Consider the following 202036-nt stretch of genomic DNA (forward strand, 5'->3'; position numbering starts at 1 on the left):
GATTGCAGTCCGCCCGGGTCCTGTGCACACATCGTCCAGCAGGTGGCAGTAGATTGCAGTCCGCCCGGGTCCTGTGCACACATCGTCCAGCAGGTGGCAGTAGACTGCAGTCCGCCCGGGTCCTGTGCGCACATCGTCCAGCAGGTGGCAGTAGATTGCAGTCCGCCCGGGTCCTGTGCACACATCGTCCAGCAGGTGGCAGCAGAGTGCAGTCCGCCGGGGTCCTGTGCACACATCGTCCAGCAGGTGGCAGTAGATTGCAGTCCGCCCGGGTCCTGTGCACACATCGTCCAGCAGGTGGCAGCAGAGTGCAGTCCGCCCGGGTCCTGTGCACACATCGTCCAGCAGGTGGCAGTAGATTGCAGTCCGCCCGGGTCCTGTGCACACATCGTCCAGCAGGTGGCAGCAGAGCGCAGTCCGCCCGGGTCCTGTGCACACATCGTCCAGCAGGTGGCAGTAGACTGCAGTCCGCCCGGGTCCTGTGCGCACATCGTCCAGCAGGTGGCAGTAGACTGCAGTCCGCCCGGGTCCTGTGCACACATCGTCCAGCAGGTGGCAGTAGATTGCAGTCCGCCCGGGTCCTGTGCACACATCGTCCAGCAGGTGGCAGTAGACTGCAGTCCGCCCGGGTCCTGTGCACACATCGTCCAGCAGGTGGCAGTAGATTGCAGTCCGCCCGGGTCCTGTGCACACATCGTCCAGCAGGTGGCAGTAGACTGCAGTCCGCCCGGGTCCTGGGTCCTGTGCGCACATCGTCCAGCAGGTGGCAGTAGATTTGCAGTCCGCCCGGGTCCTGTGCACACATCGTCCAGCAGGTGGCAGTAGACTGCAGTCCGCCCGGGTCCTGTGCGCACATCGTCCAGCAGGTGGCAGTAGATTGCAGTCCGCCCGGGTCCTGTGCACACATCGTCCAGCAGGTGGCAGCAGAGTGCAGTCCGCCCGGGTCCTGTGCACACATCGTCCAGCAGGTGGCAGTAGATTGCAGTCCGCCCGGGTCCTGTGCACACATCGTCCAGCAGGTGGCAGCAGAGTGCAGTCCGCCCGGGTCCTGTGCACACATCGTCCAGCAGGTGGCAGTAGACTGCAGTCCGCCCGGGTCCTGTGCGCACATCGTCCAGCAGGTGGCAGTAGACTGCAGTCCGCCCGGGTCCTGTGCGCACATCGTCCAGCAGGTGGCAGTAGATTGCAGTCCGCCCGGGTCCTGTGCACACATCGTCCAGCAGGTGGCAGTAGACTGCAGTCCGCCCGGGTCCTGTGCACACATCGTCCAGCAGGTGGCAGCAGAGCGCAGTCCGCCCGGGTCCTGTGCGCACATCGTCCAGCAGGTGGCAGTAGATTGCAGTCCGCCCGGGGTCTCCGCTCACTTGCTGCCTGTGCTCAGTGGTGACACACACGGATCTGCTCCTCTCCTCATCACCATCATCATGACCATCAATAACCTGCAGCACGGGAAGAACTACAAAGTCCAGATGTCATGTCTGACCAAGGTAAGCCCCAGCGGCTCGCTCCATATCACAGACATGTTTAACTCCTTGCATTCCAGCAGCGCAGATCTGACAGATGTGGAGGCAGCGATCCTGCTCCAGATGTCGCCCCCATATAGCGCCGTGTGGATGTAGCAGAGCTGAGCTCCGGGGCTGCACTGCTTGTATAATACTACTAATATTGCTCCAGTATTTCCTGCAGTCCTAAGTAAAACCACTGAAACGAAAATGATCAAGATAATTAAATCAGTAGATTACTTGCAGTCCCATGTAACTAAAACATCAATTGATACAGGTTTACTTGAAGTCCCATGTAAAGCCACCCATTTTATGCAATAGGTAAAGCAGTAGTCGTACTTGCAGCCCAGTGTAAACCCTGATATCTGTAGCGCTTTGGGCAGTCCTATGTAAGACTACAGGTAAAACTGCATAATAACTTGTTACAGTGGTTTTTTTTTAAGTGCTATGTAAAGCCGCAGATCAGACGCATGAGGTGAAGCCTGTGATCTAATAAAATCATTTGTATAGTTACCTGCAGTCCTATGTAAACCCAAACAATTTGTATTATAGCATACCCCATACCATTTACTTGCAGTCCCATGTAACGCCCCAAATCATACTTACAAGGTAAAACCAGGAGCTTCACTTGCAGTCTTATGTAATGCTTGAGATAGTGTAATGAGATGATCTTGAATGTTTCTTGCAGTCCTATGTAAAACCCTATATGATGCATTATAATGATGTCATACCGTAGGTTTACTTGCAGTCCTATGTAAAGCCGATGATCATACGCATGAGATAAAACCTGTGACAATGTGATAAAATAACCTAATCTGTAACATTACTTGCAGTCCTATGTAAAAGTACAGATATTGCATTATAATGTGGAACAAATTGTTTAATTGCAGTCCCATGTAAACTCACTGATGGTACATAGAAAATAAGGCAGTAGGTTTAATCTCAGCCCGATTTAAAGCTGCCGCTTTACCAGCAGTCCTATGTAAACCACAGATAATGCCTTAGAATGTAATACAGTTAATATATTTGCAGTCCTATGTAAGGCAATATATAATACACATAAGAAAAAGGCAGAATGTTTATTTGCAGTCATATTTGAAGCCTCAGATATCATAAATAATCTGGAGGAATTATTGCAGTCCCATGTAAAACACAGATTATATGTTATAACAGTGTACAGATATATATTTATCAAGCCAGATATATTATCATTTTTTAAGATAAATTGCAGTCCTATGTAAAAATGGAGATTCATGATATGATACTGTAGTAGGACTACATGCAGTCCTATGCAAATTTATCAGATAACACATTTTGAATAGAAGATTTGGGGGATTAACTGCAGTCCAGTGTAAAGCCGTGAGTCTTCATGATAATAAGTGCAGTCCCATGTAAATGCAGAGCCGACAAGGTGTGATGTGATAGTGTTAGCTCTGCTATATGGCCGTGTGTACCTCGCTCTCCCCGCAGGATGATGAGCGCTCAGCTGCAGCTACATCAGGACACCGAGCAAATTCCCAGATAAAGAGAGTTATATATAGACGACATGGAATCTGCTCTGCTGGAAGTAACGGAGCGAGGAGCGACCATCACCCCCATCATCACCACCACCGGCAATGTCACCACCGTCACCCCCATCATCACCACCAGCAATGTCACCACCGTCACCCCCATCATCACCACCAGCAATGTCACCCCCGTCACCCCCATCATCACACCAGCAATGTCACCACCATCACCCCCATCATCACCACCAGCAATGTCACCACCGTCACCCCCATCATCACCACCACCAGCAATGTCACCACCATCACCCCCATCATCACCACCACCAGCAATATCACCACCATCACCCCCATCATCACCACCACCAGCAATGTCACCATCACCCCCATCATCACCACCACCAGCAATGTCACCACCGTCACCCCCCCATCATCACCAGCAATGTCACCACCATCACCCCCATCATCACCACCACCAGCAATGTCACATCACCCCCATCATCACCACCACCAGCAATGTCACCGTCACCTAAATCATCACCACCACCAGCAATGACACTGTCACCCCCATCATCACCACCAGCAATGTCACCACCATCACCCCCATCATCACCACCAGCAATGTCACCACCGTCACCCCCATCATCACCACCAGCAATGTCACCACCATCACCCCCATCATCACCACCACCAGCAATGTCACCACCATCACCCCCATCAGCAATGTCACCACCGTCACCCCCATCACCACCAGCAATGTCACCACCATCACCCCCATCATCACCACCACCAGCAATGTCACCCTCCATAACCCCCATCATCACCACCACCGCAATGTCACCACCGTCACCCCCCATCATCACCACCAGCAATGTCACCACCATCACCCCCATCATCACCACCACCAGCAATGTCACCACCATCACCCCCATCTTCACCACCACCAGCAAAGTCACCACCATCACCCCCATCATCACCACCAGCAATGTCACCACCATCACCCCCATCATCACCACCGGCAATGTCACCACCGTCACCCCCATCATCACCACCACCAACAATGTCACCACCATCACCCCCATCATCACCACCACCAGCAATGTTACCACCGTCACCCCCATCATCACCACCAGCAATGTCACCACCATCACCCCCATCATCACCACCACCAGCAATGTCACCACCATCACCCCCATCATCACCACCACCAGCAATGTCACCCCCGTCACCCCCATCATCACCCCCATCATCACCACCAGCAATGTCACCACCATCACCCCCATCATCACCACCAGAAATGTCACCACCATCACCCCCATCATCACCACCACCAGCAATGTCACCACCATCACCCCCATCATCACCACCACCAGCAATGTCACCACCATCACCCCCATCATCACCACCACCAACAATGTCACCACCGTCACCCCCATCATCACCACCACCAGCAATGTCACCACCGTCACCCCCATCATCACCAGCAGCAATGTCACCACCATCACCCCCATCATCACCACCACCAGCAATGTCACCACCGTCACCCCCATCATCACCACCACCAGCAATGTCACCACCGTCACCCCCCATGATCACCACCAGCAATGTCACCTCCATCACCCCCATCATCACCACCAGCAATGTCACCCCGGTCACCCCCATCATCACCACCAGCAATGTCACCACCATCACCCCCATCATCACCACCAGCAATGTCACCACCATCACCCCCATCATCACCACCACCAGCAATGTCACCACCGTCACCCCCATCATCACCACCACCAGCAATGTCACCACCGTCACCCCCATCATCACCACCAGCAATGTCACCTCCATCACCCCCATCATCACCACCAGCAATGTCACCACCATCACCCCCATCATCACCACCACCAGCAATGTCACCTCCATCATCCCCCATCATCACCACCAGCAATGTCACCTCCATCATCCCCCATCATCACCACCAGCAATGTCACCACCATCACCCCCATCATCACCACCAGCAATGTCACCTCCATCATCCCCCATCATCACCACCAGCAATGTCACCTCCATCATCCCCCATCATCACCACCAGCAATGTCACCTCCATCACCCTTCAGTATTCGGTGACCGCCCGTCTCCTCCGTCCTCAGTATTCGGTGACCGCCCATCTCCTCCGTCCTCAGTATTCGGTGACCGCCCATCTCCTCCGTCCTCAGTATTCAGTTACCGCCCGTCTCCTCCGTCCTCAGTATTCGGTGACCGCCCATCTCCTCCATCCTCAGTATTCGGTGACCTCCCGTCTCCTCCATCCTCAGTATTCAGCGACCGCCCGTCTCCTCCATCCTCAGTATTCAGTGACCAACCGTCTTCTCCATCCTCAGTATTCGGCGACCGCCCGTCTCCTCCATCCTCAGTATTCGGTGACCTCCCGTCTCCTCCATCCTCAGTATTCAGTGACCTCCCGTCTCCCCCATCCTCAGTATTCAGTGACCTCCCGTCTCCTCCATCCTCAATATTCAGTGAACGCCCGTCTCCTCTATCCTCAGTATTCAGTGACCTCCCGTCTCCTCCATCCTCAATATTCAGTGACCTCCCGTCTCCTCCATCCTCAGTATTCAGTGACCGCCCGTCTCCTCTATCCTCAATATTCAGTGACCTCCCGTCTCCTCCATCCTCAGTATTCAGTGATCGCCCGTCTCCTCTACCCTCAGTATTCAGTGACCTCCCGTCTCCTCCATCCTCAGTATTCGGTGACCTCCCGTCTCCTCCATCCTCAGTATTCAGTGACCGCCCGTCTCCTCTATCCTCAATATTCAGTGACCTCCCGTCTCCTCCATCCTCAGTATTCAGTGACCTCCCGTCTCCTCCATCCTCAGTATTCAGTGACCTCCCGTCTCCTCCATCCTCAATATTCAGTGACCGCCCGTCTCCTCTATCCTCAGTATTCAGTGACCTCCCGTCTCCTCCATCCTCAATATTCAGTGACCTCCCGTCTCCTCCATCCTCAGTATTCAGTGACCGCCCGTCTCCTCTATCCTCAATATTCAGTGACCTCCCGTCTCCTCCATCCTCAGTATTCAGTGACCGCCCGTCTCCTCTATCCTCAATATTCAGTGACCTCCCGTCTCCTCTATCCTCAATATTCAGTGACCGCCCGTCTCTTCCATCCTCAGTATTCAGTGACCTCCCGTCCCCTCCATCCTCAGTGTTCAGTGACCTCCCGTCTCCTCCATCCTCAGTATTTAGTGACCGCCTGTCTCCTCCATCCTCAGTATTCAGTGACCTCCCGTCTCCTCTATCCTCAGTATTCGGTGACCTCCCGTCTCCTCCATCCTCAGTATTCAGTGACCGCCCGTCTCCTCCATCCTCAGTATTCGGTGACCGCCCGTCTCCTCCATCCTCAGTATTCAGTGACCGCCCGTCTCCTCCATCCTCAGTATTCAGTGACCGCCCGTCTCCTCCATCCTCAGTATTCAGTGACCGCCCGTCTCCTCCATCCTCAGTATTCAGTGACCGCCCGTCTCCTCCATCCTCAGTATTCAGTGACCACCCGTCTCCTCCATCCTCAATATTCAGTGACCTCCCGTCTCCTCCATCCTCAGTATTCAGACCCCGCACTCTTCAGACCCCACATCCTTCAGACCCCGCACTCTTCAGACCCCACACCCTTCAGACCCCGCATCCTTCAGACCCCGCACCCTTCAGACCCCGCATCCTTCAGACCCCGCATCCTTCAGACCTCGCATCCTTCAGACCCCGCATCCTTCAGACCACGCACTCTTCAGACCCCGCACCCTTCAGACCCCGCCCTCTTCAGACCCGCACCCTTTAGACCTCGCACCTTTCAAACCTCGCACCCTTTAGACCCCGCACCCTTAAGACCCCGCACCCTTCAGACCCCGCACCCTTCAGACCCCGCACCCTTCAGACCCCGCACCCTTCAGACCCCACATCCTTCAGACCCCGCACTCTTCAGACCCCACACCCTTCAGACCCCGCACTCTTCAGACGCCACACCCTTCAGACCCCGCACTCTCCAGACCCCGCATCCTTCAGACCCCGCACTCTTCAGACCCCGCACCCTTCAGACCCGCCCTCTTCAGACCCGCACCCTTTAGACCTCGCACCCTTTAGACCCCGCACCCTTCAGACCCCGCACCCTTCAGACCCCGCACCCTTCAGACCCCGCACCCTTCAGACCCTGCACCCTTCAGACCCTGCACCCTTCAGACCCTGCACCCTTCAGATCCCGCACCCTTCAGACCCCAAGCCCTTCAGACCCCGCACCCTTCAGACCCCGCACTCTTCAGACCCCGCACTCTTCAGACCCCGCACTCTTCAGACCCCGCACTCGTCAGACCCCGCACTCTTCAGACCCCTCACTCTTCAGACCCCGCACTCTTCAGACCCCGCACTCTTCAGACCCCGCACTCTTCAGACCCCGCACTCTTCAGACCCCGCACTCTTCAGACCCCGCACCCTTCAGACCCCGCACCCTTCAGACCCCGCACCCTTCAGACCCCGCACCCTTCAGACCCCGCACCCTTCAGACCCCGCACTCTTCAGACCCCGCACCCTTCAGACCCCGCACCCTTCAGACCCCGCATCCTTCAGACCCCACATCCTTCAGACCCCGCACTCTTCAGACCCCACACCCTTCAGACCCCGCACTCTTCAGACCCCACCCCCTTCAGACCCCGCGCTCTCCAGACCCCGCATCCTTCAGACCCCGCACTCTTCAGACCCCGCACCCTTCAGACCCGCCCTCTTCAGACCCGCACCCTTTAGACCTCGCACCCTTTAGACCCCGCACCCTTCAGACCCCGCACCCTTCAGACCCCGCACCCTTCAGACCCTGCACCCTTCAGACCCTGCACCCTTCAGACCCTGCACCCTTCAGACCCTGCACCCTTCAGATCCCGCACCCTTCAGACCCCAAGCCCTTCAGACCCCGCACCCTTCAGACCCCGCACTCTTCAGACCCCGCACTCTTCAGACCCCGCACTCTTCAGACCCCGCACTCGTCAGACCCCGCACTCTTCAGACCCCTCACTCTTCAGACCCCGCACTCTTCAGACCCCGCACTCTTCAGACCCCGCACTCTTCAGACCCCGCACCCTTCAGACCCCGCACCCTTCAGACCCCGCACCCTTCAGACCCCGCACCCTTCAGACCCCGCACCCTTCAGACCCCGCACTCTTCAGACCCCGCACCCTTCAGACCCCGCACTCTTCAGACCCCGCACCCTTCAGACCCCGCACCCTTCAGACCCCGCACTCTTCAGTTCCCGCACTCTTCAGTTCCCGCACTCTTCAGACCCCGCACCCTTCAGACCCCGCACCCTTCAGACCCCGCACTCCTCAGACCCCGCACTCTTCAGACCCCGCACTCTTCAGACCCCGCACTCTTCAGACCCCGCACTCGTCAGACCCCGCACTTTTCAGACCCCGCACTCTTCAGACCCCGCACTCTTCAGACCCCGCACTCTTCAGACCCCGCACTCTTCAGACCCCGCACTCTTCAGACTCCGCACCCTTCAGACTCCGCACCCTTCAGACCCCGCACTCTTCAGACCCCGCACTCTTCAGACCCCGCACCCTTCAGACTCCGCACCCTTCAGACCCCGCACTCTTCAGACCCCGCACTCTTCAGACCCCGCACTCTTCAGACCCCGCACTCTTCAGACCCCGCACTCTTCAGACCTTGCACACTTCACACCCCGGACACTTCAATCCTATCACTCCTATAAGAAAACGTGTGTGCTCCTCTGGGTGGCCAGACTTTGTGCTCTTCAGGAGTCTAGGAAAGTTGGGTGCCCGCAATGGGGGCCATGCGCAGATTTTCCCCTCCTCTGCTCAGTAGAGAGCGGCGCTGAGACTCCTCCATCTGTTCTCAGATCTGACTCCACTCAGCAAGAAAACCGACAAGACGCAAAGAATCTGGTAATCAGAGCGGAGGAGAGCGGCTGATTACACCCAAATATTCCCATTTACTTCATAATGATCCACACGACCGCCAGGTGCACAGGATGGCGACGTATCACACCCCAGAGGCTTAGATACACCAACCCAGCACACAGTATCCACATCATAGGCTTAGATACACGGTAATACAATTTCATCTCCTTTGATTTTCTTGAATTGCCCTCCTGTGCTAAGTGCAGAAATGACATTGTGCCGATATAACACGACCGGATGTGCTGACATTGAAGTGGCCACTTGGCTGAAATGCATTAGATGGATAAAAAATACCCAGAAATCCTCAGAGATAATCTCCCTGTAGATGAAATTCTGCTGCCAGAGACATCCCGAATCCGTAATTATACACATGTCACAGCGTAAACCCCCCATACTATTACATGTGACTGTGTACACCGCTATATACATTGTACAGAACTGCCACAGGGTATAGTTATATTACTGTGTATACAGGGCAATATTATACTGGTTATATTCTTGTACATAGGGGGCAGTATTATAGTAGTTATATTCTTGTACATAGGAGCAGTATTATAGCAGTTATATTCTTGTACATAGGGAGCAGTATTATAGTAGTTATATTCTTGTACATAGGGGCAGTATTATAGTAGATATATTCTTGTACATAGGAGCAGTATTATAGCAGTTATATTCTTGTACATAGGGGGCAGTGTTATCGTAGTTATATTCTTGTACATAGGGGCAGTGTTATAGTAGTAATATTCTTGTACATAGGGGCAGTATTATAGTAGTTATATTCTTGTACATAGAAGCAGTATTATAGTAGTTATATTCTTGTACATAGGAGCAGTATTATAGCAGTTATATTCTTGTACATAGGGGCAGTATTATAGTAGTTATATTCTTGTAAATAGGAGCAGTATTATAGTAGTTATATTCTTGTATATAGGGGGCAGTATTATAGTAGTTATATTCTTGTATATAGGAGCAGTATTATAGTAGCTATATTCTTGTACATAGGGTGCAGTATTATAGTAGCTATATTCTTGTACATAGGAGCAGTATTATGGTAGTTATATTCTTGTACATAGGAGAAGTATTATAGTAGTTATATTCTTGTACATAGGGGGCAGTATTATAGTAGTTATATTCTTGTACATAGGAGCAGTATTATAGTAGTTATATTCTTGTACATAGGGGGCAGTATTATAGTAGTTATATTCTTGTATATAGGGGGCAGTATTATAGTAGTTATATTCTTGTACATAGGGTGCAGTATTATAGTAGCTATATTCTTGTACATAGGAGCAGTATTATAGTAGTTATATTCTTGTACATAGGGGCAGTATTATAGTAGTTATATTCTTGTATATAGGAGCAGTATTATAGTAGTTATATTCTTGTAAATAGGGGGGCAGTATTATAGTAGTTATATTCTTGTACATAAGGGCAGTATTATAGTAATTATATTCTTGCACATAGGGGTAGTATTATAGTAGTTATATTCTTGTACATAGGGGCAGTATTATAGTAGTTATATTCTTGTACATAGGAGCAGTATTATAGTAGTTATATTCTTGTACATAGGAGCAGTATTATAGTAGTTATATTCTTGTACATAGGGGCAGTATTATAGTAGTTATATTCTTGTATATAGGAGCAGTATTATAGTAGTTATATTCTTGTACATAGGGGGCAGTATTATAGTAGTTATATTCTTGTATATAGGAGCAGTATTATAGTAGTTATATTCTTGTACATAGGGGGCAGTATTATAGTAGTTATATTCTTGTACATAGGGGACAGTATTATAGTAGTTATATTCTTGTATATAGGAGCAGTATTATAGTAGTTATATTCTTCTACATAGGGGCAGTATTATAGTAGTTATATTCTTCTACATAGGGGCAGTATTATAGTAGTTATATTCTTCTACATAGGGGCAGTATTATAGTAGTTATATTCTTGTACATAGGGGACAGTATTATAGTAGTTATATTCTTGTATATAGGAGCAGTATTATAGTAGTTATATTCTTGTAAATAGGGGGGCAGTATTATAGTAGTTATATTCTTGTACATAAGGGCAGTATTATAGTAATTATATTCTTGCACATAGGGGTAGTATTATAGTAGTTATATTCTTGTACATAGGGGCAGTATTATAGTAGTTATATTCTTGTACATAGGGGGCAGTATTATAGTAGTTATATTCTGATACATAGGGGAGCAGTATTATAGCAGTTATATTCTTGCACATAGGGGTAGTATTATAGTAGTTATATTCTTGTACATAGGGGCAGTATTATAGTAGTTATATTCTTGTACATAGGAGCAGTATTATAGTAGTTATATTCTTGTAAATAGGGGGGCAGTATTATAGTAGTTATAGTCTTGTACATAGGCGCAGTATTATAGTAGTTATATTCTTGTAAATAGGGGGGCAGTATTATAGTAGTTATAGTCTTGTACATAGGGGCAGTATTATAGTAGTTATATTCTTGTACATAGGAGCAGTATTATAGTAGTTATATTCTTGTACATAGGGGCAGTATTATAGTAGTTATATTCTTGTACATAGGAGCAGTATTATAGTAGTTATATTCTTGTACATAGAGGGCAGTATTATAGTAGTTATATTCTTGTACATAGAGGCAGTATTATAGTAGTTATATTCTTGTACATAGAGGCAGTATTATAGTAGTGATATTCTTGTACATAGAGGCAGTATTATAGTAGTTATATTCTTGTACATAGGGGGCAGTATTATAGTAGTTATAGTCTTGTACATAGGGGCAGTATTATAGTAGTTATATTCTTATACATAGGAGCAGTATTATAGCAGTTATATTCTTGTACATAGGGGACAGTATTATAGTAGTTATATTCTTGTACATAGGGGCAGTATTATAGTAGCTATATTCTTGTACATAGGAGCAGTATTATAATAGTTATATTCTTGTACATAGGGGCAGTATTATAGTAGTTATATTCTTGTACATAGAGGCAGTATTATAGTAGTTATATTCTTGTACATAGGGGGCAGTATTATAGTAGTTATATTCCTATACATAGGAGCAGTATTATAATAGTTATATTCTTGTACATAGGGGGCAGTATTATAGTAGTTATATTCTTGTACATAGAGGCAGTATTATAGTAGTTATATTCTTGTATATAGGATCAGTATTATAGTAGTTATATTCTTGTACATAGGGGCAGTATTATAGTAGTTATATTCCTGTACATAGGGGGCAGTATTATAGTAGTTATATTCTTGTACATAGGGGCAGTATTATAGTAGTTATATTCTTGTACATAGGGCAGTATTATAGTAGTTATATTCTTGTACATAGGGGGCAGTATTATAGTAGTTATATTCTTGTACATAGGGGGCAGTATTATAGTAGTGATATTCTTGTATATAGGGGGCAGTATTATAGTAGTTGTCTATTTTAACATTCTCTCCTTCAATTGTTGTATTGTTAGATGGAGCGCCTGATTGTGGCCATGCAAGACCCAGACGTTGGCATTAAGATGAGAAACCAGCGCTTGCTGATCACTGTCATCCCTCACGCTATGACCGGTAAGACCTGAGGTCATCATAATATAAAGGATTGTGTTCTGGGGTTTTCCATTGGTCGGGGCGTTATCTCCGCTCCGTCCGTCAGGTCGTTACTTTTATATAATTGCTTTGACTTTGACCCAGGATTTGAAATTTAAATTTTAAAGAACGGAATCTTCCAAAAAATAACCGTCTGTCGCTTTTTCGACCGTTCTGTTTGGGCTCCTATTATATAAAAATGTGTAATATTTTGTTTTTATATCCCTTGGCTATCTTCACCATGTAGTAATTGATTTCAATATTCATGAAATATTAAACAAATTTCAGTAATTTTGACTTCACATATCGGCTAAAAATTTTTGAAAAATTAAAGTGTTTTCCTTATTATCATAGACGGATATTACCAGATACTGCTCGGAAAAACAAGCACTTTTTCCATTTACTGTTTTTAAAAATTTGCATCTGTTTTTGAGATATTAATACTTTTCTTTACAGCTTGTTGCCTAGGAGACCGACCACCTCTGCTGTAGCAATGGTGGCCAAATATATGCAGTGCTTACAAGCTCTTTACTATTAGGCTTGTAATTACTTTTTTTAAGCTGGCCAAAACTTCTTTACCTCCTAATCCCAGCCAGCTTCAGTGCGGTGTTTACAAGCCAGGCGGCAGAGGTGGTCGGTTTCCTAGGGAACGAACGGTAAACAAAAGCAAAGTGTGAATATCTCAAGAACGGCTGCAAATTTTAACAAACAGTAAATTGCAAAATTGCTTGTTTTTACAGGCACTATCCAACAATACCCATATGTGAAGATGAGAAAACCCCCTCTAAATCAGCAATAATATCTTGAAAGTAATATTTTACATGGCAGAGGGTCTTTTCAACCCGTTATACAGTAGGACCGAAGTGCAACTAGTGCCCCTGTATAGGGAGATACCAACATTCCCAAATTTTTGGAAACAGTTCTGAAATTGTTAGCATCTAAAAAAGGGGGAGGGGTTGGTAAACTATTCGTACCGTAGCGCCGGCGTCCCTGGTGGGACGCCGACTTACTCACCGCCGCAGCCAGGTCCCGTACTACTCTGCTACCACGCAGTCTCCTGTGCCTTTAAGAGGAGTGCCGGCATGCACATGCACATACTAGGGGCACTCCCAGGAAAACTGTGCGGCATGTGCAGGACCCGGGAGGGAAGGAAGGCGCACATCTTAGGGGCACTTCCAGGAATCCTGTGTGGCATGTACAGGGCCCGGGAGGGAAGGAAGGCACACATCTTAGGGGCACTCCCGGGAACCCTGTGTGGCATGTACAGGGCCCGTGAGGGAAGAAATTTGCACATCTTAGGGGCACTCCCAGGAATCCTGTGTGGTATGTACAGGGCCCGGGAGGGAAGGAAGGCGCACATCTTAGGGGCACTCCTGGGAACCATGTGTGGCATGTACAGGACCCAGGAGGGAAGGAAGGCGAACATCTTAGGGGAACGCCCAGGAACCCTGTGTGGCATGTACAGGACCCAGGAGGGAAGGAAGGCGCACATCTTAGGGGAACTCCCGGGAACCCTGTGTGGCATGTACAGGACCCAGGAGGGAAAGGAAGGCGTACATCTTAGGGGCACTCCCAGGAACCCTGTGTGGCATGTACAGGCCCGGGAGGGAAGGAAGGCGCACATCTTAGGGGCACTCCCAGGAATCCTGTGTGGCATGTACAGGACTCAGGAGGGAAGGAAGGCGCACATCTTAGGGTAACGCTCGGGAACCCTGTGTGGCATGTACAGGACCCAGGAGGGAAGGAAGGCGCACATCTTAGGGGAACTCCCGGGAACCCTGTGTGGCATGTACAGGACCCAGGAGGGAAAGGAAGGCGTACATCTTAGGGGCACTCCCAGGAACCCTGTGTGGCATGTACAGGGCCCGGGAGGGAAGGAAGGCGCACATCTTAGGGGCACTCCCAGGAATCCTGTGTGACATGTACAGGGCCCGGGAGGGAAGGAAGGCACACATCTTAGGGGCACTCCCGGGAACCCTGTGTGGCATGTACAGGGCCTGGGAGGGAAGGAAGTCGCACATCTTAGGGGCACTCTCAGGAACCCTGTGTGGCATGTACAGGGCCCGGGAGGGAAGGAAGGCGCACATCTTAGGGGCACTCCCAGGAACCCTGTGTGGCATGTACAGGACCCGGGAGGGAAGGAAGGTTCACATCTTAGGGGCACTCACAGGAACCTTGTGTGGCATGTACATAGCCTGGGAGGGAAGGAAGGATATCCTGCTTTCTTCCCCTCCCGGGCCCTGTACATGCCGCACAGGGTTGCCGGGAGTGCACCTAAGATGCACGCTCGCACACCGGCCCTCCTCTTAAAGTAACAGCTCGCCATTTCCCGGAAATGCCTCTGACTGAGAGGCACTGTGTATTTAAGGCACCCTCCAATTAGGGGAGGTGCCTGCACAATGCCTGTAGTTAGTTAGTCAGTCTGCTACCTAGCTAGTTGTCAGATCCTTAGCTCCTTTCCTGTTAACCCTGTGTCCGTCTCCAGTACCTGCCTTCCGATACCTATCTATCATTGCCGTGCCCACCATTCCTGTCCGTACCCACATGTCCAGCCTCCCTCAGTCACCCCACCTGTACCCATCTATTCCTGTGTCTGGTCACTGCACTATGAGTGTTACCTGTTGTCCACCTCTTGGTGGTAGCTGGTTTAAGCCCCCCAATAAGGGGTAAGCCCAGGTCCCCCCTGTGGTCCAGTAGGTCCACTAATCCCACTCACAGCCATGAGCGTTACATAGACAACTGGGCGTTTCTATTCTGTTTGGAGGCGGGGCTTAAAAAAATCCATATTTTACAAACATTTCCATAGTTCCAGGCACCTCACAAGAATTTCGGATCTTATCAAGGGTTTGGGGAATAAAAAAGTGTAAAGAAAGAGCTATAAAATTTCGAAAGACGTTTTATTCCTCGCACTGCCAAGAAGCATTGTGCTTCTGGAGAACGTGCGGATCTAGGTTACGTCTTCTTCACACTTCCATGAAAAGAATCTTCCTTGAGAAATTCCATTTCTGGAAATATCTGCGCAGTGAATTCCTCTGGGCGCACATTTCAGAAACCGGCTAATTAGGTGAGAATATTTTTATGCTCCGATGGTTCGGAGTTTCTTAGTGATAAGTTCCTGAGAATTTCCTGCCGGGGTAAAAAAAAAAAAAAAAAAATCCATAAATATTACTGAAAGTAGATTTAATAAGCGGAGAAATGACGGGTGGGCACACGAAGGGTTAACCAGCCGCGATCACTGGACTTTCATTGTCGGGGGAAGCCTCAAAATTGGGATTCTGCAGATTTTTGGGAATGTTTACCCGTTTCATAATTGGTGCGAATTTTCCGCAGCGTTTCTGCACCAAAAATCTGCGTGTGTTTCAAGCGGATTTTGCTGCAGATTTCCGCTTCAAAAGGTGAACACCGCCATTACTTTTGTAAATTTTAAGAAACTGAATTTGTATTTTGACTCTTAAAATCCTAGGCGATGATTCTCCGCATGTAAAGCATTTTACAATTTCAGCAATTTTTTTTTTGTTTTTTTAGGGTGCGGAATCTGCTCTGAAATTGTCCATGGTGCATTTTTTAAAAATCCACATCAATTTCTGTTGTAGAAATGCACTTTTTTTGGATTAGATTTTATCCTTTAATTGTGAAGGGGACCCTTAAATCCTAAATTTGATGCTTATTTGAAGCAAATAAAATCCCACGAATAAGCGCAGAAAATGTGCGCAGATTCTAGAGGCAGAAACGGTGCAGATTTCAGTTTGGAAATTTGAGGGTAAAATCTGCTTTGTGTGAACTCAGCTTTAGTTTAGTACACAGAAATTTCAACCTTTGCAATGGAAGAAGTTATATTTGCCCCAAAAATTCAGCAAAATCTGCGTGGAAAATGTCTAATTTTTGCTGCAGAAAAATCAGTACCAAGTAGGTGATGTGTCAGCAACCGCCCTGCGGATAGGAGTCCTGGTGTATTGCTGCGTCCATCTCTCCTCCTCCTGCAGGGATGCGCTGGGACTCACCACTTCTTCCACGCTAGCCGGCGTTACTGCCCTCCTCCACATGGGCTTCTCCTCCTCTAGCCTCCCAGGGCCAGTGCGTGCCACACAGGGCCTCCGGTAATGTTCCTAGGGCGTGCATACATGCCGCTGCCTCCTAGGAAGTGACTCTCAGCCTTTCACTGAGACACTGGGTATTTAAGGCAAGCTCCCACTAGGGAAGGTGCCTGTTCAACACCACAGTTTAGTCACTTCAAGTCTGACTTGTCAGTTGTCAGGTCATCCTGCTTGTTTGTTCTGTCCCGTCTGGTCCCATCCTGCCCATACCTGGCTACCAGCTCGTCCTGCCTTTTGGCACCTGGTTCCAGTCGTGTAATGCCCGTGCCTGCCTACCAGCCCGTCCTGCCTGTTAGCACCTTGTTCCAGTCCAGTCCTTCCCGTACCTGGCTACCAGCCCATCCTGCCTGTTGACAACTGGTTCCTGTCCTCTCCTGCCTGTAGCTGTTGCCTGTCCATCCTGCCTTGTTGGTACTACTGATTGTTTCCATCCTGGCCATGCCCTCTGCCTTGCTATTTACTCTGTCTGTCCATCCTGACTTTCTGGTACTAGAGACTCTGCCTGTCCATCCTGACTTTCTGGTACTAGAGACTCTGTCTGTCCGTCCTGACCTGCTAGTACTAGAGACTCTGCCTGTCCGTCCTGACCTGCTGGTACTAGAGACTCTGTCTGTCCATCCTGACCTGCTGTTACTAGAGACTCTGCCTGTCCATCCTGACCTGCTGGTACTAGAGACTCTGCCTGTCCGTCCTGACCTGCTGGTACTAGAGACTCTGTCTGTCCATCCTGACCTGCTGTTACTAGAGACTCTGCCTGTCCATCCTGACCTGCTGTTACTAGAGACTCTGCCTGTCCATCCTGACTTTCTGGTACTAGAGACTCTGCCTGTCCGTCCTGACCTGCTGGTACCAGAGACTCTGTCTGTCCGTCCTGACCTCCTGGTACTAGAGACTCTGTCTGTCCATCCTGACCTGCTGGTACTAGAGACTCTGTCTGTCCATCCTGACCTGCTGGTACTAGAGACTCTGCCTGTCCATCCTGACCTGCTGGTACTAGAGACTCTGTCTGTCCCTCCTGACCTGCTGGTACTAGAGACTCTGCCTGTCCATCCTGACCTGCTGGTACTAGAGACTCTGTCTGTCCGTCCTGACCTGCTGGTACTATAGACTCTGCCTGTCCATCCTGACCTGCTGGTACTAGAGACTCTGTCTGTCCGTCCTGACCTGCTGGTACTAGAGACTCTGTCTGTCCATCCTGACCTGCTGGTACTATAGACTCTGTCTGTCCATCCTGACTTTCTGGTACTAGAGACTCTGTCTGTCCATCCTGACTTTCTGGTACTAGAGACTCTGTCTGTCCATCCTGACTTTCTGGTACTATAGACTCTGCCTGTCCATCCTGACTTTCTGGTACTAGAGACTCTGTCTGTCCATCCTGACCTGCTGGTACTATAGACTCTGCCTGTCCATCCTGACCTGCTGGTACTAGAGACTCTGTCTGTCCGTCCTGACCTGCTGGTACTAGAGACTCTGCCTGTCCATCCTGACCTGCTGGTACTAGAGACTCTGTCTGTCCGTCCTGACCTGCTGGTACTAGAGACTCTGTCTGTCCGTCCTGACCTGCTGGTACTAGAGACTCTGTCTGTCCATCCTGACCTGCTGGTACTAGAGACTCTGTCTGTCCGTCCTGACCTGCTGGTACTAGAGCCTCTGCCTGTCCATCCTGACCTTATGGTACTATAGACTCTGCCTGTCCATCCTGACCTGCTGGTACTAGAGACTCTGTCTGTCCGTCCTGACCTGCTGGTACTAGAGACTCTGCCTGTCCATCCTGACCTGCTGGTACTAGAGACTCTGTCTGTCCATCCTGACCTGCTGGTACTATAGACTTTGTCTGTCCGTCCTGACCTGCTGGTACTAGAGACTCTGTCTGTCCGTCCTGACCTGCTGGTACTAGAGACTCTGTCTGTCCGTCCTGACCTGCTGGTACTAGAGACTCTGTCTGTCCATCCTGACCTGCTGGTACTAGAGACTCTGTCTGTCCGTCCTGACCTGCTGGTACTATAGACTCTGCCTGTCCATCCTGACCTGCTGGTACTAGAGACTCTGTCTGTCCGTCTGATCTGCTGGTACCAGAGACTCTGCCTGTCCATCCTGACTTTCTGGTACTAGAGACTCTGCCTGTCCGTCCTGACCTGCTGGTACCAGAGACTCTGTCTGTCCGTCCTGACCTACTGGTACTAGAGACTCTGCCTGTCCATCCTGACCTTATGGTACTATAGACTCTGCCTGTCCATCTTGACCTGCTGGTACCAGAGACTCTGTCTGTCCGTCCTGACCTGCTGGTACTAGAGACTCTGCCTGTCCATCCTGACCTTATGGTACTAGAGACTCTGCCTGTCCGTCCTGACCTGCTGGTACTAGAGACTCTGTCTGTCCATCCTGACCTGCTGGTACTATAGACTCTGCCTGTCCATCCTGACCTGCTGGTACTAGAGACTCTGTCTGTCCATCCTGACTTTCTGGTACTAGAGACTCTGCCTGTCCATCCTGACTTTCTGGTACTAGAGACTCTGTCTGTCCATCCTGACCTGCTGATACTAGAGACTCTGCCTGTCCATCTGATCTGCTGGTACTAGAGACTCTGCCTGTCCATCCTGACTTTCTGGTACTAGAGACTCTGCCTGTCCGTCCTGACCTGCTGGTACCAGAGACTCTGTCTGTCCGTCCTGACCTGCTGGTACTAGAGACTCTGCCTGTCCATCCTGACCTTATGGTACTATAGACTCTGCCTGTCCATCTTGACCTGCTGGTACCAGAGACTCTGTCTGTCCGTCCTGACCTGCTGGTACTAGAGACTCTGCCTGTCCATCCTGACCTTATGGTACTAGAGACTCTGTCTGTCCGTCCTGACCTGCTGGTACTAGAGACTCTGTCTGTCCATCCTGACCTGCTGGTACTATAGACTCTGCCTGTCCATCCTGACCTGCTGGTACTAGAGACTCTGTCTGTCCATCCTGACTTTCTGGTACTAGAGACTCTGCCTGTCCATCCTGACTTTCTGGTACTAGAGACTCTGTCTGTCCATCCTGACCTGCTGATACTAGAGACTCTGCCTGTCCATCTGATCTGCTGGTACTAGAGACTCTGCCTGTCCATCCTGACTTTCTGGTACTAGAGACTCTGCCTGTCCATCCTGACTTTCTGGTACTAGAGACTCTGTCTGTCCGTCCTGACCTGCTGGTACTAGAGACTCTGCCTGTCCATCCTGACCTTATGGTACTATAGACTCTGCCTGTCCATCTTGACCTGCTGGTACCAGAGACTCTGTCTGTCCGTCCTGACCTGCTGGTACTAGAGACTCTACCTGTCTGTCCTGACCTGCTGGTACTAGAGACTCTGCCTGTCCATCCTGACCTTATGGTACTAGAGACTCTGCCTGTCCGTCCTGACCTGCTGGTACTAGAGACTCTGCCTGTCCATCTGATCTGCTGTCTGCCTTGAGACTCTGTCCTGTCTGCCCCTATGTCTGCCCCTGCCCTGGGGGTCAGCTGCACAGTCCCGGTCTTTTACCCCTTGTAAGGGTGGGCCCGGGGTCTCCCTTTGGTCCAGTAAGTCCACTTCCGCTCGCCGCAGAGCCATCCCCGGTGGCGAGTGTTACACCTGGCAAAGTGACGGATAACCCGTTTGCCGGTTTGGTTGTCACCCTCTATTCTTAGGTTCCATCCAATTTATTTTTCCCCCTTGAATTTTAAGACTTTTTTTTTGTATAAAGTGAACTTTTCCATCCGTAAGCAGAAAAGTTCCAGTATCCTTTGGTGGATTGTGATGTGAGCTGTGCCGCGGGGAGAGAGACCCGGTGTAACAAGCACAGATGTTGCGGTGACACACAGGATGGCGGTACCTTTGTTCCGAGTCTTACTTTCCAGGCTCTGAATTATTCACAATAGAGGTTCGGAGGTTGAGGAGACCGGAGAACATCAAAACCATCCACTCATCGTCTGCGGAGAGTCCCCGGCTTTCAGCTCCAGCAGAACTGAGATTCCCGAGCTCGTTAAATCTCTAAAGTAACAGAAGAAAAAAGTTTTGTGCAAAAAAGGTTCAGAAAAGTGGAAAGAGAGATTGGAACAGAACTTTATCCAATGTCCCTGACGTTGGGTCCGAGGACGACAACATTCATGAAGGATCCATCACTGACTCACGGAGAGCAATGCGAGCACACACTGTAAAGCTGGTCCTGTATTATACTCCAGAGCTGCACTCACTATTCTGCTGGTGCAGTCACTGTGTACATACATTACTGATCCTGCGTTACCTCCTGTATTATACTCCAGAGCTGCACTCACTATTCTGCTGGTGCAGTCACTGTGTACATACATTACATTACTGATCCTGAGTTACCTCCTGTATTATACTCCAGAGTAGCACTCACTATTCTGCTGGTGCAGTCTATGTGTACATACATTACATTACTGATCCTGAGTTACCTCCTGTATTATACTCCAGAGTAGCACTCACTATTCTGCTGGTGCAGTCACTGTGTACATACATTACATTACTGATCCTGAGTTACATCCTGTATTATCCTCCAGAGCTGCACTCACTATTCTGCTGGTGCAGTCACTGTGTACATACATTACATTACTGATCCTCAGTTACCCCCTGTATTATACTCCAGAGCTGCACTCACTATTCTGCTGGTGCAGTCACTGTGTACATACATTACTGATCCTGAGTTACATCCTGTATTATACTCCAGAGCTGCACGCACTATTCTGCTGGTGCAGTCACTGTGTACATACATTACATTACTGATCCTGAGTTACATCCTGTATTATACTCCGGAGCTGCACTCACTATTCTGCTGGTGTAGTCACTGTGTACATACATTACTGATCCTGAGTTACCTCCTGTATTATACTCCAGAGCTGCACTCACTATTCTGCTGGTGCAGTCACTGTGTACATACATTACTGATCCTGAGTTACCTCCTGTATTATACTCCAGAGCTGCACTCACTATTCTGCTGGTGCAATCACTTTGTACATACATTAGTGATCCTATGCTACATCCTATATTATACTCCAGAGCTGCACTCACTGTTCTGCTTGTTGCTACTACATTCCGTCATTTGACATAACAACTTCACTGCACTCCAAAAATGCAATTTCTTGCCCTAATTTAAAGTAGCATTTTTAGATCCAAACTTTCCCAATGATCATAAAACATATAACACATAAAAGCGGCATATTATTCCCCGGCTTATCATTTATTTACGTCCACAGTGAGGATGAAAGGAGAAGGAAGGAGGATGTGATCACTGGTCACAGGAGGTGAAGAATAAATTCAAGACGTCTTATCCTCTGCGGTGGAATCTTACATTTCTTATAATCACAGCTATTTCTAGAGGCCGGATGTAATTGGGGAACCCTAGAGCTGAACCTAAATTGGTACAATAGGAATCAGGCAGCAGAAAAGGATCCAAAAACCTAGGTGGCTCCAAGATCCATTAGAAGGCTTAAGCCATTGCCTACTGGACCGCCTTTAAGAAGTGCTATTCAAGTGGTATCCAAGATCAGAAGCCCCTCACATCCCTTTAAGATATTGTTTGCTGTCCAAAGATCAGAAAGCTCAGGTAACTCCCAAATCCTCCATGACTTTTTCAATGCACCCCATTATTTTATTTGCCTTGGCAGCAGCTGCCTGACGCTGGTTACTAAAGGGGAGTTTTGATGTCTATCCATTCACCCAAGTCTTTTCCAGAGACAAATTTACCCAGTGTTTTACCGTTTATTACATATTTATACATTTTATTTCCTCAGCCCAAGTACATGACTTTACATTTGCCTACATTAATCTTCAACTCCCATTTCTCAGCCCAAGAATCCAGCTTACAGAAATCCCTCTATAATATTAAATTATATTTTTATTTCCTTGCAGAGCTTACTATTATCTGCCAAAATTGATATTCTACTTTCTATAACTTCAACCAGATAATATATATATAATATATATATATTTTTTATTATTATTTTTTTTTTAAAGAAGAGGGTCTAATACCGACCCCTGCAATATACCATTGTTTACTGTGAACAAATCATCTATGTTCCATTAATACTACCATCTGCTTCCGATCGCTGGGCCAGTTGTTAATCCAATTAAACATATTTTTCTCTAGTCCCATCCCTCTCATTTTATGTTCCAACCTTTTATGTTGCACCATATGAAATGCCTTTGACACGTCCATACAAGGGTATGGGGGTATGCCTTCCGGGCTGGTAATTTGCCTAGTTTTATGTTTTTGAGGCAACACTGCTGTTACAGGTTTTAAAAGAAGAGGGTCCAATACCGACCCCTGCAATATACCATTGTTTACTGTGAACAAATCATCTATGCTCCATTAATACTACCATCTGTTTACGATCGCTGGGCCAGTTGTTAATCCAATTAGCCATATTTTTCTCTAGTCCCATCCCTCTCATTTTATGTTCCAACCTTTTATGTGGCCCCATATGAAATGCCTTTGACAAGTCCATACAGGGGTATGGGGGTATGCCATCCGGGCTGGTAATTTGCCTAGTTTTATGTTTTTGAGGCAACACCGCTGTTACGGGGTTTTTCTCCAATATCACACAATCACCAGGGGGAGAGAGGATTGAACAATCCAAAGAATATTTATTCCATGCAATCCAGAAGGTCCATCAAATAATCCACCACACAGAGGGTAAAGTAGTCCAGTAATGGGATAAATGTCACAGGGATGAGTCACAATCCTCCAGCAGTCCTTTTCCAGGGAAATCGGGGTTTCTCAACGGCTTTCTAGGGTGCTGCCTGTAGCTGCAGCTTCTCCCCCAGAGGATCAATCTTCCTACTTGTCTCTTGAAGTTCTCAGACAGACTGAATAATCCTCTAGGTAAGCAGAGAGTTTTGGTGGATCCCAGGCCCCCCAGACTTAGGGACAAAAGCCCGTCAGGGGGTCATTAACCTGCAAACAGGACAATATCTCTGGGTGCTGCCTGTAGCTGCAGCTTCTCCCCCAGAGGATCAATCTTCCCACTTGTCTCTTGAAGTTCTCAGACAGACTGAATAATCTCCCAGGTAAGCAGAGTTTCGGTGGATCCCAGGCCCCCCAGACTTAGGGACAAAAGCCCGGCAGGGGGTGATTAACCTGCAAACAGGACAATGTACACACAAGGAATACATAGAATGGACAGAGCACCATGCCTAAAATACGAACCTAAACAATATTATACACAACCACCATATTCCATGATCACAACCGCACTTCTCTTCTTCCTGGGTTAAACAGGTGAAATTTAAGCAAAATCTATGATTTGCTTAATCATATCATCTGTCATGGGGTTTTCCTGTGTAAATTCCGTAGAGAAGATGATGTTTAGTAAATTGTCCAATCATCTGATGTAATTGTTCCTTTAAGAGACCCCCAGTCTTGACCGTTCTGTTCTTTTTCTTCTACCCGTCCACGTGTCTTCAGTTACATTTTATATCTATATACAGTTATACTTTATGTTATACTCTAGATGATTGCAGCGTTTTGCCTTCCTCGTTACTGACTTGTTTCATTAAGATAATTAAACCCCTGAGTCTTGATTACACTTGAGGGATTTTTTTTTAAATTTCCTTCCCATCCTCTTGGGCACCTGCTCTTTTCTCAGAAGCTAAACCTGGCGGCTGCTAAAAATAAAACCATGGGGAATGCAGAAAACATATGTGGCACGTTTGTGTTTAGAATTGGGAGTAAAATTACATTGAACAGATTTCCAGCTTTGGTGATAATGGACCTCCAGAAAATGACAGTAATTGCAAATGAATATAGGATGGCGGAATAAGATGAAGCACCTGGTTCCAAAAAACTGGTTTAGTGCTAGGAAATAGAGAAAGTTTATTAACGAAGCACAGTCTGAACAGTTAATAGTAGGACACTACAAAGGTCAGTATTGGGCCCTCTTCTATTTAATATATTTGAAAATCATCTGGTTTGAGGGCATACACAATATAATTTTCACTGTAGTATAAGATATTAAACTCTGCTACATAATCTACACAAGGAGGATAATTTAATGGTGCAGAGCATTTTGGGGAAGCTGGAAGCCCAAGTCATTTTTTTAATTTTATATTTAAATTAAAAAAAATGTTGTAGGGCAGCCTCTATTTTTAATCACCTGATTCCCAAAAAATGGTTTAGTGCTAAGATATAGAAGGTTACTAATGAAGCACAATCTGAGCAGTTAACAGTGGGGTATAGCAGTGGTCGGTATTAGGCCATCTTCTATTTAATATATTTTTAAAATTATTTGGTTGACCGTATACACAATATAATTTCCACTTTTGGATAACATACTAAACTCTGCTAAGTAATCTATACATAGGAGGATAATTTAATGTTACTGAGCATTTTGTCGAAGCTGGAAGGCTAAGTCATTTTTTTATTTATTTATTTAAATAATTAAATTAAAAAAAATGTTGTGGAGGAGCCTATATTTTTGATCGCCTGATTCCCAAAAAATGGTTTAGTGCTAAGATATAGAGGAAGGTTATTAATTGAGAACAATCTAAGCAGTTAACAGTGGAGTACAACAGGGGTCAATATTGGGCCATCTTCTATTTAATATATTTTTAAAATCGTACGTTTGAGGGCATACACAAAACAACTCTGCTAAGTAATCTACACAGTGGAGGATAATTTAATGTTACGGAGCATTTTGGGGAAGCTGGAAGCCCAAGTAATTTTTTTTTATTTATTTAAATAATTAAATTTAATAAAATGTTGTGGAGGAGCCTCTATTTTTGATTGCCTGATTCCCAAAAAATTGTTTAGTGCTAAGACATAGAGGAAGGTAATTAATGAAGTACAATCTGAGCAGTTAACAGTGCGTTACAACAGGGGTCGGTATTGGGCCATCTCTATTCAATATATTTTTAAAATCGTCTGGTTGAGAGCATACACAAAATAGTTTCCCCTTTGGATAATATAATAAACTCTGCTAAGTAATCTACACAGGGGAGGGTAATTTAATGTTACAGAGTGTTTTGGGGAAGCTGGAAGCCCAAGTCATTTTTTTTAATTAGTTATTTAAATAATTAAATAAAAAAAAATGTTGTGAGGGAACCTCTATTTTTGATCACCTGATTCCCAAAAAATGGTTTAGTTATAAGATATAGAGGAAGGTTATTAATGGAGTACAATCTGAGCAGTTAACAGTAAGGTACAACAGGGGTCGGTATTGGGCCATCTTCTATTTAATATATGTTTGAAATCGTCTGGTTAAGGGCATACACAATATAATTTCCACTTTTGGATAAGATATTAAACTCTGCTAAGTAATCTATACATAGGAGGATAATTTAATGTTACGGAGCACTTTGGGGAAGCTGGAAGTCCAAGTCATTTATTTATTTAGTTAAATACGGTAATTAAAAAAAGTGTTCTGGAGGAGCCTCTATTTTTGATCGCCTGATTTCCAAAAAAATGGTTTAGTGCTAAGATATAGAGGAAGGTAATTAATGAAGTACAATCTGAGCAGTTAACAGTGCGTTACAACAGGGGTCGGTATTGGGCCATCTTCTATTTAATATATGTTTAAAATTGTCTGGTTAAGAGCATACACAATATAATTTCCACTTTTGGATAAGATATTAAAGTCTGCTAAGTAATCTACACAGAGCAGGGTAATTTATTGTTACAGAGTGTTTTGGGGAAGCTGGAAAGCCATGTGAAAATTATTCGAGTTCTCCATTGACTTGCATTAGATTCATTATTCGTGACCACTACTGAATAATCTGAACCTGAATATTTCACTATTCGCCCATCACTACATTATTTAATCCCTGATGGATCAAATATGCAAAAAGAAGATTGTCTGAAGTGAAGAGCCCCTTTAATTTACCAAGTTCTCTGCACAAAGCTTCAGGGTTCTTATGGGTTAAATAAGCCTTTGGAATAGTAAGATCTCTATGAAGGATGAGATCTCTCGAGGCTTCTCTCAAAATCTGCTATCCATCAATAGTAATAGATTGAGCAGCATTATCTGTGCACTTTTGTGCAGATAAAAGCCTCTTAACATTGTTATTGACCCTGTAGAATCTCTGGAGCCATCAGCAAAGACTGTACCACCCATTATATAGAGCGTCATAATGCAACGCAAAGACCCTACAGTATATAGTATGTAACCCATTGACCCGGTGCCGTGTTCACAGAACACAGACCGCGCTGTACAATATCAGATAACTCCACCAACATCTCCTGGATATTTTCTTGTCCACTTCATACAGATAATGAAAACTGTTCTCTGTTTGTTCCATCAGCTGATTGTGCAGAGGATCCAAGAACCGCCAGACTGTCTCAAGAGAACCACTGTCTTGGCGCCAGTTTATATAGTTATTGTATTACGAGGTGCCGAGTAACGGCTTGTATTGCACATTACTTATTGTTCTATATTTAAAAGGCAATTCAAGTTAAATGGTAAAGGGATAAAATGTACAAGAATGTAACTACTATAATACCGCCCCTATGTACAAGAATATAACTACTATAATACTGCCCCTATGAAGAAGAATATAACTACTATAATACTGCCCCTATGTACAAGAATATAACTACTATAATACTGCCCCTATGTACAAGAATATAACTGCTATAATACTGCCCCTATGTAGAAGAATATAACTACTATAATACTGCCCCTATGTAGAAGAATATAACTACTATAATACTGCCCCTATGTACAAGAATATAACTACTGTAATACCGCCCCTATGTACAAGAATCTAACTACTTTAATGCTGCTCCTATGTACAAGAATATAACTACTATAATACTGCCCCTATGTACAAGAATCTAACTACTATAATACTGCTCCTATGTACAAAAATATAACTACTATAAAACCGCCCCTATGTACAAGAATCTAACTACTATAATACTGCTCCTATGTACAAGAATATAACTACTATAATACCGCCCCTATGTACAAGAATCTAACTACTATAATACTGCTCCTATGTACAAGAATATAACTACTATAATACTGCCCCCTATGTACAAGAATATAACTGCTATAATACTGCCCCTATATAGAAGAATATAACTACTATAATACTGCCCCTATGTAGAAGAATATAACTACTATAATACTGCCCCTATGTAGAAGAATATAACTACTATAATACTGCCCCTATGTACAAGAATATAACTACTTTAATACTGCCCCTATGTAGAAGAATATAACTACTATAATACCGTCCTGTATGTACAAGAATCTAACTACTATAATACTGCTCCTATGTACAAGAATATAACTACTATAATACTGCTCCTATGTACAAGAATCTAACTACTATAATACTGCTCCTATGTACAAGAATATAACTACTATAATACTGCCCCTATGTACAAGAATATAACTACTATAATACTGCCCCTATGTACAAGAATATAACTACTATAATACTGCCCCTATGTACAAGAATATAACTACTATAATACTGCCCCTATGCACAAGAATATAACTACTATATTACTGCTCCCTATGTACAAGAATATAACTACTATAATACTGCTCCATATGTACAAGAATATAACTACTATAATACTGCCCCTATGTACAAGAATATAACTACTATAATACTGCCCCTATGTACAAGAATATAACTACTATAATACTTCTCCCCATGTACAAGAATATAACTACTATAATACTGCCTCTATGCACAAGAATATAACTACTATAATACTGCCCCTATGTACAAGAATATAACTACTATAATACTGCCCCTATGTACAAGAATATAACTACTATAATACTGCCCCTATGTACAAGAATATAACTACTATAATACTGCCCCTATGTACAAGAATCTAACTACTATAATACTGCTCCTATGTACAAGAATATAACTACTATAATACCGCCCCTATGTACAAGAATATAACTACTATAATACCGCTCCTATGTACAAGAATATAACTACTATAATACTGCCCCCTATGTACAAGAATATAACTGCTATAATACTGCCCCTATATAGAAGAATATAACTACTATAATACTGCCCCTATGTACAAGAATATAACTACTATAATACTGCCCCTATGTAGAAGAATATAACTACTATAATACTGCCCCTATGTAGAAGAATATAACTACTATAATACTGCCCCTATGTACAAGAATATAACTACTATAATACTGCCCCTATGTAGAAGAATATAACTACTATAATACCGTCCTGTATGTACAAGAATCTAACTACTATAATACTGCTCCTATGTACAAGAATATAACTACTATAATACTGCCCCTATGTACAAGAATATAACTACTATAATACTGCCCCTATGTACAAGAATATAACTACTATAATACTGCCCCTATGTACAAGAATATAACTACTATAATACTGCCCCTATGCACAAGAATATAACTACTATAATACTGCTCCCTATGTACAAGAATATAACTACTATAATACTGCTCCATATGTACAAGAATATAACTACTATAATACTGCCCCTATGTACAAGAATATAACTACTATAATACTGCCCCTATGTACAAGAATATAACTACTATAATACTGCCTCTATGCACAAGAATATAACTACTATAATACTGCCCCTATGTACAAGAATATAACTACTATAATACTGCTCCTATGTACAAGAATATAACTACTATAATACTGCCCATATGTACAAGAATCTAACTACTATAATACTGCTCCTATGTACAAGAATATAACTACTATAATACCGCCCCTATGTACAAGAATATAACTACTATAATACCGCTCCTATGTACAAGAATATAACTACTATAATACTGCCCCCTATGTACAAGAATATAACTGCTATAATACTGCCCCTATATAGAAGAATATAACTACTATAATACTGCCCTTATGTACAAGAATATAACTACTATAATACTGCCCCTATGTACAAGAATATAACTACTATAATACTGCCCCTATGTAGAAGAATATAACTACTATAATACTGCCCCTATGTACAAGAATATAACTACTATAATACTGCCCCTATGTAGAAGAATATAACTACTATAATACCGTCCTGTATGTACAAGAATCTAACTACTATAATACTGCTCCTATGTACAAGAATATAACTACTATAATACTGCCCCTATGTACAAGAATATAACTACTATAATACTGCCCCTATGTACAAGAATATAACTACTATAATACTGCCCCTATGTACAAGAATATAACTACTATAATACTGCCCCTATGCACAAGAATATAACTACTATAATACTGCTCCCTATGTACAAGAATATAACTACTATAATACTGCTCCATATGTACAAGAATATAACTACTATAATACTGCCCCTATGTACAAGAATATAACTACTATAATACTGCCCCTATGTACAAGAATATAACTACTATAATACTGCCTCTATGCACAAGAATATAACTACTATAATACTGCTCCCTATGTACAAGAATATAACTACTATAATACTGCTCCTATGTACATGACTATAACTACTATAATACTGCTCCTATGTACAAGAATATAACTACTATAATACTGCCCCTATGTACAAGAATATAACTACTATAATACTGCCCCTATGTACAAGAACATAACTACTATAATACTGCTCCCTATATACAAGACTATAACTACTATAATACTGCTCCTATGTACAAGAATATAACTATTATAATACTGCCCCCTATGTACAGGAATAAAACTACTATAATCTTGCCCCTATGTAAAAGACTATAACTACTATAATACTGCCCCCTATGTACAAGAACATTACTACAATACTGCTCCCTATGTACAAGACTATAACTACTATAATACTGCCCCCTATGTACAAGAATATAACTACTATAATACTGCCCCTATGTACAAGAATATAACTACTATAATACTGCCTCTATGTGCAAGAATATAGCTACTATAATACTGCTCCCTATATACAAGAATATAACTACTATAATACTGCCCCTATGTTCAAGAATATAACTACTATAATACTGCTCCTATGTACAAGAATATAACTACTATAATACTGCTCCTATGTACAAGAATATAACTACTATAATACTGCTCCCTATGTACAAGAATATAACTACTATAATACTGCTCCCTATGTACAAGAATATAACTACTATAATAGTGCCCCCTCTGTACAAGAATATAACTACTATAATACTGCCCCCCATTTACAAGAATATAACTACTGTACTACAATACTGCCCCTATGTATAAGAATATAACTACTATAATACTGCCCCCTATGTACAAGAATATAACTACTATAATACTGCCCCTATGTACAAGACTATAACTACTATAATACTGCCCCCTATGTACAAGAATATAACTACTATAATACTGCCCCTATGTACAAGAATATAACTACTATAATACTGCCTCTATGTGCAAGAATATAGCTACTATAATACTGCTTCCTATATACAAGAATATAACTACTATAATACTGCCCCTATGTTCAAGAATATAACTACTATAATACTGCTCCTATGTACAAGAATATAACTACTATAATACTGCTCCTATGTACAAGAATATAACTACTATAATACTGCTCCCTATGTACAAGAATATAACTACTATAATACTGCTCCCTATGTACAAGAATATAACTACTATAATAGTGCCCCCTATGTACAAGAATATAACTACTATAATACTGCCCCCCATTTACAAGAATATAACTACTGTACTACAATACTGCCCCTATGTATAAGAATATAACTACTATAATACTGCCCCCTATGTGCAAGAATATAACTACTATAATACTGCCCCTATGTACAAGAATATAACTACTATAATACTGCCCGCTATGTACAAGAATATAACTGCTATAATACTGCCCCTATGTACAAGAATATAACTACTATAATACTGCCCCTATGTACAAGAATATAACTACTATAATACTGCCCCCTATGTACAAGAATATAACTACTATAATACTGCCCCTATGTACAAGAATATAACTACTATAATACTGCTCCCTATGTACAAGAATATAACTACTATAATACTGCCCCTATGTACAAGAATATAACTACTATAATACTGCCCCTATGTATAAGAATATAACTACTATAATACTGCCCCTATGTACAAGAATATAACTACTGAACTACAATACTGCCCCTATGTATAAGAATATAACTACTATAATACTGCCCCCTATGTACAAGAATATAACTACTATAATACTGCCCCTATGTACAAGAATATAACTACTATAATACTGCCCGCTATGTACAAGAATATAACTGCTATAATACTGCCCCTATGTACAAGAATATAACTACTATAATACTGCCCCTATGTACAAGAATATAACTACTATAATACTGCCCCCTATGTACAAGAATATAACTACTATAATACTGCCCCTATGTACAAGAATATAACTACTATAATACTGCTCCCTATGTACAAGAATATAACTACTATAATACTGCCCCTATGTACAAGAATATAACTACTATAATACTGCCCCTATGTATAAGAATATAACTACTATAATACTGCCCCTATGTACAAGAATATAACTACTGAACTACAATACTGCCCCTATGTATAAGAATATAACTACTATAATACTGCCCCTATGTACAAGAATATGACTACTATAATACTGCTCCTATTTACAAGAATATAACTACTATAATACTGCTCCTATGTACAAGAATATAACTACTATAATACTGCCCCTATGTACAGGAATATAACTACTATAATACTGCTCCTATGTACAAGAATATAACTACTATAATACTGCTCCTATGTACAAGAATATAACTACTATAATACTGCTCCTATGTACAAGAATATAACTACTATAATACTGCCCCTATGTACAAGAATATAACTACTATAATACTGCTCCCTATGTACAAGAATATAACTACTATAATACTGCCCCTATGTACAAGAATATAACTACTATAATACTGCCCCCTATGTACAAGAATATAACTACTATAATACTGCCCCTATGTATAAGAATATAACTACTATAATACTGCCCCTATGTACAAGAATATAACTACTCAACTACAATACTGCCCCTATGTATCAGAATATAACTACTATAATACTGCCCCCTATGTACAAGAATATAACTACTATAATACTGCCCCTATGTATAAGAATATAACTACTATAATACTGCCCCTATGTACAAGAATATAACTACTGTACTACAATACTACCCCTATGTATAAGAATATAACTACTATAATACTGCCCCCTATGTACAAGAATATAACTACTATAATACTGCCCCTATGTACAAGAATATAACTACTATAATACTGCCCCCTATGTACAAGAATATAACTACTATAATACTGCTCCCTATGTACAAGAATATAACTACTATAATACTGCCCCCTATGTACAAGAATATAACTACTATAATACTGCCCCCTATGTACAAGAATTTAACTACTATAATACTGCCCCTATGTACAAGAATATAACTACTATAATACTGCCCCTATGTACAAGAATATAGCTACTATAATACTGCCCCCTATGTACAAGAATATAACTACTATAATACTGCCCCTATGTATAAGAATATAACTACTATAATACTGCCCCTATGTACAAGAATATAGCTACTATAATACTGCCCCCTATGTACAAGAATATAACTACTATAATACTGCCCCCTATGTACAAGAATATAACTACTATAATATTGCCCCTATGTACAAGAATATAACTACTATAATACTGCTCCTATGTACAAGAATATAACTACTGTACTACAATACTGCCCCTATGTATAAGAATATAACTACTATAATACTGCCCCCTATGTACAAGAATATAACTACTATAATATTGCCCCTATGTACAAGAATATAACTACTATAATACTGCCCCCTATGTACAAGAATATAACTACTATAATATTGCCCCTATGTACAAGAATATAACTACTATAATATTGCCCCTATGTACAAGAATATAACTACTATAATACTGCTCCTATGTACAAGAATATAACTACTGTACTACAATACTGCCCCTATGTATAAGAATATAACTACTATAATACTGCCCCCTATGTACAAGAATATAACTACTATAATATTGCCCCTATGTACAAGAATATAACTACTATAATACTGCCCCCTATGTACAAGAATATAACTACTATAATATTGCCCCTATGTACAAGAATATAACTACTATAATACTGCTCCTATGTACAAGAATATAACTACTATAATACTGCCCCTATGTATAAGAATATAACTACTATAATACTGCCCCCTATGTACAAGAATATAACTACTATAATATTGCCCCTATGTACAAGAATATAACTACTATAATACTGCCCCTATGTACAAGAATATAACTACTATAATACTGCCCCCTATGTACAAGAATATAACTACTATAATATTGCCCCTATGTACAAGAATATAACTACTATAATACTGCTCCCTATATACAAGAATATAACTACTATAATACTGCTCCTATATGCAAGAATATAACTACTATAATACTGCCCCTATGTACAAGAATATAACTACTATAATACTGCCCCTATGTACAAGAATATAACTACTATAATACTGCCCCTATGTACAAGAATGTAACTACTATAATACTGCCCCTATGTACAAGAATGTACGGTGACTACTTTTTGTGATTGTGTTTATGTATTTTCTTACGGGTTTTTCTCTTGTACCTTTTGGGTGGTTTTTATATACTATGGATCGGGTTATGTTCTAATGATTGAATCGGTTGATGTTTCTGGACACTGACTGCTTTGTGCTTCCTTCCAGGTAATGATGTGGTGGAGTGGCTCATACAGAAGTTGTCCATCAGTGATGAAGGTGAGTGATTGACCGTAATAGAACACGGCAGAACTGCTACCTCTAAAAACAAGTCTGTGCTGCATGGAAGGGTAGTCTGTTGTATAGCAGAAATAATTTCCTTTTGAACACTTACCTCCAGGTAGCCTCATGTGCTGATAGAGTAGTCAAAAGGGCTGGCTTGGTGTTAGACAGCAAGAGCTAAAACTGCACACACAATTCACTAGGGGGCGCTGCAAGAAGAGATTGCGGAAAACAGAGAACCTTAATGACTCCATATGGTCCCTGAGGATGGATCAGCCGTGTATCGTATCTCCTCGCGCCGTTATCATATTCAGTCCTTACTTCATTTTTACATAAAGCAAACATTCGTCAATGCCAAGGAGCCTTACATAACGTCTCATTAGCTAAGAGAATAGAGACTTTTCCTGAGCTGCTGCATCTCCCTCCCCTCCCCCCCTCCCGTCCCTTCCCCCCTTCCCCCTCTCCGTCAGTGTATTCAGGATGACTGTAATATCTTATCATCTGCCATTACCTATGGAGAACGTCTTACGAAGATTTGGGCATTGCTGCCAGTCTACTCTCGTCCATGGATTGTATCTCATTTAATTAGTTTTTACTGCCTAGACCAATGAATCGAGATGGAGGTTTTTTTTAGTATATTTTTAGGTTTGTCGGAACGCAATGAAATAAAATACCCTAGTGAGCTAGAAATAGAAGTAAAGAGGGCGTCCCATAGGCGGGAAAAAATATGAAGGCATCAATGCTGTTAAAATTTTTAAACATCAACAACAGACGAACAAATGCTCTTTCCTTTCTACTCTAATCTCAGGTACAGCCAGTTTATGAGCACTCACCTCCACTTTAAATAGTCACATGTCCCATCATCTGATGCTGGTTATAGAATTAATTTCTAAACTGACCACCGTGGAAGAAGAAAGGTTCCTTCACCTGATGCCGGTTATAGAATTCATTTCTGAACTGACCACTGTAGAGGGAGGAAGTTTTCTTCACCTAAAGCCGGTAATAGAATTTATTTCTGAACTGACCACTTGGAAGGGAGGAAGGTTCCTTCACCTGATGCCGGTTATAGAATTTATTTCTGAACTGACCACCGTGGAGGAAGAAAGGCTCCTTCATGTGATGCCAGTTATAGAATTCATTTCTAAACTGACCACTGTGGAGGACGGAAGGTTCCTTCACCTGATGCCAGTTATAGAATTAATTTCTGAACTGACCAGCGTGGAGGAAGAAAGGTTCCTTCACCTGATGACGGTTATAGAATTCATTTCTGAACTGACCACCATGGAGGAAGAAAGGTTCCTTCACCTGATGCCAGTTATAGAATTAATTTCTGAACTGACCACTGCGGAGGAAGGAAGGTTCCTTCACCTGATGCTGGTTATAGAATCCATTTCTGAACTGACCAGCGTGGAGGAAGGAAGGTTCCTTCACCTGATGCCGGTTATAGAATTAATTTCTGAACTGACCACCGTGGAGGAAGGAAGGTTCTTCACCTGATGCCAGTTATAGAATTCATTTCTGAACTGACCACTGTAGAGGAACAAAGTTTCCTTCACCTAAAGCCGGTTATAAAATTTATTTCTGAACTGACCACTGTAGAGGAAGAAAGGTTCCTTCACCTGATGCCGGTTATAGAATCCATTTCTGAACTGACCACCGTGGAGGTAAAAAGGCTCCTTCATGTGATGCCAGTTATAGAATTCATTTCTAAACTGACCACCGTGGAGGGAGGAAGGTTCCTTCACCTGATGCCGGTTATAGAATCCATTTCTGAACTGACCACCGTGGAGGAAAAAAGGCTCCTTCATGTGATGCCAGTTATAGAATTCATTTCTAAACTGACCACCGTGGAGGGAGGAAGGTTCCTTCACCTGATGCCGGTTATAGAATCCATTTCTTAACTGACCACCGTGGAGGAAAAAAGGCTCCTTCATGTGATGCCAGTTATAGAATTCATTTCTAAACTGACCACCGTGGAGGGAGGAAGGTTCCTTCACCTGATGCCGGTTATAGAATCCATTTCTGAACTGACCACCGTGGAGGAAAAAAGGCTCCTTCATGTGATGCCAGTTATAGAATTCATTTCTAAACTGACCACCGTGGAGGACGGAAGGTTCCTTCACCTGATACCAGTTACAGAATTCATTTCTGAACTTACCACCGTGGAGGAAGAAAGGTTCCTTCACCTGATGCCGGTTATAGAATTCATTTCTGAACTGACCACCGTGGAGGAAGGAAGGTGCCTTCACCTGATGCCAGTTATAGAATCCATTTCTGAACTGACCACCGTGGAGAGAGGAAGGTTCCTTCACCTGATGCCGGTTATAGAATTCATTTCTGAACTGACCACCATGAAGGAAAAAAGGTTCCTTCACTTGATGCCGGTTATAGAATTCATTTCTGAACTGACCACCATGGAGGAAGAAAGGTTCCTTCACCTGATGCCGGTTATAGAATTCATTTCTGAACTGCCCACCGTGGAGGAAGGAAAGTTCCTTCACCTGATGCTGGTTATAGAATCCATTTCTGAACTGACCACCGTGGAGGAAGGAAGGTTCCTTCACCTGATGCCGGTTATAGAATCCATTTCTGAACTGACTACCGTGGAGGAAAAAAGGCTCCTTCATGTGATGCCAGTTATAGAATTCATTTCTAAACTGACCATCGTGGAGGACGGAAGGTTCCTTTACCTGATGCCAGTTATAGAATCCATTTCTGAACTGACCACCGTGGAGGAAAGAAGGTTCCTTCACCTGATGCCGGTTATAGAATTAATTTCTGAACTGACCACCGTGGAGGAAGGAAGGTGCCTTCACCTGATGCTGGTTATAGAATCCATTTCTGAACTGACCACCATGGAGGGAGGGAGGTTCCTTCACCTGATCCTGGTTATAGAATTAATTTCTGGAGTGACCACTGTGGAGGAAGGAAGGTTCCTTCACCTGATGCCGGTTATAGAATCCATTTCTTAACTGACCACCGTGGAGGAAGGGAGTTTCTGGAAGCTGCTCGAGTCCTATCGTTTGTAGCCTGCAACTTTGGTCTTGGTGTATATCCTTTTGTCTATGTTCCCCTGTCTGTCTTAAAATGTGTGCCACACAACGTCTTTAAAAAGTAATAGTATGTAACCCAGATAGAAATTAGTCAAATCGATGGTCATAAAGTAGAGAATAAGTAATTTATGGTCCTAAAACAAGTCTGTGAAGCAAGGAAAGGCAGTCTACTGTAGAGCAGAGATCATTTAAAGTGACCCACCACCATGTTATTGAAAACTGTTTACAGATTTGTCATGTACTGTGTATCGCCGGTGTCCCTGCAGAGATGCCGACTTACTGCCCCGGCCGGGTTGCGTCCTCCCCCTCACTCCCCCGACCATCCACGTGTGCTGCTGTCTACTTTACCTCCCGGGCACTGTACATGCTGCACATATATCCCGGGAGTGCCCCTAAGGGGTGCATGCGCACACCGGCCCTCCTCTTAAAGGGCCGGTGCGCTATTTCCAGGAACTGACTCCCAGCGTATGGCTGAGAAGCACTGTGTATTTAAGGCACCCTCCCATTAGGGGAGGTGCCTGTGCAACGTTTTTAGTTAGTCAGTGTTCCAGTCTGCTACCTAGCTAGTTGTCAGGTCCTGTGTATGTCTTCTGTACCTGTCTATCCCTGTCGTGCCCACCATTCCTGTCTGTACCCACCTGCACAGCCGGCTTCAGTCACCCTGCCTGTTACCGTCTATTCCTGTATCCGTCACCTGTCCTTGGTGTCAGTTCCCACAGTCCCGGTCACTGGGAGTGGTACCTGGTGTCCACCTCGTGGTAGGCACGTAGTTAATCCCCTCCCACTAAAGAGTAAACCAGGGGTTCTCCTTGTGGTCCACTGGGTCCATTAATCCCGCGAGCATTACATACTCTCACCCTATCTGGCATCATCTCCGATAATACCGGCGTTCCGGTACTCCTTTATCCATGCCAGTTTCAGGGGAGGAGGCAGCAGGTGTCAGAAGGAGGACATCGGGCTTGGATGAGTATACATGACAAGTGTGTGGTCACTTATCAGTGCCAGGGTGGAGGGGTTGGTTTAAAGTCTGTCTGCTATACAGGATACTGCCTTCCTATGCTACACAGACTTGTTTATGCATTCATGTGTGTTCACACTGGTTAGGGAAGCACAATGGCAGCATCGCTGTGTGTCTCTAATAACGGGCACCCTGGTATAGACAGACCCTTCCGATCAATGTGCACCGGTGCTGAAATAATCATTTTTGGACTATGTGCAGAATAAATAGAGAGAATTCCCCAGGTCCAGAAATGACAGTCATAGTACTTACAGCGTTTCCACAATTCCCGCACCCCTGGGACCCCTCGCCCGCCCCATCTTCTTTTTTTTTTCTTTTCCTGGTCACAGTTTGTTTTTTTTCCACTTTATCTATTCCCTCTGGAAATTTCTTTCATCTTCGAACGCATAAAAAGGCAGAGAAATTAATTTGCAGAGATCTGTGTAATGTGATAGACTGCGGCTTTACATCCCGATCCTCGCGCTCCACGGTCCTCGGGGCCGGAAGCTGCAAAATTAGGAAAATTAGATAAATAAACAGAATATTGTCAATGTCGCAGTCCAATATATGGGATTTATGGGAAAAGTAATGCACATTTAGGTTAAAGTTTCCTCTGAGGACGGACGTTTTGGCAAAATCGCAAAATCAGATTGGGTATGATGCTAGACACTACAAGCAATATGAATAGAAGGGTAGTTAGACAGTGGTCAGGAAGAGGTCCGAGGTCAGAAGCCAGAAGGAAACGTATAAGGTTCAGGGAGCAGACAGAGACGTGGTCAGGAAGAGGTCTGAGGTCAGAAGCCGGAAGGTAACATATAAGGTTCAGGGTGTAGACAGAGACGTGGTCAGGAAGAGGTCCGAGGTCAGAAGCTGGGAGGTAACGTATAAAGTTCAGGGAGCAGACAGAGACGTGGTCAGGAAGAGGTCCAAGGTCAGAAGCCGGGAGGTAACATATAAGATTCAGGGAGCAGACAGAGATGTGGTCAGGAAGATGTCCGAGGTCAGAAGGTGGGAGGTAACGTATAAAGTTCAGGGAGCAGACAGAGACGTGGTCAGAAAGAGGTCCGAGGTCAGAAGTCGGGAAGTAACGTATAAGGTTCAGGGAGCAGACAGAGACGTGCTCAGGAAAAGGTCCAAGGTCAGAAGCTGGGAGTCTGGTCTGGGAGGAAAAAGAAGAGCAGAAAGGAAGTATGAAACTACAGGGGTAAACTGCACAACTGCTCCATGCAATAAGCACAACTTTCACCAATTAGGGCTCCTATGCTGTCCCTATTCTCCCTATTCTCCCCTCCACAGTACATGGACCGCCAGTCCCACAAGGGTGTAGTGGGCACCTTGAGGGTCACAAAAAGGAGGCAGATGACGGAATCAGAGATCATGCCCTCCTGTCCTCAGTGACTAAATTAGGCACCATAAGGGGGAATACGTTTGCCCCCCACTCTCCACATCTCATCTAAGGATTAAAATGTAGAATTTTATCATTTTTTTATACAGAAGCTTTTGGCAGGAGGATGAGGGTGCTTGTGATGGCGCAGGCTCGGGCCGAGCATCTGTCTCCGCGTTTTGTGTGTGGGAAAACAAAAAGCTTGGCATCAGCGAGCAGCGATACTAATGTCTGTTCCATTACAGATTAGGGAGTCTTGCATCATCGGGGGCTTTTTAATTATGCATGAAATGAGTGAGGACGAGATAGACGACGTTAATGTGCTGCAACAAAGACGGAGAATCGCTCACAGGATTTATCTGGATTTTTTTATGTTTTTTTTTTCTTTTAATTCTTAATTAATGATTTTTTTTTTTTTCATTTTTTTTTTTTTATTTTTAACTTATAATTATTTTTGTCTTTTGTCTCGGTTCTGAAATATTCTCCATAATAAACCATTACAGAATTATCAGAAGTGGGGGGGTTATTTAATCTGGCGGGGGTGGGGGAGGGGTCTGACCCAAATACTACAATCTGATAGGACATTTGGATTACGGCCTACAAGTTCAACCTGCCTGTATGAGGATTGAAAAACTCTCTTGTTCTCCTCATGTCAATGATTGAAAGGCTCCGTTTAGGGGCAAAAGTGCAAGGATTGGACTGCTGCCCCACGTCCCTGGAGCCTAAGGGGCTCCAAAGGACCCTTTGGCCCATAAGAGAAATTCAATAGTATTAAAGACCCGTGAAAGCTGGAGACCCTGTTGTAGATTTTGGATCGGGGTCCATGAGCTTCATGTTAAAGCACTGGGTAAAGGACTAATCGGTCCATGGGGGTAGGGGGTTAAGGTCCCATGTGTCTACTTGATGAGTCAGGCTGGATGGTGTCAGTGTTAGTGCACTCTTGGGTGTGCCGGACAATATATTGGCTCCTGGTTTCCACCACTTTTGTTAGGCACAGCTGGTAGATCAGCTACCAGCAGCAACTGTAGGTAGATGAGTAGCCAGGTTAGGTCTGTAAAGAAGGGACCAGTTGAGTAAAGTGTAACCCCTATGAGCCATAAGGTGAGCCATAGCATAGGAGCAAAAAAAAACAAACCCAAAAACCTCAGTTGTGAGCTTCAAAGACTCATAATGTCTTTCTAGCTCCTCGTGGGTGTGGCCTCATTTAATTAAATACACCCACTTCTAACTCCTCGTGGGTGTGGCCTGGTTCAGCCGCCAAGCGCTATGATTTCATTGAATACTCCCACATCTAGCTCCTCATGGGTGTGGCCTGGTTCAGCCACCAAGCTCTATGATTTCATTGAATACTCCCACATCTAGCTCCTCATGGGTGTGGCCTGGTTCAGCCCCCAAGCTCTATGATTTCATTGAATACTCCCACATCTAGCTCCTCATGGGTGTGGCCTGGTTCCACCTCCAATCTTTATCATTACATTGAATAACCCACTTCTAGCTTCTCATGGGAGTGGTCTGGTTATGGCTCAAATCTTATAAAATTGAACATGCCCCCTTTTGCCTCCTCGTGGGTGTGGCCGTGTTACTTTGAATACACCTAATTCTACCTCCCCATGGGTGTGGCCTCATTGCTTTGAATAAGCTCACTCTAGCTTTTCATAGGTGTGGCCTGATATTGCCTCTAATCTTTATCATTACATTGAATAAGCCCACTTCTACCTCCTCAAGGGTGTGGCCTCTTTATTTTGAATATGCCCACTTCTACCTCCTTAAGGGTGTGGCCTCTTTATATTGAATACGCCCACTTCTATCTCCTCATGGGTGTGGCCTCATTACTTTGAATACGCACATTTCTAGCTCATCATGGGTGTGGCCTCATTACTTTGAATACGCACATTTCTAGCTTCTCATGGGTGTGGCCTCATTACTTTGAATATGCACACTTCTAGCTCCTCATGGGTGTGGCCACATCCTGCCTCCAATCTTTATCATTACATTGAAAATGCCCCCTCGTGGGTGTGGGCCTGGTTATGCCTCCAATCTTTATCATTACATTGAATACGCCCACTTCTACTTAATTGTGGGTGTGGCCTTGTTACTTTGAATACACCCACTTCTACCTCCTTGTGGGGGTGGCCTCTTTACTTTGAATATACCCACTTCTACTTTCTCGTGGGTATGGCCTCCTTACTTTGAATACTCCCACTTCTAACCCTCGTGGGTGTTGCCTCATTACTTTGAATACGCCCACTTCTCGCTCCTCATGGGTGTGGCCTGATCCCGCCTCCAATCTTTATCATTACATTGCATCTGTACAAGCATGAGTTGTGCCTGAGCCCCTCTTTTTTCCCCTTCTTTTCTAAACTGTTACTCAAAAATTGTTGTTGTTTTTTTTAGAATCTCTACATCTTGGGAATTTGCTTGTCAAGTACGGTTATATTTATCCTCTGAAGGACCCCAGGAATCTTGTTCTCAGACCGGATGATTCCCCATACAGATTTCAGGTAAATTGTGTATTGGACAAGCCCCTAGTGGTTGAAGGACGGTACTACTCCTCACAATCTAGAGCACTTTCTACATGTAAGAAATGGTGGACGCATTGACTATCCTGCATGGTATACAAATTAAATTGTACAATGCTGCCACTAGTGGTCATAGTTGGTACTACAGGATAAATCTGTTTTTTTTTAATTGTGTAATTGAAGAGCTGTTTTTTTTAAGGATGTAATTAAGCAAGTCTGATTAAAACAGTAAATTAGACAATTGTTAAAAACACAATTAAAAGTAACCGGGAGCCATCGCTACATTGTGGATTCCTAATTAATAATTAATCAGCGTAGAACTGAGCGAGGAGCGGCCAGGTCTGATCTGTAAAGCTGCAGAGCCCCAACCACAATGCACAGCAGATAAAGAGTAATGGCCGACATTAGCGGGAGCGCTCGGGCCCATTCTTCATCCAGGATCGCGATCGATTATCCCTCCTGCTTTCATTTCCTGAGCGTCCTCCAATTCAAAGATCAACATGTTTGTACCTCAAGGCTTCTCTCATCAAATTTTCCCAGGAAGATTGAAAGATAATTGGAGTCTAATGCCCCGGAGTATTGTAAAGGCTGCAAATAGCTGGTATTAGAATAGACCGAGCGCGCAACGAATAATCCCAGCAGAGAAGGAAGGGCCAAATATAGACAGCGCCGAAACTTCACTGATTGTCTCACTGATTCCGGGCTCTGATTCACTGTATAGCAAGGATCCACCATGACACCCGCTGCCACAGGGTCATCCAGAGCTTCCAGGTTCCTTTACATAGGGGCAGTATTATAGTAGTTATATTCTTGTACATAGGGGCAGTATTATAGTAGTTATATTCTTGTACATAGGGGCAGTATTATAGTAGTTATATTCTTGTACATAGGGGGCAGTATTATAGTAGTTATATTCTTGTACATAGGGGGCAGTATTATAGTAGTTATATTCTTCTACATAGGGGCAGTATTATAGTAGTTATATTCTTGTACATAGGGGCAGTATTATAGTAGTTATATTCTTATACATAGGGGCAGTATTATAGTAGTTATATTCTTGTACATAGGGGGCAGTATTATAGTAGTTATATTCTTGTACATAGGGGGCAGTATTATAGTAGTTATATTCTTCTACATAGGGGCAGTATTATAGTAGTTATATTCTTGTACATAGGGGCAGTATTATAGTAGTTATATTCTTATACATAGGGGCAGTATTATAGTAGTTATATTCTTGTACATAGGGGCAGTATTATAGTAGTTATATTCTTGTTCATAGGGACAGTATTATAGTAGTTATATTCTTGTACATAGGGGCAGTATTATAGTAGTTATATTCTTGTACATAGGGGGCAGTATTATAGTAGTTATATTCTTGTACATAGGGGGCAGTATTATAGTAGTTATATTCTTGTACATAGGGGGCAGTATTATAGTAGTTATATTCTTGTACATAGGGGCAGTATTATAGTAGTTATATTCTTGTACATAGGGGCAGTATTATAGTAGTTATATTCTTGTACATAGGGGGCAGTATTATAGTAGTTATATTCTTGTACATAGGGGGCAGTATTATAGTAGTTATATTCTTGTACATAGGGGCAGTATTATAGTAGTTATATTCTTGTACATAGGGGGCAGTATTATAGTAGTTATATTCTTGTACATAGGGAGCAGTATTATAGTAGTTATATTCTTGTACATAGGGGCAGTATTATAGTAGTTATATTCTTGTACATAGGGGGCAGTATTATAGTAGTTATATTCTTGTACATAGGGGCAGTATTATAGTAGTTATATTCTTATACATAGGGGCAGTATTATAGTAGTTATATTCTTGTACATAGGGGCAGTATTATAGTAGTTATATTCTTGTACATAGGAGGCAGTATTATAGTAGATATATTCTTGTACATAGGGGGCAGTATTATAGTAGTTATATTCTTGTACATAGGAGGCAGTATTATAGTAGATATATTCTTGTACATAGGGGCAGTATTATAGTAGATATATTCTTGTACATAGGGGTAGTATTATAGTAGTTATATTCTTGTACATAGAGGGCAGTATTATAGTAGTTATATTCTTGTACATAGGGGCAGTATTATAGTAGTTATATTCCTGTACATAGGGGGCAGTATTATAGTAGTTATATTCTTGTACATAGGGGCAGTATTGTAGTAGTTATATTCTTGTACATAGGAGCAGTATTATAGCAGTTATATTCTTGTAAATAGGAGCAGTATTATAGTAGTTATATTCTTGTACATAGGGGCAGTATTATAGTAGTTATATTCTTGTACATAGGAGACAGTATTATAGTAGTTATATTCTTGTACATAGGAGGCAGTATTATAGTAGTTATATCCTTGTACATAGGGGGCAGTATTATAGTAGTTATATTCTTGTACATAGGGGCAGTATTATAGTAGTTATATTCTTGTGCATAGGGGGCAGTATTATAGTAGTTATATTCTTGTACATAGGGGCAGTATTATAGTAGTTATATTCTTGTATATAGGGGGCAGTATTATAGCAGTTATATTCCTGTACATAGGAGCAGTATTATAGTAGTTATATTCCTGTACATAGGGGCAGTATTATAGCAGTTATATTCCTGTACATAGGAGCAGTATTATAGTAGTTATATTCTTGTACATAGGGACAGTATTATAGTAGTTATATTCCTTACATGGGGCAGTATTATAGCAGTAATATTCCTATATACAGGGGGCAGTATTATTGTAGTTTCTGCACCAGTGATAATATGTCTATAATGAGTGGCGTTGCCCTTTTTATGTATTCGGTGTGGCAATCTTTGTGCCAGGAGACATTTATACAAATGAAGTTTCTTGAGCTGATTAATAAGAAGGACATTTCCTTCAGGGCACGCGCTGCTAAATTTGGAAAGAATAAGGAGATTATGTCAGTTACATTTTGGCGCTGTGAATATCTTGTGTTCCTTGTTAAGGCAATAGGATATTTATTGTGACAGGAGCGCTGCTCAACTTGGCAAGACGTGCTGCCATCCTGTGTTATTACCGCAATCTGTCTTGGAGACTGTAAAGCTTGTAGACATGAAGCTGCTTCTCTTCCGGCTCTTAGAAGACAATGAGAGGAGCGCGTCAGGAGGGAGATTGATTTAATTAGGTTATTGGATCGGCTCTGACGGCCTCCGCCACTCCAGCCGCCAACCTGTGCTGTGTACTGGTCGCAGGTGCAGGACCCCATAATTTCTCTATATCCCCACCATTATGTTCTTCCACCTGCATTCTCTTTAGGAGGCACCCTGTTGTTTCGGAAAATACAGGTGTCGCCCCTGAGTACATCAGGGTGCCACAGGGTACTGCATCCTTACCCAGGGTGTAGGGCCTACCCCCCATGGTCCCAGGTTCCTAAGAAACCGGTGTCACTAGCATCAGCACCACAAATCCCAATCAACACCTCACATCAGGACCTGTCAGACGCACCAGTGGGTTGGTCTGGCTGGAATAGGGCCACCCATCTAGGGGTCAGGCAGACTGGTGGGAGGGAAGTGAGTCAGTTAGTTCAGTTCAGTTGAGGAGAGGAGTTGAGTGAGAGCCCTCAAAGAGAGAGTGAGCTCCCAGGGAGCTAGACCGAGGTTGGGTCGTAGACGGTGGTCCGGGACCAGAGGAGTCGGGGACCGATGGCAGTGACAATGAAAAGGGTGCGACAGACATAGTCTAGGATGACTGTCGGCACCAGCAAGCCCAAAAGAAACTGACCGGTACTGAGCACGACGGGGTACAGGACCCTAGGTCAGGAGCCGATTCAACCTCCTGGCAATTAACCTACAGAGAAAGGAGAACTTCAGGGACCTTCCCACAGAGCTCAGAGATTGGGGGCATCAGCACAACGCAGGGGACAGGGTTTTCCAGCCAAAAGCAGCCCACTGAAGTCCCAAGTGCCAGCCCTCAAGAGCACAGCTACACTTCACATAGTGAGCGGGGCCCTAACAGCTTCAAGCCACAGACAGACACTAAAATTGTGCACGGAGGTGGGCTCCGGACTATCAAGTGATACCGGTGGGAGCGGACACCTGGACGGGCTCCCGGCAGTGACTGTGACACACAGAGGACTTGGTTTACTTGCAGTGTGTGTGTCTCCTTTATAATCCTCATCCAGCGCCATGACTACCAACAGTGAGTACCTCGCTCCCCCTGCACCCTGCGCTCCCAAAAAAACACCAACACCCCTGAGCCCGGGACCATCCCTACCTGTGGAGGGACTACCATCAGGCTGCTTCACTCCATCTGCCCCGGTACTCCTTACAGCAGCGGCGGTACTCCCATTACCACAACCCACAGGTGGCGTCACAAACTTATTCCCTGTAAATACCCCCCTTTTAAAGATCAAAGTGTCCACCAACCCGGGTCCGGGCCCCCTCAAGCCACCACGATCCCGGATCCGAGCAGCCCGACCAACACCGGGGCGGTACACACACGTATATTAGCAGCAATGAACAAACTTTGACCCTATCGATATTGAAGCATCTAATGAGAGTGTGCAGAAGTTATTGTGAAAGAAGAGTGGCGCAGGGACAGCTGTGACATCACCTATCGTAATTGGTGGATTCTGTGTTATCTACTGTATGTAGAGGTTTTATCATTCATTGTACAGGAGGAGGAGGAGGTGAGCTGTGACATCACCTATCATAAATGGTGGATGCTGTGTTATCTACTGTATATAAAGGTGTTATCAGTCATTGCAGAGGAGTAGGAGGAGGTGAACTGTGACATCACCTGTTGTGAAAGGTGGATCCTGTGTTATCAATCTATATATATAGTTGTTTTCAGTCATTATACAGGAGGAAGAGGTGAGCTGTGACATTACGTATTGCGAAAGGTGGATCCCATGTTATCTACTGTATATTGAGGTGTTATTTGTCTTTGTACAGGAGGGGGAGGAGGGGAGCTGTGACATCACCTATTGTGTATGGTGGATCCTATGTTATCAGCTGTATAGAGGTGTTAGGTATCAATGTAATCCTGCCTCTGCTGATAAGGAATCTGCTGGAAATTGTTCTTTTAAAGACAGGAAGTATGAGTCTAAAAACAGTGGTCAGTGTGGAAATTGTTAAAACATTTTGTTCTTCAGTATTGCAGATCACGCACCCAGTAACAGTACCCCAGTCAGAGAAAGGCATCATTATCATTGATGGCATCAGAGAGTGTCCCCCATCAGCAGTGCCACGGTCAGAGAGTGTCCCATTACTAGTGTCATCCCATAGAGTGCCCCCCATTAACAGTGCCACATTCAGAGAGCGCTCCCATTAGCAGTATCCTATCCAAAGAGTGCCTTCATTAACAGTGACATAGCCAAAAAGTGCCACTTATTAACACTACGTCAACCAGTGTCACTGCCAGTGAGATCCCCATTAACAGTGTCATTTCCAGAAAGTCCCAATTAACAATTATCTGTACCATGGACAGTTAACCCCTGAGAAATTGAACACAATTTTAAACCCTGAAGTTCAGCTTCTTTACGGTTCTGGCATTTCGGGTCGTGCGTGACCCCCGGGATGGGGTCGTCTCTCCTACTGTATCTGTCACTGATGTTTCACATTTATTCTTCTTTAGACCCCATATTTCTGGACCACCAATAAATGGCCCGCCACAGAGCTGGACTACGGTGAGTGTCTCACACTATCCTATCCAGAAGAGATGTTCTGCCTCTGCCCCTATGACAACTCTTCCTGCTTCTATTCTGTTATAAGGATGCAGGGTCTCATAAAAAAAAAACATTCAACTCTCTTATTTTCTTACTTTTTTATATGTTTCTATCAAATCGACTTTCATCAGTGACCAGCACTGAGGCCACTAGTCCCTCGTCCGGCGTATATGACACCGGTGCCTGGTGGTGTGGTCTGGTACATAGATGACGCCTGTGCCTAGTGGTCTGGTCAGGTTATGTAGATGACGCCTGTGCCTGGTGGTCTGGTCAGGTTATGTAGATGACGCCTGTGCCTGGGGTTGTGGTCAGGTCCATAGATGACATCTGTGCCTGGTGGTGTGGTCAGGTATGTAGATGATGCCTGTGCCTGGTGGTGTGGTCAGGTATGTAGATGATGCCTGTGCCTGGTGGTGTGGTCAGGTCAGGTCATAGATGACACCTGTGCCTGGTGGTGTGGTCAGGTACGTAAATGATGCTTGTGCCTTGTGGTGTGGTCAGGTACATAGATAACAGTTGTGCCTGGTGGTGTGGTCAGATAAGTAGATGACACCTGTGGCTGGTGGTGTGGTCAGGTATGTAAATGATGCTTGTGCCTTGTGGTGTGGTCAGGTACATAGATAACGGTTGTACCTGGTGGTGTGGTCAGATAAGTAGATGACACCTGTGGCTGGTGGTGTGGTCAGATACGTAGATGACGCTTGTGCCTGGTGGTGTGGTCAGGTACATAAATAACGCCTGTGCCTGGTGGTGTGGTCAGATACGTAGATGACACCTGAGGCTGGTGCTGTGGGCAGATACGTAGATGACACCTGTGCCTGGTGGTGCGGTCAGATTAGTAGATGACACTTGTGCCTGGTGGTGTAGTCAGGTATGTAGATGACACCTGTGCATGGTGGTATGGTCAGGTACGTAGATGACGCTTGTGCCTTGTGGTGTGGTCAGGTACATAGATAACGCCTGTGGCTGGTGGTGTGGTCAGGTACATAGATGACACTTGTGCCTGGTGGTGTGGTCAGATACGTAGATGACACCTGTGGCTGGTGGTGTGGTCAGATACGTAGATGACACCTGTGCCTGGTGGTGTGGTCAGGTATGTAAATGATGCTTGTGTCTTGTGGTGTGGTCAGGTACATAGATAACGGTTGTGCCTGGTGGTGTGGTCAGATAAGTAGATGACACCTGTGGCTGGTGGTGTGGTCAGATACGTAGATGACACCTGTGCCTGGTGGTGTGGTCAGGTTAGTAGATGACGCTTGTGCCTGGTGGTGTGGTCAGGTACATAAATAACGCCTGTGCCTGGTGGTGTGGTCAGATACGTAGATGACACCTGTGGCTGGTGCTGTGGGCAGATACGTAGATGACACCTGTGCCTGGTGGTGCGGTCAGATTAGTAGATGACACTTGTGCCTGGTGGTGTAGTCAGGTATGTAGATGACACCTGTGCCTGGTGGTATGGTCAGGTACGTAGATGACGCCTGTGCCTAGTGGTGAGGTCAGGTATGTAGATGACGCTTGTGCCTTGTGGTGTGGTCAGGTACATAGATAACGCCTGTGGCTGGTGGTGTGGTCAGGTACATAGATGACACTTGTGCCTGGTGGTGTGGTCGGATACGTAGATGACACCTGTGGCTGGTGGTGTGGTCAGATACGTAGATCACACCTGTGGCTGGTGGTGTGGTCAGATACGTAGATGACACTTGTGCCTGGTGGTGCGGTCAGGTTAGTAGATGACACTTGGTGGTGTGGTCAGGTACGTAGATGATTCTTGTGCCTGGTGGTGTGGTCAGGTACATAGATGATGCCTGTGCCTGGTGGTATGGTCAGGTAAGTAGATGACGCCTGTGTCTGGGGGTGTGATCAGGTACATAGATGATGCCTGTGCCTGGTGGTGTGGTCAGGTATCATGCAAGGTGTCTAGCATGTAGATCACACTGAGATAAATGGTTTTGAATGGTCTGACATGACACTCAGGTGCATCTCACCTCCCCTAAACGTGCCAGGAATTGTGTGGCTTTCATCATCTGGATCCCAAGGGCATTGTTCATAATGAAGCGGTCATCATTTTGGGATGTGGCTAAAGGACATTCACTTCTCTGCCTTTTCTGTGACTCTTCCAGTCTCTCTGTGTCTCTGTACAATCTGCTGGTGACACTCTATGACATTCTAAGCTCAGTGGCCTCTTCTGTCTTAGATCCTCCTGGTGTTCACCTCGCAATGGAGCGGTACTGCTGATCAATTGTTAGGGGTCATCTTGGTCTCACATCGTCAGAATGTGAACAGCCTGATGAGGAGGGCGGTTTAATACCATTCTTACTGAACCCCGAAATTTATTGGGCGATTCATGGATCAAACACCTGTTGTGAATTTTTCTATTAAGCTCGTTTTTAGAGAACAAGTTGTGCAAAAAGTCCTGAAACATTGAACAGTTGGACGTGTGGATCCAAAAGGTTAGAGAAGGTCACATTAAGGTAGATCATTTTAGGACCATCCTGATATTTCACCTGAAATACAAATATCCCAAACGTTTTGTGAGTAGTATACATTTTTTTATGAGGACCACCTGGAGATTAAGGGGCGAAAAAGGAATTTATGTTACACATTTAGATGAGGGCATTTATGAAAGATGCTATAGTCTGCCCAATTGCATTCATTATATAAACCATTAGACCATTTTACTGTAAGGTACAAGGAACTAATAGTAGGGAGTGTCAGCATTTGCTCCTCGTGGGCGGGGCAATATTTCCTCGCACTGTGCTTATTGGTTCACATTCTATAAGGTGCCATTATTCAATAGTCTCTAATCTCTGTCATTGTGAAACTACAAGTCCCAGCAGAACATTAACTTCAAATATCCATACCTTCCAAATGACATCAAAAGGAAGTGGCTAATGCAAATATGAAAACTTAATTTAATTTTTCTAGGACGCTTGTGGGAGTATTTCTGGGAGGATTGCAAACTTAACAATGGAAATAATTATATTGTGATTGATGCAGGTGAAGTTTATACTTGTTTTTATTTTCAGCCATTTATCTTGCAAAGAAAAATATCAGGAAACAAGGAGATCTGGTGGAGTACGAAAAGGTCAGCCACGAACATTGCAATCTCCCTTATTTTGGAATTTTATCGGAAAACTGGATGACAGTCAACATCACCAGGGTCGTCATAAGGAGATAAGGAGAACAAAGCTAGTACTGGAGTATAGGGCCCACCATTACAAAATAGGGGGCACAATTTCAGACTGCAGTTTATTTGGGAGTTCTGATTTTCTCCACTGCTGGTATATATTATATATGCAGTTTAATTGCTGATATATAGTTATATATGCAGTTTAATTGCTGATATATAGTTATATATGCAGTGTGTTCACTGCTGGTATATAGTTACATACCGTATACAGTTTAATCTCTGGTATATACAGTATATATGCAGTGTGTCCACTGCTGGTATATTATTATTATTATTATTTATTATTATAACGCCATTTATTCCATGGCGCTTTACAAGTGAAAGAGGGTATACGTACAACAATCATTAACAGTACAAGACAGACTGGTATAGGAGGAGAGAGGACCCTGCCCGCGAGGGCTCACAGTCTACAGGTATATAGTTATATATGCAGTTTAAGTGCTGATATATAGTTATATATGTAGTGTGTTCAATGCTGGTATGTATTATATATGCAGTTTAATCGCTGGTATATACAGTATATATGCAGTGTGTCCTCTGCTGGTATATATTATATATGCAGTTTAATCACTGGTATATACAGTATATATGCAGTGTGCCCACTGCTGGTTTAGGCTATGTGCGCATGCTGCGTTTTTTTGACGCTGCGTTTTTGTGCGTTTTTGGCCGCTAAAAATGCACAAAAACGCACTTGCGTCGAAAAAACGCATAAAAAACGCATGCGTTTTTACCGCGATTTGGTGCGTTTTTGGCTGCGTTTTGCTGCGTTTTTTATCTCTGCGTTTTGCTGCGTTTTTCCAATGCATTGCATGGGCGGAAAACACAGAAAAACGCAGGAAAGAATTGACTTGTCCATTTTTTTTTTCAAGCTCAAAAACGCAGCTTAAAAAAACAGTTGTGTGTGGACAGCAAAAATGAAAACTCATAGACTTTGCTGGGGAAGCAAAGTCATGCAGTTTTGAGGCCAAAAACGCACCCGAAAAACGCGCAAAAACGCCGCGAAAAACGCACTGTGCGCACATAGCCATATAGTTATATATGCAGTTTTAGGCTAGGTTCGCACACTGCGTCTTTTTGACGCTGCGTTTTTGTGCGTTTTTGGCCGCTAAAAACACACAAAAACGCACCTGCGTCAAAAAACGCATCAAAAAACGCATGCGTTTTTGCCGCGATTTGGTGCGTTTTTGGCTGCGTTTTGCTGCGTTTTTGATCTCTGCGTTTTGCTGCCTTTTTCAAATGCATTGCATGGGCGGAAAACGCAGAAAAACGCAGGAAAGAACTGACATGTCCATTTTTTTTTTTAACTCAAAAACGCAGGTAAAAAAACAGATGTGTGCGGACAGCAAAAATGAAAACTCATAGACTTTGCTGGGGAAGCAAAGTCCTGCAGTTTTAAGGCCAAAAACACACCCGGAAAACGCGCAAAAACGTTGCGAAAAACGCACTGTGCGCACATAGTCTAAGTGCTGATATATAGTTATATATACAGTGTGTTCACTGCTGGTATATATTATATATGCAGTTTAATCGCTGTTATTTACAGTATACAGTATATGAAGTGTACCCACTGCTGGTACTGTATATAGTTATATATGCAGTTTAATCGCTGGTATATACAGTATATATGCAGTGTGTCCACTGCTGGTATATAGTTATATACCGTATACAGTTTAATCGCTGGTATATACAGTATATATGCAGTGTGGCCACTGCTGGTATATAGTTATATATGCAGTTTAATTGCTGATATATAGTTATACTGTATATGCAGTGTGTTCACTGCTGGTATATATTATATATGCAGTTTAATCGCTGTTATTTACAGTATACAGTATATGAAGTGTGTCCACTGCTGGTATATAGTTATATATGCAGTTTAATCGCTGTTATTTACAGTATTTATGAAGTGTGTCCACTGCTGGTATATAGTTATTTATGCAGTTTAATTGCTGGTATATACAGTATATATGCAGTGAGTTCACTGCTGGTATATAGTTATATATGCAGTTTAATCGCTGTTATTTACAGTATTTATGAAGTGTGTCCACTGCTGGTATATAGTTATTTATGCAGTTTAATCGCTGGTATATACAGTATATATGCAGTGAGTTCACTGGTGGTACATAGTTATATATGCAGTTTAATTGCTGATATATACTTATATATGCAGTGTGTTCACTGCTTGTGTATAGTTATATACAGTCTAATCACTGCTGATATATATTTATTCTTACAGCCCATAGTGATGTTCAATTTATGCTATTAAAATGCAATTTTATATATTTTTTTACTGACAGTGGTAGATTTGATTGTCTGGGGCCCAGGGACACCAGCCCTGGCCTCAATTATAGCTCTGACCAGGGTTGTCACTGAGTGAAATATCCACTTTATAGAGCAATAGCGGAGAGAAGACAAATTTGCTGGTAGAGAGCTCTATTTTTTTTTAAATATTTGTTTTGTGCCAGACCTGCCTGGGTTTTGTCTGGTATTGCAGTGTGGCATAATATGAGTGAATGGACAGGTGTGACTCTGTTTTTGAAGGAAAGCAGCTATGTTTTTCTCATACTAGAATACCCCTTTAAAAGGGTTATTATGTCTTCAGATGACCTGTACTGACGTGCATTTTAATAAATACTTGTGTTTCTTGTTGCATTTTCTTTTCTAACTTTGTGTTGTTCGTTCTTCTGTTATTCCTCCTGGAAATGTTTGATTTTAAATGGACAATTCCACTTGACAATAGGCTTTGTCCTCATCCCATGACAATATTAGCATTGTTTGGAGCATGTCGAACTATATTGAGCCGCCTTCATTGGCATGTGGAATGGGTAACACTCAGATGTCATTATATTTATAAACTAGCTGTAGTACCCGGCATTGCCCGGGATAGAAACTGTCTCTCTGTCTCTCTCCCAGTCTCTGTCTGTCTCCCTCTCTCTCTGTGTCTGTCTGTCAATCTCTGTGTCTGTCGCTATCTCTCTGTCTGTCTCTTTCCCTGTCTGTCTCTTTTTCTCTTTCCCTATCTGTCTCTCTATCTCTTTCCCTGTCTGTCTCTAGATCTCTTTCCTTGTCTGTCTCTTTCTGTCTGTCTCTTTCCTTGTCTGTCTCTTTGTCTGTGTCTATTTGTGTCTGTCTGTCTCTTTGTCTGTCTCTTTGTCTCTGTCTGTCTCTGTCTGTCTGTATCTTTCCCTGGCTGTCTGTCTCTTTCCCTGTCTGTCTCTTTCCTTGTCTGTCTCTTACCCTTTCTGTCTCTATCCCTGTCTGTCTCTATCCCTGTCTGTCTCTATCCCTGTCTGTGTCTGTCTGTCTCTTTGCCTGTCTCTGTGTCTGTCTCTGTGTCTGTCTCTGTCTGTCTGTATCTTTCCCTGACTGCATTGTGACATGCCAACAATCTTCTGGCTGCATTGTGGCTCCCAGCTCCATTGACTTTAATGTAAGCAGGTTTTTTGGCAAATAACTGTAAAGTGCAGGGTTAAATTTTCCTCTCAAAACATAGTCTATGACGTTCCCTGAGTCACATAGGATGTCTGTGCATGCGACGGTGCGGATTCCTTTAGCGGACACACGCACACACACACACATATACATACATATATACGTACACACGCACACACATATACATACATATTTACGTACACACACACACACACACACACTCAGCTTTATATAATGGATTTCCAGGAGGAACAACAGAGGGATGCTATAATGCGTATTTCTGAGAAAAAATTCTTCAGAATAGACATGGCGTGGTGATTTGTGGATACGACATAACATGTCTGTTGTGATATATGGATAAATATGTAAGTCATTTATTTTTTTTCCTGGGGGGGGATGTCACAGGATAGCTACAATCAGCTGCACAAGCGAATTAATCACACGTGGGACTTCGTGGTCATGCAAGCAAGGGAACAGATCAGGTGCGTAGACGCAGCAGCCCATTTAGGTTAGCGCTACATCACCTCCTAAAAAATGGCACAAATCCCTGATAAGCTTCGCCCCATCATCATGAGCCATGCGCCTTTCCTATATCGATCCTCTAATCTCTGATGTTCTAAAATCGTCCATGGAGCGGCCACGCTTCGGGACACGTGTGTGTGGGGTTTTTTTAAAAGCGCATTTTAAACCCGCCATAAATAAGTAACGTGTTTATGCAGTATACTTAATACAGACGGCACAGACATGAAATATTCATGCAAATCCATCATGAAATATTCAGGATCATGTGGAATATTTGTATGGATTGTTCCGGAAGCACGCAGCTGCACATAGTGCACCGTTATTACAACCGGACATGTTATATCGGGTTTTAGAAGACGTAGCACTCTGATATGTTATCTGCCCCAAACAATCTGCTTAATGGATCCTCAGGCAAATCTTTATCTACAGTTAGGTCCAGAAATATTTGGACAGTGACACAAGTTTTGTTATTTTAGCTGTTTACAAAAACATGTTCAGAAATACAATTCTATATATAATATGGGCTGAAAGTGCACACTCCCAGCTGCAATATGAGAGTTTTCACATCCAAATCGGAGAAAGGGTTTAGGAATCATAGCTCTGTAATGCATAGCCTCCTCTTTTTCAAGGGACCAAAAGTAATTGGACAAGGGACTCCAAGGGCTGCAATTAACTCTGTAGGCGTCTCCCTCGTTAACCTGTAATCAATGAAGTAGTTAAAAGGTCTGGGGTTGATTACAGGTGTGTGGTTTTGCATTTGGAAGCTGTTGCTGTGACCAGACAACATGCGGTCTAAGGAACTCTCAATTGAGGTGAAGCAGAACATCCTGAGGCTGAAAAAAAGAAAAAATCCATCAGAGAGATAGCAGACATGCTTGGAGTAGCAAAATCAACAGTCGGGTACATTCTGAGAAAAAAGGAATTGACTGGTGAGCTTGGGAACTGAAAAAGGCCTGGGCGTCCACGGATGACAACAGTGGTGGATGATCGCCGCATACTTTCTTTGGTGAAGAAGAACCCGTTCACAACATCAACTGAAGTCCAGAACACTCTCAGTGAAGTAGGTGTATCTGTCTCTAAGTCAACAGTAAAGAGAAGACTCCATGAAAGTAAATACAAAGGGTTCACATCTAGATGCAAACCATTCATCAATTCCAAAAATAGACAGGCCAGAGTTACATTTGCTGAAAAACACCTCATGAAGCCAGCTCAGTTCTGGAAAAGTATTCTATGGACAGATGAGACAAAGATCAACCTGTACCAGAATGATGGGAAGAAAAAAGTGTAGAGAAGAAAGGGAACGGCACATGATCCAAGGCACACCACATCCTCTGTAAAACATGGTGGAGGCAACGTGATGGCATGGGCATGCATGGCTTTCAATGGCACTGGGTCACTTGTGTTTATTGATGACATAACAGCAGACAAGAGTAGCCGGATGAATTCTGAAGTGTACCGGGATATACTTTCAGCCCAGATTCAGCCAAATGCCGCAAAGTTGATCGGACGGCGCTTCATAGTACAGATGGACAATGACCCCAAGCATACAGCCAAAGCTACCCAGGAGTTCATGAGTGCAAAAAAGTGGAACATTCTGCAATGGCCAAGTCAATCACCAGATCTTAACCCAATTGAGCATGCATTTCACTTGCTCAAATCCAGACTTAAGACGGAAAGACCCACAAACAAGCAAGACCTGAAGGCTGCGGCTGTAAAGGCCTGGCAAAGCATTAAGAAGGAGGAAACCCAGCGTTTGGTGATGTCCATGGGTTCCAGACTTAAGGCAGTGATTGCCTCCAAAGGATTCGAAACAAAATATTGAAAATAAAAATATTTTGTTTGGGTTTGGTTTATTTGTCCAATTACTTTTGACCTCCTAAAATGTGGAGTGTTTGTAAAGAAATGTGACAATTCCTACAATTTCTATCAGATATTTTTGTTCAAACCTTCAAATTAAACGTTACAATCTGCACTTGAATTCTGTTGTAGAGGTTTCATTTCACATCCAATGTGGTGGCATGCAGAGCCCAACTCGCCAAAATTGTGTCACTGTCCAAAGATTTCTGGACCTAACTGTAAGTATTTCGGGCTATGCGCTGATTGGAGATATCCTAGTGTTCCCTCCCTATGAAGCATTGCTGACAAATCAGTGGTGGCCATCTTGAAAATCAGTTTTGTTTGTCCCTATGACAACTCTTCCTGTCTCCTAATCCATGTCACTATATCACAGGGCTAATTAGATATTCTGTTCAAATCTTTTCACAGGGATGTGACTATAATAGAGCCCAGAAACCTTGAGAGGCCCCAAAAGTCCCTTTGGCTTATATTAGAAGACAATTCTATTAAAGACCATGCTGAATATTTTGCATTGGGGCCCACGAGCTTTATGTTACACAGGTGTCCCTTTTTCTTTACGGCCTACATTGCCCAAGAAGCCTCATTTTAGCACAACTGGACTTGTTGCCTATAGCAACCAATGAGTGCACAGCTTTTATGTCTAAAACTGCATTGGAAAGATGAAAGATGTGCTCTGATTGGTTGATATGGGCAACATTATGAGGGTTAAGCTACACAATAAACATATCTCCTAATCCATGTCAATTTATCACAGGGCTAAATAGAAACAGTGTTCAAATCATTTGTTAACTACAGTTAGGCCCAGAAACCTTGAGAGTCCCAAAAAGTCCCTGTGGCTCATATGAGAAGACAATGCTATTAAAGACTATGCTTAATATTTTACATTGGGGCCCACGAGCTTTATGTTAACGCCATAAAACAAAATGGGTGTCCCGTTTTCCTGTAAGGCCTACATGGCCCAAGAAGCCTAATTTGAGCAAAACTTGCACTTGTTGCCTATAGCAACCAATCAGAGCACAGCTTTCATGTCTAAAACTGCTCTGGCAAAATGAAAGATGTGCTCTGATTGGTTAATATGGGCAACAGTATTAGGCTAAGTGAGCTACATGCTAAACATTTCTAATAAGGCGACATGTAAACTCATTTTTGTGCCTCTTCCCCAATACTAAAATGTTATATTATAAAGCTGTATAATTTCTCATATTATATTTATATTATATTTGTGTATTTCTCTATAACCTTTATTACATAGGGCGGCCAAACAGCGCCGTAAGGGGGACCGGATTGTGATTGAGTGTCAGGAGCAGGCATATTGGCTCATTAGCAAACCCTCAGTAAGTTCATTATCATAAATACAGGATAATTGCAAGCACTGATTATTATTAATTATTATTACATGTTTTCAAAGACAGTATAAATAAAGTTAATTGAAGATATCATATAAACGGTCTTTGTCGACTGTAGCGACCAATCACAGTCCAACTTTCATCTTTCCAAGAGCAGAAAATGAAATGAAAGCTGGGCGCTGATTGGTTGCTGTGGCAAAATAGCAAAAAAAAAAGTCTGCAATTGTTTTCTTATTTTATTTCTTTATTTCCAGAGTTTATTGTAACATAAAAATGACCTGCCAGTATGATTCTCCAGGTCGGTACGGTTACATAGCTACCAAACACGGATAATTTTTGGTTTTTTTAAGCGGTGATAAAAATTAAAAAAAAAAAAATAAATTATATATATATATATATATATATATATATATATATAAAATCTTGTTTGTTTTCTGACTGTCCGAAAACCGTGATGTTTTCAATTTTTTGGATATGGAGCTTTGTGAGGGTTTGTTTTTTGCGCCCCGAACTGATGTTTTGATTGATATTATTTTGGGGTATATACAATGTTTTCATCACCTGTTATTACATTTTTTATTGTTATTGCGGTGGCAAAAAACTGCAATTCTAGCATTTTGATTTTTTTTCATTACGCTGTTTATCGATCGGATTAATTTGATAGATTGGATTTATACGAACGCAGTGATACCAAATATGCATGTTTTTTTATTATTTCTTAATTTTTAATATAGCAAAGGGGGAGTGATTTGAACTTTTTTTTGGTATTTTTTTAAAATATTTTTTTTTTAAATTAGTACTGTATTTAATAGTTCTTTTAGGAGTCTTGAACCCACAATAGTCTGATCACTTTTTCTATATACAGCAATACCACAGCATTGCTGTATATAGAAGAAATCACAGTTTCCTATGAACGCCGGCCATGGTACCTGGTATTAATAAGCCAACATCTGCAGGGAAAGATGCGGGCTCAGCGTGTGAGCCCGCATCAAAGGCAGGGACTCGACCTATGACGCACATGGTTGCACCAATGAGGGCTCAGGAGAGCGCACCCTCTTGCTGGAGCGTGTTAACAGCCGTGAGCGGAGCGCCGCTCCACCTGCGGCTGTTAGAGGCAGATGGAGGCTGAATAAATCAGCTGACATCTGCAGGGAAGATGCAGGCTCAGCATGTGAGCCCACATCAAAGGCAGGGACTTGATCCATGAGGCACATGGTCACGCTGATGAGGGCTCAGAAGAGCACACCCCTTTGCTGGCACGCGTTAACAGCCATGAGCGGAGCGCCGCTCCACCCACGACTGTTACAGGCAGATGATGGCTGTATAAGTCAGCCAACATCTGCAGGGAAAGATGCGGGCTCAGCGTGTGAGCCCGCATCAAAGGCAGGGACTCGACCTATGAGGCACATGGTTGCGTCAATGAGGGCTCAGGAGAGCGCACCCTCTTGCTGGAGCGCGTTAACAGCCGTGAACGGAGCGCCGCTCCACCTGCGGCTGTTAGAGGCAGATAGAGGTTGAATAAATCAGCTGACATCTGCAGGGAAGATGCAGGCTCAGCATGTGAGCCCACATCAAAGGCAGTGACTCGATCCATGAGGCACATGGTCGCACCGATGAGGGCTCAGAAGAGCGCACCTTTCTGCTAGTATGTTAACAGTCGTGAGCGGAGTGCCGCTCCACCTGCAGCTGTTAGAGGCAGATGATGGCTGTATAAATCAGCCAACATCTGCAGGAGAGATGCAGGCTCAGCATGTGAGCCCACATCAAAGGCAGGGACACAGCCCATGTTCTACATAGCACATCGTCGTTAAGAAGTACACAGCAGAATACCTTGAATAAAGTCAGGACTCAGAAAACGCCATTATTTCAGATTAGTGGGCGTCCATGCTGGTCCCCTTATAGGTGACCCAGAGTAGTCACCTACTGACTGCGGTGGCAGTTGCTAGGCAACAGTCCAAACTTATTCCGATGTTACCAGTAATAGGATCCATATTTTTCATAGAATCATTATTTAATGTCTTTCCGCAGAGCATAGAACCACGTGGTACTTTCTAGTTCGGGTACAAGGCGGCAGGGTGTGAGTCATTGCCCACATCTGTCCCACTCCGGAGGCTCCCACGCTTGTCTTTCATCGCAAGGTCTGATCTTTCAGGCCGCATATTTCTATGTCTGATCTGGGGGGGAAGACACAGGGGGTCTCGTAAAATCAGTGGCAGCGCTTTCATGTCGCCTTCAGACGACTTTGATATCCTCCATTTCTCATCTTTGACAGTTGTATGTGATAAAGCGCGAGGTTTGTGTGAGCGGTGTATAATTAGATGTGTATAATTTTGCATCCGCCACGTTAGAACATGCCGCTACACTAAATATAGCCTCGTTCCTTGGCACGCGTTCAAACATAAAATTAATGTAAGCCATCGGCTCCTCACAACAGGAACAATTAGAAGATATCAGGGGCGCCAAGCGACCTGAGCTTCAGAGGCACCATGATGTAGAGCAATAACTGATAACAAAATATTAAGGACTCTCCTTAATCTCCACCCCTTTATAGAGGGCTCCTCCTCTTTATTGAGGCTCCTCCCCATTGAATGATAACTATTCTGTCCACTTTGAAATTGTACTGACTTGTCCATGAGCTTGTCCTTATATAAAGAAGTCAACTTGATCAAAAAGAGCTGCAGTGCAAAGCATGGAGGACAGAAATAAACTTTTTTTGTCTGAAGTACATGGCAGGTTTCCATATAATTATAAGTATTGAACACATCACCCATATATTTCTAAAAGTGCTATTGACATTAAATTCTCACCAGATGTTGGTAACCACCTATCCAATCCACACAGGGAAACAAATCAAACCTTTGATGACCATAACTTAAATTATGTGTAATAATGAGAAAAGACACAAGGGAAAAGTATTGAACACATAATGAAAGAAAGGTGAAAAAAGCCATGGAAAGTCCTGGCACCAGCTGAAATTTATCAGTAATTAAAAAGCAATCCTGCCACTTAGTAAAAAATATCAGCTGGTTCAACTGGTGGTCTATAGAAAGGTATCCCATTACCAAGAATGCCACACAAGAAACATCTTGTGATGGGTAAAACCAGTGAGCTGTCTCAAGACAACTTATTGTTGTAAAACATGCTGATGATACTGGTTACGGAAGTATTTCTAAACTACAGAAGGTTCAAATGATTAGTATTGGGACCATAATCCAGAAGTGGAAAGAACATAATTTCGCCATAAACTGGCCACAACCAGGTGCTCCTTACAAGATTTTCTACAGAGGAGTGAAAATAATTATCAGAAGAGTTTTCCAAGAGCCAAGAACCACCTGAGGAGAACTACAGAAAGACCTGGAATCACCACGTACAATTGTTTCAAAGAAAACAATAAGTAATGTAGTCACCTTCCATGGCCTGTATGCACGCTCCTGTATGCACGCTCCTGTATGCACGCTCCTGTATGCACGCTCCTGTATGCACGCTCACCACTCAAGACTCCATTGCTGATCAAAATACAGGTTCAAGATCTTTTAAAGTTTTCTCAACATTTAGAGAAGCCTGTGATATATTGGGAAAATATAGTCTAGTCAGAGGAGACCAAAATGTAACTCTTTGGAGGCCATAATACACACCATGTTTGGAGGCCAAAAGGCAAATCACCTCAAAAACACCAACAATAGTGAAGTGTGGAGGTGGGAACATCATGGTGTGGGGCTCGCTTTCAGCAGATGGTACTAACAAATATATGATTGAAGGAAGACTTAATGTCAGACATTCCTGATAAAAATGTGCTGCCATCTACCAGGATGATGAAGATGAAATGAAGATGGACATTTCAGCAACGCAATGATCCCAAACACCGCCAAGGAGAGAGAAAATAAATCTGCAAGAATGGCCGAGCCGATCACCGGGGCTGAATCCAATAGGAAATATATGGAAGGAACTAAAGCTCAGAGATCACAGAAGGAGCCGGGACCTGCAGGATGTGAGGAGTGTGTGGAAGAGTGGGCCAAACTCCACCTGAGCAATGCAGGCGACTAGTGTCTCCATACAGCTTCATCAGCAGCAAAGGGTTTTGTATGAAGTATTAAATACTGTAAGCGTGTTCAATACTTTTTCCCTGTGTCATTTCTCATTAATGTATGGGCATTTATGCTTTGGTTTCTTTGCTTTGGTTCCCATAGATGTTTCTGCTCTGTGTGTTTCAGCCGGGATGTATGAATGTAATGGAACGTGGGCCAGAAAGAGGAAACTGCTACACGGGGAGAATGGCACTGGTGAGTTCATTTATTTTAGTTGTTTTGACGACTTTTGACTTTTTTTGTGGCACCTTCTAAATATCAGAACAAATAACGAGAGACGTGAATCCGCCAGCGCAAAACAGCAGCTGTGATTTTTGTTATTGGTGGCTACCAAGGATGGCCGCCATAACAGTGCCCGGTGTATTCTAGCCCTGCGCACTCCCTTCTACTGCCTATTTTTTGCCTATAATACTATTTTTTTTGTTTCTTTAGGGAAGGAATGCTGATTATTACAAAAGGGAGGTAAGTAATAAATACTGTGGCCATGGGGTATTGGATTGAGCCCAGCCTAAGGGAGGACATGCTGAAGAGGTTACGATTTGCTTAGTATGTGGCCATATTATATAAGCACTGATTGGTGGCTAATATTTGAGCACTGTATGGTGCTACTATTTCAACACTGTGGTGGAATTATTTGAACATTGTATGACAGTATTCTTTAAGCAGTATACAGCAGTATTATTTTAGCACTGTATGGCAGTGTTATTTGAGCACTGTATGGCAGTATTATTTAAGCAGTATACAGCAGTATTATTTGAGCACTGTATGTAAGTGTTATTTGAGCACTGTATGGCAGTATTATTTAAGCAGTATACAGCAGTATTATTTGAGCACTGTATGGCAGTATTTAAGCAGTATACAGCAGTATTATTTTAGCACTGTATGTCAGTGTTATTTGAGCACTGTATGGCAGTATTGTTTAAGCAGTATACAGCAGTATTATTTGAGCACTGTATGGCAGTATTTAAGCAGTACATAGCAGTATTATTTTAGCACTGTATGGTAGTGTTATTTTAGCACTGTATGGCAGTATTATTTAAGCACTATACAGCAGTATTATTTGAGCACTGTATGGCAGTATTATTTAAGCAGTATACAGCAGTATTGTTTGAGCACTGTATGGCAGTATTTAAGAAGTATATAGCAGTATTATTTGAGCACTGTATTGGAGTATTATTAGAGCACTGTATAGTAGTATTATTTAAGCAGTATATGGCAGTATTATTTAAGCACTGTATGGCAGTATTTAAGCAGTACATAGCAGTATTATTTGAGCACTGTATTGGAGTATTATTAGAGCACTGTATGGCAGTACTATTTAAACAGTATACAGCAGTAGTATTTGAGCACATATGGCGGTATTATTGAAGCAGTATACAGCAGCATTATTCAAACACTGTATGACAGTATTATTTAAGCAGTACACAGCAGAATTATTTGAGCACTATATGAAAGTAGTATTTAAGCAGTATACAGCAGTATTATTTGAGCATTGTATGACAATATTATTTGAGCTCTATATGGCTTTATGATTTAAGCACTGAAAGATTATATGATTTAAGCACTGTATAGTGGTACTGTAGTATTATTTGAGCACTGTATGTTAGTATTATATGAGCTTTGTGTGGCTGTGTGATTTGAGCAGTGTATGGCGGTATGATGTTAGCAATGTAAGTTGGTATGATTAAGGCACAGCATGGTGGTGTTATTTGAGCACTACATTGGGATATTAGTTAAGCACTGTTTGGCGATATAATGTAAGCAATGTAAGATGATATTATTTCAGCAATGTATGGTGGTATTGTTTTAGTATTACATGGCGGTATTTATTTGAGCACTATATGGAGGTATATTTTAAGCACCTTATGGTGGTATAATTTTAGCACCGTACGGCAGTTTTATTTGAGCTCTGTATGGTATTATTATATTAGCACTGTTTGTTTGTATGATTTCAGTACTGTAAGATGTTATTGCTTGGCATCGGCTCCTTACGGTATTACATGATTACATTTTTTGGAGGCGGTATTGTATTTTGGCAACTGAGATGTAACTTGAACTCCTGGCCGCCAATTAAGAATATATAACATTATTTTTTTGATTCGCTGCCAGATGGAGTACCTCAAAAAAGCCATGGCACGGACGAGAGTGAAATCATCCATCTGTCTGGAGGGGTGAGTTACATAAGACAAATCATGAAGTGGCCACCATGAAGGTGGTTCATAGTTTCTTCCATTTACTACCCCTTTTGATAACACTTCTTGGCCTAAATGGGTCCCCACCAATGATGTACATCACTCTATGAAGCTTGGGGGATCCCTCAGGCACTTGGGTCCTTGTGCGATTACCAACTTTGCTCAGCCTATTGCCCATCTGTACTACACGGGAAGGTATGCCACCTTCAGATCGGGGCTTCTTGTGGTGCCAGTAGATAAGAGATGCCAGCAGTGGGGTCCTCCTTGTGTCGAGTAGCGATGAAGGAACACTTAACACCTTCCAATGGGAAAAGGGATTTGGCCAAGCTGAGGTGGGTTCTTCTTTCCTTGGGTCTTCTTTGCATGGAGTCTATGAAGTTGAACATGTTTCTTCTTGGGTTCTTCAGCCTCAATGCTGGGAGCAGGACCTTCAGAGTAAAGAAACCATACTTGGAGTCTATGAAGTTGAACATATTCCTCCTAGGGATCTTTAGCCTCAATGCTTGGCGCAGGACCTTCAGAGCAAAGACACCATACTTGGAGTCTATGAAGTTGCACATGTTCCTCCTTGGGTTCTTCAGCTTTAATGCTTGGAGCAGGAGCTTCAGAGCAAAGACACCAAACTTGGAGTCTATGAAGTTGAACATGTTCCTTCTTGCGTTTTTCAGCCTCAATGCTTGGAGCAGAACCTTCAGAGCAAAGAAACCATACTTGTCCCTTAGCCCATTGCACCTTCTCTGGGAGGGACCCGTGGGAGCCTTTCTCAGCCACTTACACACAAAACATTAAGCTCCAATCTGAGCTCAGGAAGTTCTCACCCATATGGGACATCTCGACAGTCAAGGCCGATGTGAATTGTTGACAACCCCAAGGACGCCTCAAACACTTGAGGATATATATAATTTGTTAGAGGAATGTAGATCTACAGCAGCGTCTGCACTTTGTAACTTTCTACTCCTTTCCTTTCCCATCTCTCTCGTAGGTTTCTTAAGTTCAGCGAGCAATATCTCCCGCATGATCCCATTATGTCTGGCTGCCTGCCCAGTAACCCATGGATCACGGACGATGTCATGTACTGGACCATGAACGCTCCCATGTGCGTAAAACTCAGGAATGAAACATCCAGCCCTGTAGAAAAACATTCCCAAATGTGAAGTCGGGGGGCGCCAAAACGTTTGCATTACACTATATATAGTTTTCTATTTTACAATATCCTCCCCAGGGTCCCAATGCCGTCTAAACTGCGGGTGGAACGGTGGACTTTTAATTTTATGGAGGTCTTGAATGACCAGAGGGGTCGGAAGGAGTTTTTGCAATTTTTGGAGAAGGAGTTTAGTGGTGAGTATCAGTCTCGGAATTTTCTTGGTCGTCCTGTTTAAGTGGAGATTTCAAAATGTAGCTTTTTTATCTTTGCAGCTGAAAATCTGTGTTTTTGGGAGGCATGTGAAGAGCTACGATACGGGGAGCAGTCTAAAGTGGCCTCTACGGTGCAGTCTGTCTATGAGTAAGTTTTCCTGATGACTTCAGTCAGCTAAAAGGGTTAAAAATGTTCTTGGCTGCCCCAGATATGGAAAAAGTGTATAATTCCATGGACAGTTCTTCTTTGAATCCATTATTAAAAGATGAAATAACTTGGATCTTGGGACGTTGCCCGTATACCAGGTTATATTACGAGTGGATTATTACACGCTCATCAAAACATAGTCCAGGAAAGTTAAACGCGTCTTCCTTTAGAGGAAAGAAACCCAATAATCTTTGTAGTCCAAATCGGTGTAGGCCGACCCATCTGTGGTTAGCGAAGGTCCATGTTAGTCCATTCTATGTAAGATTTGGTTCACTGGATCACTCTTGGAGATCCAGTCTGGGGTTGGGGATAAATTCATGAATGGGGAAGTGGCTGTGACAAAATTTGAGTGGGTCTCGGATGGGGCACTTCAGTAGGAGAGCTCCTAGGAGTCAGGTATATGAAAAAACCCACCAAATACAGAACTGAGACTTCTTCAAGGTATATGAAAAAAAAACACCAAATACAGAACTGAGACTTCTTCAGTCTTAGGAAAGATTTGATTTGAAGCATGCCCCTTACCCCTTATGATCTTTAGTGGTGGGGTTAACTACTGTATGTGTAGGGGCACGCATATGAGTTTTTGGTGGACCTAATTGTATACTTCCCAAGAAACAGGTTCAGGAGGAAATTCACCAATTCCAGAATTGTGATTTCTTGGGTTTTGGTAAAGACTTGATTTGAAGCATACACCTTACCTCTTCCAACCACTAGTGGTGGAGTTGACTTTACTCTTCGTTGGTCACCCTAGAGGCATGTTGATGGGTTTTTGGTGGACCCAATAATATAATTCCCAAGACACAGGTTTAGGAGGAAATCAATCAATTCCAGAATTGTTATTTCTTGGGTCTTGGGAAAGACTTAATTGGAGGCATGCCCCTTACCTCTTCCAACCCCAAATAGTTAGTCTGCCTAGGGGCATGCATATGGGTTTTTGGTGGACTCAATAGTGTAATTCCCAAGACACAGGTTTAGTAGGATACCCAGCAATTCCAGAAGTTATCCTTGGGTCTTGGGAAGGACTTGATTTGAGGCATGCCCCTTACCACTTCTAAATCCTAGTGGTGAAGTTTACTTTGCCCTTGGTTGGTCTCCAAGTCAAAGGCATGCTTATGGGTTTTTAGTGGGTCTAATAGTATAATTCTCAAGACACAGGTTTAAAAGGATAGCCACCAATTTCAGAATTGTGAATGTGATTCCTTGGGTCTTGGGAAAGGCTTTATTGGCTGTATGCCCCTTACCTCTTCCAACCCCTAGTGATGGGGTTGACTAGCTTTGGTTGGTCTGCCGAGAGGCATGAATATGTTTTTTTTGTAGACTCAATAGTATTATTCCCACAAGTTTAGGAGGAAATCCACCAATTCCAGAATGTTAATTCCTTGGGTCTTGGGAAAGACTTGATTTGAGGCATGCACCTTACCTCTTCCAACCCTAAGTGGTAAGGATGACACTTGGTTGGTCTACATAGAGGCATGCATATAAGTTTTTCATGGACCCAATAGTTTAATTCTCAAGACACAGGTTTAGTAGGATACCCGCCAATTCTAGAATTGTGATTTATTGGGTCTTGGGAAAGACTTGAATTGGGGCATGTCCCTTACCGCTTCCAACCCCTAGTGGTGGGGTGACGTTACCCATGGTTGGTCTGCCTAAGACGTTGATAGCAATGTGTATATATGGATAAGTCATCAGTATATGTGATAACCCTTAAGCACCACCTGGGCAGGTAACAATTTTGGCTTTTTGGGCCGTACAGTAGGAAGTTTTTGAATGGCGCCTTTTTTGTTTTTAGGCATTTTTTGGCCCCTGGAGCAACTCGCTGGGTAAACATTGACAGCAAGACAATGGAGAAGACATTAGAAGGTATAAAGAATCCTCATCGTTATGTGTTAGATGATGCCCAAATGCATATCTACATGTTGATGAAAAAGGTGGGTTTACCAAAAAACGTCTAGTGCTAGTGTTGCCTTATACAGAGGTGGGATTTTCTGCATCTACCCAGTGGTGCCCCCTACAGGAGCAAAAGAATATTGCTAGCAGGGTGTAATTAATGCAGGTTAATATTGAAGAGAGGAGGATGAATATGCACCCTGCGTTTTTATATGACCCCTCGAGAATGATGGACATGTAGAGCACTGTTCATTCAGGTCCACAATGGGATGGGGGGGGGGGTATCGGATAGACTGTTTATGTAATTTTGGTAGATGCAAAGTCTCCATATCCTCTTTTTGGCACTGTGTGATTTTTAGGCCCATCTCCGCATACAGATTTATTACTATGTTCTATGTATTAGCTGTCTGCAGTGAGCGCCCTCTAGTGGTGGCAGCCGATGCTCAGAATTGTATCATTTGACTATATGTCAACGTAGAAGAGTTGGAGCTTTGCATCAGGAAAAAATGCTACAAAAATAAGTATTTAGTACAAAATCTAGACCCAGAAAAACTAAACTGGAAAAGATAAGAGGTTGCAGACGTCAGACGCCCAGTTTTGATTTTTGACCCCCGCTGTCTCCAGGGCCCGCTCCGGTGCCAGGTTCCCTTTAAATTCTGGTGACTATACAGAGAATAGATGTGTTTCTTTTGCCGGGTAATGAGCTTTTTATGTCGCTCCGCAGGGACTTCCAGGATTGATGCCGCTGATTATAAAATGACTGATTATGAGCGACGGCTGCTGATCGAAACAATGCTGCCAGATTATTCTAAAAAAAACAGCCCCCTGCGGTGTTACTATAATTATCAGACAGGAGGAGGGGGTTTATTTCTGTAATGTCTGGGGCTGGCGGGCGGATCGGCACCTGTCCCCGGTGCAGGGGATTCATGCATTACCCTCTGGCACGGATTTATTTACCTTTTTTGCACATTTTTGGGGGTCTGTGTGAGGGCCAGCCGGACGCCAGTTTACTAAATTGTAGAGGGTCGGAGACAGATCGTGGCGGTGCATTATCTTGTCTAAGCGTTCACTCGCACTGGTGTATAAAAAATCCCCCGGTATATACCCCCGGTATATACCCAGTCATGGTGCACTTACTACCCCCGGTATATACCCAGTCAAGGTGCACTTACTACCCCCGGCATATACCTAGTCATGGTGCACTTACTACCCCCAGTATATACTTACTACCCCCGGTATATAGCCAGTCATGGTGCACTTACTACCCCCGGCATATACCTAGTCATGGTGCACTTACTACCCCCGGTATATACTTACTACCCCCGGTATATACCCAGTCAAGGTGCACTTACTACCCCCGGCATATACCTAGTCATGGTGCACTTACTACCCCCGGTATATACTTACTACCCCCTGTATATACCCAGTCATGGTGTACTTACTACCCCCGGTATCTACCCAGTCATGGTGCACTTACTACCCCCGGTATATACCCAGTCATGGTGCACTTACTAACCCCGGTATATACCTAGTCATGGTGCACTTACTACCACCGGTATATACCTAGTCATGGTGCACTTACTACACCCGGTATATACCTAGTCATGGTGCACTTACTACCCCCGGCATATACCTAGTCATGGTGCACTTACTACCCCCGGTATATACCCAGTCATGGTGTACTTACTACCCCCGGTATATACCTAGTCATGGTGCACTTACTACCCCCGGTATATACCCAGTCATGGTGTACTTACTACCCCCGGTATATACCCAGTCATGGTGCACTTAGTACCCCCGGTATATACCCAGTCATGGTGCACTTACTACCCCCGGTATATATCCAGTCATGGTGCACTTACTACCCCCGGTATATACCCAGTCATGGTGCACTTACTACCCCCGGTATATACCTAGTCATGGTGCAGTTAGTACCCCCGGTATATACCCAGTCATGATGCACTTACTACCCCCAATATATACCCAGTATGGTGCACTTACCACCCCCGGTATATACCCAGTCTTGGTGCACTTACCACCCCCGGTATATACCCAGTCATGGTGCACTTACTAACCCCAATATATACCCAGTCATGGTGCACTTACTACCCCCGGTATATACCGAGTGATGGTGCACTTACTACCCCTGGTATATACCCAGTCATGGTGCACTTAGTACCCCCGGTATATACCCAGTCATGGTGCACTTACTACCCCTGGTATATACCCAGTCATAGTGCACTTACTACCCCCGGTATATACCCAGTCATGGTGCACTTAGTACCCCCGGTATATACCCAGTCATGGTGCACTTAGTACCCCCGGTATATACCCAGTCATGGTGCACTTACTACCCCCGGTATATACCCAGTCATGGTGCACTTACTACCCCCGGTATATACCCAGTCATGGTGCACTTACTACCCCTGGTATATACCCAGTCATGGTGCACTTACTACCCCTGGTATATACCCAGTCATGGTGCACTTACTACCCCCGGTATATACCGAGTGATGGTGCACTTACTACCCCCGGTATATACCCAGTCATGGTGCACTTACTAACCCCAATATATACCCAGTCATGGTGCACTTACTACCCCCGGTATATACCCAGTCATGGTGCACTTAGTACCCCCGGTATATACCCAGTCATGGTGCACTTAGTACCCCCGGTATATACCCAGTCATGGTGCACTTACTACCCCCGGTATATACCCAGTCATGGTGCACTTACTACCCCCGGTATATACCCAGTCATGGTGCACTTACTACCCCTGGTATATACCCAGTCATGGTGCACTTACTACCCCTGGTATATACCCAGTCATGGTGCACTTACTACCCCCGGTATATACCGAGTGATGGTGCACTTACTACCCCCGGTATATACCCAGTCATGGTGCACTTACTAACCCCGGTATATACCAAGTGATGGTGCACTTACTACCCCTGGTATATACCCAGTCATGGTGCACTTACTACCCCTGGTATATACCCAGTCATGGTGCACTTACTATCCTCAGTATATAGCCAGTCATGGTGCACTTACTACCCCCGGTATATACCCAGTGATGGTGCACTTACTACCCCTGGTATATACCCAGTCATGGTGCACTTACTACCCCCGGTATATAGCCAGTCATGGTGCACTTACTACCCCCGGTATATAGCCAGTCATGGTGCACTTACTACCCCCGGTATATACGGAGTGATGGTGCACTTAGTACCCCCGGTATATACCCAGTCATGGTGCACTTAGTACCCCCGGTATATACCCAGTCATGGTGCACTTACTACCCCTGGTATATACCCAGTCATGGTTCACTTACTACCCCCGGTATATACCCAGTCATGGTGCACTTACTACCCCCGGTATATACCCAGTCATGGTGCACTTACTACCCCTAGTATATACCCAGTCATGGTGCACTTACTACCCCCGGTATATACCCAGTCATGGTGCACTTCCTACCCCCGGTATATACCCAGTCATGGTGCACTTACTACCCCTAGTATATACCCAATCATAGTGCACTTACTACCCCTGGTATATACCCAGTCATGGTGCACTTACTACCCCCGGTATATACCCAGTCATGGTGCACTTAGTACCCCCGGTATATACCCAGTCATGGTGCACTTAGTACCCCCGGTATATACCCAGTCATGGTGCACTTACTACCCCCGGTATATACCCAGTCATGGTGCACTTAGTACCCCCGGTATATACCCAGTCATTTCATACCCCTGCAGATCAGGCACTATTGTAATTAATTGTGTTTTCTCCCCTCCAGGATTCATTCCCCCGATACTTGAAATCAGAAATGTACAGGAGTCTTCTTGGCCAAGCCTTCATTCCTCCTGAGACCAAGAAAGGGTCTGTAACACTTCACTATCTTCAAGTCAATGCATGAGGTTATCGTTGTGGGGGGGAGGAGTCGGGGGCTGTTTGCTCGTCCATTAAAATAGTTTCCTTATAGAGATGAACCAAAGAATAAGCCAGACCAGAAACCTTTACAGACCACAGTGACAACGCTGTAATCACCCCCTGCAGCCGCCCCAATGGCTGGAAGCGAGCAGCTGCAGGGAGAATAAAACTGCACTTTCTCCCTGCAGCTGCACGTCCAGTTAGTGTGTTGAACAAACAAACCCAGATCATGACACCATTTCAACGTCTGAGTTTTTCCATTCACTGACAAAAAGCAGAGATCTTAAAGATGGAAAAGAAAGTTGCAGAACCTTGGCCACTTCTAGAAAGCATCAGATATGTCTATGTCTCTTCTTATTTCCTTACCTTACTGCTGCAGCGTGTTCCCGTTTATGAGACGACAGCGACACTCCAGTCCGAGCCCGGCGTTCCTCTTCCCACCGGGAGAACAAGAGCCAAAGTCAGATGGAGAGAGCAAGTCCGGCTCACCGGCCGCGGTGTCACAGGTGAAGGCCATGGGATGTATTACATGTACAGTACTGTGCAAAAGTCATAGGCAGGGGAGGGAAACATGCTGCAGAGTAAGAAGCTTCCAGAAATAGTAGTGAGGATAGTATGCAAAGGGAATGAATAAGAGAAATCTAGATCCCATCAATATCAGGGGTGACCGCCCGTCTCCTCCATCCTCAGTATTCAGTGACCTCCCGTCTCCTCCATCCTCAGTATTCAGTGACCGCCCGTCTCCTCCATCCTCAGTATTCAGTGACCGCTCGTCTCCTCCATCCTCAGTATTCAGTGATTGCCCGTCTCCTCCGTCCTCAGTATTCAGTGACCGCCCGTCTCCTCCGTCCTCAGTATTCAGTGACCACCCGTTTCCTCTGTCCTCAGTATTCAGTGACTGCCCGTCTCCTCCATCCTCAGTATTCAGTGACTGCCCGTCTCCTCCATTCTCAGTATTCAGTGACCGCCCGTCTCCTCCGTCCTCAGTATTCAGTGACCGCCCGTCTCCTCCATCCTCAGTATTCAGTGACTGCCCGTCTCCTCCGTCCTCAGTATTCAGTGACCACCCGTCTCCTCCATCCTCAGTATTCAGTGACCGCCCGTCTCCTCCATCCTCAGTATTCAGTGACTGCCCGTCTCCTCCACCCTCAGTATTCAGTGACCGCCTGTCTCCTCCATCCTCAGTATTAGGTGACCGCGCGTCTTCTCCATCCTCAGTATTCGGTGACCGCCCGTCTCCTCTCCATCTTCAGTATTCAGTGACTGCCCATCGCTTCCATCCTCAGTATTCGGTGATCGCTCGTCTCCTCCATCTTCAGTATTAGGTGACCGCCCGTCTCCTCCGTCCTCAGTATTCAGTGACCGCCCATCTCCTCCATCCTCAGTATTCAGTGACCGCTCGTCTCCTCAGTATTCAGTGACTGCCTGTCTCCTCTATCCTCAGTATTCAGTGACCGCCCGTCTCCTCCATCCTCAGTATTCAGTGACCGCCCATCTCCTCCGTCCTCAGTATTCAGTGACTGCCCGTCTCCTCCGTCCTCAGTATTCAGTGACCGCCCGTCTCCTCCATCCTCAGTATTCAGTGACCGCCCGTCTCCTCCGTCCTCAGTATTCCGTGACCGCCCGTCTCCTCCATCCTCAGTATTTCAGTGACCACCCGTCCCCTCCATCCTCAGTATTCAGTGACCGCCCGTCTCCTCCATCCTCAGTATTCAGTGACCGCCCGTCTCCTCCATCCTCAGTATTCAGTGACCGCCCGTCCCCTCCATCCTCAGTATTCAGTGACCGCCCGTCTCCTCCATCCTCAGTATTCAGTGACCGCCCGTCTCCTCCGTCCTCAGTATTAGGTGACCGCCTGTCTCCTCCGTCCTCAGTAATCAGTGACCACCCATCGCCTCTGTCCTCAGTATTTGGTGACCGCCTGTCTCCTCCGTCCTCAGTAATCAGTGACCACCCATCGCCTCTGTCCTCAGTATTTGGTGACCGCCCGTCTCCTCTATCCCTTCGTCTGATGTGACCGCTTTTTACGGGAGACTCCTTGCTGATGCGGTATAACTACCTTTAGTCTTGTTGCTGAGCTCAGTCTCACCATGGTGTATCATCTATGACCTGAAACTGTCTTCCACATCCTCACCTTTGTAGCAGAGCTTACCTACTCCTCACCCAGTTTAAAGCCTCCTACACAGCTGTTTCTGTTTCAGTTAATAACTGATCTCAAAATGATCATTATCACCACATCCGCTCCTTCCAAATCCCTGACTGTGTCCAAGTGACCTAGAGAAGTGATGAAGGCGATCACCGAATACTGATAGGATTTAGATTTCTCATTTATTGATTCACTTTACAGTTGGTTAATATTTAAAAAAATAAACACCTATTTTTGGAAGGGTCTTACTTTGAAGCATTTCTTCCGCACCCGTCTAAAATGTTTGCATGGTGCTAGAATTCAAGCCCACTTAAAGGGAACAAAGAGAACATATTACTATTAGTTATGTGGTCTGATTTGGATTAGGTAAAGGAGGGATGTCCCCTTTAAATGCAGTTTCTTCTCCGAGCACTGGGCCATAGTGACTGTAGTGTCTCCATGGTTACAGACTACAAACAACCTCTGTAGTCAGGTCCTGTAGTAATGATCCCTGAAACATGGATGTTTGTAGCCTGTGCGCACGGAATTCACAGATTTTCTTATTTTTTATTTTTTGTTCTTTGCAGTACTAGAATTAATTAGCTACAAGGAAATATATAAATTTATTGGCATATTTATAAATATGGTTACCAATGGCAACCAAGGAGACTTTTTCATTTAATTTTAACAAATTTCCCACATTTTGTAAACGATTACAGTAAAGTAAAGAACAGAATATCCCACACGGCCGGGAACTGACTAATGGCTGCCTATATACAGGACGCTCCAGATGTATACGAGCTCCAGAAGAAATGTGGAGTTTACATTCCAGTGTCCAGAAACATTAACTGACGCCCCAGAGTTACTCTACACAGAAAGTAGCAACGTGAAAATAGAGGCAGTATTATAGTAGTTATATTCTTGTACATAGGGGGCAGTATTATAGTAGGTATATTCTTGTACATAGGGGCAGTATTATTGTAGTTATATTCTTGTACATAGGGGCAGTATTATAGTAGTTATATTCTTGTACATAGGGGCAGTATTATAGTAGTTATATTCTTCTACATAGGGGGCAGTATTATAGTAGTTATATTCTTGTACATAGGGGCAGTATTATAGTAGTTATACTCTTGTACATAGGGGCAGTATTATAGTAGTTATATTCTTCTACATAGGGGGCAGTATTATAGTAGTTATATTCTTGTACATAGGAGTAGTATTATAGTAGTTATATTCTTGTACATAGGGGCAGTATTATAGTAGTTATATTCTTGTACATAGGGGCAGTATTATAGTAGTTATATTCTTGTACATAGGAGCAGTATTATAGTAGTTATACTCTTGTACATAGGGGCAGTATTATAGTAGTTATATTCTTCTACATAGGGGGCAGTATTATAGTAGTTATATTCTTGTACATAGGAGTAGTATTATAGTAGTTATATTCTTGTACATAGGGGCAGTATTATAGTAGTTATATTCTTGTACATAGGGGGCAGTATTATAGTAGGTATATTCTTGTACATAGGGGCAGTATTATTGTAGTTATATTCTTGTACATAGGGGCAGTATTATAGTAGTTATATTCTTGTACATAGGGGCAGTATTATAGTAGTTATACTCTTGTACATAGGGGCAGTATTATAGTAGTTATATTCTTCTACATAGGGGGCAGTATTATAGTAGTTATATTCTTGTACATAGGAGTAGTATTATAGTAGTTATATTCTTGTACATAGGGGCAGTATTATAGTAGTTATATTCTTGTACATAGGGGCAGTATTATAGTAGTTATATTCTTGTACATAGGGGGCAGTATTATAGTAGTTATATTCTTGTACACAGGAGTAGTATTATAGTAGTTATATTCTTGTACATAGGGGGCAGTATTATAGTAGTTATATTCTTGTACATAGGGGCAGTATTATAGTAGTTATATTCTTGTACATAGGGGCAGTATTATAGTAGTTATATTCTTGTATATAGGGGCAGTATTATAGTAGTTATATTCTTGTACATAGGGGCAGTATTATAGTAGTTATATTCTTGTACATAGGGGCAGTATTATAGTAGTTATATTCTTGTACATAGGGGCAGTATTATAGTAGTTATATTCTTGTACATAGGGGCAGTATTATAGTAGTTATATTCTTGTATATAGGGGCAGTATTATAGTAGTTATATTCTTGTACATAGGGGCAGTATTATAGTAGTTATATTCTTGTACATAGGGGCAGTATTATAGTAGTTATATTCTTGTACATAGGGGCAGTATTATAGTAGTTATATTCTTGTACATAGGGGCAGTATTATAGTAGTTATATTCTTGTACATAGGGGCAGTATTATAGTAGTTATATTCTTGTACATAGGGGCAGTATTATAGTAGTTATATTCTTGTACATAGGGGCAGTATTATAGTAGTTATATTCTTGTACATAGGGGCAGTATTATAGTAGTTACATTCTTGTACATAGGGTCAGTATTATAGTGGTTATATTCTTGTACATAGGGGCAGTATTATAGTAGTTATATTCTTGTACATAGGGGCAGTATTATAGTAGTTATATTCTTGTACATAGGGGCAGTATTATAGTAGTTATATTCTTGTACATAGGTGCAGTATTATAGTAGTTATATTCTTGTACATAGGGGGCAGTATTATAGTAGTTATATTCTTGTACATAGGGGCGGTATTATAGTAGTTATATTCTTGTACATAGGGGCGGTATTATTGAGCTCATACATCTCATGCTCAGCTTTCCATTAGTGAAATGGATCTACTATTATTTACTATTAGGAAATGTCTTCTCTGATTTCTATTGGTTGATTGATCTAGAAATGATAAAGTTAATTAGGTTTTAATGAAGGATAATCTCAGTCTTAGAGACCTCCAGGTTGTTATTTCTTTCAAGCTTTATTTAAAGATGTAATTTCGTCATTATTTTCACCCATTTCTTGGGGTAAGGGCCATTGATGCACATGGGGCAGAGGAAAATCCGGCCTTGTAGAAGCCGATGTGTTCCTGCAGATCTTCCCTGTCTCATGTCGCCGTCTGCAGCTGACGCTCCTCGGTGTGATCTCATACATGCACATATGGTGAAAAGCTCATTAATATAAAGCCGTAATCAATAATATATGGCAGCGTCTCCCTCTGCACTGTAATAGACTATGAGCCTCTGTCGCCACCTAAAGGCTAAAAATGAAACTGCAAAATCCATTTCCTCCGTGCCGCCTCTATGTGGACGGACAGCATGATTTACTTGTTTATATACTCATAAGAGGAGATTCTTTTCTCACTGGATCCTTGACAGGACGCCCTGCTCTTCATCATCTCTCAGCTTCAGACTATTCCCAGCCTCTCGCAACGTATGACTTCATTCTGTCTATGCTTAATTCCCCAGAGAGCAATTTATTTATTTTTGGCAGGAAAGTAAAATTAGCCCTTCCCGTCACACGCACACATGATACATGAAAGTATTCAAAGAGGACTATAGTGACTGGGGATATAGGGAGGGGTCTTCTCTAGGATTCTGTCTGCAGCCACCACTAGGGGGAGCTCCCTGTATACAGAGATACATGATAAGATCCTGTCTGCAGTCACCACTAGGGGGAGCTCCCTGTATACAGAGATACATGATAAGATCCTGTCTGCAGTCACCACTAGGGGGAGCTCCCTGTATACAGAGATACATGATAAGATCCTGTCTGCAGCCACCACTAGGGGGAGCTCCCTGTATACAGACATACATGATAAGATCCTGTCTGCAGCCACCACTAGGGGGAGCTCCCTGTATACAGAGATACATGATAAGATCCTGTCTGCAGTCACCACTAGGGGGAGCTCCCTGTATACAGAGATACATGATAAGATCCTGTCTGCAGCCACCACTAGGGGGAGCTCCCTGTATACAGAGATACATGATAAGATCCTGTCTGCAGCCACCACTAGGGGGAGCTCCCTGTATACAGAGATACATGATAAGATCTTGTCTGCAGCCACCACTAGGGGGAGCTCCCTGTATACAGAGATACATGATAAGATCCTGTCTGCAGCCACCACTAGGGGGAGCTCCCTGTATACAGAGATACATGATAAGATCCTGTCTGCAGCCACCACTAGGGGGAGCTCCCTGTATACAGAGATACATGATAAGGTCCTGTCTGCAGCCACCACTAGGGGGAGCTCCCTGTATACAGAGATACATGATAAGGTCCTGTCTGCAGCCACCACTAGGGGGAGCTCCCTGTATATAGAGATACATGATAAGATCCTGTCTGCAGCCACCACTAGGGGGAGCTCCTTGTATACAGAGATACATGATAAGGTCCTGTCTGCAGCCACCACTAGGGGGAGCTCCCTGTATACAGAGATACATGATAAGATCCTGACTGCAGCCACCACTAGGGGGAGCTCCCTGTATACAGAGATACATGATAAGATCCTGTCTGCAGTTACCACTAGGGAGAGCTCCCTGTATACAGAGATACATGATAAGATCCTGTCTGCAGCCACCACTAGGAGGAGCTCCCTGTATACAGAGATACATGATAAGATCCTGTCTGCAGCCACCACTAGGGGGAGCTCCCTGTATACAGACATACATGATAAGATCCTATCTGCAGTCACCACTAGGGGGAGCTCCCTGTATACAGAGATACATGATAGGATTCTGTCTGCAGCCACCACTAGGGGGAGCTCCCTGTATACAGATATACATGATAAGATCCTGTCTGCAGCCACCACTAGGGGGAGCTCCCTGTATACAGAGATACATGATAAGATCCTGTCTGCAGTCACCACTAGGGGGAGCTCCCTGTATACAGAGATACATGATAAGATCCTGTCTCCAGCCACCACTAGAGGGAGCTCCCTGTATACAGAGATACATGATAAGATCCTGTCTGCAGCCACCACTAGGGGGAGCTCCCTGTATACAGAGATACATGATAAGATCCTGTCTGCAGTCACCACTAGGGGGAGCTCCCTGTATACAGAGATACATGATAAGATCCTGTCTGCAGCCACCACTAGGGGGAGCTCCCTGTATACAGAGACACATGATAATATACTGTCTGCGGCCACCACTAGGGGGAGCTCCCTGTATACATAGACACATGATAATATACTGTCTGCAGCCACCACTAGGGGGAGCTCCCTGTATACAGAGATGCATGATAAGATCCTGTCTGCAGCCACCAATAGGGGGAGCTCCCTGTATACAGAGATACATGATAAGATCCTGTCTGCAGCCACCACTAGGGGGAGCACCCTGTATACAGAGATACATGATAGGATTCTGTCTGCAGCCACCACTAGGGAGAGCTCCCTGTATACAGAGATACATGATAAGATCCTGTCTGCAGCCACCACTAGGGGGAGCTCCCTGTATACAGACATACATGATAAGATCCTGTCTGCAGCCACCACTAGGGGGAGCTCCCTGTATACAGAGATACATGATAAGATCCTGTCTGCAGTCACCACTAGGGGGAGCTCCCTGTATACAGAGATACATGATAAGATCCTGTCTGCAGTCACCACTAGGGGGTGCTCCCTGTCTACAGAGATGCATGATAAAATCCTGTCTGCAGCCACCACTAGGGGGAGCTCCCTGTATACAGAGATACATGATAACATCCTGTCTGCAGCCACCACTAGGGGGAGCTCCCTGTATACAGAGATACATGATAAGATCCTGTCTGCAGCCACCACTAGGGGGAGCTCCCTGTATACAGAGATACATGATAAGATACTGTCTGCAGCCACCACTAGAGGGAGCTCCCTGTATTCAGAGATACATGATAAGATCCTGTCTGCAGTCACCACTAGGGGGAGCTCCCTGTATACAGAGATGCATGATAAGATTCTGTCTGCAGCCACCACTAGGGGGAGCTCCCTGTATACAGAGATACATGATAAGATCCTGTCTGCAGCCACCACTAGGGGGAGCTCCCTGTATACAGATATACATGATAAGATCCTGACTGCAGCCACCACTAGGGGGAGCTCCCTGTATACAGAGATACATGATAAGATTATGTCTGCAGCCACCACTAGGGGGAGCTCCCTGTATACAGAGATACATGATAAGATTATGTCTGCAGTCACCACTAGGGGGAGCTCCCTGTATACAGAGATACATGATAAGATCCTGTCTGCAGCCACCACTAGGGGGAGCTCCCTGTATACAGAGATACATGATAAGATTCTGTCTGCAGCCACCACTAGGGGGAGCTCCCTGTATACAGAGATACATGATAAGATCCTGTCTGCAGCCACCACTAGGAGGAGCTCCCTGTATACAGAGATACATGATAAGATCCTGTCTGCAGCCACCACTAGGGGGAGCTCCCTGTATACAGAGATACATGATAAGATACTGTCTGCAGCCACCACTAGGGGGAGCTCCCTGTATACAGAGATACATGATAAGATACTGTCTGCAGCCACCACTAGGGGGAGCTCCCTGTATAGATGTGACTGCTACATACATTGTGTTTAGAATTGTTCTTTTGTTTGTATTTCTTGTATGTAGGATATGTACAATCCGCGGCTCCGTGTCCCGCTTCCTCCTGATCATTGCCGTTTGTCTCGTTTGTACAGCTGTCCCCGTTAAGCAGTCCCTTGGCTAAATTACCCGGAAACCTCTTGCCTGCTTGTCCTGAAGAGCGGCCGCCCTGTTCCTTGCACGGTGCCTCCTCCTCTCGCCTGGACGCTTCTCCCACCTTCCCATCTCCCAGCACGAATGGCTCTGAGAGGTTTAGTCTCAAGTCACTTTTCTTTTCGGACTTTGCATTAATAAGACGCCATCTGTTATAGCCATTTAAAGGGGCGGTATTGACGGTCTCCGTTTTTACATATCTGAAGTATAAATGACTTGAATCAAACTATTTGGAGTATTTTTTCCCCAAACAGTGCAGCATTTTTGCGCAATATTCAAGTTTAAAGTGGAGTTTTGCATTGAAGGAAGGTGAAGAATAGAGTCCGGCCTCCACGGATATCGCGTCTTATTATTGCATCGTCTTATACATTGTCTTGTGACCTTTTTCGCTATTGTTGGATGCAAGTCTGCAGACCCCCCATCTATTATTGTGGTCCCAAAAATATTGCATTTAAGGGTTAAATGCAAAATTTAAAAAACAATTTTTTAAGCTTTGTAATTTACCCCCCATCGAGATTGTGATCCCCTTGCACATGACCTTGCCAGATGGCCTCCATTCCTGCCTTACACCACCAGCCATCCATTGCACAGGCCCTCCATGAGTCATTATTGCCGTTTAGTCCATTGCCGGCCTCAACATAGCGCATGCGCGGTATTATGTTGTGCATGTGCTGATATGTAACAGACAATGACTATAACGCCAAAAATGGCGGCAAACAAGCAGATTCATCTCACGTGTGTGATGTATGGCAGGAACGGTGGCCAACTTGCAGGGTTAAACGACCGGGAACAGAGTCTGGAAATGTTGATGGGGCGTGTAAATCACAAAATTGCTTAGACTTGCATGATTTTACCATAAAATGTTATAACCTCCTTTTAATTTTTTGGGATCATAAGTTGTGGGGGTGTTGACATGCCATGTATCTCTGGTGCCCCAATTGAAAAAGGGAACCAACAGGCCACTCTGCTATGGAAAGTATATTTAAATATAGGTATAAAGCAATAACTGAATTTTTACTCCCAGAAGAAGAAAAGCTTGGGCGAAACAGTGATCATGAGCAGCTGTGATATAAAATGCAATTGGCAACCCAATTCAAAACGAGAATCAATAGGCCATTTTGCTATTGCCATGATATTTAGATATAGGGATCGGGCCGGAAACTAATATTTACCCCTAGAGGAAAAAAAGCTTAGGCGAAACATTGATCATGAACAGCGGTGATCAGAAATGCCATTGACACCCCATTTAAAAACGTGAACCAACAGACCATTTTGCTATTGCCATGGTATTTAGATATCAGGATAAAGCAGCAACTGAGTCTTAACCCCCAGAGGAAGAAAAGCATAGGTGAAACTGTGATTAAGAACAGCGGTGATCAAAACTGTAATTGGCACCCCAATACAAAAGGGAACCAACAGGCCATTTTGCTATTGGCATGGAACTTAGATGTAGGGATAGGACAGCAACTGAGTCTTTACCCCCCAGAGGAAGAAAAGCTTAGGTGAAACTGTGATCATGAACAGCAGTGATCAAAAATGCAATTGGCACCCCAATTCAAAAAGAGAAGCAACAGGTCACACTGCCATTGCCATGGTCTTAGATATAGTGATAGGGCAGCAACTGATTCTTTACTCCCAGAGGAAGAAAAGCATAGATGAAACTGTGATCGTGAACAGCGGTGATCAAAAATGTAATTTGCACCCCAATTCAAAAAGGGAACCAGCAGGCCATTTTGCTATTACCATGGTATTGAGATATATGGATAAGGCAACAACTGAGTCTTTACCCCCAGAGGAATGAAAGCTTAGGCGAAACAGTGATCATTATCAGCTGTGATCAAAATGCATTTGACACCCCAATTCAAAAAGTAATCCAACAGTTCACTCTGCCATTACTTTGGTATTTAACTATAGGGCTAGGGTAGCCAATGAATATTTACCCCCAAAGGAATGAAAGCTTAGGCGAAACAGTAATCATCAGCAGTTGTGATAAAAAAATTGAATTGGCACATCAATTCAAAAAGGGAATCAACAGGCCATGTTGCTATGTCCATGATAGTTAGATATAGGGATAGGGCAGCAACTGAGTCTTTACCCCCAGAGGAAGAAAAGATTAGTTGAAACTGTGATCGTGAGCAGTTGTGATCAAAAATGTAATTGGCACCCCATTTTCAAAAGGGAACCAACAGGCCATTTTGCTATTGCCATGGTATTTAAATATAGGGATAGGGCTGCAACTAAGTCTTTACCCCCAGAGGAACAAAAGCTTAGGTGAAACTGTGATTATGAACTGCGGTGATGAAAAATGTAATTGGCACCCCAATTCAAAAAGGGAATCAACAGGCCATTTTGCTATTGACATGGTATTTAGATTGTAAGGATAGGACAGCAAATTAATATTTACCCCCTGAAGGAAGAAAAGCCTAGGCGAAACCATGAACATGAGAAGCTGTGATGAAAAATTCAGTTGGCACCCCAGTTCAAAAAGGGAACCAACAGGACTGTCTGCCATGGCCACAGTAGTTTAATCTGAGTAGAGGGCATCAACTGAATCCTTACCTCCAGAGGAAGAAATGCCTTGGCGAAACTTTGATTATGAGCAGCTGTGATGAAAAATACAAACTGCTTTCTTTTAAAATGCCGTCAGCCTGGTATTGGGTAGATATACATCCAATGAAGTCCTGTGAATAGATTCTCTAAAAAAAAAAAGAAAATGAAAACCCTCCACATATATTGTTTAATTTTTACTTTTTTTTTTTTCTCATGTTAACAAGGTAAGAAATATAACTAGGTTTGTTCACAAAGTTACATTACGCACTGACCTATTTTTCCCAGAGATTTTTTTTCTTCTCTTTTACCTTTTGTATGAATCCGCCTTTGTGCGCACGCAGCCTCGATCACCCAATTCAAAGCAATACTTTCCATAAGTCAAGAAAAAAGACGTCAGCTTCTGCCTTTGTGAATATCACAAGCCTTTTAATATTTCTCGGCGTTAATCTTGGATTCGCTGCTGGAGGGGGCCCCCACTGCGTTGTGTGCCGCGCTCCCGTCCCTTTATAATAAAATGCTTTCCGCCAGCTGAACATTCAAAAAAAAAAAAATTAAGCTTCGGGCCAGCTTTAGATTATTTAAAAACCATCTGTGATCCTTCTTAAAAATTACATAAGGTCTATTATCCGTGAGATTTCACATGGAAAGAGCCTTCACTTCGAATCCACGTTATCTATAGAGACACAAATGTGACGCCGGCGCTGAGATTTTTATTTTTTTTTCTAGTTGTAAAGTTCAAAACAAAATGGAAAAAGCTGTAAGCGATGTGTGTACATCAAACTCAGAGGTAAAAAAAAAGCCAAAAAAAGTAAAACGCAAAAGAGACATGTAAAACAAAAAATGTAACTAAATAAACAAAATGGAAAAAGCTGTAAGCGATGTGTGTACATCAAACTCAGAGGTAAAAAAAAGCCGAAAAAGGTAGAACGCAAAAGAAACATGGAGAAGAAAAAATGTAAATAAAATGGAAAAGCTGTAAGCGATGTGTGTAAATCAAACTCAGAGGTAAAAAAAAGCCCAAAAAAAGTAAAACGCAAAAGAAACATGTTAAAGAAAAAAATGTAAACAAAATGGAAAAGCTGTAAGCGATGTGTGTACATCAAACTCAGAGGTAAAAAAAAAGCCAAAAAAAGTAAAATGCAAAAGAAACATGTAAAAGAAAAAAATGTAAATAAACAAAATGGAAAAAGCTGTAAGCGATGTGTGTACATCAAACTCAGAGGTAAAAAAAAAGCCAAAAAAAGTAAAACGCAAAAGAAACATGTAAAAGAAAAAATGTAAATAAATAAACAAAATGGAAAAAGGTGTGAGCGATGTGTGTACATCAAACTCAAAAGTAAAAAAAAAGCCAAAAAAAAAGTAAAACGCAAAAGAAACATGTAAAAGAAAAATGTAAATAAACAAAATGGAAAAAGCTGTAAGCGATGTGTGTACATCAAACTCAGAGGTAAAAAAAAGCCGAAAAAGGTAGAACGCAAAAGAAACATGGAAAAGAAAAAATGTAAATAAAATGGAAAAGCTGTAAGCGATGTGTGTAAATCAAACTCAGAGGTAAAAAAAAAGCCAAAAAAAGTAAAATGCAAAAGAAACATGTAAAAGAAAAAAATGTAAATAAACAAAATGGAAAAGCTGTAAGCGATGTGTGTACATCAAACTCAGAGGTAAAAAAAAAGCCAAAAAAAAGTAAAACGCAAAAGAAACATGTAAAAGAAAAAATGTAAATAAATAAACAAAATGGAAAAAGGTGTGAGCGATGTGTGTACATCAAACTCAGAGGTAAAAAAAAAGCCAAAAAAAAGTAAAACGCAAAAGAAACATGTAAAAGAAAAATGTAAATAAACAAAATGGAAAAAGCTGTAAGCGATGTGTGTACATCAAACTCAGGCTGGGGCCACACGGGCACTACTGCGATCCACTTGCATGAGACTCGGCTCGTGCTGGCAGTACAGCAGAGCCGAGTGTCATGCCTGTGTCCTTGCAACTGAGGTCCGTTCGTGCGAGCAGACCTCAGCTGCGGGGGGCGGGCCGGCACTCAGGAGGGGAGGGAGGGATTTCTCTCCCTCTCTCCTGTGTAGCCGGCTATTGCCATTCTCGCACTGCACTAGCAGTACATCGGTGTACCGCGAGTGCAGTGCGATTTTTCTCTCGCCCCATTCACTTGAATGGGTGCGAGAGGAAGAGACTCAGCTTACAATCGCAGCATGCTGCGATTGTTTTCTCAGTCCGATTAGGGCTGAGAAAATAATCGCCCATGTGTGCTGACACACAGGCTAGAATTGGTCCGAGGGGAATGCGATGTTTTATCGCACTCCACTCGCACTGTTTTTCTCGCCGTGTGGCTTAGCTCAGAGGTAAAAATAAAAACACAAAAAAAGTAAAACGGAAAAGAAACATGTAAAAGAGAAAATGTAAATAAATAAACAAATTGGAATAAGCTGTAAGCGATGTGTGTACATCAAACTCAGAGGTAAAAAAAAGCCGAAAAAGGTAGAACGCAAAAGAAACATGGAGAAGAAAAAATGTAAATAAAATGGAAAAGCTGTAAGCGATGTGTGTAAATCAAACTCAGAGGTAAAAAAAAGCCCAAAAAAAGTAAAACGCAAAAGAAACATGTTAAAGAAAAAAATGTAAACAAAATGGAAAAGCTGTAAGCGATGTGTGTACATCAAACTCAGAGGTAAAAAAAAAGCCAAAAAAAGTAAAATGCAAAAGAAACATGTAAAAGAAAAAAATGTAAATAAACAAAATGGAAAAAGCTGTAAGCGATGTGTGTACATCAAACTCAGAGGTAAAAAAAAAGCCAAAAAAAGTAAAACGCAAAAGAAACATGTAAAAGAAAAAATGTAAATAAATAAACAAAATGGAAAAAGGTGTGAGCGATGTGTGTACATCAAACTCAAAAGTAAAAAAAAAGCCAAAAAAAAAGTAAAACGCAAAAGAAACATGTAAAAGAAAAATGTAAATAAACAAAATGGAAAAAGCTGTAAGCGATGTGTGTACATCAAACTCAGAGGTAAAAAAAAGCCGAAAAAGGTAGAACGCAAAAGAAACATGGAAAAGAAAAAATGTAAATAAAATGGAAAAGCTGTAAGCGATGTGTGTAAATCAAACTCAGAGGTAAAAAAAAAGCCAAAAAAAGTAAAATGCAAAAGAAACATGTAAAAGAAAAAAATGTAAATAAACAAAATGGAAAAGCTGTAAGCGATGTGTGTACATCAAACTCAGAGGTAAAAAAAAAGCCAAAAAAAAGTAAAACGCAAAAGAAACATGTAAAAGAAAAAATGTAAATAAATAAACAAAATGGAAAAAGGTGTGAGCGATGTGTGTACATCAAACTCAGAGGTAAAAAAAAAGCCAAAAAAAAGTAAAACGCAAAAGAAACATGTAAAAGAAAAATGTAAATAAACAAAATGGAAAAAGCTGTAAGCGATGTGTGTACATCAAACTCAGGCTGGGGCCACACGGGCACTACTGCGATCCACTTGCATGAGACTCGGCTCGTGCTGGCAGTACAGCAGAGCCGAGTGTCATGCCTGTGTCCTTGCAACTGAGGTCCGTTCGTGCGAGCAGACCTCAGCTGCGGGGGGCGGGCCGGCACTCAGGAGGGGAGGGAGGGATTTCTCTCCCTCTCTCCTGTGTAGCCGGCTATTGCCATTCTCGCACTGCACTAGCAGTACATCGGTGTACCGCGAGTGCAGTGCGATTTTTCTCTCGCCCCATTCACTTGAATGGGTGCGAGAGGAAGAGACTCAGCTTACAATCGCAGCATGCTGCGATTGTTTTCTCAGTCCGATTAGGGCTGAGAAAATAATCGCCCATGTGTGCTGACACACAGGCTAGAATTGGTCCGAGGGGAATGCGATGTTTTATCGCACTCCACTCGCACTGTTTTTCTCGCCGTGTGGCTTAGCTCAGAGGTAAAAATAAAAACACAAAAAAAGTAAAACGGAAAAGAAACATGTAAAAGAGAAAATGTAAATAAATAAACAAATTGGAATAAGCTGTAAGCGATGTGTGTACATCAAACTCAGAGGTAAAAAAAATCCAAAAAAAAGTAAAACGCAAAAGAAACATGTAAAAGAAAAAATGTAAATAAATAAACAAAATGGAAAAAGCTGTAAGCGATGTGTGTACATCAAAGTCGGAGGTAAAAAAAAGTAAAATGTAAAAGAAAAAATGTAAATAAATCAATAAAAATAATAAAAAAACAACAAAACGTAAACAATCTGATAAAAAATATAAAATGGAATAAAACAAACGTAAAAATTTAGCCCCGATTCATCACGCTTTTTTGTCTTTTTTTTAGTATTGTGCCGATCCATTGTTGCTTTTGAGGCCTTTCTTCTAGATATACATTTTTATACTAGTAACATTTTTTTTGCGACTTTTCATTAATTCATTTGCGCCATTTTTTACTTTTTTTGTTTTGCATTAGGCCTTGTGCACACGTTGCATTTTTTTATGCATTTTTTTTCAAAATCTGCATGCATTTCCTGAAGCCAGCAAAGTCTATGAGATTTTTGAAGTGCTTGCAGATTTGGTGCAGATTTTGATGCAGAAAAAAATCTGCAACATGTCAGTTTTGGGGGAATTTTTTTTCTGCGTTTTTTTAGCCCATCCAGTCATTGACTTTGCTATAAAAATGCACGAAAACCGGATGCACTTTATGGTGAGTTTTTCTGCCTGAAGGTGCAGATTTGATGCAAGAAATTCCTGCACCAAATCTGCAGCGTGTGCACATACCCTTATGGGCTTGGTTAGATGGTTTAATATAATTGATACGTGTGAATTTATGAAATGTCGTAAACTTTGGGACCAATTTATATATATATATATATATATATATATATATATATATATATTTATATATATATATATATATATATACACACATAAAATAAATGGAACACTTAAACAGCAAAAGTGTTCCCTTTATTTTTTTGTATATATATATATATATATATATATATATATATATATATATATATATATATATACAGTGTGGTCCAAAAGTAGGTGGACAGTATGTGCAATAAGGTTATCAAACATGGTGTAAAGTGAAACTGACTCAGTTGCCCTTAGCAACCAATCAGATTGCACCTTTCATTTTCCAAAGAGTCTGTGAAGAATGAAAGGTGGAATCTGATTGGTTGCTAAGGGCAACTGGGTCAGTTTCACTTTACACCATGTTTGATAACCCTATTACATATACTGTCCACCTACTTTTGGACCACCCTGTGTATATATATATATATATAGAGAGAGAGAGCTTATCACCATTTTTTATATATATTTTTAAAATGTATATTATATATATAACATCATTTTTTATTATTATTATTTTTTTTTTTATTATTATTATTATTTTTTTTTACCTAATGTTTTAATTTCTAACTTTTTATTATCTCCTTTTATTTTTTTTTTCTATCTCAGGAATAATGTTCCCCTGGAATGCCAAATCTATATAGTAGATAAAGTCTTCACTGCCCGCCCAGATTCCCGGCTTTCCCAGACGGAGGGGGACACGGAGAGTTTAGAGTCTTCCACCGCGTTCTGACGGGGGACGCTGCCTCGGCGCTCTTGAATATCTCCCGTCTTGAAGAACAGGTGCCTTTTTATATGGAGGAGAGGACGTGCGGCCTGTATATAGCTGGTCACTCTGCACGCGGTGGATGTGGGCGTATTATAGCGTTATTACATGTGTGCGTTCTGTCTCCACTCATAATGAAGTTGAGCCTAACCATTCTTAGTCTTGGATACATCGCAACGTTTGTCTTCGGACAGGAGCCTTTTGGGGCATTAAGTTTACTCTCTTCCTTTTAGCTCATAGGGGGCGCCGTTGTATCCCCAGGGCACTGATTAGCACACGTATCGCCTCTGATACCTAGACATGTTCCCATATGGGTGAGTAGGACATTTTGGTCTTCGCACAGAGTCACCTCCTGCCTTGATGACAATGACCCCCCTAAGCCCGCAGTGTATCTGTGTATACACTGTATATAGGGTAGTTAGCGCACAGCCGCCGGCCACGGCCATGACTTCCATCACACAGAGAGGGAAGATTTGCTTTGAAATTAAAAGAACCCTGCGGGGGCGGAGCATGACACAAGCTATTATGCCCCACCCCCGCGGAGCCAGCACCAGGCACAGTGTATCACTTTTGGAATCACCCTTTCACACTTTGCACTCTCAAATATGCACTGAAGACTTTCCGAAGAGGACGAACAAAAACCTTTGTTACTTTTTAACACGTCTTACAGGTTCAATACATTTAGGTAGAATTCCCCTTTAAATACCCAGCATGCCTTGCAAGTGATGCTGGGACTTAGTAGTTTGGGCTGCCATGAACTGTTCGCCTGTTATACACGATATATAGGGTAGAGACTATCCTGTACTTATTTATTATATATATAGTATATATACGATCGGTGGTTTATTTATAATATTGTTATAATGTCACAATAAATAAAGAGATTTTTTTACAAAAACATCATGAATTGTGTGGTTATTGATTCAGGTTTATGTACCGTACTTTGCAAAAGTATTCACACCCATATTTTTTTTTCTACCCTAAGCAGTCTTAAGGCTAATACCTAATAGGACGCATCAACCTTATGATCTGTACTTTTCTTATAGAGAGGTAATAATGGATTAGTAAAAAGAATTGCAAAAGAACATTATTGTGTCACATATGCAAAAGTAATAGACTCTGCCCCATATATCAGGGTCCGGCCCGGACGGGCAGCGCTCCAGAGGGCTGTGTATCTAGGCTCCCGACGTTTTCTTAACCTTGGAACAGGCCCTGTAATTCTTGGCCGGCTCTGACAGAATTATGAGCTGCGCAGTGAATGATGAATGACATTATTAGGGTAAGAAGATATTTTTGGATGAACACATAAATTTGTGGCTGATATTAGAAAATGAAAATTGTATTTATTTTTTTACACACTGTATATATGCCTTATATTATTTATATTGATCCTGAGTCACATCCTGTATTATACTCCAGAGCTGTACTCACTATTCTGCTGGTGCAGTCACTGTACATACATTACATTACTGATCCTGAGTTATATCCTGTATTATACTCCAGAGCTGCACTCACTATTCTGCTGGTGCAGTCACTGTACATACATTACATTACTGATCCTGAGTTTCATCCTGTATTATACTCCAGAGCTGCACTCACTATTCTGCTGGTGCAGTCACTGTACATACATTACATTACTGATCCTGAGTTACATCCTGTATTACACTCCAGAGCTGCACTCACTATTCTGCTGGTGCCAGTCACTGTGTACATACATTACATTACTGATCCTGCATTACCTGCTGTATTATACTCCAGAGCTGCACTCACTATTCTGCTGATGCAGTCACTGTGTACATACATTACATTACTGATCCTGAGTTACCTCCTGTATTATACTCCAGAGCTGCACTCACTATTCTGCTGGTGCAGTCACTGTGCACATACATTACATTACTGATCCTGAGTTACTTCCTGTATTATACTCCAGAGCTGCACTCACTATTCTGCTGGTGCAGTCACTGTGTACATACATTACATTACTGATCCTGAGTTACCTCCTGTATTATACTCCAGAGCTGCACTCACTATTCTGCTGGTGCAGTCACTGTGTACATACATTACATTACTGATCCTGAGTTACCTCCTGTATTATACTCCAGAGCTGCACTCACTATTCTGCTGGTACAGTCACTGTGTACATACATTACATTGCTGATCCTGATTTACCTCCTGTATTATACTCCAGAGCTGCTGTCGCGGGCGGGGAGGAGGGTGTCAGCACACCGCGCTCACCCCTTCTGCTCGGGTCCGGCAGTTGCTCCTGGTGGCTCGAGCTGCGGGCCGGATCCCGGGGTGTCTCGAGCGACACTCCTCGCCCGTGAGTGAAAGGGGGGGTGTTTGTTGGGGTTATAGTTCGTGACGCCACCCACGGTTGTGGTGATTGCACCACCGCTGCTTTGGATGGGGATCCCGGGGATGGTGATGGGAGCAGCCAGGTGTTGTGTTGCCCCTCCGTGGGTAGGGGTTGGTGATCCCGGGGCCCGGTGGAGAGATGTGAAGTGTAGGGCCTGGAGGGCGCAGGGACGCGGGGGCAGCGCTGTGCCTTGCGGCACTGTGGTACTCACTCAGCCTGAGACACGGACACAGTTTGTACGGTAAACCAACGGCTGGTAGGACGGACCCACAGACGGCTGCACCTGCACTCCCGGTAGGTGACGGTGACGTCCCTCTTCCTTGCACCTGTTTGACTGATGGTAGCGGTGGATTCCCTCCGGTTACCCGCTCCCCGACTGCAATCTGGGCCGGAGGAGCTCTACACTTTGCCCGCAGGCGCTGGCCCTGGGGAAACTGGTGCCTTGGCGGTGGCGGTGTCTCCCCGGTAATGGTCGGGCTGTTGCCGTCAATCGGGACTTTGTTGTTGGGGGATCTACGTCCCCTTCACTGACGGATTCGGCAAATTGGGCGACTCCTAGCCTTGCCGGGGTCCGAGAGGCCCCTGCCCTGGTGCTGACTGTCCTTCGGAACACTGCTCCAGACCACCGGGCACACAGCCAACGGGGTCCTTCCAGGAACTTCCAAACGGTCCCCCTCCGGACAGTCACCGCCGTCGCTGACCTTGCTGTTCTAGCCCTACACACAGCTGGGCTCTCAGGCTTTGCACACTCTCTGCGCTGTCACCACTTCTTGCTTTCCTCCTTTTCCACTTTCCTTTCCTTTCACTTCTGGTTGTTTACTCAAGCTCGTCCCTGAGCTGACTGCCTCTTTTCTCTTGCCCTCCCTGGGCTCAACTGCCTGGTACTTCCTGCCTCCAGAGTTGTGAGCTCCTTGGTGGGCGGAGCCAACCGCCTGGCCCACCCCCTGGTGTGCATCAACAGCCTACTGGAGGAAGGCAACAAGGATTTCTGGTTAGCAGGTGTGCCTACCTGGAGTGTGGGGTGTGATGGTGTTGTTACCCGTGTCCCCTGGCTTGCCCAGGGCGACACATTCCCCCTTAGCAAAATGCAGACCGTCCGCGGGCTGCCGTCCTACACCGGTTTTATTTTTCTGTAAAAAGGGGATAACAGGGTTAAACATAACATACATGACATTTTTAATAAACTCTTCCCAAGACGGGAGGCACATTTTACTTTAACGTTTCAACGGTGTACGGTCACGGTTTCCGCTCTCTCCCACCCAAGCAACCTGGCCCTGATGCTGCCCCTAAAACCCAGGCAGCACCCCTTGACCCACAGTCCAGCACAAGTCACCCGAGCGGGATCTGTCCTTCCCCCTCCAGAGGGTAGCCACCGGTTCCTTTGGCAGCTGGGCCCTGGCCTGCTCTGCTCAGGGCCCTCCCTCCAACCTGCCTCTCCGGAGGCGGCATTGCGGAAACGGTAACGGTACCCAACATATTTACAAGCCACTAACGTTTGTGGTTGCCCTGCAGAGTTCACGGGCTTGTCCATAGCTAGTTCCCATGCATAAACTTTTAACGGTCCCCACGGGGACAACGGTGCCGGCTCCAGCCGGTTGCTAATCAACAACAAATCAGGTGACTTCTTCGGATCATTTTCACTTATCATTCTTTCATAACTTTGCAAACAAACAGGTGGTCCCAACGGGGACGGTGCCGCGGGCCTCCATTGCCCTACTCCAGTTCCTCTACTAAGGTGGACCCATCCTCTGCCACCAGCACCTCAAACATGCACTGACATGCCTGCTGTGGCAGGGGTACCCGGTACCCATTTCCACCGGTACGCAGAGTATGATAAACCACAGGGTCCCCCACATAGCGGGAACGCTCAATTGCTCCTTCAGCCGCAACAGCGGGCCCGGAGCTGGGGCAGGAGTCGTCATTTCTTGTTTCTGCGTCAGGCGGGTTGCCGCCAGCTGCCGCAGCCTCCTGGCCTCCAGCATCCACCACTTCATCCCCATCTGCAGTAACATGGAGCAGCAGAGTAGGCGAGCTTATGTTGGGGCGCCCCATCAGTGCCGGCAAGGGCGATGCATAGGCCGAGACTAGGCCGGGCCCCTCAGCCGCAGCGGCCGGTCCTGGGAGGACATAGGGACGTGGGTCACCAGTCGGTTCTGCTACATCTATTCCCCTTTCGCACATCGGGGCAGTTGTAATCAGCTCCTCCACCACGTTGGTCCACTGCTCCAGCATCTGAAAGATCTGATCCTGCTGGCGTTGGTGGAATTGTATCACCCGGGCCTTCATCCAAGCCACGGTCCCGGGCTCAGGGTCTGGCACAGTCTCTACTGGGACTTCAGGCACCACGCTGTTAAGGGGTCGTGGTTCTAGCGGTTCCCCTTGGTGCATTTCAGGGCTGTCCTGGACGTCTGCAGCCGGCTGGTCCGCCGGAGCGGCCAGGCAGGGTATCGCTACCGGTTGGGCAGGTAGCGGGCCTAGTGGCGGGGCGGCAGCCACCATCGCGGGTAGCGGGGAGAGAGGCAGGGTGAGCGGGAGCCGGCCGGGCCCCTCAGCCGCAGCGGCCGATCCTTCAGGAATACAGGGGCGTGGGTCACTTACCCGCTCCTCCAAATCCTCTTCTGCCTCGCGTCTCCACATAGCAGCCACCACGTCCGCCATGTCGGTCTCCCACTCCTCCAGGAGGAGTTGCATCTGGGCCTGCAGACGGTTACTCAGCGGGACGGTCCGGTCCCTCAACCACGTCGCCGTGCCGGGCGCGGGGGCTTCCTCGTTGCGAGCTGAATCTTGCATCTTGGTAACGAGGCTTTTCCAGGAACCCAATCAGTCTGCAGAGTCCTGGCGTCCCTGCTTTTATAGCCGCAGCTACATGCGGCCGGCCGCCATCGCGTCCCCCTTAGCTCTTTTCGGCCCCTCCTCTCTCGGGGCGGGGTTTTGGCCTTCGCGCCTCTACTGCTCGAGAAGACGCTCGAGCGGGAACTTTTCGCGCCAAAGATGGCGGCTTCTGAAATTTTTCTGCCGGATACCTCCGGCGGTAACAAGGAGCACCTCTACCAGACGGCAGAGCGGTAAGATCCTGTTCGTGACGCCAAGTTGTCGCGGGCGGGGAGGAGGGTGTCAGCACACCGCGCTCACCCCTTCTGCTCGGGTCCGGCAGTTGCTCCTGGTGGCTCGAGCTGCGGGCCGGATCCCGGGGTGTCTCGAGCGACACTCCTCGCCTGTGAGTGAAAGGGGGGGTGTTTGTTGGGGTTATAGTTCGTGACGCCACCCACGGTTGTGGTGATTGCACCACCGCTGCTTTGGATGGGGATCCCGGGGATGGTGATGGGAGCAGCCAGGTGTTGTGTTGCCCCTCCGTGGGTAGGGGTTGGTGATCCCGGGGCCCGGTGGAGAGATGTGAAGTGTAGGGCCTGGAGGGCGCAGGGACGCGGGGGCAGCGCTGTGCCTTGCGGCACTGTGGTACTCACTCAGCCTGAGACACGGACACAGTTTGTACGATAAACCAACGGCTGGTAGGACGGACCCACAGACGGCTGCACCTGCACTCCCGGTAGGTGACGGTGACGTCCCTCTTCCTTGCACCTGTTTGACTGATGGTAGCGGTGGATTCCCTCCGGTTACCCGCTCCCCGACTGCAATCTGGGCCGGAGGAGCTCTACACTTTGCCCGCAGGCGCTGGCCCTGGGGAAACTGGTGCCTTGGCGGTGGCGGTGTCTCCCCGGTAATGGTCGGGCTGTTGCCGTCAATCGGGACTTTGTTGTTGGGGGATCTACGTCCCCTTCACTGACGGATTCGGCAAATTGGGCGACTCCTAGCCTTGCCGGGGTCCGAGAGGCCCCTGCCCTGGTGCTGACTGTCCTTCGGAACACTGCTCCAGACCACCGGGCACACAGCCAACGGGGTCCTTCCAGGAACTTCCAAACGGTCCCCCTCCGGACAGTCACCGCCGTCGCTGACCTTGCTGTTCTAGCCCTACACACAGCTGGGCTCTCAGGCTTTGCACACTCTCTGCGCTGTCACCACTTCTTGCTTTCCTCCTTTTCCACTTTCCTTTCCTTCACTTTCACTTCTGGTTGTTTACTCAAGCTTGTCCCTGAGCTGACTGCCTCTTTTCTCTTGCCCTCCCTGGGCTCAACTGCCTGGTACTTCCTGCCTCCAGAGTTGTGAGCTCCTTGGTGGGCGGAGCCAACCACCTGGCCCACCCCCTGGTGTGCATCAACAGCCTACTGGAGGAAGGCAACAAGGATTTCTGGTTAGCAGGTGTGCCTACCTGGAGTGTGGGGTGTGATGGTGTTGTTACCCGTGTCCCCTGGCTTGCCCAGGGCGACACACTGCACTCACTATTCTGCTGGTGCAGTGACTGCCAGGACCCAACTACCACCAATTTTCCCCCCTAGAAAGACACGACACCGTTCTCTTATAAATTAAAATACTTTTATTTGAATTTTCCATTTTGGAGAGAGGCATGGAGAAAAAACCACTCTCATCTTTTGGCATAAAATTTGGTTGCAGCTTTAAACCAGGCATTAACTTGCCAACATCACGGGGTTCAGGTAAATGTACCGCCTTCCGGCCGTCCGGCGCGGGTATTTCACCACCACTTTTTCTACCCCTTCCGCTGCTGCGACTTAAACACAGAAAAACTCAATCAACTTGGAAAACAAAAAGGGAGGGAGGGTGGGAAACAGGTCCGGGTCCTGCAGCCGAGAGGCTGGAAGCTGGGCAGCACGGTGATATGTATCCAGGAGGCGGGGCTTAGGCCAGTCACACCACAGGAGGCGGGGGCGGCAGGTCAGTGTCTTTCTAGGGGGAGACCTCTATTTAAACATGCATAGGGGCCAGCAGTCAGGGGGCAGCATCTCAAGTTTCTGGCTGCAGTGCCCCTCAGACTGCCAGGACCCAACTACCACCAATTTTCCCCCCTAGAAAGACACGACACCGTTCTCTTATAAATTAAAATACTTTTATTTGAATTTTCCATTTTGGAGAGAGGCATGGAGAAAAAACCACTCTCATCTTTTGGCATAAAATTTGGTCGCAGCTTTAAACCAGGCATTAACTTGCCAACATCACGGGGTTCAGGTAAATGTACCGCCTTCCGGCCCTCCGGCGCGGGTATTTCACCACCACTTTTTCTACCCCTTCCGCCAAGGAGCAGCACCGCGCCAGCAAGCTGCGACCCCCCCCCAAAAACTGAAATACCTGAGCCGTCCCAGGCATTTCCGAAACCACCATATCCATAACATCATCATTTTGGGGTGTACCCATCCGAGCTTAAGGACAGCCAAATATTGCCTTCCAGCTGGCGGTGCCAGACCAACAACCTCTTTTTTTTTTTTTTTTTTTTTTATTTTTTTTTTTTATAAAAAACACTTTATTAACAGCACAACTTGGGTAGGCCCTGATCGACCATGCGCCAGGAGAGATCCTTATCACATTCTTCCATAGCTCCAAGCCCCCTGGGCCAGAGGGTAACCGTCGACCGGATCGTTGTAACACTCCGCACTAAAACAGGGAAATTTGTACCTCTCTGACCGGATAAGGGTAAGAGGCCTAGCTAGACGGCCTTGGACCAGCTACTTGAAGCCTATGTGTATCACCAAGTCGGTTGTAGAAAAGAGAGCTCACGCAATCTTGATCGCCTCTGATAGACCCACCGCTGAGCCAAGCACCGGCAACCTTTCCAATTACTTTCACTGTAACAGGAACCAAGAACCGACCACCAAGGCGAAGAGGCGAAGATCCGCTCTCCTCGCAGACAACATACATGGAAGTAACCTCGGACCCAATCACTGGGCCGACTTGGATCTGAAAGGCAAAAACACTGTCAGAACAGGGAATTCTCGTAACCATCAAACACCTCGTCTCTCCAAGGTGGTACTGACAAATACCCACAAAAAAAATTTTTTTTTTTTTTTTTTTGGATAAACAAATCACAATCATGTCATTTTACATTAGCCCTGTACACTGTTCTGAATCTCCTTACGTGTCGAATAAAACCCGAATTCAAAAAACCAACTCCGACCTGACGTCCCTCATAATGCATTTCCATTGTCGTTACCTGATCCACTGAAACTGTGCTCATGTATGCTGGCTCCTGAAGCCTTGTAGCACCCCAACTCTGGGAGAGTACGTGCCGGGTACCACGGCTGGCAAACACCAAAATAACGAGTAACCGTCGCATTACCAACCAAAAACCAGCCCACAAAATGGAGGACCAACTACGTAACGCTAAAATGAAGGGCCGTCGTCATGGGTAAAAACTGGTCCCATACACCCGCTCGCCTAAGAGACATAAACGACAACGTCGGGACACCCGCCGAGTGAGGGAAAAAGATCCAAAATATCAATGTATAGATTTGCAATGGGGCGAACAATCCAAACCCCCACTTTTTTCTTTTTCTTTTTTTTTTTTTTAAAAACAAAACAAACAATCTTCGGCTAAAAAAGAATAGGCCTGCTGTGCTCCACTCGCTTACCATAATCATCCAACCCTTCAATACCTTTCACCCCACAAGAACCTCATCGCTTCAATACCGTTCCGCAATTTAAAAATGGGAAGACCGACCTCGTAACAGTTTGCTTGCAACCGAAATTGGTGCACATTCGCTGAATACTGCAGGGCGTGTATTACTAGAGGGTGGCTTGTAAAATCGTCACGCACATAAACCACCAGAGCAACATCCGCTGAATAACGTACCATCGAACCGTCAGGTCAATGCAAAATGGAGGCCCGGATCATAGGCCTAACTTCACCGAGCACCCCACCATCTAGCTGAGAACTCCAACCTTGATCCTGCTGGTGAGTGGAGTTACCAAAAATACCTGAGATTGGGATTGCAATAAGGTGCCCGATGCTAACCCGGAACCCAGATGCCTGTTTTGTCTTCAACCCTGCATTGACCCATAGGCATTCCAAGCCACAAAAAACCTAATCAGCCTGATTACTTATTCGAGGAAAGGGCTGGTTAAGGCTTTTACCCACCGGCATCGTCGGACCACTGGTCATTCTCCTATTTCCCAGTCCACCCCCCTTTTTGTGTAGCTGGAACCGAAATAGGGGGAAAGACGCAATCAAAGTTAGGTTAATGGACCATGCCCCCCCCCGGGCCCAGCATAAGGAGCATTTTTTTTTTTTTTTTTATATAACTATATAAACACTTTGTATCGCAAATGATCCCAAACAGCTGGCCCTGCAACGCCGTAATACTCCATCTACAAATCTGTCTGTTCCTGCTCTTGAAACTATTATGGCATGGCACGGTGGCTCAATGGCTAGCTGCAGCCCTGGGGACCTGGGCCCAAATCCCGCCAAGGACACCATCCGCAAGGAGCCTGTACGTTCTCCCCGTGACTGCGTGGGTCTACTCCGGGCACTCTAGCCTCCTCCCACACCCCCATAAACATACAGATAGGGAATCCAGACCGTAAGCCCCGATGGGGCAGCGTCCCCAATCCATGCAACGCACACAAAAACTAAAAGTGAATTTATACCTTTTAGAATATGTATGTGGAAGTAATTGTCCAGAAAATATTAGCGGGCATAATTATTCTGCGAATAGCTAACATTGCCGGTTTTCCCATCTCACTTGTTTATTTTCGGTTCCTACGGTAAGGAAAACCAATTAAAACATACGTAATTAACCAAAGAGGGAAAATCTAGTACAAAAGGATGAAAATTACTTCACTACAAAAAAGAAGCAGTTTTAGAAAAACAATCAAACCATGCAAATGTACAGAAATATACTTCACACATTTCGATAAAACTATCTGTGGCCAATATCGATCCCTTCTTTCAATTACAGCATGACATTAGGGGTAAAACAGGGGTGTTAGATCCCGTGATCCCATAATATTGTCACTAATCAATAAATCACTTGAAGGGTCAGTTAACCGGTGGCAACAAAATTATTACAAGGAATGGAGGCCGCCTGTATTAAACTAAGGTTGAAAAATTAAGATATGTTTAATTTTTGAAAGACGTCTCAGAGGATATCTCATTTGTACCTCTTCCGACAGGCCTACAAGCTGCCGTAACCCTCAGTCTAGATGAAGAGATGGATGTTTAAAAACCGCGCCAAAGACCACTGGTGCAGGAGATGGATTTAACGTGACTTTATTCCATATTCAGGTCTACGCGTTTCAGGAGCGTCCGCTCCCTTCCTCAGGACAATACAGGCACAAGCAACATCAAAATCAGCAGTCAAAGAATGAACCGAAAACTTTATACCTTCCGGTGTGACGTCATTAGTACGCCCACTTGACCCAGAAAAGAAAAAAATCGGCGGGAATTACATACATTCATTGAATAAAACAGTAACATGATTTCAATGCAAAAACCGCTTTTCCTTGTCATGAACATATCTATTAAAATTGTCATTAAAAAACCAGATGAAATAAAATAAAAATTTATTTTATTTCATTTTATTTCATCTGGTTTTTTAATGACAATTTTAATAGATATGTTCATGACAAGGAAAAGCGGTTTTTGCATTGAAATCATGTTACTGTTTTATTCAATGAATGTATGTAATTCCCGCCGATTTTTTTCTTTTCTGGGTCAAGTGGGCGTACTAATGACGTCACACCGGAAGGTATAAAGTTTTCGGTTCATTCTTTGACTGCTGATTTTGATGTTGCTTGTGCCTGTATTGTCCTGAGGAAGGGAGCGGACGCTCCTGAAACGCGTAGACCTGAATATGGAATAAAGTCACGTTAAATCCATCTCCTGCACCAGTGGTCTTTGGCGCGGTTTTTAAACATCCATCTCTTCATCTATACTATTCATCACTGGGATGACTGCTGCCTTTGACCCAATCCATATGCCTGCATAGTGGTTGTGACTTTCACAACTACACTTGGTGAGTAACCTCTGCGAATCATACCCCATTTGTTTGTCGGGTAAGACCCTATTGCGCTCCTTTTCCACAGTGTTTTGCACGTAACCCTCAGTCTGATACATCGCCGCACAATCAGCTCTGCCCTCATCTACTGTATCCTCACCTATCCCCTGTAGACTGTGAGCCCTCGCGGGCAGGGTCCTCTCTCCTCCTGTAGACTGTGAGCCCTCGCGGGCAGGGTCCTCTCTCCTCCTGTACCAGACCGTGCCTTGTATGGTTTATGATTATTATACTGGTACGTATTATGTAAAAACCCCTTTCGCATGCAAAGCGCCATGAATTATATGGCGCATAATAAATAATAATAATTTGTATAAATACCCGTGTGGTCAATATAAATAAACTGCCACCAGACTTAATCCTCCGAAATAGGGAAGGCTTCTTTACAGTTAGAGCAGGTAGATTGTGGAATGCTGTCTACAAGGGGTAGGAATGCTAGATACCATCACAGCTTTTACCAGGAACGGGGGAAGGGCGATTCCCTCAGCACCAATAACATTGTTTGTTATAAATAACTTAGTGACAACATGTAGAGCTGGGCGGGACGCCTGTTACCTGTGACATCACGTTATCCTCCCTAGGGGGACTTATCCCACCCCGCACTCCCCATCAGGGTACTCACCTGGTGATTCAGGAAATGGCAAGACGACTGGATCTAGCTCTACCCACGTAACGCCTGCTACGACGACGCTCACACCTATCCAAGGGTTAAGATGACAGATTCCGGACATGGTGGCTACCCATGCCAAAGCTTGCTACCGTGACCCCTGCACATGACCGTACAACGCGATAGTCGGCACCGCACCCACCGCCGCCATAACATGCTGAAATCCACTGTGTGACAACGGGGCGGGGCTGTTAACAGTCACCATTGTCATAATGTCAAATGGAGTGTGTTTTGGCCTGGGAGGGGGCTTGGTGTAGGTGTGGTATCAGCAGGAGGGAAAACATGCCACCTGCTGACTGTTGCTTCTTGCCCCTGTTCACTATCAGCCCCCCTCAATTTGAACATTGAAGTCCTAACAGAATCCCTTAACCCGCCCGCTCACTGGGAGACCCACATGGTCCCTGGTTCATTCCCAGGCTAGCCCCCTTGGCATTCCCGGGGCATACAAACGGAGGGGAGGGGAGGTTCAGTGTGTGTGGGATGGGGTGATTTGAACTCTTGCAGGTTAGTGCCTGCATACTATATTCCCCCCCAACGTGCCTCCAACCTGCGCTGTGACAGGGACTGCACTGAATCTGCACTTCAATTAGGCTGTGTGTGTAATTCATGCGTCCTGCGTCCCCTGCACAGTCTATGGAGACTGTGCAGAGGCCGTACGCACGTTGCATAGTAGAACGCAGCGATTCAGCTGTTGCCCGAATCGCTGTGTTCTAAGAAGTGACATGTCACTTCCGTGCGCTCCGCCGGCAGCTCCTGCTCTGTCTATGGCAGGAGCTGCAGGCTGAGCGCACGTTCTCTACCGGCACCATGCGCCTCAGAACGGAGCTTTTCAGCTGCGCTCTGAGGCACACCTTTTAGGTGCCGTGCAGAGCGCACACAGCCCTACCCAGCTCCTCCTCGGCACTGGCGACGGTGTCTGGTCGGCGGTGGCTGGGCGGCGGGTGGGCGGGGCCAATGACAAAGAGCGCGAAGCGCTCTTTTTCAAACTTAATGGCGGCTCAAGCTGACCGGCGGGCGGGTAGTTCCCTCAGAACGCCGCTCGCCGGCGCACGTAGCTTGAGCCTCAGCAGGGAGGGAGCCGCTCACAGCAAACAGCGCCGTGAGCAGAACGCTTTTCTCCATGCTGATTTTAGGGGAGGAGGGGGGGGAGGATGGGGGGAGGGGGGGGGGTGAGGGTGTTAAATAATGGCGAGCACAAGCGGACCAGCGGGCGGGTAGTTCCCTTAGAACGCCGCGCTCACCGGTCACACATCGCTTGTGCCTCAGCAGAGAGGGAGCCGCTCACAGCTAACAGTGCTGTGAGCTGAAACGCTTACCTCCCTGCTGATAGCTCTCTTACCGCCTCCAGGAGCGGGTCCCTGTGTCCGGCTGCCCAAACAGGTCCGGGTCCTGCAGCCGAGAGGCTGGAAGCTGGGCAGCACAGTGATATGTATCCAGGAGGCGGGGCTTAGGCCAGTCACACCACAGAAGGCGGGGGCGGCAGGTCAGTGTCTTTCCAGGGGGGAGAACTCTATTTAAACATGCATAGGGGCCAGCAGTCAGGGGGCAGCATCTCAAGTTTCTGGCTGCAGTACCCCTCACACTGTGTACATACATTACATTACTGATCCTGAGTTACCTCCTGTATTATACTCCAGAGTAGCACTCACTATTCTGCTGGTGCAGTCACTGTGTACATACATTACATTACTGATCCTGAGTTACCTCCTGTATTATACTCCAGACCTGCACTCACTATTCTGCTGGTACAGTCACTGTGTACATACATTACATTACTGATCCTGAGATACTTCCTGTATTACTCCAGAGCTGCGCTCACTATTCTGCTGGTGCAGTCACTGTGTACATACATTACATTACTGATCCTGAGTTACTTCCTGTATTACTCCAGAGCTGCACTCACTATTCTGCTGGTGCAGTCACTGTGTACATACATTACATTACTGATCCTGAGTTACTTCCTGTATTATACTCCAGACCTGCACTCACTATTCTGCTGGTGCAGTCACTGTGTACATACATTACATTACTGATCCTGAGTTACCTCCTGTATTATACTCCAGAGCTGCACTCACTATTCTGCTGGTGCAGTCACTGTGTACATACATTACATTACTGATCCTGAGTTACCTCCTGTATTATACTCCAGACCTGCACTCACTATTCTGCTGGTACAGTCACTGTGTACATACATTACATTACTGATCCTGAGTTACTTCCTGTATTACTCCAGAGCTGCACTCACTATTCTGCTGGTGCAGTCACTGTGTACATACATTACATTACTGATCCTGATTTACCTCCTGTATTATACTCCAGAGCTGCACTCACTATTCTGCTGATGCAGTCATTGTGTACATACATTACTGATCCTGAGTTACCTCCTGTATTATACTCCAGAGCTGCACTCACTATTCTGCTGGTGCAGTCACTGTGTACATACATTACATTACTGATCCTGAGTTACCTCCTGTATTATACTCCAGAGCTGCACTCACTATTCTGCTGGTGCAGTCACTGTGTACATACATTACATTTCTGATCCTGAATTACTTCTTGTAATGTGCTTCACAGCTGTACTCAAACTTACTGACTACAAATGATCCCAGCACGATTTATAAAGACACTGATTATGGACTGAATAATTGTAGTGTGATATCAATGTATTTTCCCCTTCATTCCTCCATCCGCTTTCTCACATGCTGCAGGTTTGTCCTCTGATGTCACAGATTAAATCTATGCTTACTCAGACATTCCTCCAGATATAGCTCCAAGACAATCAGGTAATGTAATCCCTTCACGCAGCAAAGCCGCGCCATGGATGAGGTTCAGTGACTGAGGCCGGAGCCGAAAAATGGCCAAATACACCAACTGCAATCTGCAGAAAGGACAAAAAACAAATCACTATCACCATTTCCCCATATTATACCCTATCTGTGCATGTATAAATTATATATATATATATATATATATATATATATATATATATATATATATATATATATATATATATATATATATATATATATATAGTGTCTTGCCACAGTATTCACTCCCTTGGCTTTTAACCTATTTTGTTACATTACAACCTGTGTAGAAATATTTCTGTAATCCAATTTGTATGTGATGCATCAGAACTAAATAGTGAAGTGAAGTGAGAAAAATATAGGCAAAAGTTGCATTTATGGGATGAAAGAAATAAAAATTGCAATTTGCATATGTATTCAACCCTTTTGCTATGAAGCCCCTAAACATTTCTGGTGTAAGAATTTAGCTTCATGTCACATGTTTGTTGAAAGGAAGCCCACCTGTGTGCAATCTAAGTGTCCCGGGGTCGGTCAGTATATACACTTTTTCTGAAAGACCACAGAGGCACCACTAACCAAACAACACCATAAAGATGAAGGATATTTACAAACAACACCATGAAGGCCAAGGAGGTTTCCAAACAACACTATGAAGATCAAGGAGATCTCCATACAACACCATGAAGATCAAGGAGATCTCCAAACAACCCCCACGAAGATCAAGGAGATCTCCAAACAACCCCCACGAAGACCAAGGAGATCTCCAAACAACCCCCACGAAGACCAAGGAGATCTCCAAACAACCCCCACGAAGACCAAGGAGATCTCCAAACAACCCCCACGAAGACCAAGGAGATCTCCAAACAATACCATAAAGACCAAGGAGATCTCCAAACACCATGAAGACCAAGGAGATCTCCAAACAATACCATAAAGACCAAGGAGATCTCCAAACAACACCATGAAGACCAAGGAGATCTCCAAACAACACCATGAAGACCAAGGAGATCTCCAAACAACACCATGAAGATCAAGGAGATCTCCAAACAACCCCCACGAAGACCAAGGAGATCTCCAAACAACCCCCACGAAGACCAAGGAGATCTCCAAACAACCCCCACGAAGACCAAGGAGATCTCCAAACAACCCCCACGAAGACCAAGGAGATCTCCAAACAACCCCCACGAAGACCAAGGAGATCTCCAAACAATACCATAAAGACCAAGGAGATCTCCAAACAACACCATGAAGACCAAGGAGATCTCCAAACAACACCATGAAGACCAAGGAGATCTCCAAACAACACCATGAAGACCATGGAGATCTCCAAACAACACCATGAAGGCCAAGGAGATTTCCAAACAACACTATGAAGACCAAGGAAATCTCCAAACAACACCATGAAGACCAAGGAGTTTTTCAAACAACACAATGAAGATCAAGGAGATCTCTAAACAACGCCATGAAGACCAAGGAGATTTCCAAACAATCCTATGAAGACCAAGGAGATCTCCAAACAACACTATGAAGACCAAGGAGATCTCCAAACAACACTATGAAGACTAAAGAGATCTCCAAACAACACTATGAAGACCAAGGAGATCTCCAAACAACACCATGAAGACCAAGGAGATTTCCAAACAACACTATGAAGACCAAGGAGATCTCCAAACAACACCATGAAGACCAAGGAGATTTTCAAACACCATGAACACCAAAGAGATCTCCAAAAAACACTATGAAGACCAAGTAGATCTCCAAACAATACCATGAAGACCAAGGAGATCTCCAAACAACACCATGAAGACCAAGGAGATCTCCAAACAACACCATGAAGACCATGGAGATCTCCAAACAACACCATGAAGGCCAAGGAGATTTCCAAACAACACTATGAAGACCAAGGAAATCTCCAAACAACACCATGAAGACCAAGGAGTTTTTCAAACAACACAATGAAGATCAAGGAGATCTCTAAACAACGCCATGAAGACCAAGGAGATTTCCAAACAATCCTATGAAGACCAAGGAGATCTCCAAACAACACTATGAAGACCAAGGAGATCTCCAAACAACACTATGAAGACTAAAGAGATCTCCAAACAACACTATGAAGACCAAGGAGATCTCCAAACAACACCATGAAGACCAAGGAGATTTCCAAACAACACTATGAAGACCAAGGAGATCTCCAAACAACACCATGAAGACCAAGGAGATTTTCAAACACCATGAACACCAAAGAGATCTCCAAAAAACACTATGAAGACCAAGTAGATCTCCAAACAATACCATGAAGACCAAGGAGATCTCCAAACAAGTCAGAGTCAAAGTCGTGAGAAGTACAAGTCGGGGTTGGGTTCTAAAAAAAAATCCCAATCTCTAATGATCCCCAGAGCACCATCAAATCCATTATCATGAAATGAAAAGTACATGCTACCACAACAAACCTGCCAAGAGAGGGCCGCCCACCAAAACTCTCAGTCCGGGCAAGGAAGGCATTAATCAGAGAGGCAGCACAGAGACAAATGGTAACCCTGAAGGAGCTGCAGAGTTCTTAAGCATAGGCTGGAGTATCTTTTCACATGACCACAATAAACCATACACTCCACATAGAGCCACCTTTATGGAAGAATGGCCAAAAAAACGTTTTTACTTACAGCTAAAAATTGGAAAGTTTGTTTTGATTTTGCCAAAACACATGTAGAAGACTCCCCAAATGTATAGAGGAAGGTGCTGTGGTCAGATGAGACCAAAATTAAACTCCTTGGCCACCAAGGTAAACACTATGTCTCATGCCAAACCACCACAGCTTATCACTTCAAAAATGACATCCCCACAGTGAAACATGGTGGTGTCAGCATACTGCTGGGGGAATGTTTCTTTAAGAAGCAGGATCAGAGAAAGGGAAGACAGATGGTGCGAAATACAGGGATATTCTTGAGCAAAACCTGTTTCAGTCTGTCAGTGATGTGAAACTGGGACGGAGGTTTCACCTTCCAACAAGACAATGACCCAAAGCTACAACTAAAGCAACAATGGAGTGGTTTAAGAAGCCTGTAAATATATTGGATCGGCCGAGTCACAGCCCAGACCTTAATCCAATGGAGAATCTGTGGTCAGACATGAAGATCGCTGCTCACCAGAGGAAACATCTAACTGGAAGGAGCTGGAGCAGATTTGCCTTGAGGAATGGGCAGAAATCCCAGTGACAACATGTGGAAAGCTCATAGAGACTTATCCAAGGAGACTTGTACTTGTAATTGCCGCAAAAGGAGGCTCTACAAAGTACAGACTTTAGGGGAGTGAATATTTATGCACACTGAAGTTTTCAGTTATTGTGTCCTATTTGTTGTTTGCTTCACAATTAAATGAAAACCGAATGTTCCCAGTTATAGACATGTTCCTTACATGAACTGATGCAAACCCTGAAAAAAACCCCAACAGTGAAATTCCAGGTTTTCAGGTAGCAAAATACAAAAAAAAAAATGCCAAGGGGGTGAATACTTTGGCAAAGTACATGAAGCAATACAAAATTCCAGGTTTTCGGGCAGCAAAACACAATAAAATGCCAAGGGGGTGAATACTTTCGCAAGGTACATGAAAAAATACAAAATTCCAGGTTTTCAGGGAGCAAAACACGCAAAAAATGCCAAGGGGGTGAATACTTTCGCAAGGTACGTGAAACAATACAAAATTCCAGGTTTTTGGGCAGCAAAACACAATAAAATGCCAAGGGGGTGAATACTTTCACAAGGTACATGAAACAATACTATATACAGATTTGTATTTATGACTTGGAAAAAAAACCTGAATCCAGAGCGTCATGTTATATGAATTTAAGCCATTGGTGTACTCTAAAGGTTAAAGAAAAGAGAACATAATGTATTTGTGCAGGAGGACACACAGAACGCGCAGAGCCGGAGTGATGAAACATGAGGACTAGACCACAAAATGCAAGAACACAAAATAGATAAACTGAATGGCTCAGGCATGCTAGGAAAACTACCGCAAAAAAAAGTGGAAAAAATATTATTCTATTCTTAAACAGAGGGCATGTCCATATAGTTATGTCTGGATATAAGCAAATGTTGCAAGTGTTATGGGATCTTGGGGGGATCTGGGATCCAAAGGTCACAGCGTGTTGTTAATCACAGATCCGCTTTAGTTACCTCTTATCGTTTACCCTGAGTTGGCGCGCATTTAATTCCTTCCAGTACTGAAGAGGTTAAGGTCCATTTCTATCCTGCAGTGATCTAACAGGTAGTTATAATCTCAGCTGCAAACATTCCCTTCTGCCATATGTATTCACTCCTAACTCCTTCCTATGCCGGCTATAGCTCATACCTATGCTGTCCACTTGGAAGTAGCCAGTCTCTTGAGAAAGCTGAGTGTTGCATCAGTTGCAGCTGAGAAGTTCCTGATGGAGTGTTATTTGTTGCGTCTTTCAACACTTGTTTGTCTTTCTCACCTCATGTTTTCTTATTGCAGTGGTGAGACTATTCAGGGTGAGTTCAGGGCTAGCGAGGGCCTAAGCACATGATTGGCAAACGGGGGAAGGACCCATCTAGGGACGTTAGGGAGTGTACGGATCAGCCTCAGGTGAGTGTTAGGTGACCCCACTCCCTTCTCCCTAGCGCCAGGACCCTCCGTTGTATTGTTACCCTGGTGTTACTCTGTCTCGCAGGCCTACGCTAGTCAGGGTGAGTTTTGGGCCAGTGAGGGCCTAAGTACATGATTGCCAAACGGGGGAATGACCCGTCTAGGGACATTAGGGAGTGCAGGGATCAGCCTCAGGTGAGCATTAGTAGGTGACCCCACTCCCCTCCTCCTAGCGCCAGGACCCTCTGTTTTATTGTTACCCTGGTGTTTCCTTTGTGTTTCGCAGCTCACCGGGTGTCCTCTCGGACCGGGCATGACTGGGGCAGTCACACAGTGACAGCAGCATATAAAACACAAAATAATAGAATATATTCGCCATACACTTGCCTTCATTGCTGGCTATATTCCTGGATGGATGGATGTTTGGAGTCCCAGATCTTTAGTTAAGGATTGTCTTTCTGAATTATCTCTATTGTTTCACCCTCTTGTTTGCGTGTTTCTCTTCCCAGCATTCTTCTTATTCTGTTACGTTTAGAACCACAGCCTATTTTGTCTTTGTCCAATTGCTGATAGTTCTGATGTCTTTCCTTTCCTTTGTCTTGCTTTCCTTTATAGTTCTATTCAGGTGTTTTCAATTCCTCATTTTGTTGGCCCTATCACATGCTGGGAGGGGTTATTTATACTCGCCAGGCATTTGCCATCATTGCTGGCTATATTCCTGGATGGATGGATCTTGGGAGTCCCAGCTCTTTAGTTAAGGATTCGCTTTCGGAATTATCTCTATTGGTTTACCCTGTGGTCTGTTTGTGTGTTTCTCTTCCCAGCATTCTTCCTATTCTGTTACATTGAGGACCACAGCCTATTTTGTCTTTGTCCAATTGCTGATAGTTCTGATGTCTTTCCTTTCCTTTGTCTTGCTTTCCTTTTTATTGCTATTCAGGTGTTTTCAATTCCTCATTTTGTTGGCCCTATCACATTCTGGGAGGGGTTATTTATACTCGCCATACACTTGCCTTCATTGCTGAGTATATTCCTGGCTATATTCCTGGATAGATGGATCTTTGGAGTCCCAGCTCTTTAGTTAAGGATTCTCGTACTGAATTATCTCTATTGGTTTACCCTGTGGTCTGTTTGAGTGTTTCCCTTCCCAGCATTCTTCCTATTCTGTTACGTTTAGGACCACAGCCTATTTTATCTTTGTCCAATTGCTGATAGTTCTGATGTCTTTCCTTTGTCTTGCTTTCCTTTTTATTTCTATCCAGGTGTTTTCACTTCCTTGTTTTGTTTGCCCGATCACATTCTGGGAAGGGGTTATTTATACTAGTCATGCACTTGCCTTCATTGCTGGTTATATTCCTAGGTGGATGGATGTTTGGAGTCCCAGCTCTTTAGTTAAGGATTCACCTTCTCAATTATCTCTATTGTTTTACCCGGTGGTCTGTTTGTGTGTTTCCCTTCCCAGCATTCTTCCTATTCTCTTACATTTAGGACCACAGCCTATTTTGTCTTTGTGTAATTGCTGATAGTTCAGATGTCTTTCCTTTGTCTTACTTTCCTTTTTATTTCTATGCAGGTGTTTTCACTTCCTTGTTTTGTTGGCCCGATAACATTCTAGGAGCGGCTATTTATACTTGCCATGCACTTCTCTTCATTGCTGGCTATATTCCTAGGTGGATGGATGTTTGGAGTCCCAGCTCCTGAGTTAAAGATTCTCTTTCTGAATTGAGGGTGCAGTTAAGGACACTCAGGATCAGCCGATGTTGTGTGGGGACCCCAGTCTTATCTTAGGGTCTCAACCTCTGCGGTTGGGCAGGGACAAATCAGGGTGAGATTTAGGGCTTCTCGTAGACGGAATAGTGACCTGTGGGCTGCAGATTTAACACCTCTCCTGATTTTTCATCCCCTTTTGAGTTGTAGGGCTCAGTCATAACAATAGCGGAGAACCCGAAAATAAGACACTGTCCTATATTAGATTTTGCCCTGAAAAATGCCCTAGTGCTTATTTTCGGGGCAGTGCTTGTTCTTAGGGAAATGCGGTTGGAGGTAAGTTTACCCCCAAAAAAGCAGACCGCCCTTCCCAGGAGAATCATACCAGAATCCAAACATCCTCCTGCGATTTTCGACGGGCATTCCCAGCTGGTACGCTCCATGTGGTCCTGCCCTGATCCTGGCCGACACTCACATACATCAAATTGCACACACATATATATATATATATATATATATATATACACAGTATATTATATTATATACATACAGTACAGACCAAACGTTTGGACACACCTGCTCATTTCTAGAACAACTGTTAAGAGGAGACTTTGTGCAGCAGCCTTCATGGTAAAATAGCTGCTAGGAAACCACTGCTAAGGACAGGCAACAAGCAGAAGAGACTTGTTTGGGGTAAAGAACACAAGGAATGGACATTAGACCAGTGGAAATCTGTGCTTTGGTCTGATGAGTCCAAATTTGAGTTCTTTGGATCCAATCATCGTGTCTTTGTAGAAAAGGTGAACGGATGGACTCTACATGGCTGGTTCCCACTGTGAAGCATGGTGGAGGAGGTGTGATGGTGTGGGGGGGCTTTGCTGCTGACACTGTTGGGGATTTATTAAAAACTGAAGGCATACAGAACCAGCATGGCTACCACAGCATCTTGCAGCGGCGTGCTATTCCATCCGGTTTGCGTTTAGCTGGACCATCAATTATTTTTGAACAGGACAATGACCCCAAACACACCTCCAGGCTGTATAAGGGCTATGTGACTAAGAAGGAGAGAGATGGGGTGCTACGCCAGATGACCTGGCCTCCTTCTTTATTTTCATGACTCCGAAAATTATAATTCACATTGAGGGCATCAAGACTATGAATTAACACATGTGGAATGAAATACTAAACAAAAAAGTGTGAAACAACTGAAAATATGTCTTATATTCTAGGTTCTTCAGAGTATCCACCTTTTGCTTTGCACGCTCTTTGCATTCTCTTGATGAGCTTCAAGAGGTAGTCACCGGAAATGGTTTTCCAACAGTCTTGAAGGAGTTCCCAGAGATGCTTAGCACTTGTTGGCCCTTTTGCCTTCACTCTGCGGTCCAGCTCACCCCAAACCATCTCGATTGGGTTCAGGTCTGGTGACTGTGGAGGCCAGGTCATCTGGCGTAGCACCCCATCTCTCTCCTTCTTAGTCACATAGCCCTTACACAGCCTGGAGGTGTGTTTGGGGTCATTGTCCTGTTGAAAAATAAATGATGGTCCAACTAAACGCAAACCTGATGGAATAGCATGCCGCTGCAAGATGCTGTGGTAGCCATGCTGGTTCAGTATGCCTTCAATTTTGAATAAATCCCCAACAGTGTCATCAGCAAAGCCCCCCCACACCATCACACGTCCTCCACCATGCTTCACGGTGGGAACCAGCCATGTAGAGTCCATCCGTTCACCTTTTCTGCATTGCACAAAGACTCGGGGTAGGGCTTATATTCGGGGTAGGGCTTATATTCGGGGTAGGGCTTATATTCGGGGTAGGGCTTATATTTAAGCCTTACGTTGATAAGGATGAAAATCCCTGCTAGGGCTTATTTTAGGGAAACACGGTATATATCAAATGATCCATTCAGATTTCTGTCCTGTAATAGAAACGCACAAGTGGCATCACAAACACTTTAGTGCATCACACCGGGGTTAGCTTTAATCAGTTGCAGCTAATCTGGCCGGGATGTAAGTGGTAACCTCAGACGTGCATCTGACAGCTCAGTACTTAATGATGTCAGCAAGCCTCTGTAAGTAGCTATTAATAAGCCGCAGCACCTAGCATGCAGCTCCATTACCGCATCTCGTATATACAAATAATCTCTAGGAGCAAGTCACCTCATTCCAGCAAGGTAAGATTCCTCTCATTACCCCAAATCAAGACCCCTGCTATACCCCGATCAGCCATAACAAGGTCACAGAAAGTCATCAACATTATCGGCTAATAACGGCACTCATCAAAGGAAGGAAAGGGATGGGTAAGGCAGCAAGTGAAATCTGTGCAAGCGGGAAACATGAGCAAGCGGGAAGGTTTGAGCGACTATGACCGGGGCCAAGTTGTGATGGCTGGACGAGTCAGAGACTCTTCAGAATGGCATCTTACTTTAGTTCATGCCAAGCCAATGAAATTTTAGGCCAATTCACAAAATTTTGCACAATTGTATGCAAATTGTCTCTCCAGGAAAGGAGACAAACTCTAGCGCAGCGCCACCTATTGGAAGTAGCGTTCCTAAAAGTCAAATGTGGATTTTTAACAATCCTTTGCATATGACCTAGGATATATATGCCAGATCAGAATCGCAATTTGCAGACACGGTGTTTCGGGGTGCTTGCCCCTCGTCAGTGCAAAGTATGGGGTGTCTGATCTGGCTCATGAGAAGCTTTGTGGGGACCACGGGGGAACACTATTCTCCTTAACACAATTGTCTGGTGATTTATTCACAGTACCATTATAGAAATAAGGAGGAAGACAATTGTATACTTTCTCGGAATGTTTAGAACAGTCGGAATCTTTGTAATTAATGCAGAGAATTCGAATTATTAACTAATTGATTTGCAAATTTTAGACACTCTTTGAATATCCTTCCTCATCTGTAGTCTTTATGTTCTATACTCTGTATTTATACATTGTCATAAGATTAATAAGATTACCTCTAAGGCGGCTTTTTTTCCTCAAGCTGAATTAACCCAATTTTTTTTTAACTATTTGTTAGCTCATGTTTAATATTTAAGGGGGGGGGGGCAATTTCTGTAAGAGTCGTAGACTAAAATGCAAGGCGTAATATAGATTTGAATCCGAATATATAACATATATCGCGCCGGTGTACAGATATGGTGTTATACTGCTGAGACTCTCACTAAGTGAGGTGGATCCTCTAAACTCAAGGTCCGGGTGGGCACTCAGGTCATGGGCGTCAGGGCAGCAGATGGGTGAAGAACGCAGGGAACAGAGAGCAAAGGGACTGGAGATACTGGAAACAGCAGGCAGAAGGCATCCTGAGGACAACAGACAGGTGGTTGCGATACCGTAAACTACAGGCAGGTAGGTAGCTGTGGAACAGGAAGCCGCAGACAGCCAGGAGATGTCCTAGAGACCACAGGCAGGTAGGCAGCTGTGCAACTGGAAGCTGCAGACAGGACATAATGGTGACCCCAGATAGGTTGCGCACTACTGGAAACCGCAGGCAAGTAGGTAGCTGTGACACTGGAAGCCGCAGACAGCCAGGAGACAACCTGGAGACCACAGGCAGGCAGGTACTGTAGCTGTGCAACTGGAAGCTGCAGACAGGACGTCCTGGTGAGCGCAGGCAGGTTGTGCAATACTGAAAACCGGAGGCAGGGAGGTAGCTGTGGATCTGGAAGATGCAGACAGCCAGAAGACGTTCTAGAGACCACAAGCAGGTATATTGCTGTGAAACTGAAAGCTGACAGCCTAGAGCCGTCCCGGGGACTGCAGGCAGGTGGTAGCTGTGCAACTGAAAGCTACAAAAAGGACTTGTTTAGTGACCGCAGGCAGGTTGTGCGATACTGGAAGCCGCAGGCAGGTAGTTAGCTATGGATCAGGAAGCCACAGATATAGCCAGGATTTGTACTGTTAACTGCAGGCAAGTAGGTAGCTATGGATCAGGAATCTCAAGCCATAACTTCCTGGTGACCGCAGGCAGGTTGTGCAATACTGGAAACTGCAGGCAAGTAGTTAGCAGTGGATCAGAAAGCCACAGATAGTCAAAAGATGTACAGATGACCAAAGGCAGGTAGGTATCTGTGTAACTGAGAGCTACAGACAGGACGTCCTGATGATCGCAGGCAGGTTGTGCAATCTTGGAAACCACAGGTAGGTAGGTAGCTGTGGATCTGGAAGTCATCATAGACAGGCAGGAGATGTCCTGGTGACTTCAGGCAGGTTGTGCGATTCTGGAAACAGCAGGCAGGTAGGTAGTTGTGGAACTGGAAGCTGTAGACAGGATGTCCTGGTGACCCCAGATAGGTTGTGCAATACTGGAAGCCGCAGGCAAGTAGATAGCTGTAGATCTGAAAGTCACAGAGAGCCAGGAGTTGTACTGATGACCGCAGGAAAGTAGGTAGCTGTGTAACTGAAAGCTGCAGACAGGAGAACCTGTTGACCGCAGGCAGGCTGTGCGATACTGGAAACCGCAGGCAGGAAGGAAGGTAGCTCTGGATTGGGAAGCCACAGGCAGCCAGGATATGGCCTGGTAACCGCAGGTAGGTAGGTAGGTAGGAAGAGAGCTGTGCAACTGGAAGCTGCAGACAGGACGTCCTGGTGACCACAGGTAGGGTGTGCGATACTGGAAACCGCAGGCAGGAAGGTAGTTGTGCATAGACAAAATAAAAGACCTAGGAACAGTGAAGTCTTAATACCAAAACGTGTGTGTGTCTTGGAAGGACGTTCATTACATGGGAGCACACCGGGCTAGTTGCAAAGCCCAACGTGGAGCACAAGAGAGTTCAGTGGACCGGGGCAGAGGGAGCAGAGCACAGACCTGCAGCTTCTCATCTATAACAAAACAACTAGACACTTATGTAATCATAGAGAAGTCGCTATTTTTAACATAAACAATAATAATAATTTATTCATTTATATAGTGCTATTAATTTCACAGCGCTTTACATATATCAGGAACACTGTCCCCATTGGGGCTCACAATCTAGAGTCCCTATCAGTAGAATTTTGAATTGTGGGAGGAAACTGGAGTACCCGGAGGAAACCCACGCAAACACGGGGAGAACATACAAACTCCTTGCAGATGGTGTCCTTGGTGGGATTTAAACCGAGGACCCCCAGTGCTGCAAGACTGCAGTGCTAACCACTGAGCCGCCACAAGACTGCAGTGCTAACCACTGAGCCACCACAAGACTGCAGTGCTAACCACTGAGCCACCGTGCTAATCATACTGTATTTGAAAAATTGTTGATTGTTGGTGCCATAGTGATTTGGTAACATTGGGTAATGATGGAGGATCGTCATGGCGACATTATACTGTATATGGATGCTGGAGTGATGGATGACACAGGGAGAATCTCACCGTAGGTCGCAGATCTATAACCCCGAGTGGAGGGTCATAGAAACGGCTTCTGCAATGGCCGTAACTCGTATAATTATAACTTATGGACAGGAGCTGCTTATTAGGATTATCTTTCAATAAAGGAAAATACCGCCATACGTCATCGCTGGCCTGTGCGAGACCTCAGGCTTAACTGGTTCGGATCTGATGGGATGAGCCCTTTAAAAACGCTAATACCCTTCACCTGCTCCCTCGAATGATGGGTTTCACAACAGGGACGTCAGGGTTTATCATCTACATAATCGGGGGGCTCCATATGACCTTGCACATTTTACATGGAATTGGCCCTAAAAGAGGGTTCTCCAATTTGGGTAAATACCTGGAGAACACGTGCACAGACCCCTCACATCCAAACGCCCCGACAGAGGTCATCTCCGGGTCCTCCAGAGCCGCCAACTTCCATCCGCAGCTGTGATAAAAGTGGATTATTCCAGAAGAGTGCAACTGTGCATTTACAGAATGGCCGGGAGCGTAATCTGATTACGAGTGCATATACTCCGCCCGTCCATGAAGCCGCCCATGGCCAAAATGTCCAGGAGAGGATCAAAAAACATGTGGGATAAAGCAAAGATGAGGCCATGATGATGTAAATATAAAGGGAATGTCTAGTTCTCCCCTTTCATGATCACCATGCTGCTGCTGTCATACTGTATCTAAATAGTACTACCTAACAGTGCCCATATAATAGCACCGTACCAGAGGTCCAAGAGGTCAGAGGCTATTTCTACCTCCAAAGCATCAAGAAACCTCTGCAATGGGACCATATATTGTTTTTGCACAGGATCCCTTTTCTGTCTATGTCCTGCACCATACAGTCAAGGGCATAGTTTCAGAGTTGTCGCACGGGCGGTTACAAAATGTGGTAACGTCTATGGAGGCAAAACTCCCCCCCCCTCCATGACCCCACTATCAAATGATCGATGCTGTCAAGAAATAATAGGGATAGATTTAGGAATAGTACAAAGGTAAGGGCTAGGATTAAGGCTAGGGCTTAGGGTTACAGCTAGGGATAGTACTAGGGTTAGGGTTAAAATTAAGGTTAGTTCTAGGCTTAGGAATAAGGTTAGGGCTGATTTTAGGGATAGTATTACGGTTAGGGCTAAGATTAAGGTTAGTTCTAGGGATAGGATAGGGTTAGAACTAGGATTAAGGTTAGGCCTAATATTAGGGTTAGGTCTAATTTTAGGGTTATGGCTAGTGACAGGACTAGAGTTAGTGCTAGGATTAATAGGGCTATATTTAGGGATAGTACAAAGGTTAGGGCTAGGATTAAGGTTAGTACTAGGGATAGGAATAGGGTTAGGGTTCGTATTAAGGTTAGGCCTAATTTTAGGGATAGGGATAGTACTAGGGTTAGGGCTAGGATTAATAGTTAGGGCTGGATTTAAAGATAGTAGAAAAATTAGGGCTAGGATTAAGGTTAGTGCTAGGGAAAGGTATAAGGTTAGAGCTATGATTAAGGTTAGGGCTAATTTTAGGGTTAGGGCCAGGGTTAGTGCTAGGATTAACTGTTAGGGTTAGATTTAAAGATAGTACATAGGTTAGGGCTAAGATTAAGGTAAATTCTAGGAATAACAATGGAGTTAGAGCAAGGATTAAGGATAGGCCTAATTTTAGTGTTAGGTCTAGGATTAATAGACAGGGCTAAATTTAAGGATAGTACAAAGGTTAGGGCTAAGATTTAGGTTAGTACTTGGGATAGGAATAGGGTTAGAGCTAGGATTAAGATTAGGGCTAATATTAGAGTTAGGGCTAGGATTAATAGTTACGGCAAGACTTAGGGATAGTACAAAGGTTAAGGCTAAGATTAAGGTTAGGGTTAGGAATTGGGTTAAGAATAGGGTTAGGGCTCATTTTAGGGTTACGGCTAGCAACAGAACTAGGGTGAGGGCTAGGATTAATAGGCTAGATTTAGGGATAATACAAAAGTTATGGCTAAGATTAAGGTTAGTGCTAGGGTTAGGAATCGGGAAAAGGCTAGGATTAAGATTGGGCCTAATTTTAGGATTAAGGCTAGAGACAGGACTAGTGTTATGGCTAGGATTAATAGTTCAGGATAGATTTAGGAATAGTACAAAGGTTAGGCCTAGGATTTAGGTTAGTGCTAGGGATAGGAATATGGTTTGGGCCAGGATTAAAATTAGGCCTAATTTAAGGGCTAGGGCCAAGACTAGAGTTATGGCTAGGATTAATAAAGCTAGATTTAGGGATAGTACAAAAGTTAGGGCTATGATTAAGGTTAGGGCTAGAGAAAGCAATAGAGTTAGGGCTAAGATTAAGGCTACGGCTAATTTTAGGGTTAGGGCTAGGGATGATACTGGGATTAGGGCTCGGATTAATAGGACTAGATTTAGGGAAAATACAAAGATTAGGTCTAAGATTAAGGTTAGTGCTAGGGATAGGAATAGGGTTACGGCTAGGATTAAAATTAAGGATAGTATAGGATTAGTTATAGAGCTAAAGTTAGAATTAGGGATTGGACTAGGTTTAGGGCTAGGGCTATGGATACTGTTAATAAACAATTATTTTAAAATAAGTAAAAATATATACAGTACAGACCAAAAGTTTGGACACACCTCATTCAAATAGTTTTCTTTATTTTCATGACTCTGAAAATTGTAGATTCACATTGAAGGCATCAAAACTATGAATTAACACATGTGGAATGAAATACTTAACAAAAAAGTGTGAAACAACTGAAAATATGTCTTGTGTTCTAGGTTCTTCCAAGTAGCCGCCTTTTGCTTTGATTACTGCTTTGCACACTCTTGGCATTCTCTTGATGAGCTTCAAGACGTAGTCACCGGAAATGGTTTTCCAACAGTCTTGAAGGAGTTCCCAGAGATGCTTAGCACTTGTTGGCCCTTTTGCCTTCACTCTGCGGTCCAGCTCACCCCAAACCATCTGGATTGGGTTCAGGTCTGGTGACTGTGGAGGCCAGGTCATCTGGCGTAGCACCCCATCACTCTCCTTCTTAGTCAATTAGCCCTTACACAGCCTGGAGGTGTGTTTGGGGTCATTGTCCTGTTGAAAAATAAATGATGGTCCAACTAAACGCAAACCGGATGGAATAGCATGCCGCTGCAAGATGCTGTGGTAGCCATGCTGGTTCTGTATGCCTTCAATTTTGAATAAATCCCCAGTAGTGTCACCAGCAAAGCCCCCCCACACCATCACACCTCCTCCTCCATGCTTCACGGTGGGAACCAGCCATGTAGAGTCTATCCATTCACCCTTTCTGCGTCGCACAAAGACACGGTGGTTGGATCCAAAGATCTCAAATTTGGACTCATCAGACCAAAGCAGATTTCCACTGGTCATCCATTCCTTGTGTTCTTTAGCCCAAACAAGTCTCTTCTGCTTGTTGCCTGTCCTTAGCAGTGGTTTCCTAGCAGCTATTTTACCATGAAGGCCTGCTGCAGGCACAAAGCCTCCTCTTAACAGTTGTTCTAGAGATGTGTCTGCTGCTAGAACTCTGTGTGGCATTGACCTGGCCTCTAATCTGAGCTGCTGGTAACCTGCGATTTCTGAGGCTGGTGACTCGGATAAACTTATCCTCCGCAGCAGAGATGACTCTTGGTCTTCCTTTCCTGGGGCGGTCTTCATGTGAGCCATTTTCTTTGTAGCGTTTGATGCTTTTTGCCACTGCACTTGAGGACACTTTCAAAGTTTTCCCAATTTTTAGGACTGACTGACCTTCATTTCTTAAAGTACTGATGGCCATTCGTTTTTCTTTACTTAGAATTTGTATTCAGTCTATTCAGTAGGACGATCAGCTGTGTATCCACCAGCCTTCTGCACAACACAACTGATGGCCCCAACCCCATTTTTAAGGCAAGAAATCCCACTTATTAAACCTGACAGGGCGCACCTGTGAAGTGAAAACCATTTCCGGTGACTACCTCTTGAAGCTCATCAAGAGAATGCCAAGAGTGTGCAAAGCAGTAATCAAAGCAAAAGGTGGCGACTGTGAAGAACCTAGAATATAAGACAAATTTTCAGTTGTTTTACACTTGTTTGTTAAGTATTTCATTCCACATGTGTTAATTCATAGTTTTGATGCCTTCAATGTGAAGCTACAATTTTCAGTGTCATGAAAATAAAGAATAAGAAGGTGTGTCCAAACCTTTGCTGTGTGTGTATGTGTATGTGTGTGTGTGTATATATATATATATATATATATATATATATATATATATATATATATATTATAGTTAAAAAATGTATACGTAATTTTGTCAGATTTCAGCAAAAAGCTGAGTTTTTTGCGAAAGTCAAAGAGCAACATATACGGTAATTATATTAGTATTTACGGTATATGTGATTGGGGGAAAAGGGGAACAATTCTAAACTGGTGGAAGGGGCTTAGGTAGTGACAATGGTCAAAAATGTCCGTGGGCAACAAATATTGTGACCTACAATAAACACATATTACAGCCATATGGTGCCTGTATAATACCACCATATAGTGAAAAAAAAGCATCTTTTAAAGTAAAATATCAAACAACCATATAGCAGTTTTTCAATACCAAGTAGCGGCACAAAGTCCATAACAACCAAATAATGCTGGGATGGGGTATAATGGTGGGGTACTTGGGAGATTTGCCCTTTTGACCGTCCCTAGAAATAGATGGATGTGACCATTGATAAATATGGATTATATGATCAGAATACTACGACTGACGGTTTTATTTCTACTATCGTAGATGCAGCTGGATGACGACTCCGGAGGGGGTAGATTTAAGAAGCACGAGCCCTTCAAGAGGAAACATCGATAAGTATCTACCAATTCCTGCTCAAATGTAAATTTAGGGGGTCCCCATCCAACATCTGGTATCTAAAGTTATTGTCTGTCAACCCAATAGGCCCAGAAGGCGATTGAGCCAGCATTTAGGCCGGGCCAAAATGACAACCGAGATGGTACTGTTGTCACAGCCCAGTGGTGGTGGAATATATAGATTAATTGGGTTTTGAAGGACATTAATATTTATAGAGATTTTTTATCCCTTTACAGGATTAAAACATCCACCCCAGTAATAGCGACAGAACCTGCAGAACCGCAGGCCCAGATCTCCATACGGGTCACACAAGACAATGACCAAGAGCCTCAGGAGAAAAGGAGGGAGTCTGCGGAGCAAAACAACATTGCAGATGGATCTAAAGCAGAAGAACCAGAAAAGGACAACGAGGGGACGAGTGCCGGGCACAAAGAAGAAGAGGTGACCGAAGACGGCGGAGGCAAGAATCCGGAAGATGGAGACGAGGAAGAGGACGAATCTGAAAGAGCAGAAGAAGCCGCACCAGCAGCAACTGAGACAAAAACATTGGCTCCATTAGCAAATAATCCAGTGCCTCCAGCAACATTAGGACCCACACCCAGGAAAGCGCCAAAATTTAAGCAAAGGGAGGCAAGAAACTTCAAAAGCAAACCACCAAGAAAGGGCGTTCTAGGGTAATAACATGAGCGACTTACTGATGAATATCGTCACTTCACCCACTTAGCTAATACACGATTGTAAACTATTTAATAGAGCACAATATTATGGCCCCCTATGTACAAGAATATAACTACTATAATACTGCCCCTATGTACAAGAATATAACTACTATAATACTGCCACCTATGTACAAGAATATACAGTAACTACTATAATACTGCCCCTATGTACAAGAATATAGCTACTATAATACTGCCCGTATGTACAAGAATATACCTACTATAATACTGTCCCCTATGTACAAGAATATAACTACTATAATACTGCCCTTATGTACAAGAATATAACTACTATAATACTGCCCCTATGTACAAGAATATAACTACTATAATACTGCCCCTATGTACAAGAATATAACTACTATAATACTGCCCTTATGTACAAGAATATAACTACTATAATACTGCCCCTATGTACAAGAATATAGCTACTATAATACTGTCCCCTATGTACAAGAATATAACTACTATAATACTGTCCTTATGTACAAGAATATAACTACTATAATACTGCCCCCTATGTACAAGAATATAACTACTATAATACTGCCCCCTATGTACAAGAATATAACTACTATAATACTGTCCTTATGTACAAGAATATAACTACTATAATACTGCCTCTATGTACAAGAATATAACTACTATAATACTACCCTCTATGTACAAGAATATAACTACTATAATACTGCCCCTATGTACAAGAATATAACTACTATAATACTGCCCGCTATGTACAAGAATATAACTACTATAATACTGCCCCTATGTACAAGAATATAACTACTATAAAACTGCCCCTATGTACAAGAATATAACTACTATAATACTGCCCTTATGTACAAGAATATAACTACTATAATACTGCCCCTATGTACAAGAATATAGCTACTATAATACTGTCCCCTATGTACAAGAATATAACTACTATAATACTGTCCTTATGTACAAGAATATAACTACTATAATACTGCCCCCTATGTACAAGAATATAACTACTATAATACTGCCCCCTATGTACAAGAATATAACTACTATAATACTGCCCCCTATGTACAAGAATATAACTACTATAATACTACCCTCTATGTACAAGAATATAACTACTATAATACTGCCCCCTATGTACAAGAATATAACTACTATAATACTGCTGCTATGTACAAGAATATAACTACTATAATACTACCCTCTATGTACAAGAATATAACTACTATAATACTGCCCCTATGTACAAGAATATAACTACTATAATACTGCCCGCTATGTACAAGAATATAACTACTATAATACTGCCCCTATGTACAAGAATATAACTACTATAAAACTGCCCCTATGTACAAGAATATAACTACTATAATACTGCCCTTATGTACAAGAATATAACTACTATAATACTGCCCCTATGTACAAGAATATAGCTACTATAATACTGTCCCCTATGTACAAGAATATAACTACTATAATACTGTCCTTATGTACAAGAATATAACTACTATAATACTGCCCCCTATGTACAAGAATATAACTACTATAATACTGCCCCCTATGTACAAGAATATAACTACTATAATACTACCCTCTATGTACAAGAATATAACTACTATAATACTGCCCCCTATGTACAAGAATATAACTACTATAATACTGCTGCTATGTACAAGAATATAACTACTATAATACTACCCTCTATGTACAAGAATATAACTACTATAATACTGCCCCTATGTACAAGAATATAACTACTATAATACTGCCCCTATGTACAAGAATATAACTACTATAATACTGCCCCCTATGTACAAGAATATAACTACTATAATACTGCCCCCTATGTACAAGAATATAACTACTATAATACTACCCTCTATGTACAAGAATATAACTACTATAATACTGCCCCCTATGTACAAGAATATAACTACTATAATACTGCCCCCTATGTACAAGAATATAACTACTATAATACTACCCTCTATGTACAAGAATATAACTACTATAATACTGCCCCTATGTACAAGAATATAACTACTATAATACTGCCCGCTATGTACAAGAATATAACTACTATAATACTGCCCCTATGTACAAGAATATAACTACTATAAAACTGCCCCTATGTACAAGAATATAACTACTATAATACTGTCCCCTATGTACAAGAATATTACTGCTATAATACTGGCCCTATATACAAGAATATAACTGCTATAATACTGCTCCTATGTGCAAGAATATAACTGCTATAATACTGCTCCTATGTACAAGAATATACCTACTATAATACTGCCCCTATGTACAAGAATATAACTACTATAATACTGTCCCCTATGTACAAGAATATTACTGCTATAATACTGGCCCTATATACAAGAATATAACTGCTATAATACTGCTCCTATGTGCAAGAATATAACTACTATAATACTACCCTCTATGTACAAGAATATAACTACTATAATACTGCCCCCTATGTACAAGAATATAACTACTATAATACTGCCCCCTATGTACAAGAATATAACTACTATAATACTACCCTCTATGTACAAGAATATAACTACTATACTACCCTCTATGTACAAGAATATAACTACTATAATACTGCCCCCTATGTACAAGAATATAACTACTATAATACTGTCCTTATGTACAAGAATATAACTACTATAATACTGCCCCCTATGTACAAGAATATAACTACTATAATACTGCCCCCTATGTACAAGAATGTAACTACTATAATACTGCTGCTATGTACAAGAATATAACTACTATAATACTACCCTCTATGTACAAGAATATAACTACTATACTACCCTCTATGTACAAGAATATAACTACTATAATACTGACCCCTATGTACAAGAATATAACTACTATAATACTGCCCCTATGTACAAGAATATAACTACTATAATACTGTCCCCTATGTACAAGAATATAACTAATATAATACTGCTGCTATGTACAAGAATATAACTACTATAATACTGCCCTCTATGTACAAGAATATAACTACTATAATACTACCCTCTATGTACAAGAATATAACTACTATAATACTGCCCCTATGTACAAGAATATAACTACTATAATACTGTCCCCTATGTACAAGAATATAACTACTATAATACTGCTGCTATGTACAAGAATATAACTACTATAATACTACCCTCTATGTACAAGAATATAACTACTATAATACTGCTCATATGTACAAGAATATAACTACTATACAACTGCCCCTATGTACAAGAATACAACTACTATAATACTGTCCCCTATGTACAAGAATATTACTGCTATAATACTGGCCCTATATACAAGAATATAACTGCTATAATACTGCTCCTATGTGCAAGAATATAACTGCTATAATACTGCTCCTATGTACAAGAATATACCTACTATAATACTGCCCCTATGTACAAGAATATAACTACTATAATACTGTCCCCTATGTACAAGAATATTACTGCTATAATACTGCTCCTATGTACAAGAATATAACTACTATAATACTGCCCCCTATGTACAAGAATATCACTACTATAATACTGCCCCCCTATGTACAAGAATATAACTACTATAATACTGCCCCCCTATATACAAGAATATAACTACTATAATACTGCTCCTATGTACAAGAATATAACTACTATAATACTACCCTCTATGTACAAGAATATAACTACTATAATACTGCCCCCTATGTACAAGAATATAACTACTATAATACTGCCCCCTATATACAAGAATATAACTACTATAATACTGCCCCTATGTACAAGAATATAACTACTATAATACTGCTCCCTATGTACAAGAATATAACTACTATAACACCATTATATTATTCTCTGTACATTTTTATCAATTTTTCTTATTTTGGCTTCAGGTTTGGAGACGATATTCCCGGCATGGACGGACTTGGCACAGGTAACGGCTCCTGTATACAGTATATATTTTTTCTTTCTACGCTGTAGTGGTATGATACAATATATTGTTACCTTAGAGTTGAGCTATACAAGGTTTATACATGAGCACAGTGGAAATAATGGTCATCATTCCTATAGATACAAACTTATGAAATACAGAATATATCTTGATTTTTTAGGCAGATTATTATTTTTGCATTTCCTTTACAATAAATCAAGAAGTAACATAGATCACCACCTTACACAGCGCAGCTTCCAGTTGTGATAATTGTTTTCCTCTTTGCTGACAAAATGCACAATCCTTAGAGGATTTCTGATCACAAATAATCCTTATCCCTCCCCGGGATCTCTCCGCTGACAGGAAAGTGAGGATTAGGGACAACGGGACGCGATGACAAGGAGAAAATAATCCTCATTTACTTAATTAATATAATTAAACGCGCCCCGACCTTTTACTGCACAAAATTAAGCCTGTTTTTCTAAAGATTCTGCTTTAATGGGGTTGTTCGAGGTCACCCAAAAAAAATGGACTAAGGGGAAAAAATGATAATAAATTACTTACCTTTTAAATTTCATGTATTTGTCAATTACATTTAAAGTTGGCAATTATTTTTTTTACATATTTCTATTTTATTTTATTTTTTGGATGAATTACTTTGTGCGATGAGGCTTAAAGGGAACCTGTCAGGTCCAATATGGACCCCGGACCACGATCAGTTCTTGGTGCATATTGCTAATCCCTGCCTAACTGTCCCTGTATACACTAGCATAGATAAAGGGATCTTTAGAAACGTATTTCTAAAGATCCTTTATGATATGCTAATGAGCGCAGGGACTAGTCGCTAAGGCATTAGTTTCCTTGGCTACTCGGCCCCTTTAGCATGTAAGCACACCCCTGTGGGCATACTAACATGCTAATGCATGCGCAGCGTCAGAGGCATGGTCGCTCTCACCTTTCTGCTGCCACCCGAGGCTAAGTGTGCATGATTACAAGATCCCCAGATTTCTGGTCAGTTTGGAGCCGGGATAAGTACATCCGCCTTCATGGTATGCTTGACAAAAAGTCCAGGACTTCTGATCATGCGCACTGAGCCTCAGATGGCAGCAGAGAGGTGAACGCGTCCATGCCACTGATGCTGCGCATTCATTAGCATGTTAGCATGTAAGCACATCCCTGTGGCCATGCCATGTGGGCCGACTAGCCAAGGGAAGTAACACCCTTGCGACTAGTCCCTGTGTCGCGGGCGGGGAGGGCGCTGCGCTCACCACGCTCGGGTCCGGCACTGCTGCTGCTGCTGCTGCTCGGTGGCTCGAGCAGTGGGCCAAATCCAGGGACTCGAACGGTGCTCCTCGCCCGTGAGTGAAAGGGGGTAGTTTGGGTTTGGGGAGTTGGTCCGTGACGCCACCCACGGTTTGTGGTGAGGTTGGGACACCACCGCTACTCTGGATGGACGGGGACCCTGGGAGCGATGACAGGGAGCAGCCCAGATGGTTCTCTCCCCTCCGTTGGTAGTGGGGTTGGTGGTCCCGGGGCCCGGGAGGAGTCAGGGAGGCAGGGTTGGCGAGGTGCAGGGTCGCGGGGGCAGCGCGGTGCCAGATGGCATGGTGGTACTCACTCAGCCAAGAATGTATACAGAGTCACCGTTAAAACAAACGGCTGGATGGACGGGTCCCGCAGCCGGCTGCTGTGGTTACCCCCGGAAGGTTGGTGGTGGCTGCCTTTCCCTGCCCCTGTTGTGTATCTTCGGTCCCGATGGCTTCCCACCGGTAACCCGCTCCCCAGCTTGGATAGGTGCCGGAGGAGCCCCTTTTGCCCGCAGGCTCTGGCCCTGGGAATTCTAGCTGTGGCGGTAGCTGTATTTCCCTTTCTCGGTTTGGACGGTTGCCTTCAGTCGGGTCTTTGCTGCTAGGAAACCCCGGAGGTTCCGGTCACTAACGGATGTGACCGGTTTAACGGCGACTCCAAGCCTGGTCGGGATCCGGAAGCCCTGCCGGTTTGTGCTGGCTTCTCTTCGCTCCCCGGTTCGGTACTGGCGGGCCACCGCCCATCCCCGGTCCTACGGTTCCGCGTCAATTGGCCTCTCCTGCAGACGGCCACCACCGTCTGCCAACCTTGCTCTTGGTGCTCGGGCCACGTACCCAGACATGGTCAGATCGCTCCTCAACTGCTACTTTCCTCCTTCTCCTTCACTCTCCCTAACTTCACTGACTTCCTTTCCCGCCTCCAGGACTGTGAACTCCTCGGTGGGTGGGGCCAACCGCCTGGCTCCACCCCACCTGGTGTGGACATCAGCCCCTGGAGGGAGGCAACAAGGATTTCTGTGTGACTGGTGTGCCTATCTCAGGGTGTGGGGTGTGTTGTTGCAGTACTTGTGACGACCTGGCTGGTCCAGGGCGCCACACCTGCAATCATTTGCATATCATAAAGGATCTTTAGAAATACTTTTTCTAAAGATCGCTTTATCTATGCTACTACAGGCTGAGACTGCCAAGCATGGATTAGCAATATACGCCGAGAACTGCTCTTGATTCTGGCTGTGTACAGGACCTGACAGGTTCCCTTTAAATCACATCTCCTTTCTCCAAACATAATTAACAACATGTTCAAAAAAAATAAAATATATATTATATACTGTGTATATCTAATATATAAAGCTCAGTGTATGTGTGTATGTCCGCTAAAGGAATCCGCTCCGTCGCATGTACAATCATGAAATTTTGCACAGACGCCCCATGTGACTCAGGGAACGTCATAGACTATGTTTGGGCGGGAAAATTTAACCCCGCGCTTTCCAGTTACTCTACAAAAATCCTGCAGCCATTAAACTGAATGGAGCTGGGAGCTATCTATATATATAATTGCCTTATTCTGTCTGTCTGTCTGTCATGCTCCAAAATTGTGTCCTTACGGTGACACAAAGCTGATTGGCCGCTGGGCTCGCCATGGCCCCGCCCCCCCCACACGGATTGGCCTCTCGTCCCGGCTCTCTGCAGGCCCCGCCCCCCTCATGCAATGCACGCTCGCTCTTGCGCAACTGACACTTAGCTCCGACTCCCAGGTGAGTACACACACATCAGATCACACTCACTCTCACACACACCTCACACATCACATCCACACACTCACAACATCCTGGGATATCGCTTGCTTCTACACCGGCCCCGTCACGATCCCAGCAGCGCCAGACATAACCTTGCGATGCTGGGATCTTCACGGAGCCCGTGAACGCTGTTAACCATTATACACATCGGGTAACTAAGGTCCCTTGGTTACGCGATGTGTATCATAGTTAACAGTGTACACCGGCTCACACTCACTCTCACACACACCTCACACATACATCACATCGCATCCACACACTCACAGCATCCGGCGATATCGCTTGCTTCTCGGCCTCTATACTGTGCTGTTGTGACCTTCCAGGACCTGTCGGAGGATCACATGGCCAGAAGCATGTGGTATCTCCGGATGTTGTGAGTATGAGCGCGTATGTGCAATATCGTCAGTGTGTGTGTGCGTGAGTGTATGCGATCGGGGGTGTGTGGGTGTGTGTGAGTGTATGCAATCGGGTGTGTGAGTGTCAGCAGAGGAGCATGTCGTGCTGGAGGAGGCTGGGAGGAGAGAGGCTGATCCTGGGGAAGGCTGGGATGGAGAGGCTGATGCTGGGGACAGAGAGGCTGATGCTGGGATGAGAGAGGCTGATGCTGGGATGAGAGAGGCTGATGCTGGGGACAGAGAGGCTGATGCTGGGGACAGAGAGGCTGATGCGGGGGACAGAGAGGCTGATGCGGGGGACAGAGAGGCTGATGCGGGGGACAGAGAGGCTGATGCGGGGGACAGAGAGGCTGATGCTGGGGACAGAGAGGCTGATGCTGGGGACAGAGAGGCTGATGCTGGGGACAGAGAGGCTGATGCTGGGGACAGAGAGGCTGATGCTGGGAGGAGAGAGGCTGATGCTGGGAGGAGAGAGGCTGATGCTGGGAGGAGAGAGGCTGATGCTGGGAGGAGAGAGGCTGATGCTGGGAGGAGAGAGGCTGATGCTGCGGGCAGAGAGGCTGATGCTGGCGCAGCATGGCGGATGGAGCACGTTTGGGAGTGCGCAGCATGGCGGATGGAGCACGTTTGGGAGTGCGCAGCATGGCGGATGGAGCACGTTTGGGAGTGCGCAGCATGGCGGATGGAGCACGTTTGGATGGAACACGTTTGGGAGTGCGCAGCATGGCGGATGGAGAACGTTTGGGAGTGCGCAGCATGGCGGATGGAGAACGTTTGGGAGTGCGCAGCATGGCGGATGGAGCACGTTTGGGAGTGCGCAGCATGGGAGATGCAGCACGATGGGGAGTGCGGAGTATGGCGGATGGAGCATGTTTGGGAGTGCGCAGCATGGCGATGGACCACGTTTGGGAGTGCGCAGCATGGGAGATGGAGCACGATGGGGGGTGCGCAGCATAGGGGATGGAGCACGATGGGGAGTGCGCTGCATGGGGGATGGAGCACGATGGGGAGTGCGGAGTATGGCGGATGGAGCACGTTTGGGAGTGCGCAGCATGGCGGATGGAGCACGTTTGGGAGTGCGCAGCATGGCGGATGGAGCACGTTTGGGAGTGCGCAGCATGGGAGATGGAGCACGATGGGGAGTGCGCAGCATGGCGGATGGAGCACGTTTGGGAGTGCGCAGCATGGGGGATGAAGCACGATGGGGAGTGCGCAGCATGGCGGATGGAGCACGTTTGGGAGTGCGCAGCATGGCGTATGGAGCACGTTTGGGAGTGCGCAGCCTGGCGGATGGAGCACGTTTGGGAGTGCGCAGCATGGGGGATGCAGCACGATGGGGAGTGCGGAGTATGGCGGATGGAGCATGTTTGGGAGTGCGCAGCATGGCGATGGACCACGTTTGGGAGTGCGCAGCATGGGAGATGGAGCACGATGGGGGGTGCGCAGCATAGGGGATGGAGCACGATGGGGAGTGCGCTGCATGGGGGATGGAGCACGATGGGGAGTGCGGAGTATGGCGGATGGAGCACGTTTGGGAGTGCGCAGCATGGCGGATGGAGCACGTTTGGGAGTGCGCAGCATGGCGGATGGAGCACGATGGGGAGTGCGCAGCATGGGAGATGGAGCACGATGGGGAGTGCGCAGCATGGGGGATGGAGCACGATGGGGAGTGCGCAGCATGGGGGATGGAGCACGATGGGGAGTGCGCAGCATGGCGGATGGAGCACGTTTGGGAGTGCGCAGCATGGCATATGGTGCACGTTTGGGAGTGCGCAGCATGGCGGATGGAGCACGTTTGGGAGTGCGCAGCATGGGGGATGCAGCACGATGGGGAGTGCGGAGTATGGCGGATGGAGCACGTTTGGGAGTGCGCAGCATGGCGGATGGACCACGTTTGGGAGTGCGCAGCATGGCGGATGGAGCACGTTTGGGAGTGCGCAGCATGGGAGATGGAGCACGATGGGGGGTGCGCAGCATAGGGGATAGAGCACGATGGGGAGTGCGCTGCATGGGGGATGGAGCACGATGGGGAGTGCGGAGTATGGCGGATGGAGCACGTTTGGGAGTGTGCAGCATGGTGGATGGAGCACGTTTGGGAGTGCGCAGCATGGCGGATGGAGCACGTTTGGGAGTGCGCAGCATGGCGGATGGAGCACGTTTGGGAGTGCGCAGCATGGGAGATGGAGCACGATGGGGAGTGCGCAGCGTGGCGGATGGAGCACGTTTGGGAGTGCGCAGGATGGGAGATGTAGGACGATGGGGGGTGCGCAGCATAGGGGATGGAGCACGATGGGGAGTGCACACCTCCCCCAACACACACATACACGCGCGCGCGCACTGCACAACACACCACACACACACACACACACACACACACACACACTGGGAACCACAAACAACTGCCCTACACAGACACCCACACACAGACAACGCTGCACACACCAATATACGCACATACCGCACAACACACACATTGCACAAAACATACCTCCCCCCAAAACACACCACACACAGACAAACCGCGCAACACACACACACAACGCTACAGACACACAGCGCTCCACAAACAACGCAACACACAAACAACACCGCTCTCACCCCCCGCCACACCCAGACAACACCCAGAACATGTACAGCGCCCTACACAAACACTTGGTAACTACACACAACAACATCTATATATATATATATATATATATATATATATATATATATATATATATATATATATATATATATACATACATATAAATAACAAAAATCATACATGAACTACACAATATGTAAATTCTAGAATACCCGATGCGTAGAATCCGGCCACCTTCTAGTAGACAATAAATAGTAATGGTCAGTGGTTGCTATAGGAACAAAATAAACTGTTAGTATAAGAAAGGATAGACGGATAGAGAGAGACAGAAAAAGACAGACAGACATAGAGAGACAGCCGGGGAAAGAGACAGCCCTGTCAAGAGACAGACGCCCCAAGAGACAGACGGGCAAAGAGACAGACGGGCAAAGAGACAGAGAGAGAGAGAGACAGATACAGAGATTGAGACAGATAGACTGATGCAAATACAGAGAGATAGAAACAGACAGACAAGGAAAGAGACAGACAGCGACACACAGACAACGACTGGGAGATAGACAGTTACTATCCCGGGCAACGCCCGGGTACTACAGCTAGTATTTATATATAAAGCTGAGTGTATGTATGTATGTACTGTATGTCCACTAAAGGAAGCTGCACCATCGCATTTACAATCACGAAATTTTGCATAGACGTCTCATGTGACTCAGGGAATGTCATAGACAATGTTTTGATGGGAAAATGTAACCCCGCGCTTTACAGTTACTCTCCAAAAAATCTTCCTCCACTAAAGTCAATGGAGCTGAAAGCCACTGGTTATTAATAGCAGCTCTGATTGGTTGCTATAGGAATGAAAGACATTCATAGTATAACAAGCTTATGTGTGAGGTAATAAGATATTTGTGGGTAGACAAACAAAGAGACAGACAGAGAGACAGACGGAGAAAGAGACAGACAGATAAGCAGACAGGGAAAGAGACAGACAGAGAGACAGGGAAAGACAGACAGGGAAAGAGACAGACGGGAAAGAGACACAGAGATAGAGACAGACAGAGACAAGCAGACAGGGAAAGAGACAGACGGGAAAGAGACACAGAGATAGAGACAGACAGAGACAAGCAGACAGGGAAAGAGACAGACGGGAAAGAGACACAGAGATAGAGACAGACAGAGACAAGCACACAGGGAAAGAGACAGTCAGCAGAAGAGAGACAGAGACACAGACAGACGTGGAAAGAGACACACCTGGGAAAGAGACAGACCTGTGAAAGAGAGACAGGCAGACAGGGAAAGAGACAGAGAGACGGGGAAAGACAGATAGGGAAAGAGACAGACCTGGAAGGAGACAGACGGGGAAAGAGACATATATCCACCTCTGGTGTTGGTGCCAAAATCACTTATGATGTATTATCCGGGAAAGCTATATTTTAGGAGCGCATCTAGATTAATTCTTATTGGAATCTGCCCTTCTTATTTCCCCTGGGCTCACGTCATTGTCAAAATCCACATTACAAAATCCACAATTCTACAATCTACATTTTATATTTGGGTAGAATCAATATAATTCCGCCATCTAGTACGTATAAGATATAACCGCTACATGCTAATTTTGTTTCTATTTCAGATATTACCGTGATTTGTCCTTGGGAGGCATTCAGTCACTTGGAGCTACATGAGCTGGCCCAGTTTGGCATCATCTGAAGACCTTTATATTAGAAGAGATCTTATGGAGAGTGAACACATCCAACACAATAGAATTGGTGGACACCATTTAAGTTTTAGCAAAAAACAGGGATTTCATAAAAAGTAGAGAAACTCCTGAGAAACTATCCGATGGGCAGGGCAAATGTCTTGTCGACAATTGGCGCCTACGAGACATCTGTTCTTGGATGCCCGTCTTTAATAATGGCAGCCATATTGTGAGAGAAATAAGACAAAAGTCTTTTAAAAGTAATTTTCCCGCATTACTGGTTTCTAAATATCATCCACGTGCACCTCTGCCATTATATCTATGCACATCTGACTGCGCGACAAAGTCCCAGAATGTATTTGTGAGAAAGCAATGGGACAATACCGCCATCTATTGTGCATAAAGTAATACTGCTATTCAATCAGATTACTCCACGTGAAAGCCAAATGCAAGGATGGCGGAAGGCACTGCCAGGTTCTGAGCTCTTTCTACTCATCCTCTATCACAAATGTAATTAATCTACAATATAAAAGCTAAATACATTTTGCCCCGTCTCTGTAATTATGAATGAAGTCTTTTTTTATGGAATATTTCTTATTTTTCTATCTTAGATTCCGATCAGGAACATTCACTATATAGATATGTACAGAAACTGCCACACAGGAAATGAAGCCTTGTTTACAGTAAGAACCAATGAGAGTTCAGCTTTCATTTTCTAAGCTGCCCTGGAGACATGACTGGTGAGCTCTGATTGGTTGCTATGCAAAAACCAGGCTACCTTTCCACTGAAGCACTTTCCGAATCTCAGGGCCTATGTTTTTAATCCTTTAATTCCTTATATTTCATTTAGTAGATGAGAAATTTTGGCACAAATAAATGTTAAAATAAAAACAAAATGTTGTCAGATCAATTTGTGTATTTATCAGAAAACCCGGCTTAAGTAACTCAAAACTTGCAGGCAGTTTTTAGTTCATGGGAGTGTTTCCCAAACAGGGCGCCATTTAACCCTCCCGGGGATCTATGACTGTTCTGTTAAAAATGGCAGTGGGAGCGCAGCGGGTTAGGCAGGAAGCCACCCAAAGTTTCCTACAGCATGGCTGATAGCTCCACAATATGCGCCATCTTTGATATATATAATACTAGCTGTAGTACCTAGTGTTGCCTGAGATAGTGTCTCTCTCCCACTCCCTCTCTGTGTCTGTGTGTGTGTGTGTCTCCCTCTGTGTCTGTCTCCCTCTCTGAGTGCGTCTGTCTCAGTGTGTGTCCGTCCGTCTCCCTCTTCCTGTTTGTGTGTGTCAGTCTCCCTCTCTCTGTCTCCGTGCGTGTGTCTCTGTGTGTGTGTCTCTCTATCTCCCTTTCTGTGTGTGTGTCCATCTCCCTCTGTCTCCGTGTGTGTGTGTCTCTCTATCTCCCTTTCTGTGTGTGTGTCCATCTCCCTCTGTCTCCGTGTGTGTGTGTCTCCCTCTGTGTGTGTGTTCGTCTCTCTGTCTCAGTGTGTGTCTGTCTCCGTGCGTGTCTCTGTGTGTGTCCCTCTGTGTGTCTCCCTTTCTGTGTGTCTGTCTCAGTGTGTGTGTCTCTCCCTCTGTGTGTGTGTGTGTCCCTGTCTCCCTCTTTGTGTGTGTGTTCATCTCTGTCTGTCTCCGTGCGTGTGTCTCTATCTCTCTCTCTGTGTGTCTGTCTCCCTGTGTCTGTATGTCAGTCTCCCTCTCTCTGTCTCCGTGTGTGTGTCTGTCTATCCCTCTCTGTGTGTGTCTCCCTGTGTGTGTGTTCGTCTCCGTGTGTGTGTGTGTGTGTGTGTGTGTGTGTGTGTGTGTGTGTGTGTGTGTGTGTGTGTGTGTGTGTAACCAATCACAGCTCCTATTACTGACCTGTAGCTCCCAGCTCCATTGACTTTAACGTAAGCAGGTTTTTTGGAATGTAACTAAAGCATGGGGTTAAATTCCCCTCAAAACATACTGTAGTCTATGACGACACCTGGGTCACATGGGGAGTCTGTGCAAAATTTTGTGATTGTAAATGCGACGGTGCGGATTCCTTTAGCAGAGACACACACACACAGCTTTACATATTAGAATTCAGCTTATGGGCACCTGGGTTGTTGTTATTATTTATTGCCAATCATCCAGAAATTCCAGGACAGTCCGCAAAAAAAAAAAAAAAAAAATGGGAACTCTTTTGTACCATTGGTAATTTTTTTTTTTTTAAGCTGTAGAAACTTATTTAGGTTATTTTTACTTTATCAGCATTTTATTTTACAGTTTACAATGAATACAGCTGATGTCTTGCTATCATAACTATGGTTTGTAGACCTGGACCACTTCGAATCATAACTATTTATGGCTTTCCAATGTGTCAGGGAAAAATAGTCTTGCTGTGATTTTTTTTTTTTGCTAAACTCTCCAGAAAAGTTAAAAATCAAGTTGGCAACCCTAAACGGGCATTAGATTCTGTGATGGGAACACTGATGGCTCCATATTAGGGGAATAATTCCTTCCCAACTCTACATGGAGCAATTAGCACCTACCTCATGGGCTTCTTTGCCTTCCTCTTGATCAACACAGAGTGTCACCAGCAGGTTGTTCAGAGATACAGAGAGACTGGAAGAGTCACAGAAAGGAAGAAGTGGACGTGCTTTGGCTACATCCCACACTGATGACTGCTTCATTGTGAACAATGCCCTGCGGGGCTGGATGATGCCTGCCACACACCGGCAGGCAGATTTACAGGAGTCGCCATCTAAAGTCTTGTAACTCTGTATCCCAGAACCTCAATGACCTGATGACTGTCCTTCATGAAGAGTGGGATGCCATGACAGTAACTCCACTTGTGACCAGCAGGATTGGCTCGAACAATATCAGGAGAGGGATGGACTGGACAGTTACATTTCTACACCGGTTCCTTTGTGGTTTTTTTTCCAGTACGTTATATACTCAGTTCTTTGATCAATTTGTCTGTATTTTTACCGTTACCAGCTACATTAGCTCTGATCAGGCTGCTTTTGCTGTCACCTGGTCTTTTCCATTGGTTAGGTCTTCCTCATAGGTGTGGATAGCGAGACCACCCTAATCCGGCCATCCTTCTGAGTGCCATATGCATAATCAATATGCTAAAACTACACATCCAGGGATGCATAATGCTGCTTACTGAGCATGTGCCGCATTGGTGCAAGCGCGAAAGATTGGTAATGTACAACATATGAGTGATGGCATGATGTGCTGCAACTTATGGGAGATAACCTGTGGAAAGATGTGTGATAAATTGGATACTGCAGCTTAAGCGGGCTTTACACGCTGCGACATCGCTAATACGGAGTCGTTGGGGTCACGGATTTTGTGACGCACATCCGGCCGCATTAGCGATGCCGTTGCATGCGACACCGATAAGCGATTTTGCATCGTTGCAAAACAGTGCAAAATCGCTAATCGGCGACACGGGGGTCCATTCTCAATTATCGTTACTTCAGCAGTAACGAGGTTGTTAGTCGTTCCTGCGGCAGCACACATCGCTGCGTGTGACGCCGCAGGAGCGAGGAAGCTCTCCCTACCTGCCTCCCGGCCGCTATGCGGAAGGAAGGAGGTGGGCGGGATGTTACGTCCCGCTCATCTCCGCCCCTCCACTGCGATTGGGCGGCGGTTCAGTGACGTTTCAGTGACGTCGTTGTGACGCCGCACGGACCGCCCCCTTAGAAAGGAGGCGGTTCGCCGGTCACAGCGACGTCGCCGGACAGGTAAGTATGTGTGACAGCTCTGGGCGATGTTGTGCGGCACGGGCAGCGATATGCCCGTGTCGCGCAACAGATGGGGGCGGATACCCACACTAGCGATATCGGGACCGATATCGCAGTGTGTAAAGTAGCCTTTAGCCTCCGTTACTTGAAAGTGAGCAGATCTTGGATAGGGTGGTACTGTTCCTTTAAGAAAGTGGACATGTTTTTATAATCCTATACACCATACCAAAGCATTTGAAAGTATCTTAAAAGTTTAAAGGGATTGTCCACTACTTTGACATTGATGGCATGTCCCTAGGAAAGGTCATCAATGTCTGATTGGCCGAGGTCCGACACGCCGCACACCCACCGATCAGCTGATCTCTGTCCCGGCAGCAAGCAGCTGGAAATGCTCAGTTCCGAAGCTCCTCCGTCTTGTGATGGTGGCTGCGACTGGGTACTGCACATCCACCTCCTATTGATTAGAATGGGATGTGCAATATCCGGACGCGGCCACTATCAGAAGATGGAGTACCTTCGCCGCTGAGCATTTCCGGCTGCCTGCTGCCGCCTCCGGGACCAAGATCAGCTGATTGGTGGAGGTGTGGCATATCGGACCCCTGCCGATCGGACATTGATTACCTATCTTAAGAGGTACTTTACACGTTGCGACATTGCTAGCGATGTCAAGCGTGATAGCACCCGCCCCCGTCGCACATGCGATATCTTGCGATCGCTACGGCAGCTTCACACGCACATACCTGGTCGGCGATGTCGCGGTGACCGCCGAACAATCCCTCCTTCAAGGTGGAGGTGCGTTCGGCCTTACCGCGACGTCACTAAGCGGCCGGCCAATAGCAGAGGAGGGGCGGAGATGAGCGGGACGTAACCTCCCGCCCACCTCCTTCCTTCCGCATTGCCGTCGGGACACAAGTAAGGAGATGTTTGTCGTTCCTGCGGCTTCACACGCAGCGATGTGTGACGCCGTGGGAGCGACAAAACATCATATCGGCAGTTGGAGCGACATTATGAAAATGAACGATGTGACGCAGATCAGCGATTTTTGACTGTTTTGCGCTCGCTCATAGTCGCTCCTAGGATTTACACATTGCGATGTCGCTACCGGCGCCGGATGTGCGTCACAACAACCGTGACCCCGAAGATATTTCGGTAGCGATGTCGCAACGTGTAAAGTACCCCTAAGGGTAGGCCATCAATGTCAAAGTAGTGGACAACCCCTTTAATGAGCCTTAAATAACAAACGCTGTGTCCCCCACCCACTTGTTCATGGACCCCCCCCTCCCCCGGCACTGCCCAATATTGTACCCAACAAAATATTCAAATTCACTTTATTATAGGGGAAAGGCAAAAAAAAAAAAAAAAGTCACTGGCGTCCCATCCGGAGTAATACAGAAACGATCAGATACGGCAGCGCTACCCCTCCCCCAACCTAATTAACTATCCCCTAATTTAGAAATTATTGCTTCCCACCTCCAAAAGGAAGGCAGATTCCCGGTCACACAACATGCGATTCAATAGTGATTGTTCACACATTCGTAAAGTCATTGCAGGTAATATATATATATCTATATATTTAAGGCATGAAGTCATGCGACCCAAAAAAAAAAAAAATAAAAAAGAATATTTTTGGAATATTTTTGGTTTTTAAAAATTGCATTTTGCTGTTGTGCAATTGAAGTCATGAAAGATGCAATGCAAAAAAAATAATAATAAAAAAAAAAAAAATAATGGCACCCAGGATCGGTCATGGTCGTGTGACCCGAGCACCAATCTCAGTGGAATTGTTTTATCGATCTGGAAAAATCAGAACTTGTGCAGAGTCCAATCCCTCATGGAGGTAAAGAATAAGAGGAAAAGAAAAGGCTGATTTTCAGTTCGTGGCAGCGAGATATCGTCTATATTAAATAAAAAAAATAATAATTAAAAAATTCCCTGTTCTACAGCACGATGAGCGTGAGCACAGTGCACAGGCACCAGTATAAAGTGACGGGCTCCAGGTCTCCCTCCCCTGGATGAGGACAGGTCTGCATCATGTGACCACGTACAATTCCTCGCGGTCTTCCTTGCAGATCTTATAGTCGCAGTCCAGCAGCTGAGACCACTGCCAGGCCTTCTTGTTCCTTTCGCGAGGTGGCAGAAGAAACGCTACGCTGGCGGCCACCATGATGTGCCATAGGCTGTGCGTGTAGTAGTAATTTGCATTGGTTTCCGCAAAGACGTAAACTGAAATGGCGGTCAAGGCCAAGGCTATGCCGGGAATAAGAAAAAACACCCAGCGCTGCCAACTTGGAGGGTAACAGTGGCGACGTTTCACTCCTCGAGTTGTCTAAAATACAAAATTGGCATATTATAAAAATCAAAAATGTAAAAAAAATAAAAAAAAACAAAAATAAATATAATCATAACATGGTCATAGACATACATCCTCCAACAATATCAGAAATATGAAATCCCCAAAATTGACAGTTATTTTTTTTTAAAAAAATTCAAAAATATCAAAAACTTAAAAATATATACCGTATATACTCGATTATAAGCCAACCTGAGCATACGCTGAGGCACCTAATTTTACCACAAAAAAACTGGAAAGACTTATTGATTTGATTATAAGCCTAGGATGGGAAATGCAGCAGATACTGGTAGTAATGTGCCCATATAGTCCCCTGTGGTTATGTGGCCATCCTTTAGTAATGTGCCCCACAGTAATGTGCCTATATTGACATCCATAGTAATGTGCCCTATCCTTGTGACCCACAGTAATGTGCCCTGTAGTAATGTGCCCATACTGACGTCTGTAGTAATGTGCCCCATCCTTGTCACCCATAGTAATGTGCCCCATGTTTTAACAATGTCCTCATTCTGGTCCCCTTATTGTCCCCTATTATGCCATTGTACACACCTCACCTCACCCATCATCCATTCCTGTGCAGTCCGCAGGCACATAGACCCCTCTGTGATCTCGTCCAGTGACCGGAGCTGCCGCTGCAGCCATGGCTTTTCTGCAGTTGAATGCTTTGCGGCGCCATAAAGCATTCAACTGAAGTAAAACCATGACAGCAGCGGCGGCGGCCCTATGCACCAGACACGATCATTGAGGGGTTCTTCTTGCAGTCCGCAGGCACATAGACCCCTTGGTGATCTCATCAGGTGCACAGGGCCGCCGCCGTCATGGCTTTACTACAGTTGACTGCTTTACGGCGCCGCAAAGAATTCAAATGCAGTAAAGCCATGACAGCAGCCTGCAGAGGCGGCTCCGGATGAGATCACCGAGGGGTCAATGTGCTTGTGGACCGCAAGAAGCAGGTAAGGAACAGCACAGGAATGGAGGACTGGCGAGAATCGAAGGGCGGGAGGGGGGGGGGGGGGTAGGTTTCGGCATAAAAAAAAAAATGGTCTGAAAAACTCGGCTTATACGGTGTATAATTAGATATATATCTCTCTATCTAAATTAATTAAATATTATATATATATATATATATATATATATATATATATATATATATATATATATATATATATATATATATATATATAATATATATATATATATATATATATATATATATATATATATATATATATATATATAATTTTTTTTTTATTTTTTTTTGTTTCCGCCTCCCGCCTGGCACCTTGGGAGCCTCATTGCAGGGAGTACTTTGGTTTTTGCACTTATTTTCGTCGGTTCACAACCTTGCAATTTCCTTCTGCTGGAAAAAACATCAAGAAAAAAAAACCAAAAAAAAAAAAACCAAAAACCATGTATTGATGCACTGCGGATATTTACCCAGGCAATCACCAGGACAATTAAAGCAAAAAGGCAGGGGCCCAGCATGTTCCAGATCCCTCTGCGGTCAAGTTGCATAGACATTGCGATAACTAATGCGCCGAGCATGAAGAGGACCTGGAGGTGAAAGAAGAAAAAAAAAAAAAAACCTTATTATTTTATTTTTTTTTTTATAATAAATAGTTTTGACAAATTATTGCCACTTCGTCCCTGCACATACTTACGTATTTAAAGATTTTCTTCAGCCGGGCCATACACAGTATGGTCACCCAGATGGCGACGACCGAGCCGAAGAAGTCGCAGAACTGCAGGGTGTCGTAGTCCATGATGCACATGACGGTCACCCCGGGCTGGTCACAGGCGTGATAGAACTGGAAGAGCAAAATATAGGGGGTCATCCACTCATCAAAAACACCAAAAGGGAAGGCGGCAGGGCAAAGATTCCGGGGAAAAACGGGTGGCTGCATATTTTACAGTAAAATGGTGGCATGGGAAGATTAGGAGCAGGGACTATGGTGTGCTGGGTTAGAAGACCGCTGGGTATTGAGATCTACCACCCAGAGAAAACCCAAAAATAACCCAGAAGCTCAGTCACCACCATAAGAAAAATAACCCAGGAGCTCAGTCACCACCATAAGAAAAATAACCCAGGAGCTCAGTCACCACCATAAGAAATATAACCCAGGAGCTCAGTCACCAGAGGGAGAAAAATAACCCAGGAGCTCAGTCACCAGCATAAGAAAAATAACCCAGGAGCTCAGTCACCACCAGGAGAAAAATAACCCAGGAGCTCAGTCACCAGCAGGAGAAAAATAACCCAGGAGCTCAGTCACCATCAGGAGAAAAATAACCCAGGAGCTCAGTCACCACCATAAGAAAAATAACCCAGGAGCTCAGTCACCACCATAAGAAAAATAACCCAGGAGCTCAGTCACCACCATAAGAAAAATAACCCAGGAGCTCAGTCACCACCATAAGAAAAATAACCCAGGAGCTCAGACACCATCAGGAGAAAAATAACCCAGGAGCTCAGTCACCACCATAAGAAAAATAACCCAGGAGCTCAGTCACCACCATAAGAAAAATAACCCAGGAGCTCAGTCACCACCATAAGAAAAATAACCCAGGAGCTCAGTCACCAGAGGGAGAAATATAACCCAGGAGCTCAGTCACCAGAGGGAGAAAAATAACCCAGGAGCTCAGTCACCAGAGGGAGAAAAATAACCCAGGAGCTCAGTCACCACCAGGAGAAAAGTAACCAAGGAGCTCAGTCACCAGCAGGAGAAATATAACCCAGGAGCTCAGTCACCACCAGGAGAAAAGTAACCAAGGAGCTCAGTCACCACCAGGAGAAATATAACCCAGGAGCTCAGTCACCAGTAAAAGAAAAATAACCCAGGAGCTCAGTCACCAGCAGGAGATAAGTAACCAAGGAGCTCAGTCACTACCAGGAGAAAAGTAACCCAGGAGCTCAGTCACCACCAGGAGAAAAATAACTCAGGAGCTCAGTCACCACCATAAGAAAAGTAACCCAGGAGCTCAGTCACCACCAGGAGAAAAGTAACCCAGGAGCTCAGTCACCACCAGGAGAAAAATAACCCAGGAGCTCAGTCACCAGCAGGAGAAAAATAACCCAGGAGCTCAGTCACCAGTAAAAGAAAAGTAACCCAGGAGCTCAGTCACCAGTAAAAGAAAAGTAACCCAGGAGCTCAGTCACCAGAGGGAGAAAAATAACCCAAGAGCTCAGTCACCACCATAAGAAAAGTAACCCAGGAGCTCAGTCACCAGCAGGAGAAAAATAACACCTCTATACCTACCGTTGAGAAAAACATGGTGTAGGCATAGACCGCCGCCTCCACAAAATACAGGTGATAAATGGCAACCACAATAGTTGGCACAAACATCAAGTTGCTGAGAGTCAGTAATAACGTGGCAATCAACTGCTGCGCCACCGACAGGGCGTTCTGGTCATCGGTGCAGCTCCAACCGGCCCAACCTGACAGCGAGACAAAATGCAGACAATCAGATTCTGACACCACCGACCGGGGCTATCAGAGGCGCAAACGGCAAATTTAAAGTGTCTTTGTCCTGTAGGTAAAAAGGGTCAGAAGATTTTGTGAAAGGCAGATGTCGGGGCATTTGGACACTTTTTTGGCTTTTTAGAGGAGGGGAGTATTTTTGAGGCACATATTGAGATTTTTGGAGCCGGTTTAATATGTATGACTCAAAAGGAAATGTTAAGTATTTTGCCTAATGACCTTTTTTGACATTTAAAGTTTTTCTTTACGAATGAACTAGTGCGACATGACGCAATCATTTGTATTGCAGCCCAGCATTGTACCAATGAGTGCGCATATCTCAGGAGGGTGTCGTGGCTGCAGGACAGGGAGCGTGCGTGTGCGCAGGGACACAAATATGTCCAGAAATCGAAAAGAACCAGAGGCGAACAGGAGGAATGTGGGAGAGGACACCAAAGTCGTGTGGCCGGCTATGCGCACCTGCGGGGTATTTTTTGCCCAATTTTTTAACAACCATTTACATTATGCAAAAAGGTTCTGCAACTAAACATATACACCTAGTTTACTTTTTGGATAAGATCCATAGCATGACGTTGCCTGTGAATTGCAGAATGACGTGACCGTACCCCTATTTTATATTTTATTATTTATTTATTATTTTATATTTTATATTTTATGATAGGGGAGTTCTTGGTGATGACTGCACAATTCTGCCATACTTTCTACCCAATAAAAAGGGCCAATTATCGTATTTTTCGGATTATAAGATCCACTTTTGCTCCCAAAAAATTGGGAGGAAAATGAGGGGTGCGTCTTATAAGCTGAATGTAGCTTACAAGGGGGTGGTGGAGAATGTTCATAGGAGGCAAGGGCAATGCTGGGGTCATAATGAAAATGACAGTGGTGCAGGCCTCAAATAATGGCACCCAGAGACGGCGCATGCGTAGATGGAGCTCTCGGCTATAGATCTGAGCACGCGCCGCCTCTGGCCCATTGATCTCCCAACAGCAGACTTAAGGAAAATAGTACTTAAGTTGGAGGTGGCGCGTGCGCAGATGAGATATCGGTTTGTCATTGAGCCAATGGCGCACACGCAGACTGCACTATCGGCTCAAAGAGGAGTAAAGATCTCATCTGTGCATGCGCCACCTCCAAGTGCCATTTTCTTAAAGTCTGCTGCTAGGAGATCAATCAGCCGGAGGCAGCGCATGCGCTGATGAAATCTTAAGCTGGGCACTCAATCTGCGCATGCGCCGACTCTGGGCACCATTATTTGAAGCGCGTACCGCACATTTTCAGGATGACCCGTGCCAACCGGCCGCAGCATTGCCCCTGCCTCCACCATCCCCTGGGTAAGCTACTTTCGGATTTTAAAACACACCGCTCCTTTTCCTCCCAAATTTTTGGGAGAAAGAGTAAGTCTTAAAATCCGAAAAATACGGCAAATAATCCTGCAAATTTACAGACTCATGGGCACGGATCCCCCGCCAAGGTTACCAGCTCTCACCTGCTTTGCAGCTGCAGGCGGCGTACAGATATCCGTTCCTCCGGAGCAGCCTGCACTCCCCGTACTTTCCGCAGTCATTCAGGCAGGGGCTGAGGTAGGCCGACACTATCACCCTGGAGATCTGCTGCTGGCACGTACTGAAAAAAGGGAAAAAATAAAATCAATGTGCGATGGAGGTCACAATATCGATAGCTGCTGTAATCAATGCACAGCCGAGAAGGGAGAAGATTGTGTATTGAGCACAGCTTCACACCCCGGAGGGGAAATCCTACTGATGTCCTATCACCAGAGCAATGCAATAACCAACATCTGACCCCCATAGCTCAATTAGGGGTAACAAAGAAATCAAAAGGTAAAGTAACATTAGAAGAAACATGAGATAAAGACTCCTCAGTAATAAACCTGCAGCACCAAGAAGGTAAAGTGGTGGAAATCACAGGATGGAGACGTTACTGATCTGCAAATAGAGGAAAAATGGGAACAAAATGTTCACGCTTTATTCAGTATGGAGGAAGGTTCTGCAGAAGTGTCCAGGTACTGTTTGTACACAACAACGTCACGCCATAGGATACTAGTGCAACAGTGATCAGCTCGCTGGGCCTAAACCTGCGTCCACAGCTGCAGCATCTCCAGACTTGTCTCCCATTAAGCACATCGGATACTTCATTGGTCGGAGATTACACAGGAGCTGCCGGCAGAGGATCTTGATGATTTCTGTACCCAAGTGGATTCATCGCAGCAGAACCTTCCTCAGACAACCAATATCATCATCAATGATAGCAGCCGAGGCTGTAAATGCGGGGAATTCATACTACAAAAAAATCCAGATGTTTTGAAAAATTTGTTTCCAGCTTTTCATCACTTGCAGAACAGTAACATCTCCACCCTGTGATTTCCATCATCCCAGAGATTATCCTCCTTGGTGACGCAAGTTCAATGTTGAAGAGTGTGTACAGCTCCTATGTACAAGAATATAACTACTATAATACTGCTCCTATGTACAAGAATATAACTGCTATAATACTGCCCCTATGTACAAGAATATAACTACTATAATACTGCCCCTATGTACAAGAATATAACTACTATAATACTGCCCCTATGTACAAGAATATAACTACTATAATACTGCTCCTATGTACAAGAATATAACTACTATAATACTGCCCCCTATGTACAAGAATATAACTACTATAATACTGCCCCTATGTACAAGAATATAACTACTATAATACTGCTCCTATGTACAAGAATATAACTACTATAATACTGCCCCCTATGTACAATAATATAACTACTATAATACTGCCCCCTATGTACAAGAATATAACTACTATAATACTGCTCCTATGTACAAGAATATAACTACTATAATACTGCCCCCTATGTACAAGAATATAACTACTATAATACTGCCCCCTATGTACAATAATATAACTACTATAATACTGCCCCCTATGTACAAGAATATAACTACTATAATACTGCTCCTATGTACAAGAATATAACTACTATAATACTGCCCCCTATGTACAAGAATATAACTACTATAATACTGCTCCTATGTACAAGAATATAACTACTATAATACTGCCCCTATGTACAAGAATATAACTACTATAATACTGCCCCCTATGTACAAGAATATAACTACTATAATACTGCTCCTATGTACAAGAATATAACTACTATAATACTGCCCCCTATGTACAAGAATATAACTACTATAATACTGCTCCTATGTACAAGAATATAACTACTATAATACTGCCCCTATGTACAAGAATATAACTACTATAATACTGCCCCCTATGTACAAGAATATAACTACTATAATACTGCTCCTATGTACAAGAATATAACTACTATAATACTGCTCCTATGTACAAAAATATAACTACTATAATACTGCTCCTATGTACCAGAATATAACTACTATAATACTGCCCCCTATGTACAAGAATATAACTACTATAATACTGCCCCTATGTACAAGAATATAACTGCTATAATACTGCCCCTATGTACAAGAATATAAACTACTATAATACTGCCCCCTATGTACAAGAATATAACTACTATAATACTGCCCCTATGTACAAGAATATAACTGCTATAATACTGCTCCTATGTACAAGAATAGAACTGCTATAATACTGGTGTGTGCATACGGACAGTACTTACCTGTCGTCTCCAGGGCACAGGATTTGCATAGAGATATACCACCTATCCGTTACAGGGTAGGGGATGTTGTGAGTGCCACTAGTTGCTCCGTCAGATAAATTGAAGGTAAAGCCCTGGGAAAAAGCTGCAAAAGAAAGGAAAAAAGAAAAATGTATATTATACAGATACACATACATACATATTATATATACATACATATATATATATATATATACACATACATACACACACACACACACACGATATACACATATATATATGTGTATATCATATCTGTGTGTGTGTATGTGTATATCATATATATATATATATATATATATACACACACACACACACACAATAAATAAGGTTGCGGCAGGTGTATGGATGTCTTTACTAAGTAGCAATGGAGCTCAGATGATGTCTGTCCAAGTAGTATTAGGCTATGTGCACACGGTGCGTTTTTCTCGGCGTTTTTGCGCGTTTTTCGGGTGCGTTTTTGGCCTCAAAACTGCATGACTTTGCTTCCCCAGCAAAGTCTATGAGTTTTCATTTTTGCTGTCCCCACACAGCGTTTTTTTTCAGCTGCGTTTTTGTGGTGACCACAAAAACGCAGCATGTCAATTATTCCCGCGTTTTTCACTGCGCTTTTCATCCATTGAGTTCAATGGGATGTTGAAAGACGCAATGAGAAACGCAAATAGCTGCGTTTTGGTGCGTTTCTAAGACCAAAAACGCAGCTATAAACGCAGGAGGTGGGTAGTAAAGTGACGTGTACAGGAAGAGGATTCCTTCTGTCAGTATATACAGAAGCATGAATCCTCCCGGTACCGTCACCGCCGCTTCCACCTCCCGTCCTGTGCATGTATGCTGCCGTGCGGCGCCATGTCTGGGCGGGAGGTGGAAGCGGCTGCGAAAACAAAAGTTAACAGTAGAAAAAAAAAAAAAAAAAAGTTATACTCACCTGTCTGCAGCCTCGCGGTGCCATGCCCGCTCCCAGATCCTCTCACGGTATCGCCACCCCCGCTCCGGCTGTGTGCAGACGGCCGGGAAAGCTGCGATGGATGCAGGACCTGGCGATGGATCACATGATGCAGTCACCTGACGCATCAGCTGATCGTAAGTATCGCGGTGACGCGGGCGCCCGGCCGGTATCAGCGGATGCGTCAGGTGACTTCATCCCTGATTACCGGCAGCTGCTGCAGCGATCGGACAGGATCAGACTCCCGCCCCATCGCTGCAGGAGCTGCCGGTAATCAGCACATAAGTGAGTATTATTTTTTTTTTTTTTTTTCTACTGATGCATCAGCTGATTGTATAATCGGCTTTTATACAATCAGCTGATGTGTGATGGGATTCACATCCTGGAACCTGACACATCATCTGATCGCTTTGCCTTCCAGCAAACCGATCAGATGATATTGGATCCGGATTGGACGGCGCGGGACCCTAACCCAGGATTACTGCGGAGGGGGGTTTATTTCAATAAAGATGGAGTCACTAATTGTGTTGAGTTTTATTTCTAATAAAAATATTTTTCTGTGTTGTGTTTTTTTTTTATCTTTACTAGAAATTCATGGTGGCCATGTCTAATATTGGCGTGACACCATGAATTTCGGGCTTAGGGCCAGCTGATAATATACAGCTAGCCCTAACCCTATTATTACCCGGCGAGCCACCCGTCACCAGGGCAGCCGGAAGAGTTGGATACAGCGCCAGAAGATGGCGCTTCTATGAAAGCGCCATTTTCTGGGGTGGCTGCGGGACTGCAATTCACAGCGGGGGTGCCCAGAAAGCATGGGCACCCTGCACTGTGGATTCCAATCCCCAGCTGCCTAGTTGTACCCGGCTGGACTCAAAAATTGGGCGAAGCCCACGTCATTTTTTTTTTTAAATTATTTCATGAAATTCATGAAATAATTTAAAAAAAAAGGGCTTCCCTATATTTTTGGTTCCCAGCCGGGTACAAATAGGCAGCTGGGGGTTGGGGGCAGCCCGTACCTGCCTGCTGTACCCGGCTAGCATACAAAAATATGGCGAAGCCCACGTCATTTTTTTTTTTTTTTGGGGGGGCAAAGAAATCCTGCATACAGTCCTGGAAGGAGGATGCTGAGCCTTGTAGTTCGACAGCTGCTGTCTGCTCTCCTGCATACACTATTGGATGGAGGATGCTGAGCCTTGTAGTTCGACAGCTGCTGTCTGCTCTCCTGCATACACTATTGGATCGAGGATGCTGAGCCTTGTAGTTCTGCAGCTGTCTGCTCTTCTGCATACACTAGTGGAGAATGAAGAACACATTGAAGAAGGAAATTACATCAGACCTTTTTTTTTTTGTTCACTGATAAAAAACGCATAAGGACGCAGTGAGCAAAAACGCACCAAATCGCGGCAAAACGCGTGCGTTTTTTGCCGCGTTTTTTCGACGCAGGTGCGTTTTTGTGCGTTTTTAGCGGCCAAAAACGCACAAAAACGCAGCGTCAAAAAAACGCAGCGTGTGCACATAGCCTTATACATTCCTCGCTGTGATCACAGCTGTGGCTGCAGGTCATATCCCGCATGTTTTATATCTGCGCAATCACAATAGAGGAATGTCAGTGATCCGGCTCTACCTGTCCGGTCAGTGCCGATACCGCTGCCCGCAGCCACTGACTAATCAAATTAAAAAGGGCCAGTCCGGTTTTGTGTATATGAAGCAGACTCGCTGTAAAAAGCTCTGTAACTTTATATACTTTGTTTCAAGGACCTCAGCTTGCTTTCAGGGAATGAAGACATATTGTTCCCATTACTGTGAAGGAATATATTTTTTGCAATATCAGATTTGTTGGAAGAAAAAAAAGGGAAAGAAAAAAAAGGGAAAGCATAAAAAAGGGAAAGCATAAAAAAGGGAAAGCATAAAAAAGGGAAAGAAGAGAAAAAAAAAAAAGGGAAAGAAAAAAAAAAAGGGAAAGAAAAAAAAAAAAAAGGGAAAGAAATATTGGATTATTGGGTCACATTACCTGTAGTGCACTTCTGCGTGACGTTCAGATTAAGGACGGGGGCGGCTGGGCTGAGGCACGCCACCACCGTGCTGTTCATGCTGCTCACACCTGTCTAATGGGAAAAACACAATGATGGGGGTTGTACTCCAAGCATGCCATTTCTAGGACTGTAACCCAGCGGATACCTGTGTAAGCTCATCATTGTGATGCTGTGGGGGTCATTTATAGAGCCTAAGTAGAGACAAAAAAATTGGGGGCCCCTGAGTGTATAGTATCCCTGCACACACTAAGTACTGGTACCCTAATTTTAAAATGTACCCAATAAGAAGTCTCCGAAAATTGCCCAGTTATTTTCATCTCAACCATTTTCCAAGCACGATTGTTAACCAATTTTCAGAAATCCCATATAAAAGTCAATGGAGAAATCCGCGCATGCGCAGCAAACCTCTTCACTGCTATTTTGAGCAAATTACTCAAAAGATCTGTGATATAGCCCCATACTCGAGAGATGCAGGTCCCACAGGTAGGGGCCACCTCTATCTTGAGAGCCAGGAGCTGTTGTTAACCCGGAGTTGGCTGCGCATGCGTGGCTCTCTCTATTGACTTGTATGAGAATTGCAGAATAATTTTGGCCCTATTGTACAAATGTTCCTTTTAAAGGGTCCCAGTGGTAGGCTGTAAGTGTCTAGACTAGTCTTGTGACTTACCCATATGACGTTCCCTGAATGTGTCTTCCGTGCCAGTGATGAAAGCTTTCAGCGCATGCACCGGCACAGGCGACAGAATCTCATGTATCTGCACACACGCTGAACGATTTTTGAACCAGTGCAAATTAGGGTTCAACTAAGGAAGCATTGATATGGGTAAACCATGTGACCGCTGCCACTTTCAGAGATATGGACACAGCATTTACTGCGTTCACACCGGACCCATGGGCAGAGGGGTCAAAAACCGAGGAAATGGCGTAAAAAAATAAAGGGAGTTAATATTTTCTGAAAATAGATGGGATTTTAGAGACTCTCAGAATGTGGACAATCCCCTTAAGATGGCATTGAATTGTAAAAATATTTACCTTATTCAACTGCAAGTTCACCACCAGCATCCCGCCGTTGTCCGTTTCAGAGTTGAGATCGAGCAGGACCACGCTGGGCAGCTGGGACACCACCGGCACCGAGGGAGAAGTCACAGGGTGGAACCTGACGGACACCACGTCCAGGTCCTCCCGGATAACAGGGTACTTGCGCAGACAGGAGGTGGGGCCCTCGTTCAGCAGGACGGTGGTGCTGGGGGTCGTTTGCTGGCCGTCTGTTACCAAGGCGGAGTTGTTCGGGGAGAACAGGTTCAGGAATGACAGGAACGTCCTGGATGCGACACTTCCTGGTTTACAGACTGCATGAAAAAAAGAAAAAAAAAGGTGTTAAAAGTTGATGGGAAAGCTGATTAATAATGATGGGCAGAGAACTGACCGACCCCAGGAGTCACCTGTCATGGCCGCCCCACTTCGATGGTACCTGAAAGGTTTGATGGAATAGCCACCTCTAAATGGTACCCGACAGGTTTCCCAATGGTACGTGAGAGGTTCGCTGATATGTCCGATCGCCCTCCTCCTCCGATGATACCTGACAGGTATGCTGATATGCTGCCCCCATTCCTCTCGATGGTACCTGAAAGGTTCAATGATATGTCCGATCCCACCCTCCTCCGATGATACCTAAAGGGTTGTCAATATGCTGCCCCTCTCCCCCCGGATGGTACGTGAAAGATTTGTTGATATGTCTCATCTCCCCCTTATAGTTTCCTGATATGCCTATCTCAGCCCTCGATAGTACCGGACCGGTTTCCCCAATATGGTTGCTCTCCCAACGATACCTGAAAAGGTTAAATTGATCACCGATATGTCTGATCCCCACTCCTCTGATGATACCCGACAGTTTCCCCGATATGCCCATCTCTGCCCCCGATAGTACCCGACAGGTTTCGCAATCTGGCTGCTCTCCTGATGGTACCGGAAAAGGTTCAACCATATGTCCGATCCCCCCCTTTGATGATACCAGACAGGTATGCAAATATGCTGCCCCCTCTCCCCTTCCTCCAGTGGTACATGAAAGGGTCGATAATATGTTCCAGCCCCCTTATCTGATGATACCTGACAGTTTCCCGATATGCCCATCTCAGCCCCCGATAGTACCGGACAGGTTTCTTCAATATGGCCGCCCTCTCGACGATAACTACAAAGGTTCACCAATATGTCTGGTCCCCCTCTTCCAATGATACCTTAGAGTTTCCCCGATATGCCCATCTCTATCCTCAATAGTACCAGACAGGTTTCTCGATATGGCTGCCCTCCCGACAGTACCTGAAAAGGTTCACAGATATGTCCGATCCCCCATCCTCTGATGATACCTGACAGGTTTGCCGATATGCTGTCCCCTCTATCCCTGGATGGTACCTGAGAGGTTCATTCATATGTCCCATCCTCCCCACCCTCCGAGGATACCTGACAGTTTCCCGATATGCCCATCTCAGTTCTCGAAGGTACCTGACAGGTTGTATGCCAACTGGAAGGACACGCTGCTGTTCAGCGACTGCGGCTTCTCCACAATGACGGTCAGCCACTTCTCCCAGGGCGGAGACTGCAGGACGATGCCACAGTCCGAACCATCACTGCAGTTCACCTCGTGGGAAGGGGAGTCCGGCTGTGTGAAGGACCCCACTGTGACCTTCAGGGGGCATCCAGTGCCATTTGAAGTGCATCTAAGCAGCTGTAGCCGCAGCTCCTGGGTGTATTCTGGGACAAAAAGCCTGAGGAGCAAACACACACAATGGATTAGATACACAGCTAAGCAGACAGTATCACACAGGACAGACTTAGATACAGGGGCTCATTATATATAATCAGCCACATTCTAATCCTGGATATCTATCATCTATGATGGCGGCAGAGTCTCGCCCGTTTCTCCCTTGTGACCTGAGTAAGCAGTTGTCCTCACAGTCCAGCCATTGCCCTCATCCATCACACCCCATCTTGGAGGTAATTACTTGTAGCGGGCTGGATTCTTTATTGAGTCCAGAACTTGCAGCGTGGGCGCATCCTCCTGCAGAATCGGCACGTTCACCTCTCGGAGAACAAACAGTTCTGGCTGGAAGATGTATGTACAGGACTTGGTGAGACCCTGCAACGACAGCGAGGAACATGAGAGCACGAGAAGCATCTAGACCAAATAAAAAATTGTACAGGTCTCAATATGGCTACATAAACTAAATTATTATTTTTTTAAATGCATTTACACACACAATTATTAGTAAACGGCTTTAGGCTCGATCTCGAGCCATTGTGACTTGATGGATGAACGCTCTGTAGGAAGATCAATCTTGTGCAGCTAGATGGCTCTCCGCCAGGGTCTCCGCCACCCAGATGGCTCTCCGCCAGGGTCTCCGCCACCCAGATGGCTCTCCACCAGGGTCTCCGCCACCCAGATGGCTCTCCACCAGGGTCTCCGCCACCCAGATGGCTCTCCACCAGGGTCTCCGCCACCCAGATGGCTCTCCACCAGGGTCTCCGCCACCCAGATGGCTCTCCACCAGGGTCTCCGCCACCCAGATGGCTCTCCACCAGGGTCTCCGCCACCCAGATGGCTCTCCACCAGGGTCTCCGCCACCCAGATGGCTCTCCACCAGGGTCTCCGCCACCCAGATGGCTCTCCACCAGGGTCTCCGCCACCCAGATGGCTCTCCACCAGGGTCTCCGCCACCCAGATGGCTCTCCACCAGGGTCTCCGCCACCCAGATGGCTCTCCACCAGGGTCTTCGCCACCCAGATGGCTCTCCACCAGGGTCTTCGCCACCCAGATGGCTCTCCACCAGGGTCTTCGCCACCCAGATGGCTCTCCACCAGGGTCTTCGCCACCCAGATGGCTCTCCACCAGGGTCTTCGCCACCCAGATGGCTCTCCACCAGGGTCTTCGCCACCCAGATGGCTCTCCACCAGGGTCTTCGCCACCCAGATGGCTCTCCACCAGGGTCTTCGCCGCCCAGATGGCTCTCCACCAGGGTCTTCGCCGCCCAGATGGCTCTCCACCAGGGTCTTCGCTGCCATTATTTTCAGTAGTAGTAAGAAGGATTTGCGGGGCACTACTTTCACTGAGGACTGTCCACATTAAACAATCAGCAGCTAGTTGTGAAAAGCACACACGGTGCTATTGATCTCTGCTGCGACCAGAGGAGACTTCCAGGTCGGACTATACTGAATACAGCTGCGGGGTGCTTGTTCCAAAAGCCATTATTTTGATTGTACAAAACCATCGGCTTGCTGGTCCTCCTCTTCGCCTTGTTCCTTGTAAAATTGTGACCCTGATATCCTTTTCCAGCGATTCCTTTCTTCGCATGATGTGTTCACAGTAGGCAAGTCGTAGCTTGGTGATCCTTGCTTTGAGTGACAGGTCTCGCTTGATTTGTTCCAAAATAGATTCGCTTGTTCTTTTTGCCATCCATAGTATAGATAACATCCCTGTCCAGCACGACATTTCAAAGACATGGATCCTTTTTCTATCTTATTTCTTTATTGTCCAGATTTCGCATTCATATGTGATTACAGAAAAGACCAAACTATGTAGGAGCTGTGTCCCCATCACCAGTAAAATGTTCCTCAATTTGAGGACCTTGCCTAGTGACTTCCTGTTGACAAAGTGGAATGGATGGCGTCTAAAGAACTCAGTAACTCACCTGAATCTCAATTTTTTCGGTATCTTTGGGCAGGTGCGCAGCTACAAACCAGTCCCCAGGCGTGGGGTTGCTGATATTTAAGTATAAATTACTCTGCATAGAGTTTCGAAATTTCATGGTCTGATTGAACGAGAATGGGACACTTGTATTTGGTGCAAAGCTGTAGCCCAAGGGGTTAATCACCGGTGGCGCTCCATAACGGAAGTGTCTGAAAAAAACAACACAAGAATCCGGGTTAGAGGGGTCCTACCAAACAGACATGGTGGCAAGATCCTGCCGGACGAGATGGACCTACACTGTGATCTCCACGTCTTCACAGCCATTTCCTTTCCCTCTCGAGGCCTGAAGAAGCCAACGTAGCAGCACGGCATCGGCGGGCACCTGGAACTGGAAGATCCGCACGTTCCCGTACCAGCTGTAGAAGGACAATCGCTGAGGTGTTTGGGAAAACATCTCCGACACATAGGAGAGATCTGTATAAACAAGAAGAACATAATGATTCTGAGACGGCGCCACCTAGTGTTTAAACTACCATGAACTTTACCACAAGCTCTTTCAAATAACGGTTTTGATAAGAAGATACCCACAGTATAAGTTCAGATGGGATAAAGAGGTTCTGTGCCTTGTACTGGGACGTATCTATAGGGGACGCAGACGTTTAAGTCATATTTGGGCCCTGAAGCCTAAGGAGGCCCAAAAGGTGCTGACATTTTCGCGCGTGAAAATACTCCCAACAAGAAACCTTTTATAGTACCCTATTCCTAGGCCGAAATCTAGCCACTTAAACTGTACAGGCCCAAAGCCTAAGACTGCACTACTACGAAGGTGCTCGAATGACAACATATCAGGCGTTGCTATGGAGACCATGTTTGGATCTGTACCGCCCCGGGGCTCGGAGGCTGCCAAGCCGCTCGGATCCGTGCTCGTCGGTGGGTGGCTCGAGCTCCTCACGGACCCGGGGGTCACGTCGCTCTGAAAGGGGGTTGGCGCTACATGTAGGGACTTCGGTGGGGAGGTCCACGGACGGAGCCGCGGTGGTTTGCAGGGGATTTAAGTTCGTGACGCCACCCACGGGTTGTGGTGAATGGATGGACACCACCGCTGCCGTTGACTAGGCTCCCGGGGACGGTGTTGTGCAGCTTGGTGTTGACCCCCTCCGTGGGTAGGGGGATGATGGTCCCGGGGGCCCGAGGGAGGTGCTGAGGCGTGGGGATAGATGCGTGCTGGGGTGCCGGTGCGTGGCCCGAAGGCACTGGTGTACTCACTATGATAAACACGCTGGAGTCTCTGGTAAACCAAACGAGATGGTGGACGGTGCCCGTAGCCGGCTGCAGTTTCCTCTTAACAGGTTGGTGGTTTCCGACATTCTCCTGCACCTCTCTTGTGTAAAAGTTACGACTCTTATGCCTGAGCAACGGTAGTCCGCTCCCCGGCTTGCTATATGTCGGGAGAGCTCTCTTTGCCCGCAGACGCTGGCCCCTCGGGTCTCAATGCCTGGGCGGTGGCTTTACCCGTATGGTTGGGCTGTTGTCTTCAGTCGGGTCTTATGTGGGAAAGGTCCTAAAGTCCAGTCCTCAATCAGTTGATTTGACTCAGCCCAGTTGTTTCTGGGCTTCGTACTGGGTCTGAGTACCCCTCCTGGTGCTACGGTTTCCAATCGGTTCCCCGGTTCGGTACCGGCGGGCCACTGTTCCACCGGCTGCAATCCCAGCTCCTGCAGGCGGCCACCACCGTCTGCCTCCTTGCCAGAGGTGACTGGTCTCCAACCCAGACACCTGGTGTAGTCTTTGGTCACGCCTGAGCACAGGTCTGCCCTTGAACTTGACTTCACTTCACTCCACTGTCAAGACCAGACTACAACTACTGTTTTTCCCGCCTCTGGGCCTGCGCACTCCTCGGTGGGCGGGGCCAACCGCCTGGCTCTACCCCCCTGGTGTGAACATCAAACCCGGAGGGAGGTGACAAAGGTTTTTAGTTTGGCTGCTGTCACCTTACTAAGGGGGGAGGGGGTGTGTGTGCATGGGACTACCTGGGACGACCTGGCTAGTCCAGGCCGTCACAGATCCATATTTACAAAAGGCCTGAAACGCAAATGTAATACACAGATATAATGACTGGTGGATATTATAATAGCAGTTTACATCTACGGAAGTTGTAATGACGGACATTTTTTTTTTAAAGAGGAAATGCTCTGTAATTACAGAATAGGCTAATTAATCATTTACAAGAAACATAAGTCATTACAGTGGCGGAGTCGGGAAAGGCGAAGCTGAAGGGCAGGATCATCCGGACACAGATAAAACGGCAATGGCCTCATGTGAACCAGATGAGAAGTGATCAGACCTTCCCCTGGTCACTATGTCCACATAATAAGACTGAACAAAACATGGCGGCCAGTGCACTAGGCCAGAAGCCTGAGGCTGCACTACTGCGAGGTTCTGAGGGCAACACGTCTCCTCTCGTCAGGTGCCGTGTTGTCATGAAAAGCTTGTACGATTTCAGTCACCATCTACATCAATGTATTCAACCTATATACACAGCCATTAGATCCAGATCATGGGTATATTGTTATGAATGCGGATATTCAAGGTCTCCATGATGTCAACGAGGAGAAATTATTATCATTAGCAGAATATGTCAGTGGTGCAGCCTCACACCTCAGGACCTTGTGCGTGAGGTGTCTATGGGGTAGCGGCGGGCTGCCATGACAGTCAGGGGACGTCACCGCCATGTTTGTACTTTTATGAAGACCAGCTTATGGCTGTGCTTCAGAGGAGATCGTCCGTTTCACTGTATAATGCAATTTTGGAGAATTACACTATATTATACACGTAATGAAACTATTACAGACTCAAGTCTCCTAGGAAGACTGGAATGAAAAAAAACAAACTAAAAATGCTTAAAAAAAAAATAAAAAATATAAAAATAATGATTAAAAACTTGGTCATTCTATGTTCCACAAAATGTTACCAATAAAAACTACAAAAAACGATCATAATAAAGTCCTCAAATGGATCCATCAATGGGTCTCAGAAAATTGTGTTACCCCTCCAAAAAAAATAATCCCCTTAAGGAGACATCTTGATAGCCTAACGCTTGGGATCTGCAGCTTCTCCCCCCTTGCCATGTATATTATAATAATACAAAAGGGTCACTCTTCTTTTTTCTTGATCTGATATCACTTATTGTATTTTTCGGATTATAAGACGCACTTTTCCACCCAAAAATTTGGGAGGAAAGTGAGGGGTGCATCTTACAATCTAAAAAGTAGCTTACCGGAGGTGGTGGAGAGGGGTCGTAGGAGGTCAGAGGAATGCTATGTGGGGTCTGCGGAGGCTGTGCGGGGTTTGCGGCGGCTGGGGCGGCTGTGCGGGGTCTGCGGCGGCTGGGGAGGCTGAGCGGGGTCTGCGGCGGCTGCTGGGGAGGCTGAGCGGGGTCTGCGGCGGCGGCTGGGGAGGCTGAGCGGGGTCTGCGGCGGCGGCTGGGGAGGCTGAGCGGGGTCTGCGGCGGCGGCTGGGGAGGCTGAGCGGCGTCTGCGGCGGCGGCTGGGGAGGCTGAGCGGCGTCTGCGGCGGCTGGGGAGGCTGAGCGGCGTCTGCGGCGGCGGCTGGGGAGGCTGAGCGGCGTCTGCGGCGGCGGCTGGGGAGGCTGAGCGGCGTCTGCGGCGGCGGCTGGGGAGGCTGAGCGGCGTCGGCTGGGGAGGCTGAGCGGCGTCTGCGGCGGCGGCTGGGGAGGCTGAGCGGCGGCGGCTGGGGAGGCTGAGCGGCGTCTGCGGCGGCGGCTGGGGAGGCTGAGCGGCGTCTGCGGCGGCGGCTGGGGAGGCTGAGCGGCGTCTGCGGCGGCTGGGGAAGCTGAGCGGCGTCTGCGGCGGCTGGGGAAGCTGAGCGGCGTCTGCGGCGGCTGGGGAAGCTGAGCGGCGTCTGCGGCGGCTGGGGAAGCTGAGCGGCGTCTGCGGCGGCTGGGGAAGCTGAGCGGCGTCTGCGGCGGCTGGGGAAGCTGAGCGGGGTCTGCGGCGGCTGGGGAAGCTGAGCGGGGTCTGCGGCGGCTGGGGAAGCTGAGCGGGGTCTGCGGCGGCTGGGGAAGCTGAGCGGGGTCTGCGGCGGCTGGGGAAGCTGAGCGGGGTCTGCGGCGGCTGGGGAAGCTGAGCGGGGTCTGCGGCGGCTGGGGAAGCTGAGCGGGGTCTGCGGCGGCTGGGGAAGCTGAGCGGGGTCTGCGGCGGCTGGGGAAGCTGAGCGGGGTCTGCGGCGGCTGGGGAAGCTGAGCGGGGTCTGCGGCGGCTGGGGAAGCTGAGCGGGGTCTGCGGCGGCTGGGGAAGCTGAGCGGGGTCTGCGGCGGCTGGGGAAGCTGAGCGGGGTCTGCGGCGGCTGGGGAAGCTGAGCGGGGTCTGCGGCGGCTGGGGAAGCTGAGCGGGGTCTGCGGCGGCTGGGGAAGCTGAGCGGGGTCTGCGGCGGCTGGGGAAGCTGAGCGGGGTCTGCGGCGGCTGGGGAAGCTGAGCGGGGTCTGCGGCGGCTGGGGAAGCTGAGCGGGGTTTGCGGCGGCTGGGGAAGCTGAGCGGGGTCTGCGGCGGCTGGGGAAGCTGAGCAGGGTCTGCGGCGGCTGGGGAAGCTGAGCGGGGTCTGCGGCGGCTGGGGAAGCTGAGCGGGCAGTGAGGACTTCAAATAATCGCGCCCGGAGTTGGCGCGTGCGCAGAAGGAGCTCTTGGCTCAAGATTTCATCTGCGCACTCACCGCCTCCGGCCCATTAATCTCCCAGAAGCAGCCTTAAGGAAAATGGTGTCTGGAGGTGGCACTTACGCAGATAAGATCTTGGCTTGCCATTGAGCCGAGAGCTCAATCTGCGCTCGCGCTGACTGTGGGCGCCATTTCTTTGAAGCTGTCACCGCCTGCCGCCACCCGAGCCCCAGCACAGCTGCCACAGCCCCAGCACAGCCACTAGTTTCTGGGACACCCACCGCTCCACCACTGCTGCCCCACCCTCCAGTGAGACACCACCGGATTGTAAAACGAACACCATATTTTTTCACCCTTTTTTGCTCTGAATTTGGGGTGCGTCTTATAATCTGAAAAATCTGGTATTTTATTTTATTAGCGTTTGTCTTTGTGTACCTTTATTCTTTAAACGGTCATTTATATAAATTGCCATATTTTTGGGATCTATTTCCCATGGGAATATTCACATATTTTGGAAGGGGGCAGCTTATATTTCTCCAGCTATATTTTATTGTAGGGATTGAGGATTTTTTGTATTGTTTGTGTGTTTTTTGTTCACTTGTTACTTGATGCTTGTCATTTTTTAGTATGCAGATTGCTTGATGAATACTGATGCTTTGTCACACCAAGAAATCCCCTCTTCTATGTATTGTTACTCCTTGTCTCAGTGTTATTTAGCTTGGGTGGTGCTTGTGTATCTGAGCTTGGTATCGCTGTAATCGCACTGACCTTGAGAGTCATGCAAGTCAGGACAATGGCTCAGTGGTTAGCACTGCGGCCTTGTGGTGGCTCAGTGGTTAGCACTGCAACCTTGCAGCTCTGGGGTCCTGTGTTCTAGTCCCACCAAGGACACCATCTGCAAGGAGTTTGTATGTTCTCCCCGTGTTTGCGTGGGTTTCCTCCGGGGTCTCCGGTTTCCTCCCACACTCCAAAAACATACTCATAAGGAATTTAGATTGTGAGCCCCAATGGGGACAGTGTTGCCAATGTATGTAAAGCGCTGTGGAATTAACAGCGCTATATAAATGAATAAATATAATTATATTATTATATAACCTGGTAATTTTTACTGCACAATCAATACTATTAAAGGGGTTGCCCACTACTTAGATGACCCCTTCTCCATCCCCATGTTTCCTCCCTGTAAAGTAATAACACTTATACTCACCTCTAGTGCTGTTGCTATTCCAGCGGCGATGGCACTAGCCCTCCTGGGGATTGCATAACATAATACCATGTGATCCCTGCAGCCAATCAGTGTAGGCTTCACCACCCCCTGCTTTGGTCAAAAAAAAAAGAACAAAAAAAAACAAAAACGCTGTTCTCACTTCCTACAGAAGTCTGATTTGTCCGAATGAGGGAGATCGAAGCCAGCGCCGATTGGCCGCAGGTATCATGTGACAATGTCACGCAATCCTCGGGAGAGTCAGTGCTGGAATAACATCCCTTTAAATCAACTAGAATGATAAATTCATGTTGAATATTCCCTTCGTCTTGCTCTGTTCCCTTGATACTGGGCACATAGCGAAATGTGGACGCCATGATCAGCCTTTATAGCAGATAGCAGGTTTCTGTGTGCATAGATAAGCTGGGAATGGGTGATTAACCGTGACTGTGCCAGGGCCGCCGCTCTCCGCCCGAGGGAAGCAGTCAGGTGTGGTGCCTGCCTGTCGTTACACGTCGTCGCAGCATACTTCTATCATCTAAGGCCTCAAAATCGGCCGAAAAACCGGTTACAGTCGGCCTCAGGTATCAAGTTGGCCATTGACAGACCGCCAAAACCAGCAGTGACCAAAACATACAGCGGAGACGGCCAACGTTTTGTTTTGTTTTTTTAAGTAAAATACAAACAGGTATATTGAGGAATTGCCAGTTATGCAATTTCCTTTAATACCAGTGAAGTCATGATGCATCACCTTGGGCCAATTCACTGTGTAATTTTCACAGGTGACCAACAATGACCCCGGGGGGTGCGTCACTGAGGTGTCACTAATAAAACAATGGCGGGTGGGGAGAACTGTATCGCCAGATACTGGGATAACAATCCTGTAAAAGGAAAAGCAGAAAGAACAATAAAAAACAGGTTTTCCCACAAGATCCAGGATCATTTGCAAGTGAAACACAATGGAGAATCCTGAAAGGTGGATGGCCAAAAAGGAATTTTATTTAAAGAAACAGTGGTGCACCCCCCATCCCCAAAAAAGTAAAGAAATAACAATTGTCTGACATGTTATAGTGAGGGGGTACATATTTACCGTTATATGTATTATATACATACTGAGATTTTTTAACAATTTCATTGCATTTCCCCTTTAAATCTTAATGGTCTCGTGTATCAAATTCACAGCAACCAATCAGAAGCCACATTTTACACATGCAAGCCTATAAGCTGAACCCTCATTGGTTATTAGACAACATGAATCCAAAAAATTTAAAGGGGCCCTTCCTATTGATTAATTCACTTTAATAATAATAATAATAATAATAATAATTTAATTGGGTTATTCAATCAAGACAACGCTTTCCCATGCATCCTCTTAGGATATAGGGATGTCAAGTAAGGAGGGGGGGGGGGGGGGAACCTCTGCTTTAAATTTCTAACGCATGTTGTTGACAATTCCTTTAAGAAATGAATTGCACTATATGACGGCATTAACTAGTGACTTATCACAAGTGTGGATTTGGGTGAAAGAACTTTCTTCGTTAAAGGATAACGAATCGCTTTACGACTATCATGACTGTCAATTAAAGCAGAGACTTCTCTTAGATCCTTCATGTCACATTCTCAGTGATCTCTTAAAGGGGCGATCCGGTGAACAAAATCCACAGGATAGGCGATCAATGTCTGATCGCAGCAGGATCACTTAGTGAGACCACCAGCGATCATGTGATCTACGCCATAGTCCCCAGACATGACCGGCGTTCTGTTCACAGCTCCACATACAGGAGGAGGGGGCCGATTAGGGCCAGAGGCGTCTTGTGCCATCCTTGCGTAATGCCCTCATTGCTCTTGTGACTGAGCCATTAGGAAATCCACATGATACACAATGTAATCAGGATGTAAGACTAATCCTTACACATGTGCTTCACCCAATCAAGGAATTTAAAGGGCAAGCGACTAAACAGGTGACGCAGGGTAAATGTCACAGCAGACGCCTTCTCTATGTACAGTATATAGTCGGAGCCCGACCACTGTTCTCTATGCCCTGGGTGCTGCCATAAAGGAGGTGAGTAACTGTCGTTATTCACAGCAAATCCAAGATGGCAGCCCCCAGGGCTTCAGTAAAACTGGAATTAAATAAAAACTTAATAAAAAGTGAGTTTAATTTTGTATTAAAAATGCTTGATTTCATAATCACTATTAATACAAAACAAAAAAAACGCGACACCTTCCCTTTAAGGAAATCATGATAAAGATGACTTTAAGGGGCACTGGGACCTGATTTATACCAAAAACCCCATAACGCTATAGTACCCCTTTAAGGATTCTACTTTTTCGATATATGAAGTGCACCCCCCCCCCCCAAAAAAAGGCCATAACACTGTACTAACCCTTTAATAATTCTACTTTTTTGATATTTTGGAAATTCCTCTGATCTGGCATGTGCCAGGTTACCCGTATTGGACCGTGGGGTGTTCTGAATTCCTACAGTGGTTTTGACCCAATATCAGACAGTCCTCTGGGATAATAGGCGCTGTCCCTTTAAATACTAGCAGTGACGGGCACAGCTGGTGACTGCAGGGCACAGGGATAGATGATAATTACCATAAAGTTCCGTAATAAACAAATCAAGTGGAGTATAAACAGCGCCCGGGGGTGTGAGCGCGGCTGATCGGACACATCCGAATATTAGGTCACTGGGAACTGCTGTTATGGGAAATGGAGAACACGCAGAACCTGTGCCCATGGGCAAAATGGTGCCAACTCTGCTGTGTGCATGGCATGGCCAGAGACTGTGACCCCGCAGGATACATGTGAGCACCAGATCTGTCACCACTAGACACCAGGGACGCCCCTATGGCCAGAGCTGCTCCGGTGCCACCTGCCAGCGCCACACGTCTATGCCCACCGCCTGCCAGGTACAGTCTCTCCATATAACACACACATGGCGCCGCACGTCACCAAAGCAGCTGGTATCAGAGCTGTCACCCTATAAAGATCGGGGTCCGAGAGAGGTTACAACACTTACAATAAAGGAGTTGGCAGGTTTTGGGGCACAGGATTACAGGGCGGAGGTAAGAAACCAATAGGTACTTAGTATGGGGGGGGATAGGGCAATCAGGAATTCAGTAGGGGGGGGGGGGGGGCATACTGTACAGCCGGCACCTGGGGGGGGAGGGGGCATACTGTACAGCCGGCACCTGGGGGGGGGGGGGGGGCATACTGTACAGCCGGCACCTGGGGGGGGGGGGGGGGCATACTGTACAGCCGGCACCTGGGGGGGGGGGAGGGGGCATACTGTACAGCCGGCACCTGGGGGGGGGGGAGGGGGCATACTGTACAGCCGGCACCTGGGGGGGGGGGGAGGGGGCATACTGTACAGCCGGCACCTGGGGGGGGGGGGAGGGGGCATACTGTACAGCCGGCACCTGGGGGGGGGGAGGGGGCATACTGTACAGCCGGCACCTGGGGGGGGGGGGGGAGGGGGCATACTGTACAGCCGGCACCGGGGGGGGGGGGAGGGGGCATACTGTACAGCCGGCACCGGGGGGGGGGGGGGGGGGAGGGGGCATACTGTACAGCCGGCACCGGGGGGGGGGGGAGGAGGGGGCATACTGTACAGCCGGCACCGGGGGGGGGGGGGAGGAGGGGGCATACTGTACAGCCGGCACCGGGGGGGGAGGAGGGGGCATACTGTACAGCCGGCACCGGGGGGGGGGGGGAGGAGGGGGCATACTGTACAGCCGGCACCGGGGGGGGGGGGGGGGGAGGAGGGGGCATACTGTACAGCCGGCACCGGGGGGGGGGGGGGGAGGAGGGGGCATACTGTACAGCCGGCACCGGGGGGGGGGGGGGGGAGGAGGGGGCATACTGTACAGCCGGCACCGGGGGGGGGGGGGGCATACTGTACAGCCGGCACCGGGGGGGGGGGGGGGGGGGGCATACTGTACAGCCGCCACCTGGGGGGGAGGGGGCATACTGTACAGCCGCCACCTGGGGGGGAGGGGGCATACTGTACAGCCGCCACCTGGGGGGGGGGGGGCATACTGTACAGCCGCCACCTGGGGGGGAGGGGGCATACTGTACAGCCGCCACCTGGGGGGGAGGGGGCATACTGTACAGCCGCCACCTGGGGGGGAGGGGGCATACTGTACAGCCGCCACCTGGGGGGGAGGGGGCATACTGTACAGCCGCCACCTGGGGGGGAGGGGGCATACTGTACAGCCGCCACCTGGGGGGGAGGGGGCATACTGTACAGCCGCCACCTGGGGGGGAGGGGGCATACTGTACAGCCGCCACCTGGGGGGGAGGGGGCATACTGTACAGCCGCCACCTGGGGGGGAGGGGGCATACTGTACAGCCGCCACCTGGGGGGGAGGGGGCATACTGTACAGCCGCCACCTGGGGGGGAGGGGGCATACTGTACAGCCGCCACCTGGGGGGGAGGGGGCATACTGTACAGCCGCCACCTGGGGGGGAGGGGGCATACTGTACAGCCGCCACCTGGGGGGGGGGGGGGAGGGGGCATACTGTACAGCCGCCACCTGGGGGGGGGGGGAGGGGGCATACTGTACAGCCGCCACCTGGGGGGGGGGGGAGGGGGCATACTGTACAGCCGCCACCTGGGGGGGGGGGAGGGGGCATACTGTACAGCCGCCACCTGGGGGGGGGGGAGGGGGCATACTGTACAGCCGCCACCTGGGGGGGGGGGAGGGGGCATACTGTACAGCCGCCACCTGGGGGGGGGGGGGAGGGGGCATACTGTACAGCCGCCACCTGGGGGGGGGGGGGAGGGGGCATACTGTACAGCCGCCACCTGGGGGGGGGGGAGGGGGAGGGGGCATACTGTACAGCCGGCACCTGGGGGGGCATACTGTACAGCCGGCACCTGGGGGGGCATACTGTACAGCCGGCACCTGGGGGGGCATACTGTACAGCCGGCACCTGGGGGGGCATACTGTACAGCCGGCACCTGGGGGGGCATACTGTACAGCCGGCACCTGGGGGGGGGGCATACTGTACAGCCGTCACCTGGGGGGAGGGGCATACTGTACAGCCGGCACCTGGGGGGGGGCATACTGTACAGCCGTCACCTGGGGGGAGGGGCATACTGTACAGCCGGCACCTGGGGGGGGCATACTGTACAGCCGGCACCTGGGGGGGGCATACTGTACAGCCGTCACCTGGGGGGAGGGGCATACTGTACAGCCGCCACCTGGTGGGCGGGGAAAGGGGGCATACTGTACAGCCGGCACCTGGTGGGGGGGAAAGGGGGCATACTGCACAGCCGGCACCTGGGGGGGGGAAAGGGGGCATACTGTACAGCCGGCACCTGGGGGGGGGGAAAGGGGGCATACTGTACAGCCGGCACCTGGGGAGAGGGGAGCATACTGTACAGCTGGCACCTGGTGAGAGGGGAGCATACTGTACAGCTGGCACCTGGTGAGAGGGGAGCATACTGTACAGCTGGCACCTGGTGAGAGGGGAGCATACTGTACAGCTGGCACCTGGGGAGAGGGGAGGAGGGGGCATATTGTATATCTGGTTCCTGGGGGGGACATACTGTAAAGCTGGCACCTGGGGGGGGGGCAGACTGTATACCTGGCACCTGGGGGGGCAGACTGTATACCTGGGGGGGGGGGGGGCAGACTGTATACCTGGGGGGGGGGGGGGGGCAGACTGTATACCTGGGGGGGGGGGGGCAGACTGTATACCTGGGGGGGGGGGGCAGACTGTATACCTGGGGGGGGGGGGCAGACTGTATACCTGGCACCTGGGAGGGGGTCATACTGTATACCTGGCACCGGGGGGGGGGGGGCATACTGCATACCTGGCACCTGGGGGGGGCATACTGCATACCTGGCACCTGGGGGGGGGGTCCGTCCTACTGTATAGCTGGCACCTGGGGCGGGTAATACTGTATAGCTGGCATCTGGGGGGGGGGAATACTGTATAGCTGGCACCTGGGGGGGAGGAAGAGGGGGCATACAGTATACCTGGCACCTGGGGGGGGGGGGGGGGGGGGAGTCGGGGGCATATTGTATAGCTGGCACCTGGGGTGGGTAAACTGTATAGCCGGCACCTGGGGGGGGGGGGGGGCAGGAGGGGGCATACAGTATACCTGGCACCTGGGGGGGGGGGGGTCGGGGGCATATTGTATAGCTGGCACCGGGGGGGGGGGGGGCATACTGTATAGCTGGCACCTGGGGGGGGGGGGGGCAGGAGGGGGCATACAGTATAGCTGGCACCTGGGGGGGGGGGGGGCAGGAGGGGGCATACAGTATAGCTGGCACCTGGGGGGGGGGGGGGGCAGGAGGGGGCATACAGTATAGCTGGCACCGGGGGGGGGGCATACTGTATAGCTGGCACCTGGGGGGGGGGGGGCAGGGGGGGGCATACTGTATAGCTGGCACCGGGGGGGGGCATACTGTATAGCCGGCACCTGGAGGCACAGTATGAGGCTTCTTGTACATGTACGGGGGGGGGGGGGGGGGGGGGCACTGCTGCACTTACCCTGAGCAGAGCTGACACTCGGGGGGCACAGGACCCCCAGAGCGATCAGCAGCAGCAGTGCGGGGGTCTCCATCCTGGCTCAGCTGTGCGGACTCCTCCGTCTCTCGGCTTCCTCCACCATCCTCCCGCCGCGGCGTCCTCCAGGCCGCACACAGCTGAGGTTCCGGCGCACTGCGCTGCTCTGCTGCTGCCGGCGAGCACTGAGGGGCGAGCACTGCGCGACCAGACGGGACCGGCCCGGGGGCGGAGCTACACACAGCAGGGGGCGGGGCGCCGCGCGGATACAATGTTGCAATGATGATCAATATCCTGCACACAAACCACGCCCACAAACTCTCTGCCCCGCCCCCAGGAACACTGAGCCCGCCCTCTCCAGGAAGTGACCTGTCCTGCCGGCGGCGTCACCCTCAGCAGCTGGGAGTCCCCACAGTGTCTGCTGCAATGCAAAAACCATGCACGTGATGTAAAATGGGCATCAGAATGGGGACAGGGGGGTTAATAAAGGGGTCTGGGCAGAAGAGCCGGCATCAGAGGGGGCGACACACAATGTGCACCGAGTCCTACAAGTACTTAGGGCTTTTAACGGGTAAATACTCAGGCTCCAGAAAGAGGACGGAAAAATGAAGAGTGGGCCGGCACTGAGGGGGTTAAAAAGATACTAAAATTCCTATTCGGTAACATTGCTTCTCTGCCACCAAGGAAATATCGAGAAGGGTGTCTATACTTTTGCAAACAAATTTTTATGCCCCCTGTAGATCTAAAAGAAAATAGACTTTACAAACAGCTCTGGTAAAACCTCCCCCGTTTTGTGTTTGCAGCCCCCGTGCATGGCAATGTGATCAGCGGCAGACACGGCCGACACCGCTGACCCTGCAGAAAAGGGGAAGGAGAGGATCGGACGGTGCCGGAGGTCTCAGGAGGAATGACAGGGGATTGCAGCACTATTATACCAGTCATCACTATCACATCAATGGAGGTCAGACACCCCCAGACACCCAGTACCCCTCCAACACCTGACACCCACCAACACATGACACCCCTCCAACACCTGCACCCCACCAACACCTGACACCCCTCCAACACCTGACACCCCACCAACACATGACACCCCTCCAACACCTGCACCCCACCCACACCCCACCAACACATGACACCCCACCAACACATGCACCCCACCCACACCCCACCAACACATGACACCCCTCCAACACCTGACACCCCACCCACACCCCACCAACACATGACACCCCTCCAACACCTGACACCCCACCAACACATGACACCCCTCCAACACCTGACACCCCACCCACACCCCACCAACACATGACACCCCTCCAACACCTGACACCCCACCCACACCCCACCAACACATGACACCCCTCCAACACCTGCACCCCACCAACACCTGACACCCCTCCAACACCTGACACCCCACCAACACATGACACCCCTCCAACACCTGCACCCCACCCACACCCCACCCAACACATGACACCCCTCCAACACCTGACACCCACCCACACATGACACCCCTCCAACACCTGACACCCCACCAACACATGACACCCCTCCAACACCTGACACCCCACCAACACATGACACCCCTCCAACACCTGACACCCCACCAACACATGACACCCCTCCAACACCTGCACCCCACCAACACATGACACCCCTCCAACACCTGACACCCCACCAACACATGACACCCCTCCAACACCTGGACACCCCACCAACACATGACACCCCACCAACACATGACACCCCTCCAACACCTGACACCCCACCAACACATGACACCCCCCTCCAACACCTGCACCCCACCCACACCCCACCAACACCTGACACCCCTCCAACACCTGACACCCCTCCAACACCTGACAACCCCACCCACACCCCCACCAACACCTGACACCCCTCCAACACCCCACCAACACATGACACCCCTCCAACACCTGACACCCCACCAACACATGACACCCCTCCAACACCTGACACCCCACCAACACATGACACCCCTCCAACCACCTGCACCCCACCCACACCCCACCAACACATGACACCCCTCCAACACCTGACACCCCCACCAACACATGACACCCCACCAACACATGACACCCCTCCAACACCTGACACCCCACCCACACCCCACCAACACATGACACCCCTCCAACACCTGACACCCCACCAACACATGACACCCCTCCAACACCTGACACCCCCACCAACACATGACACCCCTCCAACACCTGCACCCCACCAACACATGACACCCCTCCAACACCTGACACCCCACCAACACATGACACCCCTCCAACACCTGACACCCCACCAACACATGACACCCCACCAACACATGACACCCCTCCAACACCTGACACCCCACCAACACATGACACCCCTCCAACACCTGCACCCCACCCACACCCCACCAACACCTGACACCCCTCCAACACCTGACACCCCTCCACCCTCCAACACCTGACACCCCACCCACACCCCACCAACACCTGACACCCCTCCAACACCCCACCAACACATGACACCCCTCCAACACCTGACACCCCACCAACACATGACACCCCTCCAACACCTGACACCCCACCAACACATGACACCCCTCCAACACCTGCACCCCACCCACACCCCACCAACACATGACACCCCTCCAACACCTGACACCCCACCAACACATGACACCCCACCACACATGACACCCCTCCAACACCTGACACCCCACCCGACACCCCACCAACACATGACACCCCTCCAACACCTGACACCCCACCAACACATGACACCCCCCTCCAAACACCTGACACCCCACCAACACATGACACCCCTCCAACACCTGACACCCCACCAACACATGACACCCCTCCAACACCTGACACCCCACCAACACCTGACACCCCACCAACACCTGACACCCCTCCAACACCTGACACCCCACCAACACATGACACCCCTCCAACACCTGCACCCCACCCACACCCCACCAACACATGACACCCCTCCAACACCTGACACCCCACCAACACATGACACCCCACCAACACATGACACCCCTCCAACACCTGACACCCCACCCACACCCCACCAACACATGACACCCCTCCAACACCTGACACCCCACCAACACATGACACCCCTCCAACACCTGACACCCCACCAACACATGACACCCCTCCAACACCTGACACCCCACCAACACATGACACCCCTCCAACACCTGACACCCCACCCACACCCCACCAACACATGACACCCCTCCAACACCTGACACCCCACCAACACATGACACCCCTCCAACACCTGACACCCCACCAACACATGACACCCCTCCAACACCTGACACCCCACCAACACATGACACCCCTCCAACACCTGCACCCCACCCACACCCCACCAACACATGACACCCCTCCAACACCTGACACCCCACCAACACATGACACCCCACCAACACATGACACCCCTCCAACACCTGACACCCCACCCACACCCCACCAACACATGACACCCCTCCAACACCTGACACCCCACCAACACATGACACCCCTCCAACACCTGCACCCCACCCACACCCCACCAACACATGACACCCCTCCAACACCTGCACCCCACCCACACCCCACCAACACATGACACCCCTCCAACACCTGACACCCCACCCACACCCCACCAACACATGACACCCCTCCAACACCTGCACCCCACCCACACCCCACCAACACATGACACCCCTCCAACACCTGACACCCCACCCACACCCCACCAACACATGACACCCCTCCAACACCTGCACCCCACCCACACCCCACCAACACATGACACCCCTCCAACACCTGCACCCCACCCACACCCCACCAACACATGACACCCCTCCAACACCTGACACCCCACCCACACCCCACCAACACATGACACCCCTCCAACACCTGACACCCCACCCACACCCCACCAACACATGACACCCCTCCAACACCTGACACCCCACCCACACCCCACCAACACGACATCCCTCCAACACATGACACCCCTCCAACACCTGACACACCTCCAACACCCACACCCCACCAACACATGACACCCCTCCAACACCTGACACCCCACCCACACCCCACCAACACATGACACCCCTCCAACACCTGACACCCCACCCACACCCCACCAACACATGACACCCCTCCAACACCTGACACCCCACCAACACGACATCCCTCCAACACCTGACACCCCATCCACACCCCACCAACACCTGACACCCCTCCAACACCTGACACCCCACCCACACCTGACACCCCTCCAACACCTGACACCCCACCCACACCCCACCAACACGACATCCCTCCAACACCTGACACCCCATCCACACCCCACCAACACCTGACACCCCTCCAACACCTGACACCCCACCCACACCCCACCAACACATGACACCCCTCCAACACCTGACACCCCACCCACACCCCACCAACACATGACACCCCTCCAACACCTGACACCCCACCCACACCCCACCAACACATGACACCCCTCCAACACCTGACACCCCACCAACACATGACACCCCTCCAACACCTGACACCCCACCCACACCCCACCAACACATGACACCCCTCCAACACCTGACACACCTCCAACACCCACACCCCACCAACACATGACACCCCTCCAACACCCCACCAACACATGACACCCCTCCAACACCTGACACCCCACCCACACCCCACCAACACATGACACCCCTCCAACACCTGACACCCCACCCACACCCCACCAACACATGACACCCCTCCAACACCTGACACCCCACCCACACCCCACCAACACATGACACCCCTCCAACACCTGACACCCCACCCACACCCCACCAACACATGACACCCCTCCAACACCTGACACCCCACCCACACCCCACCAACACATGACACCCCTCCAACACCTGCACCCCACCCACACCCCACCAACACATGACACCCCTCCAACACCCCACCAACACATGACACCCCTCCAACACCTGCACCCCACCAACACATGACACCCCTCCAACACCCGCACCCCACCGACACCCCACCAACACCCACACCCCACCAACACATGACACCCCTCCAACACCTGACACCCCACCCACACCCCACCAACACATGACACCCCTCCAACACCTGCACCCCACCCACACCCCACCAACACATGACACCCCTCCAACACCCGACACACCTCCAACACCCACACCCCACCAACACATGACACCCCTCCAACACCCGACACACCTCCAACACCCGACACCCCACCAACACATGACACCCCTCCAACACCCGCACCCCACCAACACCCGACACCCCACCAACACATGACACCCCTCCAACACCCGCACCCCACCGACACCCCACCAACACCCGCACCCCACCAACACATGACACTCCTCCAACACCCAGCACCCCACCAACACCCGACACTCCTCCAACACCCAGCACCTCACCAACACCCGCACCCACCAACACCCGGCACCCCACCAACACCCGACACTCCTCGAACACCCAGCACCCCACCAACACCCGACACTCCTCCAACACCCAGCACCTTACCAACACCTGCACCCCACCAACACCCACACCCCACCAACACATGACACCCCTGCAACACCCGCACCCCACCAACACCCGACACTCCTCCAACACCCGCACCCCACCAACACCCGCACCCACCAACACCCGGCACCCCTGCAACACCCAGCACCCCACCAACACCTGACACTCCTCCAACACCCGCACCCCACCAACACCCGCACCCACCAACACCCACACTCCACCAACACATGACACCCCTCCAACACCCGCACCCCACCAACACCTGACACCCCACCAACACCCGCACCCCACCAACACATGACACTCCTCCAACACCCAGCACCCCACCAACACCCAGCACCCCACCAACACCCGACACTCCTCCAACACCCAGCACCCCACCAACACCTGCACACACTAACACTCGGCACCCCTGCAACACCCAGCACCCCACCAACACCCGACACTCCACCAACACCCGCACCCCACCAACACCTGACACTCCTCTAGCATCCCACCAACACCCGACACTCCTCCAACACCCGCACCCCACCAACACCCGACACTCCTCCAACACCCGCACCCCACCAACACCCGACACTCCTCCAGTACCCCACCAACACCCGACACTCCTCCAGCACCCCACCAACACCCGACACTCCTGCAACACCCAGCACCCCACCAACACCCGACATTCCTCCAACACCCAGCACCCCACCAACACCCGCATCCACCAACACCCGGCACCCCTGCAACACCCCACCAACACTCCACCAACACCCGCACCCCACCAACACCTGACACTCCTCCAACACCCCACCAACACCCGACACTCCTCCAACACCCAGCACCCCACCAACACCCGACACTCCTCCAACACCCAGCACCCCACCAGCACCCGGCACCCCTGCAACACCCAACACCCCACCAACACTCCACCAACACCCGCACCCCACCAACACCCGACACTCCACCAACACCCGCACCCCACCAACACCCGACACTCCTCCAACACCCGCACCCCACCAACACCCGCACCCACCAACACCCGGCACCCCTGCAACACCCAGCACCCCACCAACACCTGACACTCCTCCGACACCCGCACCCCACCAACACCCGCACCCACCAACACCCACACCCCACCAACACATGACACCCCTCCAACACCCGCACCCCACCAACACCTGACACCCCACCAACACCCGCACCCCACCAACACATGACACTCCTCCAACACCCAGCACCCCACCAACACCTGCACACACTAACACTCGGCACCCCTGCAACACCCAGCACCCCACCAACACCCGACACTCCACCAACACCCGCACCCCACCAACACCTGACACTCCTCTAGCATCCCACCAACACCCGACACTTCTCCAACACCCGCACCCCACCAACACCCGACACTCCTCCAACACCCGCACCCCACCAACACCCGACACTCCTCCAACACCCAGCACCCCACCAACACCCGACACTCCTCCAACACCCGCACCCCACCAACACCCGACACTCCTCCAGCACCCCACCAACACCCGACACTCCTCCAGCACCCCACCAACACCCGACACTCCTCCAACACCCAGCACCCCACCAACACCCGACACTCCTCCAACACCCAGCACCCCACCAACACCCGCACCCACCAACACCTGGCACCCCTGCAACACCCAACACCCCACCAACACTCCACCAACACCCGCACCCCACCAACACCTGACACTCCTCCAACACCCGACACTCCTCCAACACCCAGCACCCCACCAACACCCGAAACTCTTCCAACACCCGCACCCCACCAACACCCGACACTCCTCCAACACCCAGCACCCCACCAACACCCGACACTCCTCCAACACCCAGCACCCCACCAACACCTGACACTCCTCCAACACCCAGCACCCCACCAACACCCGACACTCCTCCAACACCCGCACCCACCAACACCTGACACTCCTCCAACACCCAGCACCCCACCAACACCCGCACCCACCAATACCCAGCACCCCACCAACACCCGCACCCACCAACACCCGACACTCCTCCAACACCCGCACCCACCAACACCCGACACCCGACACACCTCCAACACCCGACACCCCACCAACACCCACCACTCCTCAAACACCCAGCACCCCACCAACACTTGTCACCCCACCAATTCCTGGCACCCTGCCAACACCTGTCATCTCGCCAACACCTGGCACTCCACCAACACCCGGCACCCTAGGAGTTTTCCCATTTTTATAGATGGGTGTCATGGTATACTTCTTCCAAACACAAGCACTTTTGTCATTTACTGCTGGTGGAAATTTGCAGCCATTTTTGAGATATTAACACTTTTCTTTTGTTTACCACTAATTGCCAAGGAGACCGACCACCTCTGCTGTCCTTGTAACCATATCACTGAAACTGGCCGAGATTAGAAGGTCACAGTGCGCTCCAGCTTCAAAACAGTGCTTACCAGCTCAATAGAAAAGAGCTTGTAAGCACTGTGCGTGTTCCGCTGCCTAGCAGCGATTGCCGGTCTCCAGGGCAACGAGCTGTAAGCAAAAGAAAAGTGATAATAATAATATCTCAAAAACAAATGAATATTTTAATAAACAATAAACTGCAGAATTGCTCATACTTAGTGGTGCTCTCCACCAATACCAACCTACAAAGAGGGGAAGCAACCCTTTAAGAATATATTAATTAGTATTCAGTAACATTATTATTATTATTATTATTAATAATATAATTATTAATAATATAATTATATTATATTATATATTATATTAATATAATTATAATTAATATACTACTTATTATTCAGTAATATTACTAATAATAAGCAAATGTTATAATTCCCTGACAGCAATCAGAGATCTTGACTTTCTATGTATATCAGAATTTTTTCCTGTAATCTGACAAAAAATATATTATTAATATATTTATTATTATTATTAATATTATTAATAATATATTTAATCATTAATAATTATAATATTATAATGATTATAATTATTATTATTATAATAATAATAATAATTATAATCTAATTATAATATATATAATATATATATATAATATAATATAATATATATATATAATTTATTATAATTATTATTATAATTATTATAATAATTATTATTAATAATTATTAATAATAATTATTAATAATTACATTGTTTAAAAGAACTTTTCTTTTAAACAATTTTTTTATCTCTACTGGCTAACACCGTACAAAGATATATTTTACTTGTAATAATAATTATTAATAATATTATTAATAATAAATATATATTTATTATTAGTATTAATATAATATATATATTATTATTATTATATATAATAATATATTTTTTGCCAGATTACAGGAAAAAATTCTGATATACATAGAAAGTCAAGATCTCTGATTACTGTCAGGGAATTATAACATTTGCTACAATTGCATCAAGTGTGTATAATGTCACTATTAATCTCATAGGTGGTGTACTGTCTCCCTCTAGTGGTAGAAGCCAGAATAGCACTTACTAGAGGTTTTATATAAAGATTTGATTGAAATACTATGTCCCAAAAATGACAAAAGTATTTTAGGAGTGATTCTTGGGACATAGTATTTCAATTGATTTTTCTGGCTAACACAGTACCACAATATTACCTTGTATTGCACATATACAGAATTGGAAATCATGAAATATTTAGTGGAAAAACGAAAGAAAAGTAAAAACGGAACCAAATATATAAACTTTTTGTGATCCGTATTACTTTTTTTTTATTTCTGCATAGTATAATTGAATTTGCCGTCCACCCGTACATACCCCAAAGTCTTTTTTAGTGACAGATTTACCCAGTGTTTTACAATTAAGTATCACATTTTATTTCCTCTGCCCCAGTGCATGGCTTTACACTTATCCACATTAAACCTTTCCATTTTTCCATCTTTTTGCCATTTTTCAGCCCAAGCCTCCAGCTTTCAAAAATCCCTCTGTAATATGAAATGATCCTCCTCTGCATTGATTACTTTGCAGTTTAGTATCATCTTCAAATATTGAAATTCTACAATTTTACTCTCTATGCCCCCTACAAGGTCAATATTTTTCGTTTTATAAGTCTCATCCCAAATTTAGAGATAAAAAAGGTAAAAAAAAAAAGGGGTTCGTCTTATACTCCGGTGGTGTCTTACCGAAGTGTGGGGTAGCAGCGGTGGTGGAGTGGGTTCACAGAAGGCAAGGGGGGCGCTGGGGTGGGACGATGCTGCAGGCGCTGTGGTGGGGACTGTGCTGGTAGCAGAGGCTGTGTTGGCAGTGCAGAACAGGGCGGTTTCGGTGGGTGTCCCAGATGCTCTGTCGGTGGTGTGGGCTTCAAAAAAATGGTGCCTGGAGTCAGCGCGTGCGCAGATTGAGCTCTTAGCTCAAAGACAAGCCGAGAGCTCATCTGCGCAAGTGCCACCTCCGGGCACCATGTTCCTTAATTCCACTTCTTGTTGATGAATGGGCCGGCGGCGGCGCGTGCGCAGATGAGATTTTGAGCTGAAAGCTGCATCTGCGCATACGCCGACTTGAAGCGCCATTATTTGAAGCCTGCACCGCCAACAGATCATCTTACCCACCACACTACTCTGCTCCACACAGCCTCCACCGCAGTCAGCACAACCCCCACTGCAGCCAACACCGCCCCCACTGCATCCAGCACAGCCTCCCCCGGCATCCAGCACAACCCCCACTGCAGCCAACACCGCCCTCACTGCATCCAGCACAGCCTCCCCCGGCATCCAGCACATCGCCCACCGCAGTCAGCACAAACCCCACTGCAGCCAACACCGCCCTCACTGCATCCAGTACAGCCTCCCCCGGCATCCAGCACATCGCCCACCGCAGTCAGCACAAACCCCACTGCAGCCAACACCGCCCTCACTGCATCCAGTACAGCCTCCCCCGGCATCCAGCACATCGCCCACCGCAGTCAGTACAACCCCCACTACAGCCAACACCGCCCCCACTGCATCCAGCACAGCCCCCCCGGCATCCAGCACATTGCCCTCTGCAGTCAGTACAACCCCCACTACAGCCAACACCGCCCCCACTGCATCCAGCACAGCCTCCCCTGGCATCCAGCACATCGCCCACCGCAGTCAGTACAACCCCCACTACAGCCAACACCGCCCCCACTGCATCCAGCACAGCCCCCCCGGCATCCAGCACATTGCCCTCCGCAGTCAGTACAACCCCCACTACAGCCAACACCGCCCCCACTGCATCCAGCACAGCCTCCCCTGGCATCCAGCACATCGCCCACCGCAGTCAGTACAACCCCCACTACAGCCAACACCGCCCCCACTGCATCCAGCACAGCCTCCCCCGGCATCCAGCACATCGCCCACCGCAGTCAGTACAACCCCCACTACAGCCAACACCTCCCCCACTGCATCCAGCACAGCCCCCCCCGGCATCCAGCACATTGCCCTCCGCAGTCAGCACAACCCCCACTGCAGCCAACACAGAACCCCGTCCTCCGCAGCCACCACAGCACCCATTCTCCACCTCCTGGTAAGCTACATTTGCATTATAAGACGCACCCCTCATTTTCCTCTCAAATTTTTGGGAGGAAAAATGTGTTTTATAATCCGAAAAATATGGTATGGTAAATAGAAGAGGGCCCAATACTGACCCTGTAGTACCCCACTGTTAACTGTGACCCAGTCTGAGTGTGTCCCATTAATAATAACCACTTGTTTTCTATCACAGATCCAGGTCTTAATCCAGTTACACATATTTTCCTCCAATTCCAATTATTCTTATTTTGTACACCAACCTTTTGTATGGTTCTGTATCAAACAGCATTGAAAAATCCGTATAGACGACATCCACTGCATTTCTCTGCTCCAGTCTGGAACGTACCTCCTCATAGAAGCTGATCAGATTAGTTTGACAGGACCGATCCCTCATAAACCCATGTCGATACTGGAACAAGACGTTATTCTTCTTGAGATACTCCAAGATGACATCACTTAGGAAACCCTGAAGGATTTTACCCACAGAAGAGTGTAAACTGACTGTATTTAGAGTTTAAACTGCTCCTATTTAGTGTTTTCCTCCTATTTCTAGCTTGTTTATTCCCATTGGTTATATGTTGTGCATGGGTCCTATTCCGGATGTGGAAGGTATTGTTTATTTTGCTGGGCCTGAAGGTTTCTGCTCCCAATTTATATCCGGATAGGTGAAAACCCCCATAATAATGATTTCTCCCTGATTCACTGCCCATTCTATTTGCTTTAGGAGTGTCACGGTGGCTAAAGGGGAAAGCTGGGGATAGGGACTCCTAGATTGGCACCCAGTCTAGAGAGACCCTAGCTATCTCTTATCTCAGAGTTACCTCTAATGGTGAGGATGTCTTAGCCGCCTTCCTGACCATGCTCCTGACCAGCCCTACACTTATGCCCCCTACCCCCGTGGAGGGCCGGAAAACAACTGTGATCAAACCAACAGAGATAGACAAACAGGGGAATCAAAAACTCTATCTCCCAGCATGCTCACACAGACGTATAAAACAATAAGAGGTAAAGAGGAAAATAAGAGCAGGGAGGAAACAACAAGACAACAGCAGAACTCCACAACAGCTCTGAGCACCACACAATATAATCACCAGCAGAACCGTGACACAACAGTACACAGACCAACACAGGAAGAAACTATAGTCGGCGTAGGTAGACAGACTCCACCATCTTAAAAAGGCGGGGAGTAAATTTGATAGGTTTCCAACAACATGTTATCCTAGAGGTAACCAGCAGGCTAGCTCGACCATTAATGAGCACACAGCTGGCCAACGCCTGAGCCTGCCTGTGCAACTCAGAAACACCAGAGAAAAAATAGTGTGGAGTGTCAGAATCTGTAGTGTGAACAGCAGCTGATGCCGCCATGACACTCAGTGAGTTTTGAGCAAAATTCTGTGTGACAATGAGAATATTTTCTGCCCCTTATCTTAGTAAATTGAGTCCACCTATGTGTAATTTACTTTCATTTATTCACACTGGAGAGGTCAGGGATAAAGCTGTGGAGTAGAGTAAAGCAGGGTTAGGTTATAAGAAAGTAGCCCAAGCTCTGAGTATGTTACAGAGCGCTCTTCAATACATCAGCCAGAAATGGAAGGAGTATGGCACAACTGCAGACCTACTAAGACATGGCCATCCACCGAAACTGATATTTCAGGAAGGAGAGCACTAATTAGAGAAGCAGCCAAGGGTCCTACGGTCACTGGAGGAGCCACAGAGATCACAGCACATATACTCCACTAATCTGGCCTTTATGCAAAAATGGCAAGATGAAAGACTTTTTTAAAAGCAAGCCAAACGAAAGTACTATGGTCAGATGAGACCAAAGAAGAACTTTGTGGTGTTAAATGCAAAACTCTATGTGAGGAAGAAATCAGACACTGCACATCATCATGAAAACACCATCCCCACCGTCACACATGGTGGAGTCCGCATCCTGCTGTGGGGAGGCTTTTCGTCAGCAGGGGCAGGGAAGCTGGTGAGAGGTGATGGGAAGATGGCTGGAGCTAAATACAGGGCAATCCTGGAGGTAACCTGTTAGAGGCTGCAGATAACTTGAGACTGGAGGGTAGGTTCATCTTTCAGCAGGACAACGACCGTAAACATCCAGCCAGAGCTACGATGGAGGGTTTAGATCAAAGCAGATTGTTACGCTCCTGCCCCTGGTTTGGGTTCTGCTCCCCATCAGGCATTACAGGGGGCCTAGTGTGTTTCATTTCATGAACTTCCTATTTAAGGACCTCTTGGACTTGCACCTGGACCCTGGTATTGACTGATGGAGACTAGCCCTGTTTGTGTGCTTTGAGGGACTGAGCTGGATCTGTGTCATGTTCTGCATCATGGCTTCTCATGCACTCCATAGTCTTGTCTGTAATCTGCCCCTGGATTTGTACTTTCTGTCTTGTCGCCGTTTTCAGCTTTTGTGTGGCTTCTGAGGTCGTCAGACTTCCATGCTACTCTCGAGAACCTTCTTCAGTAACTCTGCTATCTGTCTGTCAGCGATTCTGGGGTCATCTGTCATCCTGATTCTGGACTCTGCCCAATAGTAACCCTTCTTCCTGTGCTCAGGCATAAGGGGATGCGTAACCGTCTGAAAGAAACGTCGCCATCTGCTGGGCGAAAACTGCAAAACAAGAACAATTGCTGAAATACCAGGAAGAGGAACCAAAGAGCGATGCACACGTCCCCCAGGGGAAGATAAGAGAATAGACGCCATGTAACGTGACAATTGTGTTGCAGCTTCTACATATAAAAGGCCTGAAGAGAAGCAAAAGAGGAGGCGATCAAACAGTCCATTAAATATGCAAAATTTTATTGATCAAGTGAAGGTAAAAAACACCATAAATAGTCATAAGTATCCGGACACATTCTTGATCATAATTAGTCATACTTAAGGTATATATTAATAAAAAGGAGGGCTGCCACCTACAGCGACCGTATTAACTGTATCAAGTGTTGCCATGTGATATAATATATTATAAGTGGAGTCACAAATCACAGACCATAGGGCATCAATATATATAGTCATCAGGATTTTGGGGATATGTGATGATTCAAACTAATATATAGTGCAATAATATGCTGTTGTATCGCAACTGATATTACACAAACCCAACCTGATGAGCTAAACAGTAATCGAACAATTGGGCACAATAGTGATTATGGGACTCCAAAACCATAACTATCACAAACTGTCAATATGATATAATGACAAATACACCGCCAAGGAAAACAATCGCCGTCCAATCAAAATTGGGCTGCAGAACCAAATTGGCCATCATCTAGAGTCAGTGTGGCATGGTAAAAAAATTTATGCCATATAATATGCAGTCACCATTCGATTGGACGAGCAGCCAATTAACCCAGCGGTGTAAGGTTACATAATTAATAAACAAGTGTAAAAGGCTGTCTATCATAAACCGTCAATGATTTTACATTATAGTCACCATTCAATCAAATGGGCTGCATAGATCTACTGTTGGACATCAATACATCCATACAGTACTCTAATGACCCACTAAAAAGCTGTAATTGTTATTAGATATACTATTATATAAAAGGCGCTGGTGTAAAGGGGCGCAAAAATATTATAAACGCAGGCCAATTATCATGAGGATTAGTGCAGCGCGATAATACACATTACATGAGAATATGCAGTCACCATTGGATCGAGCGGGTCAGCAACAACAAATAGTGTTAAACATGATATAGATACAGCATTTCAATGGCGCTGATGTAAAAGAGCGCAAAAATATTATAAAGGCAGGCCAGTTATCATGAGGATTAGTACAGCGTGATAATACACATTACATAGGAATATGCAGTCACCATTGGATCGAGCGGGTCAGCAACAACAAATAGTACTAGACATAATTTAGATACAGTAGTTCAATGCATAATTATAGGCTATCAAAAGGACACAGAACAAGTTATAGTTGGTCGCTGTAAGGAGGCAGGAAACCAACAATACCTGAAAATTTTTATAAGATAATTACCAGATCAGAGTGTGTCCGGGTACACAGGACGCCCTACACGTGTTTCGGCACACGCCTTCGTCCAGGGGCGGTGTATAGGTGGTAGCAATCAGTATTTAATCAAAAACACACCAATCAGCGTGTAGTGACCAAGGTGGTGACGCATGCGTAACCACAACAACCACCATCAACAATCGGCCGCCGCATCATGGAAGGAGGAGGGCCGTCCATGTCACATGATCGGTCAACTCCTGCACCATAAAGATACGGAGGCCGAGTGGAGATGGAGGGAGAGTGGTGCGCATGCGTGCAAATCACATACACGTAGATGCAAGGTGGATAAATGGAAAGGGGAACAATGGCTCAAATAATGGAAGTACAGCAGACTATACGATACAGCAGACTATACAATACATAGCACAGAAATTCTTGTCATGTTCATCCCGTCATTCACATCGGTCTGCTGGACATGATCCCATACCAACTGCATCGGCAGGTCACTATAGGAGTGTTATTTATTATACCATCCTATAAGAATAAAAACAATTAAAATGAATATGTGTCACCAAAAACAGCTAGATTAGACTATAATCTAAAGATATGGAACGAAACTGATGTTTTCGTTGAGACCAGATGGATACATGGTGGACAAGGTCCATATCCATCTAGTCTCAAGTTGGGCAAGACGTTTGCTTATATCACCTCCCCTGATCCCCAGTGCCGAAACACGTGTAGGGCGTCCTGTGTACCCGGACACACTCTGATCTGGTAATTATCTTATAAAAATTTTCAGGTATTGTTGGTTTCCTGCCTCCTTACAGCGACCAACTATAACTTGTTCTGTGTCCTTTTGATAGCCTATAATTATGCTTTGAACTACTGTATCTAAATTATGTCTAGTACTATTTGTTGTTGCTGACCCGCTCGATCCAATGGTGACTGCATATTCCTATGTAATGTGTATTATCACGCTGTACTAATCCTCATGATAACTGGCCTGCCTTTATAATATTTTTGCGCTCTTTTACATCAGCGCCATTGAAATGCTGTATCTATATCATGTTTAACACTATTTGTTGTTGCTGACCCGCTCGATCCAATGGTGACTGCATATTCTCATGTAATGTGTATTATCACGCTGCACTAATCCTCATGATAATTGGCCTGCGTTTATAATATTTTTGCGCCCCTTTACACCAGCGCCTTTTATATAATAGTATATCTAATAACAATTACAGCTTTTTAGTGGGTCATTAGAGTACTGTATGGATGTATTGATGTCCAACAGTAGATCTATGCAGCCCATTTGATTGAATGGTGACTATAATGTAAAATCATTGACGGTTTATGATAGACAGCCTTTTACACTTGTTTATTAATTATGTAACCTTACACCGCTGGGTTAATTGGCTGCTCGTCCAATCGAATGGTGACTGCATATTATATGGCATAAATTTTTTTACCATGCCACACTGACTCTAGATGATGGCCAATTTGGTTCTGCAGCCCAATTTTGATTGGACGGTGATTGTTTTCCTTGGCGGTGTATTTGTCATTATATCATATTGACAGTTTGTGATAGTTATGGTTTTGGAGTCCCATAATCACTATTGTGCCCAATTGTTCGATTACTGTTTAGCTCATCAGGTTGGGTTTGTGTAATATCAGTTGCGATACAACAGCATATTATTGCACTATATATTAGTTTGAATCATCACATATCCCCAAAATCCTGATGACTATATATATTGATGCCCTATGGTCTGTGATTTGTGACTCCACTTATAATATATTATATCACATGGCAACACTTGATACAGTTAATACGGTCGCTGTAGGTGGCAACCCTCCTTTTTATTAATATATACCTTAAGTATGACTAATTATGATCAAGAATGTGTCCGGATACTTATGACTTTTTATGGTGTTTTTTACCTTCACTTGATCAATAAAATTTTGCATATTTAATGGACTGTTTGATCGCCTCCTCTTTTGCTTCTCTACTTGATATTGCGATTGTCCTTGATGGTTCAGATAACCCACATATTATAAATTATCCCATTGGATATGGGATCGATTATAAAAGAATATATGGTAATTAATTATGTGGGTATTCGATATGGTCTCAATATATGTATATCTAATTTGTACTGTGTCTTGCACAGGTTGGCTTCTGACCAATATGGACTATAAGGACAGAGAAAGTTCCTGGCTTCAACAGATTGATCAGGTGTATGGTGGATCCACCACTGTATCACCAAATGTTAATGAACATCAGGATTTGGATAAAATGTTCTTTGAGATCCAGAAAGGACTATTAAGACGTACGAGGCTGTGGTGGAATCGGGTACTCTTAAATAAATATATATCTCTTCAACTTATACCTAGAGGGCTTCGCTTACGCGTTACCCCTAGTTTTCCGGTGGAAGATGAAACATTTATCTTACGATGGGAGGAGACTTGTAATATATGTTCATTGGCGTTGATGAAGTTACTTGTTGACTTAAACACTGGTTCCATTGAAAAAATTGATACAAATCTTGACGTCCAACAAACATTGTTTAAATCGTTGTGTTCGGAGGAAAAACTCAGAGGATATGAGGCTACTTTGGGGCAAAAAGTGGATACATTGGTACGCAAAATCAATGAAACTCAAGTGTCGAAACTAAAAAGAGATCAAAAAGATTATGCTGATAAGAAGGTGTATTTTTGGAAAAAAGTATCCCATATGCAACAACCTAATGAAGAGTTGCCCTCCTCTTCATCAATCACCTCATTGAGTGACTCCTCTGATGGCCAAACGAGAACCACACGATCTGGCATGCGGCGTTATAGTGGTGGAGGCTTTCATGGTCGGACTTATAGAAAATATCAACATAATGAGGATGAGATGGATAGGACTAAGGTAATTAACCTCAGTACTTATAATCTCTCATCTTCTGATTTATCCTTGCTTGCCAGGGGCCTGTCATTCTCTCCCACTATGAAATTTGATGAGTTTACAGCTATAAAGGACCTCCATATCTTTGCAAGGTCTCTAATTTTTAAGAAACATTTCTTCGATGATACCATCTATTCTCTTTTTCCATCAGAGAAAGAACAAAAAGCCTTAAAAATTTTGGAGGAACTTTCCACTGAACACTTGTCTGGGGAGGGAGGTAAGGTCCCAGCATGCATAGCACCCCGATCATGTAGGTTTCCACCCCTATCTACGTCACCTCATGTAGATCTTTTTGTTCAAGTAGTCTCCAATGAATTTCATAAGATATCTAAAAAATCTGAGGTGTGATAATTTATCTGGAGATGAGCGTAAATGCCTTAATGAACTAAGACAGCTTCCTGGAGTGATTATTAAACCAGCAGACAAAGGTGGTAATGTTGTTCTCTGGCCCGCCTCGATGTATGAGAAGGAGGCCTTCTCTCAGCTCCTAAATAACATCTGTTATAGGAAATTAACGTATAATCCCTCCTTGAGCTTTAATAAAAAACTGTTTGAGATCATCGAGGCGGGTGTAGAGAACAACATTATCACCAGAGATCTGGCAACCGCGCTAATAGTGAAGGAACCTTGTATTTCTACGTTCTATTTGTTACCAAAACTACACAAAAATATGACAACACCACCAGGTCGCCCCATAATTTCAGGTTGTGGTAATTTTTTACAAAACATTAATAGATGGTTGGATTATCATCTCCAGCCCCTGGTGGAATGTCTACCATCCTTCCTAAAAGATACCGGAGATCTTCTCCGTAAGGTGGATGGGTTACATTTGGGACAAGATACCATCATGGTGACTGGGGATGTAGAATCCCTCTATACTAACATCAAACACCATGATGGTCTATACCAGGGGTGGGCAATTAATTTTTCCATGGGGCCGCATGAGAAATTGGGATGGTTTCAGAGGGCCGGACTAATATAATTAACTCAGTTCTACCCAATACTGTATATAGTATATGTACTATCCTTTCATAAACAAACAGTAAGTTAAACAATACAAAGATTCAATAAAAACATGGAGGACCTAATTGCATCATTATTTAATGATGAGATGATGAACTTTAATGAACAGTAAATGAAACATTACAATAACATGAAAATATTTGTTCAATGAGAGAAATCTAGCCTGTTTTGGGCCTGAACAAGTGCACTGAAGTTAGGTTGAATATCTGAGGTGGATATGCGAAGAACAGCACTCAAGTGATCATCACTGAGAGAGGATCTGTATCTGGATTTGTTGAACTTCATCACTGAGAATGTTTGTTCACATACATAGGTAGATCCAAAGAGAACTAACATCCTCTGAGCATGCCTCCTTATGTTGGGAAAGTTTTCCTCTCTGAGAGAAGAATAGAACTCCAGCAGTGATCCTGATTTAAAACCCTCTGCCAGTAGATTGTCAGACTGCAGATCAATGAGTTCAAGCTGGACGTCACTGGGTGCATTATCCACACAGCAAGTAAAGGGAGAAGAAATCATGTGCATTTCACTCTCAACTGCTTTAAAGTCATCAAATCTTCTGGAAAATTCATCATGTAGTGCCGCAAACATGGATGAATACTTGTCGAGGTGATCAGCTGATGGTGTGACTTCTTTCAGTGTTGGCATGTGGGTGAGAATTTTGCCCTTCAATTGGCTAGAAAGAAACTTCAACTTTCTCATGAAAGCTGTCACCAAGCTGAACATTTCATGTGCAAAGAGGCCTTTGCCTTGCAGCTTGGTATTAAGTTCATTCATTAACGTAGTCACATCAACAGCAAAGGCCAGATCTGCCATCCAGTGTGTATCTGAGAACTCTGGGATGTCCTTGCCTTTCGTCTTGCAAAACTCCTCAATCTGAGCTCTCAGGTCCCATACTCTTTTAAGCACCTTTCCAAGGCTGAGCCATCTCACAGCTGTATGGTAGCCTGTCACTATGTTCACTTTCATGCTCCTCCAACAGTGCAACAAATTGTCTGTGATTCAGTGCTCTTGCCCTGATGAAATTAACTGTCTTAGTTACAACATCAACAACATGGCTGATTTTTAGCACCGACTTGCACAGCGCTTCCTGATGAATAATGCAATGCAAAAATATCAATTTCTGTTCTGGGTTTATTTCATTCACTTTATCTTGCATCTGCTTCAAAAGTCCAACATTTTTCCCTGTCAGATTTGGACAGCCATCGGTTGTAATGTGGCGCCCCTGACCTGGTCAGGTACCACTGAGTACTGCACCCATGCTGGGGACAGTACAATACAGGTAATCCAGAAGGCTGACCGAGGTGTGACTACACAGGCGCATAGTGATCAGGTCTCACACATGTACCTTTGAGAGGACCCCTGGGGATCCCAGGAGGGGGCAAAGCCTTCACCTCCACTGGAATAGTGGAGGGGGTAAAGCCTCCACCTCCACTCAAGGGGTGTGGTGGAGAGCCTGGTTGCTAGGTGACGTAGGCAAGAACAGGAGAGGAGGAGCAGTGAGCCGGCTTAGTGCAGAGTCCAGGGAGCTCGGAGTAGAGCAGACCCCCGGGGGCTGTTGCAGTCTAACAGCGCCCGCGCAGTGGCTACCGACGGGGGAGAACGGTCACCTAGGAGTGCTACCCGAAATCCATCTTCAGCTAAAGAGAGAGCACGGAGTGGGAAGTAAGGAGACTGCTAGGGAGTACCAGGCCCAAACGGGCGGCAGATCCCGGTGCGGGGATAGATCCACCTTTCCTTGCTAAACCTGCCGGTGTGGGGCCCTCAAAGCCCACGCCACAACACCACAAAGTCCGCAGCCACGTAGCCACAGTTAGGGCCCATAGTTCACAGGAGGCAAGCAGCTGGAGTGATCTGGTCCAGGCGACAAGCAAACGGACAAACCGAAGGGGAGAGAGGCTTCAGCAACTTCCCTGGGTGACCCCCATAGGGACTAAAAGTCGGGGTTACCCCAAACCACCAAGGGCTAAGGAAGGCGAGTCGGTAGTCACCCTCATCAGCCAGCCTGAAGGATACCTGGTTCCAGCCTGGTTCATCCCAGCTACGCCCGGGTTACTCACTCTGCCACCTTCTGTGAGTAAAACCCCTGAAAGACATTCTGCTTGTGTGGAGTTATTCTGCGCCTTGTGGTTCTACGCACTTACACAGGGCCCTGGGGCTTGCCTCACTCTCAGGAGGCTATTACAACCGACTGCACCCACCATCAGCCCCAGGCATCCCTTAATCTGCAGTGGCGGTCCCCACTGACCGCAATTCTGAGAGTGGCGTCACGACAAATAGAAGATTTCCTACCGGTGACAGGATCCAGCTGCGTGGAGTCCCTGAAGGTAATGCACCGACACAGCGTTTGCGGGGCTCCACATCTGGCGTCACGAACAGGATAAGGACTAGACCTGTTCAGACAGGTGACCATGTGCCTGGGCGGTCCGCTTGGAAAATTGGAAGCGCCGCCATATTGCCACCATGAAAAGCGCGCTGAAAAACAACAGCAGCCCGCGCTGGAAGAAGTTACCGCCCACGAAGAGGTGTGGCTACCCAGAGATCCCCTGCAGAGTTCTGACCTCGCAAGTAAAGGGAGCGGAGGCGTTCAGAGACGTCGGGACAGAAAGGAAGCCAGAAGCCTGCTGTGGAAGGAAATGGAGTCTGAACACAGAGACCCAGAGCCAGGCTCCGCTGCCTGGTGGTGTCGGGAGCTTGCCGAGTTCTGCGATCAACTGGAAGCCAGGATCGGAAGGCAGATCAGAGACGGACGTATGGAGTTCCTGGGGATGACCGCGGCGGTTCAGGCCTACGAGGAGAGGGCCACGCGACGAGTGCCAGACCGAGCGGCGACGACTCAGACCCCGATGATGCTACCGATGGGTGAGTCCAGTGTTGCCCCTGCCAGCACGAGTGCCCCGACCCCTGCTGCCACGCCCGCAGTCCCTGAAGAGGCGCCCGCCGCGGCGACGCTGAACCAGGCCGCAGCCGCGCCCAGCCCGGCCCGCCAAGTCCAGGCCGCCGCAGCGATGCCCTGCCCGGCCCGCAAAGAACCGGCTGCCACCGCGACCCTTATCCGCGCCGCAGGTGTGACGCTGACCCCGGCCGCCGCCATGCTAGGCCCGGCCCGCCGAGACCCCACCGCAGCAGCAACGCTCGTCCGCGCCGCAAGTGAGGTGCTGAACCAGGCCGCAGCCACGTCCGGTGCGGCCCGCCAAGCCCAGATCGCTGCAGCGACGCCCAGCCCAGCCTGCACAGATCCCATCGCAGCTGCGACGCCAATCCAGGCCGCGACAGCGACGCCGATCCAGGCCGCCGCAGCGATGCCCTGCCCGGCCCGCCAAGAACCGGCCATAGTAGCGATGCCCGCTAAGACGCCAGCTGCAACAGCGACGCTGATCCAGGCCGCCGCCATGCCAGGCGCGGCCCGCCAAGACCAGGCCGCCGCCATGCCAGGCGCGGCTCGCCAAGATAAGATTGTATCACCATTTACCCCGGCCTGCAAGGCCAGAGCAGACACCGCTCCCCAGTCCAAGGAGGTCCCTGCTAGGCAGTCTACGCTGGGGGAGGACCCCGAATACCAGAAGCTGAAGGCTGACCTAGAGGCCCAGTTCCCAAAGGAGGTGGTGGACCGGTATCTGCTCCCTCCACATACCCCTCAGAAGACTCTGGAGATATCCACGCCAAAAAGTCCACCGCCCGGGCCAGCTGATGAACACTCATCCCCAGCGCTGCCACCAAAGGAGTGCTCAGAAGAACTAAGGGGGAGAGGAGGCCAGGAGGTTGAGGAGCTGACCCCAGAACCAACAGCAGTGGATCCATGCCCAGAGCCAGAGATGCTGCCATATTCCCGCTGGGATGAAGAAGACCCGATACCGTCTGCTGAGGAAGATCTGCCCAAAAGCCTCACCTGGGAGTTTGTAAGCTGTACTCTGCAGAATCCAGCCCGCAAGACACGGCGTCGTAGCAGAACACAGTTTTCCCCTGCACCACAGTCTCCAGAGAAGAAAGATGAAATAACGGCCAGAGACTTGAAGGAGAAACGGTTCCTGAGAAGGTCCAACGCCCAGGTCAGAGGACCCCTTTGTCGAGGAGTAGTAGAAGATTTCAGCCTAAAATCAGGATACGGCTTCATAGTAGCACCTGGTATGAAAGAAGGCATCTTTGTCAACAGAAGAGACGTTAGAGCTCATTTGCCCAGAGGACATCCTGGAAGGAACCTAAGGATGGGAGATTCAGTGCAATTTACAATGCATCAAGGAGAAAGAGGCTGGTATGCACTCGATGTGACACCATGTCCTAAAGAAAAAGCAACAGACACAGAAGAAGAAAGGAAAGACAGAGATAGAGAAAGAACAGATAAAGAACCCACTGATGAGACTACCTCCGATGATGAGAGAAATGAAGAAAGCAACAGGTGCCGCAGCCCTACAGGCCCAAGCCCTGGTGAGGAGGAATCCATATAAAGTAAAGAAAGAAGTACAGAAGTTACCAGTTTGACAAGTTTGAAGTTTTTGCAACGTTTCCAAGTTTAAGTATGTGCCCACATAAACTAATGTGAGAAACCCATAAACCTTAAGGCTATGAACTGGCTATAGCCACAAACTCTCGCAGTGTAAATAGTTACACCAGAGGGTACCACCACCAGAGCCAGCCTGTTTAGGGGCCCGGCTCGTCTGCAACCAGGGAGCACGTCCGTTTATGGGGCCTTGGCTCACCTGCAACCAGAGAGCATGCCTGTTTATCGGGCCTGGCTCTCCACCACAAAGAGGGTACCTGGTCAGCACCAACTGTGGAGGCCGCCTCTACATCCTGCCAGAAGAGGCTGAAGGCGCGGCTCCACCAGGCCAGGTATACCCTGAAACCACCAGCCCATGAAAGCCGCCTCTACATCCTGCCAGAAGTGGCTGAAGGCGCGGCCAACCTGAGAGGGTTTTGGGTGGGTTAACGGACTTGTGGGTGGAGGGTGGTGATGTATGGTACCTGGTGGTTTTAAAATGTTTTACCATGTTTTACTGTTTTATGCATTTTAAAATGTTGTCTTGCAGCCCGAGGACGTGCTGGTGATAACTAAGGGGGAATGTGGCGCCCCTGACCTGGTCAGGCACCACTGAGTACTGCACCCATGCTGGGGACAGTACAATACAGGTAATCCAGAAGGCTGACCGAGGTGTGACTACACAGGCGCATAGTGATCAGGTCTCACACATGTACCTTTGAGAGGACCCCTGGGGATCCCAGGAGGGGGCAAAGCCTTCACCTCCACTGGAATAGTGGAGGGGGCCAAAAGCCTCCATCTCCACTCAAGGGGTGTGGTAAGAGAGCCTGGTTGCTAGGTGGCGTAGGCAAGAACAGGAGAGGAGGGGCAGTGAGCCGGCTTAGTGCAGAGTCCAGGGAGCTCGGAGTAGAGCAGACCCCCGGGGGCTGTTGCAGTCTAACAGCGCCCGCGCAGTGGCTACCGACGGGGGAGAACGGTCACCTAGGAGTGCTACCCGAAATCCATCTTCAGCTAAAGAGAGAGCACGGAGTGGGAAGTAAGGAGACTGCTAGGGAGTACCAGGCCCAAACGGGCGGCAGATCCCGGTGCGGGGATAGATCCACCTTTCCTTGCTAAACCTGCCGGTGTGGGGCCCTCAAAGCCCACGCCACAACACCACAAAGTCCGCAGCCACGTAGCCACAGTTAGGGCCCATAGTTCACAGGAGGCAAGCAGCTGGAGTGATCTGGTCCAGGCGACAAGCAAACGGACAAACCGAAGGGGAGAGAGGCTTCAGCAACTTCCCTGGGTGACCCCCATAGGGACTAAAAGTCGGGGTTACCCCAAACCACCAAGGGCTAAGGAAGGCGAGTCGGTAGTCACCCTCATCAGCCAGCCTGAAGGATACCTGGTTCCAGCCTGGTTCATCCCAGCTACGGCCGGGTTACTCACTCTGCCACCTTCTGTGAGTAAAACCCCTGAAAGACATTCTGCTTGTGTGGAGTTATTCTGCGCCTTGTGGTTCTACGCACTTACACAGGGCCCTGGGGCTTGCCTCACTCTCAGGAGGCTATTACAACCGACTGCACCCACCATCAGCCCCAGGCATCCCTTAATCTGCAGTGGCGGTCCCCACTGACCGCAATTCTGAGAGTGGCGTCACGACAAATAGAAGATTTCCTACCGGTGACAGGATCCAGCTGCGTGGAGTCCCTGAAGGTAATGCACCGACACAGCGTTTGCGGGGCTCCACATCAACGCTTACTAATTTGTTCCATTTTAGTCCCAGTTTGTCCATGGATGCATTTACTTCGGTGAACAAATCACTCCCTGTCGTGGTACCTTTAATTGATCGCATAGCTGCCAGCTCTTCAATCATCTCAAAGTTTTTTGTTATTCCACGTAGAAAGATAAGTAACTGGGCTGTATCACGGACATCACAACTCTCATCCAGAGCCAGGGAAAAAAAAATAAAATTATCCACTTTGTTTTGCAACTGAAGCTCCAAATCCCCTGCGATGTCTTCGACCCGTCTTGTGACGGTTCGCCTGGAGAGGGGCACATTTGCAAACGCTTCTTTTTTCTCAGGACAAATTAGCGCTGCAGAGTCCACCAAACATTCTTTGACAAACTCCCCATCAGAGAATGGCTATGGCTATGTGCGCACTTACCGGATTTTTCGCGGATTTTGCCGCGGATTTGCTGCATGTTTCGCTGCAGAAAATGTTCATAACATCTCTGCAGTGAATCACCAGCAAATCCTATGGAGAAAAAAAATCCTGTGCGCACTGGGCGGAATTTGACAGCTGCATGTTTTGCTGCGGGATTCCCGCAGCAAAAACAAGTGCATGTCACTTCTTTTCCGCACATCGCTGCGGGATTTCACTCCATTGACTCAATGTTAATCATGAAATCCCGCAGGGAATAACGCAGGCAGCAAATTCTGTGCGGTTCACTGCGTTTTCCTGCGTTATTCCCTGCGGTATTTTGCGGTTTACCTCCGGTAATGTGCATCACTTGCTTGCGGTTTTGCAGGGAAGTGATGTCATTACAGGAACAGGAAGTCGTGCAGAGTAAACACACACATCACACACACACACACACATCACACATCAGACACAGAACACACATCACAGACATAGATCACATAGACACAGACACATAGAACACACATAGAAAGAAAACGGAAATATAGAAAAAAAAGAACGTGGGCTCCGCTGCATATTTACCGTCCAGCCGAGGTAAGCACACAGCGGCGGCTCGGTATCCTCAGGCTGGGGAGGGAGAGGGGCAGGGGTAATGTCCCCCGCCTCACTCCCCCTCCCGCAGCCGAGAATATCAGCCGCAGCTGCCCCGGGAATGTCGCATGCATTATGCGGCACTGCCGGCGTGTCCTCGGCTCTTCTTGCCACCGTGTAGCAGTGGTGACAAGGTAATACAAGGGGTTAATGGTGATGGGGGACCACCGCCATTAACCCCAGGTTGATCATGGCAGCGTCTATGTGACAGCTGACATGATCAACCCGTAAGTAAAGTGAAAAAAACACAGACACCAAAATTCCTTTATTTTAAATAAAACCAACAAGCCTCGTTCACCATTTTATTAACCCCTCCCGCACCAAAGCTCCAGCGTAATCCACCGCTCCGACATCCACAGCTCCGGCTCCGACGTCCTGCACTGCTGACATCCAGCCGCGACTGTCACAGACAGGCTGAATGCAGCAGACAGCAGAGGTAATTATCGGTCATTTCCCACGGCCGGTAATGTGAACTCACTGCCGACCGTGGGAAATGTAGCGATCTGTCATCTATCTATCTATCCCTCTGTCTGTCTATCTATCTATCCCTCTATCTATTCTTCTGTCTATCTACTATCAGAATTAAATGTATTTTTTTTTTTTTTTCTTCAATGTGCTTTATTGCATTGAATGCAATAAAGCACATCCCAACCCGCACGCGGCAAAACCGCGGCAATACCGCGAATAATACCGCGGTAAAGCCGCGGCAAACCGCATGCGGTTTTCGGGTGCGGTTTCCCGCGGTTTTTTACCGCGGGTGCGGTAATCTTTGAGAGGATGCGGAATTTTCTCAAGAAAATTCCATTTCCCAGTGCGCACAGAGCCTTACTGTTTCTTGCAATTTTGTGGGATATTACAAAGCTTGTCCTGACGGCTGCATCCCTGGAAGAGTGGAGCTTTGTAAAAAATCCTTGCTGCCTTTGCAGTTTTGCTAGCAAATCTGCAGATGCCCGTGACCGCTCTGTCTCCGTCAGGTTTTTGTATTTCTCTGCGTGTTTAGTCTCGTAATGGCGATTCAAATTGTAATCTTTAAACACAGCTATCTGCTCTCCACAAACTAAGCACACAGCTTTACCTTTGGCTTCAGTAAATAAATATTTAGAAGTCCATTCCTTGTTAAAAACTCTGCATTCTCCATCAATCTTTCTTTTTTTAACGTTAGACATATTTAAGGGCTAACAGCTAACCTTGGCTAATAGAGTAATACACAGCCAGCTGTTTCCATATAATACTATAGCCCAGCAGAAGTATGCTGCCCCAAGAAGAGAGCACAGACAGCAACAATAAAGAAACGCGAGTATAATCAGATGTGGATATGACTTGTATATAACCACCCTGAATCCACACTTACTGGATGCGCTCTACATACTTATGTGCTCATTAAACCACTTCAAAAGGAGCCTTAGTAAAAGACATCTCAGTTACCAGCCCCGATCACTCACCACAATTGATAAAAAAGTAGTAGTTGTAGTTATTAAACGTAATATTCAGAGTGTTGCTGACACTGAGCTTATCCTGCAGAAGATGGCCTCTGGCTTGAAGTGGTGTAGAGAAAATGTAGGTGAAGCTGGGTCCCACCTTGACGTATGTACAGGGACTGCACTTAGTGGGGTTATGGCAGCAATAGACGGGAGCAGGACAACGTATAACGCGCGGCTGGGCTCTGTAATATCCGACAGTCTACCTGGCAACAGTGTATCTGGACGTGCTGCCTGTCACCGATTTATCTGGACGTGCTTGCTCTGTCTGTCACCGGTGTATCTGGACGTGATATCACCGGTGTATCTGGACGTGCTTGCTCTGCCTGTCACCGGTGTATCTGGACGTGCTTGCTCTGCCTGTCACCGGTGTATCTGGACGTGCTTGCTCTGCCTGTCACCGGTGTATCTGGACGTGCTTGCTCTGCCTGTCACCAGTGTATCTGGACGTGCTTGCTCTGCCTGTCACCGGTGTATCTGGACGTGCTGTCTGTCACCGGTGTATCTGGACGTGCTTGCTCTGCCTGTCACCGGTGTATCTGGACGTGCTTGCTCTGTCTGTCACCGGTGTATCTGGACGTGCTTGCTCTGCCTGTCACCGGTGTATCTGGACGTGCTGTCTGTCACCGGTGTATCTGGACGTGCTTGCTCTGCCTGTCACCGGTGTATCTGGACGTGCTTGCTCTGCCTGTCACCGGTGTATCTGGACGTGCTTGCTCTGCCTGTCACCGATTTATCTGGACGTGCTGCCTGTCACAAATCCCCAAACATTCTCTGTATTCGGGCAATAACTACATAGCAGGCAGGAAGGACTTATTACTGCAGCCCTCAGTCTCTGAGGTCACGGATCTCTGCAGATACTGCTACACAGCAGGTATATGGGGTCCAGCTGCAGCATCTCCCTCATACCGATGGGAGTGTGAATAGGCCCTGTAATGGCGACGCGATAATGCCCTGTAATGACGCTGCAGGGGGCGGGGGAGGGAGCACATAGTACCCCCCCACCTGCAGCGTCTCCCTCGCGCTGATAGGAGCAGGATCATGCCCTGTAATGACGCTGCAAGGGGCAGGGGAGGAAGCACATAGTACCCCTGCACCTGCAGCGTCTCCCTCGCGCTGATAGGAGCAGGATCATGCCCTGTAATGACGCTGCAAGGGGCAGGGGAGGAAGCACATAGTACCCCTGCACCTGCAGCGTCTCCCTCGCGCTGATACGAGCGCGATCATGCCCTGTAATGACGCTGCAAGGGGCAGGGGAGGAAGCACATAGTACCCCTGCACCTGCAGCGTCTCCCTCGCGCTGATACGAGCGCGATCATGCCCTGTAATGACGCTGCAGGGGGAGGGAGCACATAGTACCCCTGCACCTGCAGCGTCTCCCTCGCGCTGATACGAGCGCGCTCATGCCCTGTAATGACGCTGCAGGGGGCGGGGCAGGGAGCACATAGTACCCCTGCACCTGCAGCGTCTCCCTCGCGCTGATACGAGCGCGATCATGCCCTGTAATGACGCTGCAGGGGACGGGGGAGTGAGCGCGTGGTTCCCGATGTAACTGCTGAAAAGCTCGTAACTGAGAGAGGTAATGGAGTTATATCGGGTACCACACGCTCCCTCCCCCGCCCCCAGCCACGCCTCCAACTCTGAGTATGACGGGCGGGCCGGTCACAGAGGGTAGGCGGGCCGGATGTGGCCCGCGGGCCGCCCATTGCCCAGGTCTGGTCTATACGCTACAGATTTCTTCCTTAAAACATCTAATATGTCTGCTCCTACTCGTCAATTCCTGATGTCACTCCTAGAATTTGCATTACTCATAATTTTTTCACCTTTAAGGGGTCCTTCTACCTGCAGCTCCAGGGTACAGCGATGGGCGCATCTTATGCGCCCTCGTATGCTAATTTATTCCTGGGGCTGTGGGAGAGGGACCTTTTCCTGTCAGATCAACATTCGTCGATGGACCGCGTCCTTTTTTGGGCGCGGTACATCGACGATATCTTCTTGATCTGGCAGGGAACGGAAGAAGATCTCCATTTATTTATGAGTTCGTTGAATCATAATGAGTTGAATATTAAAATCACCTACCAGTGGTCAAAACAAAAAGTTGACTTCTTGGATGTGACATTGAGGAGGGACGAGCAGGATATGATACAGACCGATCTCTTCAGAAAGCCGTCAGCCACTAATGCATTGTTACATGCAACATCTTCCCAACCGGACAATTTTTGCGTCTAAGGGGTGCTTCACACACAGCGAGCTCGCTGCCGAGATCGCTGCTGAGTCACGCTTTTTGTGACGCAGCAGTGACCTCATTAGCGATCTCGCTGTGTGTGACAATGAGCAGCGATCTGGCCCCTGCTGCGAGATCGCTGCTCGTTACACACAGCCCTGGTTCGTTTTCTTCAAAGCCGCTCTCCTGCTGTGACACACAGATCGCTGTGTGTGACAGCAAGAGAGCGACAAATGAAGCGAGCAGGGAGCAGGAGCCGGCGTCTGACAGCTGAGGTAAGCTGTATCCAAGATAAACATCGGGTAACCAAGGTGGTTACCCGATATTTACCTTAGTTACCAGCCTCTGCAGCTCTCACGCTGCCAGTGCCGGCTCCGGCTCTCTGCACATGTAGCTGCTGTACACATCGGGTTAATTAACCCGATGTGTACAGCAGCTAGGAGAGCAAGGAGCCAGCGCTAAGCAGTGTGCGCGGCTCCCTGCTCTCTGCACATGTAGCTGCATTACACATCGGGTTAATTAACCCGATGTGTACTGTAGCTAGGAGAGCAAGGAGCCAGCGCTCAGTGTGCGCGGCTCCCTGCTCCCTGCTCACACTGGTAACTAATGTAAACATCGGGTAACCATACCCGATGTTTACCTTAGTTACCAGTCTCCGCAGCTTCCAGACGGCGGCTCCGTGCAAGCGCAGCGTCGCTTGCACGTCGCTGCTGGCTGGGGGCTGTTCACTGGTCGCTGGTGAGATCTGCCTGTTTGACAGCTCACCAGCGACCATGTAGCGATGCAGCAGCGATCCTGACCAGGTCAGATCGCTGGTCGGATCGCTGCTGCATCGCTTAGTGTGAAGGTACCCTAAGACGTATTTGCTCTACAGATAGGGATTTTGAGTTACAATCAAAGGATCTGATGATAAGGTTCAAGAAACGTGGGTATAGTGGCAGAGTCCTAAAAAAAGCATATCATCGTGCTAAATACTCTGTAAGAGGGGGGCGTGGCCTGCACGCTGATGGCGACGGCTGCTTGAAGGAGAGCTCTGTGCTGAAGCAGGATAAACCGGCTCTTATCAGCTCACAGATAACAGGATTACCAGCTACAGGAGGTGTGAGTAACCCCAGCCCCCAGCTATGCCTAAGGGGAGACCTAAAAAGACTGGCACTCCAGCCAAACTGACAGACTTCTACCCCCTGGATAGGGATCTCTGCTCACCAAGCAAGATGGCTTCACACTCAGCTTCTTCCCACTCCTCACAGGGAGAAACAGGCTGTTTAAGAGGCTGCACAGCCATTCCTTTGACAGAGGAAACAATGCAAGCTCTGCTGAAAACGCTGAGGGCTTCCTTGCAGGCTGATCTCAGAGAAATAGTAAGAGAGCTGAAGGAAGAGATCAGGTCTCTAGGGGTTCGCACAGAGCATGTAGAAACTAAGATGGCTGAATTTGCAACATCACATAACAATCTGATAGATGCTAACACAGCTTTGGAAAAGGAGGTGGAGGCACTAAAGCTTAAAATCAGTGATATAGAGGACAGATCCCGAAGAAATAACCTAAAAATCAGAGGGATTCCCTCATCAGTAGCAGATAAAGACCTCCAGGAATACTTCCACAAGTTTCTGCAGCTTATACTCCCTGGATGGGACACCAGAGACCTGATAGTGGACAGGATTCATAGAGTCCCGAAAGCCAAAGGCATAGATCCAGCTCTGCCTAAAGATGTCCTGGCTAGACTTCATTTCTATAAAACAAAAGAAGCTGTGCTTCACACACTGAGGGGAAATCCAGCCCTGCCAGACACTTTCATGGGACTAAAAATCTTCCCAGATCTTTCTGCTGCAACTCTTAATAAAAGAAGAGAATTTGCCCACCTTTCTAAACTCCTTAGAGATCAAGACATCAAGTACAAGTGGGGTTTTCCGGTGAAGATGATAATTTTCAAAGATGGAGGCACTCACATATGTCATACTCCTTCTCAGCTGGGCAAATTGCTGGATGACTGGGGAATAGCCCACCCACCAAACCCTGGTGGGCAGGAGAATCATAGAGGCCCTCCAGACAGGATTAACCCTGAATGGTCAGTAGCTTAGCTGGGACTCCTTCCTGCTTATGGCACCTGCTGTCCCTGCTCCTGTGACACGGGATGTCACGTAGCCCCCCTGATGTTCTCGCCTATGGCGAGCGGTTATACACCGGGCACCCTATTCGGGGCAAACCGGTGTTGTTGGAATTTTTTTGTTTTTGTTCCTCTTCTCACAAATGTTCCTTAATTTTTTCTGGAAATTTCTCTCAATTCCTTGCTGGTCTAGCCCCTCTCATCCCTGATGGCGTTCCTAGGAATTCAACCCCCCCTGCGGCTCCAATATGAGAATTAAGATATTGTCTATTAATGTGAACGGGCTCAACTCCCCAGCAAAAAGGTCAATGATGTGGAGAGAGGTGAAGGCATCTAACTGTGATATAGCGTGCATTCAGGAGACCCACCTTCTTTCCACAGATAATAAACGGCTACTTCATCCAAGCTTCCAACACACCTTTTTTGCTAATGACTCAAAAAAAAGAGGAGGAGTGGCCATTTTAATAAAGAACTCAGTGGCCTTTAAATTGATAAATGTCAGTTATGGAGCGGATGGAAGATATATTATTTTGTCTTGTTATATCAACAGCGTCCCTTATACCTTGGCAACGGTCTACTCCCCAAATTCATCACAATTGAACTTTGCTAGGAAATTTTTCCAAGCATTCAAAGATACTGCCACAGGGGCGGAAATCATCTGTGGAGACTTTAATATACCTGTAATACGCTCCATGGATTGCTCCAACACCAGCATCCCACATGCTAAGGAACTTAAGCATCTCATCAATGAATTCCATTTTCATGACATCTGGAGATATTTGCACGCATCAGAAAGAGACTATACGTTCTTCTCTTCCAGGCACCGCTCATACAGTAGAATTGATTTTTTTTTGGTCGACAGCAAATCTATAAGTAATTGTGTGGCAGCTGATATTGGTTTAATTACTTGGACAGATCATGCGCCGATCTCTTTGTCTGTTCAGGGTAGCTTTAATGTTCAAAATTCCCCTAGGTGGAGACTGAATACCAGCTTGCTTGGTAGGCAGAAGGTACATGATGAAGTAGAGTCAGTGTTAACAGAATATTTTAAACTTAATAATAATGGGGAAATTTCTGACGAGACCCTGTGGGCTGCTCATAAAGCCGTAGTCAGAGGGCAGCTCATAAAAATAGCCTCCATCCAAAAACGGAAAAAAGACGCAGATATTAAATATATATTAACCCGTATTCATCACCTTGAATCCCTGAATAAAGCCAAAGCATCCCCTAACTTGACTAAAGAAATTGTAACCCATAGATTCCAACTAAGATCCCTACTCCTGCAAAAATACGAACATAATCTTAAAAAAAATAGATCGACATTTTATGCTATGGGGGATAGAGCGGGGTCCTTATTGGCAAGAAGGACGAAAAAACGTGAGATCCAATCTAAAATAGAATTCCTGAGGGACCCGAACGGAACAATCACTAGACATCCCATTGAAATAGCAGAAGCATTTGCGAAATACTATGAGGCCCTGTATAATCTAAAATATGATTCCAATACGTCACAGCCGACTCAAGTGGATATACAGGGTTTCCTAGACACCCTGGATCTTCCCCGGGTCTCAGATGAGCAATTAGAGGAACTTAATCTTCCCTTTACTACACATGAAATCCTAGGTGCCATCAAAATGACTAAGTCTAACTCTGCCCCGGGCCCCGATGGGCTGCCATACGAATATTACAAACAATTTACATCCACTCTGTCCCCCTTTATGTCAAAAACCTTCAATTTTTGGCAAAATAAAGGGTCAATTTCTCCAGACAACTTAGAAGCGATAATTATCACGCTACCAAAGCCAGGGAAACCTGCAGACACCCCGGGTAATTTTAGGCCCATCTCACTCCTAAATTGTGATGTTAAAATTTATGCCAAACTAGTGGCAGATAGACTTCATAAAGTGATCCCGACCTTAGTGGCTCCAGATCAAGTTGGGTTTGTGACAGGGAGGCAATCTAAGGATGGCACCAGACGGATGCTTGACTTGATTGGACTGGTGGAGATATCGGGTGAACCCAGTGCATTCCTGTCTCTTGATGCTGAAAAAGCCTTTGACAGGGTGCACTGGGGATACCTGGAGAGAGTTCTAACAAAATTCGGGTTCTTGGGGAACATCAAGTCATCCATTCTAGCCCTCTACTCTTACCCAAATGCGTCAGTGTCGGCATCGGGGTTTCTGTCATCTAAATTTCAAATAAGTAATGGCACCCGCCAGGGGTGTCCATTGTCTCCCGCTATTTTTGCTTTAGTGGTAGAACCTCTGGCGGAAGCTATACGAAAAAACATAGCCATTTCTGGTATAAGAGTTGGGGAATTTGAACATAAACTTGGTTTATACGCAGACGATGTGATAATTTCCTGTTCTAACCTTGCAGTGTCGATTCCAGCAGTGGTGAACACATTATCAAACTTTTCTAAAGTGTCGTATTATAAGCTTAATGCGGCAAAGTCTTTGATACTGCCGTTTAATGTACCGGCGGAGGCCAGGAGTGCGCTGGAGGGGGCCTTTCAATTCAAATGGTGCGACAGGGGGATACCTTATTTGGGTATTAAGCTGACACCATCGCAGATGTTAATTAAAGAAAATTTGGAACCTCTGATCCAAAATTTAGAAAAGGAATTGGGAAGATATGAAAAAATATCATTGTCCTGGATGGCCAGGATACAGTCCTTTAAAATGGTTTTCTTACCCAAAATATTGTATGTGCTCAGATGCCTTCCCATCAAAATTTCTCACAAAACCCTGATGAAACTTCAATCGTTGACTAACAAATTTGTCTGGGGTAATAAAAGGGCTAGGGTCGCAGGTAAAGTGTTATACCCCCCATATGACTTAGGGGGATTGGGCACCCCAAACATAACGGCATATTATAAAGCCTTACTAATTGAATCACTAAAGGAATGGTGGCGTCCAGGTAATTCACATAGATGGGCTCAGATTGAAAATTTCCTGTCCCGCCAGGGCTCGGTCAGAAGAATGATGGAAGCAGAATATTTGAGCCGTTCACGGTTCTCCCCGTGTGTTCCCACCATGTCAGCCTCCCTGGAGGTCTGGCGAAATGACTTGATTCATAAGATTCAGATTCCTCTTTCAGAGATTTCCCTCAAGTCGTTGGAATCTCAAATCCCCTTTTTGAATCTGGCCAGGTGGGAGGGATCGGGCATTACAGTGCTGGCGGATCTATACTCTGATTTGGGTGTTAACCCCTTTAATGAAATAGTACGGAACACCCCTCTTTAAAGGGCTGTTTCTATCAACACATCCAAATTAGTCATTTTCTGGCCTCTAAATTTCCTCCAAAGTCAAAGCCTCTGTTACCTACAACAAAAGCTTTGGTATTTAAAAAGATAATTAAATCCAAAGGTATCTCCTCGACATACAAATGGCTCAATAACCCCCCCCGAAGAGCAAAAATCTCCTTATATGAATAAATGGGACGTGGAGTTGAGTGTCTCTACCTCTCCTTCAAACTGGCACTCAGCAAATATCCAAAAATATTCCAAGTGTATAAATCATCTGGAGCAACTGAAAAAAGTACACCTGCGATGGTATCGGTCCCCAGCCAACTTAGCACAGTTCCTCCCAAATTATTCGCCACATTGTTGGAAGGGCTGCCTCCAAAGGGGTACTCTTGGTCACTGCTGGTGGGCGTGTCCCAAGTTTTCTCGTTCTGGTTGGAGGTGTTTGGCCTGATGGGTGAGCTGACAGGCAATCGTATTAATCCGAATCCGGCTCTGGCAGTGCTAAACGTGGGTATAGAGGAGTTCTCTTGGGAATCCAGGGGTTTATTAGTTCACATTCTAGTAGCTGCCAGATATTGCATAGGTTTGCACTGGAAATCCCAAAGACGCCTACATTAGTTGAACTATATAACCGAATTAATCTCCAATGCCAATACGAGTTCTGT

At 46.1% G+C, this 202036-nt stretch overlaps 3 protein-coding genes and 1 long non-coding RNA gene across 7 annotated transcripts; 2 read left to right on the forward strand and 2 right to left on the reverse strand.

Moving 5' to 3' along the window:
- The first annotated feature begins 1356 nt into the window (after positions 1-1356).
- Positions 1357-89975, forward strand: RGS11 (regulator of G protein signaling 11). 3 transcript variants are annotated; one of them, XM_075318407.1, is made up of 19 exons: positions 1357-1487; positions 12426-12522; positions 34440-34490; positions 42322-42428; positions 48047-48098; positions 51164-51222; positions 55165-55241; positions 58391-58472; positions 62672-62764; positions 63002-63031; positions 64679-64740; positions 65744-65857; positions 65984-66099; positions 66178-66265; positions 68118-68256; positions 72012-72094; positions 72525-72651; positions 80880-81034; positions 88921-89975. In XM_075318407.1, the coding sequence occupies exons 1-19, from the start codon at positions 1425-1427 to the stop codon at positions 89042-89044; spliced, it is 1719 nt and encodes a 572-aa protein (XP_075174522.1). In that variant the 5' UTR covers positions 1357-1424; the 3' UTR covers positions 89045-89975. The 3 variants fall into 3 exon arrangements, with proteins under 3 accessions (XP_075174522.1, XP_075174523.1, XP_075174524.1); XM_075318408.1 differs by having other exon boundaries at positions 62696-62764; XM_075318409.1 differs by lacking the exon at positions 80880-81034 and having other exon boundaries at positions 88921-89010.
- Positions 89976-95913: 5938 nt separating this feature from the next.
- LOC142246418 (uncharacterized) lies at positions 95914-102390 on the reverse strand. 2 transcript variants are annotated; one of them, XR_012724894.1, is made up of 3 exons: positions 102337-102390; positions 98925-99036; positions 95914-97238 (listed from the first exon to the last, which is right to left on the reverse strand). It is a non-coding gene; the product is annotated as an uncharacterized LOC142246418 (long non-coding RNA). The 2 variants fall into 2 exon arrangements; XR_012724895.1 differs by having other exon boundaries at positions 102314-102388.
- A 15436-nt stretch (positions 102391-117826) lies between these two features.
- LOC142246745 (uncharacterized) lies at positions 117827-133530 on the forward strand. The gene is made up of 4 exons (XM_075319794.1): positions 117827-117900; positions 120530-120967; positions 124914-124954; positions 132661-133530. The coding sequence occupies exons 1-4, from the start codon at positions 117827-117829 to the stop codon at positions 132735-132737; spliced, it is 630 nt and encodes a 209-aa protein (XP_075175909.1). The 3' UTR covers positions 132738-133530.
- Positions 133531-137764: 4234 nt separating this feature from the next.
- PGAP6 (post-GPI attachment to proteins 6) lies at positions 137765-166275 on the reverse strand. The gene is made up of 13 exons (XM_075318411.1): positions 166012-166275; positions 153924-154101; positions 153629-153836; positions 151946-152079; positions 151446-151708; positions 149979-150295; positions 148925-149018; positions 145950-146073; positions 143766-143902; positions 142058-142236; positions 140465-140611; positions 140241-140357; positions 137765-138779 (listed from the first exon to the last, which is right to left on the reverse strand). The coding sequence occupies exons 1-13, from the start codon at positions 166082-166084 to the stop codon at positions 138483-138485; spliced, it is 2268 nt and encodes a 755-aa protein (XP_075174526.1). The 5' UTR covers positions 166085-166275; the 3' UTR covers positions 137765-138482.
- Between the last annotated feature and the right edge of the window lie 35761 nt (positions 166276-202036).

The sequence above is a fragment of the Anomaloglossus baeobatrachus genome, chromosome 7 (assembly GCF_048569485.1).
Source record: "Anomaloglossus baeobatrachus isolate aAnoBae1 chromosome 7, aAnoBae1.hap1, whole genome shotgun sequence".
NCBI classification, from domain to species: domain Eukaryota; kingdom Metazoa; phylum Chordata; class Amphibia; order Anura; family Aromobatidae; genus Anomaloglossus; species Anomaloglossus baeobatrachus.

Coding starts and splice junctions, on each gene's coding strand:
- RGS11 (XM_075318407.1), top strand. CDS start 1,425: ATGACCATCAATAACCTGCAGCACGGGAAGAACTACAAAGTCCAGATG. Junction 42,429..48,046: donor ATTCCCCATACAGATTTCAG/GTAAATTGTGTA, acceptor ATTCTTCTTTAG/ACCCCATATTTCTGGACCAC. Junction 72,095..72,524: donor CCTCCTGAGACCAAGAAAGG/GTCTGTAACACT, acceptor TTACTGCTGCAG/CGTGTTCCCGTTTATGAGAC.
- LOC142246745 (XM_075319794.1), top strand. CDS start 117,827: ATGATACTGGGATTAGGGCTCGGATTAATAGGACTAGATTTAGGGAAA. Junction 120,968..124,913: donor CCAAGAAAGGGCGTTCTAGG/GTAATAACATGA, acceptor TTTTGGCTTCAG/GTTTGGAGACGATATTCCCG. Junction 124,955..132,660: donor CATGGACGGACTTGGCACAG/GTAACGGCTCCT, acceptor TTTCTATTTCAG/ATATTACCGTGATTTGTCCT.
- PGAP6 (XM_075318411.1), bottom strand. CDS start 166,084: ATGGAGACCCCCGCACTGCTGCTGCTGATCGCTCTGGGGGTCCTGTGC. Junction 154,102..166,011: donor GAGTGTCAGCTCTGCTCAGG/GTAAGTGCAGCA, acceptor TTGTTTATACAG/ATCTCTCCTATGTGTCGGAG. Junction 153,837..153,923: donor GAAGACGTGGAGATCACAGT/GTAGGTCCATCT, acceptor TGTTTTTTTCAG/ACACTTCCGTTATGGAGCGC.